Source organism: Squalius cephalus (assembly GCF_949319135.1).
Source record: "Squalius cephalus genome assembly, chromosome: 11".
Taxonomy (NCBI): domain Eukaryota; kingdom Metazoa; phylum Chordata; class Actinopteri; order Cypriniformes; family Leuciscidae; genus Squalius; species Squalius cephalus.
Window position 1 is genome coordinate 10,427,739 of NC_137132.1, and position 288,358 is coordinate 10,716,096.

The 288,358-nt window shown below is 37.2% G+C and overlaps 6 protein-coding genes and 1 long non-coding RNA gene across 10 annotated transcripts in view; 5 read left to right on the plus strand and 2 right to left on the minus strand.

The window, feature by feature from the left end:
• Positions 1-21,972: 21,972 nt before the first annotated feature.
• On the plus strand, positions 21,973-171,157 carry gbe1b (glucan (1,4-alpha-), branching enzyme 1b). Its single transcript, XM_079885382.1, has 16 exons — positions 21,973-22,307; positions 49,874-50,043; positions 54,688-54,803; positions 61,466-61,591; positions 63,218-63,353; positions 70,324-70,414; positions 75,161-75,370; positions 91,328-91,443; positions 91,949-92,076; positions 93,987-94,085; positions 109,962-110,072; positions 112,813-112,984; positions 127,699-127,883; positions 140,733-140,863; positions 152,889-153,006; positions 167,555-171,157. Exons 1-16 carry the CDS (start codon positions 22,210-22,212, stop codon positions 167,612-167,614), a joined length of 2,067 nt encoding a protein of 688 aa, XP_079741508.1. The 5' UTR covers positions 21,973-22,209; the 3' UTR covers positions 167,615-171,157.
• Positions 171,158-186,860: 15,703 nt separating this feature from the next.
• Positions 186,861-212,893, plus strand: slc7a1b (solute carrier family 7 member 1b). 3 transcript variants are annotated; one of them, XM_079884961.1, is made up of 13 exons: positions 186,861-187,075; positions 188,334-188,414; positions 200,478-200,935; positions 201,829-201,987; positions 202,080-202,245; positions 204,519-204,646; positions 204,759-204,981; positions 206,662-206,801; positions 208,385-208,487; positions 209,775-209,983; positions 210,106-210,257; positions 210,349-210,457; positions 211,499-212,893. In XM_079884961.1, the coding sequence occupies exons 3-13, from the start codon at positions 200,566-200,568 to the stop codon at positions 211,648-211,650; spliced, it is 1,911 nt and encodes a 636-aa protein (XP_079741087.1). In that variant the 5' UTR covers positions 186,861-187,075; positions 188,334-188,414; positions 200,478-200,565; the 3' UTR covers positions 211,651-212,893. The 3 variants fall into 3 exon arrangements, with proteins under 3 accessions (XP_079741087.1, XP_079741086.1, XP_079741088.1); XM_079884960.1 differs by lacking the exon at positions 188,334-188,414 and having other exon boundaries at positions 186,899-187,075; XM_079884962.1 differs by lacking the exons at positions 186,861-187,075; positions 188,334-188,414 and adding an exon at positions 194,237-194,313.
• A 24,363-nt stretch (positions 212,894-237,256) lies between these two features.
• On the plus strand, positions 237,257-252,737 carry slc1a5 (solute carrier family 1 member 5). The gene is made up of 8 exons (XM_079885383.1): positions 237,257-240,934; positions 247,104-247,146; positions 247,246-247,299; positions 247,595-247,761; positions 247,888-248,121; positions 249,021-249,215; positions 249,306-249,440; positions 250,625-252,737. Exons 1-8 carry the CDS (start codon positions 240,384-240,386, stop codon positions 250,854-250,856), a joined length of 1,611 nt encoding a protein of 536 aa, XP_079741509.1. The 5' UTR covers positions 237,257-240,383; the 3' UTR covers positions 250,857-252,737.
• LOC307166758 lies at positions 251,874-254,113 on the minus strand. The gene is made up of 2 exons (XR_013822688.1): positions 252,370-254,113; positions 251,874-252,332 (listed from the first exon to the last, which is right to left on the minus strand). It is a non-coding gene; the product is annotated as an uncharacterized lncRNA (long non-coding RNA).
• A 24-nt stretch (positions 254,114-254,137) lies between these two features.
• On the minus strand, positions 254,138-258,992 carry fkrp (fukutin related protein). Of its 2 annotated transcripts, none has more exons than XM_079885395.1 (2): positions 258,028-258,992; positions 254,138-257,078 (listed from the first exon to the last, which is right to left on the minus strand). In XM_079885395.1, the coding sequence occupies exon 2, from the start codon at positions 256,761-256,763 to the stop codon at positions 255,153-255,155; it is 1,611 nt and encodes a 536-aa protein (XP_079741521.1). In that variant the 5' UTR covers positions 256,764-257,078; positions 258,028-258,992; the 3' UTR covers positions 254,138-255,152. The 2 variants fall into 2 exon arrangements, with proteins under 2 accessions (XP_079741521.1, XP_079741520.1); XM_079885394.1 differs by lacking the exon at positions 258,028-258,992 and adding an exon at positions 257,482-257,632 and having other exon boundaries at positions 254,144-257,078.
• Positions 258,265-283,697, plus strand: strn4 (striatin, calmodulin binding protein 4). The gene is made up of 18 exons (XM_079885393.1): positions 258,265-258,762; positions 268,407-268,510; positions 269,294-269,370; positions 269,537-269,615; positions 269,710-269,895; positions 271,274-271,448; positions 271,531-271,687; positions 272,040-272,141; positions 273,105-273,223; positions 273,628-273,803; positions 274,013-274,060; positions 275,097-275,218; positions 275,352-275,519; positions 275,599-275,739; positions 276,664-276,762; positions 278,124-278,210; positions 278,382-278,563; positions 280,828-283,697. The coding sequence occupies exons 1-17, from the start codon at positions 258,280-258,282 to the stop codon at positions 278,549-278,551; spliced, it is 2,493 nt and encodes an 830-aa protein (XP_079741519.1). The 5' UTR covers positions 258,265-258,279; the 3' UTR covers positions 278,552-278,563; positions 280,828-283,697.
• Positions 283,698-285,939: 2,242 nt separating this feature from the next.
• The window catches only part of prkd2 (protein kinase D2), a 40,970-nt gene continuing 38,551 nt past the window's right edge, over positions 285,940-288,358 (plus strand). The window contains exon 1 of the mRNA XM_079885074.1: positions 285,940-286,821. Within this exon, the coding sequence (XP_079741200.1) occupies positions 286,495-286,821 (327 nt within the window). The 5' untranslated portion in view covers positions 285,940-286,494. The remainder of the gene's footprint in view (positions 286,822-288,358) is intronic.

The following is a 288,358-nucleotide window of genomic DNA, read 5'->3' on the forward strand; positions in this document are numbered from 1 at the left end:
TCACTTTTCTAACTTTAGTTAGTGTGTAATGTTGCTGTTTGAGCATAAACAACATCTGCAAAGTTACAATGCTCGAAGTTCAAAGAAAAGGGAGATATTTGCTTTTAAAGAAATCGTTTTTTAAGGACTACAACAAATGGCTGGGACCACACGACATTCCTCCCGGGTTAGTGACATCACCAACCCTAGAATTTACATAAACCCCGCCCCCTGCATGACCAGCATAAGAATTTTCACCGGAAAATGTCATCTGAACAAATAAGTAACATCCACTTTTGTTCTGACCAACTAAGGGGAAAAAAGCATTGCAGTAAATCGCGATCGCTTATATTGTCAGACCGTGCAAATTATACTTTGTTCTCAAATTGTTAATGTTAACACCATCAGCATTGCGTGACTACATTTAATGCCCTTCCGATATTTATCCTTGTTTTTCGCATGGGCCGGTTGTAGTCTCTTTTTTTCTGTAGCCACTCCGAAGTCCGAAGTCTTTCGCGTTTTACAACGGGTGAATCTCCAGTTGTCACTGGTGATTGTCGTTTGAACCTTTCTGGAACCGCCATCAAATCATATCAAGTGCTGTGAGAAAAGGCTATAAATCTCCACCTCTAATATCCTCACACACAACATAGCCTACTAGCCGTGACACCTTCTTTATGTGTACAGATGTGACGTAATGACTCAAAGACATGCTTGAATTTCACGCGGAAATCCACCAGTACCACTGGAATTAAAAACAGTAATACAAGCTTACCGTTTTGAATCGAGCTAAGGCAAGCAGATAGTTTTGAACACTGGCTGGTTATGTACCTGCTCAAAAATTTATTTTGGATCATTTTCAACCCAAAAAAGTTACGGACTACAACTTTTGCCTCAATAAACTCCTAATTACTGCTTATTAATAGTTAGTAAGGTAGTTGTAAAATTTGGGTAGGATTAAGGAATGTAGAATAAGGCATTAAAATGTGCTTCACAAGTACTAATAAACAGCCAATATCCTTGTAATATTCATACTAATAAGCAAGTCAATGGTGAGAATTGGATGGTCACATTTGGTTATGGAATTTCAGCGATGCAGCATGACAAAATGCTTCAAGTGGATTTGATAAACAGTTTATTCAGTCCTTGCAGTCTTCTTTTGGTAAATTTATGTAAAAAATTTTATGTTATGACCCTAATTGAGATCCTAATTGTTTTGTGGTAGATTAATACTGCTTTAATTGCAGTTTGTTTTTCACGTAAAAAATATTGCCGCCTTAATAGCTTCAATTTATTTTTGTTGGCAGTTTTTAGTGTAGCTTCTTTCTCGAAGGGGTTGCTTGCCTTTAGTTTCAGTAATTTAAATCAGATTATATCTTAATTGCAAAGTAGCAGTCTCTGCTAGTAACTTGGTTGCTCGCCTGACTAAACTGTGACAATTTCCTAATTAAAGCATCCGTAACTTAATTAGCAGTACTTCACCACCTCTCATTAATCATTAGACCACCCTGCACCCTTTCCGATATATGCTTCAGTCTAGATCTAAAAAGTAGGTTTGATACCAATGATTTTTCGGCCCATTTTCTACTCTCTCATTTGTCCAAGGTCAAATAGGTGAATGAGCATGTTTTACAGTCTCCCACGTGACAAAAGTACTCTCTGATAGAGACTTATTTTAAATATTCCCTCTTAGAGATAAAGCAAGGTCAGAGGGAGGACTGGTGCGTCGTTCACCCTGAAATCCCATTCATTTTTATCCTCATACAATGAGTTATTGGAGGAAATGTTTTATTCAAAACACCTCTGCAAAGGTAAACCCAAAAGCCTTGATGGTATGGCATTTGTGTCAAAACAGGGGTTCTCAACTGGTTTGGCCCTGGGACCCACATTTTCCCATGGTCATTAAGCCGGAAAATGTGACCCACATTTTTTTTTTTGGGGGGGGGGGGGGAATTTGACATCATTCCTAAACAATTATAAAAATGTGTGTGTATATATGTCACATATATATATACATGTATGTGTATGTTATATGTATAAACTTTAATTATATATATAATGTCACTCTTTAGTTTAGAGTCCAATTCTCATTATTAAAATTATTGACTTTTGTCTCAATAAACTCCTTTTTGTCGATACAATAAAGTTATTAAGTTGGTATGAGCCTCCACAGTAATTTAAAAATATACAAAATAACACAGTGAAGCACAATAAAATGAACTGTTAATGAGACATATGGACATATGTACTCTTTATTTATAAAACTTATATTTTATAATTGTGTGTGCAATTGAAGAGTGCGCGCTACAAGCACAGTAACGGCTGACAGGACAGGAACGTTCGTTTTTCTGAGGTGAGACTCTCAAAAATGTTTTATTTTGTAACAAGTTTAGAAAATAACGTTAGAATAATGACACTGACACATAGCCTGACAACATCTCATCTGACACAGATACTGAATCATGAAAACACATTTTCTCAGGCACTCTTTACTGTGTCTGACAGAAGTGTCAACAGCGTTCACGCACGTCTTTCAAAATAAAAGTCTCGCATCAGAAAAACTTTACGTTTGTTGTAGTTTCTTTGACTAGTTTATTTTGTAGTTTCTTTGACTTGGTCAATCCACGACCCACTCAAAACAGTCTTGTGACCCACCAGTTGAGAAACACTGCCTTAGTTCATTACACTGGCTTCCAGTTTCACTTTGAATTGACTTTTAAGTACTTAATTAGAGATGCACCAATACTAAATTTCTCCGCCAATACCAATAGCCGATTATTCAGAATGATATCTATGAAGCATTATGAATTGTGAAGGGTCATTTCATTATGGTTGTTGTAGCGCTGTGCTGGAATTTATTTTCGAGGAAGAACCTTGGGATTTATGGGTAAAGCTACAGTAACGTCTTCAGCTAGTCAGCTTGAGATCCTTTCCATCTATAAATAACATAGATAAAAAACATCTAACTGTTTATATCTCTTAAACCTAGTAGTGAATGTTTTATGAGTCAAGCAGAGCCAAAGCACAACCAAAATAATGTTCTTCTGAAAAATGCATGAAGCCACTGAAGGGCCTGGTAAAAAGTTACAGAGTGCACCTTTAAAGGAATAATCAAATCATGATACTCAGTCATGTGACTCACAAGAACCAATAAGGTTTGATGTTTCTGATATATTGCCATATTCGATTCAGGTTCTGTATAAGTGATTTGATCAGTGATTTGATTTGAGAGTGAATGACCACTCAAATGTCTCTCTATTCACCATTCAAAGCAATCATATTGCTGCAGAAGCTACCGCAATGTCCTCTTTGGAGCTTGAAACTTTGGACCCCATTGGCTTTCACTGTGTGAATAGAAGCAACTTGAACATTCTAGAAATCTGGTCTGGTCTGGAATTTTGGGTAAACTAAAACATTTAAACTTCACACAAACATCATGGATAAAAATTGGCATTTAAAATGCAGTTTCAATATACCGATCCTCTACTAACTATATGAAGCGTCTGACTGAAAACCAGCTAGCGGGACACCAGGATTACAGACATCAAATGGGCTTTGAATGCCGTTTCATGCTGACTTTTACCTGTTGTGGTTGTTGGCGGATAGAAAAGAAACTGTTGTTAACATTGGAAAGTTTTGTTGTTGAGCTCAGGACCTTTAGCCTAGCATAAAACATGCTAAGCCATGACATTCAGTAAATGCCTCAAAAGCCAGTGATCCATGTCTGTTGTCAAAAACCTGGGTGTTATTTTGTGTCAGCTGGGTGATTGATACAGGCAGATAAAATGTCAGAAGGTCGTTTTTTGATGGCTTTTTTTCTCCTCAAGCCTTTTATAGGCCCAGACATTAAAAGCTCTTTTGCTTCTTTCTTCTGGTAGACTTAGCACTGCAGGAAATATCTAAGCAGAGAGTATTGAAAATGGAAGGTGGCGTTTAATAAATTAGTTCTGTTATGACCAGAGCCGAAGTATGTTTCTATGATGTCCAACAATGCATAGAGCTATACCATGAACTTATTACAGGAACAAGCCATCTCTTGTATTAAATCAGAAATGGACTTGAATAGGCTCGGACTTGGTCCTTCTCCCCAGGCACAAGGCAATGGTTACACCAGATTCAAAATATTTATAATTCTGCTTAGCTAAAAATACAGAATTATGTTAGATATATGCTTGCACTCTGTGCCTGACCATTATTTTAATAATAATTAATGAACATGGAAGCTCATATGTGTGACCTTCTGGGTTTACCGTATTTGATGCGTCATTACCATGTGACGCTAAATTAAATCTGTCTAAACATTCATTTTGGGTGTACATGACTTAGAAATATATATTTGAAAACCCTTTTAAAAATAATGTTTTTTTATATAATTCGCACCACATTACATTTAACAACCTGGATTAACCTTGTTTTGTCATAAAAGGTCAAATAAAAAAAAATACTGGCATTCTCTATAATATAATTTTTTTAATGTATGTTTTTTTGCACTTTACAGTAGTTGCAGCCACATAGTTAGTCCTCAATTTGGCACAGTTTTTTAATTGTTTTAAAATGAAATTTAAATACAGAAGTACTTTCCTGTTTTTTCTAAGAAATAAAAATAAAACATTATGCAAATTTTAATGCATTTTTATTTTCAGGAATTGCATTTACATTTGGACAGGACATTTGTATCATCATAAAACAATTGATTTTGTGTTCCAAAATTGTTTTCTAAATTCTAAAATTCAGTCTAATTTTATATAAAGTATACACAGTACAAGTCATTGTATGTATTAACTTGCATTTTTCCCCATGTGTTTTTAAATAAATTCATAGATTTAGACAAAAATAAATAAGCATCAGGTCATTGACCTTTATGACAGAGACATGAATCTTCATTCTTGTGCCTTTTATTCTTCCAACATATTACTGGATCTTGTTTGCTTTGGAGATTGCTGATTTGGAATAAATATGCTCCTCATCAGCAGATGTAATCATATAATACATTCAATGGTTTCTGGACCTGGTCGGATGATTCGTCATTAACGCAATCCGGTATCTTTTAATCAGGCTGAAATTAAACCTCTGAAATTGATTTCATTTTACGTGTTTGCTCTTGTCGGCAATAATTACAAACCCCGCCACGAAGTGCTTTGCAGCACACCTACTGACTCAAATGCATCTTCCCAGATATAACAGACCTGCATCTTGTCATGTCGATTATAAAGCGTGGAAGTCCAGAGGGAGAACTGGCTCTTCACCATCTGTGCTAATATTCTAAAAAACAAGTCTGCACAAAGGGCCAGAACACTGAGAAAGATAAAGAAAGGAGAGGAGAAAGAGAGACGTAGACCGAAATGGGTTCCTTCACCTCAAAAAAACAGTAATGCAAGTGTCATTAATTGGCTTGTCTCACAGATGCGACTCGAGAGAACAAGGAGGGGCGGCACTGTGAGTTCATACTTCAAGTTTTGCATTCACCTCTCGGAGAGGTCGCAACAGGCCGCTATAAGTGTCATCGTGTGCACTTACAAAAACAAGTCATGTCTGCAAACACCGTAACAAATATTGTCGTCTTCGTAAGAGAGATCTTCTGAAGAAACCCTGATAAGATGCTTAAAGGGATAGTTCACTTAAAAATGAAAATTCTGTCATTAATTACTCACCCTCATGTCGTTCCAAACCCGTAAGACTTTTGTTCATCTTCGGAACACAAATGAAGATCTTTTTGATGAAATTTGAGAGCTTTCTGTCCCTCCATTGACAGCTACGCAACTACCACTTTGACGCTTCAAAAAGTTCATAAAGAGGTCGTAAAACTAATCCATATAGATCAAGCGGTTTAGTCCAAATTCTATCTATCTATCTATCTATCTATCTATCTATCTATCTATCTATCTATCTATCTATCTATCTATCTATCTATCTATCTATCTTGTTGGGAAGGTTACTTTGGTAATGTTAGAAATTGCAAGTTACCCTATTTAAAATGTAATAACTAACAAATGTTTTCAACTGTTAATCATTTTTAAACATTTAAATCAGACAGGGTTAACCTTACAGTGCTCAACACTCAACACTGATTACTGTCAGACTTTCAAAATACTTCATCACTTGAATTAAGATTACAGTCATTTCATTTGAAAGCACATCCACCACAAAATCAGACTTTAGCACCTCTTTTTTTTTACTTTGAGATCGTTCTGAGGTTAAATACAGATTTCTAGATGAAAATATTTTTCAATTTCCAGCACTGGAACACATTTTTATCACTCGCCACGGTGGCAACTCTCAGACAGGTTGTAGCCTAAAGCTTTCAGCGGCAATGTGGATTGATGTAATTGGCAGACGTGGTGCGCTGCAAATTCAAACAAGAGAACCAATCAAAAGCATCAGAACAGCATCGCTTTAATAAATGACCTTTAAATGGCAGGAGGCATTGTGCACATCAAAAACAGGCAAAGCAACAAATTAATATTATTCAACATATCCTAGCTTTTTAGAAACTATCAATATACCAATTGTGAAAAGAGAGACTAAATGCAGGAAACTAAATAGTCATGACATCCCTGGTCAAACATAAAAACAATTGGATAATAGATGTTCTGTTTTAAATTGAAGTTGATTTGCTTGAGAATTTAGCTATTTTGAGTATGGAAACCCACTTAATGGAGGAATTACATTAAAACTGCGGGATGTGGACAGGAAATGACTGCCCAAATGTTTGAAATCTCAATTAGTTATGGTTGATTATGTGATGGATAGCTAATGAAGTGGGCTTTAATTAAAATATTCAATGATTATAAGACTTTTTTGTGCTCAATTGGATAAGGTCCATTTTTACATACTCAAGCATTTTTAGCACTAATTGAAGATTCATTAGGCAACTTGATGCTGCGTGCAGTAATATTGCTTAATGGCTCTAATGGAAATTTTGTTCATGTTTTGTTTGGCCTCTACAGGTGCATGGACTCTTGTAGCGTCAGCTGCCAATGAAGAGCGACACAGTGAGCTTTTTAAATAATTGACACCTCACTTCTGAAAACACCATGTATGCCGGATACTTCAGAAGGGACCAGAAATGATGAAAATTGGTTAGGAAAAAAAGGTTGGTCTCACAGAGGAAATATAACATTAACTTCAATGATTTTCTTCCTGTCACAGGTAAAATTACATCGCCGCCATTTGATTTCCCCATGCTGACTCAAATAAAAGCATCTATGGTGTTCCTGTTCTGTCTCTTTCAGTTTTTACTCCGAGCTAAAGCCTTTCCCTAGAAACCAATTTTGCTACTTCATCATCAGGTCAAGTGTTAACAATTCCATTTTGCTGCCGCAGCTTTAGCAAGCTCAAATTTGTAATTGTGTTTTGTGAAAATCAAACCTCATACCGTAGTCTTGCGCGTAGCTTCCTCGGCCACCGTTCTAATAGCAACAAAGTGAAAATGTAGCCTCAAAACAATTACAAAAAGCCACAGGTTTGTCAAAATCGTCAGAAAGCCATCAGGTTTACTGATCACGCCAGAAGTGTGGACTCCCACATATCCACTTGAGTTAAAATTGCCCTCAATACAGCTTTCATAATATAGGTAATTACATTCATAAGAGTCATAACCAGACGTTGTAGCCTCTGCATTCTCAAGGTATCCTGCGTGTTGAGATAAACTGCAGAATATAAAATTTCCCCTTTTATCATCCAGACTTTATTGCAACGCTTGTAACAGGAGTCATGGCTGGCATAAAAAAAAAAACTGCTCTGCATACAAAACTCAACTGAGTTAGCAGCATTGATAAAAAAAACGGTCTCATGATACATCTGTGTTTCATTTCTTGTAATTGATGGGATTATATGTCTCAGTTTGTGTAATTATTGTTGATGAGCTCACCAGGAAAAATTCCATTCAACTTGGTTGTGATGGCAATGAATAAAAATAAATAAAGTACACTGTACATTACTGATAAAAAAACAACAACAACTAAGAAACAGTCATTTCAATGAAAAATGGGTCACACTGGGAATGTCAAAACTGTATTTTACTTTAAAATGACATGAGATTGGTACTACTTTCATTGTCAGAAAATTTGAAGATTGTTTCTCACCTTTGTGAGATCCAGGGATATCACTCTTTTCCTCGAAGGCTAATATCTTTCATTAGGGCCTCAAGTCCTCGCGGGAGTCTCACGGTATACTCTCCCAGACCACTTGCTCCTCCATCCTTGAAATTGAGGTCTGGAATGAATCTTATCACCTCTCATTAGCTTCATTCCCATTCTCCTCTGCCCCTTTTATTGTTTAACGTTAACCTCCTCACATCACGGCAGAGCGCCGTTCACGCTTTTGGGGGAATTATATTCGGCCAGGCGCATTTCATGAAAGTCGATCCCTGACTTCTAATTCTGTCCCCCAGTGGATGCAGTTTATCAGGTGACGCTTCCGCATCCAATTGTGCAAATACACTGTGGCTCAATTCAGTGTTTGCTGAAACATGCCAGACTTTTAGTTTTTCCATTATTTTGGCTTTACAACAATTTAAAGTGCCAGATGAATCAGATGGCTTCTGTTAAGCTAAGTTCAAATGTAATTGTCTTTGTCACAGACGTCTTAAAAACATCTGCCTCTAGGGGTGATAGAAGGTTGGGAATTTATTTGCTAACAACAGCCTGAGAAATGCAGGAAATGTCTTCATATATCACACTCTATCAAAGAAAATATTTTCTTGTACACTCTGAAACTGACAAAAACTGCTTTACAATAATTACATTTAAATTTAGTTGGTATTTCACCACCAATCACGTCAAACCTGACACAACTCAACTTTGAATCTACAGTTTGGAAGATATAGTCACTCTCAGAAAAAAAGGTACAAAAGCTATGTCGCTGTGGTGGTACCTTTTCAAAAGGTACACTTTTGTACCTATTAGTCCCTATATATGCATATATGTACCTTTAAGGGACTAATATGTAGGTACTCTTTAGGTACAAAAGTGTACCTTTCGAAAAGGTACCACCACAGCGACAGCTTTTGTACCTTTTTTTCTGAGAGTGTTCGAATAAACTGAAATTCTATCTATAATGTATAATTATATCTATATTTCATCTATAATTTTAACTATTTGGTCTTAGTTGGCCTAAAGAAGTTTGTTAATTACAATAATGTTTCACAATAGTTAACTACATTAGTTAACACAAACTAAGAATGAACAATTCTTCTAGCAATTATTAATCTGAATTTATGTAAATTTAAAAAAAAGTTCTATTTGTTGACATTGGTTAATTTACTGTGTGAACTAACATGAAAAGTCCCTATCTTTTTTTTATTAACTAACATTAACAAAGAATAAGTGTTTTGAAAAATATATTGCTCATAGTTAGTTCATGTTAGTTAATGCATTAAATAATTTTAACACTAAGACCTTATTGTAAAGTTTTGAAAATTTTTAAAAGCCTTTCATTTTGAAGACAGACAGACAGCTAGCTGGCTAGCTGGCTAGATAGATAGATAGATAGATAGATAGATAGATAGACAGACAGACAGACAGACAGACAGGCAGAGAGATAGATAGATAGATAGATAGATAGATAGATAGATAGATAGATAGATAGATAGATAGATAGATAGATAGATAGATAGATAGATAGATACTACTATTCCATTTGTCTCTGTTTTCAGTGACTCTTATTTTTATATTCTTTTGTCTTGTTTTCCCTGTGTTCAGTTCCTGTATGTTTAGTTCCTGTTTCCTTAGTTGCCATAGTTAATCATTGTTTTATTGGTTAGTGTCTCACCTGTTACTCATCCTCTTGTGTATTTAAACTCTCAGTCTTCATCTGTTCTTTGTCTTGTTTTAACATTTCGTGCTGTGTTTATCTGTATTGTTCCCAGTGGTTATTAAATATGATTTCATCATTCTTCTGCATCGAGCACCTTTTGTGGATCATCAAGACAAGCGTGATATTCGTAAATTCCACTTCCTGTCTTTCCAATTCAAATTCCAAATCGTCCTGTGGGATGTGGCAACGCTATCTCACGACCAATTCGTACGAATTCGTACGAGTGATAAAAAAGTGGCTAATTCGTACGAATTCGTACGACCTCACTCGTACGAATTTGTACGATTTGTCTAAACCCACGTGATGGGTAGGTTTAGGGGCGGGGTCAGGGGTAGGTCATTCGTATGAATTCATACGAATTGGCAATTCGTAAAATATGTACGATTTAGCAAAAATCGTACGAATTCATACGAGTGAGGTCGTATGAATTCGTACGAATTAGCCACCTCGTAGAATTCGTACGAATTTCCGTGAGATCAGGCTGGATGTGGACAATTCAAAATAAATTAACACTCATGCATTGGAATTCTTCTAGTCAATTCTTCAAATGTGAATTTTGCCAAATGTTGCTACGTAAAAATTTGTCAAAATGTAATAAATCATGTTTAATCTTTGAGTTATTCCAATAATACAGACCAAGAAAAAAAGAAAGGTCCTCATTATAGTATTCTATAATCTAAAACAACACCCAGAGGTATTCCATCTGCTCCAAACAACATGCAGTGATCCCCATGATAAATATTCCATCCGCAACAGAACACTGACCTCCCCGTCCTCACCTTGCTCATGCAGAGAGCACATCCCTATAGGCCATTGAAAAATGCCTTTGATTATGTGGATGCGATGGGAATTGTGGGCAGGGCTCTAGAAATGTGAGCAGACTCAGGATGAGCAGTAAGAGCTCTTCTCTTGGACAAATGGTATAGAAGAGGGCCCGGTACGTGTGCGACTGTGCCCGTCTAAGTGTGTGCGCTCGGGGATCTGGTAAATGATCCGTGCACTCTTATAATGCCTCGACAATAGTCATAGCCATACAAACGCAGCTTGAAATAAGTGTGCAGTCTCCGCCACGGTGATACTATGAATATTTTCAGCGTCTCAAGTCAGATTACTGAAATTTAAAGACATGCTTGACTGTGCATTGGCGGGTACGGTTTGTACTGAGTCATAGGGAGTTTCGCAATCATATTGCCTCTTGTAGTGTTAACCCTGTGAGGCGGAACAGAAAACTCTCTTATTTGAGCAGAAGTGAAGATAAAGATTGGGACTGTCAGTTTAACCTTATAAGTTATAATCATAGCTTGACATTAACAACTGCCAACTTGCCCAATGCGGGTGGATTTCAGCAGTGACGTGTAACGCAGTCACTTATACTAGCCACTTTGGTGGGTTGAATTTTCTGTCTAATATATACATTTTTCAATTTTAGTCTTTTAAAAACGCATCTGAAATAAAAAACTAAGTGCAACGTAGTGTTGTCAAAAATAAAGTTTTTTGGAGACATATCGATACTGAAATATCTGAAAGGCTTCTAATACTCATTTCCCGCTCTCTCATCGAGCTGACACACACACACCCGCCTCCCCTCACTGAATATTGGGTGAATATTGTTGTATATTGGATGAATATTGAATATTGTAATTTAACTAATTCCTGCAGATTTTGTGCTCCGTCCAAAGTGCGCACACATAAATCCGCCTCTCAGTACTAAATTGAGTTCTTGTTTGCTGCCTATTGTGCTTAAACAGTCAAATACAAACAAAATAATGACAAAATGCCGGTCTTGGTGAGTATTCATGTAAATGCACTAATGCAGTTATTTTTTACGTGAATGTTAAATTGAAATGTTTTGAAGTTAATAATCGTTTGATTCGCTTGATTCCTCGCCTTCATGCACATTACAACAACCAACCGTGACAGCCTGTAAAAACAATTACAGTAAAATTCATCAAAGTTGTTGATGAAGATTAAAATGAAGATTACTGAAGTATGCTTTACAAGAAAATACCATTTCTACTTTAAAACTCCTCGTATAGTGCAGTTTGCTACTTGCTGTTTCTTTGCAAACATTTGTGAAATTTACCAGCAAATGATTGAAAATTGTGTTTTTGCGAGTCAACTATAACTTTCAGAAATGACTTTCAGTCTCACATTTGTGACTTTACATCTCATAGTGTGCCCTTTTATCTCACAATTATGACTTTATTTCTCAAAACATGACTGCATTTATCGTAACTGTGACTTTATCTCAAAACATGATTTTTTTTTCTCACAATTGTGCATTTATTTCTTATTTTTTATTTTACTCTGAAGCAAAAACTGGCTTCCATTTTTTTTTAGCAAATATGAAATTTATGAATTGGTTAATCATTCATTTTATTTAAGCAATGTAATCTATTGACTATTACATATATTAAATCACTTTATCCATTGAAAAAGAAATGAAAGGGAAAAAGGATAGGTTGTCAGATCTCTGAAGATAAATTACTGCTAATTAACCACAGATTGCATCTATATGTACAATTAAGAGCCATACACTGCACCATGTGTTTTATCTGTTTTTCCTGTCAGTGAAAATACAGAGATGCCTCAGCTCCATTCAGCGATAAGCCCACTCCCATATGCGTGGGGATGGTGATTGATGGCTGGGATATAGTGATCAACAAACAGGAGGCTGTTTTTTCCTTAAAGCAGGTCGGCATAGACTGCTCAACCCCGGCAGCAGGAGCTTCTGTTTAAAAAGGCTGTCAGTCCAAAAGAACACTCTATCCCACAAATCACAGAGAGTGACTCAATGTACCCTTAGCCCATCCGAACAGAAGCTGCTGCAATCATCTAAAAACACCTCCAGTTAACTGAGTCATTATGGATATTTGTGCATCAGGATGATCAAAAATACGTAACGGTCCACCTACCACCCAAGTGTTGGTTTGGCCTTAGAGCCTTCAAAGTTGAAGGAGAGAATGAATATTGTGCTTAAAGGGATAGTCCACCCAAAAAATGAACATTTTGTCATTGTTTACTCACCCTCATGTTGTGCCAGAAGCCAGGATGACCTTTTCTCTTCTGTGAAGCACAAAACTTTTTTTTTCAAGTGTTGTGCTTCACAGAAGAAAAAAAGCTACTTTTTAAAATAAAATTCAATTAGCAAAGACTAGGAAGAAGAAGAAGAAGAAGAAAAAGATCCAAACGGCTCGTGCTCTATTTCATTTATGAAGCCACAAGTTTTGAGGAAAACTGTGATGAACAGATTTAAAGAGATATTTCACCTAAAAATCTAAATTGTCATACCATCATGCCAATAAAAACCAGGCTGATTTGTACTTTCTTTTTATATATATATATATATATATATATATATATATATATATATATATATATATCTAGACCACTTATATCTAGGCCACTTTTTTCAATATAATTTAATTGAGTGAGGATTGGGGATGTCAAGCTCCAAAATGACAAAAATACACCAATAGAGTGTCATAAAAAAAAGTCCATATTACTCGTGCACTCTATTTAATTTCTGAAGCCATATGAAAGCTTTATGGAAAGCAGAGACTGACATTTAAAGGGATAGTTCTTTCATTATTTACTCAGCCTCATATCGTTTGAAATGTGTATGACTTAGGCCTACTCTTCTACGCAACACAAAAGTCTTGACTCCATTGACCATTGACTTTTATTGACTTCTTTGGGTTTCTACAGAAGAAAGTCATACAGGTTTGAAACTAGTAAATGAAGACAGAACTACCATGTTGGGTGAACTATTCCTTCAACATGATTTAGTCAAGGAGGACGTTCTTGGATCAACATCCTTATTGGTCCTGGAAAAATATTTGTATCAACCAGGATGGTAAATTTCGTACTATCAGACCAATTCACACTTGAAGTAAACGACCACTTTCTTGGTTTTGCTTGCGCACAATAAACTGACTACACTGTTAAAAAATTGTTGTTGGTTTAATTTAAAAAAGCATGTCACCTGGTTGCCTTAAAATTTTAAGTTAATTGAAATAAAAAAAATTGAGTTAATACAATGAATGAGATTGATTTTATCAACAGAAACTCAAAATATTATGTTATCTGAATCGCATAAATTATCGAAGTTGATTTGACAAAATAAAAAAATGTTGTGATAACAAATCATGAAAATATTTTTTTACAGTGGCAACTCGCCTGTATACCGAGAAATAAATTTGCAACTGCTAAGTGACAATTATGAGAATTAAGTTGCAATTATATTGTGAAATAAATTATTTCTCGTAATTGTGACTTTATCTCACAATTGAGATCATCTTCTGTTTTCTGATTTATATCTCAAAATTGTACACAAATGTTTTTTTTAATCTCATAATGTGACTTTATACCTCAAAATTATGACTATTTCTCAGTATTTTACTTAATTGTTTGAAATTGTTGTTTGCAGCATGTGAGAATATGATGGACTTGTCGATCCATGACAAGTTCTAAAGAGTCCATCATTTCTATTTTGACCACTTAAGTTACGTGATGATTCATCTTCATCTCAGCAGCCAAAAGGAACCGACGGGCCATATTGGGTTTGAGTGACCCGCTTTAGCCCTAAATGTCAACAAGTATCAAGCAGTCCATCCTTCTCGTCCAGCCAGGGTTTCATGCTCCAGGGATTCATGGGTAACATGGCATGCTGGGTAACTCCGGCGATATTGTCAACAGCCGTCTGGTGTCTCTCCAACCTCTCTGAAAACCAGGAGGCGTCACGCTCAGTCAGCCACCAAATGCTGGCATAAATCAACACTGTGACTTCCCAGCCACTGGCCCTGACTCCATGGCTCTGCATAGCTTATAAGGTGTCATACTTGTCATGCAGCAAGGGTACATGGGTTTCATTTCAAGGACAGAGGACCAGGCTCCTGAAGGAGTCTTGACTGTGGCACTGGACCTGAATGCGGTCAGGCAGGCCTCAAGTGTGTACGTCCGCTGAGTGGATTTAAAGGCTTTAATGGCTTTAATAATGAAAAAAAGATTGTCTTTTAAAGGCGAAGTAATCACTAACAACACGAAGCGGAGTTGCAAACATGATTGTTTTCAAACGTGTTCAGGAAACATTGTTTATCTGCCATTGGTCAGACAAAAAGATAGCTCCACCCCAAACACACGCCATTGGTTGAGCCGCTGTTGCTGTGTGAGGCGACACACACAAAAAAAAAATGTTTTGATAGTCTCTCCGAGACATATTGTTTGAACTTGTGTAGTTGTTTCATGTTAAGTGTACTTTACACACTTTAGCTTTTATTTTATGGACTATAGTTTTTAAACCTGTTGATGAACTAAACTGAAATGCAGGTTCAAATGCAGATAAAAGCCTTTTGAAGGTGATGAGGATCTGATTTTGTAGGATTAGTTCCAGAAACCACCGACAGAGGGCTCTACTGAGTCCTGTCCATGAACTCTGTGAAGGGAAGACAGGTTCACGTGGCGATCAGACAGATTTCAGCCAGAGGTCAAAGTATGTTCAGTAAAAAAAGTTTTTTTGAGAACAGTGCACCACTTTGGTTTCCACAAACATCTTTATTTGGCTTTGAGGGCATTTCGGATCAAACCTCTTTAATTTAACATTCTTGTGTTAATTGAATATGCTATAATGTTAGCATGCTGAAAAATCCTATTATTTAATTAAAATACACAAAGCAAATACATAGTATGTTTCTTCAGTGGTAATTATTCTTGCTTTTGACATGTAATTGGTGTGCAATTCCTAGCATATTGCTGCTGTGTTTAAAGTATAAATGTGGGCATATTATTATGTGATTTCGGATGATCAGAGAGTGTGTGCTTTAGTGCATATCGGAGGCAGTGTCACTCTTGGTGAAAGTAGCGTAAGGCTAAATGTGATGAACTTTAAAGCTGTTTTTAAGTGAGTCTGCTTAAAGACAGAATGCGAAATGCGAACTTGTTATTAGTGGTGATAATAAAACAAGCATGTTGGTTGGTTGTAGTTATTGAGGAGAGGTGTATTATTACTTTTCTAAGCCGATATTTTTTTTTGGTGGATAATAAAACGGGAAAAAATCTGATATACTTACTTTACTTTGAAGGATTAAAACCACTGACAACATCTTAGAACCGAATAGCAACAAGATAAAAACTGGCTAGCTCTTAGCGCACTCAGAAAATGCTACGGATGCTTCCCAAGTGGAAGACTTCATTCTTGTGAGACTGTGTCCTTCCTAGTCCAGTCTTTCAGAGGCTTGTAAGGCTAGGTTCCTCCTCAATTGAACGCTATATGAGACGGTCTAGTAAGTGCGCATGTCTACGTCACACGTTCCCACCCTTGCGGTCACAACGCAAAAATACTATTAAAATTATAATTAAAAAAAATTCTTTAACACTTTATTTTAACTGCCTTTATATTAAAGGTACAATATGTAAGAATTTTGCATTAAAATATCCCATAATCTCAAGGCCAGTGTTATATATTTTGTTAAGTTGATTACTTACAATATCCCAAATGTTTCTAACTATTTTTAAATCATGAGAAAATTGCGATTTTAACCAAGGAAACGGGGCGGGGCGTTAGAGCAGGGGGGAGCTGGGAGTCGCCAGTCAATTGCGTCATATCCACCTTAACCTCGGTACTGCGTGGAGTCCTGGACAAAGGCGGAAGTTGTAGTTGTAGCGTCTATCAAGCAACAAACGTTAGCTTGTTTCGTGCAGTCGTTATGGAACACAATTATTCTTTACCGATTGCAGTTGGTTCTGTCGACAAAGCATGCTTAATTTTATATTTTCCAAATGTAGCATTCGGTAATAGTTATGTTTATGTAAGGGAAGTATTATTGCTTTAGGTTTGTGTTTAGTTTATTGACATTATCACGTCTGGTGTTTATGGCCATGTAAATAAATCTAGCTGTTATACATAAAGATTAATCAGTGTTTTGGCAAATGATGTGGGTATGTTCGAATGTACTTTTACAACAATTGTTTAGAACATGTAAAACTGCGCTGCGTTATCACAACAATGAATTCGACATACAGTAACAGCTATGATAACCAATTTAGTATTAAACCTTACTTTTCTTGCGGTTAATTCATTTTAATGAAATAAAAGTCTGATGAGGTTCAAGAGTCAGGAAGGAAGAAGACAGGGGTCGGCGTGACTGGGACTCGTACTTTATTAAAAATAAAGCAAAACAAACAAAAGTCGTGCACAACGCGCATTCACCATGGCAAACGCGACGGCACAAAACAGTTAAAAAATGAGAGCTCGGATCCACCGGTTTTCTTTCTCTGCGTCCAATTTTCTCTTCAGTCTCTCTGGTTCCAGCCGGGCTTATAAGCGGTCTCTCCACGCGGATCACAGCAATAAGACACAGGTGTTCGTCATTTGCACTTGACCTACTTGCGTCCCGCTCGTCTCTTCTCTCTCCCATTACAGACCGCGCTGAACCACGCCCCCCTCGCCACAAAAACCATGTAATTATAAAAATAGAACTAAAAATAGAACTTAGCCTCATCCATGAACATGATTTTTCGATTCCCGTCTGACTGATTTACATCCACCGTGGAGTTGAAAACGACAGTTCCCATCATTCCACGCTCCTTCACATCGTCATCAAGCTACGCCGTTGTTGTTGTTTAGAATGTAGCGCCCTCTAGCGGCAAAAAATTCTTGCATATTGTACCTTTAATGCCGTACATGCAGGTAATGACACCATCTGTGTTCTCCCAGTGGTTTAAATTTGTTTAATTTACAACAAAACAAAAGAAAATATCTTTAAAATCCTTTTTTTTTGTCTTGCATTATGTATTGAAATTGGACAAGCTCAGTGCCGATTCATTTTCGGCTAATTCTTTTCGGTGAATTGGAGTGTGTGCAAAGGATTGTGGGTGATTGGAGGACGTGAAGAATTCACTCACTCGTTTTCATTCACTCCTTCAAGTGGACTATATTAGTGGAGTAAGGAATAAGAAAATATAGGGGGCGAATTGGAACAGAGCCCAATTGTATTCAGACACTGAGTGCACCGCTTTTGCATAATTTGTACTTGCTGTTTAATAATCATTTGAAACTTAGCAAACTGGCAGCTCCAATTATGAACCTTAATTAAACAATTAATCAAGTAAAAAGGAATTTATACCTGTATGATATTATACTGTAGCCACATTGGACCAGCGGTTTGGAAAATGGATGGATGGATGAGTCAGTTGTGGCGCCATCTTCTGGCGAGATGCGGGAATTCATTCGACATGACCCTCACAGTGCATTATGGGTATTCTCTAGCCATTGAGCATACATCGGTAGCATACATTGAGGTGCATTGTGGGATTGAATGAGTGCACTCAATATCATCCACTATGGTTTCGGACACCAATTACAAATGGCTGTCCCCTCAAAATGTGCCCTATTTAAGGGTATGGGAGCAATTAAAGACACCGCCTTGATGCATCCTTCCAAACAGGCTGAATGAAGGACACAAAACGAAGGCTGCCTTCAAAGGATCCTTTAAATTGAGATGCCCTTTGACAGAGCTTGATGACGTGGAAGCCGAGATATGCAGCCTTCCAAATGATAAGCACCCTACAACTGCCTAGCAACATGCTAAGAACCACTGAGAACACCTTAGTAACCACTAAACACATTAGAACTGTATAGCAACATATTAAAAACTAGCAACGCCTCAGTGAACACTCATAAAACTGCCTAACAACATGCTAAAAACACTGAGAACAGCTTAGTAACCACTAAACACATTAGAACTGTATAGCAATAGCAACATCTTAGTGAACACTCATAAAACTACCTAGCAACATGCTAAAAACACTGAGAACAGCTTAGAACCGTAAGCAATGTGTTAAAACACTAAGGGTGCGTCTCAACAAGCAGTATATCGTGTACACTAATTCGGGCACTGGTCTGGTAAGGACCCTGACTCACTACACAGTGATGGTGACATGACAACATCCTCGTTGTACTAAAGCAGAACTGATTTTCAAATTTTTGTATGTTTTTTAAGGTACATTTATACGATGACCTGCAACATTACAGCCGTAAATTAATTCTACATTTTAATGTTCAGTGTATGTCTGGCGATGTTTATGCCGAAATATAATTAAATAATGGTTTGTTTTTAAAAAACGTCTATCGCGTTTCACGTTTAAGGGAACATCCTGGTTTTCACTGTGCATTGTGGGACTTTTTAGGGAGCGAATGTTTCAGGGCGCTGGAAGGATTTCACAATTGAGACATCCCTTAAAAATGGCCGACTCCCTGATCAGTGCCCTGACGACTGAACTAGAGAGCTGATTGAGACGCACCCTAAGAACACCTTAGAACCATATAACAACATGCTAAAATCACCCAGAACACCTTAGCAACCACATAGCAACTCCCTGGCAACCCCACAACATCATAGCTCTGTGGTTTTGCATGGACAAGCAACACTCTAGCTCCTCTTTTTTTTCTGTACTTTGCTGGAATGTCGATGACTATTCTTCCCAATGGCCCTGAGCAATAAGAGAGTGTTTACACAGACAGTCCCACCCCTCCTCTCATCAATAACTGCAACTTTTCACTGGCTGGCTGTGTTTCTAATGCACCAGAAGCAAAAAGCTTCCACCAGATAACCGAAAACATTCTCACATTATCTTTTCATTTCTGTGCGTCAACACAAATTAATGTCAGGAAGAGTTTCAGAAAGTTCAACCGATTACGTTTAATTAAATCAGAGATTTTAATGCATTAACACATTCATTATCAAACGAAGCGCGCGCGAGATTACAAGGTTACTTTCTTTCACGTCCGCAGTGTCAATCAAATTCTGAAATATGCTAAATTAAGAGAATTAGAGAAATTATAGTACTGATATTCATTGTGAAAATCACTTCTCAGTGCATCTTTAATTTTCTTACAGTGACAGTTTCTTCAAAGATTATGAGCCTGTAAACATCCGATGAATCACAGTGTTTATGCGCATTTCTTCTGGGCTTTCCTCCGCCTTAGACTTGAGTAATTGATCAATCAAAAACTAATGCCCACAAATCAAAACACTAACCTTGGCCATTTTTTTTTTTTTTTTTTTTTTTTTTGGCATCTAACCTAAATTTATAACATATTCTGCATCCTTGACTTTCATCTAAACCTCCACATGCTGAAAAAGAGTCTCATCAATTCAGAATCATTGACTCGCAGAAACATATTGTTCTTTCATAATATCAACCTTGACTTTCATTTTCCATTTTCATGAATATTATCATTGTGATATCTACAGTAAATGCATACACTTTAGGTTTAAATGACCTTTGATGCCAATAAAATTGAAATATGATTAGTATATATTACATTTTTATTCTAGATATAAAGAAGAAACTGTGGCTTGAATGTCATTGCACTGAATGTCACCTCTACACAAAAAAATAATCATTAAAAAAAAAGAAAACTAGATGAACATGTTTTCAAAGACACAGTTATTTTTAATTCTGCAATTTGATTAAAAATAAGAACATTTATTAAAACCAAATGAATACAAGATAAAGCTTTGATGTTAGTCACACTTACTGAGAGTCTAATACTGTTTTAAGTCCACACACTTTTCTGCATTTGATCATATGGACTGTTTCAAAATCAAATGTGATGCAACCAAAGTTAAAAGAGAAGTGCTCTGAGGGTCCAGGCTTTGAAAAGTGTTTCAATATTATCAAATATGAGCAGATATGAGATCAAGTGAAGTCTTGAATGTTACATTCATTTCTAAGCATGTGTTTCACTTCCATGCCATCTTCCTCTTAACACATATGTTGCAATATTGAGTATAAAGAGATTATTAGCTGGATAGCATAGAATACAGGATATGAAGTTTGAGTAAACTGAAGTCAGTTATTTGTCAAACTAAATGAAAAGAAGCAAGGCTAACCTGAATCGCTGGAAAATCTTTATTTGCTTTTTTGTTTTTTTCGCTCACTCTAAAACATTTATGATATTATTCAGTAATTCTAATTTGTGATGTGTACTTTCATTTCTGGCTTTTCAAAAACCTCTGATCTGATCCATCTGAGTTTTTATGAACACAACCAGGTTCAAAGAACGGTAACCTACAAACTGTAAACAGTCGATTCAAGGGTAGAACAACACAAAGCAAATCATTTTGTGGTTTGATAAAATTACATTAAAATAGGTGCAAAAATGCCACTTTTTTGTTGCCTATATACTGTGGAAAGGCCATACGCTGATTAAATATCTGTTGCTTTTTCTCGCTCTGTGAATTTTACATGAATATACCCACTTTATCTTTATATCTAACCTTGAAACTATCCAAACCATATGGTGGAGTTCTAGACATGTCACATATTGCACATTATTCAGTATGCTGAGGGATACAACGATCAATAATGAATGAATACCTGGCCCCACGAAAGGGGCCAAAAGTGCTTTCCCTTGTTATAAAGCCTCTACGTCAAACCGTTACTTTTATATAAAAAAAACTAAACATATTTTATTAGTGGTTCCAAAAGTAGACAGTTGAAACACAACATTTCAAGTTTGTCACCTTTTTAAATAATCTTTAAACCATCTAATATATACAAGTGTATATATATAATATATATATATATATATATATATATATATATATATATATATATATATATATATATATATATATATATATATATATGTAGTGCTATTAATTGTTTAAAAAATAACAAATTCTGTAATTAATCATGATTATTTGTGCCTAACGTTAAAATGTGTAATATGTTTTTATATTGTAATTCATAATTTCACATTGATTCTCCAAATTAATGGAGAAACATAAAGAACAGTATATTTTAAATATTTGTTTAATGCCATTTTTGACATTTACTATAGGGTTTTAAAAAACACAAGTTTTATTTAAGTGAACTTAAAAAAATATATATTTACATAAACCCATTATATGCAATATGTTATTTATATTATTATTATTATTTAAAAAAAAAAAAAAAACTTGAAATAGCTTTAGATGGAGTGTAGTAGGCCATAGGATATTCAACCAATTTTTTTCATTCTTATATATCTATAATGCATTTACATTTACAATAACACTGATGTGGACGGTCCGTCCATGTCATAAAGCAAGAGGGTTGAACTTTGTCAAGGGCAAAAGAGTTCAAAGATTAGACTACTCGCCTCCCCCAAAATCCTCCACTGCCTGAACGCTTCCGCGGTTCCCTTAAAGCACCACGCTGTCATTTAAAAACAGACATGAAAATTGAGCGCAGGAAGCCACATCCTCTCGTTTTTATATGGGCAGGGCATACAAACATGACCTGTGTCTCAAATGACAGTGCAACACAAACCGCTGCTTATTGCTCCATAGTGAACGCGGCAATCTCGCGCTTTGACTTTAAATAAAGGAAGGACTCGCTGCTCGATTGCTCTGGTCTGGCGCGAACATGGCAGATTCAGAGGATAATGTTACAATTCTTCACTTGAAGTCTCTTCTGCAAATGGACCCTTACCTCAAACCCTTTGAAAAGGACTTCCAGAGGAGGTAAAACGCTCTTTTAAGAGTTATTTGCATCTTGTCGCTGGGTGATGGTCCTTTTCCCGTCCCAAATGCACAATGACTCGCATGTCTGACTGTCAAGCCCTTCACACCCGGTGCTTATGAATTGTTACATTAAATCAGTGTAGTGTCCATTAAGAGACAGCTGCTGTATGCTCGCTGTCTGGATGTGTCAGTGCTGTGAGTGCCCTAATGAATAAATATGGACATCTGATGGTTATATATGGAAGGTATATGACAGTCCACTTCTTTGCAATGAACACGTTTCAACTCCAGGACCAGCACAAATATGCTTTAAGGCAGTATAGGACAGTAATTTATTAGTGATTTAAAAAGTGCGTCATAGTCAGGGCTCACAATTGACACTGTTCTCACGCTCTTACGCCTCACATCCACTAGTGTACAGCAACAACAACAATGGCAATATTAATAATAATAGGTATTAAATCGGTTACAGCTTAGTCTGACATCATTATGAATGATTATGAATTTTCAAGTAGCCAGCAGTAGTCAATAAGAAATATTATAGATTATGCAGACACTTAGGGTAGGTTGGGGGTAAGATGGACACCCCCTCATAAAAAAACTGAAATGATCCTCAACCCCTTAATCTGTTCTGTCAGAGCAGTTTCACTGTCAACCAACAACGGTGAGTTGAAACCTTCAGTAATACACCAAAAAAATAAAAACAATAGGACAAATACAACAGAAAAAAGATATGAATGAAATGAACAATTTAGCCTGCTACTAATAACAGCCTACTATACAGACATTGAATAAACTAATCAAATGTAAAAAATAAAATAAACAAAACTGCATAGTCTTTACTGTATGAATTAAATATACATTGATTCTTATTAAAGTTACTAATGTTATTCAGTGAAGATCATTGAATGATTCTTTAATTTTCTTTTGTTTGATTAACATTAAAGGTCCCATTCCATGGATTATTTTTATTATTTTATAATGTTTCCAGGGGTGCCCTTATAATGTTAGTATGTTTTTTAGATCAAAAATTTGTATTATTTAGAAATAAAAGGCATATTTCCTAGCCTGATTTCATTCCCTGGTTTGAACGCTCTGTTTGAAGGGGCGTGTCTGCTGTGAGACTTCAGTGTAAACGCCCTCTGCTGTGATTGGCTGACATGCTTGCATATGAAATATCTGGCATTACATGTGGAACTATCTGGAAAACTTTTACTATTACAGCTATTATACGTTTTTACTATTACAGCTATCTGGATTAACGAATCGTGAGAAGTTTTTTAAGTATTTAGATCTATTACCATCACATAAAAGGTTGCAGTGATGATGAGCATTAAACAGATGACAGCCTGTTGATCGCGTGAAAGATCTTATCATTGCAACGCAGTTTCTGCACTCTCACTAATGATTTCACCAATGCAAACATGAGGTATATAAATACAGTAAGAGATTCGTTGTGCAGTGTAACAGCGTCATTGATTTCATAACGAGTTTTGGCAAGTGTCCAGATAAACTCGCGCTGTGTGTCACAGCTTGGCCGATTGGAAAGGGATTGTTCTGTGATCGCTTTCTGTATATTAATCACAGTTTAAGTAAGATTATTTTCATCCTACTAAGAGAAACGATGTGAAGTTGATCGCTACTTCCATATTAAATCACTACTTACCGCTTGCTGGAATATAGTTGAAATAGTCCCCTTCGTCAGTATGAAACGCTGAGAGAAGTCTGCTTGATATTATCCCAGGTTAGAAAAACAGTCCGTGGTGAAATGGACAGAGCAAACTAACAACTTCGAATTAAACTTTTGCGGTATCCGATATATTATAGATAAACATCAACCACGTCTGTTGACATTTCGCCATCAATACGCCTGTGTTCCTGTGGGCGGAGGTTACGGTTCTAGTGACATCATTAAAGAAGGAAGTAGAGGGGTGTAGTCCAATCCAGCCGTTTTTTGTAGTCAACTTCTGTTAAATAAAATATCTCGCTTGGCATTGAACTTTGAGCTTTATAATTTTACAGATATTATTTATACTCTAACAACAACATTACACTCTAACTAAAGTTTGAAACATGGGATCACGAAGAACGGGACCTTTAAAAGCTACACTGTGTCATTTCTTAAGTTGATTCTTAGCAAAAAACACTTTGTTGTTTTAAAATGATATGTGCTCATTCATGTGTAATTACTTCTACCAACTAATCAAGTATTCTCGTAAGCGTAGAATCTGCCATTCAGAATACATACGAGCGAGTTGCTCTTGAAATGATCCTGAAAATACATTAGCCAAAGAGGGACATACCTGGAAATTCAAGCTTCGCCTTTTGCGCTTTTACACTCAGTGGCACTGTGACGAATATGAGGGGGAGATTACTCGCTCACGGAGAAAATGATGTAGCCTACGCTGTAAACATTGCCTTACACTATTAATCTCGTACAATATACAGAATAACGATAGCACTGATACTTTACTCAGATTAGCTTGCATTTGTTTGGGAACCTGATAGCTGATGTTAGCAATGAAATGGTACCAAAATAACGGAAACGCAAAACTATTATTCATTTTACATAGAGGTCATAACCTACATGTTAACTGACTAAATAACTAAATGCAATTTGTAATAGTTTTCTAAAGTAACCTCATCACTTGAAGGAATACTCATGGACGAACTCGAACTGGAAGCCATGTTAATCTTGGAATAATACGGCCAGCGTAGGAGTTAAAACGCCCTCGGAATGGGAGGGGCTAGAAAGTAATATTCAGTTGGTAGTCATATACAATTTCACCGCTAGATGGGAGAAAATCTTACACAGTGTAGCTTTAAATGACAGAGAGAGCAGTGGGTTTATTATGCTGCTGTCACTTTAAGACCTAATACACTGACAAGCATTTGATTTCTTTCCCAGGTGTTTATGTTCACTGAAGACATAACGTTTAAGTTAAAAGTTCCCAAGATGGATATTTTGACACATTTTTGCATGTATTTGTCAGTTTAATTGCGTGCCCAAGGCCTAAAGTAGTGCCATTGGGGTGTTGCCATAGAAAACACATAAATTCGAGTCACGAACCGCTCAGAGTAGGCTATAACGTCATGGATTTTCATTTCTTTCAAATTACAGTTGCCACGGCATGAACGCAGCATAAGCTTGTTGCTTTGGTTCAGGAGGAACTGTAAAAGGTGGCTGCTGTTTCGGTTGTGGCGCTCTGTGACTGACGTCTGTCTAACTCTGCATTGCATGAAACTCGCTGATGATGTGTGATGTCTGCGTGTGCAGGGTGTGCAGAGCGGAGGTATGAAAATACATACGTTGTCAGGCAGGTAGGACATTGTGTTGTTGCCCTCGGAATGAGGGCAATGATTGGATGAACGTTTTAGGGTCCTTCACCTTCCACAGATGATAGCCTATATACTGTAGGCCTATACGTATGAATACATTAGACCACTTTACTTAGTGGTTGCTATCAGGATGTGAAGAGACTTTCAACCAGCATAACAAAAATGGTTTCTGGAACAAATCACCTACCCAGCCTTTAATTGATCTAATTTTCTGTCTTCTGATAAATAGTGATCTATGACCTTGTATTGTTGAATATCAAAGTTTTTTTTGTGTGTCTATTCGTTAATGAGGGACTTGTGGACACATTCATGTTTTTAGATTTGTGGAGTAAAAGTTTTTATTTTGAAGTAAAAAAATTAAATCAGGGCTCGACAGTATACGAGCATTTCACTCACGTCGACTAAAAATAGATATGTGTAACTGTAAAATGTAGTTTCTAACAAAAAAGTTTTTTAAACAACGACGTTGTCACTGCACTGAACCAATGCTGTCTGTTGAAAAAAAGAACAATCACTTGATCCACACAAATGCGCCTTCTAGACGTTACTAAGCACCTTTAATAAAAAAGAAAAAAAGTCAAGTAAACACGCAGTGAGATAGATACGCAACATACATAAAGTTAAAGTATGAAGCCTATTAGCCATCATTTCAAAAGACCAAGTGCAGAAACTGAAGTTACGACCGAAACAGTCGACACTGAGGAGGAAGGCGACAAAAGCGATGTAACATTAACTGAAAGACTAGGCGGCGTCCGGCGATACCAGTTCATCCTCCATCGCAGGGACAACTCTATGCAAAGTTGCAAACATACTAGTTTTATATCATTTTAAACTGCTATGGCAGCAGGGAAGATGCATGGGCTTTAATTTTATATTATACACTATACTGTCAAAAGGCACAGTCCTTTGGATGAGTAGTTAAACTGAGGTCCTGACTCTCTGTGGTCATTAAAAATTCCAGAATGTTCCTCGAAAAAGAGTAGGCCTAAGTGTGTAACCCCCTGCATCCTGACCAAATTTGCCCACTGGCCTCTGTCCATCATCATGGCCTTCTAAATAATCCCCATAAATATTGATTGGCTTCATCACTCCGTCTCCTCTCCACCAATAAGCTGGTGTGTGTGTGTGGTGGGCGTTCTGGCACAATATGGCTGCCGTCGCATCATCCAGGTTGATGCTGCGTGCACATTGGTGGTGGTTGAGGAGCTTCCCCCCTTCCAAAGTGCAGAGTAAAGCGCTATATTGATATATTTAATGAATTATTATAGTTATTGTCCACCACTGCTGTTAGGTATGCAGATTTTTTGTATATATGGCATACATGTAATTTTAAAATCTAATATTTGTTACATCCTGTCGTTTAAGATGCTTTCAGGCAGCATACTGTAGATGTATCCCACATATATGATACGATATGATATGATATCCCATCCCGCAATCCTGTGCATGCAGTTGGTGTAAAGAATTTAAATGGCATCTGATGGCGTTTATTATTGGCCTCTGTTACATGGTAAGGGTTAATGTTCCAGTTGGATTCTCCCAACATTGGCACTGTAATGAGATCATGTGACAACACAACAATGTAACATACTACATTCTTTATAACTGCATAAATTGTACAGTCTTGCGTACCATTTTTTTTGTTTGTTTTTTTGCATCAGCTGTATTCAGTGCCACTTACTATGCTTTAAGCTGCTATTCCATTTATAGCCATACAAGGATGCTTAAAAGGGGTGGTATAATGCCCTTTTCACAAGATGTGAAATAAGTCTTTGATGTCCCTAGAGTGTGTATTTGAAGCTTTAGCTCAAAATACCCCACAGATATTTTTATATAGCATGTTAAAGTTGTCACTTTTTGAGGGTGAGCAAAAACACACCGTTTTGTGTCTGTTCCTTTAAATGCAAATGAGCTGCTGCTCCCGGCACAGGGGGCGGAGCTTCTAGAGTTTGAGCTCACACAGACATGCATTGAAAATTTCAAAAACTTTTAGCCTTTTATGTTCAAACCGGATTCAGACAATGATGGAGAGACTCAAGAAGAAGTGACAACATGTAGAATGCAACAGGACATTTCTGAATGGTTAGTTGGTGAATTTATGTATCTGATGTGTAGTTATCTTCTAGTCATTGATTAGCATATTCTGTCTTGATAATCTATAAATCGTGTTCAGGGGGCGGGGTTTATGTAAATTCTAGGGTTGGTGATGTCACTAACCCGGGAGGAATGTCGTGTAGTCCCTACCAGCCGTTTGTTGTAGTCCTTAAAAAGCAATTACTTTAAAAGCAAATATCTCCCTTTGCTTTGAACTTTGAGCGTTGTAACTTAGCAGATGTTGTTTATGCTCAAACAGCGACATTACACACTAACTAAAGTTTGAAAAGTGAAATCATAATCAACCACCCCTTTAAAATGAATGGAAAGATAAATATTATTAGCCGCACGTGTTAATACGTAAAGACCTACAGGAAAGTGATGGATGACTTGAGGTGACCACCTTGAATTTCTAATTAAAATGTCACTCATAATTATAATTACAGTTAAACAGTGTTATATTGATGCACAATTGGTACTCCAGATTCTGATTGCTTATGCCGGGAGACTTTGAGTGTTCTGTACCAATTAGATGACACTTAATAGCAATCCAGAGAGTGCCACTGTCAGCAACCGTATGCTCACCACTCGTCACTTTAATGCATGGTATATACAGGGTCCTATGGCACCGTCTTTACATTTTTATTATAATGATAACAATACCTAATTGCATTGTTGCACACATTAAGTGTGCATGGCACAGTCTGCATATTTATGACTCAACATTCTCCATTCATTAGTGCCACAGAGACCACTGACAAGTGAAATGGAGTTCTTCATTATCGTTTTAATTAACACCGAAGTCTTGAGGGGTAGCCATCGAGGTATCTGAAAACATAGTACATGGTTTCTAATTTTACCCCTCTCTGCGGAACTGGTTTCGAAAGTGGAATAATGTTGTGTGAAATGTGTGTCACAGATTGACTCAGAAAAACCACATGGGATGTAAGAAATAAGATTATTATGGAGACTATACTCTTCTTAGCGTGTTCCGTAAAACTCTTTTGAAATGAAGGTTAATAACATATCATATTTCTGTGCTACTTTCATTTGCTCTGGATGAGAGAGCCCATAGGAATGGGCAATTGCAAATGAGAACTCTTAAATATCTCAATTGTTTCTCCTAGATTGCAGTGATAATTATAGAGAGCTATTTGAGAATTTTGCATAAGACTTTTACTTCTTTATTTCCGTCACATAAGAAAAAAAAATGCTTTGGTAAATCATAATTGTGACATAAAAAGTGATAATTATGACAAAAGGTCGAAATTATGAGATAAAAAGTTAAAACTATGATAAAACTATGAGACAAGTTTCAACTAAGTCAAAATTATGAGAAAATGTCAATATTATGAGATACATTGAAATTGAAAAAAGTCAATTTTGACAAAGTTGAAATTTACAAATTCGAAATTGATATAAAAAAGTAAAAATTATGAGATAAAAAGTCTTACTTATGACATACAAAGTTGAAATAAAGTTAAAGTTAACAAAGTTAATCATTATGAAAAGAAATTTGACTTTAAACAATTGACTTTGTCAATTTTGATTTTTCTTATGTCATAATTATGATTTACCAAAGCGTATTTGTTCCTTTATGTGAATTCTATACTTAGATATTTCACCATAAATCCAGACTCCAGTAATCTCATGTCTCCTCTAGCATTTCAGAGGAGATATCAAGAGCGTATCAAACAGTACTCACATTTGCCAATTGATATTAATGTTTCCAATAATTGCTCACTGAATTATTTCAAAACTAATTTGTCTTAATTTATTTGAATGTACATAAAAACGATTTTTTTTTAATGTTTAGGAGAAACATCTACAGCTGTTTTTATTTATTTAAATTAAATAGTGTTTTAAAATGTTGCAAGCCAGATTCGACCTTGCATCACTGTCATATGCACCACAGCTCCATATGTTGTGCGCTGAGTTTGTTATGCTACAGCAGTGATGAAGGTCCACTAGATCTCCTGACTAATGTAAGCAATACATTTTCTTGTAGTAACTGAATCAACGTTAGGTGGAAGTGAAGTTTTTTGGAAGTAAGATGAACTTTGTTTTATTGGTTTTTGGTGATGAAACCCTCTTATTGAGCTCAGACGGATTGCAAAGGGTCGTGCTCTGATAAACAAACACTCTAATAGGATGAACAGAAGGCTAGCAAAGGCTAATCATTTACACGTTGCCCTGAATATCAGTAATCAGCATGGGTAAACAGCCTGCAGAAGCTGTTTTTCACCTGATCTCTCATAAATATTTATTTTAGCAAATTTCCCCTGCTAGCATAATGAGATGATGCAAACTTGTAAGCATTTAAGGTGTATAACAACTAAACAAAATATAAATGAGATTTTGTCCAGAAAGAACACTAAATTTACACATTTGATAGGTTTCTGTTGTGATGCACTAGTTACATCGATTTGACATTTTTTACTATTATTGTGATGTATTTCAGAGTGAAACTGAAAATTGAATGAGAAAAATAGAGAGCGGAGCTTGTTTATATTCTATATATCTAAGTTATATTACTATGTTATATATATATATTTCACAATTTCACAATTTATTTCACAATTATTTATTTCATTTAGCCTAGTTTTTAGTTTTTTTTTTTTTTTTTTTTTAGTTGTAGAATTTTTTTCAATATTTCTATTAAAGTTTATTTTTATTTCAGTTTTAGTTTTACTTTAAAGTTGTCATGAAACAGAAGTTGTGATAGTCTTATTGTGACGTATATCCGAAACGGCTTCTGGAAAGAGAAAAATGTTGGGCGGCCGGGATTTGAATTCATCCTTCGGGAATTGAGTGAATCGTAGGAAATGTAAAGTTTAGTTTTCATTTTATTTCCTCTTTTATTTCACAGTTTTCGTTATCATTTTCAAAGTCAACCTGTGGGTGGGGCTTTTTCAAGTCTAAGTGCACGTAGAGTGTGTATAATGTTGAGATCAATAAATAAAAACAAGTAGAAACATATTGTCATTTAAAAATGTATTATGAAGTTATTATAAAAGTGTGTACTTTAAATCTAAGTGCCCCAAATCAATATTGGCCCTGTCCCAAATGGCACCCTCAGCACTCGCGGCTTTCCTACGAGTCTGCACTTTTGTAACGTAATGCTGCTTTGACTGTCGGGTAAGTCTGCTGCAGTGTGGGCTTGACAAAAGTGTGCATTGAGGGCGCATATCGACCGCAAAGGGGGCCTAAAATGACAAATGGGACACCCTATGGTCTCATGGACTTAATGGACACGCGCACGCGGCAGCCATTATAAGTCCACAAGACCGAAAGTGCATATGAAGTGTGCGGTTAAACTTTTTTTTAAGGTGTCATTGTTACAGTGTAATTAGATATTTAAGTACTGAGTAGTATTAATTAACTACATGTGCTTAGGGTTAGGGTAGGATTAGGATTTGGTTGAGGGCTAATTGCATGTAATTATGCATAATTTACTGTTATTACTATGGTAATATGCAACAAGGACACTGTAAAATAAAGTTTTACCAAGTGTGCCATTTGGGACAGGGCCATTGAATAGAATTGAATCAAATCGAAATTGAATCGCAAGCTTGTGAATCTAAGTTTAATCAAATCGTGAAATTTGTCAATGCCGAGCCCTGATTTTTTATTTTTTAAATATGGTTTTAGTTTTAATTCTGAATAGTACAGTATGCATTTTGAATAATATATTATAGATTTTGAATAATATTATATACTCTAATATTATGATGCATTCAAAAATGCTCAGAAATTGTTGACATTGTGCTTTTTTCAATCGTTCATGATCAGTGTGTGTTTATCATGCTTTCCTTTCTTAGTATACATTTCTTTCTCAGACACTTTGATGTTTGTATACAGATTTCACATGTTTCTTGCCCTTAGAACCTCGAATTTCCCTTCACTCAGTAGTATGGTGTTTTTTGTAGAATAAGTGTTTTTTTGGTGCATGTTTATGAGGTGACTGGATCTTGCTGAACACACATCTGTGTGTCACAGCCCATTCCAGCAGCAGCGCAGCTTTTGCGGACTCCGGGGAGCCCCGGGCGAGCCTCACACACCTGTCTGGCCCCTGAAATCCCCTCTCCTCCCCATATGTAATTGTATATAGGCGGGTGCCAGCGCAATAGCTGCTCGGCTCTTGATCAAACCCAGCATCAAGAGGCCCCTGAGCAACAGGAGTGTTTCTTATGAATGCAAGTGTCAAAATCAACAAGGTCTTGCGGGCAGCTCTGAATCACGCTGTGCATCACCAGAGGGAATGAAGTGTCAGGAATTCAGATGACTAAAAAGACTTGGTAAACTTCAAACTGGGATTGATATGTGTTGCCCTGATCACTTCGGAGCTTCAGAAAAGTTGTGGTGTGGAACTTCTTAAATATTTTATTTTTTTTAGATTATGAACCGTTGGTGCACAAAGTAGAACAAAAGCCTTCTTTTATGTCTTGAAGTGAGAGATTTTTGATTTTGCAATATTTCTTTCTGTGTAGAGCTAATTTGTCTTGGACTCTTTTTTTTTTTTTTTTTTTCACGGCTGTTTGTTTTTTACGGAGCCCCTGAGGGGACCTGTGAAAAAAAAAAAAATAGGACTTTCGCGTGCGCACGAGAAACTTTCGCGTGCACACGAGAAACTATCGCGTGCGCACGAGAAACTATCGCGTGGGCACGAGAAACTATCGCGTGCGCACGAGAAACTTTCGCGTGGGCACGAGAAACTTTCGCGTGCGCACGAGAAACTTTAGGTTTGCGTTATAGCGTCATTAATACAAATGTAGAAATATGGATGATGTATATATCATTTATGTTGTTGTTTGACATGTTTTGAAGTGTTTATTTTAACAAAAATCTCAAGCAAGGTGCTATTAAAGACAAGACTTAGAGGCATATTTTAGTCACTATTCAAATAATTGTATTAACTTTGAATATACTTTGAATAAACTTTGTATTTGTATGTGTATTGATAAAAAATAAACAACAGGCTAATAATCTTCTGCTACTGAGATGAAGGAAACATTTTTTTAAAGAATTAAAGTTCACAAGATTGCTATTTATCTTGATCAAACTGTTCCGTCATCAGCTCTTCCTCAGTTCCGCACTGCAGAATAAAATAGTCATCCTCTGCTGCAGTTGTACGGATTCTTAACGCATTTATTGCAACTACATTTCATCTTTTTCTCATCAAACAACCAGATTAACGAATGCTTCGACACAACCCGTACCGAAGAGCCTAGACAGGTCTTTCTTCTGTATACTGTATCAAGGGCGCCGTAAAGGGGTGGAAGGTTAGGATGATTCTAAGGGCCCAGGCTGATTTAGGGCCCAGAAGAGCAGACCCCCTTTTTCTTTTCTTATTTCTTTTCTCTTTTTTATACATACATTAAATGTGCTAGGGCCCCTCATGCACTAAATGTGTATTTTGTCCGTTTTGACCATAGATTTAATATTTAAAAAACAAATAATGTATTTACTGTTTCAGTCACACCCCTCCCCCTTACAATGGTTCATTCCACCTGCGCTGTCCGAGCTACGATCGCTAGTGTAACGTCTCTTGCTTATTGCACTTGCTATGATGCAGCGCAGACAGTGACACACGCAGGCATGTCACATTAAAAAATAAGGGCATCAAAAAAGGAAAGGAAAGAGAAGACAGAGAACGCCGAAGTCGACAGTATGTCTCACAGTTTTTCAAAAAGAAAGGTATCTTGCCCTATTCTTGTATTCCAAAACTTTCAGAGTTACTTTTGTTGCTATTAGTAAAATAATTACTGAATTATGATTTACATCCAACAATAATAACATCTCTGGGTTATCATGTCTCTACACCATAGACTGTAGAAAATAGCTACACAGATTCAGCGGCTGCTGCACACCCACGTCCTCCTTCTCCCCCCGTGCGAAATTCGCCTCCGATATTTTAGCACGTTAAAAAATAAATACAACCTCACGTTATGTCAATCACACTTGCACACTGCCTCCGAAACTTTCGTCCGTCAAAAAAAAAAAAAAAAAAAAATCGGATCGGGTTCGATTTTCTGCGTTTTTCGCATCCGTAACAAGGGTTTGAATGGTGTTTTGACAGTTTAGAGCCACAGAATGACGGATACGAAAAAACGCACGCGAAAATTTCGGATTCAGTGTGCAAGGACCTTCAGCCGAACAAGGTGAGCCTGCCCTGAGCGCGAAACTTCACGAAGATTGAAGCCTCTCAACACGTCTTATCTACTGTGTTCGCCACATGATGATAACTTTACAAAACAAAAAGTAATCTATACGCTTCAAAAATCACAAAATCAGTTTGCCGTGTGTGTCGTGCGTTCTGTGAAGTGACAGTGCTGCTGCTACGATCGTGTCAAACTTGACGTTCTTAATATGAATAAAATGCCCCAGGAAAAAATAATATAAAAAAACGAATAAAACATGTCTGTAGTAACCATTGGCTATAAGGAGTTTACAAAATAGATATTTTAATATTTTATATTATGAAAACTAAATAGGCCAATAGAAATAATATGGTTATTACGTGTGTGTTTGACTTATAAGTCAAATTTGTATAAAAAAAAAAAAAAAAATCTTGTTTTTGTAGGCTTTGTACTCATCTTTAGACATTTTAACTACGCAATGTGCTAAGTATCTTTTTTAAAGTATACATGGCATGTTTATTGGGTTAAATTTTATCTGTAAAAAATGTAGGGGGCCCAGAAATTTTGGTTTCCATAGGGCCCAGAATTTCTGGCGGCACCCCTGTACTGTATACAGGGTGAATGACGACTGTTGGCCTACCATGGTCGCCCTCGTCAGTAAGTTTTAAATAATAATAATAATAATAATAATAATAATAATAAATTAAGATATAAATCAATATAATTCGTTGTATATTAAATATTTTAAACAATAGCTACAAAAAGGTAATTGACTGTATAGTCCTAACGTTCATGCATGAACTGTCATTCAGACTTACTGTCTAACAACCAGAGAACAGAGAACATCAGAGATATTAAAATACATACTCTTCTGAGTTTTATGATGTAGGCCTTTTTTTATTAAAATGTATCGGCCTATAATTTATATCTCAAGGATGCGAGCTTGTGCGTGGCGCACTCAGTCATGTTGAGAGGGAAACACGCATTATATTATTAGGCTAGTCTATTCAGAAATAGTGTAAAAGACCTGTAAATAAAATACAACATTAACATTATAAACACTATTAATAACATATAGGCTATGCGTATTTTACTTCCCCATAGCCAAATCCTTAAATGAATGGAATCAGAAAACAACGAGAAATGAAAAATAAGTAACCACTTATAATAATAATAATAATAATAATAATAATAATAATAATAATAAATACATAGTAGTCTATAAAAATAGCCCATTGTGCCCTTTATTACAAACAACTTTTAGCCTATTTTAAACGCCAAGCCTAAACGAATTTATTTGAATCGAAACTGAAACTATACCGCAAAGTTGGGTTCGCGCATCTTTCGTTCGGTCCAAAGTTTAATACTGAACAGGAATTAATAATCATTTAGTTTGTTCCTCAGTTGGGGAACAGTTGTTCCTAATTTGTTCCTCAGTTGGGGAAATAACTTAATACTTTATCGTTTCATCTGTCATTCGAAACAGTAAAATGTATATTTTTATTTGTGTACATTCAAAATGACTACAAAATGTCATGCCTTTGAAAAAGAAAGAAATTCAAGGAACAAATTCAAGTGATGGCGCCGGCGAATCGCGATATTAACAACATCGGTTCACTTCTGCCATTAACTTGACATCACAGCCGGTTCATTATTAGCCTAAATGATTATTAATTCCTGTTCAGTATTAAACTTTGGACCGAACGAAAGATGCGCGAACCCAACTTTGCGGTAGCCTATAGTTTCAGTTTCGATTCAAATAAATTCGTTTAGGCTTGGCGTTTAAAATAGGCTAAAAGTTGTTTGTAATAAAGGACACAATGGGCTATTTTTATAGACTACTATGTATTTATTATTATTATTATTATAAGTGGTTACTTATTTTTCATTTCTTGTTGTTTTCTGATTCCATTCATTTAAGGATTTGGCTATGGGGAAGTAAAATACGCATAGCCTATATGTTATTAATAGTGTTTATAATGTTAATGTTGTATTTTATTTACAGGTCTTTTACACTATTTCTGAATAGACTAGCCTAATAATATAATGCGTGTTTCCCTCTCAACATGACTGAGTGCGCCACGCACAAGCTCGCATCCTTGAGATATAAATTATAGGCCGATACATTTTAATAAAAAAAAGGCCTACATCATAAAACTCAGAAGAGTATGTATTTTAATATCTCTGATGTTCTCTGTTCTCTGGTTGTTAGACAGTAAGTCTGAATGACAGTTCATGCATGAACGTTAGGACTATACAGTCAATTATTACCTTTTTGTAGCTATTGTTTAAAATATTTAATTTACAACGAATTATATTGATTTATATCTTAATTTATTATTATTATTATTATTATTATTATTATTATTATTTAAAACTTACTGACGAGGGCGACCATGGTAGGCCAACAGTCGTCATTCACCCTGTATACAGTATACAGAAGAAAGACCTGTCTAGGCTCTTCGGTACGGGTTGTGTCGAAGCATTCGTTAATCTGGTTGTTTGATGAGAAAAAGATGAAATGTGGTTGCAATAAATGCGTTAAGAATCCGTACAACTGCAGCAGAGGATGACTATTTTATTCTGCAGTGCGGAACTGAGGAAGAGCTGATGACGGAACAGTTTGATCAAGATAAATAGCAATCTTGTGAACTTTAATTCTTTAAAAAAATGTTTCCTTCATCTCAGTAGCAGAAGATTATTAGCCTGTTGTTTATTTTTTATCAATACACATACAAATACAAAGTTTATTCAAAGTATATTCAAAGTTAATACAATTATTTGAATTGTGACTAAAATATGCCTCTAAGTCTTGTCTTTAATAGCACCTTGCTTGAGATTTTTGCTAAAATAAACACTTCAAAACATGTCAAACAACAACATAAATGATATATACATCATCCATATTTCCACATTTGTATTAATGACGCTATAATGCAAACCGAAAGTTTCTCGTGCCCACGCGAAAGTTTCTCGTGCGCACGCGATAGTTTCTCGTGCCCACGCGAAAGTTTCTCGTGCGCACGCGATAGTTTCTCGTGCGCACGCGAAAGTTTCTCGTGCGCACGCGAAAGTCCTATTTTTTTTTTTTTTTTTCACAGGTCCCCTCAGGGGCTCCGTAGTTTTTTTTGTTAAAATCTTACATTTTGAGAGAAAAAATCAGTTTGAATAGCTTTCTGTAGTCCCCCTGTATTCAATACTTTTATCCCTTAAAACTCATCTTTGATCACCAAAATGACATATTTAAATGTTTTATCATTGAAAAAGAATTCTTCATGCCTTAAATTAGCTTGAATGTAGCTCTATACCCTTGCCTCATTTAGTAAACCCGGTTCTATGAATATTTAAATGAGCCCTGCCTCCACTCACTCACACCAGCTCAGAGATCCACTTGCTGATGATCACACATTGACTTGATTGGTTTTAAGGTAGTTTGTGACGTCAGAAACACCAGCGATTTCAAACTGCATTTTTGAGACTGTCTTTGGTTCACTGCAGTTTTAAGAACATTTTCAGCAATGGTGTTGACTTATGAATTTGTACATGTTTTTTCTTAAAGCTATACTGTGTAGGATTTTCTCCCATCTAGTGGTGAAATTGTTTATGACTACCAACTGAAAATTACTTTCTAGCCCCTCCCATTCCGAGGGCGTTTTAACTCCTACGGTGGCCGTATTATTTCAAATCTGCCGGCAGTCGCGAGTAATCTCCCCCTCGCAAACGCGAAAGGTGAAGCTTGAATTTCCAGGTATGTCCCTCTTTGGCTAATGTATTTTCAAGATGGAGGCGCAACATGGCTGCCACCATTCGAGCGACTCGCTCGTATGTATTCTAAAAGGCAGATTCTACGCTTACGAGAATACTTGATTAGTTGGTAGAAGTAATTACACATTAATGGGCACATATCATTTTGAAAGAACAAAGTGTTTTTTGCTAAGAATCAACTTAAAAAATGACACAGTGTAGCTTTAAAGCATATTAAAACACCACATAGATATATAAACAACATTAAAAGCTTGATTTTCACCACAGGGGGATGTTAAGGTGAGTGAACGTGTCAGATGATTCCTTCCCAAATTATGGACCACCAGCCAAGGACACACCTTAGCAAAAAAAAAAAAAAATTGCAAATAAAAATTATATTAATTGGAAGGAGTTTGTCTTCTGACCAATCTTTAGGATTTGTGAGATATTGTTAACTTGTAGAGCCTCAAACTGTATCATCAAGCGAATGTTATTAACATAAGATAGACAGGAGTAGCTAACAACTGCTAAATGAATACCATGAAATGGATGAGGAAGTAGAATCTGGCGATACGATATGTATCACAATACAGTTTGATACGATACATTGCCATTCTGTAAGAAAGGTGACAGATTGCGATATTTCTTGTTTTTTTTAGGAAGATCTAACAAAAATAAAAAAACTCATAAAGAACCCACCACCATATGCATAAAACCCAAGCAAAAAAATATTTAATCAAAACAGTGGGATCTGCATTTGCATATCACTAGTATTTTTGCTTAGATTGCACAAAAAATAAAGTGCTTGCAGAATTCTTTGCTATTATAAATTCTTGGATCCTGCTTCAAAGGTTCACAGTTTGATATTACACAACATTACTGTAAAGTTGCTTGGTTTAAAGCAATCTATAAAGCGCTATATAAATGAACGTGACGTGACTGGAATGCTGAATTGCAGGGCTTGTGCAAACATATCAATATCTCTATGATCAGATGCTTGCTTAATTGTTTTCTCACCCCAGTCCTTTTTGTTGTTTTTGAGGAAAGCGTGCAGCATACATTTACATATTCTATCTAAACGCTAGCATGATAGCAAAATGGGCCTACACTTCAGCTCTGAACACCGTGGCGGGAGCTGGTATAATTCTATATTCTATATAATTCTAGTCTTGTGAGTTTGGTTTGCTAATGCTAATGCTAGCGATGCACTCTTGCACTTCTGTTTACGTTCTGAGATAGCGCTGCCATCTAGTGGTCAAGTTTAAACTGAACCCAAAGCAACTGACATGAATCTTGATGTAAATAAATATATCAATATCGATACAGTGTTTTTGAGAATCTATACAGTATCATGAGCGTCTAACATGGTTGAGTAGGTATAGTAGACCCACCTGATTCACAGAGTAGTACATATCACAATTTGCCTAATAGTGCAGCCCTAGTTTTGATTTATTCATCCTAATGTTGCCGTATTCTGTGACATTCCACATTACACTGTAAATTCTGAAAATCATTAAGTGACTGTACTTGAGGACATGCATTGACTGGTGCGTGTCTGTAAATTCCATGAGATGACCCATTTTCCATTTTTAGGTTTCAGAAGGGTGCTCATGAGCGTTCCCTTGTGGCTGCTATGCAACCTCAGTGCACTTCACAGTGAATTATTACCCGACAGTCTATGCGGCATCACCAAAGTGTGAACTCAAAGGACAGCCGCAAGGGCTTAGGGTGGCATTTGGGATAGGCCCAGTAATACCAAGGTCTCGAATGTGTGTAAACAGCAACCTTGGCACACCGTTATTCCAAAAATAATAATATCAGTCAGGTTTTGACTGTAGAGTGTAGAGAATGGTGATGCTAGACTGGAGGTCTACATTAATGAAAGACATTTGGACTGGTTGACTGAGTCTCATGAAATTACATTTTTCATGAAGACAATGATGCCATTGTCTTTTGGAAATATTTTTACCAAAAGGCATTTTTTTATATTATATTATATTATATTATAAAGATGAAGAATATATAAATAAGTATCAAAATATGTTTTAAGTGAAAAAGTATACATTGTAATGTGATATCTGGTGAAAATGGTTACACTTAAACTTGTTCTTGTATATTTTGTCATCTGTTTTTTAATTTCTCTAAAACATAGATTCATTTTCTTTATGCAAAAATAATTAATTTTTTTAATGCCATTCGATCGATTGATCTCAATCTTCCTTCCTTCCTTCCTTCCTTCCTTCCTTCCTTCCTTCCTTCCTTCCTTCCTTCCTTCCTTCCTTCCTTCCTTCCTTCCTTCCTTCCTTCCTTCCTTCCTTCCTTCCTTCCTTCCTTCCTTCCTTCCTTCCTTCCTTCCTTCCTTCCTTCCTCCCTCCCTTCCTTCCTTCCTTCCTTCCTTCTTACTTACTGGTACTGTTTATATTGTAATGTGATATCTGGTAAATATGGTTACACTTAAACTATTCCAATGTTGTTCTTGTAAATTTTGTCTTCTGTTTTTTTATTTCTCTAAAAGTACTTTCATGTAACCTCAAACTTTCTTTTGACACAGTTTCACAAAGACTGCTGGGAAAACTCAGCATTCTGTTCTCTAGACTGTATCTCGTTGCATTCTCTCAGCTGATTCAGAAGGAGCATGAAATGCAGTCTGATTTGGTCTCCATCTGGGACTGATATTTCCCAGCAGTCTCTCTTTGACAGTTACTCAGCCGACTGTACATCTTTGAGAAAAACAGTTGAAACTAAGCGAATAAACTGTGGGGACAGTGGTAAGGTCAATTGGTCACATTCTGTAGTCTGCATGATATTGGCACAATGTGTCAGGGCTTCAAGGTGGTTAACCAGAATGATCTTGGTTCGAATCCAAATCTTGGATACTTGGATCTCTGGGATACTGGCCTACTATTGGGTTAAGCCCTTGAACAAGGCACTTAATCTAGAGCTGATTGCTGCAACATGGGGCTAGTGTCAATACATTTCACTTTCTAAACAAAAGCAGCTTTAAAGAAACCTCAAGCACTGGTGTTTGTTGCGTGACATCAGGATACGTTCATCTATTTGATTAATTAATCAGCATATCATGTACTTAATTTGATTACAAGTAAACATACTAAGAAGCTCTCATTATTTGAGTGTTGTTATTTAAAAGTAATGGCTGGCTGTAGGCCTATTATAAATAGAACATAATTTGAGTTGAATGATAAAGTTTATCAAGTTAATACGATTTTGACGAAATTAACTGAGGTAATTATATACGACTAACTTTTTTAGGCTGTTCATGGCACTAGTTGTCTTTTTAAGCTGAACAGTCCTCTGTAAATTACACTCTGCTGCATACTTATTAATTTGTTTTTATACTGGCGCACAATTAGATTTTGGACATGATTTTGTCATCGGAGACAAACTTTTGGGAATCGTAACAGATTTTATGTTGTAGGGCACACTTTGATCACTTACCATGCTCATTGACTGCCAAATAATTGCCTTTGAGATGAATTGTAGCCTCTGACGAACTTCTGACAGTGTCAGAAATTTTAGGTTGCGGTCCTAAAATGTGTCTGCTCCTACGGCGGGCCATTTCTACCGATTCCCTCTTTTGCCCAGCCAACTGTCTCCAAACTTTTGTTTCTTTTTCTGTGCCAGGCAATACATTGCCAGCATTTTTCTGTAAGTGCTTGCTGGGTTTGTGTGGTGCGATTTCAATGTTGGCAATATTAGAACATGGCATGATTGACCGTTCAGTCAATGCCATCAATCTGCCTCGGCTTTAATGCAAGATTTCACCGGGCTCATACCGTACAACGCGACAAACAACAAACTTAAAGGACAGATAAAAACCACACAGCAGACACCCAGCTTTAGAAAGGACATCTATAGTCTAGCAATTTGCACTCATTATTACTAATAAGCAGGTGTGCTGAAGTTCTGATTTCACTGACGTTCAGGTACTGGTAATAACCGTGTTGGAAATCAGCTTCCTATGAAGTCACCTTGACTGTCTGATTGAGATGCAGTTTCTGATCTCTCCTCTAGACTCTAATCATCTGGGACACGAGCCTGCGGACATGCGGAGAATATCAGTACCTTATGGTGCGGCAGTAGGCCAACCCTCCCTCCGCTCCTCAAACACTGATTTCTTGTAATGGCAGTGACTCTCATAATCACAGAGCAGCTGAAGTTTGACAGTTGGCATGGACTGGGAGGGGGTCGGATAAATTTTCTTGCATATAGGTATCAGGTGCTTGCTTTCGTGTTTGCCTTTTGGGTGTCCCAAATACACTGAAGTTGTATTGAATAGGGAAACAGATTCAGTGTAAAACTCCTTTTAGAGGGGAAAACATCACTTTTCAGGGGCCATGTAAGTTGGTGCTCTCATTTACCCAGCTCAGGTCGGTGTCACACGATTTGATTGCCTTGCAGAATCCAATCCCTCTTATTGTCGGCATGAAACAAGTTGCAATTAGTCTTTTCTTCAATATTGTGACATATATTTGAGTAAAACGGCTTCTCGAACAAGGAAAAATGTAGGGCAGACTTGATTTTGTTCATGGGGAATTGATTGGATGGTTTGATGGTTGTGATTAGCTATTGGTTGATCTCATGTGAGTGACAGGTTCTCCCGCCCTTGCACCAGTAAGCGTGTCATCAGAGAAGAAGAGAAGAAATGTTGCTGTCCAAATGTGCAGTGCAGTATGATTTAAAGTAACCCTCTTTTTTTGGATATTTCCTTTCATTTAGTGTGTAATATAACTGTTTGTGATTGATATTTGAATATTTGCAGACCTTTTACAAAGTGCATGGTAAATGGAGTTATTGTCTCCCGAGTCCCGAAAGAAAGAACCGATTGTGAATCTGAAACAAGTTGTCTGGAATTCCAGTCTTACTTCAAGAATGAAACTACGTAGGTTTGTAAGATTTGCTTAATGCCAGCCTGTGGTCTTCATTGGCTGCCGGTGAACAACGTCTACTTTGACCCTCAAACACTATAGTTTTAGCTGAGGCCTGGAAGAGTTTGGTTCAGGTTGTCGACATGTCAAGAAGACACTCTTTTCTACGCTAAAGCAAAAGTAAATCCACTTTGCACTTCCAAAGACGGTTAAATATGGATAAACCGGCGTCCAATCTTTACTGTTTGTATCAAGTGCTGAGGAAGATCCGGAACTGAAATTTAGATATGGTAATGGGCGCTTGGTTTTTTGACACATGCTGTGTAAGCAGTAGACCAATCAATACAGACTGGGGCATCTGACCAATCAGAGAAGAGTAGGCTCTTGGTAAGGTTTGGTTTAGAGAGACCAAATCCTTTATTAAACCAATTCAGACGCTGTGAGAAAAGAGGTGATATTATAATATTAGAAAATGAAAGTGGTGCCCCTTATTAATTATGCTCCACCTCAGACTATTATCACTCTAACAAAGACTACATTACCCATAACCCACTGCCCAGACTATCAGCCATGATTGTATTCAGCTGTTGCGTGTTAGTTTCTGCCTATATAAACCTGGTCAATTCAGTCACTCTTCACTAGGTCTTGTTAGTTGTTTACACTGCATCTCTGAGCGTTTTCCATGTTCCTGGTTTTTGATATCTGCCTGTGTCCTGGTTTTCCCGTTCCTGTCTCACCCTCTGGATTTGTTTGTTTGATTGGACTGATTTACTGAGCTCTGACCTCTTGCCTGTTTTCGACTACGATTGTGGATTACCCTTTCAATAAAACAGCATTTGGATCCTCAACCTTCTTGTCTCAGAGCAGTTCGTGACACATGTAAACCTGCTGTAGTAGGAGACCTTCAAAACAAAATTAGAAACATTTAAAATAGGATAATATGGGCACATTAAATGATGTAAAGCTAACTGTAGAGTTATTGTAATATTTATTTAAGTAACCATTTGAATAAACTGCAATGTGCACATTCTTTTCACACTATTGTCTGCGGTTTGCTCTTAACATGAGAGCATGAGAATGCCTTAATTCTTTGAGGAATAGATTCAACAAGGTGCTGGAAATATTCCTCAGAGATTTTGATCCATATTGACATGATAGCATCACACATTTGTCGCAGATTTGTTGGATCCATGATGCAAATCTCCTGTTTCACCACATCCCAAAAGTGCTCTACTGGAATGAGATCTGATGGCTGTGAAGGCCATTTGTATAGAGAACTTCTTGTCATATTCTTTGTGCTTTGTGACATGGCTTGTTATCCTGCTGCAAGTAGCCATCCGAAGATGGGTACATTGTGGTCATAAAGGGATGGATGTGGTCAGCAACAATCCTCAGGTAGGCTGTGATGTTGAAATGATGCTCAGCTACTAGGGGCCCAAAGTGTGTCAAGAAAATACCCTCACACCATTACACCACAACCAGCATTGATACAAGGCATTGATGAAAATCGAGACTCAGACCAGGTAATGTTTTTCCAATTTTCCATTGTCCAATTTTGGTGAGCCCTTGCGAATTGTAGCCTCATTTTCCTGTTCTTAGCTGACATGAGTGACACCTGTGAGACCAGTGTGGTCTTCTGCTGCTGTAGCCCATCTGCTTCAAGGTTCAACATGTTCAGAGATGCTCCTCTGAAGACCTCGGTTGAAACAAGTGATTATTTGAGTTACTGTTTCCTTTCTATCAGCCCGAACCAGTCTGGTCGTTCTCCTCTGACCTCTGGCATCAAGGCATTTTTTGCCACAGAACTCCCACTCACTGGATATTTGCTCTTTTTCTGACCATTCTCTGTAAACCTAAATGATAAACCTAAATCCTACAACCATGCCATGTTTAAAGTCACTTAAATCTTCCTTCCCCATTCTGATGCTCAGTTTGAACTTCAGCAGATCGTCTTGACCATGCCTACATGCCTAAATGCATTGAGTTGCTGCCACGTGATTGGCTGATTATTCGCATGAACGAGCAGTTAAACGTGCATACCAAATTAAGTGGCCGGATTATGCTGAATTTTAGTATCAAATCATCCATTCTCATTCATGATGATAGCAGACAAGGATGAAGGATGGATTAGTAGGCCAGTAACCTTTTTAAATGCGACACGGTTACAGTGCTGTCCATCTGTGCATTGATTTATGTTAATTTCTTTTAATGCTTGAAAAGAAAAAGAAATCAGTCTCCACTCCAAAAAATATGAGTTTGACACTGACCGAATATGAGCACATTTGTATTCATATCATAATATTTCTGTGCATGTTAAAGTGATCCATGAGAGAAACTTTGAAAAGGCTTAACTTTAAAACCAAATGCCAGAGATTAAATGGCCTCGCTATGATCTCAAATGACAATGAATTCATTGATGAACAGCCAAGTTTGATGGTACAGCTTGACATGAAGGCTTACTTTGTTAACTTTAGTGAATTCGTGAGGTGTTATGAATTAATGATGAACAATCACAGCATTTATGTATCTTGATTAATGTTAATTATACATTTGACGCACATTGATTAAGTCTCTTATGCTTACTAAGGCTGCATTTATTTGATCAAAAATGCAGAAATATAGTGAAGAATTTTCTATTTTAATATTGCCTAATATTGTTGTTTAAACCGTCATACATTTTTTTTTCCGGATTCTTTGATGAATAGAAAGTAAATAAAAACAGCATTTATTTGAAATATAAATCTTTAATAAAAATAAAATTGCAAATGTAAGTTGTAAATGTATTTACTGCTACTTTTGATCAATTTAGTGTCCTTGTTGAATACAAGTATTAATATATTCAAAAATGGTACTGACTGCAAACCTTTGATCATGTACTAACAATGAACAATAGTAGATTTTTTAATTAACATTAATCTAGATTAATAAGTGATGCCTCATGCATTAGGTATGCTAACAAATCAAACCTTTTTGTTACAAGTTTGTCATGACGAATTCATTCTTGACTTGTGACATTTTGTTCTACAACATTTAGTGTATATTTAGTTTGGGATTTATTTTGTTATACTTTTGTTCATTGTGTGATTTCTTGTGGCTGTGATCTACAGAGGATACATTTGAGAGAGTTTTCTTTTCAGAGTGGCTTTTAGCATGCCGACAGCGTGCTCCGCTTTACTGTACTCCGTAACAGTTAGACTGACAGCACAGTGAAACCCTCTTGGTCTGGTGTGTCTCTGAATTTGTCCTTTTTCAGCCTCACTACTACAAAAGCTTTGCTTTATGTGAATCCACAAACTTAACTTACACAATTATACATTTAGAGACATTTCTACCTGATCACACGGGAAAACGTACAAATTCTACGAGGTGGCTAATTCGTACGAATTCATATGACCTCACTCGTACGAATTAGTACGATTTGTGCAAAATCGTACATATTTTACGAATTGCCCAATTCGTATGAATTCATATGAATGACCTACCCCTGACCCCGCCCCTAAACCTACCCATCACGTGGGTTTAGACAAATCGTACAAATTCGCCACCTTTTTATCATTCGTACGATTTCGTACGAATTGGTCGTGAGATAGTGTTGGACATTTACTGTTAGACTTCAATTTAATTGCTTTGAGAAATATTCTTCTTATTATGGATAATCTTTAGGTCAATGTTTTATTTAAAGGACTATGATAATTTTGTGTTATTTTAAATTGTATTTATTTAGTCTGTTTATTAAAATCTGTCAGTTGCACCCCAACAATTTGTCATCTTCCATGTGAAAACTGCCTGTCCATTGGCAATAATATATATTTTTTCACACCTCTCCCCAAACAACCAGCCTCAAGCAAGAGCCAATGAATATGTAGTTTACCACATTCATAGGGGATAAATATAGGCTACCACAAGTGAGCCTGTGGTCCATTCATTCAGAGAGCATGTTTTAAGCAACATCAAAATTTATTCAAAATGAATTCAGAAAATCAAAAACTGTCATCGGACATTTGTTTTGAAGGTGTCTGGGACCTAAATGAACAAGCCCAAAGGGTTCTGTTCGACCATGCCAGGCCTGTCAGCTCATCAGGTTTAAAGTTTACAGTGAAGATGCTGACAGATTTTGGCTATGCAGACTGGAACAGCTTGCCCTCTTTATCCTCGGGCATCATCCAAGAGCTTTTTCGTCTTCTTCACCATCAACATCTCCAGCAAGTAGAGAAATTAATAATTTTTTTAAATATGGTGCAGGGCCAACTTTCTCTCAGAAATTGCTAGTAGATTTTAGAAATGGTTACAAACAGAAAGTAACTGAATTAAAATTTTGAAGTAGAAAGAAAGACTTAAATAATATTTTTTTGTAAAATGTACACCAATAATTTTTTATTACAGTAAAGCATTTCCTAAATCGTTCAGTCCATAAAGGATTTTGCCATTAAAAATAGTCCTCAGAGCGTAGACAAACTCAACCTTCTCACTCCAGAATATTTATATTAATATATATATATATAATATAATATTTTTTATATATTATATATATTTTATATATTATAAATATATATTAAATATATATCAGAAATATATATTTATCAAAAATCAGTTTATATGTTTATTCTTTTCAATATCGTGCATCCCAGCATCCAGCTATATTTGGCTATATTGGTAGTTGGTGCTCATTTGCAGAAAGTTTCTTGCATAAATGTTGGTCATGCTGTAAATCGGCAACTCTCATTGAAAACGAATGACTTCCAGTTGTTTTATCGCAGAAAATCGCCCTGTGTGTGAATGCCATAGGCATTAGACAGACGAGACCGCTGAGAAGCTTAGCTGTTTAGATTCTGCATTTAATTCTTGTAGCGACTTCATCCAACCAGGGAATCTAATAAGCAGCAGGTGGCAAAGGGGATCTTAAATGCTATTGATTGTTTTGAAGAGCGAGAATTTGCCATAATGTGTTCTCCAATGTGTTGTGAGCGTCTACGTTTCAAAAGCAGATGTTAAGTCACTTTTAATGTAGAGCTGTGGAACAGAAATATTGGTTGTATGGAAATAAACTTGAGTAAAAACTCATGAGCTTGTTTCTTTTAAGCTCTGAAATACCTTAAATGATGTTTAGTTAGGCAGACTTTTGCCTTTGTGCTGTTGAATGGGCAGCCGTTTTCAGCTCATGTTTTCACATATTATGATGCGCCCTTTTACACAATATAGAATAGAATCTTTAATGACCAGGGTTGGGTAAATGGTTTTAATTTAGCTTTTCTATATAACTCAATTCTATATACAAAATATAGATTGAACAGTTAAATCTTACAAAAACATTTCACCACAAAATTAAAAGTAAAATCGATGAATAAAAAATAAGCCTGTATTTTTGCTGCATTGCTGTGACATGATTTAATAAAGATTATTTTCATGATACTTTTCAATAATTTGTTTTTAATGAAGTAGTTGTGGAAGAGGGCAGTTGGTAACTTGACAGCAGTTGGTATCTCAACAATGTGTCCCAGGTTTTTCATTGTTAGCTTGTCTGTGCTTCACACTCACACTCACACTCACTTTCACAATGTAATAGCTGTGCAGAATTGAACAAGGAGGTGTTGACTGACCCCAAACTTCCTTGATTTGTCTGAGGAAGATCATGTCTAACATGTCTTTCTGATGAGATGGTCTATGTTTATTTGGCATTTTAAAGAGCAACAGATAGGGGTGCCTAGGAATTGTAAGTTGCCTGTTATTGCAATTTGTTGGCCGGAGAGTTTGAGATCTGGGATTAAAGAAAAAGTTAACTTTTTTGATTAAAAAATAAAAGCTTATTGTTAGCACATAGGGTGATTGATTTATACCCTTCTAGCTGATATTGTGCTTTATTTTCAGGGGCTGTGCTGAAGAGTTAGATAAATCTTTTAACACAGTATGAGCAATTTAATTTTATATCACAGTATCCATACACTACCTCGTTCAAAGGTTTGCGGTCGGTAAGATTTTTGAAAGAAGTATCACCAAGGATGCAAATTAAAATGTCATTTATTTTTGTGATGCAACACTGAATTTTCAGCATCATTCCTCCTGTCTTCAGTGTCACACGATCCTTCAGAAATCACTGTAATATGCTGATTTACTGCTCAAGATTTTTTTTATCAATGTTAAAAACAGTTGTGCTGCTTAATATTTTTGTGGAAACCGTGATATATCATATTCAGAATTCTCTGATTAACAGAAATTTCGAAAGAACAGCATTTATTTAAAATACAAATCTTTTGCATCATTATTAATGTCTTTTCTGTCACTTTTAACCAATTTAATGCATCCTTGCTAAATAAAAACATAAAAAAAAAGCGGTAGTGTGTGTATACATTATAGTCTATACGTTATAATTATAGTCATGTGGCAATGCCCATTTTTAGTAACCCAAATTAACCACAATGCTTTACAAATGGAAGGTACTGCTAGATCATTAGATTATAGCCTACTTTATGGATGCAAATCAAAAGATTTATATTACATAATAAATTGATAAGTTTGGCACCAGTGCAAAAGCAACTTCCTCAAATAGTAAAACACCTGAGTTAAAAAATAATAATAAAAACATCTGAAATATCTACCATGGATTGCAAAATTGGCACATTTGTACCATTATATGTATATACTATTGTACCATCATACAGCCGGTGCTTCTTTGCATTCATGTGAAGCTAGCATATTTGTGAACAAGGAAAAAGTGAAGTGGGGGGAGTACAGAGCCTTGTGGTACACCTTTGTTGATGGCCAGAAGGTGGGAGGTGAACTTCATCTGCCTTGTAAAAAATCGAACAGGCAGCAGCTTTCGACTGGCTTGATGCCCATATTTCTGTTTAAGAAGGTGGATGATATTGAAAACAGAAGTGAAGTCAAAGAACAGGATGCGTGCCTAGGTGTTTAGTGTCTCCGGGTAATGTAATGTAGTGTGTCAAAGATGCCAGGTCAATGGCATTCTCCATCAATATACATGAGTGGGCGACTGTTTTCAAATGCAAACTCAACTTTGAAATTTCAAAGGCGATCCTGTGGGTAAATGTGGTTCTTCTGCCAAGGGGATGTTCAATAGGAGGCGTATATAATAGTATAAAATATTAACTTTTTAAATAATTCAGTTTAAGCTCTTGAATGCAAAATAATTTGGTTAACGGCCTTTCACATTTCTTTTCGTTGGTTTTCTTGTGTATTAGGATTCTACTGGTTTTGTATTTCACCCCTAGCATCTTTATGGTATGATATATTTACTATAGCATGTTAAAGGTTTAGTGTTGTGGAACTTGTGTGAGATATAGCAGATTGATTCTGTATTTTTCTGTCCGTGTTTGTTAAGAAGTTTTCCTCTGCTTTGTTTTGGAAGGTATGGGCTGTTTGAGAAGCAGCTCGCACTTCTTGAGGAGTCCGAAGGTGGCTTTGATCAGTTCACAAGCAGCTATAACAGTTTCGGAGTACAGCGGATGCCAGACAACAGCCTCTTCTTTAAGGAGTGGGCCCCGGCCGCCGAGGCTCTGTTCCTCACTGGAGACTTCAGTACGTCTTTTCTCATTCTAAAATCACGTGTATATGACTCTGCACATCAATAGTGATTAATTGAATTGCTTACAATAGTAAGCTATACTGTACTGGCTTAAATTACAACATGTTTTTGTGTAAAAAAGGTAAAATATTTATTTTCTGATTTTGTATATTTAGTCAATTTAAAACATAATATACAAGTGTATGACTTTGCATATCAATAATGATTATTTTAAAGGCTTAAATATTAAATATGGTACTATACTCTTAAAATACAATGCTCAGTTTTATATAGTATGTAAATAATAAGGTAAAATATAAATTTAACTATATATATATATATAATTTTTTTTGAAAAATAAACTATCAAATGGCATTTTCTGGAGAGTTTTGTGCAAAGAAATGGAGAAATTGAGTCTTACATGATATGTGAAAAACTGCAAGGTTAAGAGCATATTTGCATTGTTGTAGTATCAACAGGTATTAGGACATTAGCCTACTGTTAATCAGCAGTGGTGGAATGTAACGAAGTACAAATACTTTGTTTCTGTAGTCCTACTTTACTTAAGTAGAATCAATAGTGCATACTTTTGACTTTTACTTCGTTACATTTTGCAGCAATTATTATACTTTCTACTCCACTACATTTCTACAACGTTTCGTTACATTTTCTGATCAGTTTTTCCCCTGCCAAAACAGGGATTGAAAAAAATGTCCTGTTTTCGGTGCTGACGCGGTGGTGACACGTTCATGTAAGGGTGGCGCTGTCAATAAAGCAACTAAAAGCTGTCACAAAGAACCGGCAAAAGTAATGATTATGAATATGTAAAATATAGCAAGGAGACAATTTAATTGTTTATTAATAAACAAGTGTTTTCTGTGTCAGTGCCCTGCATAGATGAAGTTGACGATGCTATCCTCGCAATCTTCGCAGTAGTGAACGCGCCAGAGAGAAATGCACATTTCATACGGATTAGGCTACTCAAGCAGCGGTCTGTTTTCTTTCGTTTTGAATTGTTCTGTTTAAAAGAAGACCTTCCAAGCTTATAGATATATTTATCAGGTCTGTCAGGCAAGTAGGCTCCCTTATACGCTGAGTTTCGGTTCATTTATGAGAAGAGAGTCCAGTTCACTCGCCGGCGCGTCTGTGTCGTGATTATCTATTGTCTATATAGGCCTACTATATTTACTTCTTATTTATTAAATCATCCAGGCAATTGGTTGATGAAACATTGATTAAAATTAAGATACAATTAATACAAAACGAAATTCATTTTAAAGAAAGGCTTTGTGCTTTCTGTTTGAGGTCTCAGTGAAAGTTTTAAACAGTCGTTTAGTGCCACTTTCAGAGCGGTCCCGTCCGTAACATTGTTTTTTCCTCATAAATGCGAACATGAAAAATAAAATAAAATGAATATGTTATGTTCTGTGGAGAAACAACCCTTCTTCATCCGGTGGGTAGTATTACTTTGGTTTGCAGTGTAATTCACAGAATTACAAAAAAGTATTTTGCCACCTAAAAGTTAAAGATTGTTTGTGTCACGTCCACGGCATGTGTAGCCTATTTCCCTCATATTAAATATAAAACGCTTGATTACACATTGTATTACCTTGTTATGATAGTGACCCATACAATGTGCCAAGCATTTTTTCCTTACCTTAAATGTCATTCAAGGCCAGGGCACTTTTTGTACAACCAACAAACTTGACTAAATTGATCTGTTGCTGCAGCGGCGGCCAGCAGCTTGGGTTTTTTTTTTTTTTTTCAAGGCAGTAGATCGAAGGTTCTGGAACTTTTGCGCGCTTCCACATCCCGCGCTACTACGGATCTCCCAGGAACATTCATTATTGCTGCGTACATTTATCCGTGTCGGAGTTCTGAGTAATAGCCTAGATGCGCATGGCAGCGCGAGCGGTGCGCGATCATGGTCGACTGACAACGAGATTAAGCAGCTGAACAAGAATACGGCCGTGTCCCGATTGTTCTCATCTCAGCTCCGCCGAGACAAAATAGACATGCCATTTCAAAATCTTTCATTTATAATCAGAAATATGTTTTCAAAAGCATCACTTTCATAAAATTTTATGTGACATAATTTCCAGTAGGCAACTGACTGCAAACGAGCAGGCTTATGTGCCGGTGTCGTGCCGAATTTTGACTCCTGCCAAATTATTACCCCCCTAGTATTGGTAGGTTTAGGATTAGTTGTGGGGGAAGGGTTAGAATTAGGGGTGGGGTTAGGATTAGGCAATCAGGTACTGACTTCAACGAGGGGGGTAATAATTTGGCAGGAGTCAAAATTCGGCACAACACCGGGGCTGAGCCCCGGAGAGCCCCGGCCCAATTTAACCACTGTATATATATATATATATATATAAACTTAACTATACTTAAAATACATTTAACTATGCTTGAAATGCAACAGTTTTATGTAAATAAGGTCAAATATTTAATTTAAATTTATTTTCAGGTTTTGTGTTGTGCAAATATTGGAGCGTTTAAAGCTTTTGCCAAAAACTTTTCAGCTTTGTCACAATTCATAATTCAGAAAGTTTTGTTATCGTACTGATATTTTGTTCCACTGCAGAATTCATAAATCATACAAGCGTTAGTCTGCCTAGTCATCTATACCTTGTGTCAATTTGTTTGTTCAGTTTGACAGATAATTTTTTTTCATCTTAAACTAGATGAAAGAACATTGTGTTCAGGTTAAGACAAAAAGAAAAATCCCCTCAAGGTTATCTGAATTGCCTACAAGACCAAATGCAGTCAGTCAGTCAGTCACTAAGGGCCTTTCTTTTGAAATCTTTTGTTGTCAGAAGTCTGGCATAATGATTTCTCACCAAGAAAGTGCATTAATGCAGTATTTCAAGGCATTTGCTTGTCTTTTCTAGTCATTAGGAAGTGCAAGTTTTTTCTTAAAGTGGTAATGAGCCAGACTTTACAGACTGCAGGCCAAATTATGTAGTTGTTGATCATATGGCAGAACTTACATTGCTTTTGTGAATAAACAAATGATTTTTAGTTGTTGTTGAGAATATACGATAAATTATACAGCAAATAGATCATTATTACTATTGTTCATACTAGGGTTAGGGTTTGAAAGAGCCCCTAACCCTAATATAACCTTTTTTTTTTTTAAATGTTTATGAAAGTGTAACACAAAATGGACAGTATACATTAATGATAAGTAAAGAAAAGAAACAAAGCTTATATAAAATATAATCGTGATCTTTTCTTTATTGTTAATTATATGGTAATTTGTCGTTTTTACTTGCATAAACCATACATTTTACAGTTTTACATTAAAATTAAACATAATACAATGTTAAACCATTTACATTTATCCACCTTATAATTTCTGTATAAAGAAATTGTATTTTTATAAGCGTTTAAACCTATGCTAGGCAGACGATGAAATGAACAGAAGTTGACTAGATTATCTAAATTGCTAAATTAATTTAACTAGTGCAAAATGCCCATGCAAAATCAGTTTTTGAGTGTGTTTTTAGTAATTGTTGGTTTGGTGTGTTTGAGTGCTCATTGTTACAATTACACAGCAAAAGTTCAGTGACATTTTTATTTGAGCATGGTAGAAAGCACACAGTGAACTCCGAGAAAAATTTTTGAAAAAAAAGTGTCAGTTTTTATAATAAATCTTTGAAAATCAAAATCTGGATTTTAATTTGTTATGTTGTTATAACCTAAAGATGCTATGTGAAAGTTTGAAACAGAAAATAGTGGTTTTCATCTTGCCACTTTCTTGGTAAAGAAAACACATTTTTACTCAAATTAATCAAAATGGATTTATCATGTTTTGGAACCAAACTATAATATTCAGAAGTAAACAGTGTAGCTGACAGAGTTTTTATGTCAGAATGTTTATTTTTAAACCACATCTTTCTTGGGGCTTCTTTGACCGATACAACCCTCTAATGTCAGAATGTTTATTTTTAAACCCCAACCTTCTAAGTGCTTCTTTTACTGATATATTTACCGATATCTTTTGCATTTCTAATCCAAACAACGCCAAACTTGGCACTGCACTTACTCGTCCCCGTAGCGAGACATCTGTTGAGTTTGAAATCCATCGGACTAACGGTTCGAGAGATATGCGAATAACAGACAGACAGACAGACAGACAGACATGCAGACAGACAGACGTTTCTGTAGTTTATAGATAGATTGTACTTTAGTTATTAGACATGTTTGCAACAACAACAAAGTCATCTCAGTTTGCACAATGACAACCAATTCAACCCTCTCTTAGTTGCCACCATTTTGTAAATGGCGTCAAATTAGACTAGTCACTGAAGTTAGAATTAACTGGAATCAATCTGGCCCAACTTTATAGAATCCCATGTCGTTGGGCGTTTCAATGGTTATTTTTAAGTTAGAAGCTCAAAAACTCAATGAGAATGACAAACCAATTGATTAGTCAAACTTTTTTGGTCTTTTTTCCTTTCCCTAGCAATGATTCACCGTAGCAATATCAGAGCGACACTAAAAATCACTTGTAACATCTTACCAAACGCAGCACAAAGTTTTGCACAGACTAGAACTACTCACCTTTTCATCATAAAATGTCAAAATCTAGTTAGATAATATTATATATCGAACAGGGGAAGTTTTTAACTGTAACTCTTTCTATTTAATAGATGACTGGAATAATTTTTCGCATCCCTACACTAAAAAGGAGTTTGGGAAATGGGAGCTGCACATGCCCCCAAAAGAGGACAAAACACCTGCTGTCACTCATAACTCCAAGCTGAAGGTGAGCAGACACATTATCTGGTTTGTTTACTTCATTAGCCTGAACGAGGCGCTGAGGTATTATGAAGCCTTTATGCACTGTCAAGATGGATTTAATATTCACCCTTTTTATGGATGGCGTGTCAATGTTAAAGCCACAGGAACAGCTGTGACTTTCAAGCCATTTGAAGCTTTTCAACAGCGTATGTTTTTAATAACGCCATTCCAATTTGGTGTTTCACACCCATGAGGTTTAAACACAGAGCTTTAATTTTAAACAAATTGAAGCCGATCCGGCGGGAACGGTTGGACTCTTCACCCAGTTATATGTTGTACATTCCCATTAAAGTCAACAAGCTGAATTTACTTTAACACACATTCCTGATATTATTGAGAACAATTCATCTGTGCATGTTGTTCTAAAGAAAAAAATATATTTCATTGTAATGTTGCATCAAAATGTAATAACTTGCTCTGCTACTTTCCATCACCTAGGCCATTGGGTCAATGACAAAAATTGGTGACACTTTAAAATAAGGTTCTAATAGTTACATTAACTAACAGTAAGCAATGCATTTAATAATCTTTGTTATTACACAGCTCTGTGGAATACTTGATTCTGATTGGTCAATCGCGCCATCCAGCAACGTGTTATTTCCCGATAACAACCAGTAAAAACTGATAACACCGGCTCATCCGGGTAACTGAAGTCTTTCGCTTTACGGTCACTAGTAACGTTGTTTTCTTCGTGGATGTATAGCGTTTTGTGAGCTAATAAAATATTAAAACTCAAATAAATATTTTGTGTACAATTATTTAATTATGTCATCCGGAATTGCGGTAATCAGGTATTATTTCAGGCATTTAACCAATTGACTTTGAGACGATGTAACCGGAGGTGCCGGCCGTTTTTGGCCTACAAAAATACGTCATCCCTGCAGGACTTATAGATCCAGTTGCTGAACATCTAGCTGAGATTAATCTCCAATCTATCAGTGTACAAAGCCGTTACAGGCTCTTCCGCTTCTGCTGTGCATTATGTTGTGTGACACGCTGGCAGAGGCTTGATTGATGGCAGGTAGGTGCCACTCACTGGGCAAAGGCTGCTTTTCTGGTTGCTTTGTTCCTGTTGTCTCCTTGGGTCAGGCTCCGAACGATAAGAACCAGATGCAGAGCCTGGCCCTGTCCCAGTTCAGGCCCCGAGACTGGACTCGGATCAGTTGAGTGTCAACTGGATTATGTTTCCGGTGAAAAGTGGTCCAGTCGGAATTTAATTATGCAGGAAATGGACTGTCCTATTCTTTCTGATTCACGCCTCAGGTTTAGACCTTGTGTTGTTATGTGTCTTTTAGTGTCTTTTTATGCACCTGTTGACTAAATTCATGACATTAAGACCTGGTTTCACAGACAGGGCTTAGATTAAGCCAGGATTAGGCCTTAGTTCAATTAGGACATTTAAAGGGATAGTTCACTTTGAAATTAAATTTTGGTATGTTTTAGCTTACCTGAAGGGCATCCAAGATGTAGGTGTATTTTTTTTCCGCAGTAGTTTCAATTTTGATATTTTTAGGTCAAACCGTTCTTGTCTGTCAGTCATATCATGCAGGTCTATGGTCACTGTCTCAAAGAGCATGCACAGAGTCCAAATTAAAACAATTCCCCATCGTCCAAATTAAACAATTCCCCATCGTAAGTACACATTGATGGCCTAAGACACGAAACGAGCGGTTTGTGTGAGAAAACGAACAGTATTTATTAGGGCTGTCACTTTTGTGAAAAAATCCTGTTCGATTTTTGAGACATAAGTGTTCATTAAATCGATTGTAAAATCGAAAATTGAAAAATAAAACGCCATATATGGGCAAATCCACGGACAACTAACAGGCATTAGGACGAACGTAAAGAGGGCGCGCCGCGCCTGACGTGCACAAGTCAGCAATATTTCTGATGATTTATTGGCGTGAAGTTTCGCGCACAATGACTAGCCATAGCAGCATATATGAAAAACATTACCTCATTCTTCAACATGGCTGTGTTTACGATTAGAAATGTCAAACAAATTTCGCCTACGTAGGCGATTGTAGACCGTAGCCCGAATCTGTATCTGAATGCATGAGACTGTCTGAATACCGGGAAAATTCACAGTTTTGTAGTAAAAAGAGACACATTATGCAGAAGGATCATTTGCTGTTATGCGTGTTTGTCAGAGCCTGCAGTTGCAAATGACGCGCGTTCGCTGCGGGCATAACATGACGAGCTGGACGCGCTCCAAGAAAAGACCGTTAAAATCGATTCCCTATTTTCGTTTTCGAAACTTGCGTTGGTTGGTCCGATCGATTGTGCAATCGATTTTCGAACGTAAAGTGACAGCCCTAGTATTTATATCGTTTTTACCTCTTATAACACACCCACGTCCAAGTGATCTGAGGGCGCGGGCGCTTCCTGGTGTGTGACGTGTACGCAGACTGGTGCATAGATATATATACACTAGATTTCGCATTAAAGACATTCGTTCCAATGAACTGCCGTAGCCAAGGCGACATCTAGTGTATATATATCTATGCACCAGTCTGCGCACACGACACACACCAGGATGCGCTCGCGCCCTCAGATCACTTGGACGTGGGTGTGTTATAAGATGTAAAAACGATATAAATACTGTTCGTTTTCTCACACAAACCGCTCGTTTCGTGTCTTAGGCCATCAATGTGTACTTATGATGGGGAATTGTTTAATTGGGGGGGGGGGGGGAAAGCATTACTGATGTGCATCTTGAGACAAAACATACAGTATTTTAAGATATGTTAGTGCAAGTTTAATTCAGTTAAAACAGCTCAAACATGCATTTTAGTCTGGGACTAGGCTTAAGTCTTGTCTGTAAAACTACTACTACTACTGTCTAATACACAACTTTCACCAAATTAAAAAACAAAATATCAGAAGTTTAACTAGATAGTGACACAAATATGGAATATTTCTTGCATGAAGCCACCAAAAATGAAAATATTAGTATCAAAATTATTAGGGAAAAATATTTTGAGAATTTATTACAATTTAAAAGTGCTGTTTTCTGTTTTTAATACATTTTGAAAAATGTAATTTATTCCTTTGATGCAAAGCTGAATTTTCAGCATCATTACTCCATTGATACACGATTCTTCTGATATTCTTATTTGCTACTCAAAAACATTATTTATTATTATTAAAGATGGAAACAGTTGTGCTGTTTCATATTTTTAAAATAATTATTCAAGATTATTTAATGAAATGTTTAAAATGGAAATCCTTTGTAACAATGTAAATATCTTTTAATGTCAGTTTTGAACAATTTAATGCATCCTTGCTGAATATTTTTTTTTTTTTTTTTAAAAGGTAACATTTTACAATAAGGTCTCATTTGTTAAGAAATATAAATTCTAAAATGTTCATGTTAATTCACAGTCCAATAACTAATGTTAACAGATCATTTCTGATCTTAAAAATATATTCGTAAATGTCGAGATTTAACATTAAGATTAATAAATGCTGTGGAAATGTTGTTCATTGTTAGTTCATGTTATCTAAAAATCTTACTGATCCAAAACGTTTGAATAGTAGTTTACAAGAAAAGTTTTGTTATCAAAGGAACAGAAATATATTCTTTAATCAAAATAATGCAAAACACAATTTCATGCTCCCTAAGAAACTTTCACGGCCAGTAAATACTCTCAGTAAACCTGCGACTGGACCCTAATTGGACAGTACAGCAAAGTGACAGACATTAAATTAACTCTCAGTAAGAGTTTTGTCATCATCCATTTATCCTCCACCTCACCCTGCTTTCATTGACACCGTGTGTCTGCTATTTTCTGCTATTTTATCTCCATCAGTCTGTCTGGCTCAGCATCTGTCCATTCTAGCACTCTTTTCTCAGTAATTATATAAACTGGCAAACCCGTGGTGTGGCGTTTTGGCTCTCCTGCATGTCCTCGGGTGAAGAGCCGGCTAATGATTGAGCCCCACTGGGACGCTCCTCTGTAGGTCACCGGCAGGTGCCAATGGCTCTGTCATTACCTCTTGCTGGCAGCTTATGGAGGGGACCATCAAATGATCCATTTGCTTTTTGGCCTGGGAAAGAGAGAGATAGGAAGACTCAGGATGGAGAGCTCCCCGGGGTGCATTCACACGGTGAGAGATGCTCTGTTATCGATCCGCGCTACCGTACTGACAGTCGTGTGACTGTGCGCGGCTGCGGGGAGGGAAGAGAAGAGTGACTTTGAGTAAGTTAGACCGTAGACTAGTACTCCCCGCTGTTTTCGGGCTCTTGTTTAGAAAGCGGGCTGGAAACGGAGTGCCTCTGGCTGTTTTTTTTTTCACTCTCTCTCGTTCTTTTTCTTTGTGTGTTGCCTTTTAGGTTTGAGCAAAATTCTGAATATATGAGTCTTTTATGCTCGCCAATGCTGCATTAAAAAAAAAAATCAAATTACATTACTCGGCCAAAAAAAGGTTTCTGTCTGGATATAAATAGGCAAATGCTTAAGATTGGATCATTATTGCAGTGATTATTATGTTTCAGGCATTTTATATGTTTGGCAACAGTTCTTCTAACCCTAATTGATGGAGTGTGAAGCTTTTCATTTCTTAAACAATCATGTAGGAAAAGAAAGACACATCATGACCATATTCCAGCATGACAATGTCAAGATTCATCAGGCTCAAACTGTGAAAGAATGGCTGGGAGGAGCATGAAGAATCATTTTCACACGTGAATTAGCACCTCTGAGTCCAGAACTTAAATTCATTGAAAGTCTTTGGGATGTGCTGGAGGAGACTTTACAGAGTGCTGGACTCTTGCATTGTCAATACAAGAGCTTGACCAAAAATTGATGCACCTCTTGATGGAAGACTTTTAATGAATTTAAGGTCTGGACTCAGAGGTGCCAATTCATGTGTGAAAATGATTCTTCATACCTCCTCACAAACATTCTTTCATAATATCTTTCATAAAAAAAGACTATAAATTCTTCTTTCACAAGCCTATTGTCATCCTGAAATATGGACATGATGTGTCTTCCTACATGGTTGTTTAAAAAATTAAAAGCTTCACACTCCATCAGTTAGGGTTAGAAGAACTGTTGCCAAACATATAACATGCTAGAAACTTAATAATAATCTTTATAATAATCACTGCAATAATGATCCAATCATAGACTCTTAAGTATTTGCCTATTTAAATCCAATTATATATTTTTTGGCTTTATATTATATTATATTATATTATATTATATTATATTATATTATATTATATTATATTATATTATATTATATTATACGTTGTTTTTTGCAAACGGTTTTCAATTCTGAATGGCACACGTTCCTGGCGTCTATAAATCCTGTGCCGCCACATCTGGTGCACATCTACAACTGTACAGATCAATGGAAAAACACACTCTGACATTAAATTCACACGCTGCCTTCGAATGCCCTTTAGAAAGGATTGCTTCTGTAGTCTAATCTGGGGCACGTGATGAGTTTTTAATATCTGCGAGTGAATCGTTTTGCTTCAGCCTATAAATAACACTGCCAATAGTACACAGAGGATTAAATGACCCTTTCCGTTTCTGATCAATGGTTTTGTGCAGACTAATAGCTTTATTTCAGACAGCCCTAGAAATCATCTTCTCTGTGAGGAAAACACAGTGTAGCATAATAAACATTTTTGGACATGGTTACACATTACTTCAGTGACATCGAAAGGTCAAAAATAAAAATTCAAAAAATGTCTCACTCTCATGACATTCCAAACCCATATCGTAGTTTTTCTTCTGTGGAACATAAATAGGTATTTAGCAGAATGCCTGGTCGCTGATTTCCATACATTGAAACATAAATTGACCACAGCTCAGAAAAAGCATCATAAAAATAGGAAATTTTATGGTGCTTTTTGTCATTTTTGGGTCTTGACAGCCCAAGTCCCCATTCACTTTCATTGTATGGAAAAGAACAGCATAGACATTCTGCTAAATATCTCATTTTGGGTTCTTACAAAAGTCATAGAGAAAAACCATAACAGTGAATAAATTGTGACTTATTTATGAGTGAGCTGTTGCTTTAAACACTGGCACAAACATCAGTTCCCACGTAATCTTTCCTGCTCTCCCTGTCTATAGTTGTAATCTAGGGCATATTGGTTAAAACAGAAAGCGTTTGATCTATTATTCATGTTACTCTTTCAAGTTTGTATGTATATGCCTTTAAAGCAAGTGCCAAGTTAAAAATATAAGCAAACACAAATGTGTTTACCAGAACGCTGCACGTTTATTGCCACACTTTGACTTCTCTATGGTTATTAAATTAAATTGGTTATCAAATCGATAGCCATGCAGTTTTCCCTTTTAAAAATGATAGTAAACCTTTCAGAAGCTGCTTGTTGCCACAAGGTTTTCTCAATGCAATCAATTCAAAAGTCATATTTTTTTCTGCACAAAACCTCTTTCACCTCCAGCGGTCAGACTCCACTCAAACGTCCTCTTTGCTTGGACTGTGTGACCTTTCTCCATGAGATTGGCCCTTTATCCCTGCTCTCTGGCAGCTGTAAACACATTTTCTCTTACTGGCATTACCCTGCACCCTTTGCTTGTGCCCATGTCCTCACCCTCTGTGTGTGTCCTTGCCGTTTCATCCTTCATTTGTCTCTCTTCCCAGGTGGTGGTTCACACCAGAGCCGGTGAGCGACTCTACCGAATCTCTCCTTGGGCAAAGTATGTGACCCAGCATGAGAAGTCCGTCATCTATGATTGGGTACATTGGGACCCTCCTCAACCTTACATTGTAAGTGATTATTTCCCCGCAGCGTCGGTTTGCCACAACCTTTTGTTTTGTAGTTAACTTATCATGAGTTCTGAGTTTCGACCCTTCTGTTTAAAGGGGCTATATGTAGAATTCAGAAACACTTGTTATTAGCGACACCGGTGGCTGTTAAGTGAACTGCATGCACACGTAACACACAAGAGACTGAACGTGATTCAAGGCCATGATATACACACGGCGAAGTTCTTTTTTGTTGTTTGCTTAGAAGTAAAACGAAGCTGGAAATACCTTTACAGCGATATACTGTTAACAAGCATCCCGTGCCTTCCACGCTGCTGAGAGCGACGTTTAGATGCAAATATGTGCTGCGCGCTTTCCTCTCAATAACAATGACAGCGGTGAAAAAACAGCAGCTAAGAAAGCATCTGATCATAGAGATGTGGATATTTTTGAACCAGCTCTGCGATTCACCGGCATCATGCTGACAGATGATGTAATTAAAATTACACTGTTATGATAGTGTATATTAAGTATATTTGAGACTATAGACTACTGTATATAGATCTGGCTATGTGAGACTATAATTTGAATTTTACCCTTTTATTTGCATGACACATTGACATTACAGTATTGAATGGCTCTATAGGCATTTTCCTGAACATTGTATAAGCATTCATTTCATGAGTCTCAGAATGGATGAGAGGCTCTCCGGAGTGTGCGTGAACGTCACATGCTTTTGATTTTACCGGCAAAGACTTCCCGAGTCCTTCACATAAATATCAGTATAGTGGGGGTCTCATAGACACCATAGAAAGTCGGTCTCGTGTTTTTTTTTTTTAAAAGTTTCGTTTCAAGCTCATCACACATTGGCATTAAAAAAGTAATTAATACATAAATTCTTACACATACCCCCTTTAAGGATAACTATGTACATGTAATGCATTTTTTATTTTGTGAGACCCTGTTAAAATAGTATGAAACCTTTTAAAAGTTTACATCTCGCATTTCTGACTTCAGAATTCTGTTTATATCTCACAATTGACCTTTTTTCCCTCTGAATTCTAAGTTTCATCTCCCAATTCTGAGGAAAAAAGAATTTTGAATTTTGAGACGTAAACTCAGTTTATTTTGTGATTTATAACTTGTGAGATATAAACTCGCAATTCTGTGAAGAAAAAAAGTGAATTGTGGGAAGTCACAATTACCTGTTTTTATTATTTTATTCCATGGCGAAATAAGCTTCCTACTGTAATAAGGATGTGTGTGCGCGTGTGTGTGTTTGTGTGTATAATTCCTATTAATTAAAGTTTCCAAGCAAAGCAAACTGTCTGAAATCAGGGGGATGAAGAAAATGGCTTTATAAATGCATCATGAGCCATTTCATCGGTTTCTACTTACTGCAATTTTGCTTTAATGTCAAGTCAAGACATGAACATCATCCCCTCAGACTATGAATTATTTATGCTTGTTAATGTCCTCCAGTCGTAAGTCATGATACGATGAGAATCTCCAAATTAGCTTCTGTCAGCTCTGTTCAGCGGCTCCATCTTATCTTCAGTTGTATTGGCATGGACTTGTTTCATACTGTGATGTTAAATTTGGATGAAGAATTGTTGCAGAAATATTTCCCTGCTGTTTCTGTGCCAGCACAAGCATCCTCGTCCACAGAAGCCCAGGAGCTTACGGATATACGAGTCCCACGTTGGCATAGCTTCTCCTGAGGGCAAAGTGGCATCCTACAGCAACTTTACACACAACGTGCTGCCCAGGATCAAAGATCTCGGTAAGAGACTGCTTCGTTGACACAAAACTGTTGAGATAATGAGAATCGACTTTCAAAGTTGCTTAATCCTCACTATTAAAAAAAAAAAAAAAAACATTTATTTTTGATGTTGTGATGTTTAGTTTTTTTAAATTAATTTTTTATTGGTTTTGTTGCTTGTATTTTTTTTTGTGTGTGTGTGTTTTATTTTGTTTCCTTGCTTTAATTAGTATCTTTTTCAGTAACATTTCATTCAAATACATTATTTTATTTAAACATCAAAGTGTTTTTTAACACATCCTTTATTTTCTTTCTTAGTTTATTTCATTCTTTACTTTATTTTTTGTTTGGTTTCGTCACATTTCATTTTGTTGCCTTACATTAATTAGCATATTTGACAGTAACATTTCTTTTTCAGATACATTTTTTTAAACAAATTATTTTATCCGTACATGTCATCTTGACCGTTTTTATTCATTCAACATTTATAATTTTTCTCTGTGATCTTTTGAAACTAAATGTTAAACACTTGTCCTTTTTCAACTTTCAATTTAGAATTTGGCACACGCTTTAATACTCTTCTTCCCTCAAACAATTGTTTTAGCTAAACTTTTAAAATGAAAAGAAGACATTTGACAATTCAGATGGGGAAGATAATTCATTTCCACAATGTTATGCTCTTAAAAAGAGTTTCACACTTTCATTTTTCTCGGCTAACAAAAAGCACAGTGGACTTCATCAGTAGCACGTCTGTAAAGCACTTTATACATTTGATGCATTACACAGAAGTACTGAAGTACCATAATACAGTATTACCATGTTTGTTTGTTTTTTGGAAATATACCATCGTGGTATTCTTTTAAAATAATCCAGCGTACTATTAAGGTATATTGCAAAATGAATATTTTGATCATTTGGTGCAATAGTATATATCAAAGTACCTTGGAATTACTCATCCAGTACTTCACTCCACCACAGTACCAGTACTTAAAGTACTGTTTTGTAAGGATACCAACATTATTTTTAGCCCAGAGAGAGGTTATATTCTACCTGCCAACATTCCTCCTTCATCACTAAGTATCCGAGCTGCAGTGGTGCTTAAACTGACAGACATTGCCGCATTGATGATGAGCGACTGGCCCTGGTGCCAATGTTCTGGGGAGGCTGTTCTCTCAACCAAGCCCCTTTCTGTAGGTCAACACCCTGTTTACAGGCTTTAGTCGCCGTGTGGAAGTGTTCATTAGTGCTGTCGTGGATGAGGGTTGGAGAGAGAGGTGTATTTGATGTGTTTTGGAGATACTGGGGATATTTTCAAGCATCCACCAGACACAGAAGATGAGGTTTAGAAGCCTGTGGTTAAGCGATTGGGGTCATATAACAGTTACAAAAATCCAAAGTTCTGTGGAGAATGTTCTGGTCACACTTTTTTAATATAATGAAAGGGAATGGGGACTCTCACTGTCAAAGTCGCATGAAATGGAAGTTGCCATTAGTCTTTTCTTCCATATTGTGACATATATACAGTGAGGAAAATAAGTATTTGAACACCCTGCTATTTTGCAAGTTCTCCCACTTAGAAATCATGGAGGGGTCTGAAATTGTCATCGTAGGTGCATGTCCACTGTGAGAGACATAATCTATAAAAAAAAAAATCCAGAAATCACAATGTATGATTTTTTTAACTATTTATTTGTATGATACAGCTGCAAATAAGTATTTGAACACCTGAGAAAATCAATGTTAATATTTGGTACAGTAGCCTTTGTTTGCAATTACAGAGGTCAAACGTTTCCTGTAGTTTTTCACCAGGTTTGCACACACTGCAGGAGGGATTTTGGCCCACTCCTCCACACAGATCTTCTCTAGATCAGTCAGGTTTCTGGGCTGTCGCTGAGAAACACGGAGTTTGAGCTCCCTCCAAAGATTCTCTATTGGGTTTAGGTCTGGAGACTGGCTAGGCCACGCCAGAACCTTGATATGCTTCTTACAGAGCCACTCCTTGGTTATCCTGGCTGTGTGCTTCGGGTCATTGTCATGTTGGAAGACCCAGCCTCGACCCATCTTCAATGCTCTAACTGAGGGAAGGAGGTTGTTCCCCAAAATCTCGCAATACATGGCCCCGGTCATCCTCTCCTTAATACAGTGCAGTCGCCCTGTCCCATGTGCAGAAACCCCCCCCCCCCCCCCAAAGCATGATGCTACCACCCCCATGCTTCACAGTAGGGATGGTGTTCTTGGGATGGTACTCATCATTCTTCTTCCTCCAAACACGTTTAGTGGAATTATGACCAAAAAGTTCAATTTTGGTCTCATCTGACCACATGACTTTCTCCCATGACTCCTCTGGATCATCCAAATGGTCATTGGCAAACTTAAGATGGGCCTTGACATGTGCTGGTTTAAGCAGGGGAACCTTCCGTGCCATGCATGATTTCAAACCATGACGTCTTAGTGTATTACCAACAGTAACCTTGGAAACGGTGGTCCCAGCTCTTTTCAGGTCATTGACCAGCTCCTCCCGTTTAGTTCTGGGCTGATTTCTCACCTTTCTTAGGATCATTGAGACCCCACGAGGTGAGATCTTGCATGGAGCCCCAGTCCGAGGGAGATTGACAGTCATGTTTAGCTTCTTCCATTTTCTAATGATTGCTCCAACAGTGGACATTTTTTCACCAAGCTGCTTGGCAATTTCCCCGTAGCCCTTTCCAGCCTTGTGGAGGTGTACAATTTTGTCTCTATTGTCTTTGGACAGCTCTTTGGTCTTGGCCATGTTAGTAGTTGGATTCTTACTGATTGTATGGGGTGGACAGGTGTCTTTATGCAGCTAACGACCTCAAACAGGTGCATCTAATTTAGGATAATAAATGGAGTGGAGGTGGACATTTTAAAGGCAGACTAACAGGTCTTTGAGGGTCAGAATTCTAGCTGATAGACAGGTGTTCAAATACTTATTTGCAGCTGTATCTTACAAATAAATAGTTAAAAAATCATATATTGTGATTTCTGGATTTTTTTTTTAGATTGTCTCTCACAGTGGACATGCACCTACGATGATAATTTCAGAACCCTCCATGATTTCCAAGTGGGTGAACTTGCAAAATAGCAGGGTGTTCAAATACTTATTTTCCTCACTGTACGAGTGAAACGTGAAAAGTAGAAAAAATGTAGGGCGGACTTGATTTTGTCCATGGGGAATTGATTGGATGGTTGTGGTTTGCTATTGGTCGATCTCATGTGAGTGACAGGTTGCCCCGCCCCCACATGTCAGTAAACACATCATCATTGAAGAGAAGAGATGTCACTGCAAGAGGGAGAAGGAAAATATATATATGATGTGCATGGATGACTCCATCATTTATGATAAATACAGCAATATTCCATAAAAAACAAAACAAGAATTGTCCATTTTGATTTTATAGTGACTTTATAGTGAAATGGTGGTCCATGCTTCACATGCACTATATTTCAAGAATTCTGAAGCTATTCAAAAGCTTTATATGATGAACAGGCATAAATCTCTTATTTAAAATTTCTTACACATTGTATTTTAATGTTTTGTAATTGATTTTGGGTTTGAATTTAATCACATGGAAATGGGTTGGTTGGTGTTGGTGATGGCCTCGTTAAATCAAAATTTCAACTTTAGAATATCACTTTTAAAACTAGAAAACCGTAGAAACATGGGATGGATAATTTTGGACAATGCAGACAGATCTGGTATGGAGGGCCACAGAGGCCCCTGAGGGCCCCATCTATATGTAGGCACAATCATTTTATAGAAATATCATTGGTGATGTTTTTTTTGGCATCTCGGAGACAAGGAAATCATGGAAAACTTTCAGGCCAACTCCTGCAGGGTGCCTGTGAGTTGCACCACTCGCGTTTTCCTCTGAAAATATATATATAAAAAAAGTATGTTGTGCTCGTTGGCAAAACAGAAGTATGTGTGCTTGAATGTTTACATGGAAATTGACCATCTTCCCTCGTAAAATCTTACGATGCCATTCGCAAAAACAAATATTATGATAGAATAATTCATGCATATGTCCATGCATTAAAACATACCGTGTCTGTGGCTCCCAGGAGTTTTCATTGTTTTGTGGTAACTGGTTTGCATTTCCCTAGACAACTGTGGCTCTGGCATCTAAAAAGCTTGGAAAAGTGCTCTGTGTGTGTGCGCATGAGATGAGGCTCTGGTGCTGTCACACCTCATCAAAAATCCAAACTTTCTCTGAAGCAGGGCGAGGAAGATAGCTGGGTAGATAAATAAATAAACCAATCTGCTCAGAAAAAAAAAAGCTATGTGAGACAAGCCTGGATTTTCCCTCTTGAGTCCTTCCTGTACAGTTTCAAAGCGGTGTCAGTGCAGCTACAGCTTGCGTGGGGGAACGAAATGCTGGTTTTGTGGCTAATCCGGGCTGATAAGACTTGCTTGTGACCCGATGAGTCATTCAGACGGTGCATCCCAGTGGCCCTTTGTGTTCGCATAAAAGACCTGACTTCTGTAGTGGACACTTACTGGACAGAGGAAAAAAGCCATTTCGTTTGGTTTGACGGTTGCTGCTGTACCTCAGTGTTTGTTGTAGTGTTGTCCTGTCAAGGTGTTGAGTGTTGTATAATATCCTATCGTTAACGAAAGCAGATGTTTATGAATTATGTGAAGCCATCGTATTCTGCGTGGGCATTTTCGAACACACTGCCATGAGGGCTACACAAATTCAGTAACAGCAGAATTTGTACTTTTTTGGCTCCCACATGTTTATTTTGCATGAAAACAAAAAGTTTGCTGTAGCCAAAAATCAGTTTTTTAACAAATACATGTAGCATCTTAAAGGGGACATATCATGCTAAATCCACTTTTTTAGCCCTTAAATGCATTTTGTTGTATATTTGGAGTGTTTAGAAGTACAGAAAAGTTGAAATTATTCTCTTCAGGTGCTTCGTTGATATCTTTATATTCTGTTTTGGCCTTATTTTTCAACCTGTTCCGATTTTTCTGTTATCTATGACGTTTTGTGAACTATTACGTCACAGTATTTGCAGCGGAACTGCCAAATAAGGACATTGACTTCCAGCCCAACACTTCGAGCAATCCGCCATTTGTATTTCTCGCTGGAATTTTGTAGTCCAAGCTAAAAGATGCAGAAGTTACGAGAGGGTAAGTTAAAATGTTCGGTTGTTGGATGTAGTAACCCACACGCTTCATTACACCGTCTAATGTAGATGAACTGCCGCGCTTGTGACAGGGCGCATGTTTAACTGAAAGAACGAGCAGAGAGAGAGAGACCCGGTCGCGCGCGCATTCTCTCTCTCTTCGGAGCCAGGCGAAAATGTAAACAAGACACCGTCTCCAAACTAGACGCTGTCTTGCTTTCTCTCCCTCGCACATATTAATCAAAATAAATCGACACGGTGGTAAAAGGTCGGAAGACCAAAGTTTCATGTGTAAATACAGTAACTGTAACACACCATTGCGATACATCCAAATGAAGACGTTGTTCTGCAGGTTCGTCGTCTTCATTTTCATCTCGCTCCGGCTCCGACTCTGGCTCGAACATGTAAGGCTGGCTGGACAAGTCTTCCGTTGTTGACATTTTGTTAATAACGTGTGAATAAAAAGTTTCTGTGCCGCTAGATAATCGTATCTCTGCTATCAAACTACAAAAATGGCCGAACGGGGTGGAGTTGAACCGAGTGTCACCTCTGCATCCTGGAGAGGGGGTGGGGTATGAAGTGTCTCAATTGTATTTAAAGAGACCGCACCAAAACGAGTTGCTCTCAGACGCACATCAGAAAAGGGGTAGAAAAGGGGCCTGTGGAGCTATAATAATGAGGAATTCAGACCCAAGCATTGCAGTTCCGCTTTATATAGACTACAAATGTATGATTTATATGTAAAAAGGAACGATTTAAAAGCATGATATGTCTCCTTTAAAAGATTTGAAGCTGCTTTAAAGAATAGTTCATCCAAAAATGAAAATGTTCTCATTTACTCACCTGTATGCGTCATGCCATGTAAATGTCCACACTTGTTTTTTCTTCTGTTGACTAAAATATTAGATATTTTAAAGTAAATAAGTTTAAAAAATAAATTAAGACTCACATATTTTTTTCACATCTTGATTTTTTTACAGTAAAATATTACAATAATATTTGGTTAAATTTTAATTCAGTAATTTATGTTTATATTATTTTGTGTTTTATATTATTTTTAATATTGTTGTTGTTGTCATATTGATATATAATCACAAAACATTTTCAGTCCTGTTTTATATATATATATATATATATATATATATATATATATATATATATATATATATATATATATATATATATATATATATATATATATATATACTTCTTTTTTTTTTCAGTAATTTATGTTATGATTTTTGTTTTTATATAATTTTTTTATATTATTATTATTGTTGTTGTTGTTGTTATTGTCGTCATATTGATATATAATCATAAAATATTAGCTGCCGTAATTCTTTTAAATACATTTTTTTGCAAACAAAACAAGCAGAGCAAAGAGCTGAGCAAACCTGGAGCTAAAAAAAAAATGGTATTTTAAATTGCAATCGCAGTGTTTATCAGTCTTTTATCAATCTTTTTCACATAACCGTGCAGCCCTAGGGGATTTTTATATTTCTTTAGTGAATTAAGCTCCGAAAATGACCATAAAAGTTTTCCAGATCACTCATACATTATATTACATATCTTCTGAAGCCATATGATAGCTTTGTGTGATGAAAAGACGGAAATGTATCTGTGCCTGGAGTCACTGGAGTTGACCAACCTGTTCATTCAAAAGAACATGATATGTTCAGACTGATTCGATCCGAGTTCAGCTCACTGACTTGAACAGTCTTCAGAATATCTAATTTTCCACTAAAGAAAGAAATTCAAATTAGGAACAGCATGTGAATGAGCAAACAATGACAAAATATGCTAATAATCACTGCTCTCTTTATTGCCATACACACAGGTTATAACTGTATTCAGATGATGGCGATCATGGAACATGCCTACTACGCTAGCTTCGGTTACCAGATCACGAGTTTCTTCGCAGCATCAAGGTAAATATATCTGAAATTGGAAAATGTTCAAATCCATTTTTTATAAATCTTGTTTTCTGACTAAGGGGCTGTTTGCTCCACTGTTTCATTCCACTGCATTGCTTTTCCATTGTTTTGCTATGTAAGCATATGGACGTGTTTGACCGTTGCACTCACGTCTCGTGTATTTTGCAGCATCTCCTTCATTCTAAAAACTCTAATCCCATCTCTCTGCCTCTCACATTTTATGTTTTGTGTGAATCACCCCTTACACTGTAAAAAAAAGTTGCTGCCTTATATTTTTAAGTACAATCAACTTGGATGTTTAAGGCATTTCAACTTAAATTGCATTAAACTGACTTTAAAAAATGAGTTGAATCTTGTATTACCTATAAAAAAAAGTCGAAAATTGCTTAACTCATTCAAGTTAAAAGCAGTTCAACTTTTAAAAAAATGTGTCTCAATAACTTGCGCTTTTTTCTATGTAAACATGCTCTCAACCAGTGGTTCCCAACTTTTAGTATTTCATAAATGCAAGCTAAGCTTTCGAAGCCACATGTTGGTGACCCCTGCTGGCCAGAACAGTGTACATGCAGCGAAAACTCAGCTAAAAAAAAAAATGCATAAAAACAATGTTTTATTGAAGGTGTAATCTATTAAATGCAATTAACTAATCATCTAATACCATTAAAAATTAAATGTCTTTATAAAGTGTGTTATTTTATTATATTGTAGGGCTTATTTTTTTGTTTTGTTTTTTATGGGGACCTTAAACTTCCATTCTTCAACTTTTTTATTAGACAGATATGTAATTTAAATGTCTACAAATTTATAAAATTGATCCAAGATCAGGCAAAAATCATATATAGACATGGTTCATGGGTTCACAGAGATCGCCCTCAGTGGTGAATCATTGAAATTTCGGTTATGACAGTTGTGTCATAACAAAGCCTCGTTTACTGAAATCATATGACTTTAGCAGTTCGATACGCACTCCGAATCACTGGTTCGAAACAAAGGTTTCAAAGCTTCACAAAGCGTGTTTCGAAATCGCCCATCACTGCTCGTGGCTCACGCTGGAAAGCTTTTCTAATATTAACGCGTGTCCCAAAGCTCTTGCCTGATTATAACCCTTCTTCTCTGATCTTTTTGTCTTTTGTAATGTCTCTCAGCCATCTCTCTTTCTTCAAATTTCCCTCTTGCTCACTCTCTCTCCTCCCCATCATGAGTGGACACACCCCCTACTGCTGATTGGCTCACTCTCTCTTCTCCCCATCATGAGTGGACACACCCCCTGCTGCTGATTGGCTCACTCTCTTGCCTATCATGAGTGGACACACCCCCTACTGCTGATTGGCTCACTCTCTCTTCTCCCCATCATGAGTGGACACACCCCCTACTGCTGATTGGCTCACTCTCTCTTCTCCCCATCATGAGTGGACACACCCCCTACTGCTGATTGGCTCACTCTCTTGCCTATCATGAGTGGACACACCCCCTACTGCTGATTGGCTCACTTTCTCTTCTCCCCATCATGAGTGGACACACCCCCTACTGCTGATTGGCTCACTCTCTCTCCTCCCTATCATGAGTGGACACACCCCCTACTGCTGATTGGCTCACTCTCTCTCCTCCCTATCATGAGTGGACACACCCCCTACTGCTGATTGGCTCACTCTCTCTCCTCTCTATCATGAGTGGACACGCCCTCTACTGCTGATTGGCTCACTCTCTCTCCTCCCTATCATGAGTGGACACACCCCCTACTGCTGATTGGCTCACTCTCCTCCCTATCATGAGTGGACACACCCCCTACTGCTGATTGGCTCACTCTCTTGCCTATCATGAGTGGACACACCCCCTACTGCTGATTGGCTCACTTTCTCTTCTCCCCATCATGAGTGGACACACCCCCTACTGCTGATTGGCTCACTCTCTCTCCTCCCTATCATGAGTGGACACAGCCCCTACTGCTGATTGGCTCACTCTCTCTCCTCCCTATCATGAGTGGACACACCCCCTACTGCTGATTGGCTCACTCTCTCTCCTCTCTATCATGAGTGGACACGCCCTCTACTGCTGATTGGCTCACTCTCTCTCCTCCCTATCATGAGTGGACACACCCCCTACTGCTGATTGGCTCACTCTCCTCCCTATCATGAGTGGACACAGCCCCTATTGCTGATTGGCTCACTCTCTCTCCTCCCTATCATGAGTGGACACACCCCCTACTGCTGATTGGCTCACTCTCTCTCCTCCCTATCATGAGTGGACACGCCCCCTACTGCTGATTTGCTCACTCTCTCTCCTCCCTATCATGAGTGGACACACCCCCTACTTCTGATTGGCTCACTCTCCTCCCTATCATAAGTGGACACGCCCCCTACTGCTGATTGGCTTCAAGTGTGTTGTTCTGTTCAGTCCGATCCACTTTCAACAGCGTTTCTCAGAACTCTGAGTCAAAGATAAAAAAAAAAACACCTAGAAAATCAACTGTCGGGCACACTTGTTGACACTCACTGGACACCCAATGGTACCGGCCACTCATTTGAATTTTCAGAATGGTTAAAATGAGGTAAGTGTAACACTCCTCAGTAAAAACTCTAGGCGCGCACACTTCTTGAAGACTCTGTGGCCCCAAATCACAGAGAGGCGCCTCTGACGGGGCCGATAATCTCCCTGTAAACACATTTGCAGTTAATCCTGTGGAGAGGTAGAGACCTCAGATAAAGGAAGACAGGCCGGAATTCTTTATTTATGTGCTTTTATTCTGTCGGTCGCCCTTACCAGCTAGCGCTGGCGACAGCCTATAGCGCGAGTATAATGTATACAGAGTAATTTCACCCATGATTGATCTCCCTGAGCCGTTTAAAAAGTGCAAGCTCTGGATGCTGGGAAGGGGCGGAGGCCGAGGGGAGGGGTATTGTTGTGTCCCGTTTGCCGGGGCAAAGTGATATGATGATAGCTAGAGGACAGATGAAGCTTCATGGAGCAATTATACGAAGGAGATACGTGAGGAAGCGCTGATGGAAACGCGCCACTCTCGCCCTTTGTTCCGCAAGGAGCAATATGTCACCCCGAATGGAGGCTTTGACCTCTGCTCAGCGTCCATGACGGTGTAAACGATCTGAGATTGATTTTTATTTACTGCCATATTTGTTTGTTTTTACACGGCAATTGGGCCGCACGGTTGATGTATTCGCATTGCTGCTATTGCTAAACACAGCTGTTGTGTAGGGGGACGTCTTTCTGAGATAAGCACACACACATATGTAGTGTGGCAGAACTGGGATGGTATCCAGGAGGTTGTAAGTTTGAATCCCAAAAGGGGCGATCCGTTACGCATCACCACTGCTCCACTTTAAGGGGACTTTATTTGGCGTTTGTTTGAGCAGCTGAACATGTCAACTGGCTTAGCCGATGGATCCATCATACCTGATCTTCTTGATATGAGCCTGAAAAAAAAAAATGCTTATAAAAGAAAGCACAATTTTGTTTTTATTTCCGTTTTATTTTTAGTTCATCCTTTCAGTTTAGTTTAGTTTTTTTATTTATTTTTTTATGACAAATACCGGTAATTAAATTTCTCAGGGCCATGTTGCAGTTTTCATGTTGAAATTACAAATCTGAAATATAGTTTTACAAACAGTGTTGGGTGTAATGCATTACCAAGTAATTAATTTCTGTAATTTAGTTACTTACCCCCTTGCGAAAAAGTAAAGTAAGGGATTACTCTTAATTTTTCTGTAGTTTAATTACAGTTACTTCTGATGTAATTGCGTTAAGTACTGTATAGACTATAGAACAATTATGTATAAAACAATTGTGAATATAACATAAAAATTAAACGCCAAATGTATACTTTTAATGTAACCTTCTCCCTTTAAATGCTTTGGTCAGTTCGAGAATAATTTATGCAATTTTATTTTATTTATTTGAAAGAATTAAAAGAGAAGTTTATTCATGTCAGTTCTTGTACTGTTCAACTGGTTAAGGTTGATATGGGATTTAGAAAGTAATTAGTAATAAGTAATGCTTTAATACTTTTTAGAGAGAGTAATTAGTACAGTAATCTAATTACACTGTTTGATAATTGGTAGCTTGTAATTAATTACATTTTTAGAGTTACTTGCCTTACACTGATTGCAAATATATTTGAAAAACTACAATTGATTTTTTTTTATTTATGTTATATCATTCATTTTGGAGTAGTTAAAATGTATTTTAGTTTAGTTTAACTTCTATTTTGTTCCATTTTATTTCATTTCATTTCATTTTTTTATAAAAGTTGATACATTTAAATAAAAATAAATATATGAATTAATTGTAAATACAATAACATTATTATTCATGTCTTTTCAAATATAATGTATGCCTTTTGAAGTGTTTAAAGCCTTAAAATAAATCATATAGGCCTTGAGATGAGAATGAGGCTACATGTACAAAACAGACAAATTGCTTATCGCATTGACAATTAATTGACAGCCATCATTACTCCATCCCAACTCCAACAATGTCTCAACATTTTCTTGAGCACGTCTTGAAGAAAGCAGATGTTCTGTATTCTGCAAGCCTACGTGTGCATCTTGTGTACTGCAATACACCCCGAAAGGTATCTCTGTACTTTTCAAAAGAATTGGGCTTAACACCCAAACTACTGCTAGATTCAAGCTCATCCCAAGAATAAGATCATACAGCTTGACAGACAACCTCTGCCCAGACTGCTCTGATATCTGCCTTCATCTGTTCTTCTCTCTCTCTCTCCAGTCGTTTTGGCACCCCAGAGGAACTCAAGGAGCTGATTGACGTGGCTCACTCTCTGGGTATCATCGTCCTGCTTGATGTGGTGCACAGCCACGCTTCCAAGAACACCGAGGACGGGCTGAACCGCTTTGACGGCTCTGACTCCTGTTTCTTCCACAGTGGGCCCCGTGGAGTACACAGCCTCTGGGATAGCAGACTCTTCAACTACTCGAGGTGAGACTAAAGTTTGTTTTTCACATTTCAAACACCCCACGCTTCACATAAGTTACTCTGCTCTCTCCTCATACAACACCTTTTGTTACACGGCGTTGTGTAACAATACAAGCTCTGTTCTAAAATCCAGGCTCTGTTCCAATAGCTAGTGAGCTGCTTACAGAAGGCTTTCGACTGGAAGGCTGTTCCACTAATTATTTTGCTTTCTAAGATGCCTTGTTTTTGCCAGGTTATACTCCAGGGCTGAAGACGCTCTTTAGAAACTACTGTACAGTTGAAATGTACAGTAGCATTTAAGTAATGCTGCATTCACGGCATGTCGCAATTATCGTAATTACGAGATGACAACGTGACGTTTTACTCTGAGATGTTCGTGCAACACTGTCAACGCCAAAATGAATTTGCAGTGGTCAGGTGGTCCGAGTCGGAGCTTTCAGAAAATTTACAAGTTCTACGAGGACATGGACACTTTTTACAAGTAAGAATCTTGTAATTACGGTACTTACGACATGTCGTGAATGAACCTTAATACTTTGCAAGTAAGTGTAAATGCATTTATTGTGACAGGCTAATATAATTTGTACAAGCTAATTAAGTAATTAAATAAATACATTTTTATTTTCTGTGCAATCCTAAAAATGCATGGCGACAAGCTTAGTGAAAAATAGATTAAATCTGGTGGACAGTGCGGGAGAGATTCATTATAAATATTTGAACAATCAATTAAAAAATGAATAGTATTGATAAACAGTTATTATTTGTTTGTTGTGTATTTTCATGTTTATTAGAATAGCGCACAATTAACTTGGCAACATGCTAACACTAGCTATAGAATTTGTCAGTTTAGTTATCCTAAAGGCGGTAAATCGATTCAAATTGTTGTTTTTTACGTTAAATTAATCTATAAATATTTTATGAGAAAAGCCCATATTAAATGTGATGAGGTTTCTCGTCGAGGTGAAAAGCTGTATCGCGATATCGCCATGATGGAGCATGAGGGTGAAATTAGTATAGAATATGCCACCGCTATGTTTACATTACAGTGCCGTCATAATCTTTGATTATGGTTGCACTTATTTTTTGTACCGTATTTTGTTTATATACAATTTTTTATTATATTATAATGTTTTCTGTGTTAAATTTGTGGAAAGGAATTCAGTTAGGAGTTCTGGAAGCTCGTAATTCATGTACAGTAAGGTCTGAAGAGATGTGAAATCATAAAGAAGGGAAGCCAGTCAGCTGAGTTTGTGGCTAAACCTTTTACAGTGCTTGTATATTGTTGTCTTTCTATGCATATGATAATTCATGCTCAGAATGTAGAGTCAAGTCAAGTCATCTTCTTTTATATAGCGCTTTTAACAACGTAGATTGTTTCAAAGCAGCTTCACAGAGATAAGCGTATAATTTAAGGTAACAGAGATTGTTTTGGCTTTATAGCAGAGTTAAGTTATTTTCCATCTAAAGTTAGTTTTGATTGATTTGCTTCCGTCGCAACGATCATTTGTTATTAAATTAGGGGCCGCTAAGACGACACCATTCCCTCTACACAGACTTTAAACGCGAACCTGTGAGAAACGCTGATGGTGTTCACATGCGCATTTAGAATGGGTTCTATAGTTATGTGCATTTGAAAATACGCAGGTTTGGAATTCCCTACAAGCCAAGCCTAAACAAAGTACTTGTCTTTCCTTATAAATTTTGATAAAGAATTTTATTTTATTTTGTTGCTTTGGGGTAGGAATGCGAAACGAATTTCCCGACAACGCCTTATCTGTAGAGTGGCAGAGGGATCCTCCATAGGGAGAGACTAGTTGGCACTTCAGCACTGCGTTGTCATCAGGTCCAGGCGAAGGTCCCTCGCCAGATCTGGATACGGCCCGGATCCGGCAGGCTGCAGGAAAACCTCGGGATAAACACAGACACTAAAATTAGCGTAGATGCCATTCTTCTCATGATGTAACGAGTACATCAGGATTTATGGGAAGTGTTCCCGGTTCTGAAGCTGAAATGACATTCATTCTAGAGTTCTAGAGCTGAAATGACATTCATTACAAAATGATTACTTAACACATTTCAAAATGCTCCTGCTATCATTAATTTTGTCATTGATGATCTCAAATCTGTGATTTGTCAAAATCTCATCTCATCTCGTTCTCGTGAACCCAATCTTGTCTCGTCACACACCAGTTAAAAGTAGTTCAGTTTTAAAAAACGTTTCTTAAGATCGTTCAGTTTTTTAATGCACTATTTTTTTGTATGATAAAACATACACTCACCTAAAGGATTATTAGGAACACCATACTAATACTGTGTTTGACCCCCTTTCGCCTTCAGAACTGCCTTAATTCTACGTGGCATTGATTCAACAAGGTGCTGAAAGCATTCATTTTGAAATGTTGGCCCATATTGATTGGATAGCATCTTGCAGTTGATGGAGATTTGTGGGATGCACATCCAGGGCACGAAGCTCCCGTTCCACCACATCCCAAAGATGCTCTATTGGGTTGAGATCTGGTGACTGTGGGGGCCATTTTAGTACAGTGAACTCGTTGTCATGTTCAAGAAACCAATTTGAAATGATTCGAGCTTTGTGACTTGGTGCATTATCCTGCTGGAAGTAGCCATCAGAGGATGGGTACATGGTGGTCATAAAGGGATGGACATGGTCAGAAGCAATGCTCAGGTAGGCCGTGGCATTTAAACGATGCCCAATTGACACTAAGGGGCCTAAAGTGTGCCAAGAAAACATCCCCCACACCATTACACCACCACCACCACCAGCCTGCACAGTGGTAACAAGGCATGATGGATCCATGTTCTCATTCTGTTTACGCCAAATTCTGACTCTACCATCTGAATGTCTCAACAGAAATCGAGACAGACCAGGCAACATTTTTCCAGTCTTCAACTGTCCAATTTTGGTGAGCTCGTGCAAATTGTAGCCTCTTTTTCCTATTTGTAGTGGAGATGAGTGGTACCCGGTGGGGTCTTCTGCTGTTGTAGCCCATCCGCCTCAAGGTTGTGCGTGTTGTGGCTTCACAAATGCTTTGCTGCATACCTCGGTTGTAACGAGTGGTTATTTCAGTCAAAGTTGCTCTTCTATCAGCTTGAATCAGTCGGCCCATTCTCCTCTGACCTCTAGCATCAACAAGGCATTTTCGCCCACAGGACTGACGCATACTGGATGTTTTTCCCTTTTCACACCATTCTTTGTAAACCCTAGAAATGGTTGTGCGTGAAAATCCCAGTAACTGAGCAGATTGTGAAATACTCAGACCGGCCCGTCTGGCACCAACAACCATGCCACGCTCAAAATTGCTTAAATCACCTTTCTTTCCCATTCTGACATTCAGTTTGGAGTTCAGGAGATTGTCTTGACCAGGACCACACCCCTAAATGCATTGAAGCAACTGCCATGTGATTGGTTGATTTGATAATTGCATTAATGAGAAATTGAACAGGTGTTCCTAATAGTCCTTTAGGTGAGTGTAGATATAAGTGCAAAATTAAGACATTAAACCAGCATTTCTAATTGTTTTATATTTTGCATATTCTTAAAGGAATAGCTCACCCAAAAATGAAAATTTTCCCATAATTCACCCGCTCACAAGACATCCTAGGTGTATATGACTTTCTTCTGAGTTATATTAAATAATATCCTGGCTCTTCCCTGCTTTGTAATAGTTTTTGAAGCTCCAAAAAGCTCATCCATCCATCATAAAAGTAATCCATATGACTCCAGTTGGTTAATAAAGGCCTTCTGAAGCGAAGCAATGGGTTTTTGTAAGAAAAATATCCTTATTTAAAACTTTATAAACTATAATCACTGGCTTCCAGCAACGGCCATTCACATGTTCATGAGAGATTCGAGTTCCGGCAGAAGGGTGACCTCTGACCCGACGTATGACAGGATCATGTATGTATCATGTATGACTCCTCTTCTCTTATATCAAAATCGTCTGACTTTTTTCTTTAAAACTTCTCGTTTTAGACTTCTAATTCGTGACTGGTGTTTTGTTTTGCTCTATCCTATCTGGATCCGCGTTCGTTAATTCTCACCTAAGATTACGTCATATATATGCAGAAGGCATTTGTTAACCCACTGGAGTGGTATGGATTATTTGTATGATGGATGGATGCGCTTTTTGGAGCTTCAAAAACACGGGCTCTATTCAATGCCATTACAAAGCTGGGAAGAGCCAGGATAAATTATGGGTTAATTAAAATTTTTGGGTGAACTATTCCTTTAATACATTTTATTTGCTCTAATTTTGCCTAAATTAATACCAACCTTTCAAGTTTACTGTTCTGGAACTATGTGGGTATGTGCGTGTGTGTGTGCGTGTGTGTGTGCGTGTGTGTGTGCGTGTGTGTGTGTGTGTGTGTGTGTGTGTGCGTGTGCGTGTGTGTGTGTGTGTGTGTGTGTGTGTGTGTGTGTGTGTGTGTGTGCGTGTGCGTGCGTGTGCGTGTGCGTGTGTGTGTGCGTGTGTGTGTGTGTGCGTGTGTGCGTGCGTGTGTGTGCGTGCGTGCGTGCGTGTTTGTGCGTGCGTGTGTGTGTGCGTGTGTGTGCTCTTGAGCTGTGCTCACAGGTTATATCTCTGTAATTAATAATGTGGCATGGAATTATGCTTCCATAATTAGTTCACCTCATCAGCACTTTTGTTTGCCCATAATCAAGCATTAACATGTCCTTATCTCACGCAACGGAATATTCATGTAAAATTCTTAAAGCGTTTTAAATATGCTTTCTGTTTATGAATAATCATTGCAGCATTTGCCTATTTAGACTCATTCATCTCTGAAAACAAAGAGACAATGCTAAAGAGCTAAGAGGCTTAGAAATGTGGAGCCCACAGTAGACCAAGTGAAAGGAATCGCTCTGTCATTATTTTCTCACCCTCATGTCCTTCCAAACTCGCTTGACTTTCTTCCATCGAAGATAAAAGGAAATCTTTACACTGCTTAAAACGGTTTGGGATGACATGATGACTTTTCATTTATGGGTGATCTGTCCTTTTAAATACCAAGGTCAAATCAAATTGTTGCAGTTACTGTAGATTCTATTGGAGCTGGAACTTATATTCGACCGGTCAGACTGTACATCATTATAGCTAAAAATGCATTGTATTTCTGTAGCCATTAGTTTTTCATCACAACCATATGCCAGCTAATATGTTAATTTCCTTTTCTTTTCTTTTTTTTCCCCCAAACCCATACTGAGCGAGTCTTTAAATTGGAACACCTACTGTACTCTATTTGCCTCTGGCGGTATTCCCACTGCACCGTCTTGGGCTGACAGCAATTACTTCAATGTTGTATATGAAACCTCTCTGCCAAAGCACAGTGTGAATTCTCCATCAGCATGTCCTTCCTCATCGTTCACTGCTTTTGTCTCTGATGTTAAATATGCTCTCTAAAATTCAACTAATCACTTTCGAAATGCAATAATTGCCACGCTGTTCTGCTTCAAATAAATGTTGCCCATTTAAAAATTGATCGGATATTTTTCTCACAGTATTCTTGTTCATGAAATAATGTAAATGTGTGTAGCATTTTGCAAATTAACCCCTGCCTCCACTCAATCACAGTAGTAAATGCTACACAATGGGAAGTGGAGGTATTTGTTTTAATGCAGCCGTATATGTTTGAACCAGAAACTGATTCAGAAGAAGTGGACGATACGAGTGAATTATACAGAATCTATATATAAGTCGATGTAATAGAATGGTAATGTGTTTTATGTATCTCTCTCTAAAACGTCGGACACATAACAGTAATTGATATGATTAGCCTTTGGCTTGACTATGTTATCAAACAGCTAATAATGTGTTGCTAATGTTACACAAACCATGTTCCTGTTTCCCATCTCAGAGTCAGACAGCTGATTTCTAAAACTAGCATAGACATAGACACTTTAACAACATTAAAAACTTGATTTTCACCACGGGGGTCTTTAAGGTTTATCTTTTAGAGTATTTTGCTTTTATTTGTACAGGACAGTATAGAGTAAGTATAGTGCAGACCGAAAGCAACTGTTTGTTTTATGAAAATCAATCAGTTTTACTATTTTTAATTGTATTCTAGTATAAGCATAACTTATAGTTACTAGTAATAGGTGAAGATGTGCAATCAGCCCATTTTGGATTTGTATGGCTTTTTTATCAACTTCAAATGTGATTTTAAAAATCTGCTTTTTATAAAAAATTACACATTTAAATAATGTATTAATTAATGTAACTATTACCATTCATAAGCATTACTTTAGATATGTGTAAATCAACATATGGACTTTAATATAACAGCCACAGGTGTGCGTAAATCAGCTATTGTAAAATGAACATGACACGTCCAATCAGATTTTAGAGCTGGAACTGTGTTTTGGGAATTTTTTCACCTCACTCTGAACTCTGCAGGTCTTTGTATGTTGAACATGCATTAGATTTTTAAGTTATGAGTGACTTTCTTTTTGATACAAAAATATCACATTCTTTTTGTTTTTGTGCACTCATAGAAGTATTTCCACGTGTATACAGAATCGACATTCAGAACACTCAAGTATGAAATTTTCACTTATTCGTCGGAGCAAAAGATCTTGGGTAGGTGAAATAGATCTCGAGAGATGCTCTTGACACCTGGCTGAATAGAAAGTTCATTTTGGGTTTGCTTCTGACAGGTTTCATTTAGAGCATCTGTTTTCTTTCTGATGGAAAAAACTCTCGAAAACAAACTTACAAATTAGAGCAAACTGTAGGAGTGTTTCCAAAAAAAAACTGTTTGGTTTGCTGTCAAAACAGAGTTGACACTTAACTAGGCTTTTTTTTTAACAAATCTGATATACCAAATCACAATTTTGACATCAAGCATATGTGTATAATGTGTGTGAATACTGTTTACAGTTGGCAGTGCATAATTGGAAGACAAAGAGCTGATAAAAATGAAAAACTTGTCTTTTATGGCTGATGGTTAACATGTTTGCTCATTAATATCTAAAAGGACGTTCGTGTGAAACGACTGTAAGTTTCTGAAATTGTTTCAGTTTTGTGTTTTTATTTTGGGAAGCCGTGATGGAGTCTATGCAAAGAGGCGCTTATTGAAGGACGGGGTAGTTAAAAACATATTGGGGAAAAAAAAAAAAGGGTTCAGCAGCAATAAAATTGTCCGTTTTAATATAAAGCTTGTTTATTTTGACCCTTGTCAAATACTGTATCTAAATCTGAATTTCTCATTGCACTGCCTGAATTTTATTATGGAGATGTTTTTGCCAGTAAAAATACATAAAAATTTATAAAAAGCATCAAACATATAGAAAAGTAATCCCTACTGAATAGTATTAAATACTTTTAGGCTCTTTAAAGCTTAAACTAACAAACAAACATTATAAGCGGACCAAACTATAATAGAGTATAAACGTGAATAAATGTATGTATAGCCTATAAGTCTGAATTTAATGCCCATAGCATTTGCATTTTCTTTTTATAGCAGTCTGCTCTGATTATCATTCAGTAACAGCTGGGGTTTTTTTCTTTCTTTTTTTTGGCATCAACACCGAAATTCTATGAAGGGCTGTTTAACATTTAATGTCATTTTCCCTAGAAAGCAATGACATTATCCTTTTATTTTACAGCTCGGAAACATGCAGATCCCTGGTCAAGAGCACATACATTTGAAACAAAACGAACAAAGCCCATGTATGACAGTCGACATCTAACAGTGTGTGTTCTAATGTTAGCTTAACACGTATCAGACATGCCCTGTGAGATTTTCAGTAATGAAAGACTTGAATTGAACAACAGCAATTGACATAAATGGTTCTTAAATTTGTAGTAGCTCGGAGTGCCCTTGTGTGTCCCAGTATCAGAGACGTGTTTACAATCCTTTGCTCTGAACAGTTCTGGCTTCCAGTCAAACACACAATGTATGCGGCTCCACGGATGCCGCCCAACGCTCTGTTCTCCAAATCATTACTGTCATCACAGCGGTAAGCTCTACAAAAGAGTATGCCACTTTAGCCGCTAGCTGGCTCTGACCCTAATGGCCCTCACGGTAAAGCCGAACCTTTTGATTGGTGCTCTCGCGGCGCGTGATAATTAAGTTTCTCTTCTTCTCCTTCCACGTCTATAAGCTCATCTCGTCACACATTAAGAGACAGACCGGCCGCCTCCGTGGAGTCTATCAATGCCTTTTTGAACCCACATTTAATAAGCGCATGCCAAAAGCTGCTGCCGCCAATACATTATCCAGTGTTAGTGTCAGACGGCGCAGAGATTCCGTAATAAGAGCCAAGCTGCAGTTTCAATACTTATTGAGCTTGTGCCGTTTTCAGAGGGACTCATTAAACGCACAGCAGACATATGCCACAACCAGCAGCCATCTGAAGAGTCATTTGTAAAAGCCTGGAGGAACGCCCCGGTGTCATTGCCGGTTCATTTGTCTGTTTTTCTTGTTGCCGCTTGTTTGGATGCATCTCAGTGTCGGGCTCTCTATTAATTCCTGCTTATGAAACGCAGAAAGGGACGTCCCTGCCGACTGTGATGGCACAGCATTGTTTAATCAAGAAACTTTTATACAAACGATCAGAAAGCGCTGGTGAAAGTTACCAATGGTGGGGTTTTTTTTGGTGTTTTTTTTTAATGAGGGATCTTGATCAACCATTCATTATGGAATTACTTTCTTGGTACTAAGACGTTTCAAGACCAAATTGTTGACTGGAAGAAAACGGTCAACAGTCAAATGGTCTTGAGAGTGTACTTGATCTTGAAAGATGGGGTGGTGGGTCAGGTGGAGAATAATCCTTCACATTCAACCACATGCTTTGTTGGTTACATCAGATCCACATATACTAGCAAGCAAGCATCTGCTGTGAGAGCCATTACCGACAAAAAGTTCTGACAAACAGCACAACCTGAGTTCAAGTCCCTGCTCAATGTCCATTCCTGATCCCACTTCTCTCTCTCCTCTCATTTCTTCATGTCTCCTCTAAATTATATCAATTTTAGGCAAAAATGCCCAAAAAATCCAACTTAAAAAGAGCAAGCCCCTGCTGTAGAACCTTGCTGGTTGTTCGGGCAAAATCCGATCATTGAGATTTGTGTTTCTTGTTCTATCAGAACAGTCTATTAAAATTCATAACGAATTATGTATTAAGATCTAGTTTCCATGTTTGCCTCATCTTCAACGTGTAGAACCCATCGTTTTGACATGCAAAAGTCATTAACACAAGGTGATTTTATGGAAACATCTGGTGCATAATCTGTTTAGCTCTGTTAAGCTCCGTGTCTCGATGGCATCTACAGGGAAATGCGAACAGCCAGTGTTTGAGATCTTGTGGTAGAGATCTAACTAGCCCAGAGACATCCGCTGGGCCGCACTTCATGGCTTCCTGTGGCTCCTCTAATAGGCTGTTTCAAAGAGCTGCAAGGACACCTTGTGAAGGCGAGTAAATTAATCCTCTGTGCCGCCACGACGCTCCTCTCCACCCGTCTCCTGAAGGGCAGGCGCACTTCCTCTTGGCCATCGCCAACGTCTGCCCTCTCTCTGGCGCTCGAGAGGTCTCAGATGTGTGACTTCAGAAGGCTCTTTCCACGCTTATCCATCCCTTCCTCCAGTGTCCTGCTGTATTGGCTCATTTGCATCCATTTTTCATCAGTCATCACCGGAAATCCCTCTGCACATCAAACGGAGCCAGACCCGAGGCTAGCTTCTTTTGTGGTCTCACATTTCGATCATGCATTACATTCACCAATGCTATTGCTCTTTTTTTGAAATCTGAACTAAGAGGAATGCGCAGGTTTAATGACTTCATGGGGCACGCTTGGTATGCTGTGCAATAAGCGTGAATTATACTTGGCCTTTGTGAAAGATTTCCAGTGACAACAGTGGATAAAGTTCATGAGGTTCCCCAGCCACGTTTCCACAGAATATTCATTCCACATCAGAACACGTTGCATGTTCACCCAACACCTCTCCGTGAGACTTAATAAACTTTCTATTGAGACAAATGCCTGGAATTCACCAGAGGCACACTGGATGTCAATGAAGAATGCTAATTCTGACAGTTTTGGATGAATTCCAGAGCCCTCTATGCAACAAAACATAATAAATAAATAAATGATACGACGATGGCACTTGTCACATCATTTTGTCCAGGTGTTATCCATCTCTTCCCCAATAAACATTAATCTGCGCTGCTTGTCTCTTATTGAATGAGTGAAGAAGCCGTTTTGCAGATAGGACAGGCGCAGCATGTGAGATGCGTGAAATGAGGTGCCTCAACCGTCGTTTCCCACAAGGCCCGGCTGTTTGCCATCTCTCAGACTGTCAGATGCCGTCGTTTCACCGCTGCGCCTTGTGTGAAATGACCTGTCAAGGTTGTAAATTTATTTGTCCTCATGCAGGTTGACTGTAATGTTGAGGATACAGGGATTTATACCTTTCCTCTTCCTGCGATCTTCCTTACACCTGAGACTGGATAACAATATCAGGTAGAGCAAATGCAAATAAGGTCAGTGTATCCCCGCTGAGAGATTATCCTCGGTTTTAGAGTATTCTTGTAGTGTTAATTCGTGACTGTCTGTGAACCAGTGCTTATGACATATTAGGCATACTGTGAAGCAAGGTCATTTTATGTTTATCATCACACTTGTCTTTTTCCTGTCATTCTTTCCCCAAGGATACATGTGGTGTTGAGGCAGATTATCAGCTATTTGGCTTTCTGGAAATGTCACATGGCTTTTTTCTTTCTTGCACTGAAAGACTTGACTACCAATGCATGCCATTTCATTGATATTCATTGTGTATGTTGTCATTGAATGCTCATGGTAAATGGTAGCGATGTTGGGAAATCACGAAGGGAGACTCATAATCAAATGAAACAGCATTTTACCGTCCTTCCAGACACCCTTGAAATTGTATGTAATCTGGTTAAGGCGAAAACTGGCCCATTTGTCAATTTCTAGACATAGTGTTGTCAGTAACTGGTTCCTTCACCCCTGCGATACTCAAAACGCTGGCCTCAAGCCATTTGGTGGCCTGTGTGATGTCAACATTGTGGTAACTGCAATTTACAGTCCTGTGTTCATTCTATGTTAACCCTATAAAGTTGATATATTATCATATAGATTTATGACTTTGTAAGACCTTTCCCCCCAAAACGTATATGTTCTACTACATGTCTTCTGCTCCCAAGTAGTGAATTATCTATGCTCTTCAGAAAGTTGAAGTATACTTTTAATATGATTTATGAAATTTCCACTTATCACAATGCATATGTCTTTTTGCTTGGAGGTCTTTGCTGATTTTACTGTAGGCAACTGCAAGATTAACTTTTTAGGGCCCAAGCACAGATGGTGCGAGGACCCCCTTGGAATTGCTTGTTGTCATTTCCTTTTTCAAGATGACTGTTTACTAAATTTAATCTAATGCTTAATTCATATTTCATTCCTTATATATAGAAGATCCTGTTAAATGTGCATCAAACACAAAACAGCAAGTGTTGGACGTATTCATTTTTAGTCATCATTGTCATTTTTTTATGATGTGCTATGCTCACAGTAATAAACATGATCAATTAATTTAATCAAATTATTTGTCATTTTATTATGATATATTTGGAGTAGGACCTGTTATTTATCTATGCCATTTTGATCACATCACACACCAACCATGGTCTGCATACCTCATTCTGCATGGACTCTTCTGTGTGGCCCCTGAGCTTTCCAAAGTTGAGTATCCCTGCTTTATCTTCACAGACCATCTCACCTGAAGACTTTTTACCCACCGTGTACCCTTCCTTGCCCATAAGGAATAACAGCTGTTCTTATGGCTTTAATGTGCAGGTGCAGCTTTTTCATGGCCCTGCTCAGGGAGGCATTACCTCAGTCCCACGATAACGCATTGTGTATTTGGCCTTTGCTATGTGTGTTGATCACAGTATAATCTATTTATCGCTCACAGCTCTGCGTGAGCACCCATGCCGCACACTTATCAGATTACCACAGCCCCATAATATTGCGATAGCAAATCCTGAGTTGCAAACTCGCCATTTGCAACTTTATGAAACGACGGCGGGGAGATCTGTATCAGCATTTCCCCTGTGGATTGGAAAACTACAATCCACCCCGGCGCCTGATTCACTCCTCATGCAGAAACAATTGGAAACTGCTCAGTCCTGGAAGAAGCTTTGGGGGATTTGCGCCTGTCCGACGGGGACTTGTATCCATATATTTGATTTAGCATACATGAATGTTGCTGCCTAGATCAGCACGGCACTGAATACATCAGGCAAAGCATGGAATGACTTCAAATGAAGGCTGTTGCTCCTTATAGCAAGCTAATGTTATCAGGCATCTTCACAGTTCTGCAGACTTGCATGTGCGTGGAGGTTCATAAGTTATTCTGAATAGCTTCAAGTTCCAGTGTGAGTGTCAAAAGATGGTTCATTTCCATATTTTTCTCATTTTCTGCTACCTGGGCCTTTTGGCATTGTTGTAGAAGTTTAGAAGAGAAGAATGGAGGTTGAAGTGCGTTCGTGCAGTTGAATACAGTTTAAGATGTAGGATTAATGCTAGCTATCGTTCCGGCCAGACCCGGCAGCATCGTAAGTGTCACATTGTCCTTCTTCTGACAATAACATTAAGGATGCTGTACCACGAATCGGAGCACCTGGCATTTATAAAACTCTCAGGCATGATGATGGTGTTCTTTCGCGCTCTTTAATTTGGCTTCACACGGTTGAGGTGCTTTACCTTGTTCTGTGTGTGCTTCTCACGGTGCCAGAGGACCCCTGCGCTCGCATTTTAACAAAGTTTCTATGGCAACGTGGCCATTACTCCAAGTTGTTGAGGATGCTCAGCTGGAGGGGGCTGGTCACAAGTGCCTACACATATCATCCAAACACCAGGATACAGACATACTTTAGAGATGAGTTGATTCCAATTTCTCATCCTGACGGATAATTTATGCTCACAGCCGCATGCCACAGGAAGCTGATTGGGATGCCTGATGAGGATTCACTATAGCTTGAGCGTATTGGTATTCATAGAGGTTTTGAACATAGATTGAGTCCCACATGTATGTGCAGCTTTTCAAAAAATTACCAAGGGGGTTTCGAAACATTTGCATAAATTAAGGCGTAAATTACCGCAGGGGTTCACAACCACATTTTTTAGGTTCTTAAAGGGATAGTTCACCCAAAAATGAAAGTAGAATAATGAACACAAAAGAAGATATTTTGAAGATTGTTGGTAATCATACAGTTGACGGTAGCCTTTGACTTCCATAGTAGGGAAAACAAAAAAAGAATATAGAAGTCAATGGCTACCGTCAACTGTCTGGTTACCAACATTCTTCAAAATATCTTCTTTTGTGTTACAATTTTTTACCAAACTTCTGCGGACAAAATTTGTCAGTTAGAGTAGCAATGAATGAAGCACAACTCACACAGAAGTCACTTTCAAACCAAGCAGCTTTCTGTTGGTCAACTTGAACCTGTTATGAAAAATGTGTAGGGACATCTTTTACCCTCATGCAAAATTGGCAATCGCATGTATTCCTATTGAAATTTTGACTGTGAAAAATTTGCCGAACAGCACTCTTAAAAATAAAGCTTCTTTATTGGCATCTATGGTTCCATGAACCTTTAACATCCATTTCACAAAATGTTCTTTTAGTGGAAAAAAGCTTATTTAGAGTTTTTAAATGTTCTTCACACTAAAAAATAGAGGTTCTTTTAAGAACTTCTTCAGGAAACCCACAAATTTTTCTTCTATGGTATCTCAGCGAAAAGCCCCTTTTGGCACCTTTATTTTTAAGAGTGAGTGGTAACTGTGACCACACCTTAACTAACCACACTATTCGAATATTTAGTCACATACCGTATCATCTCTGCTGTTATGTTCAACTTGGATTGGTATTTGGTCTTGATTTGCATTATCTGATTCGTGAACAAAAGACTTTCGTTCACAAATCAGAGTGAATCAGTGGTTTTCGAGTGAACAATTCTCCAAATTCAAACCAAGAACCGTCTGGCTCAATTTGTAATGATTCAAGTGAACAACTCTCTTTAGGGTCACCTTGATTTTGGCAAGTAAGACATGTTTCTGGGTCAACATATTTGGTTGATCCTGGAACAAAATTCCTGTCAGAAGTCCTAACCCTACGAGTAACTTGTCCCTAAAACCAGAGGGAAATGATAGGCGAATAACACTGATGTAGAAGCAACTAAGCCTGGTTGTAAGCCTAAACTTGACATAAACTGTAAACTTGTCCCTCAAATCTGATTGGTTAATTGAAATGTTGTTCCAGGATCATCAAAGGTGTTGATCCAGGAACATGTTGTACTTGGTGAAATATCTTTGAACAATCCCTTTAATGCAAACAGACAGTTCCAGCAGTTATAGTCACTCACTCAATGATACCAATTTTTATGGATCATCACATTGATTTCACCTTTCACATAATGTTTTAATAATCCGTTGAAGTTGAGAAGCCTTTTCCTACTAGAAAGAGCAAAAACAAAGGGATTTTGTTTAAATTCTAGAGCCAAATAGTCTGTGCGGTGCTGTATCATGAGTGTAGTTGTGATCGATGCTCGCTGCACTATCAGGAGGTTTGTTTCACTCTGTATCATGTGAAATCCTAACTCTGTCAACGCAATAATACCGCACTTCCAGGCAGTGCAGAGTTCTCGCCATCTGGGAAGCAACACATCCCAGAAAGTGATGATGTCAGCTGGATTAATTATATTGCCTGGTGCCTGAGAACCTGGAGCCACAACTCAGGTCTTCCAGAAAGTTTTGTACACATAATCACTGTATAACAGAAACTCCTCCATTCATTACGATAAACTGAATGCTGGTCTTATTAAAAAAGTTTGGAGTAACAATTTAAAACAGTGAGACAGGACAGAGACCCTCTGTTACGTATTGTATACATTTGAGTAATATATTTTAAGCCTGTATGATAACATGCATTTATTAGTATATTAAGGTATTTATAAATAGTACTTTATAATGTTACATTGGACATCAATTCTTAGTATTTAAATGTATAATTACATTGTAACAGAGTAATATTAATACTTTCGTCATCATCGACATCGATGGACTACCGAGAGACTTGTACTTTCTAAATTAAGGTTTGGTTAGTTGCGTGTAATTATGCATAATTTATAGTTATTACTATAGTAACTGCATGTAACGTAACGGTGGCACTAAAATAAAGTGTTACCATTATTTTAATGGCTTTTCAGTCATAAACTACATTGACCTGAACTTTAAGCTTTTGCTGGTTAAACGCATAATTGTTACATCAAACAATAGTTGGTGGACCAATGCAGTAATGTTGAAGAACACTGCTTTAAAATAATGTTTATTCAGAAGTCATGAGCAAATATGCTTAATATATTGGTAGTTCAAATTAAAATATATCAACTCTTTCCCATCCAGCGCTTTTTTTGTTTAAAGTTACCTGCCACCACCAGCATTTTTGATCAATTTCACAAAACTTTCGTAACTTCCAGAATATTTTGTATCATAAAACATATAATACCTTTGCTTACAAAAACAAAACATTAATTCTAGCTTCATGCATTCTTTTTTTCAAAAGACTTCACTTGAATGTCGGCAAGTTTAATTTAAAATCAAGCAACATTTTTAACAAAAAACTGAGAAAATCAAGTTGTTGTTTTTTTGGACAAGTAGATTGAGTCCGTCAACACACCCAAAGCTGCACAGTCCTGTATCTCTTCATCGGATCGACATTTTATCCGGTTACATTAAGCAGTTTTGATTGACATGCTGTTTAATGTTTGATGATCATGTTAGCTTACAGGTGCTTAAGCAATAGATATGTTTACGGCATGCCATCATAACGAAACGTATAACGAAAATTAAGGTGTGTGTGTGCACAGTTTTTAGTATTCATGTCAGAATTGCATAATAACTGTTTGTGTTTGTGTAGCTGGGAGGTCTTGCGTTTCCTCCTGTCAAACCTGCGCTGGTGGATGGAGGAGTACAGATTCGATGGATTCCGGTTCGATGGAGTCACATCTATGCTCTACCATCATCATGGGATCGGTACGTCCATGGAAAATTACGCACTTGATGTACTTTACTTATGATTACCATACACAATAACATTCTCCCCCTGTAAATGTCAGAGACTCTTATTGTAGAACAGGTAGAAAAGCCTTTTCTTGGACGAGTGATCATTCCAAGGGCATTTTCAATAAACAGTGAGCGTGTTAAGTAAACTCTCATAAATGAACGGAATTAAGAAGGAAAAGCATGTGATACGAGTTCTTTCAAGCAAGAAATTAATTACACAAATTGAGTGGCAAAGGTTACCGTGACATTTTTTCTCTTTTCTTTTAAATTTTCTACCACTGCTAATGAACATGGGTAGGTTTGCAATCGCTTTGACTAAATCCTACTTGCTTTTAATGAAATATGACATTAGACTCACTTAAAAAACAGTGTAGCTCTTTTTAAAATAAGTTTTGTGTATTTGCTAGGTAATTATAAAAATGTAACTGTCAATTATGTTATATCTGATTTCAACTTCATGTTCCTTGATGCTCAGGGTCAGGATTTTCTGGGGATTATGCTGAATACTTTGGACTTCAAGTAGATGAGGACTCTCTTGTGTACCTCATGTTGGCAAACCATATTTTGCACACTCTCAATAAAGACTGCATCACTATTGCAGAGGTAAGCCATATGTTTTCTTCTGAAATACACTGAACATAGAAGCTGAGCATGAAGAGTATTTATGAAATGTCAGCAGTTCTTTAACGGAATTGCTCCTGTTCTTATTCTGATGCTTTGAAATGACAGTAATACTACAGTAAGTTCCCAAAAGCCATGGCTTATACTTAAAGCTGCAAAAATATGACTTGTCTTTATTTACACTTGCCTTGCAAACAAGCAGAGAGAATCCAAATTGCGTGCGACACTTCATTCACAATAGAGGTGAGTGAAGTTATGAGGTTTGACTGACAGTTTGAGGATCCAATGGAGTTACAAGGTTCAGTCACAAGCTCTTTTTAATACTTTTCATTGGTTAAATATTTGCAAATCCCACTGACATACATAAATGGTGACCAATAGTAATGATTCATTTAAAAACATATATATTTATGTAGATACAAAGTTTCCACCTGACTGTGACAATATACTAATAAAAAGTAGTAGTGAAAAGTGTCCATACCAGAAATATTTATGTAATTCACATATTACATTTTGGAACATTAAAACACTGTCAACAACTTGTGCTAGTTTAAATATGCAAAAGCACAAATGAGATCTGAAGATTATCAGTGAATAACTATTTAAATTAGTAGAAAGGCGTCTCTCTTGCTGTACTTGTTCTAAATATGCGGCGGAATCATCCGAAATGACCACAATACCTTTAGTCATGGCTCGATAACCTTAATCTTGTCAACAGCGACACTGTATCCCAACTCCACAAAGACAGAATTAACCTTCAGAGCCAACGGGACACAGTGCATTAAATTAGCACTCAGTGGCTCTGTCTAAAGCCATGATTAATGAGACCACTTACTTTTTACTTACTTTGTTCTGTGTTTTGTAATTAGTGGACAGTGCCCACCAGAGATATCATCTAATTCTCTTTTATGAGCTCCATTGATAGAGCTGGACTGTGAATACTACAGTTTGCTTACATTGCAGGAAACAATTAAATAGCATAAAAACTGACTACAAATATAACTAAAACTAGGACCACAGTGCTGAAAGCTACTTTTTGTATTCATCGTTTAATTCCATTTTGCACAGCACTGCATATTATGTGATACCCTGCAGAAAAGACTAGCATGGCTGGAGACCACTGCTAATCTAGTCAACGAAATTACTAGCAAAAATGGATGAGTTTTTTGATTTTGTCAGCAATAACACATTTGGCTGGTCATGTGATCCCAACGTGTACGCCCCCGTGAGGCGACCCACTCCATGTTTATAAATAAATTAACTTTTATTATGCCAGATATGACTGGAGTCATCATTATATTTTACATTTCAAAACATATTTTTCAAATACATTAACCATTTTTAATGTATACAATTATTTAAGGATTTTTTTAAGATCCACTCCATGCATATACATACAGTATATTTTTTTATTAGGCCAGATATGACTGGAGTCATCATTAAATTTTAATTTTATTGTATTAGACATATCTCTTTATTTTTAAAAATGCATTATTCATTTTTAACGCATAAAATGTTTTTAGGATATACATTCCATGTATATAAATCAATTTGATTTCATCATTATATTAATTAGTTGTATTATATCAATCATATTTTTCAAACACATTACTATTACTATACTACATATTAAAATATTTCTTTAAATACTTACTTTGAATACATTCATTTTTTGTTTTTCAAAAGAAAAAAATTACTATGTACATATTTTAAATGTCATAATATGGCTTCTAAAGACAAGTGCACAAGTCGTATGAATCACTTTTAAAATACTTTTATGCTACTTTTGCCATTTTGAGCCACATACCCAGTCCACACTTTATTTTTGACTGAGTTATTCCTTTAACAATATTTCTAACCTCTCCATTATTGTTGTGTCATTGTTTTTTAAGGATGTGTCCGGTATGCCCACCATTTGCCGTCCAGTCAAAGAAGGAGGTCTCGGTTTTGACTATCGCCTGTCCATGGCCATTCCAGACAAATGGATTCAAGTGAGTGTAACATAAATTGATGAATAACATAAAAGAGAATGTGCAATTAGCTCACTTACATTCAACATCATGAACCAAACTACTGTACAGGCCTGCTGTAAAAGTGTAACCAAAGACTTTATACAAAGACGGTGTACTTTATATTGCTATGAATGGGAGAAAATGCATTGTGCAATATGACGGAATAAGTCCCGCCTTCTAAATAAAAGAGCCAATCGCCAATTGGTAAATTGATTGCGTCACTGCAGCTGCCGTTAGAAGCTCCGGTTGCTATACTGCAAATGTGCATTGAATGTTTTTAGGCTGGCTGTGTAGTTTTTTGTCATGATGTGAGTGTTAAGAAAGTGAATTTATGAGACCGTTGTCGTCAGATTTAATTGATGATTTCAAATATGAAATTTAATCATAAGCTTGGTGAGCAGCTTTGGAGAATTCAAAGTTTCCCCATTCAAAGAGATAAGAGCTGTACTTGCATGACTGAAACAACAGCCCAAGGGGCGTTTCAAAGATGGCCTCCGAGTGAAATGACTTGCCTTAAAGGAACTTTGGTGTAACTGACAACTTGCCTCATTTTACTCACATTTCAATATATTCCCTCCGGATAGTGCCTGTTTGTTTGTGCCCTATCGTGCTAAATATCTCATTCATCATTCATCACGCACTTGCCCTGCTTGTAATTTGGAAGCAAGACGTGTTTCTATCTTTTTCTCTGGGGAATTAGATGTAAAGATACTGTATCTAGAACCAGCTCCAAATCTAGACTGACAAGCGGTGGATCAGATAAATAGGGCGTATTAAAATTTTTCTAGGCAGATATTTATAAATTGTCATACACTTGGAAACTGGGATGCGTTTTCTACTCGCGGTCATGTTTTTTTGTCTTTTTTGTGAGTGTGCATAATTAAAAGTATAATTATGGGCAATTCTTCAATCATTTTTCTTAATTAGGGTTTCTTCTGTGAGTTGATCTAAAGCATTCCTTTGTTCTGTGCTGTTTCTGTGGATATGCATATTAATGAAGGTCTTCTCATTATGGATAAATATATATAGAGAGACAGAGAGAGAGATTTTGGGATTCTTTTCTTGGCAATAGCACAAGGCAAAGCACATCTATCAGATTGATCAGAGAGCTACAGTTGATCAAACTATCAGTTTGAACCCTTTATTTCAGCTGTTTGTTATATCTGTTCACTACTCTGAGTCTGACCCATTGGTGGGTTTAGCTAGATATAATAATTGGAAGTTTTTATGAAAATAAATTTTAAATTCTGTATCATCTGAAGTAACTAGAAACCAGTTTGGTTCTTTCCATTTGTCTCTGTGTTAAAAAGAATATTTGCGAGTCTTTAAAATCATCATGACCACTTGAGGTTCCCAATGTCATATTTTTGGTGTTTTGGCTCATAATGGTTTGAAAAGGAATATTACACAAAAATAATAGCTTGATCCTTAAATGATTCAACTATTTGTTTACACTGCAAAATCGTAATATCCATTGTAAAACTGAAACCTTAAAGGGTTAGTTCACCCAAAAATTAAAATGCTGTCATTAATTACTCAGCCTCATGTCGTACCAAACCAGTAAGACTTTCGTTCATCTTCGAAAAACAAATAAAGAGCTTTTGATGAAATCTGTGCAACACTTTGACCCTTTAAAAAGTTCATAAAAAGATCATAAAACTTATCCATATGAATTGAGTGGTTTAGTCCAAATATTCCGAAGAGACTCAATCACTTTATATGATGAACAGACTGAATTTAGACTTTTATTCACATATAAACATTCATCAATTCATACATCAGTTGTGGTAAACGGAAGCTCAAGCATGTTTACTTGACGTGCGAGAACCAATGAGGTTCATTCTCGTGTTACGCAACACGTTTGAGCTTCAGCAAGAACCAATGAGGTTCATTCTCGTGTTGTCTTTTTTGTTGCGTGACAAGCATGTTCAGTTTATCTTTGCTGCTTAATGTTTATATGTGAATAAAAGCCTAAATTCAATCTGTTCATCAAATAAAGCGAAACAGTCTCTTCAGAAAATCTGGACTAAACCACTTAATTCATATGGATTAGTTTTACAATCTCTTTATGAACTTTTTGAAGCAAACTGGTAGTTGCGTAGCTGTCAGTGGAGGGACAAAAAACTCTCAAATTTCATCAAAATCTTCATTTGTGTTCAGAAGATGAATGAAAGTCTTACGGTTCTGGAACGACATGAAGGGGAGTGATTGATGACAGAATAAAACATTTTGTGTGAACTAACCCAATAATTAAATGTACATGAATCAGGAAATTTGAACGGGTCGGTTAAAATAGATATTGAGTTATGAATACAATATGTGACCCTGGATCCCAAAACCAGTCACAAGTCACACGGCTATATTTGAGGCAATAGCCGACAATACATTGTATGGGTCAAAATTATTTATTTTTCTTTTATGCCAAAAATCATGTAAAGATCATGTTCCATGAATATATTTAGTAAATTTCTGACCGTAAATATATAAAACAAATATTTCTGTGAGTGAATGCAGCAAAATCGCGAACATAAATGGACAACTTTAAATGTGATTTTCTCAATGTTTCGATTTTTTTGCACCTTCAGATTCCAGATTATCAAATTGTTGTATCTCGGCCAAATATTGTCCTATCCTAACAAACCATACATCAATGGAAAGCTTATTTATTCAGCTTTCATCTGATGTATAAATCTCAATGTTAAAAAAATTGAAGTTTTGTTGTCCAGGGTCGTAAATACTCTTGAGGGGAAAAAATATTTATTTAATAACATTATATATTCTTTGTGCTTAAAGTTACATGGGGCTTTTTCTCTTATATTTTGTGACTTTCCTGTCCGCATTCCTGTTTATCTTGACAGTCTTATACAGTAAAAGCAAAAAAAAACGGTGTATGTGCCCTGTGCACTGCAGGGGTGACTGTTTGTGCTGAGCGCACAGCCTCCATGGAGAATCGGCATGCATTGCTAAACAAGGCTACCCAGAATACAAGGCTTTTTACCAGACCAGCAGCATCGGGCTGTCTGGACGCTTTTGCCCCAGATGACCCTCTGCGGCTCCGCTCCAGCAGGCTGATTCACTGATGCACTCTCCATGCACAAAGGTGTCCACTTCACTGACTCAGGATCAGTGTTTAGAATGGCATAAAGACTGCTGCTCTTTAACTTTTGCTTTTTTCATATGACATTGCCCAGCATGCAGTATTTATCTGGGGCTTTTCATCCGACACTGCTATCGATTTCATTCTGCGTTGGGGTACAGATGAGACTGCACTCCGAGGGCGCTCGGATGACTTGGAGTTTGTGTGAAGGAAGAAGAAGAGCGCATGGAGACTTGGAGAGAGTGTGTGACTCATATCTATGCATATGAAGCTGTAGATGGTCCACTGCTCTGTGCTCTGTCAAAAACAACAGCAAACCTATGGGAGCAATATCCCATCAAAAGTATTGTGGTCACGGATCAAAAAATAAGAAGCGTGAATCAAAAATTTAAAAACGCATGTAAAAATATATTGCACAAACTGAAAAAAAGTAAAGCAAAATGATCAGAATAGCAAACAACGTGGTCACGGATCAAAATATAAGCGTGAATAAAAAATAACAAGCATAAATAGAAACTTTAAACACATTAAAAATGATATTGCACAAAAGTTAAACTTATGTTCATGTTTTCTTAAAAATTATGTTTTCCTTGGTTTTATTACTCTGTACTTTGTGCTCTCTTACATTTTCTGCTCATATTTTACTCTTTTGTACTCTTGTGCAGTTTTTTCGCTTCGCTCTTCTTTCCACGTTCTGCGCTTGCTTTTCCAAATGTTGCAGTTCGAGTTTCATGTAAATTAGGGGCGGGCTTAAGCGTCACCATTGGTCCACTAGTTCTAGATTGACAGCTCCTCCTCTAGCCAATCAATCGAAGAGGGGAGTTGACGTCACTCCAGTGCGACTCATGACTACTGACGCTCACTCATACAAGGGAAGACAACCGTTTAATTTAAAACTTTACAAGGACTTTCAAGCAGTAAAGCTATCTGAACTCTGGACATATACTAATAATTAAATTCCTATTTTTTGATATACATGCTAATTACTACATGCTAATGCTAATGTACACACTGGTAATTGTTGTTAATATTACTTGGCTCATGATGCTAAGGCTGAAGTAAGTGAAACACCCTGCGTTTCTTTGCAAAAATAAGTTTAAAAATGACCATTGTACCCGTCTGAAGACTTTAAGACTTTTTTTGTTTGTTATTTAAATATATATATATATATATATATATATATATAGTTCCATTACAGACCTACAAGTCCTACAGTGCAAAGAGTACAAGACAAATACAAGGCATTTGTGGTACAGGTCAGAGTATGTAAAACAAATTATAACAACAAGAAGTAAAATATTAAATGAACATGTAGCCATGTAAAAAAAAATCTGACCAAAGTGTGGATAAGTAGGTTACATAATCAAATTCACAAATATTACACCATTTAAACATTATTCAAATACATAGGCTACTGAGTTACTAAAACTATCTTTGTCAAAGAATACACTTGTTTGTTCACAGTTTGAACGTTCTTGTTTCCATTTGTTTAATTTCAAGATCTGAGGTGAATTATCCATTGTTGCTTTTACAGCTACAAAGCTGGAGCACTAAATGTTATTCAAAGTCACATTACACGCTTTTAACATTAAATAAAGCACATAAACAGTACCTGAGATTTTCATTTGCCACACTTTGTGTTTGTTGTTCCAGCGCGACGTCACAGAAAAATAGAAACCGTTTCTAAAATAGAATCGTCGCGTGTCGCCGTCGCGGCTGGTTGGGAAAAAACTCTGATTAACATGGAAAAGATACCTTTTATTGCATGTTGTGTGTAGTTAGACACGGTGTAAATGTACCATTTCTGCATTGACTAACACAGTCTCACCCAAAAACGTCACATACTGACGGGTCTTGACCATACGGCAACATACGACGAAAAGGGTACCCCTAAAACGTCCATATGTGACGATTCGGGTTATGGGTAGGTTTAGGTATGCGTTAGGGTACCGCTAGGAGGAGCTGCTGGTGCGCTTATGTCTTCGTCTCATATGGACGTTTTAGGGGTACCCTTTTCGTCGTATGTTGCCGTATGGTCAAGACCCGTCAGTACATGACGTTTTGGGGTGAGACCGGGCTGCATTGACTGCCAGATTTGACAAAAGATTAATGAAAATGATAGTGTTAGAGGAGATAGTTACAGAAACCAGGTGGATTCGTTCAAAATTCTAGACACTCGCGATGCCAGGTCCAGAAGTAAGGGCATTAAAGGTGAATATGATGGATCATCAGACAGGCTCAACTGTGACAGGTTGTCGTTAAGATGACGAATTTAACGATAACAGATCACCAGGTAGACGTATACCAGTGACAGGTCACACATACAGTTTAAAGGGCCCACGTCACTCCTCTGTTCATCTCTCTGCACTGGCTACCACTTGCTGCTCGCATCAAGTTCAAGGCATTGACGCTTGCTTACAGATCTATCACAGCCTCAGCTCCCTCCTACTTTCACTTGCTCCTACGAGTCTACATCCCTACCAGACGCCTATGATCGGTCAACAAGCAACGGCTCGTGGTTCCATCACAGAGAGCCACAAAATCACTTTCCAGAACATTCTCATTCACGGTTCCATGCTGGTGGAACGCTCTCCCCACCCTCATCCAGAATGCAGAACCCCTGACAACATTCAGAAGACAACTGAAAACTCATCTCTTCCGTGAGCACTTAACAAGCACTTCTTGTGTTGTTTTGCCTCTTCATGATGACTTGCTTAATTTAACCCTAAATTGTAAGTCGCTTTGGACAAAAGCGTCTGCTAAATGACTAAATGTAAATGTAAAAATACATTTATTTATTTATTTATCACAAAATTTCCAATTACAGTGTATGTATTTTTTTTATTACTGTAATGTTTTTTTTTAGATAATGTTAATATTGATATAAAACATATAATATATTTAAATGTTTTTGTAAAAAGAAATCTGTAAGGAAAAGGTATACTGCTTCAACTTCAACTTTGATTTCATGTTGACTTTATATCAGTTTATATCAGTATTATATAGCAATTATAAATCAGTGTTTATTTTTTCACAGAGAATTAGGTTCTTAATTGTCATAAAAATAGTGAACCAATGCAAATCATAATGGTTGAAGAAATATGCTTCTTTTTCTTTAAGCATAGTATGCGATCTTTTTTTTGAGTTTGGGGTGAAATATTTATGACAGGATTTTTGAGATCACCTTAAAAGAGTAAACTGACGGTCGGTGTTCCAGTGGGGCAGCATTGCTTGCTTAAAACACCCTCATAGACTCACACATCCAGCCCAGCTTTTAATGTCTCCCAACCTGTCTGATTAATCCGACCTCTGAGCTCGCAATGGCAACCCGACTACATCCTAGAGCCTCTGAGAAATTAAGATGTCCTAACAAGAGAAGCAGATAAGGCTTTCAGCACAAGTTTGCCTGATTTGATCTGATTACCACTCCAAAATGCTGTCGCTTCCAATGCATAGCATAACAAAAGCCCTCTAATTTAGCCAGTGCCCTTCTGTCCGAGTCCAACAAATTGAAATGTAATGGAAACAATTAGAGCGAGTGAAGAATGCTGGCGTCTCACAAGGACAAGAACAGCCGGAGAACGAAGCTCGGCTCTGTTTCCCAGCTAAACATACAAATTAACTTACGATTGGTCTGAAGTCACCTCCGTCTGTGCTGCTCTCCATTTCAAGCTGTTTAAAAGTCCATTAAAGAAGAGAGTTACAATTCTTCATTATTTGTCAATATTTACTCACCTTAATGTCATTCCAAATTCATATGATTTTTTTTTTCTTCCGTGAACAAAAAGAGGAATTCTTACAGGACTGTTACAGGGTCAGTACAATTTAAGCTCAACCAAAAGCATTTCTGGCGTAATGCTGATTTAAAGTGCACCTATTATGCTTTTTTGGAAATTACCTTTAATGTAGTGTGTAATATAGCTGTTGAGTTATTGTCTCCCAAAAGGAAGAACCGATTGTGAACTGCCTGAAGCGAGTTGTCAGTAATTCCAGTCTTGCTTCTTGCACGAAACTACGTAGGTTTGTTACAAATTTGCTTAATACCCACTTATGGTCCTTCATTGACCCACAAACACTGTAATTGTAGCTGAGGCCTGGAAGAGTTTGATTCGTGTTGTCGACATGACACTTTTTTCCACTTTGCACGCACCTCTAAAGGATGAGGACTCAGGCTGGAATTGATACGGCAAAACCAACGCCATTGTAACTGTTCGAATGACTGTGTATCAAGTGCTGAGAATGATCCGGAGCTGAAATTCAGATATGGTAATGGCCGTTTCGTTTCTGACAGGCATTATGAGCAGTAGACCAATCACAAAAGACTGGGACATCTGACCAATCAGAGCAGAGCAGGCTCTCGGAAAGGAGGGGTTTAGAGAGACCGAATCATTCATTGAGCCGATTCAGACACTGATAGAAAAGAGATGATGCTGCAATGTATATAATGAGAAAATTAAAGTGATTTTTGACCTTGGATGCATGTAAACTTATCCTCTAAATTTATAATAGACTTACACTACTATTACTCTGCTATCAAAAATTGTGCATTATTTGAACTGTAAAGCTGTTTAAATAAATTTTTGCTTTTTTTAAGGTTTACAGCATTACGTTGTGGATATGTGTATCGATTTATATTTAAAATGGAAAGCAAGCGCTGCTTTTTTTATGGTTTCTGCAGTCCTAGATTTGATTTAACTTTTTGAAGTTTACCTTCAACTTTTAAAGTTGAACTTTTTACTGATACCTGCTGATATAAACCGTTATTTTCTTACATGCAGGTGCCGAACGCATGTGCTAATTGACAGTCTCCTATAGTTCCTTTGGTGTGTTCTAGTGCAGCTTGTTGCCCGAGAACATGAACAAATATCTTCTCAAATATCTCAGGAACAAAAATGTTCATTCAATCATTGCATACAGTCTGAATGCAATGATAGGATGTCCTACCAGCCTGTCAACTTACAGTATGTATTTCCATTAGGGCTGTCAAACGATTAATCGCGATTAATCGCATCCAAAATAAAAGTTTGTGTTTACATAATATATGTGTGTGTATGGAGTATAATTATTTTCTATATATAAATACACACACATGCATATATATTTAAGAAAAATGTGTTATTTATATATAAAATATTTATATATAATATAAATTATATATAATATAAATATATGTACACAGTATATACATGCAAATATTTCTTAAATATATACATGCATGTGTGTGTATTTATATATAGAAAATAATTATACTCCGTACACACACATATATTATCTAAAAACAAACTTTTATTTTGGTTGCGATTAATCGCGATTAATCGTTTGACAGCCCTAATTTCCATACCTCCGCGCACCTGCTCGCGCAGACATCACACTTCATCAGCGTGCCCCGTAAAGCTATGCAGAGTTGTAGACAAACATCCACCAAGTGCCAAAAACAAACAGAACCAAATTCCTCCTGAACCAAAACAATGATCTTATGCACACCATGTCGTGATTATAAGATGTCAACCTCAGACTCAGATTTCTGTGTTTCTCTGGCAACACTTTCAGCGTTGAAATGAATCCGCAGCAGTCAGGTGGTACAAGTCCGAGCTCTGTAAGTTGTTTACGTTCATTATTATTGCAATGTTATGTGCCTCGAGTCTGAGACACGAAGCAATTTAATGCCGTCTCTCGTGACACTTTGCAGACTCTGCTCTGGCTGTGTTTTGGAGGAAGCGTATCTTTTGAGAAGCTCTGAATGGAGGGTGGGATATTATGCTTTTAAAGCTAGCTCGCTATCGCTAGCCTCTCCGACATTGCCCAACCTAGCTTTAATAGCATTCTTTGTGGTTGTGAAAAACCATCACAGAAGTCATTCAGATGCCTTTATGCAGATGTGACCCAGATTTGCATCCCGCACAATGCTGTGACTTATATGTTCATGCCTGTGAGTGGGTTTTTATGTTGCTATGCAATTGTGCATTACATCAAATCATTTATTTTCCTCCCTGTGTCAATAAGACGGGGTCATGAGAGAGTTCTCACCCAAAAGAGAGACTGATAGAATCTAGAATCAGACAGAAATTAAACTGTCAGATGATAATTGTGGGGAAGCTGTGTGGTATGTAATGCCAGGAGATAAACAGAGAAGAACCGTTTCCCATTTGGCCCTCTGAACCATAAAATCATTAGGGGTTGCATTGCTCAGTGTGTGCTCCATTTTGGGACTTGTCCTTTCTCATTTGGTTAATGGCACTCCATTGACTTAAGCGTCTAAAGCAGACTATATTTTTTAGGGCAAACTATTCAATGCTTTAAAAGGATTGAAATATATAAAAAAAACAATTAATATTGCTCCATGAAGTTTCATAATAAGGTATTTTTCTTCCATCTGAGGCATTCAAGCTTAAAATACCACCTTTTTTTTCTCGCTACATTACATATAATAAATTACATACTGTATGTAATACTTCACCAAAACACGCTTAAAACAAGACTGTCATGAACAATTAGAGGACATGATAACACAATTAAAAAGTTTCACATACAGAATGCAAGGGCGCATCCTAAAAGTTTTTATTTTTATTTAATACTGGTTATACAAAGTCAATATTGGGGTTTGTGGGTGTAATTGTAGGGAAATAAGATTAACCACACTCACATTGCATATGCGAGTAAGGAATAATTGACGACGGGCTGCTGAGTTATTGGAAAAATAATGCACACCCGAGGTGGTAATGTTACACCTTGTTATACCTCGGGTGTGCATTATTTTTCAATAATTCAACAATTATTCCACTTATACTATGGTTACCGCACCTCAAAACATTGTTCAGATGATGTATTTCAAGTCATTTGTCAGGTTTTTGTCCTTGAAACGTTCTTGTGTGTAGGACACATTTCTTACGCATCTCACCCCAAGCCTCCGTTGCTGATTCCAAAACATTATTTTAGAGCTAATAACAGAGGCTTGAGCCATTGATAGCAGACTAATGCAGTTATTAATGCAGTTATTAGAGAGAGAGAGAGAGAGAGAGAGAGAGAGAGAGAGAGAGAGAGAGAGAGATTAAGAGTGTCTGAATTTCCCGAGTTTGTCTTTCAACAGTGCTCAGTAGCAGCGTCTCTACTGATAGCGAAACTGTACGTTTATCTGCTCCAAGGACAGCACCGTTGTTACTCTATAAGAAATGTCGTGTGGCTTTTAAGTTGATAAACTATTTGACGGATAAAATCTTCAGACAACAGGTTTCGTGATTTAGTACATATTTCTCTCTGACCTTTGACATTAATTGGCTAAATGAATTAAAAAAATATTAGTAGTAATAATAATAACATTATCAATATTATTCTTAATAACAATTATTATTATTATTATTATTAATAATTAATAATAATAAAGCATTATCATTATTGGATGATGCTAAGGCAGCCATACTGTGCCAGAACGCCCACCACACACCAGCTTATTGGTGGAGAGACGGAGTGATGAAGTCAGTCAGTATATATGGGGATTATTAGGAGGCCATGATGATGGACAGAGGCCCTTACTCTTTTTCGAAGAATTTTTTTTTTTTAATGACCACAAAGAGTCAGGACCACGGTTTAACATCTCATCCGAAGGACTGTGCTTGTTACAGTATTGTGTTCCCATCGTTAGTGAGCACCCCCTACTGGCCTCACTAACACCTCTTCCAGCAGCAACCTAGTTTTCCCAGGACTCCCATCCAGGTACTGACCAGGCTCAAACCTGTTACCTTCAGTGGGCAACCAGTCTTGGGCTTTAGGGTGATATATACATAAAAGTGAGTATACCCCTCACATTTCAGTAAACATTTTAGTATATCTTCCCAAGGGACAATACTATAGAAATGAAACTTGAATAGATGTTAGAGTGGTCATTGTGCTGCTTGTATAGAAGTATATATTTACTGTCCTCTGAAAATAACTCAACATATAGCCATTATTGTCAAAATGGTCTGGGGCCGAACGGCATGACAACGACCCCAAACACACCGCCAAGATGACGACTGCCTTGCTGAGGAAGCTGAAGGTGATGGAGGGGCCAAGTACGTCTCCAGACCTGAACCCTATTTAGCACCTGTGGGGCGTCCTCAAGCGAAAGGTGGAGAAGCACCATGTGTTTAACATCCGTCAGCTCCGTGATGTCATAATGGAGGAGTGGAAGAGGATCCCAGCAACAACATGTGCAGCTCTGGTGAACTCCATGCCCAGGAGGATTAAGGCAGTGCTAGATAACAATGGTGTTCACACAAAATATTGACACTTTGGACACAGTTTTGACATGTTCACTTAGGGTGTACTCACTTTTGCTATGGCTGTATGTTGAGTTATTCTCAAAGGACAGTAAATATATACTTCTATACAAGCAGCACAATGACCACTCTAACATATATCCAAGTTTCATTTCTATAGTATTGTCCCTGGAGAAGATATACTAAAATGTTTGCTGAAATGTGAGGGGTGTACTCACTTTTGTGAGATACTGTGTGCATATATAGTTATAGTTATAGATATATATAGTTTTAGATATAGATATAGCTGCTGGCTTCTTTTCCTGTAACCTGCAATCGACATAAAAACAGTAATACAACAACCTGCAATTTCCTTGTTTAAATATAAGTTGTTTTGAAGGTGTCTCATGCTGTGATTCAAAGGTTTCCCTAACAGACATTTTCCTCTCCGAACAAACCCTGAGCGATAAATAAAGAGATGGCTGAAGATGAAGAGCGATGGCTTTCAGTTCTCGTTTCAGCAGACTCTTCATTGCAGCGGTGGTGACAGTTACAACACCCCTGCCTTTTTCGTCTCTCCAGTGATTGTTTGGCTGTGGGCTAATATAAAGGTTTTCCTGCGAGTCAGTCAGCTGTCAGGCTCAATCTCACCCAGCACATGACTGCCTGTCACTCTCATGGGCTTCCCTCGCTGCTGTCAGTCAGACAGTGTGAGTGTGTGTGAGGTAAACACACACAACACGAGCAGATCACCATGAGTGATGTGAAGAATACAAAAAAGTATATCCTTATTTGCTGCTGGAAAGTTGCTGATGTGTAGAACTTGAGATGTTGTTGTCAGGAAAACTACAGACACTGTTTTTACTGTAACGGATTTTTCTCTGTCGGATGGTGCTTTTATTGTTTGGGATCATTACCCTTATGGAAAAAGAAGTACACCTCAACATATTTGTTAAGAGTACTCATTACAGAAATAATATTTATTAAAAGAATACTCTTAAGTGTGAACAATGTAATGTTGTCAAATACTGTAATTGCATGTTGATTGCAAAATTGATATAAGCTGAACTTAAGTAAATCGTAATATGTAATTTTTTAGTTACCTAACTTTTATTGCCTTTGAAATATGGTTGTGTGTACTGCTGAATGTACAGACAAACATTTATGGCAAACTAAAATATACTTTAATGAAATTTTCAAAATTATACATTTCGTAATGATGAAGTTCCAATTTAGTACATTTAAAATGTAATGTCAAGTAACACACAACAGTTAAAGTTATAATCAAGAACTTAAACATGTATGTTAGTCAATACATCAAAAACAAGTAGCATTACAAAATATTTTTAATAAATGTACAACTTTTAAAAAATGCATTGTTTAACACAGTGACTCTTTAAAGGGATAGTTTGGCCAAAAATGATATTTAACCCATGATTTACTCACCCTCAAGCCGTTCGAGATGCATATGTCAATCTTTTTTCAGACGAACACATTTTCAGTTATTTTAGAAAATGTCTTAGATCTTTCAGTGGTTATAATGTGAAGCTGTGGGGTCCACCTCCTTCAAGTCCCAAAATGTGCATGCATCCTTCACAAAAGTAATCCATCCGGCTCCAGGGGGATAAACGAAGGCCTTCTGAGGGTAATCCGTGCGGTTTTGTCGTAAAAATATACATATTTAAAACTTTCTAAATGAAAATATCTTGCTTCCGGCAACGGTCGACGCGCGTTCACGGCAGATGGATGCCAGTGTATGACGTAGGACGTAGTTTAGGAAGTGTTCTGACGTATAAGTATAGCTAAATCAAACGCTACGTCCTACGTCTTACGTCAGCATCCATCTGCCGTGAACGCGCGTCGACCGTTGCCGGAAGCAAGATATTTTCATTTATAAAGTTGTGAAAGGGATTTTTTGGGGATGGACCCTTAATTATACCTTAATTATAATCATATAGATAATATCAATATTTCATTCACCCTCATGATGTTCCATACAGCTCTGGGTAGCGTTGCACCAGCATTTTGTAAGGTCACACTACATACTTAATAAGTACTAGTTAGTTTTGTAACCAACTGTATACCTAATTTTGGTGTACCATTTGTTAAGCAAAATTTAACTAGCCGGTTGTAAACTTTTCTTGAAGAAATGCATATACATAATATGACGTTTACATGAGGCCTTCAAAAAGCATTTATATACAGAAGTAGTGTTTGCTAAAACATCACCAACAATTTAACCATTTCAGTTTATCCTTTTATGGTTCAAACTTATTTTGCCTCAACTGGAAATGGTGATAAATTAAATTAAAATGTTAATATGTTAAATAAATTGAAAACAATTATGTTAATTTAATGTTTATAATTATATAATGTGTACTTATACATTTATTTACATATTAACATTTTCACAAATTTATTTATTTAATTTTATAATTAATTATTTAATACTTTATTAAGAATAACTATATATTTATATAGGGCCCTATTTTAACGATCTGAAACGCAAGTGTCAAAGCGCAATGCGCAAGTAACTTTGTGGGCGGGTCTTGGCGCTGTTGCTATTTTCCCGGCGGGATAAATGACTCTTGCGCCAGGCGCAAATCTAAAATGGGTTGGTCTGAAGTAGCTTCATTATTCATAGGTGTGGTTTGGGCGTAACGTGAAATAAACCAATCAGAGCGTCATCTCACATTCCCTTTAAGAGCTGGCGCGCTTGTTCTAAAGCGGATTCCTATTATAACGGCGGATTTGCCAGGCGAACGCCAGGAGCGGTTCACAGCCAAGGAGAGCAACGCTCTCGTCAGGGACGTTGGGGATGGAGAAACCCACCCAAATTAACCTCGGTTAAAAATGCGTATGATCATTTGGGTAAATGTGTAAGCTAGATGTATGCTTTTATAATAAATAAAATCTATCTATCTATCTATCTATCTATCTATCTATCTATCTATCTATCTATCTATCTATCTATCTATCTATCTATCTATCTATCGATCGATCGATCTATCGATCTATCGATCTATCGTAATAATGTATGATTTGCAAAAATGAAAACTGCTGCTTCTGTGTAGATGAGAGAATCAAAGTGTATGCGCGTTGTGCACACGCTACATTGATTATGGCCAAGCATGCGCCCTTAAAATAGCATTTGAATAACATGCGCAACGCGCCACTGACTTTAAACTAATTTTTCCTGGTTAGTGGCGCAATTGTTTTCTAAACCTGCAAAATAGCATGAAGGAACGTTTGCGCCGGGACACGCCTCCTTTTTTGCGCTGAACCGCCCAGGGAGCGCAAGTTCATTCCCTAGTTTAGCGACGTGCTTCTGTGGAGGGAAAATCGCGCTTTGCGCGGGTGCAAAATAGGAATGATACATGCGTCATTGTACAAAGTCAATTGCGCTGGGTGCAAGATAGGGCCCATATACTTTTTTTGCTAATTTATTATCAGTTGTATCATTTCTGTAAATTATTTAATGCTTTATTATAAATAGTATATTGAAACATGTAAATAATATTTAGGAAATGCATTTAGGAAAATATATAATATTTATGTTACATGCAAATTTATATATATTTTTTAAAATATTCCAGTTATGTAATCATTTATTAACAAGTAGAATGTTTAAGTATGTAAATAATATTCAGGGGATACAAATAGGAACATTTATATTATTGATATTTAAAATGAATACGAATGATAAAACTTTTGCAAAAAAGTGTTTAATAATTTATTAAGAATTAGTATATTGAAATATGTAAATGATATTCATGGAATGAATTAAGGAAAATGTATAATATTTATTACTTTTATTTTTTTTTAGCCAGCAAATATGCAATATTCAGGAACTGTATTTAAATTAAGGTGAGGTGTTTAGATCAGGTTTGTTCTGAAGAGCTGCTACGAACCCTCTTACTCACATAATGTAGGATGTAAATTGAATATGCGCATATTGAAATTACACACATGAGTGCTACGGCTGAGGGAAAGATTTTCAGTGACTTCAATTTCAGGTCTAGCCTTTTTGTTCCTAGCATTGTTTTGTTTATTCTACATGGCTACGCATTGGAAAAAGTAGTTACTGGAAAACAACTGAGCTGCTGTCCAGCAACTGAAAAAGTTAAATTAGCCGTGTTGCTACTTTTAGTTGGTTGGGGACATTTTCTCTGAAATGGCAAGGGAGGCAGTAAATCCTCAGAAAATTGAGATGAGAAAAAAAATCAATATTGCTCAAAATAAAATAAACAAGAACTTTATCGCCCTAATCTTTTTCATAATCTCACTGTAGAGTGCATTACCGTGGTATGATGGATTCATGTACTGTAGAAATGGCGCCCAGGCTGGCAGATAAAAATGAAATCCGGCTTTTGGCTAGACCAGCAAGACCGACGGACGTGGATGTTTAGGTCGAAGTACTGAACAATTGAAGTACTTCTTGAAGTACTGTGAGATAATTATTTCTCCTCCTCTCCGATCTCTTGTTTTCCATTTATTTATTTATTCTTTCTCTTACATTCTCAGATCCTTAAGGAATTCAAGGACGAAGATTGGAACATGGGAAACATTGTGTTCACGATGACCAACAGGCGATACGGCGAGAAATGCATCGCTTACGCCGAGAGCCACGACCAGGTACTTCCGCCCGGATACTTTCAGTTCTCCAGCGTTGGCTAAAGGAAATGTAATCAATGTGTCATTGGGAATGGAAATTGGTGTCAAAACAGGTTGTAGTCCTCTAGGGACTAGGGTGAAATGAGAAATTAACACATCCGTCCTGTTTGTACGCATTCTAACGCCACGACTAGAAGCGATTGTTGTTGTTTTTCTCCTGCCTTCTTTTGTTCTCTTTGTTTTCCTCTGTGTTCTGTTTCCAAGGTCTGGGAATAATGATTTGTGCTACTCAATATGAGACACTTGAGTGAGTCTGAGTTGAAACGTGCTAAAACTAGTAAAACTTTACTTTGACACTTCTTCAATAGACTGACTGTTTAGCATTGCAATAAAGTTTCCATTGAATAGGCAGATGTGCAAAAGGATGTCTTAAAATATTAACAGATGTTGGGACCTTGGCCTAGCGGTTGTAGCTTATTGAGCTGTGGTGCTTATGTATGTGATGGTGGTTCAAATACAAAACATTTCTTGATCTAGTTTGTCCCTCTTAACGGATCCATTTCGATTCTATTAAACATCACTATTGCGATTGCTCATACTTTGATTAGTTCACCCAAAAATGAAAATTCTGTCATTAATTACTCACCCTCATGTTCCAAACCCATAAGACTTTTGTTCATCTTCGAAACACAAATGGAGATCTTTTTGGTGAAATCTGAGAGTTTTCTGTCCCTCCATTGACAGCTATGCAACTACCATTTTTTTGATGCTTTATAAAGTTCATAAAGAGATTGTAAAACTAATCCATAGGCAATTGAGTGGTTTAATCCAAATCTTCTGAAGAGACTCGATCACTTTATGATGAACAGATGCGTAATACGAGAATAAACCTCACTGGTTCTTGCTGAAGCTCAAACATGCTGCGTAACACGAGAATGAACCTCATTGGTTCTTGCTGAAGCTCAAACGTGCTGCATAACACGAGAATGAACCTCATTGGTTCTTGAGGAAACTCAAACGTGCTGCGTAACACGAGAATGAACCTCATTGGTTCTTGCTGAAGCTCAAACGTGCTGCATAACACGAGAATGAACCTCATTGGTTCTTGAGGAAACTCAAACGTGCTGCATAACACGAGAATGAACCTCATTGGTTCTTGAGGAAACTCAAACGTGCTGCGTAACACGAGAATGAACCTCATTGGTTCTTGCTGAAGCTCAAACGTGCTGCATAACACGAGAATGAACCTCATTGGTTCTTGAGGAAACTCAAACGTGCTGCATAACACTAGAATGAACCTCATTGGTTCTTGAGGAAACTCAAACGTGCTGCGTAACACGAGAATGAACCTCATTGGTTCTTGCTGAAGCTCAAACGTGCTGCGTAACACGAGAATGAACCTCATTGGTTCTTGAGGAAACTCAAACGTGCTGTGTAACACGAGAATGAACCTCATTGGTTCTTGAGGAAACTCAAACGTGCTGCGTAACACGAGAATGAATCTCATTGGTTCTTGAGGAAACTCAAACGTGCTGCGTAACACGAGAATGAACCTCATTGGTTCTTGAGGAAACTCAAACGTGCTGCGTAACACGAGAATGAACCTCATTGGTTCTTGCTGAAGCTCAAAGGTGCTGCGTAACACGAGAATGAACCTCATTGGTTCTTGCTGAAGCTCAAACGTGCTGCGTAACACGAGAATGAACCTCATTGGTTCTTGCTGAAGCTCAAACATGCTGCGTAACACGAGAATGAACCTCATTGGTTCTTGAGGAAACTCAAACGTGCTGCATAACACGAGAATGAACCTCATTGGTTCTTGAGGAAACTCAAACGTGCTGCATAACACGAGAATGAACCTCATTGGTTCTTGAGGAAACTCAAACGTGCTGCGTAACACGAGAATGAACCTCATTGGTTCTTGAGGAAACTCAAACGTGCTGCATAACACGAGAATGAACCTCATTGGTTCTTGAGGAAACTCAAACGTGCTGCGTAACACGAGAATGAACCTCATTGGTTCTTGCTGAAGCTCAAACGTGCTGCGTAACACGAGAATGAACCTCATTGGTTCTTGCTGAAGCTCAAACATGCTGCGTAACACGAGAATGAACCTCATTGGTTCTTGAGGAAACTCAAACGTGCTGTGTAACACGAGAATGAACCTCATTGGTTCTTGAGGAAACTCAAACGTGCTGCGTAACACGAGAATGAACCTCATTGGTTCTCGCACGTCAAGTGAACATGCTTGAGCTTTCGTTTACCACAACTGATGTGTGAATTGATGAATGTTTACATGTGAATAAAAGCCTACATTCAATCTGTTCATCATATAAAGCGATCGAGTCTCTTCAGAATATTTGGACTAAACCACTCAATTTATATGGATACGTTTTATGATCTCTTTATGAACTTTTTAAAGGGTCAAAGCGTTGCTCAGATTTCATCAAAAAGATCTTTATTTGTTTTTCGAAGATGAACGAAAGTCTTACTGGTTTGGTGCGACTTGAGGCTGAGAATTTAATGACAGAATTTTAGGGTGAACTAACCCTTTAAGCTAATGTGCAGTTATACCATCAAGGCTAATTATCATTAACGCCAGTTTTGCATCATTACAATCAGACCAGTATACAGCCTTGCTTTTTATGGTCCCACATGCTGTTTCTTGCTGAGCAACCAATCAAAAGCTATTCATCAACCTGCAAACAATTCACCTAATGTGGTGTCCGTGCTCATATTGTTGATCTGCCTGTTCTGTCAGGCCCTGGTGGGAGACAAAACGCTGGCCTTCTGGCTGATGGACAAGGATATGTACACCAACATGAGTTCTTTGATTCCAATGAACGCCGTTATTGATCGGGGGATCCAGCTCCACAAGATGATCCGACTGCTTACCCACGGCCTGGGAGGGGAGGGCTACCTGAACTTCATGGGTGAGTCCTTGCAGATGCACTCATTTTTAAAAAACTAGTCCGTATTTGGATTTCGTGTGCAGGATGTTGGTGCATTGTCTTTGCAACAATGTAACAACAAAAAATCAAGTGATAAGAAAACCACCAGAAAATGTCCTTTGATAATAGTAGTCTTGCACCAAAAACAGACATAATTTAGTTACTTAAATCTACTTTCCCACTCTCTCTTTGATTACTAGAATTAAATGACTGTTTTTTGTTTTGTTTTGTTTTGTTTTCATTTCTTTTATATTCTGTGTTTTTGTAACATTTATTAGATATGTTTGATAAACTATTGTCTGACATAAAATGAACCAATGAAAAGTAGCTGTTTTTGAACAAATTGTGATTTTAGCCTGTCCCACATAAGACATCTTGACCTTCTTGATTATATCCAACAATTAAAATAATACAGCTTAATTTCACATGGTCTATTATAATATAAGTTTATCAAGAACTACAAAATATTATTTGAACCCAAATTTTGGCAAAATATGCAAACCTGTTTTTTCACCTTTTTTTCCCCACATGTCTTCAATTCTAAAACCTGCATGATGTTTACATAGTACATTTGTATCTGTTTTCGTTGATGTTAACCATTGGCTTGACGCGTCATCAGTGGATAATTACAGCTGTTTGTAATATTTACAAAGTAGTCATTATTGACCGTCAGCATGGTCAATAGTCAGCACAAACAGTGTACTAGCCCCACCTGCTGACCAGGTATTGACGCTGTACTACCCATTTTAGTGTGTGAATCTCAAATAAACCGGTTCAGATTAAAAGAGACAGACTTTTTCCCCAGCCAAGGCTATAACACACACACACACACACAACCCAAATCCCACAGATTACCTCGTGTTTGTGAGCATATGGGCAGATTCATCCATGATGCACACTGGAGGTCTGTTATTGTTTACTGCTGTTCTTTTTCTGCCAATACCACTAGCAGTAATGACAGCTACAGATGTGGACTGCCTGATGTGGACACTTTTTCTACTCTCTACTTGTAGTATATCTGTTAAAAGCTTTTGTCTACTGAGTGAAAATCCTCTCCTAATGGTGTTGTGCCCCAGCTGAATATATATTTTTCAGTCGGTTAAGCCTCTATCAGCCCAAAGGGCTAGAAGAATGTGAAATGTAGAGACATCAGGTATGTTTGCTTGTAAGAAAGCATACTTGGTTTAGCTTTTTAGATTGTGAAGTGCAGACATCATACTAAGAGCCTTTTTTCTTTTGTCAAAAACAAATATATATATATATATATATATATATATATATATATATATATAATTTTATATTTTAATTTTAATTATATTTTAATTTAATTTTATGTTTTTTTTATTTTTTGTAGTAAAGTCCAGGATGTGAAACAGTGAGATGTAAAAGTGAATGCCCTCTAAAGAGGACAGACTTTGCAGGGTCTCAGGATCATTAAAATGTATCTAGACTTGAATTATTCCTCCCAATTAAACTTTTAGTACAACAGGGATTAAGTACTACGCATTATCCATTATCTACGCAAGTTTAGACATGCTTATTCCTGAAATAAATTACATAAAATGTCCCACAAATTAAATAATTAAAAGCTTCAAATGAATCATCAAATGGGAAATTTTGGGTTTTTGCCTCATTAATTGCTTAGTTAATAAAAAAAAAACCTTAAAGTTGACTTTACTTTGTCTTTATAAAATGAAGGTAACTAATAAGCCAAAGCGAGCGAGAAGACAAAAAATGGTAAATACAGGACGATGTGTCATGTCAATGGATCAATGGCTGTGAAGTCATTTAGCCAGTGCAAAGCAAAAACAAATTGTTTGAGCAAGCAAATCAATTTGAGCTACCCTCAACTCTGCGAAGCCCATCTATTTACTCTCTAGTGGCAGAAGATGCTTGCAAAGTAAAAGGCCACAAAGAAATGACGGCCATGTTTGCAATGCAGAAAGAAGATGAGCGCTGTGAGGCAGAGACTCGACATTATAACACACTCGCGAGACGGCAATGAAACGGCTCAGTGGTTTCATCATTAAATCAGCAGGTGGAGAGTGAGATGAATGTACGCTTGACTTTCAGAGATGGAGAAAAACTTCTGGATCACCTTCAGAAGCACAGATTGATGTCTGACTGTGTTCAAACTGTGCTTTTGATCAGTCAAAACTGCTGAAGAATTCAGTGAAATTTACATTAAGATAAAACGGCATGCCCAAAATTTACTAATTAACTCTTTCCCCGCCAGCGTATAAAAAAAAAAGTTGCCTGCCACCGCCAGCATTTTTGATCATTTTCACAAAAGTTTCGTGGCCTCCAGAATATTTTGTTGTATGAATATCTGAACATGCAATATGTCAAAAGAAAGAACAGAGCCTCTGCTTTTAAACAAAAAACTTGTTTTATTCTAGCTTAATGCATTATTTTTTTGAGGAAAAAGCTGAGAAAATTGCGTTTTTGTCAAAGACTACATCTGATCAAAACAGATGGAGTAGATCGAGTCCATCAACACCCCTAATGCTTGCACAGTCCTATACCTCGTTCTGCGTCGACATTTCATTCGGTAACATTGGGCAGTTTTGCTAATTTGTATGCTTTTTAATGTTAATGATCGTGTTATTTTACATATGCATATACTTGCATATATTGTTTTTTTCTGTTTCTTTGATCAGGAGATTCAGCACTCTTTCAGAAGATGCCTAATAGCGCCCCCTACCGTATAACAGTGAAAACACAGAAAGCCGTACATTTCCGTCAATGGCGAAATGCTGTGCTGTCAATGGCGGGGGGAGAGTTGATAAAAACATTGAGTGAAAATATTGAGATCATATAAATTTAAAGGACTAGTTCACCCAAAAATGAAAATTCGGTCATTATTTACTAACCCCCATGTCATTCCAAACCCATAAGACATTTGTTCGGTACACAAATCTCAAAAATCTTTTTAATGAAATCTGAGAGTTTTCTGTCCCTCCATTGACAGGCTACGCAACTACCACTTTCAAGCCCCAGAAAGATAGTAAAGACATCATTGAAGTAATCCATGTGACTCATGTGGTTTAACCTCAATTTTATGAAGCATCACCAGTGCTTTGTTTTGCAAAATATTAATCTCTCTTTTTTGCTGCTTTCTGGGGCTTGAAAGTGGTAGTTGCGTAGCCTGTCAACGGAGGGACAGAAATCTCTCAGATTTCATTAAAAAGATTTTGAGATTATTTAATAAGGGTAAGTGGGCTCATTTACCATTGTTCAGCGAAATTTCACTGACGAAATCAAGTCATTTCAATATTGATTCACCAGATCTGGAATTTTGCGTGAGATTTTCCTATGCAGATTCCGCAAGGTGTCCAATTCAAGTTGGTCTCGCGGATTCATTGTGTTGACCAACTGAAAGCTGCTTGGTTTCAAAGTGGCTTCTATGTGAGACGTGCTTTGCACAGCACATCACTTTACTATTGAAAATAGACAATTCAAGTATCACAAAAAAGTTCTCAAATTTGTGTAACCCAATACAATGGTAACAGATCTAAGTTTAAGTCTAAGATCTAAGTCCCCTGTTTCTCCAAGACAGATTTGAAACATAGGAGAAAACATAAAGACAATGTGTTTAAACCTGAAATACTGAGCGAGAGAGATAAAGGAATGAGCGTAATTGACTGTGAGCTTACGGTAGTCATGAAGTCCAAAGTCATTTCCTAAACAAATAACTGTTGGGCTGTTTTGATATTTGTCATGATAAAAAGGCCCCAGTAACTGTATTTCCATTATAGATTTATTTAACGTTAAGAGTCGACTTGCTTTCAGCTCTAAATGTGTGTTGTGTTTGTGTAAGATGGAAGGGGAGGATAAACTACTAAACTAATTGGTCTCTGAAAGCAGGGTTGCATGTGATTCAGCTATAGGTCATCAGGATTAATCCTGAATCACATTTTAAAAGGATCATCTCATCGAGCTCAGTGTTTGCGTATGCTAATGCCTGCGTGGTTTTCCAGACAACCTTGTTTCAAGGGCAGATCTCGAATAGTGCTTTAAATTGAAAGACCAGCATGCCTGAAGGACTCTCGTCTGTTTTGAATTTAAAAGGAAGTTGTCTCCTTTTCATAATAAGTTGTCAGGTTCACTAAAATATTTTTCTGTACTTAAATCCTACCACATCTAAACCTGAATATAAAGACCTTAGTCATGCACCGAAATCTGAAATATTTGGCAGAAAATGCTTTTTCAGTTTCAGACTTAATTTTTTTGGAGGGCCTGGAATCATTGACCAGAACGGTGGTGTTTTATTAGCGCTTCTCCAAAGGCACGTCTGACTGTCAACATGGCTATAGCTTGACATTTGAGCCAAACCGAGCCAGTAAATTTGGTCCGTCACACTTTTAAAAACATTTTAGCTTTTATAGCTCTTTTAATGTGTCGTGACAAATCACTGTAGTTCAAGCGGCAAGTGAACTAGCTGTTTCCATCCAATGTTTTTTTTAATGCGATATCCCAAAATTTGCATAAAAATAGGTGGATGGAAACATAGCTAATGTCTATTTTATGCACCGAATGTGGATAAGCTAACACCAGGTAAACATCTGCTGTGTGTATGCGACGGCTGGGTCGACGACATAGATTTCTCGATTTTAATCAATGTTTATTTTGACGAACAGCAATCTTTTGGTCTATGCTGTTTAACAAAACTTCACCAAACATCATTTGTGGCGTGTCGGCCATCCAGTACATCACTATAAGCTTTAGTGCTGGTTTCTTCTGATATGAATCACGTCTCATGTAATCACTCAATCTGTCCCAGGAAGCAATAGCCGTCATTTCACAGTTTAGGTTAACTATAGACCCGATATAGTCCGGCTTTGAGTAACTTCTAGACAGAATAACCTTGAATTTGGTTACATGTGGTTTTTGCCAAAATAACTTGCGAGATGTATGATATTCCATCATATCATGTAAGCAAAGCCAACTGAGATTACAAGGTGTTTGGTTTCATTTCTTTGGCGTGTTCTATGCGTAGCCTATGCGTTAATGACTAGTCTATTCTTGGGATATGGTTAAATGTATTAAATTTAATTTATTTCTATTAAATTTGAACTGACAGCCCAAATTTTGCCTTGTTTTAGCCTAGACGTCTGGGCTGTTTTTGGACGGCTATTAGACGTCTTTTAAACGCAAAATTGCTTGCTGGGGTGTTTTGACCACGGAAAGACAGCAATAAATCAGTTTGTAAACAATGTCACGTATCACGTTACTTTTACCTCAGGAAAGATATTCAATGACCATAATAAATATATGATAAATATATGCACTCTATATATATATATATATATATATATATATATATATATATATATATATATATATATATATATATATATATATATATATATATACACTCTCACCTAAAGGATTATTAGGAACACCTGTTCAATTTCTCATTAATGTAATTATCTAATCAACCAATCACATGGCAGTTGCTTCAATGCATTTAGGGGTGTGGTCCTGGTCAAGACAATCTCCTGAACTCCAAACTGAATGTCAGAATGGGAAAGAAAGGTGATTTAAGCAATTTTGAGCGTGGCATGGGTGTTGGTGCCAGACGTGCCGGTCTGAGTATTTCACAATCTGCTCAGTTACTGGGATTTTCACGCACAACCATTTCTAGGGTTTACAAAGAATGGTGTGAAAAGGGAAAAACATCCAGTATGCGGCAGTCCTGTGGGCGAAACTGCCTTGTTGATGCTAGAGGTCAGAGGAGAATGGGCCGACTGATTCAAGCTGATAGAAGAGCAACTTTGACTGAAATAACCACTCGTTACAACCGAGGTATGCAGCAAAGCATTTGTGAAGCCACAACACGCACAACCTTGAGGCGGATGGGCTACAACAGCAGAAGACCCCACCGGGTACCACTCATCTCCACTACAAATAAAAGAGGCTACAATTTGCACGAGCCAAAAATTGGACAGTTGAAGACTGGAAAAAATGTTGCCTGGTCTGATGAGTCTCGATTTCTGTTGAGACATTCAGATGGTAGAGTCAGAATTTGGCGTAAGCAGAATGAGAACATGGATCCATCATGCCTTGTTACAACTGTGCAGGCTGGTGGTGGTGGTGTAATGGTGTGTGGGGATGTTTTCTTGGCACACTTTAGGCCCCTTAGTGCCTATTGGGCATCGTTTAAATGCCTCGGCCTACCTGAGCATTGTTTCTGACCATGTCCATCCCTTTATGACCACCATGTACCCATCCTCTGATGGCTACTTCCACCAGGATAATGCACCATGTCACAAAGCTCGAATCATTTCAAATTGGTTTCTTGAACATGATAATGAGTTCACTGTATTAAAATGGCCCCCACAGTCACCAGATCTCAACCCAATAGAGCATCTTTGGGATGTGGTGGAACGGGAGCTTCGTGCCCTGGATGTGCATCCCACAAATCTCCATCAACTGCAAGATGCTATCCTATCAATATGGGCCAACATTTCTAAAGAATGCTTTCAGCACCTTGTTGAATCAATGCCACGTAGAATTAAGGCAGTTCTGAAGGCGAAAGGGGGTCAAACACAGTATTAGTATGGTGTTCCTAATAATCCTTTAGGTGAGTGTATATACCTAACCTATTAGCAATGTCTTCCTTAATTAATGTGTGTTGGATAAATTTGTTATAAAAACAACTTAGTATTACAAAAGAATATCATTAAAAAGTTTATATAAAAACAACTTTATGTGCTATTTAAAAGTTTGCATACACATTTGTAGTACATACATTTGATTTAATGATTAATTGATAATTACATCAAAATTGTCGATTATGGTTTTTGGCTAAAAGAAAACCATGATTTTGGTTTCCGTGCAGGTAAAAAAAAAAAAAGATTATTTCTGCATCACTAACCTTTTTTTTTAATACTGTGCTTAAATCTGACCTCAACTAAACCTGAATATGAAGAGCTTAGTATAGTTTAATATAGTGTGTAGATGAAGTGGGACTGGGAAATGTTGCAAGCTGGATTTGAACTTGTGATGCTGAATTTAGTATAGTTATGTAAGCACACTTCAGCGTCTGTTTCTATTAAATCAGCTCTGAATTGAGCAGCTGTATAACTTTGACCATGGGGTGTTTTTTTTCTTTTTTTGCCCCAGCTCTGTATCCAACTTTTAATCAAAAGCTGACTTTGAAGCACTTCACCATGACGAAGCAAACACTAAGCTTTGACTACACCTTCTGCTTCATTTCTAACTGTATTACACACTCTTTTCCCTGGCATTGAATTTCTCTGTGTGTGTCAATTGGGAATCTCAGCTGCCAGCGTGAGGCCTGAGCCACAATACAGCTCTCCGGCTCTGACGGGTTTGAGGCTTCGAGGTATCAGATGCTTTGAAGGGCCGCTGTTCACGTCTGACACCCTTTAAATGAACTAATGTCACTTTCAAATTCCACTGTCGTGTGTGTCTATGGCTCAAGATTTGTTTTTCTTACTGTGAATCTGCAAAATGCTCTTTGTCATGCACTTTTGATTTCAGGAAATTCTGAACCAGGTTGCTGAAAGAAAACATCCTAGTCATGAGTCTCGGATAAATGATAAATGGGTGAATCTTACAAAGAAATGCTCAAGTCGCATTTAAATATTATGACAATATTAAAAAGCAGCATGTACACTACTGTTTTTTATTCATCAAGGACACATTAAATTGATCAAAAGTGACAGTAAAGACATTTATAATGTTATAAATGCTGTTCTTATAAATAAACTTTCTATTCATCAAAGAACCCTGAAAAAAAATATCACTGTTATATATATAAATATAGCAGCACTGTTTTCAACATTTGATAAAATAAGAAATATTTCTTGAGCAGCAAGTCAGCATATTAGACTGATTTCAGAAGGATCATGTGACACTGAAGACTGGAGTAATGATGCTGAAAATTCAGTTTTATATCACAGGAATATATTAGATTTTAAAATATGATCAAATAGAAAAGTTATTTTAAATTATAATAATATTTCACAATAAGTTTTTGCTGTGTTTTTGATCAAATAATTGCAGTCTTGGTAAGCATAAGAGACGTAAAATATTAAATTGAATTGTAAAGGGTACATTCTAAAATATGCCACAATTGTGGGATATAAGTCACAATGTCAGTCACAGTTACAAGAAATAATCACAATTATTTTTCTTTTTTCTTTTGCGTGGACACGGAAAACATTCTCTGTATTTTTTTTAAATGATTAACTTTTAAATAAATAAGGCCTATAATAAAGAACTGTTTTTATAGCAATATTATTTGATTGACATTTAAGCACATTTTAGCCTACAATTCCATGCAAACATAAAACAAAACAAAAAAAGAATTTCGTTATAATGCAATTTAGTAAAAAAAAAACTTCCTGTCCAGACTTAAACATTTTTTTATTTATATAAAAATAATTTTTAAATAATTTTGTTTACTTAAAATCACATGTAACATTCAAATAATGCATCACTGTTGTTTTCTTTTATACAGTAAAAATAATGTTTTGTTTTACAATATAGCAGGCTGTTGAGAGTTGGGGAAAGGGCTGTAATTGTGCTTAATTGTCATATGTGACAACACATAAAAGCTTAATGGCACTTAAAATGATTAATTATTTTAAATTGTTGTTGAAATATGATCCTGGACATGTTTTTGACAGATTTTGTGAGATTTACCCACCGTTAAGAGAAGGAACATCTGGCTACAATAATGAAGGATGTGGAATACACCTCTCTTACACATCTGCTGTATGTTTCCTGTTGTGAAATGTTTATTAAACTCCAGATTAGATTTTGCTTGATGGACAAAAACAAATCCAAAACCTCAAATAAATCCATGCAGCAAACAGACTGTATACTTGCCATGATCATGCGTTCTTTGGGGAGACTGGGAGAATATTTCACCTGCTGTGATTGTTATTGTTCAAATTCCCAGCTTCATTTTTTCAGATTTAGAATCATGACTGTAGTCAGGGACTCGCCTGCATTTGTGATCATTAATACGACTCTCAGTGCAGAGTTTTTTTTTTCTTCTTCTTTTTTTCTGTTTTCTTATTGTTACCTAAAACTATTTCGCTAATTGAAGTAAGGTTGAAAAAGAAAAAAAGAAAAAAAAAACTATAAATTAGTTGAAAAATAAATTAGATGACAAACTGGCAACTAAATGAAAGAAGTTTAAGTACTATTATTACTAAAACTAAAAATGAAATAAAAATAAATGAAGATGAAACCTGTAAATATAGAAATAAAAGCTCTTTTAAATATTAATAAATTCTATAATAGTATATATGTAGCACTAAATTAAAGGGATGGTTCGGAGTAATTTCAACCTAGGGTCCTTTGCACCATGACCTCGAGCCAAACACCCTCCCAGAAGCCTTTTTTTCCCTTGGTTGATCATTATTAAAGTTAGAGCTTATTTTTAAATATCAGCCGGATGGTTTAGTGCAGGCGCTAATGGATCCAAGGATGTATCTGGTAAATTACCCCACTAATAATGCCCAGAATGGTACCAAACTTCTACAGTAGTACAAATAGGTTCTGTACTCATAAAACGAGGCATTGGAAAGTTCCTAAGTACATCAGGAGTTTATTTAAATAACACTTGCCTGATGGCTAACCCGGACGTCAAGGTCACTTCCGTGATTTGGGAAAAGCCTGTGAAAGTCAAAGAAAAAGTTTTTTTCTGTATTTTTGGTCAAATAAATGCAGGCTTGATAAGCAATAAGAAACTACTTTCAGAAACATGAAAAATAATCACGTTTCCAAATATAGTTTTAAATGGGATTATGACGCATGGAAGTTGCATGTATCCACCAAAATGGTTTAGAGCTTGCAAGATTGTTAAAGTGCTTTAAATTTTAGGAACGTTTACATAATTCGATCAGTGAGGCGGATACTGACCTCAGGCATCCTCATCGTGGAGCCCTTCACAGTACGTGCACTTCCTCCCTGTTTGCTTATGCTTTGACACTTCTCTTATACAGCTACGTCATTTATTTCATTAGAAAGCACTGTCACTCCTTGTCCGTTCCACTTCACCCAGGCATCCATTTTTATTTCCATTTTCTTGTCTCCTTCCTCCTCCTTCTGAATAAACAACTTACCTCATCACCATTGTTGTTCTTCTGTTCTCTTGCTTGTCAAAGCACCTCCTCTGAATTCAATTACCCAACTGTTGTTTTATGATGTTGTCTTGTCAGCTGATGACGGATTCATTATCTCATCACTCCGCTTGACAAGACTGTCACAACGCTCTCTTATTCCTCTGCTCACGCTCCGCTTGTAAATATATCGGCTGGCTCTCTCCTCTCCAGTCCTGTCTGTGATCTCCAGTGCCATCCTCATCTCTGAGATCATCGTGCCCTCAGAGTCCAGGAATTCACACAAACCCTGCTGTTGTGATCCTGACAAAAACTCTGTTGTTTTAGTTGAAGGCCGGTTAACATCTCTGATATGACTAAATATTTATGCACACTGTGGCAGAATACGGTTGTCAGTTGTGTGTGTGTGTGTGTGTGTGTGTGTTGCTAAATGCAGCTCTGATCACACACAGTTTTGGACTGTTAGGACTGTCAAGCTCTCATGAAAAATGTCTGGGAAAAAAAGAGTGAGACACAACCCAATATGTGTCAATCACAAACAACGGTGACTAAAATGTTGCTTAAAATATTTATAAACAAATATCAGGCCACAAATATTTATAAATATAAATTCATGACAGCTGAATTAATTATTCAGCATCTGAACCAGTGTTATTTATATAGTATAATAGTTTTTATAATTTTTTTGAATTAGCTTTCATTTTTATATATTTTATGTTTTTATATATATATATATATATATATATATATATATATATATATATATATACACACACACATTTAAATGTGTATATATATAATTTAAATGTATATATATATACACAGTACAGGCCAAAAGTTTGGACACATTACTAATGTTTTTGAAAGAAGTTTCTTCTGCTCATCAAGCCTGCATTTATTTGATCAAAAATACAGAAAAAAATGTAATATTGTGATATATTATTACAATTTAAAATAATTGGTTTTCAATTTATTATACTTTTAAATTATCATTTATTTCGGTGATGCAAAGCTGAATTTTCAGGATCATTACTCCAGTCTTCAGTGTCACATGTGACATCCAGTCTATCACATGATCCTTTAGAAATCATTCTAATGTTCTGATTTATTATGAGTGTTGGAAACAGTTCTGCTGCCTAATATATTTGATGAATAAAAGGTTAAAAAGAACTGCATTTATTCAAAATAAAAAATTTTTTTTTAATATAAATCTTCTTTATTATCACTTTTTATCTTTTATCTTTTACTTTTTACTTTTTAATAAAATTATTGATTTATTTAAAAAAAAAAAAAAAAAAAAAAATTACTGACCCCAAATTACTGACCAGTCGTGTATATTGTTGTTATAAAAGATTTCTATCTTGAAAACATTTGCTTCTTTTTTTTTTTTTTTTTTTTTTTTTCTTTTTCTTTTTTTTATTCATCAAAGTATCCTAAAAAAGTATCACAGGTTATGAAAAAATATTAAGCAGCAGAACTGTTTCCAACTTTGATAATGAATCATCATATTAGAATGATTTCTAAAGGATCATTTGATAGACTGGAGTAATGATCCTGAAAATTCAGCTTTGCATCACCGAAATAAATGATAATTTAAAAGTATAATAAATTGAAAACCAATTATTTTAAATTGTAATAATATATCACAATATTACATTTTTTTCTGTATTTTTGATCAAATAAATGCAGGCTTGATGAGCAGAAGAAACTTCTTTCAAAAACATTAAAAATAGTAATGTGTCCAAACTTTTGGCCTGTACTGTATATATATATACATTTAAATAAATATATTTATATTTATAAACCATATTTTATATATTTTCATCTTTATATATTTTAGTCATTTAAATTTTAGTTACATTTTTACTAATTTTGTAATGTGCCCTGCTCATTTTATTGTTTATTTTTTATATTACACTTTAGGTTTAATTTATATTGATTTTAGTTTTAGTTTTAGTTTTTTGTTTTTGTTTTTCATTTTAATATCTAGATAGAAATTTTAGTGCTTCTTATTTCAGTAATTCCTAATTTTTGTTTAGTTTGAGTTTTTCCCATCTAATTTCAACTTTATTTCAATTAAAAAAAAAAAAATTGTAATAGTTTATTTTAGTTAAATTATACAAAAATGTACGTCAAGTCAAGTCAAGTCAACTTTATTTATATAGCGCTTTTCACAATGCAGATTGTATCAAAGCAGCTTCACAGTATTAAATAAAATAGTACATCAGTGTTTGTTTCTAGTGTAAAACGTCCACGTTTGGTAATGCTGATCAATAGTATTGTTGATTGATTGATTAAATTAAGTATCCCCAACTGAGCAAGCCAAAGGCAACAGTGGCAAGGAACCGAAAAACTCCATCAGGTGTACATGTAAGCTTCCAAATATATAATATAAATGAAATAATCCTTCAATTAAGACACTAAAATGAAAATAAAATGTTCACATTTTTATGATTTTTAATAAAAATGTAATAAAAATATAATATAATATATTATCTAATATATTTTAAATGTATTATATAACATTTTCTTTTTTGCCTGTCGTTTGCAGTTGACTAAAAGTTCGTTTTGGACCCTAGAGATAGTTATATAAGATAATATAGGCCCATACTTACATGTAAGTCTGGTGGGAAAAACTTGGCAATTTCTCATATTTTACAGTGCATTGAGAGACATAAAAAGTGGTACATCAAAAGGCAGTCTTTTCTATTCCTGTTACTTAACCCTCAGACAAGGTCATTTTGTGTTTCATAATGCATTATTCAGTCCTATCTTTTCGTCTCCTGGTTCATTATGCTTGTGTGTTTGTGGTGCTTCTCTCTGTTCTTTCAGCAATGTTTTGAATAAAGGGTCTGCGAATTCATTTAGCATTCATTCGGTTGTTAGAAAATAAACCACAAAAAAAACCCGCTCTGGGAATAGATCTTGAAGCTATGCACTTCCCTTGTCTTGGTTTGATAATGGCAGCGGGATTGAAGTTAACATTCACTGCAGGAGGTGCTCTGAGAGGGGAAAGGTACTTTCAGGGTGAAGCCTGCTTACTTGCTTGGGCCTTGATTGGTGGTTATTTACTGGCCTAAGTAAAAAAAAATATATATAATCTGGTCCCTAAATATGGCTTTGGGTCCCTTATCGAATCTTACGCTGCAAGGCTTAATGCTTTTTTTTTTTTTTGCTTTTCTTTGTATTGTTGTAATATCGGTAGAATATGTAAATTAATAATGTTTAATCTCTCTCAGTGTTAGTAATTCACGTTTGTTTGTCAGCAAAAGTCCGCCAGATGACACAAAACTACTTTTGTGAAAACTACAGATAATACTTGCATATTTTTTTTATCCCTTCCCACGGACAGTCGGATTGACAGAGGGTTATTAACAGAACACTTACTTGTACTCGACTGTGTTTTTCTTCTGCGGAACTGACAGAACGTCAGTTTCTTTACGTTTTTCCAGTTTAAAATGTTGACAAACACCGAGGTTTTTCAGATATTCTGTTGCGCCGTTCTCTCCGTATTTACAGTTCTTTGCAGCCTTTAGCTTCCACCTACAACACGCTGAATCCTTCACTGGAGGCCGAAAGAAACTCACTCCTGCTAAACGTTTACTCTTTCCATTCTTACACCTGGGAAGTCGACACCATTATGGCTAAAAGTTTGCTAAGAAGTATTTCCTACTAAAGTAAGCCGGTATTTTACTCTGATCAAGCGTATCCATAGCAGACTGGTGGGAGTGGCCTTGAACAGCAACATGCCCAGTGCATTATGGGTGTTGAAGTTTTCCTTTACCTATTTGACAAAAGGGAAGACAACAGCCTTTTTTCTCTGTTTTCTCAAGTCTGGAAGCAATGACTTCAAAATGTTTATTTTGTATAGGCAGACAAGTTTTATTGAAAGCCCATTTGCCAGTGGTGAAGTACTCCTTTAAGACACGACTTGTATCTGATATCTGTGATTGATCACTTTTAGAAACACTGTTGACCCTCTGGTTTAGAATGTCTGTGCTGTTTAAAATTGAAAAAAAAAATCATTTATATAATTTGTCAATCCGCACAAGATCTGATTCACTTGCACTTAATAGACTCACAGAGATGAATTATTTTCTTAAAAATCTTTTTTCGTGTTTATCTGAAGAAAGTAGGTTGTTTAGGGGGTGGCATGAGGCAGATGCGAAAAAACAATCAGATCTTGTGCAGGTTATTGTGTTTATAGTTGTGCAGCAATATCTGTGTTAGATGTGGGTTCAAAGTAAGATTTTTTTCATGGCAGTGTAAATGAAGCATAAATCTAGAGAATTGTTTAGGTATATTATTTTCCGCCAGACAATAAGAAGTCTCATCTTTTACGAAAACAACAACACCACGCATGATTTAAGATATCATTCATGAAAGTAGCACAAAGTTTAGGGATATAGTTTTGTTCACATCCCTATATGAATCTATTAGCAGTAGTCAAGTCAAGTGGATTTATTGCCAGTAGTATATTGTATAAAATATTGGATTTGTATTAGACACTCAAAGCAACTGCTTTTGAAGCATTTTTCTTCAGTTGAACATGTATTTGTGTAAAACGATCTTCTCTATTGTGTTTAATTGCAGGCAATGAGTTCGGCCATCCAGAATGGCTGGATTTTCCACGAGTCGGCAACAACGAGAGTTATCATTACGCCCGCCGGCAGTTCAACCTTCTGGACACGGATCACCTGCGTTACATTCAGCTGTACTCTTTCGACCGAGACATGAACCGCACGGAGGACAAGTACGGCTGGCTGGCTGCTCCCCCGGTGAGAGAAGATTCACCCCATACAGTTTCCCTCTCTTACCCTGTCTTTCTTCCCAGTGCCAATAAATACTGCTTACTGTTCCTCCTTTATCAGTCCAGCTCTGCACGTAAAACCACAGTTTGGCTTTCTTTTAGTCATCTTCCATGCTCTCAATTGTAACTCGTTGTAACTCTCTTTATATGCAGCATAAAAGCATCTTTCTGTCACCAGAACATCTGCCGTTTCACTAAAACAACTATTAGTCCCTAACCAGCCCTGCAATCTCATTACTCAGTTGCTTTTTAAACAAATTCCCACCCTACCATATGGAAAATCCGTATATGAGTCATAACCTGAGGAAAACAACTCCTGCAGCAGCATGAAGGAATGAATAGACTTGATTTACTGCTGTCGGCCGTGAAGGAGTGAAAGATGGAAGGTAGTGACAGCTTGTCTTAATACAATGTTCTGGGTAAACACCACAAACGCTATCGTCAGCATCCGAGCCATGAAGGATAGAAAATCGTTTTGACTTGTCGCTCAGTTCATAAAAATCAAATCCCCTTTAATAGTTTTAGCTTTAGTTAAGGATGACAACACTGGCGTCCTGACCCATAGAGTTCCATTGTATGTTACTTTTACATGTGGTTGTGTCAGTCTGAACGACATCGAGATGATCATGCAAATGAAGGGATTTGGCAGGGATTATATGGCAGACTGTGTAAATGATTCACTGAAGAAGAATCACTTCCTCCTGTGATCCGCAGCTCATTTTACACCTGCCTCACCTTGTCTGTGTTTTACTTTGACCTTGCCACATTGTTTTATAGATGAGGACTGTGAGCATGTTTGAAAGAATAGGCAAGATTTTTTCTTTTTCAGAGCTCAAGTCAGATTTGACTTTCTGTGGTGCATCATTGAAAATTGCTCAATAAATCAATCAATCATAGGGATGCAACGGTACACGGTAAAATCCCGGACCGTTCGGTCAGCCCTGCACGGGACAATCTACCCTCGTGTCCCGCGGGACTTCGGTTTTGCCATTGAGTTCGCGCTGATCCTTTTAGTTTTTGCTTTAGGCGCCGTTCACATATCGCGCCTAAAAACGCGTAGATTTGCGTAGAAAAGCGCCGCGTTCTCCTTTTTCCAAAGCGCTTGGGCGGTTGCGCTCCGGAGGCGTCTGTCGTTGCTAAAGCAACCATCAGCTGCGCTCTGGTTGGTTCTTGTCACGTGACCTACGGTGCGCTTGCGGCATTCTGAAAAGTTGAGAATTTTCTCCACTGCTGGGGACATCGTTAGTGCCAACCGGTCTCGCCTTGCACCAGACAGTGTTGATAGACTCATCTTTTTGCACAAGAATCTCTCAATAGTGGATGAGTAAATAACATTGCACTTTGTATCCTGAATGCAGTATTTTTTTATTATATTATTTTGCTCTGATTTTTTTATTCAAAGCACAAGCTAATTTATGTTTGTTAAAGGTAAAAGTGCACTTTTTCTTTCACATTGATCACTTCATATACCAGTTATCAAGGTTTGGAATTGGGATCCACTTGAATATTTTGAAGTGTGTTTGTTTACATTTTGTATTTCATAAGTGATAGTTGAAGAGGTTGTATTACTTAGTGTTGTTCAGTACAGACTAGAGTGTTAATTTATTCCATACATTGATGTTCTTCCTACTGTGACATTCTGTTTATGCTCATAAGAAAAATAAAACATATTTTTGGGATGAAATAGCAGTCTCTTTCTGCACAAAACATGTACCGAAACCGAACCGAGACCGTGGCCCAAAAACCGAGGTACGGACCGTACCGTGGGCTATCTGTACCGTTGCACCCCTAATCAATCAATCAATCAATCAATCAATCAATCAATAAAAAGCAATGCTGCTTTGCAGGAGCAATTAATAGAAAATTGTCAAATTGAAAACTGTCAAGTCACATGAAAGCCCGGCCAAAAAATGATCTCCGCACAATTTGGCATGTTTCATTGTGTTATCACAAGTAAAATAATTGACTCCAAGCACAACGATTTGCAGCGTCTCAGTCTCACAGGATTAGTTGTACTATATATATATATATATATATGTAAATGAATTGTGACTTCAGATGTTATCTGTAATGTTTACGGTCTTTGCAGAGAGGAAGTGTCTCGTCGGCCCGCCGAGCTGATGTTCACTACTGTAATGAATATGAACATAACTTTTAAATAAACAGGGGAAATTCCTGACTTTAAACAAATAACAATTTGCATGCTTAGGGCGTTTGCATTGTAAGAATTATACTGGGAGACTTATATAAAAAGATATAAAAACGGTGTCTTGTTAGGCAATGTTTCCTCAGTGAAATCACACAATTTCCTATTAATTCAATTGAACGCATGAGCTTTCTAGGGGATACCAATATGGCGGCGCGGTGTGGTGTGGTGGCTTAACTTTCTATGACGTCATGAGCAATCCAGTTCTTTATATACGTAGATCAATGACGTAAACATTTGAGAAAGAAAGCGCATGTGTAACAATATAATGGATCCGTGTGTCATGTCTTAAAGGGTTAGTTCACCCAAAAATGAAAATTCTGTCAGTAATTTCTCACCCTCATGTTGTTCCAACCCCGTAAGACCTTCGTTCATCTTCGGAACACAAATTAAGATATTTTTGATTAAATCTGAGAGCTGGATCACCTCTCCATAGGCTTCTAAGACATTATAACTTGCTGGCCCAGAAAATGTATTAAAGACATCGTTAATATAGTCCTACAGTGACTACAGTGGCTCAATCTTAAGTTTATAAAGCGACGAGAATACTTTTTGTGGGCCAGCAAGTTATAATGTAACGAGTGGTTATTTCAGTCAAAGTTGCTCTTCTATCAGCTTGAATCAGTCGGCCCATTCTCCTCTGACCTCTAGCACCAACAAGGCATTTTCGCCCACAGGACTGCCGCATACTGGATGTTTTTCCCTTTTCACACCATTCTTTGTAAACCCTAGAAATGGTTGTGCGTGAAAGTCCCAGTAACTGAGCAGATTGTGAAATACTCAGACCGGCCCGTCTGGCACCAACAACCATGCCACGCTCAAAATTGCTTAAATCACCTTTCTTTCCCATTCTGACATTCAGTTTGGAGTTCAGGAGATTGTCTTGACCAGGACCACACCCCTAAATGCATTGAAGCAACTGCCATGTGATTGGTTGATTAGATAATTGCATTAATGAGAAATTGAACAGGTGTTCCTAATAATCCTTTAGGTGAGTGTATATATGTATATATATATGTATGTATGTATGTATGTATGTATGTATGTATGTGTGTGTGTGTATATATATATATATATATATATATATAAATATAAATGAGCTGATCTTTGAGCACATCTTGGGTGTCTGACGTTTATAATTGCTGTGTAACATCCTTGCCTTTTCTAAGGTATATAATCGACATTAAAAACATTTGCACCCACTCAGATACCCAACTCTCTCCCCACAGCTCTGACAGAGTGGTAACAAAGTATCGCTCCAGTGAGACGAGCGTATGTGTGCGTGAACTGAATTCTTTATTCCTTCCTCTGTTTCTTTTTTTGAGCTGCTGCTAATGCAGTCTGTGGATGGACACTGGGGTGGGACAGTGTGTGGAATAGGGTGGGACAGTGGAACACCTTTTTTAATAATTTTAAAAATAATAAATAACTAATATATTAATAAACAAATAAATAAATGCTGTTCTTTTTAACTTTCTATTCATCAAAGAAAAATAAAAGCATCACGGTTTCTGCAAAAATATTAAGCAGCACAACTGTTTTCGACATTGATAATTAGAAATGTTTCTTGAGCAGCAAATCAGCATATTAGAATAATTTCTGAAGGATCATGTGACACTGATCCTGAAAATTCAGCCTTGCGTCACAGGAATAAATTAATTTTAAAATATATTAAAATAGAAAACAGTTCAAATTGTATTATTAATGAAATATATAGTGTTGATAATGAAATGTATTTAATTATATAATATTAGTTTGTCTGATGACAGTTGACAGATGTGAACGCAATAGATTTTTGTTGCGATGAACACAACGGACAAATTCACCCTAGAGAAGTCACTTTTCATTTCACGTTTTTATTAATCTTGATTTCTCACAACTTGTGTGCTTCTTCTGGGTGACTGGGAGTGAACGGAGTCGCTAATAGAGTCTCATGAACGTGCAGCCGTGTACAGAAGACCAGCGGCCAAGGTCAGGATTTTTTCGATTAGATTTTGATTTGTTTTTCACCAAACCTTATCATATTCCTCCAAAACACTTGGAATATATGACACGTGTAGCATCGGATCATCCTGTGAAACTTTTGCATCTGTCAACCAGCATAACAAAAAATGTTTCTGTAGAGAATCACCTAAGAAAAAGGAAAAAAGGCTGTATAGCATTAGAACAACACCAGGGTGAGTAAATTATGACTTGATTTTCATTTTATGGTAAATATCCTTTTAAAACGATTAAAAAGCGTATGACACATGCTGTTTCAAGACATGTCAGCAAATTCTGAATGCCAAATGATTGCAGACATTTCTAATTGGCTAAAAAAAAAAGTGGTATTCCCCAAATAAAATCTCACTCAAACCCACAAATTGTGAGACAAGGAAGCATTACGAAACTAGCCAAATGAGATAATCTTTCAGAAACTTATTTAAAATCATTGCAGCATTCACCATGTTGCTTTATTATCTCCATGATATTATAAACTTGATCTCTAGCAGAAATCACAACAACTGTATCAAGAATTTTCGAGATATCCTCCGGCCCTGCAGGGGACTTCACTTGAAAAGCCGGTTTCATGAGCCACCCGCTAATTTGAAACGGTTTCTCAGCAGGCTTCTAAAGACTAAAGCTGTGATTTTGAGCCAAGCACTGTTTACGTGCCGCTCCAATCATACAGAATGCCCGCTGTGCAGCAAACAGGGCCGCTGTTCAGTTACTCATCTCTGCTCCTGCTTTCTGTCTGTCTTGCTGAGGGCCAGTCATACAATATTTACAGTACGTCCACTACTGCACACAGCAGGTCATATACAATATGTCTAGACGCGAGCATCTCAAATTCTCTAGTTCTGTGGATTTTTTCAAAATAGTTTTGTTTACATGAGTTTTTGTATTTTAGAGTCAGCGTGAAATACACTGAACCTCAGTGCCTGCTCTCATTTTACAATACATAAGATAAAAATAGTGATGCAAACAGCTAAAAAAAATGGCATTATCAGTTTTGGCTGAAAGAGAAAAAGCTCAAAAATATGAGCTGAAAATAAATGCCTAAATCGAAAATAAAAATGAGACTTTGCTAGAAAATGTGATCTGTTAAGCAGCATACATAACAAATAGTCTTGTGTCATATATCATTGCAAAAGTCTCAACTAGCAGAATACAACAAGCATAATCGTTTCATGCAGAGACCAGCCGATGCAACCATACGCATGCAGCTTTTAGGCCGCGTTTTGGTTTGTAGCCTCACCAAACATTACTAAACCATAGTAGATCACATAAATGTATTTAGAGCTGGTGTTCTCGATTCAAGTGAGCCCAATAATACAACACATGGATCTTGAGATAATCCTCATACATGCTGCTTTACTGAAGCTATACGTCATCCGAGATCCGATCGCGTCGCGGTGATGATGATGCGCATTTGACAACATCTGGAAGGTCAATGAATTTAAACTGGATCTCAGGTATGGTGGGTGGGTATAATGGGGAGGGACTTAAAACAGTCATCCAAATCCTCAGTAATGCACCAGTATTTGCCAAAGATCTGTCAGAGCAGTTTCTACATTTGTGCCCTGAGCAAAGCAGTGCTTATTCATCAATGAGAAGCTGTGGAAGTTAAAAACATTGGCTAACTTAATCGAACGCAGAAATGCAATAGAACCCGCAAGCATCCTGAGGGTCCTCTAAACAGCAAGGACGTTTGGAGAGGGCCAGTGCTCTTGTGTCAAAAAGTTTCCTCTGCATTCCAGTTAAATCCCCTCAAAATCAGGAGTTTTATATCACTAAAAATATTGAGTTTTTTACTCTAGGCAGTTTCCGCAACCAAATAAAACATTTACATACACTCTGTCCTAGTGAGTTATCTTATAATATTGTGAAATATCCCTGTTTCCTGTTGTATTGTATTTTAAAATGCAATTTATTCCTGTGAAGAGCTGAATTTTTTAGCAGTCATTTCAGTGTCACACAATCCTTCAGAAATAATTCTAATATGCTAAATTGCTGCTCAATAAACATGTTCTTATTAAATCGGTTTTCTTATTGGTCAATTTAATGTGTCCTTGATGAATACAAATATTAACTGTCACTCTCCTTTTTCACCTTTTTCATCTAAACTTAAATGGTTTTAATTAGAGCCCGACCGATATGGATTTTTGGGGGCCGATGCCGATATTAACTCGAAAAGAGCCGATTTATAAGCCGATATTTTGATTTTGAAAATAAACTGGATATTAGACCCATTTCTTATAAACTGCACTTACACAATATTCAATAGCAAAATATCTGCCTGTTCTATGTATGTGGGCTGTATAAATGCATTTTCCAGAAGGGATTATGTTAAAAAAAAGCCTTAGACTCAGCCATACTAAAATAATATAATGCAGTTTAAAAAAATATATATATTTTTTAATTAACTTTATTGTCACAACAGAACAGAATATATTAAAGTTCTGATAAATATAATGTATATTAAAAATACAAACTTAAGATATGAAACTTAAAGTCCTATTATTAGTAACTATTATTATTATTAATATTGACAGTAATAATTAAAAAAAAATCAATGATGATGATATTATTATTATCATCATCATCATTTGTATTATTATTAAACAAGACAAAGGTCACTCCTAATTCTATCCATCTATTCCATCAAGCTACAACAAACCATTTTCAATCATCATTTGCTGCCTGCCTTCTAAAATCTACTACTTAGTGATGCACTAAATACATTATGTGAGGTAATTAACACATGGTTACCGAGTCGATCGTTCCCTGGGATGCGCGTTTACAGGCATCATCTAGGAAAACAGTCTCGACTAATCGAGTCACGAACGCCGTGCTACGTTAGATTTCACAAACGTAATTCCTATCGACCTGCTCACTTATGACGAATGGCTGTAAATGCGTAATGTACTGTCTTTATAAAGTATCTTCTTATTAAACTGTCTGTACACTTACAAAGTTCTCAATGCTTCGGTTTGCATGTAGGGACCCTCATTATGCTACCGCGTTAGTGTGAGGCTATTTTGAGCCTTGTTAGTGGTATTAACTAGCGATTTACTTTTACTTACTCTGTGCCCCATATAATAGCGTTTTAAGATCATCTGTTTTTAGAGATAAAACTCTTTACATTCGATTTTCATGAAAACGCATCCCAGGGAACGATCGACTCGGTAACCATGTGTTAATTACCCCTACAGTAACGCACACTTGGATTTGACACACGTGTAAAAGAAAAGCTAACTTTTATGCACAGGCTAGCTGCTATGTTTGATACTTTTTCTCTATGTCTTAAATGTTCACTCCTCGCGTGCCTAACTTACGTTTTACAATGCAGGGACTGGAACAACAGATATGCTAGTTATAAATACAGTAATCATTACTTTATTTAGGTAGAATAAGTTCGTTGTGATTTCCAAGCTCATTGATGTTAGCAGTCTTCCTTGTAGAGTGCCCTCTGGTGGACTAACTATGCTAATGCAGCGCCAACACTCATAACATGGTTGCAGGGTGTTTCGTCCGCTTTTATTTTATTTTTTAAATATTCATTTATCGGCCGTTATAAATGCCGATACCGATAGTTTGGAAAATGCCTAATATCGGCCGATAATATCGGCCCGCCGATATATCGGTCGGGCTCTAGTTTTAATTCATGAAAGCTTTTGAATACAGACCTAAGGTTATTGCCTAAGACATACCTAAGACATTTAGCAGATTATTGCACTTCAGAAAAATTGAAGTGTAAAAAAGTTAAAGATGTTTATGTTTACTGTAAAGCAAATGTACTATACTAAAAAAATATTTAATACAAAATCTATTTCATGAAATAATTTTTACTTTAAAATTGCTATAAAATTGTGACCTTGTCGCAACTCGGACTTTCTAACTCGTAATAAACTAGTAATTCAGACTTTTTTTCTCACGATCGCGAGTTTATATCTCACAATTCTGACTTTTTTTTTTTTTTTTTTTTTTTTTGTGTGAGATATAAACTCGTAATTGTGAGTTATAAAGTCCGAATTGTGACAAACTCGCAATTGTAAGGGGAAAAAAATTCATTTTTTTATTTTCTATTCTGTGGTGGAAACTAGTTGTTATAGAAACTAGTCGTTTATAAATCTAGTAGCGTTGCCAAACCTTCAGACTGACGGCAGAAGGTCTGGACTTCATGGCAACATTCATTGGCCAAAGGCCGCCCAAAAGTTCATCTGAATGACATGTAAAACAACCAGTGATGGTTCGTTTTGTTCAGCATCATGTTTAGAGGCGTGGAAATGTAAAGTAATTTTTATGCTGTTTATGCCGTGAATTTCACATATATCATTTGCTTTTGAAAATCCAGCGTTTAGTTGATCATGATAAGCACTCACTGTCACAGTTGGAAACACAACAGATTTCTTCTTCCATGAGGGGGCTTGGCTTCATGACGACTTTGTTTCCATGCAGAACGTTAAAGAACACGACGCGCTCATCTCCCTGAATTCCTGTAGAATTTATCCAATCAAATGACGACTTAGAAACTCATGAAGTGTTTCCAATTGTGTGTGCCACATGCATCGAACGTTAGGCCAACGTCTGAGGCTCAGACTTGGTGGAAACAAGCTTCCCTAGGAAACTCACAACCTGTGATTCGTACGCTTTTATAGGACACTTGTGTCCCTCCTTTGAGAACACCTTATTTGTAAGCATGCTTTTAGCTATGAAATGAGACCAGGCATGACGGGAAACTCTATTAAAACACTAAAGCTGATTGTGTATGCACTAAGGGATATAGTTCCAGCACTCCATAATACACATTATCTCCTGTGCACCAGTTTGGCGCCAGTATATCATGACAATGAAGAGCATTGCCTCACCTCCTTACTCGTATGTCTACTTCAAAAGATCCGCTTCTGTGCCAGCCATGTCGATGAAAATGTAACCCCTCAGATCGAGACTATTTACAGTAAATTCCTCCAAAATGCAATACTCATGTTACTGTTGCAAAGAATGAGGAGTGGCTACTGGAATTAAATGTTTCCTTCCTTCGATCCTTGTCATTTACAAATGAGTTATAGTGAATTTGCTAGAAGCATGTTTTGTGCTAGATTGATGTGGTTAAATCCACATTATGAAAAATGAAAGGTAGTTTTGTAGGACTGACCAGCATTAATGCCTGTTTTTGATAAATGAGATGATAAAAATATGTGGCTGACACTATTGGTTACTGCACATTTTAAAACCAAATAAAGACACTGGCATGTATAGACAGAAATGTGAAGGTTACATTCAATACTGAGGTTTGTTTTCATCATAGTATTAAACATGAAAAAAAAATACATTCTTTATAACATTCTCTAATTAATCTTTAAAGTAATTCGGGTCAGTTGTGATGTGGACTTTATGGAGCATAAGCTAAGTATGAATGCTGCAGAAAAGACAACACGTTCTCATTCCCAACTCGTCACATATGGACGCTTGGTCAGGACACCTTGGCGTCACTCTTAACCAGAGGTGGGAGTAAGTCACACATGTTCAAGTCACAAGTAAGTCTCAAGTCCCTACCATCAAGTCTCAAGCAAGTCTAAGTCTCAAGCAAGTCTAAGTCTCAAGCAAGTCAAGTCAAGTCAAGTCAAGTCAAGTCAAGTCAAGTCAAGTCAAGTCAAGTCAAGTCAAGTCAAGTGGTTCACTTCAAGCAAGTCAAGTTCAGTCCTGCTAAGGGTCAGGTCAAGTCGAAGTCAAGTTACAATACCAAGTTTATATTGGCCTCAAACTTATTTATTTTTCCCTCAAAAATGATTACCTTTCTTATACATTTATATCATAATATTCATATTATGAATATATATATATATTCGTCCGATATCCCTTGCCAGTTATTCTGCGTACAGCAAATCTTCTTGTATGAATATGGTCAATTTCTAGGGTGTATATCCAAAAAGAAACGATGCTGGGAGATGTTTTTGTATTTAACACACTCACCGCGATGTTGGCTATGTTTTTTCTGGGCTTGTGCAGCGTCACGCAATCGCGCAGAATCTGATGACTGGTGTCCGTTGCTTTCATTTTGTTCATCAATTGATGTTGCGATGATTTATATAAAAATGTATATCAAGTCATTCTCGAGTCATTAAGTTCAAGTCAAGTTAAGTCTCGAGTCATTGGATCTCAAGTCAAAGTCAAGTCGAGTCATTTTCTTAATTTAGTCAAGCAAGTCTCAAGTCCTTAAATTTGCGACTCGAGTCTGACTCGAGTCAAGTCATGTGACTCGAGTCCCCCATGATCTCTGCTCTTAACACACCCTTTAGCGGCATTTTTCGACGTGCAGGGCACTCCATTGCTTTTAATGAGAAACCTTTGGCGTCATGCACAGACGCGATGAGCATGGGAATTGTATCATCATAATAAAACAGCGCTGACCCGGCGAGGAATCTCTACAAGACCCCTGAGGGTGTCATGTGTCTGTATCTGGCACCAAGACATTAGCAGCAGATCCTTCAAGTCCCGTATGTTGAGAGGTGGAGCCGCCGTGGATTGATCTTGTTGGTCCAGCACATCCCACAGAGGCTTAACTGGATTGAGATCTGGGGAATTTGGAGGCCAGCGCAACACCTTGAACTCTTTATCATGTTCCTCAAACCATTCCTGAAGAATGTGTGCAGTGTGGCAGGAGCTTTATCCGGCTGAAAGAGCCACTTCCACCAGTAACACCATTGTCATGAAGGGCTGTATCTGCTCTGCAACAATGTTTAGGTAGGTGGCACGTGTCAAATATATGTCCTCATGAATGGCCGAACCCAAGGTTTCCCAGAAGAACTTTGACCAGATCATCACACTCCCTTCACGGCTTATCGTCATCCCACTGTGCATTCTGCTGTCATCACTTCCCCAGGTAAACGTACACAGCGTGATGTAAAAGAAAATGTTCCGAAGCTCATATGCCCATTGTAGACTCTTTCGGCGGAGGACTTTTGGTCTGTGTGCAATGCACTGTGTTGTGACACATTTCTCCCATAACCTTATAAATCTTTAAAATTTTGTGTGACTTGTGGCACAGTAGACCTTCTGTTGGCTCAAACCAGACAGGATAGCCTTCATTACCCTCGTGCATCAATGAGCCTTGGGTGGTAAAAAGTGATGTCAAGAGGTCCTGACCAAGCATCCTTAATGCAAGTAAATCTAACTATTCTTGCTCCCTTCATCTGAATCTCCTATCTGTTCAATTCGAGCGTTTCTTATCTCTCTTTCGAATTCATATCCCAAATTGGCTGACTGTCTGGGCCACCAAAAATAGCGGGGCAGAGTGACATTGATAATCTCTGTTAATGGCACATTACAGACTGGTTTTTCTGCTGGAAACCAGCAGCTGAATCATTCGCAGTCGTCTGCCGCTGACAGCTGGAGTTTTGCCCCTAGAGTGTCATCTCTGCATTTCAGTTGAATAAAAAAAAATCTGCTCTTCAAAAGTTTGGAGTTTGAGTAGTTTGACGGGTCTGTGTTTTGCAGGAGAAAGATCTTCAGTGGAGGGAATCCTTTGAAAATCTTTTTCTATATTAGAAGGGAAATATTTTCGATGTTTATTTTATGTGAAATTATATGGTTGCAAAAATAAGCGGATCTGGGCCACCAAATCTCCAATATATGATACACATACTATTAGAGATAAACACTACTTAAAAATATTAAGTCATAAAGCAAAAATACATAAATGTTTAATTTGAATTTTACACAAAGAATGTGTTCTATTTAATTTGTACTTTTTAAGAATGTAGTCATTCCCAATCTTTTTTCTTCTATTTATTTATATATTTATTTGTTTGTCTGTTTATTAGATATACATACATAAATGATAAATGACTGGTGAAGTGTAATACATTTTATTTATTATTATTTCAAATTTGTATTGTCTCTTCTTTAATTGTTTTTATCTTGTATTTAATCTGTTATCCTTTAGCAAAATGAAGCTTCTTGCATACTTAAAAATGTAACTTTCTCTAAGACTTTTATTTATAAATAATGATTTAAAATAATAAATCACAAAGGAATTTTTTTTATTTTTACACTTACTTACCTTTTCCTTTTAAGAGTCATTCCCAATGTTGTTATCTCAGAAATATTTATTTTGCATTAATTAACATTATTATCTAATCAACAATTTTATATATTGATTTAGGGTTGTAATATGTAATGTATTTTATTTTTATATTATTTTATACATTATGAATAATATATACATGTGTATTCATATACATAAACAATAAATGAATGGTAAATAAGTGTAATACATTTTATTTATTATCATTTTCATAGTATGAACATTTTCATAAGAGGTCAGGTTTTTATCTTAACTTCTTGCATACTATGAAAGTTCAGTGCGACGAGAGACTTCCTGTAAGACAATCCATCTTACAGAAGAGCGGTTTAATAACATCGAGAATGATTAGCAATGAGTTCATACACAGGGCATGAAAAGTTGTGGGATTTTCAGCAATATCCGTACAGATAGGACCCGTAACGTTACTGCTAAAGATCAAACATGCATAGGCTGAGATACAGAATGTGTGATTAAAAGCACACAAATCTCATGCAATCCCACTGCTTAATCTTTGATCTCTGTCTCTCTCTCTCTCTCTATAGGCTTACGTCAGCGCCAAGCACGAGGGAGACAAGGTGATAGTCTTCGAGAGGGCTAACGTCATCTTCATCTTCAACTTCCACCCGACCAACAGCTACAGCAACTATAGAGTCGCTGCGGGGCCGGCGGGGAAGTATCCTTCACTTCTGCTGAGCTCTTCATGCTGTAATGCTCATTCAGGACGCAGATGCTGGGAAGTCTGTTGTACAGGGCTCAAACTGAGTATTTCTGAACTAAAATAAATCTAAATAGAAATATTAAAGGTTAAAGGTAATGTTATTTCATAGCTTTATTTTAATAATTGAAATTAAAATTAAATATAAAAATTAGATGGAAAAAAACTTGAACGAAAATGTGAAAGTACTAAAATTACTAAAATTAAAACTGAAATTTAAAAATAAATAAAGCTAAGAATAAAAAATAAAGCTAAGCTAAAAATATAAAAAATGGCAAAACAACTAAAATAAATATAAATATTTTAAAAAAAACTCACATGATGACATCTCACATAACAAAATTACTAAAACTTAAACTAAAATTACAGTGTACACTACAAATCTAAAAATAAAATGTAATTCAAAATATCAATATATACTGTAATATCTTATAAACAATACCAAAATAACACTGCTTATAAAACAAGCAAACAAACAAAATAAAACAGCTGTTATTGTAAAATTTCATAATTAATTAATTAATTCATTCATTAATTCATTGAAATAAAGGTTATATATAAAATGAAAAACAAATAGATGAAAATTTTAAAATTAGAAAAAAAAACTTAAATGAAAATTTGAAAAGAACTCAAATTAATAAAACTGAAATAAATCAAATTAAGATGACAAAACACAACAAAATTTCTAAAACTGAAATACAAATATAGATATAGAATATATAGCTAAATATAGAAAACGAATAAATATCACAACGCATATAAGAAAATTACTAAAACTTAAACTAAAAATACATTGTAAACTGCAAATATATTCAAAATATTAATAAAAGCTATAGTATAAATAACACCAAAATAGCACAAATAATTTTATGGTAAGATTCCATAACAAAATTAATAGAAATAAAGCTGAAAAATAATGGAAAAAAAACCCTGAAACTTAAAAAACGTAAACGGAAATAAGAAAGTACTAAAATTAATAAAACTAAATATAAATCTTTTAAAAAATGCATATATATGACGGAACACATAACAAAATTGCTAAATCTTATACTAAAATTATAATGTAAACTACAAATGTACAAATAAAAATTAATTCAAAATATAAATACATACTATAATGTAAACAATACCAAAATAGCACTAATAATGTTTGGGTAAAATTTCATAACAACTTTGCTTCATTAATTGAAATAAAGCTGAAAAACAAGTACTAGATGAAAAACTGAAACTTAAAAAGCTTAAAAAAAAAGTTAAAAAGTATATATGTATATATATATTAAATGTAAATTAGAGCTAAGTTGTAATGTTTAAAAACTAACAAAAATGACAAAGCACATAACAAAATTGTTCAAATCTAAACCAAAATTACAATGTAAACTACAAATATAAAAAAGAATTCAAAATCTTTATAAATACTATAATATAGCTAATACCAAAATAACACTAACTGTTATGGTAACAATTCTGTTATTGTTTGCTCATCCTTATTAAGTTCTTCAGAGAAACTCAAAATCATTTTGAATATTGAATATTGTACTGGTCAAAAAGCACCATAAAAGTGGTCCGTATGACTAGCGAGGCCATACAATAGCTTTTGACCCAAAGTAAATTATAATGCAGAACAAAATGTGCTCAAAAACATTAACACCACATCTCACCCAGAGTCATTCGGAGTCTTAAGCTGTGCATTATTTTTTCCATAACATGAATCTCCCTCACGGTCCGTAACCATCCCTCAAATGTCCGAGGCATTTTCTAAAGCCATTTAATTGTGATGTTCTTCTTTGCAGCAACTAGGAGTATTCTTAGTAGCACACAAAAGCTTTTGTGTGACGAAATGGCCAAAATGGCCACAATTTGAATTTGCAGTGACATGAGGGAGTGTAAATGAGGTTCATTGAAATATTTGATTGTGTACAGCGGGGTTATCTGCATCCGTGCCGGTGTGAAACTGCAGAACGGGAAGGAGAAACCAGCTTTCAGATGCAAACAGCTGAGGAGCTGCAGAAATAGCTGTCATTATAAACACGCAGGAGAATTTGCCACACATTACAGTGTGTGTGTGTGTGTGTGCCAGCGTGTTTGTGTGTCGGCATGGTATCCGTGCTCGAACGATGAGAGTTGAAGTGGAGCGTCCAATTAGAGCAGAAGACAGATGAAAGTGCCTTTCTGTTTCACAAGAGGTAAACAAGCCTGACCCAACAAGTCCAGAGTGCTTTTTCATTAAAGCAGCTCACACACATACATCTGTGCTTAAGCATCCATAAATCTCTGGGTTATCTCACAGTCTTCTGTTAGACTGTATCAGATGGGTCGGGCAAAGTCACTGTATGTTACGATGAGTTGGAGAATAAGGCTCTTGGATGTTTTGTAGGTTTAGGGGGTGATGTGTTCACAGCGATGCTGCCCTGGACCCTTTTACACTTGGTAGTAATGTTACATTCAAGACCCTTACCCATAATTCCATGTGACTGTCCTCATGATTGTCTCTGATTTTTGTCTGTAGTTCATTTATTTAATTTTACTGTTTTGATTTGGTCAACCAATACACCACTATATTGCAGATAATGCCCTTAATAATAATAATAATAGGGCTGTTAAACAATTAATCGCGATTAATCGCATCCAAAATAAAAGTTTGTGTTTACATAATATATGTGTGTGTACGGTGTATAATTATTTTCTCTATATAAATACGCACACATGCATGTATATATTTAAGAAATATATCATTTATATTATATATAAATATTTTATATATAAATAACACATTTTCTTAAATATATACATGCATGTGTGTGTATTTATATAGAGAAAATAATTATACTCTGTACACAGACATAAATTATGTAAACACAAACTTTTATTTTGGATGCGATTAATCGCGATTAATCGTTTGACAGCCCTAAATAATAATAATAATAATAATAATAATAATGATTATTATTATTATTATTATTATTATATGGGGCATTGGCTGCAATATAGTGTATTGTACCACTATTCTACACTGAATTATTATTATTATTGGTTTATAATAATAATAATAATAATAATGAAAATAATATAATAAACAAATAATAATAATAAACCAACAATAATAATCCTAAAATAATAATAAACCAATAATAATAAAAATAATAATAAACCAGGGGTAGATCCATCAGGGTAGAATAGTGGTATGATATACTATATTGCAGCTCATATCCTGAATAATAATAATAATAATACATATTTATTAATAATACTTTTAATAATTTAATGATTTTAATAATTGTATTATTATTACAAATTAACATGAAAACACAGTCTGTCTTATTTGTTTGTTTGGTTATCCAAAGAATTGTATTAAATAAATAAGTGATTAATTATACAATAATACATTCACAATATTATAATTAAGGTTTATTTTCTCTTTTTTAATTGACTTTTGCACACACAAAAAAAAATCTGATTTAGCCCACAACTCTGCCACTCTTATTAATAATAATAATAATAATAATAATAATTAATGAAGACTGTTGCCATTCCCAGTTTTTTAACGTATTACTTTAACAAAACAAGTTTATTAAATAAATAAATGATCAATAATTTAACTTTACATTCTTTGTATTATTATTTCAGTGTTTTATTTTCTGCGGAGAATCTCTTACTGATGATCTTTGACATTGCATGCAAATCAGGCATATTTATTTTATTGGACTGTTCCAAAAATAAGATGATTTGTGCAGATAATACCCTAAATAATCATAATAATAATAATAACTGGAATCATTACCAATATTAAATCATTTATTTAAAGATTAATGATTCAATGATATGTTTATGTTTTAATTTTAGTTTCTTTTCTTAATTTTTAATGTCTATTCAAGTGACCATGAATTTGATTTGAAAAATCTAATTTTACCACAAACATGATTCTTCAAAATTTCGGTTGAATGCATGTGGGCCACTTAATGTTGTCATTGTTTTGTAATATCAGGCAAACTGGAGAAGTTACATGTACTAAATTACTTCTTTTTTTTTTTTTTTTTTTTTTTTTTTTTCTCGCATGACAGATGATGTGTTTTTTGTCGTTTGGAACCGTTATGATGCATTAGTGATGTGGCCAAATGCATCCCTGAAAAACTGGAGCACAAAATATTTTGGCCCCCATTTACACTTCAATATCAGGTGTGTTTTTTTTTTTTTTTTTTTTTTTTTTGTCTGATTACTCATGAAAAACACCTTGGCTTGAGCTCCCTCCACTTCTAATGACAGATAAAAAACCCATATTTGTGTAAACAAGTGGAGCTACAGGTATAAGCCAAACAAAAAAAGCTTCAGGAGGAGGACGTAGTCATGGATTTGTTGTCTAGAGAGAGACAAAGCACTTCAAAGCCTTAAAAAGTCGCTCGTCCTTTCAGTAGGATGAACATCGTTTTTGTTCCTTAGACTTTCTCTCTTTTCAAACTGGAAGACAAAGTTTCCCCTGAGTTAAGCACTCCACCACAAACATCAGCCATTAAAATTCTGTCGACATCAGCTTTTGACAAGAGCTCAAACCTTCGATGCATCTCTTTTCCCTCAATCTTTGGTTCTCTGCTTTCAATGGGTGCGTTCTTCGGGTGCTTTTATCCATTCAGATGGATGGAGTATTGCAAATCCCAGTTGGGTGCACTTCCTGTCAGGCCTGATGTGTCTTTGATACGCTGCGTGCCAACAGGCGTCTGTGATTGTGTCAGGTCATCATTCTCCTATTATCTGTCAGGGGCATTTACCTGAACGCCATTCTAAATAATTCAACCATATCAGCATTCCTCCTTGAATCTGTAGCTCGCGTGTCCTCAGGCAAAACAGCTGCACGCTTTACTACTGAAAGATTCTTGATGACTTTATTCCCCCCAAAAACTGCTTAATGAATCTGATAGAGGATGGAAAGGAGAAAAGTGCATATTGATAGTATGAGGCTGAACACTGTGATCTCAGGGGAACGACTGCGCTATTGAAGATGAAAGTGTTGTAAGAAGGGTCGGTCTTTGGGTCATGTGGGCATGTTATGGTTGAGAGTTATATGAGGTTCTTGAAATGATGACTGCCTAAAAATCATTGCGGAAGCTTCATACACATCTGAAACTGAGTGATAGCATTCCTTACACACAAAAAGTTTGGGGTCGTTATGGATTTTTTATATTTTTGAAAGAAGATTCTTATGCTCACCAAGGCTGAAAAATAAAGTAAAAACAGTGACAATGTGAAAAATTATTTGAATTTAAAAAAATATATATTCCTTTAATGGCAAAGCTGAATTTTCAGCATCATTAATCCAGTCTTCAGTGCCACATGATTCTTCAGAAATCCTTATATTTTGCTGCTTTGCTGCTCAAGAAACATTTCTTATTATTATGAATGTTGAAAACGGTTGTGCTGCTTACTGTTTTTGTGATAAGAATCTGTGAAAACACTTTATTTTTCACATATTTGCCATTGTTGCAGCACCTCTTTTCCTAGTCTGTCAGTAACACTCTGTTTAGTTCTTGTCTCTATGAAAGTTTCAGAAATGCCACTCCCCTTCAACACACCTCTAACGCAACTCCCACATGAGCCTGATGGAGAACATAATATGCCACATTTGCAACCCTGATATCCATTGTGGGTAACACAATCTTTATTTCATGCATTTTGTCCATTCATTTTATGTTTATTGCGAGAAAATTACTTAATCACACAAATCAAGGTTTTAAACTATGTAAAGTCCCCACCGAAAAAAAAAAAAAAGAAAAGTTGCTGCCTTAAGTTTTTGAGTACAATCAACTTAGATATATTAGTCATTTATAAATGACTAATATATCTAAGTTGATTGTACTCAAAAACTTAAGGCAGCAACTTTTCTTTTTTTTTTTTTTGAACTCAGAACTCCATCTAGAGTTCTGGCATGAAACTCTAGATGGTCTAGGCTGATAGGTCTTTAACTTATTGGTAGCAATCATGTCATTATCTGCATAGCACAGCTGATTGGCTGCTTTTGCATCAGTGGCCAATGAGCTTGCTGCTCAAACATTAACATTGTACATAATACATTAACATTGCCATATCCATTACCATGCCAATCTCTATTACAATATCAATCTCTGGAGAGTTGTCATGACAGAAATTTATTAACTTACTATGATGAGTTAAAGTAATGTAAAAACATATGTTGTCATGACTTACTGATCATATACATTTTTTACTGTGTAACAGGTTTTTAAAACAGCTTTTGACGATCAATTTTATGAAGGTCAAGCATCAGAAAAGTTCAGGCCTATTCGTTGAACGTGCCAGTGACGTTTGCCCGATGTTTACTACGAGAAAAGGAGACAAGATGGTGCTGAGATGATACACCGTGTGTAAACTTCATTAAGAAATGTGGTCGCAGAATCCCTCCCAGTGCCAAGACCTGTTTTCCCCTCGGAGGACAAGCTGCCATTACTGCTGCCACTAACACAAGAATCACACGATATCACGACCCTCTTCGCAATCATGATCGCGCACACGTTTCACCCTCTCATCCGCTATTTTTCCTCCTGTGAGCAAATTGACTTTGATCTCAGGCTCTCCTCTTTGTTCAGCAAGGCTTGGTTGATTACAGTGCTTCACCGCCAGAGCTGCCTGGCCTCAGAGACAAGCATCTGTAAGCGCAAAAAAAAACCATAATTGCTAAAAGCCTCCAACTGCCAATTTCAGCAGGAGAGCCACTGATGTTACACTGGCACGCTTGCCAGGGAACATTGAATTAGCCATTTTGGGTCTTGTGTATTCGTTTTCACACTCATGTACGCACATACACATACTTTTAGTATTCTTCCGGCACGCTGTTTTCTGTGCTGCCTGTCACGTACGCTTTGGTCCTGGGTGACAGTCATGCTTGTCTAATGGGAATGGGTGGTATTGATCAATGCATGAATGCTTAAGGTAGAATTCCTCTTAAAGGATCCCTGTGCCTTATGCATCTCTCTCCGTCTCCCCGTAGACGTCTTTTTATGAACCTCAGAGTGTGTCTGTGTGAATTCACTGGGGGCGGAACTGATATTCTGCAACGCAGCACTTCTTGCTAACATCTCGCTTCTGGTGCTCTTCCTCCAGAGCCGCAACATCAAATGTTGGCATCGATAATAACGTTATTGGTTTCAAAAAGCCTCAGAAATACATTTCCAATGGTAGGCAGGCAAATCCCTACTGAAAATCCAGGTCTAAGGGAGTTTAAGATGGTCTCCCTGCCTGGCCAGGCTGTCATGAAATATCCAAACCACTCAAAAACCAGTAAACCACTCCTAGCTAGATGAGGCTAGGCAGGTCTAAGTGGTTTATTTCCCATAGGGTGATTGTCACTAAATGCTTTTGACACCTTCAATCTGCTTGCTCTAATGATACATCATGAAATGGTCTGTTAATTATTGGCTGTCCTTCAAAAGGTCAGCAGCAAACAGAGTCAAAGTTGAAGTTCAGGCGTCACGTTACAGCGTTTGATCTGTGTGCAACTTGGTGTTACGCTCTGGTTGATGAGTTCAGTGCAATGGAACATTGTCACGAGTCATGTGGAAGGACCTTTGTATGAAATTAGCCTGCTTGATTAAATGCTAATGACCAGACTTTATTTGCGCTGAGGAAGTGAAGACTGGCCTTAAAATTTACCACAAAAAAATTTAGTTTAGTGAAACTTAAATCTTAGGTTTTCTTGCTAACACACACACAAAAAAAGTGGATTGTACTTAAAAATTTAAGTAATTTCAACTTTGCGCTCTTTTATCGTGACTCGTATTTCACAGGACTCGAAGTTCAATGTTGTACCAGGTGAGCTACTGAGCAAGTTTACTACATCAGGAAAGCCACACATATGGAGCTGTTTGTGTGATGCATATGTCAAAATGTATTCGTTTTCAAACCATGCACTGTGTTAAAAGCGTTTTGAGGTCATATCATAGTTTCGTGCAAAGAACCGCGTGAAAACAAGTCTTTATTATTTGATAATCTGCCCCTGTAATCATAATATGTGTGAAAATTGATTTTTGGAGTTTTGCAGAATTGTTGGTAGAGGCACGTTTTCCCAAAAGGCTCTATAACACATAAAACCAGTGTTTATTTTTTGTTAGCATTTAGCTTAGTTAGTACCGTGGGGTAGTGATGCAATTTTGCATACATAAATGTAAGGTGTTTCCTGCACTTTAAGAGAACTTAAGCTCTTGCATGCTTTACATTTTGTTTAAAAACTGACAGTATAAGCAACTTATATGAATCCTCCATTAATTCTCTCTGAGAAAAAAAGAAGGCATCAGATCATTTTGTTTTTCTCACTCTCTTCCCCATAACATCTCTCGAAATATCCATAACAAAGGAAGTTTGTTCTATCAGTGAGAGGATTCAATGCAAATAGGAGTATGGGGGAGTTGGGTCGGGGGGGCATCTGTCGTCATCCTCAGCAGGAATAATACGCCAAGCAACACTTCTTTTTAATCATCACTATCAAAGCCGGCAAGCTGGCAGTAAAAGCCAAGTGTGCTCCAGCTCCAGGGCAGAGTAAGAGAGTGTTTGAGGATAACATGAAGACCCACCGCTAACCCATGGGGATAGGAGGTGATTATTCAAGCAGCCAATTAGACGCCTGTCTGCATGTTTGTTACATCTCACAACTGTTTAAACCCCTGAGAGGTAAACAGAGAGAGAGCGAGAGAGCAGGAGTGGAGAGACTGGGGACTCCAGCTTCTCCGTCTATTTCCTTCCTTGTGCCACAGGAATACAGTTGTTTACTTACACGTTGAAGGTGAAACTGTATATTTACATGGCAAAATGAGCTGGGGTTTTTTGCATGCCGCATGACTAAACTAAACGCACTGTGTGCTGTTTTCTGTAGATTTGTAAACGCATGGTACCACAGGTGTCATTCGTTCTCAACTGGTCTTGCATCAGGACCCTGTTTTTAAGTGACGACACAACATGGTACCAAAAGTAAACAGAAATTTCCTAAAAAATAAAATATTGATAACATAATAATTAAAAATTATTACACTTTAAAAAGTGGTCGGTTGACCATAACCTAAAAAAGTGAGGAAACCTGTTGCCTTAAAATGAAGCAAATAAATGTCATGCATATAAGTTATTATTGTGATATTAAGTACTTGAGAATTCCACATAACTTTTTCCAATTACGCATGAAGTTTATTTACTTAATTATTTTAAGTCAACTGATCAATTACAGTGTATGTTGTTGTTTTGTCAGTATTTGATTTTTAAATAATTTCTGTTTACTTTTGGTTATTAATAATGGTTTATTGTTATTGTTGTGGAAATAATAATAATAATATTACCAGGGTTCCCACAGGTCCTTGAAATCCTGGAAAGTTTGTGAATCTGAAAAAAAGAAAATTCAAGGCCCTGGAAAGTGCTTGAATTTATTTTGTACAAGAAGTTTTCTGGAAAAAATTCCATATTTCCTCCGGCCCGCTAATGTGTTATTTCGCCAACACTTCGTGGCCTATGCATACTAGCTTGCTTGATTTGCGTTAGTTACATACATTTACGCAGTACGTTAAAGGAGAACTCCGGTCAATTTTAACATTGAGCTCATTTTTTTGTACATTTGGAGTGCTGTCAATACAGAGAACAACGACAAAAATCGGTGTTGCCTACACAGAGTTATTCTATTTTTAAAATTTGCACCCTGTTGACTTCAATGGGGCAAGTACTAAACCTGCTTTTAGCCTCTTAACATCCTTGATGTGTCATTACAAGTGCACAGAAAATGTGAGTGATTCCTTCTGAGTGAACACGAGTGAGTCTGACTGCAGTAGATGTGAAAGAAATGTATAAAAATGATGTTATTTAAGCCAGCGCAAATACCTTTGTTTACATCCTGTTTTTCGGTTGAAGTCCAAAGTAGTCGATTGCAGAGTTCACACGCATAGGTTTAATACCTAATGATCACGCGCGTGAACTCGGCAATCGACTACTTTGGACTTCAACCGAAAAACAGGATGTAAACAAAGGTATTTGCGCTGGCTTAAATAACATCATTTTTATACATTTCTTTCACATCTACTGCAGTCAGACTCACTCGTGTTCACTCAGAAGGAATCACTCACATGACCTGTGCACTTGTAATGACACATCAAGGATGTTAAGAGGCTAAAAGCAGGTTTAGTACTTGCCCCATTGAAGTCAACAGGGTGCAAATTTTAAAAAGAGGATAACACGGTGTAGGCAACACCGATTTTTGTCGTTGTTCTCTGTATTGACAGCACTCCAAATTTACAAAAAAATTTGCTCAATGTTAAAATTGACCGGAGTTCTCCTTTAAGTGTTTCCGGCGTGAGGTACTTTGTGTTGTACGTTGTCATGATGTTCATGCGCGCACGAAACTACTCATGGTATCATGGTATCATGCAAAAGTTAATATCAGCTCATTTTAGAATACAGTATAGGATGTACCGAATATTCTTCAGTTTCATGCAAAACAGAAATATACGACAAATAGAATATCAGATCTGTCATATGGCCAAAAATAAATGCAAAAAAAAAAAAAAACAGATGTAACCTTGCTCTCATTTAAAATGTGTCCCCACATTAAGTCTTTGAATTTGTGGGTATTGGACCTGATAATCATTGAAAGGTCCTCGAATTTGAAGTTAGCCAAGGTGTGGGAACCCTGAATTACATTTTATATAATATTGCATAATATTTCTATTAACTATATTGCCTGTTGCACCATAATTTAAGCACTTTTACTCCCTTTTTAAAAACTAAGCCTATTTATTGATCTATCTATTCTTTATTATATAAATAACTGTTTATTTAACTGTGGATAATTATATGAATAATAGTTTTTTGTTATTTGTTTATCCCTGCTTGAGAGTCACTGCCATGATGTCTTTTTTATTTATCTTTTTCATTCTTTTTTAGCACTATAGAAAAAAACATGAAATTGACTCTTTATTTTTTACTATTTGTTTTAATAAATGTCCCTAATCTCATTGTGCATGACTCATCAGTGCACGTTATTCGTGGGCTAAGAGGTTTTGGAAATCTTTTTTCAAAATGCAATAACTTTCTCTGCCGTTCACTTTTGTGATGTTCTTTTGTACACGTTGGCAAGGCAAAGATATATTAACCAGTTTTAAATTGTGCATTATTTTTCCCTTGATATTGTTCCACTTAAAAACTATTTTTCTTGCTTCACGTTGTCTTTAAACAATTGTTCAATACAAGTTTAGCTCCATCAACAGCATCTGTGGGATGCTGTCAATTAGCACAGGTAATCATTTCAACATTAATGCACTTAATGTCTGATGTCTGTGGTGCAATCCAGATGTTCAGCAAGTTTTAGCACCTGAACTTGCTTGAATTTTCGAGATGCGTGTCCGCTTTTTAGGGATGCATTACTCAAAACTTAAAACACAAAAGCATGAAATAGATTTCCAGTTTTCCACAAAATGTGTCTTCATTATTCTTTTATGCTCTCTGTCAAAGATATTTCTTATTCCGGTCATGAGTCTAGGCAATTACTTTTTTTAATATTTAATTTAGTCAGTGTAGCACAGAGTGAAATTGTGTGTGTGCACGATTGGTGTTGTTTGAAACATTTTTTGATGGAATACATTATTAATATTTTGAAATGGATAAATAATTCTGCCTGGAATTGTTGATGTGGTGGCTCATCGGTTTTATATGGGACAAATGTGTGTCATTGTCTCGGAGGAGCTCAAAGCAATCAGTGCTGTTGACTTGCAGCGCTGCTCTGCATTCTGACAAGAAGAAAGTGGACAACATGTTCACATCCAGAACACTTCAGAGTGGACACCATGCAGATACTTTGAATAAATGATAAAAGAAAGTTCATTTGTCCCTGTAAGACCATCAGGTGTGAGCATCTAGAGAACAATTTACTGTAATGTGACTGATTTATCTTCTCCTTCTCATGAGTTCTGTCTCCAGTATCTCCTCTTTGGTTCCTTAACACGTTCTGCTCCAGATACAAAATCAAACTGGACTCGGATGAAATCCAGTATGGAGGCCATGGCAGACTGGATCACAACACCGATTTCTTCACTGAGCCATTGGGATTCAGCGATCGGCCCAACTCTATGATGGTATGCGCACAATACTATTTGTTAGCATAAACTATACACCATTCCCAGCCCATTCAGAATCTGTTTTTCACAGACAGAAAAATGTGTGTAATGTGAGTATCCTTAATACCACAGATTTTTTTTTTTTAATAAATATGAACAAATCAAATTAAACCAATTGTAGCCTTTAAGCATATCTCATTAAGTAAACATTGGCCAAGTAATTAAAAACAAGTAAACAAATTCCCATGTGATTACCCGAGTAAACGTTCAGTAATCAAATAAAGATTAAATCAACACGTTGCAAACACTAGACCAAATTAAAAGCTTCAAATGAAGCAAACAGCAGTGTTCATGTATCTAACTGAAGTACATTATCAGGTATTCAAGCAAAGATTCCGAAATGAAATGTAAATCAACCCTACTTAAATAAATAATTAGCATATTTTGCAATTACATACAAGACATTACTATGTTTACACAAAATATCCCAGAAAGACAAGCATTTTCATGGTGTGCATTTGACAGTTTACACTAGTAACCGTACTGACGTGGTAAGACTCACATGAGACATCCAAACAAAATCAAAAATGACTTCCTTTTTCCATATATCATAGCTTTGAGAATTTCTCTTGTTTTATTTTCCTGCATTAGCATGCAAAACTCCTCCTGAAAAGTGTTTGAAGACTGAAAGAGCATTCATTGAAGCTCAAGACAAGAGTTTGTGATTGAACTAGGGCAATGCACAACATTTTCAACCATGCATTGATAGAGTAATGCATGCACTACATATCTTAAACCATGCAGTCGCTATATAATCTTCCTGTTATTGAGGCTACTTTTATGTATTAGGCTCTTTATCAGAGCAGTAATAAATGGGAGTCAAGTGCAACACTATCTGTAGTATAGTTAAGTCTCCATCAGATAAGTTCTTCTATCTCTTGGGTTCCAGCAGTCATATTGTGAGTTCTCTTTCCAGAGGCCTTATTGAAATTAAATGCATGGCGTGAAATTTAAAACCCCTGTTTCAAGCTGTAGCTCGTGATGCAAGTCTTCATTCCTCCCTCGCTTCTCCTCTTTTCTTTGTCGCCTCCCTCGTCTCCTCACCTAAGGGCCTGCCGACGATTTAATAAGATCCATAAAAATTCAAAAGCAAACTTTCCGTTTTGCTGACTTGTCCTATTGTCAACATAGTTTTGTAATTGTTAAGCAGAGCGTGTGGAACAATCTTGAGCTTGGAGGTAAAAAGTGTCAAATTAAAGATGTACATAACTGATGTTTGTTTTCTTAGTTGTGTAACACCTTGGGACCACATTAATGGACTGATTTCATGAATCTGATATATTCACCCTCATCTCGTTGACTTATTTTCTTCCTTGGAGAACAGAAGGTGATATTTTTAAGAAGGTTCACGCTGCTTTTTCCCTGCAATGAATAGAAAGATTACACAAGACAGCGTATACATGCATAGGTGCTTAAACACAATTTTGAAGAATTTCAGTGACTTGAGTTCAGATTCATTCACTGATTCATTCAGTGACTCTTACTGCATGTTACATGGGCTACATTCACAATATCAGTTTTTGAGATTGACGACAACTGCATTTACTTGCAGTGTGAGTCTCGAAATGTCCCGTTCACACAGCGACTAAATTGATTAATTGCAAGTTCGTCTATCAAATCTTCATTAACCATCAGCAGTTTTTATATCTGAGAGGAAAGTGGAGCACAAGTTGTCCCACTTGGTCAGAATATAAACACTTATTATAGGTATATAATTAGGGTTGTCAAACGATTAATCGCGATTAATCGCATCCAAAATAAAAGTTTGTGTTTACATAATATATGTGTGTGTATAGAGTATAATTATTTTCTATATATAAATACACACACATGCATATATATTTAAGAAAAATGTGTTATTTATATATAAAATATTTATATATAATATAATATAAATTATATATAATATAAATATATATACACAGTATATACATGCAAATATTTCTTAAATATATACATGCATGTGTGTGTATTTATATATAGAAAATAATTATACACCGTACACACACCTATATTATGTAAAAACAAACTTTTATTTTGGATGCGATTAAAGGAGAACTCCGGTCAATTTTAACATTGAGCTCATTTTTTTGTACATTTGGAGTGCTGTCAATACAGAGAACAACGACAAAAATCGGTGTTGCCTACACCGAGTTATTCTATTTTTAAAATTTGCACCCTGTTGACTTCAATAGGGCAAGTAGTAAGCCTGCTTTTTAGCCTCTTAACATCCTTTAAGTGTCATTACAAGTGCACAGAAAATGTGAGTGATTCCTTCCGAGTGAACACGGGTGGATCTGACTGCAGTAGATGTGAAAGATATTAATAAAAACGAAGTTAATTCAGCCAGCGCACATACCTTTGTTTACATCCTGTTTTCGGTGGAAGGCCATAGTAATCGATTGTCGAGTTCACGCGCATAGGTTTAGTTACCAATGATCACGCGCGTGAACTCGACAATCGATTACTATGGCCTTCCACCGAAAACAGGATGTAAACAAAGGTATGAGCGCTGGCTGAATTAACTTCGTTTTTATTAATATCTTTCACATCTACTGCAGTCAGATCCACCCGTGTTCACTCGGAAGGAATCACTCACATTTTCTGTGCACTTGTAATGACACTTAAAGGATGTTAAGAGGCTAAAAAGCAGGCTTACTACTTGCCCTATTGAAGTCAACAGGGTGCAAATTTTAAAAATAGAATAACTCGGTGTAGGCAACACCGATTTTTGTCGTTGTTCTCTGTATTGACAGCACTCCAAATGTACAAAAAAATGAGCTCAATGTTAAAATTGACCGGAGTTCTCCTTTAATCGCGATTAATCGTTTGACAGCCTAATATATAATATCTCAATGATACTAAAATAACAATATTTATAAATGAGTCACTGAATCATCTACTCAACTATTTCATTAACTTAGTCAACCAAATCAAGTCTCATTATGATTTGCCTTTATATCTATTTAAAAGAAATGTTTAAGCACCATACATGTTTACAAACGAGATGTTTTGTTCAGTGTCGCTCTAATTCAGTTTCAAAACACTGACTCATTCAGTGAAAGGGTGTGTTCGTTCAGTTGGTCCAGCCAGTGAAATGCTCCTGAACAAACCCACATGTGAGTATCAAATGACTCATGCTAGCAGTCGTCATGTGCTATCTGATAGAGTGGTAGGTGATCCGATACTGTAATAGGCATTTATTAAGTCTGCATTATTTATCAACTGTATTATTTTCATACTAGTAAATGTGCTGAATCTACTCTGGAAAACCTCAGGGGTTGAAGAGACGTCAAGGCCTTTGACAGAAAGGAAGCTAAATACATGATTGAAAAAAAAAAGACTTGGTGATTTCTATGCACTGATATTCAGTGTCAAGGATCAGTGCTGGATATTCATTTATTAGTGCTGCTTAGTTTTTGGTCCCATTTGATCTGTAGCGGCCATGGATACAGCAAGAATAGCCTAATTTTATGATATAAAGAGTTCATATTGAGAGTTATAGAGTTTTTATGTTTAGACCCCTTCCAAGTGGTTTCTTTAAATTCATCCTCTGTACAAACACCGCTGCTACAGCTATCCAAGCAGCGTTTGTGACAAATTCACAATCATATTTTTAAAAAAGCATTCAGTTCCATTCGGTTGCATGCCATAGCTATTTGTGAACACAACACGCTTAGTCCACATTCACACAGCAACAGAATACGGTTGTCAGTCCTGTATTTACACACAGACACGTGTTGCATCATGTGTTGCAGGTTTTCAAGTGTGATTTCGTTTCGGTAACTTAACGCACGACTCAAATGCTCCACTCTCCACCCAGATATAAACACTTCTGTTGGTTAATGAAGATTTGGACGGATAAACTCGCAGCTTGATTGGACTCGTCATGTCAAAAGTGATAAGAGTTTTATGGACGTCGCCAGAGAGAAGAGCCATTTTTGGCTCCCCAAAGAATCTCTCAGTGAACAGTTCCTAATATATGACCCTGGACCACAAAACCAGTCACAAGGGTCAATTTTCTGAAATTGAGATGTATACATCACATGAAAGCTGAATAAATAAGATTTACATTGATGTATGATTTGTTAGGATAGGACAATATTTGGCCGATATATGACTATTTGAAAATCTGGAATCTGAGGGTGCAAAAAAATCGAAACACTGAGAAAATCGCCTTTAAAGTTGTGCATTTATGTTCGCAATTGTGCTGCATTCACTCACAAAAATATGTTTTAAATTATTAAGTAAAGATCATGTTCCATGAAGATATTTTGTAAATTTCCCACCGTAAAAAAAAAATATATATATATATATATATATATACACATATATATATATATATATATATATATATATATATATATATATATATATATATATATATATATATATTTTTTTTTTTTTTTTTTTTTATTTTTTTTTTTACGGTGGGAAATTTACATGATCTTTACTTAATATCCTAATGATTTTTGGCATAAAAGAAATTTTGACCCATACAATGTATTGTTGGCTATTGCCACAAATATACCCATGCGACTTACGACTGGTTTTGTGGTCCAGGGTCACATATAACCTTTTTTCTTTGTGGGAAGAGCATTTTAAAAATCTAATGATCCTATTTTCACTTTAAAGAACCTTTTGTGAAATGGGTGTCAAAGGTTCTTCGTAGAACCACAGGTGCCAATAAAGAAGCTTTATTTTTAAGAGTGAACGATTTTTAAAGTACATAGTTTGCAGCACATCCCTAGCATATTTTTTCGAATGTACTTTAACCCTCATGTGAAGTACATTGAGTTCTGCCCAAGACTTTCTGCTCCCTGTGCAAAACCTCTTTTATCTCCCCTGGAAGCCCCAGCTGCATTAAGACAGCCTTCATCAATTAAACCCCTAAAATTACACATTCTCTTTTTTCTTCCTTTGTAGCACTTTATTAATTCAGAAACCCCTATATCGCTTCCCACCCACTTTCTGCCAAACGCAAAGTTTATTTTAACAAGCGTGTGACCAGTAGCATTCCCAGCAGGGAATAAAGCGAGACACAGACAGACAACAGAGCGGTATTCGTCGGAGAATTCGCTCTGATATTTGTCTTTTCCGCAGCTCAGAGCTGACACACCTGCATAAGATAGAAATTAATCATTGTGATTGTTGGCAGGTGCCACAGTACGGTCCCTTTCTGCTCAATTTTTCTCCATGATTTATTTAAGGGCCGCAACTTCAAAGTCAATGCCAGTGTGCGTAAACTTTGCCTCCCTCTTTGCTGTTTCTTCCCTTTAATGGGTCCATCAGCTCACCACCTCCGTTTCCATGAGTGACAATAAACTCATTTGCTGTCTGAAGGCGTTGCAAAGGCTGACACGTCGCGCTCTTAAAGCGACGCATTCGGCAGAATCAGGTATGCGGCAGGATGACTGCGGAGGCGCCGAGCAGCAAATGAGTGGAAAATTCTACCCTTTCACTTTCAATGATGAACAAATATGAATTCCTTGCCCCAGGCGTCCATTTGGTGCGAGCGTCGTCTGCGCTTTTACGTCTGTTTCCTAAAGTTTTGCATATGAAATGGATTGTTTGAATTCCAATGATATTCATGAGACACTAATTGCGAAATGCCTGTGAATCACCCCTTTTGAGGTTTTCCAGAGCTAACAAGACTGCTTAGCTCGATCCTCCATCAGAAACATGAAATTCACTAAATTAGTATATGAATAATGTCCGGCAGTGAACGTTCTAGTTGTTCAACACATCTCTGTGCATGTGATAGATCGTATAATTTGCAGTTTTGTATTATTTATTATCATTAAAATAAACCATAAAAAGTTTTCAGCTCTTAGAGTTTGTCTTTGAAGAAAACTCCCACAATCTCCTGACAGAGTTTTTAGTGTTCATAAAATTATTTAAAAAAAATACAAATTTAATTAGTTAACTACATGTTACATGTTCTTAAAGGGATAGTTCACCTAAACAATGAAAATTCTCATAATTTATTTACCCTCATGCCATCCCGGATGTGCAGTAGATAACTTTCTTCAGATAAACACAATTGACAAGTCCATAAAATAAAAATGAATGGCTGCCGCTTGGTTGACGCTTAAAACACACACACACAGCGATCGTGACTGCAGTCCATACGACCCCAGTGTCTTCTGAAGTGAAACGATAGTTGTTTGTAACTATTTTAACTATAAATCTTGCTTCCGGTCTACTGTCTTGCGAGCAGTGCTCGGTTGATAACTTACAAATTACGCCTCAAAGCCGTGCTTCTTTGGAAGCAGAGCCAAATGCAAAGTTACAAAAAAAAAAAAAAAATGCTGTGCACACCGCCATGCGAAATGTCCGAAAACTGAAAAATGCTGCTTTCGGAGGATGGGTTCCAAGGTAGGAAGGCATCAAGGCACGTCCAAATCTAATGTTGGCTTCACTTCCTGTCTCCTGAGATTCATTCATCTAATCGTATCCTTCACTGACTTTGATATCCCACAATACTGTGCGTTCCATTCTGTGACAGTTGAGCTAGAAATAAAGATGGCGTCTGAAAGTTGCGGTTAGTGGTCTTTTTGTGTATAAATGTATGTTTTTAACATTTATCACTTTTCATGTAATTTCTAGCAAGAAATTACTATTGTAGTAATTAAATATTCGCTTAGTTATCACCAAAGTTCTGTCTATTTTGTTGTAGATAAGTAAAACGTTATGTTGTTTCGTGAGGTGCTTTTGTGTGCAAATGCTGCCTGCAAAGTCATTGCCTGATAAAAGAGTGAGGTAACAAGTCGTTGTGGGACGCATCCGGGGTCTCGCGCACACTACTTGCACGACCGCCCACACCGCAAAGACATAATTTTTGACGCGCACACCTTCGCACTCGTGCAGACGTGGACTACCGCTCCTCACGTGATCTTCACAATGCACTTATGCTGCGTTCACTTATCTTTATTACCGTAACTGTTCTCAACTGTAAAAAGCCTTCACATGCTTGTAGAACTTGTAATTACAACATGTAAACTTGTCGTTTTCTGAGAGCTATGACCTTGTACCAGGTGTACCACCTGACCTGACCTGACCACTGCAGATTTTTAGGCGTGTTCGATTTGAAGAGGCGCTGTGCAGACCGATCGGTGTATGACATCAAAGTACAGCGGGAGCGATACCGAGCTTTACAGCAATTACAACATATTGTCAAGTGTCACAACGTCCCTTTCATGATCGATCATATGACGGTAGACTGGAAGCAATGATTTATAGTTAAAGAAGTTTTAAATAATAGTATTTCTCTAACACACACCTATCGTTTCACTTCAGAAGACATTAATTAATTCATCCACTGGGGTTGTATATGGATCACCTTCACAATCGCTCGTCAACCAGGCGACAGCCATTATATGGACTCACAGAGATGGATTATGTTCTCAAAAATCTTTGTTTGTGTTTATCTGAAGAAAGAAAGTCATATTCATAGGGGATGGCATGAGGTTGAGTAAATTATGTGAGAATTTCCAAATATTTTCTCAGATATTTGAGTACAGCAGTAATTGATTTCTCATATATTCGGTATTTTAATGCTTTGCTGAACAATAATTAGGAGTTCAGCATTACCTGCATGTCAATCATTCCCAAGCGTCTCATACTAAATTCTTTTCACTGTTGATTTAAAAAATACACTGTTCACAAACATTCCTTTTACTTGTTGTCTTTTTGTCTCAAATTGATGGATTTAATTACACACTACTGGATGTGTAGTGTATCAAGTAAGCATTTTTATTTTTTTGCCCTCAATCTCAGTGTCCACGCACCACAAATCCGTACCCAGCCGAAGCTTCTTTGCTCTGCTTCAGTCAAGAAGCACTTGAAAAGGGCTGAGATAAGAGACAGGTGTGTGAGAGTTTAGTCGGTGAGTGTGTTCTCCAGAGACTCGCAGAACATGGGTTTGAGGGGGAGAACAGCAGATTGTTTTGGAGTGTTCTTGTTTTAAGGTTACACAATGTGCCCGTCTTCAGAAGGTCATCATAAGACTCCGACATCTCCCCGAGGCACGTGAACCAGGCTTGTTTTGCGCATGATGTGCACTGATCCGGCTCGCCCGAACATCAATCCCGCTGAAGCCGTGGCCTCAAAGGCTCTTCTGATTATTCCTTGAAACTCTGTACCTCACAAACCTGCTCCGGGGAAGCAGTCGAAGTTCACGATTCGAGAGGCTGTATTCCTGTTTGAGTCTATTTCGTACATCTTCAATTTGTTTATGCATCAATCAGCGGCCCTGTACCTTTCGTTTACTTTTCAAATGCTCTTTCATGCTGATCACAAAGAGAAGTTCTAATGATTTACTGTCCTTGAAGCAGAAAGCACTTGAGCTGCCATTGAATATTTACATAAGCACAAAAAACCCACATGTGCCATCAAGGCCTTCAGACACCTGCTATTTGGCTCCTGCCAGCCTTTCCACAGTTCTTACAAGAAACTGAAATGTTGGGTTTGGAATAAAGTGGACCTAAAAAGCATGATGACACTTCAATGTCAAATTAAGTGGCATTAGTGTTTATTATCATTGAGATGCTATTATAGTTTTTATTAATCTCTCTAAATTAGTTTTTATTTTAATTTTAGTTTAAGATGTAATTTTGTTGTATTTTTGTCAATGTTTATATCTAAATAATTATTTTAGTACATCAAGCTAAACCAAATGTTACTTTGGTAGCTGAAATAAATTGAAATATGAGTAAAAGTTTACAATAAAGGCCCGTACATACCAAGGACGATACTGGAACTATAACAATAACGATAAAGATATATTTCTAAAAATCTTGCTAAATTTATAAGAATAGCATAGTTGGACTCACTTTCAGAATGATTTTTTCATTGACAGCCAATCAGAATCCACCAGACATTAAAGAGCTTGATAGTTGATATTGTGGCGTTATGGTCAGACACTTGCATGTGCCATTTATATTATTAACATTTCACCGAAATCAAGCTCAAATGGAGTTACAAGGTTTTTGACCTGCAAATACGTGTTTTTGTCCGTCATTAGAACGGTCAAATCTGAGGCAGTAAGTGCATCGCATGTTTTCTGAACTTATTATTATAACTTTTAACCAACTGCTCTCAAGCTGAAGGACGTCACAGGTGTCCTAGCAGAGTGTAGTTCATTTTCTATTCCATTTGCTGTTCATAGGTGGCAGTTGCACAATGTTAATTGCGCCAGGCAAATAGTCTAACTTTCATGAATAAAGCACACTTATAATGAGCCTAATTTGAATAGAAAGGAGGCCCTTTAGTGCTGAAAAGAATGACAATAACTTCATTTAAATATGCTGTTTTAGCACTTTTAGCGTGCGGATAAACTAGCTTGATGGCGATTAGTAAAAAAGTTATTGCATGAAAATATCTGTTTTTAACCTATTCAACTATGTCAACTATTGCAGTACAATTTGCTTAGTGCTTAGTTGTTTAATAGGTTTTATATATGTTTTTTTATGGGTTTTTTTATATTAATTAAAACATTGTGTTTTTGTGGAGTCACACAGTGTGATTTTAGTATTATTTATATACTATTATAGTATTTATTGATATTTTGAATTGGCTTTTATTCTTATATTTTATATTTGTTGTGTTTCTTTGTCATTTCTATATAGCTTCAAACTATTTTCAGTTCAGTTGTAGCTTGATTTTTGTAAGTGAAAACTATTTTTAATGGTTTTTAATAGTTGTTAACAATAACAAGACGTCACAGCACATTTTACAGCCTTTTAATTTAAAAGACTTAATGAGCTTGACACACAGTCATGAGGGTCTGCGCGATCTCTATGATGTCATTTCCTGTTTTTTTTGTTTTGTTTTTTCTGATTTGGCAGTCAAAAGTTGGTTGAATACTATTACTTTGACAAAACTTAGTTTCCTTCTTTTAATGAGGGTTTTTCTCTTCATTATAATATCAGGACAACTGCATCCCCCTGACATTTGAGACTTTATGCCTTCAAAAAAATCAAAATGAATTTTAATTAAGAAATTATCATAAAATACTGTCGAATATTCAAGTGATCGTATGTATGAATTGCATTTAAATGAATTTTTGAATAAATGAACAGATGAGCATCATGTAATTGACCCAACTATGCACGTGTCCTAGTTTTAAACTGAGTGCAATTAATGTCAATTGTATCTCAATTAAGTTAGAGTCCAAACCTTTTATCCCCATTGCATATTCTCGACTGCCCGTTTAATCAGACACATCTATATTCAAAAGCCAGAATCTAATTTGAAAGGATCCCATTCTATTTATGAGGTTCATATTGCATTGGTTGCAACGATCAGCATGTGTGTGGCGTGCTGTAATAATGACATTAGAGACCTCTGCTGTTCTTTGTTGGCTGATTAATCCGCCATTTGTCACCATTGTTTTACGCAGCTCTGGAAAGTAAATGTTGTTGACACACGACGGCTGTGGCGCAGTGGTGGTTTTTGTCTAGACAGGTGCTGTGATTCACTCTCTCAGTCATCTGGCTCTCTCTCCACAGCAGTTCCGACTCTGTTTAATTAGTCACCGATGACTGTTGCGGGTTGTTCGGCTCCCGTGGCTCTGTGGAGGAATTGGCAGCGAGCAAACATGTTCTGTGGTGTTCTCCTGAGATATATGAGTCCTGAGGGAAGCTTCCTTACAGAGGAAACGGCGCTCGATGGGTCAGGGATGCATGCTGAAGTCTAGATTGCAGTGTGAACATGTATTTCCCTGATTCCTGTAGAGGATTGTGCAGGAGAAGTTCACGTGGTGGGTCTACCTACAAGGAAAAAGCTCAATGTGAATTTAAATGATGGTCTTGTTGTGAGTGATAACAGGTCAATTCAACTAATTCAGATCACTATAATTAAAGTGTAACTCAGCCGATTTTCAATCTGCTTTGTATTTTTACAATGTCGGTAGTATATGTAAATGTGACCCTGGATCACAAAACCAGTCTTAAGTCGCACGGGTATATTTGTGGCAATAGCCAACAAAACATTGTATGGGTCAAAATGATAGAGTTTTCTTTTATGCCAAAAATCATTAGGATATTAAGTAAAGATCATGTTCCAAGAAGATATTTTGTACATTTCCTACCGTAAATATATTAAAAAATTATTTTTGTGAATGGATGCAGCACAATCGCCAATAGAAATGGAGAACTTTTACAGGAGATTTTCTCAATGTTTAGATTTTTCTGCACCCTCAGATTCCAGATTTTCATATAGTTGTATCTCGGCCAAATATTGTCCTATTGTCCTAACAAACCATACATCAATTGAAAGATTATGTATTCAGCTTTCAGATGATGTATAAATCTCAATTTTAATAAAATTACCCATAAGACTGGTTTTGTGGTCCAGGGTCACAAATGAACATTGTTTACTTGCTCTCTGTGTTACCTAATCCGAGAAATACACGTTTATTTGTCAGCAAAAGTCCGTCTGATGACACGAAACACCCTCCAGTGAATTTTGAGCTTTCGTGAAAACTATAGATTATACCTCTGTATTTTTTGTATTCCCTGCCCACAGACAGTCGGATTGACAGAGGATTATTAACAAAACGGTTATCATTAGGGTAGGTTTATCACTGAAAATGTTTGGTGTCGTACTCTTTAAACAGCATTATGGTAAAAATACTATGGCAACATCTTTCTTACCGGCAAGCGACAATGTTTTGCTTCGGGATGTTGGGCAGAAGGTGCTCTCTGTTCCTTATCTTAATTAACTGACAGAATGACTGTTTCTTTCAGCTTTTCCCTTCCGTTTGGCCTAAAACATTGTGTTTGTGGTCATCCAGTTTGAAATGTTAACTACAAACACAGAGGTTTTTTAAGATTTAAGTCTTTGCAGCCTTTAGCCTCTGCCTACAACATGCTGAATCTTTCACTGGAAACCGAAAGTAACTCACTCCCGATTAACTTTTACTCTTTGAATTCCTGCACCTGGGAACAATACAAGTCGACACCAATAGGACTAAAAGTTTCCTAAGAAGTATTTCCTACTAAAGCAAGGCGGTAATTAACTCTGGTCAAGCGTATCAATAGCAGACTGGTGGGAGTGGCCTTGAACAGCAACATGCCTAGTGCATTATGGGTGTTGAATGTTTCCTTTCTCTAGTCAAATAGCACTGATTTCAATCCTTTTCGCCTTTCTTCCGTGCATTCAGCCCAGTTTTAGTGAAAGGCCGTTTTCTTTTTCGTTCTTTTCTTATACTGCTTAACGAACGCCCCGATGCCGTCCACCCTGCTGAGAGTGACGTTTAGATGAATATGTAAATACACTCACCTAAAGGATTATTAGGAACACCTGTTCAATTTCTCATTAATGCAATTATCTAATCAACCAATCACATGGCAGTTGCTTCAATGCATTTAGGGGTGTGGTCCTGGTCAAGACAATCTCCTGAACTCCAAACTGAATGTCAGAATGGGAAAGAAAGGTGATTTAAGCAATTTTGAGCGTGGCATGGTTGTTGGTGCCAGACGGGCCGGTCTGAGTATTTCACAATCTGCTCAGTTACTGGGATTTTCACGCACAACCATTTCTAGGGTTTACAAAGAATGGTGTGAAAAGAGAAAAACATCCAGTATGCGGCAGTCCTGTGGGCGAAAATGCCTTGTTGATGCTAGAGGTCAGAGGAGAATGGGCCGACTGATTCAAGCTGATAGAAGAGCAACTTTGACTGAAATAACCACTTGTTACAACCGAGGTATGCAGCAAAGCATTTGTGAAGCCACAACACGCACAACCTTGAGGCGGATGGGCTACAACAGCAGAAGACCCCACCGGGTACCACTCATCTCCACTACAAATAGGAAAAAGAGGATACAATTTGCACAAGCTCACCAAAATTGGACAGTTGAAGACTGGAAAAATGTTGCCTGGTCTGATGAGTCTCGATTTCTGTTGAGACATTCAGATGGTAGAGTCAGAATTTGGCGTAAACAGAATGAGAACATGGATCCATCATGCCTTGTTACAACTGTGCAGGCTGGTGGTGGTGGTGTAATGGTGTGGGGGATGTTTTCTTGGCACACTTTAGGCCCCTTAGTGCCAATTGGGCATCGTTTAAATGCCACAGCCTACCTGAGCATTGTTTCTGACCATGTCCATCCCTTTATGACCACCATGTACCCATCCTCTGATGGCTACTTCCAGCAGGATAATGCACCATGTCACAAAGCTCAAATCATTTCAAATTGGTTTTTTGAACATGACAATGAGTTCACTGTACTAAAATGGGCCCCACAGTCACCAGATCTCAACCCAATAGAGCATCTTTGGGATGTGGTGGAACGGGAGCTTCGTGCCCTGGATGTGCATCCCACAAGATGCTATCCTATCAATATGGGCCAACATTTCTAAAGAATGCTTTCAGCACCTTGTTGAATCAATGCCACGTAGAATTAAGGCAGTTCTGAAGGCGAAAGGGGGTCAAACACAGTATTAGTATGGTGTTCCTAATAATCCTTTAGGTGAGTGTATGTGCTGCGTGCTTTCCTCTCAATAACAAAATAAACACACAACAAAAATGACAGCGGTGAGGAAAACATCGGATCATAGCGATTTTTGCACCAGCTCTGCAATTCACCGGCATCATGTTGACAGATAAGGACATTTAAATACAGAATAGATCTGGCTATGTAAGACTATAGTTTGAATTAATCTATTTTCCTTGCATGACACATTGACATTACAGAATGGCCCTTTCGCCATTATCCTGAACATTGTATAAGCATTCGTTTCATCCGTCATAGAAGGGAAGAGAGATTCTTGGGAACGTGCGTAAATGTCACATGCTTTGGATTTTCCCGGCAAAAACATCCCGAGTCCTTCACATAAAAAAAATCAGTCTACAGGATTTCATAGACAACCTGTCGCTGAAATTATCAATACATGAAAAATCTTACATATAGCCACTTTAAGTCATTAAATTGAAACTTTTCTTTTGAACAACCATATGAAACCAACACAGGTTCTAAAACTTAACACATGTTTTAAACTATAGGTTTTTGAACGCTTTCTTTGTCTTGGACCCTTTATCATTGCCCCATTTAGTGTTATAAAAATAATTTAGTGCATTTTAGTTTGTGTGCTTAAATGCAAAAAACTTTACATTTTTAATGTACAGATGAATTGTAGTGGAGGAAAATCTTTGTCCTTCCTGCTATTTGAGTCAACAACTCTTTCCATAGTGAAATGAGATTATTGAATTTTCATCGAATTAGCTTAATGCTGATAATGAATTCCTGCACATCCCTGTCATGTACATATATTAAACACTTTGCATATTTTCGCCTCATGAATGTGAAAAACACATGCAGACTCCACTTGGGCCTAGTCATATCTGTAGTCTAACTTTCGCTTGAAACTTTTTCACATTCCACTGTGCTTTAGACATTGAAACTTTTTATGTTATGCATTGTTTCAAAATGTGCTACAGTGCCTCAAACAAATGCTGAGTCCCTTTGATCTCTTTCCCTCTGTGACTCTCCCACTCTCTCAGGTTTACATTCCCTGCAGAACCGCTATTGTTCTGGCCAACGAGGAAATCGATTACTGCTAGTGAAACACAATCAGCGATTCACCTCGAGATGGAAAGCCAGCACGCTTCAACCTACCTCCATTCACAGCGTGTTTGCCATCATCCTTTAGAAACCACACATTTTCCCTGTGAACTGCCACCAAACTCAATTGAGTACAAGATGTTGTGAATACCTTCTAGGCCATTTCATCTCAGGTAACTTTTCCTGTCATTGTTCACACATTAATAATGAAGAACTTCGCTCTGCTCTAACTTAGATAAAGTTGAATCAAAATCAGTATAACCCCACTATTTCTGTTTTTCAAATGCCTAGGTTTATGTTTCATGAAGATGCGTCTTGCTGTGGTTAGTTGTGCTTATGCGTGAAATTACTAAGTTAATAATCACTAAATGATCATTTGACTGTGGCCAGTATTATAAGCAATATTTGTCAGCACTGTATTTGTAATACCGTAAATAATTGTGAAAAGTAAATATAATCAATTGACAATAAGTGTGATCCGTCTGCTATTTAATTCGAATATGACTCAAGCACTTTTCGACATTCTATGTCAGTGATGGGAACTGTTCTGTAAAAATATGAATTTGAACCATGTATTGTTCAAAAAATCATTCAAGGAGGATGTATCAATTACATGTCAGTTTCATAGTGAGCTCAGTTGAATTATATATTTTAATACATATACTCTGTGTCATAAAATCTAAGTTATAAGTTCTGACAGGCTGATGTTCAGTGCCTTCGAAATATTTTCAATCATAACCAGGATTTGATCATATTAATTTCACTTACTAAATTAGTTTTTTTTTTAATTATTTTAAAACAAAAGCTGTATTAACACAGAGATAGCTTGTGCTAATAATAATAATGAATTATTTTCAGTTAGAAGACAGTTGTGCAAATTCACTTTCCGAAATTCATGTTTTATAGTATATTTTCCACTTTCTCTTCACTGACCACAGATTTTGTAGCACCGATAGAGATCCAAAAATAAGTCTGTGTGCAGAAATATATGCATTATCCTGAAGCTTCTCTCATCAAAGCGTCATAGGAGACACTTGTTGCTCATTGTGCTCTGTCTTGTTGTTTCGTGGTTCAAAGAATCTAAAATTGCCCTTAATGAATTTGATGATTGTAGATGTGCAGTAATATAACCTGTTATACTGAGAAATGGCTTTCCAGAAAGCATCTTGAATAAAGGTTTACGCTTATTCTACATGTTTTTTTGTTATTTCGAAATTCCCGCATTTATTGTCGAATGCTTTTATTTATGAAAATTGAAACAAAAGCATTAAAAGCAGTCAAATTCAAAAGTTATCCTTGTGATGGTCAACATTTGTTTGTGTGCAATGTTAAACACTGGGCTATTTGTGTGTGTAAGCCATATTAACTGAAATAAAGCACTTCTAGAAAGAAAGAAGGACTGCTGGTTTCTTATACAGCTCAACAGAGTTTTGGAAGTAAAATCATATTCAATTCTCAATTTTTAGCATTTAAATTAGCATTTTAGTTTGCTGTTACCACGAAAACAAGCTCAAGAATGACCACTCAAATATTTAACTAATGACAGAGTCAATCTCCCTAGTCAAGTATAGTTAATGTTGATTCAGTTACAGAATGTCATGTGCAATTCTTCATGGGATGAGTGGATCATTCCCTCATTAAAAGAAGTACAAGATATCTGTTTTCTATTTCTCGATTATATTTTTGCTTTGAATCATTAGGGTCTTTGTTGGTTTAGCTTAAAAGTCCTTACTGAAGAATTTTTAAAAATGTATATGGAGAAAATAAAAGTTATTTAATTAATGACAACAACAATAGATATTATACATATTCATTAAGTGTATAATTTCACCAGAAGATAAAGTCCCTGACAGAATGTTGATATCCAACAGACATAGAAATACTCTACGGGTCCCATGTAGTGATATGATGAGGTGTTTCGCCTCATAGTTATCACTAAATCATATTTTATCACATACTATTTTTATCACGACTAAATCGCTGTACATACCAGTACGGAGCCCCTAAAGGGACATGGTGATGGGAAAAAAATGAGATATATTTCAATATATATATTTTGTGTTCCCCTGAGAAACTTTGTGTTCGCTTGAAAAGTCTTAAAAGTTTTGCGAGGGAACGCAAAACATTGGGGAGAGGACGGTGGCCCTACAGGAGCAGTTTTGGACACCCGTGCTTTAGGGGCTCAGTAATTGACCAATCAGAAGCCAGAACCAGAACTGGTCCCTTTTATTATGAGATGTATGCAACTCGTCGTGCTTCTAAGGTATATATTTGCCTGTTAGTCTGGATGTGCTTTCACAGCCATTGATCGCAGACAAATTTGCACTGAGAGCTTGTCAGGCTTAATGCAGTGATTGTATATAGAGATGTTTAAAAAGGCTTTGTCTAGTGACAGTGACATCTTTATCACTGAGATTAACAGATCAAGTCTCTAAAGTGCTCAGAAAACAGACAACAAACCACATCTTCACGCATTGATATACTTATTCAAGGCCTTTTTATAGCTTACTCCATTAAAGTGTTATGCAACTCACCAGTGCATGTTTGTTTTGAGTAATATTTCTTGTGGTAAACTATGGAAACCCATTTTCGGCTCAAGAATAAAATGTAATTGTGAGATAAAGTTATTCTTATTCAGCTGAAGTCAGTTCAATGTTGATTCAGTTCAGTTCAATAAGATCATCAAGTGAAGTTTACCTATTTTCAAGAGTCACATTATGAGATATAAAGTCCCAAGAGAAATAAATTTGCAGTTGTGAGGTATTAAGTTAGAAAGTACTAATGGTGAGAAACCAAGTTGCAAATATGAGATATAGTCACATTGCGAGATATAAAATCACCACAAAAAAAAAAAAATCACAATTGTGAAATATGAACTCACATTTTGTGATAGTAAGTCATATTTTGAGATGGAAAGTCACAAATAAGATCACAATTGTGGGATTTACAGTCACTAAGAGATATAAAATCACAAACATGAGAAACAGAGTCACAAGCAGTGTTGAAAAAGTTACTAAGTTGCATTGTTTTCCCATGTTTTCACTGAGGCTCTCCTGTCCGCATGTTTAGAGATATCGGAAGTAAGAGGCAGAAGCGTTGTGTGCGCTGTGTAAACATGATGATTATTGTAGTTCTGGACTAAATGTGTGACCATTTACTCATCTCACTCACACGCGCACACACAAAAAAAATCTGAATTCATCACAATTAATAAAAACGGTGAAATGAAAACTCAGAATATTACACAAACCTGCAATAATTAAATGTTACATAACACAAATATACTTTATGTATTTAATCTCACTTTATTAAGCAATGGGTCTCATTCATGAAACACGAGTAGAACGAATTTTTGTGTAAATCGTGTGTACATTTTCGGATTCATTAAAATGTTCGTATTTTCCAAATGTTAGTTGGTACGAAAGAAATCTACACCTGCTCCCAGCCACGCGTAAATAGTGCGTTTAACATCCGAACGTTTTGCTCATTAATAAGGCTGCATTTTAATTCACCTTAATCGGGTACATATTTACACAGCATTTTGAAAAAATATTATATATAGTAATTACATACGGGTTTTCTTTTTACTTTTATTATGAGAGCCAGTAATAGCTCTCATTTATGAAAATAAAATGTGGCGTTTTGAATGAACTTCTGATAATAAAACTTCAATTTCTGCATCTAAGAAATTTCTCTTTTTCATTCGCTTTTGAGAAGACATGTTGAAATCCTTCGTTTGGTGCCATAATATGATGCCCATATATAGTTGTCAGTTGGATTTAATGGGCGGGATTTATGGTAATTGAGAATGAGCGTGCACGCGCGTCCCATTTACGACTGATTGGAATTCATTAACACACACACACACACATTTCACTATCACATCTGACGTTTCCGAAGTATTTGTGAATCAGGAGAAGAGTTTTCGGGAAGGTCTCTTTACGCGCAAATCACTCACATATTTACTCGTATATTTACGAATGTTTCATGAATGAGACCCAATGTCTTTTCTGCTGACCTTCCATGATCAACGAAGTGTTGTTCCTTCCTTCTCCTGTGTCCTATTCTTCTGTGATCCAGAATGGCAGCACTGCTGAGAGGGTCATTTGAGCTGCGCCCTCTACTGTTCATGTGTAAATCTGCATTTCCTTTTGCATTTGCACTTTTGGGGCCAGATTTACTAAATGGGGTAAATTCGTGTGAGAGAGCAATTCCAAAACAGCACTGATGGGAGTGGAAAGTTTTGCGCATAATCATGCAAATTATGTAATGCAGTATTGCAACTCATTACTTTTAAAAGTAGCAGCTGCATTCCCCAACACTGGTCGCAATTATGAGATAAAAACGTAAATATGAGAAACAAAGTTGCTAAATATGTGATATAGAGTTACACTGCACTCTTAGGCTCAATCCCAATTCACCCCTTACCCCTACCCCTTGGCCCTACCCCTCCGTTTTGCACGTTCCCGTTAAGGGGTAGGGTTGTCTCGATTCTCTTTTGGTTGGAGGGGTAGGGGTAAGGGGAAGGGCCAGATAGCCCTTGAAAAGAAGATTTTTCGGGACCACACTTCAAACGAAGGGGTATGAGAAATGTACCTGCATACACCGGCTACAGGGCAACATGACTGCCAATAATCATTTTCTTTATGTCACATTCAATCTTGTGTTCATGTTATTCAAATAAACGGTTGCAAAAAAATCGCTAGAGTTCGTTAACAATATGACGCGTGTAAAAAGCAAAAGTTTGAAGAAGTGGACGCGTGAATGAGGCGAATTCGCGTCCACCGCGCCGCGCTAAACGCCTCATTCGCGCCGCAAGACCTCCAGACGCGCGTAAACACGTCTTAACATTGAAATCACTCGCGCCAGACGCTCTATTCGCGTTTGGTGTGAACGCAGCATTAGGCGTCGAAGATATCGTCATCTCCGTTGTTTTCTGCGAACTTCAGAAGAAAAATGCAAAAAAATAGCTGTAACTCACGCAAGACTACAGCTGACGACGGCATCTTGGAAGTTTGTGATAAACATTGGCGCATCTCCTGTGACGTAGGCGCTAGCAACGACGTATAATGACATGTAACGGTGTAGTAGTGGTGTCCCATTTCTTAGGGGAATATTTTCACCCCTACGCCTTGCCACTCTGTTTCAAGGGGCAAGGGTAAGGGGTAGGGGTAGGCGAAGGGGTATAAAATAGAATTGGGATTGGGCCTTACACTGTGTCCTAACCAGATGTGTCCATCATGGTTATCGATGGACCATCATGTGATAAGAATCCAGCGACAAATAATTTGTCTGTCCACGCTAGACGTGACGCGACTGCGAGATGCGTCAAAATCAATCAAAACCCTCAGCCAATCAGAATAGCGTGTGGGCAGAGTCTCGCAGTGAGTGCACAGCACCAGAGAGTAATCCTGAAAATACATAGGCTATAATGAATTTAACACACTAAATGTGTCAGGAAGGTTAACAAAGATGTGTAAAATATGTGTAAGCACGTGTAACATTACCACATTATGTGCTATCCTTAAAAAAGGTATCTAAAACAAAACATTAGCATTTGACAAAATAAATATAAAGTCTGTGGTTGATTTATTATAATGAAATATCAACAATTAAATTCAATCCAGAATAGAACAATACAATTTAAAGTAGTCTAAAAGGCAATGTAGGACAACATAGGACAAAACAGTTCTTTTCACAGTCTCATTAAGTACATATAACCCCACCTTCAAAATAATTTCACTTATTTTCAAACGGTTTTGGATTGATGTATATTGGTGGCCAAAAGTTTAGAAAATATTAAGCATTGTAATGTTTTTTGAAAGAAGTCTCTTATGCTCACCAAATATTTAATTTGATAGAAAAATACAGTAATATTGTGAAATATTATTACAATGTAATACAGCTTTTTTCTATTCTGTTTTTCTATTTCTGTTTTTCTCTATTTGAATATATTTTCAAATGTAATTTATTCCTTTGATGACAAATCTGAATTTTCAGCATCATTACTCTAAGTCTTCAGTGTCACATGATCCTTCAGAAACCATTCTAATATGATGATTTGATGCTGAAGAAACATTTCTGATTATTATCAATGTCTGTACTCTTTTCCACAGCATAGGCCAAAAAGCCAAACTTTGGGAATAAGCATTTTTTGTCCACCTTTGGGAAAAAGTAAATGAAATGAAAAGTAAACTTCAAATGAAATGTGAACTTCAAATAAGAAATTTATTGGACGTCTCAATGGACCCGATTTTCCCCTAAAATCGGACAGGAGGAGCTCTAGGACTGACTCGCGGGGTAACCTCGGGTTCACTGCCCCATCAGTCCGCACCCCAAAAACCCATTTGTTCAGACGCTGTAGGAATGGAGTCGATCCAGTCCGCACCCCACAGAACCTCGAGTTTAATCACGTCAAACTCACTACTCCACCACAGACCCAGGCCATCAGCATGGTTTCATCGCTCTTACCCAATTCTCAGTGCCATTTGAGTTCAGTTTAGAATAAAAAGGAGGATGCAAAATAAAATACAGTGTAAGCAGTCGGACATACAGTGGCACAGTGCTCATTCAGTAAATGCATAGCTAAACAGATGTGTTTTGAGTCTGGATTTGAAAGTGACTACTGTAGGAGCACATCTGATCTCCTCTGGAAGCTGGTTCCAGCTGCGGCTGGCATAATAGCTAAAAGCAGACTCGCCATGCTTAGAGTGAACCCTTGGTATTTCTAGCTGATATGATCCTAATGATCTGAGTGATCTGTTGGGTTTATATTCAGTGAGCATATCTGCAATATATTGAGGTCCTAGGCCATTGAATGATATATATACCAGTAATAATACTTTAAAATCAATCCTAAATCTAACTGGGAGCCAATGGACCTGAGGACTGGTGTGGTGTGTTCATATGTTCTGGTTCTGCTCAGCATTCTGTATGAGCTGCAACTGTCTTATGGTCTTTTTGGGAAGGCCAGTGAGGAGTTACAATAATCCACCCTGCTGGTGATGAAAGCATGCATAAATTTCTCTAAGTCTGGAAGCAAAGCATCTAATTCTTGCAATATTTTTCAGATGATAGTATGCTGATTTAGTTATTGCTTTGACATGACTACTGAAACTAAGGTCTGACTCTAGTGTCACACCAAGATTCCTGACTTGATTTTTAGTTGTTTGACCCCTAGAGTGAAGGTATGCGTTCACCTTGAGAACTTCATCTTTGTTTCCAAACGCAATGACTTCAGTTTTGTCTTTGTTTAACTGAAGTTTTGACACATCCAACTGTTGACTTCATCAATGCATTGGCACAGGGAGTCAATGGGGCTGTAATTGTTAGGTGATAGGGCTAAGTAAATCTGTGTGTCGTCTGCATAGCTGTGGTAAGCAATTTGGTTCTTTCTCATTATTTGGCTCATTGGGAGCATATACAGGTTGAATAGGAGTGGTGCAAGAATTGAGCCTTGAGGGACTCCGCATGTCATGGATGTCCACTCAGACTTATGATCTCCTATACTCACATAATAACTTCTCCCTCCTAAGTATGAGCTGAACCATTTTAGGACTATCCCAGAAAGCCAGACCCAGTTTTCCAGCCTGTCAAGAAGTGTGTTATGATCGACAGTGTCAAAGTAGTACCAGAATTGATGTCTCTGTGCTGTGATGTGGTCGGAAACTAGATTGAAAATTGTCAAAGTATCCATTTGAGATAAGGACGTTGTTCAGCTGATTGAAGACAACTTGTTCAATGATCTTGCCTATGAAACGGAGATTTGAGATGGGTCTGTAATTGCTCAATATGTTGCTATCCAGATTGCTCTTTTTCCAGGAGGGAAACTTAAGGGACTTTGGAAAACTCACAGAGAGAAGTGAGGAGTTTACCACTTCTAGGAGATCTGCTTCTGAGCAGTTTAACAGACTTTTGAAAAAGGAGGTGGGAAGTGTGTCAAGAGCCCAGGTTGATGTTTTTAGGTACTGTACTGTTTCTTCCTAAATTTTAGCATAATTTTAGACCTCAGTGCCACACGAAGATATGCTGATCGCCTTTCTGATATTTTTGATTTTCTCAGAGAAGAAGGAAGCAAACTCACTGCACTTGTTGTCTGAGAGCATTTCACAGGGAATCTGGCTTCGGGGGGTTGTCAGACTCTCTACAGTAGCAAAAAGAGTGCGTGTGTTATTTATGTATCTGTTTATAATATTTGAGAAGAAAGTCTGTCTAGCTTTGCCTAGTTCCACATTGAAAGCATGAAGGCTGTCTTTATAGATGTTATAATGAACTACAAGTTTTGTCTTCCGCCACATGCGCGCAGCTTTTCTGCATTGTCTTTTCATATTTTGCACTGCTGTTGAGTTTCTTCAAGGTTCCTACAACAACAGACTGGCGTGCATCTAATAAATGATCCATTCAAGAATGTTGTACAAGTTTACTGCAACAACGGAGCCGCGAACTTCACATACTTTTGAAAATCCAGCGTTTGGCTGATCCTGGTAAACGCTCATGTGAACACAATGGCGTTCTTCTTCCACAAGGGGTTTTGGTGTCACGGCATTTGTTTCCAGGCGGACCTATAAAGAACACGACACACACGTCTCCCGGACATCCTGTAGAATTCAACCAATCAGATCGCGACTTTGAAACTCCTGAAGTGTTTCCAGAAAAATGTGACATATGCATCAGTCCCCTGTTCCCTGGATGCATGCGTGTCCACAAACACAAATGTGCTCAGTTCTTCTTCAGAGAAGATCGCAGTTCCAACACTGTGTAAAAATATAAGAGAGAGGAGAAAACATCACAAGCATTACACAAGCATCAAATTGTTTTTAATCTCCATCATACTATAATTCAGAATATATATTTGGAAGTAACACCCTTTTGTCAGCATATTCAAACATTTCAGCTGAACTGTAAACTAAATTATGCCAGATTCAATTGTAATACTTATATTTCCTTAATTCTCTCGAAACATGCTGAGATTCATAGACGTAAATACTGCAATCAAGGATTTAGCCAGTTTCAGCTTGTTTGCAGTGAAGGGATGGCTGTTTGAGACAAATACACAGTACGATACATGCAAGAAATCCCCATGTGAAGATCTTTTTCTTTCCCTCAGTAGTTAACCCACCTGTGCGTTGATATGCTGAAATCATATTAGGCACCTTCCTGGTCAGGTCAGACTCTCCAGCCTAATAATAGATCAAAATAATGCAAAAATAAAAACTGAAGTTGTTTAGAATGCTTGATTTGATATGAATTAATGATTTAGTGTGTTTTACTGCAATGATAACCTGAATAAATTCATTCTGGTGAGACTGAACAAAGAAAATGGTCCATCTTCTGAGTGGTTCATTTGCTGTGTAATAAATATTAGACATAATGCAAAAGTCACTTATTTGATATAAAGTTAGCAAATGTATATTGAATGCTACCTAGCCTGCACAGCACCAGTGGCTCAAGAGCACTTATCACATATTGCTTATCATTTCAGCAAACTTTCAAATCCACTATGACTACATTTTAGACATAATCAAATCAATAAAGAGTAGACCATTTTTAATACACCCTTTCAGGTAACATTTTGTGTATTGTAAATTGAGTACAATATACAGTCTAAAGGTGTGGTCACGTTTACCATTGCTTGGCGAAATTTTGCGTGCAAAATCCATTCATTTATAAAGGTCTCTTCATTATCGGGAATTTCATGTGAAAGTGGAAAAAATTATGCTGATTTTGAAGCGTTTTTGCAGCGTTGATCAACATAAAGCAGTCGGTTTAGCCGTGCTTCAGCTAACGTTACATTATTGACAATTGAAATTTTTTTGCGCGCAAAGTTTCGTCGTGACCTAGCTTTTAAACCAGTATTAAAATAAAGTAGCAGAAAATATTGTTTTTGTAAATAAACATAAGTAAAAATATGAATTCAAGTAAGTTACAGCTTACCTCAAGAATCTTGCTAGCATCACCGGTGTGATTCGATGCGAATCATATCCCTGGTAAAAAGGTGGTTTTCAGTTTCACGAACAGTTTTGACACGAGGGGGTAGTCGATAACGAAGTGATATGTTATAAATGTTTTATTTTCAACAATATAGAAGTAAAAACAAAATAGTTGCTGTCATTAACAGACTATTATCTACTTCTGAACTCACTGGAACTGGATTCTGTTCACTCAAAGTCACTAGACCTCATTGGTTCAGTTCAACTAGCTAATTTAAATGACGGTCGCGTTATAAAAATAACACATGAAGTGTGTAAGCACAGCAGTCTACTCATATTGTATTTAAACTACACATAGATATGTGTAAAACAGGTTAAATTAACAAAAAAAAATAGTTTTTAGTTAATATTGACACAAAATGTGTATATGTGTACATTTTTCGACACATTCCTTCTGTGTGGGATATATAACTTCATTTCATTTGTCATCGGAAGTCGGAACCGCAACAACCCTGACTTCAGAATCCAATATGGCTGCTCAGCACATTAACCCGTCACTTTCAACCATGCTTCAATATCTGACGCTCAAAGCACCCTTTAGCGTCCATATGAGACGCATAACCCTACCACATACCTAAACCTACCCAACCGAAGCGTCACATATTGACGCTAAAGGGTGCTCTGAGCGTCAGATATTGACGCTTCCGAAAGCGTCAGTTACATGACGCCTAAACCTACCCATAACCGAAGCGTCACATATGGACGCTAAAGGGTGCTTTGAGCGTCAGATATTGAAGCATGGTTGAAAGTGACAAAAAGTGACGCCTTAGGTATGAGAATGTGTTGGAACCCTAATTGGATTCTGAAGTCAACAACCCTGACTTCAGAATCCAATATGGCTGCTCAGCACATTAACCCTAATGAAACAGTAGAAATACATTGTTTATTAGCACTTCTGTTTGTCTGCGTGTCAATAAACTCAATGATGCCCATCCAATCTCTACTTGTGGACATGATACATTGGTGTTTGTTATATGTGCAAAATACCATTTTTTTAATGTGTTTGTATTTCCAAAGAGCAAGCACAACAAAGGTTTGCCTGGATGCATCCATCTTAGTTTTCTGACCTGTGTACTGCAACATGGTCACCTTGAGTGTGACGTCATTCCCAGATACAATGTCATTCCAGAGCTACAAGAATTACAAGAAGCAAAGTCACAATATGAGATATAAATGTGAGAAAGTCACAATTGTGAAATATTAAGTCACGCTGCAAGATATAGTCTCAATCACAAAAAAAAAAGTTGCAATTGTAAGATTATAGGACTTGGTTTCCATGTAATCAGTGTAAATACCAGCAGAAAAGCCATTTGATCCATTTCTGTTGCAAAATGCCCTATTTTAACAGCTCAACCACATGGTCAGTTTTACATTTTGTTGGCTGAGCGCAAGAAAACATTCCTATTCCAAACCCATCAGTTCAACACGAGTTCTGAACAACTCGTTTACCTTTATGTAACACCAAAAGGGCTTAAAATCCCTCTCTGGTTTGCTAAAAGCTTTGAGAGGGCCACTTTGCATAAATATCTGCCTCTTCCACAAGGACCATTGTGAATTTGAAGGAGGACGTTGTGCTTAATCGTACCTTTCATCCTGACCAATGGCATTTTCATTAGAGTTCTTGAATTGAATGTGTTAATCTAAACGGGGGGAGTCAACAGGAGCGCTGGGACCGTTTTGTTTCGCTGGTCTTTTGAGCTAATCAAGTCTTCGTCATTAATCACCGCTGTGACTGTGTGGAACTGAAGAGCGGCTGAAGGAAGCTGCGACCTCACACTCCCACACAAGGTCACATGTGGACAATGGCTTCTTTTTATCCGCATTATTCTTCCTCCGTTTTTTTGCTCTCCTTCATCTGCTCTTCCGTCTCCACTTACTGATGCTCCGTGTAAATCATCCGCTTTCATTGACACTTGTGTGATATATGTTTGGCCTTTAATGTAGAACGGAGAGGTGTGCTCTGCATCTATCTTCTATTTCCCTCGTGAGTCGGATAAACTTGCATTACCTCACTGATGAGCCAGCAAATGGCAGTAATAATGAAATTTCACTTGGGTTTTGTCAGAGCTCCTGTCCCCGAGGGCTGCATTAACAATAGTGCTAGACGGGGATGAAGCTCCAGGTCCGTGGTTGGCTGTGAAGAAGTTTGGCTTAACTTTTCCCGATGAGCCGATCGGCAACACCCCACCACTAGTGGTGCACCTGAGAAACAAAGATCAAAAGCCAAGCAATGAAAAGGCTATAGACCTTATTCACAGCAGTGCCATCTTTGATTTTTAATGGGAATTAAAGCGAGGTTGTGAGGGATAGACATGCATCTCTTCAGTGGATTGTACTGTTATTTAATGTGTTTTTGGATTGGTCTGATGATGCAAAAATATCTTTCCAAGAAATTTCAGTAGCCAAAATAAACCTCTAGAAAACATGAGCTGTGGAAATAAGTGATCGAGGAGCTTTATGCAGATTTTTACAGCGGATGCCATTGGAAACATGCTGCTTTATTATCAGTGTTGGAAAGAGTTGTACAGCTTAGGGCCCTATCTTACACCCGGCGCAATGCAGCGGCAAGCGCGACGCAAGTGTTTTTTGCTAGTTTCAGCCCGACGCAGTTATCATTTTCACTCCTGCGCCACGTTGTTTAAATAGCAAATGCATTTGCGAGCATTTGTGCGCCCATGGACGTGCTGGTCTGAAAACGAGGTGTGTTCTGGCGCATCTGGTTGCTATTTTGAGGCAACAGAAATAGACTGCGCCATTGACCAACTGAAACCTGGTCTAAAGTCAATGGCGCAATTTATTTTTCTTTTTTTGTTATTTAAAAAGCGCGTTAGTAATGTGTGCCTATAGGCGGGTTCACAACGCGCGTACACTCTGCTTATTAAACACACAGGGACGCACAGCAGCACACAAACATGCCAAATATTAAAATGAAAAGGATTACAATGTAAAAGATTATTATTACGTACATAAAGATATGCCGAATCCGGCTTGTCCCGTTGATGGTCTGCTTGTGCACTTTTACCTCACGCACGAGCAGATCCGTTTGCGCTCTGGAGACGGCTTCGGTCTTTCCACTATCAAATTCCGTCATGTAAATAGCGAATCTGCCATGGCGCGAGCGCAACTGGCATTTAAAGGGAATGGGAGATGAGACTCTGATTGGTTTAATGCACGTAAATCCCAAAACACACGCATTATTCATTATGCGTCTGACGCGCCGACCAATTTTTCCTGTCGTTAAACTAGCAAAAGTGCCTTTAGACCATGCGCTTAGATCGTTAAAATAGGGCCCTTTTTTGCATAACCTGAGGTGATTCCCTTTCAGGATTCTTTGATGAATAAAAAGTTTTTAAAAAGAACAGCATTTATTTAAAATAAAAATATTTTTTAACAATATACTAGCCTACCAGTAATTTTGTTTTTCTTTTTCTTTTTTGGAAATAAATTAATACTTTTATTCAGCAAGGATGTGTTAAATTGATAAAAAGTGATAGTAAAGAAAATATTTTTATTTTGAACAAATGTTGTTCTGTTTCAACTTTTTATTCATCAACGTATCCTGAAATTTTATCACAGGTTCCAAATATATATATAAAACAGCACAACTGTTTCCAACATTGACAACAAATCAGAATATTAGAATGATTTCTGATCATGTGACACTGACGACTGTAGTAATTATGCTGAAAATTCAGCTTTGCATCACAGAAATAAATTATATTTTAAAGTATATTCAAATAGAAAACCATTATTTTAAATTGTAATAATATTTCACATATATATATATTACTGTAATTGATTTGAGCCCCAGTCCAGCCCTGATGATTCTCCTCTTTTAGGGACAGAAAGAAGACACTCTAATGATACAACTGTTTAAAGTAAACTCCTTCAGGCAGTCGTATGTACAATATGTGCGTTTCTGGAAGCCTGTTTGCTTGGTTTCAAATAAGTCAAGTGTTGTTCAGATGTTGCAGGCCATTCTCAAAGGTTCTGTGAGGGACACTAGCTGTGGTTTGTTCAAATATTCATAAAGGGATGTGAATAAAGCAGTATTCTTTCACTGTTCGTTGGCGTTGTACTCAGAGTTTGTGTAATAATGCTTCCATCTAGTGGTAGGAGTATCTCAGCACCCTGCATTTGAGGCTGGCTATGACCAGTTTCATTTAGCTTGAAAGCGCATTCTTATGCCATATTTAAGAATGCTCATATTAATAGAATAACACTTATTGGATGACATTGTTTATAATAAAATGTAGGTGTGTGTGTGAAAGCGTTATGAATTATGCATGATTATTCTGACCTCTTGGGGTGCATTCTCAGAAAAAAATGGTACAAAAGCTGTCACTGGAACGGTACCATTTATTAAAAAGGTTCTAATATGTAGCATTAGGTAGGCTACTAATATTTTGGTATCAATATACATTTGAGGTACTAATATACACTCTTTAGGTACAAATCACCTTTTGAAAAGTTACCATCCCAGAGACAGCTTTTTTTTACCTTTACCTCATGACAAAGTTTTGTTTATGCTTTTAATTGCTTTGGTCCAGTTTTTATGGAAGCTTGTTTCCGCCACTGAATAATAAATAAATAAATAATAATTGCGACTTTTTATCTCACAATTCTGACTTTTTTTCTCACAATTGCGATATATCAAGTCAGAATTGTGACTTTTTTTCTCAGAATTGCGAGATATGAAGTCAGAATTGGGAGAAATAAAGTCGCAATTGTGAGATATAAAGTCGCAATTGCGAGATATAAAGTCGCAATTCTGAGAAATAAAGTCGCAATTGCGAGATATAAAGTCGCAATTCTGAGAAATAAAGTCGCAATTGCGAGATATAAAGTCGCAATTCTGAGAAATAAAGTCGCAATTGGGAGATATAAAGTCAGAATTGCATGATATAAAGTCGCAATTGCGTGTTATAAGTCAGAATTCTTAGGTAAAAATTTTTTTTTTTAAAAGTCCGTATTTTTTTCCCTTAGAATTGGACTTTATATCTCACAATTGTGAGAAAAGATGTCAGAATTGCGAGATATAAACTCGCAATTATGTGCTATAAAGTCAGAATTGCGTGATATAAAGTCGCAATTGCGAGGAAAAAAAGTCCGAATTCTGACTTTATAACACGCAATTCTGACTTTATATCTCGCAATTTTGACTTTATAACACGCAATTGCGACTTTATTTCACGCAATTCTGACTTTATATCTCGCAATTCTGACTTTATATCTCGCAATTCTGAGAAATAAAGTCAGAATTGCGAGATGTAAACTCGCAATTGTGAGATAAAAAGTCGCAATTATCTTTTAAAATGTTTTATTTTGTGGCGGAAACAAGCTTCCATAAGTTTTAGCCTAAGTGGTAAATTTTCTAAAAATTACAGTTTTACAAAAGTCTAGTTTCACAAACCAAATAAATGTTTATAAAAATCCTTTGACAATGCAATCCACATAAAACTTGACATTTGCTTCTGTCCTCATTCATTTTTATTTATTCTGTCCATCATTTAATCCGCCTGCTCTTGCAGGGGTTTTTTAAACAGTATTTTCACAAGTTCTGAAAAACTGACCTTTCTGATCATCACAGCCAGTCATTCAAACCTGCTATTGTGCTTTTATATAGTTAGTAAATGTTTCTTTCTTCACAAATATTGTTTCAAAATGTTTAATTTCATTTGAACTGCCAATTAATTCAATAACAGGATGCAAGATACTTATTTTAAATACATCAGTCACAGAAACATTTTTAAAAATGACATGCCGTATAACCTTGTTACACACAGTGTAATGGGGTAATGTGTTATATAAGTAACATGCATTACGAAATCAGTAACAGTGTCTTTACACTTCACCAGTTTTACCTGATGGGACGCACTTACAACAAATAAATGTTCCTCAAAAGCTTGTATCATTTGATACTCACATTTTAAAGGGATAGTTCCTTTACTCTCATGTCCCAAACCTGTATGAGTTTCTTTCTTCTGTTGAGCACAAAATATATTTTAATGAATGTTGGTAATGGAAAAATTATAATGGCACTTTGAATCTTCAATGACCTGAAACTGGTTAACAATTGCACTTTTTAATGTATGAAAATGAAAACATTCAAAAACAAAGCTTAGAGAGACAGTCATGATACTAGTCTTCCTGAAAGAATGATTGGAATGAATGCCCTTATATCCACACTCTCTGTCTTTACACTTAACCAGTTTTACCTGATGGGACACACAGCATACTTGTGGTTAGGTGAGTTCCAGTACATGACAAATGATGGGATATCACTGTTTTGAAGGAATAGTGTGAGTGAAAGTTTCAAGCGACTCATAAAGACTGGCGAATCAAAAGAGTCTCTGCATAGTGATGTTTCTTTAGCTCCACTTGTTTGAATGTTCTGAAAGTTGTTTATTTCTCTGAACACACTAGAATCTCTCATTACAGGCTTCCACAGTTGCTTACAACAAAGGATCCCTGGGTTATTTGTGAGTCAGCCTACAGATGTTTGAGTTTGGATAAGGTGCATATTTTGGGGAGCCTTTTTCCAATGTCAAACTCTGTAAATCAAACTATCATCAAAGGTTTCTTTGAACAAATTTGCTAGAATAAGGGAGCAGCAAGAGAGTTGCAGCTGTGAAAATGTATACAGCTCTAACTGTCTTACTTTACTCAACATAGTTTGGATTTTATTGCCAATTTACTTGTTGCTTTCACTCTGGTAACTACTGCATTTCACCTACTTTCAAAGCATTTATGGACAGCTCGAACCTGTTGCAAGGGGAAATGTTTCAAAAAATCAATAAAATACTAACAAGCAACAGAACCAAACAGGGATTATATACATAGTTAGCTAAATGAAACACATGTGGGGCTATAATGGGTTTGAGTATGGCATGTATGCAGTTGTATTGCAAATTTAATGTCTGTCAATTGACTTTAGCCTCTAAGTTTAGTCTACATCAAATATATTGCAAATTGTTCTGAAATAAAGGCAATCATGTGTTTTCATCTGTGTTTTATGTGGTTGAACAACCTATAGAATTGCTTAATAACTAGTCCAAAGCAATTTCTAGTTATGATGCCCAAATAAAATAAAAAATCTTAGTTTACTTAATATTAAACATGTTTTAATTGACAGAATCTTTGACATAGTTTTCTAAATGTTTGACTGTATTCTAAATATTTTAGTTGAATGAACTATATAAGGAACTCCCGCACACTATCTTAACTTGCAATTTAAATTATTTTTTTATTAATGCACAACGTTTCGATCACACGACCTTCATCAGGAGTACTCGATCCTCTGACTCCTGATGAAGGTCGTGTGATCGAAACGTTGTGCATTAATAAAAAATAATTTAAATTGCAAGTTAAGATAGTGTGCGGGAGTTCCTTATATGTTGAAACGACCTATCTGGCTTTATTATCCTACGCACCTATTACTTACAGGTGTGCGATGGAGTTCGTGCACTAGTTGAATGAACTATAAAACTGGTTGAGCAAACTTACTTTTTAGAGTCCTAATTTTTAGAGTTTGGGCCAACTAAACAAATAACAATTCAAGTAACATTTTGAAAAGAGAATTTAGTGAACGTAAAAAAAAATCTGTGGAACCACGTAAGGGGCCGTTTACACGACACCATTGTCAAAAATTTGTATGCAATTTGGCTGTTCATTTTCACGTCAACGGATTGTTTGGGGCCTAAAAACGCAAACTTTTGAAAACAGGTTTCAAAGTGCAAGTTTTGCACACCTATATCATTGTCGTTTAAGTAAAAATGACATCATGTGCATGCCTATTACGTGTTCAGTCTATCGGTGCGCAGTGTTTCTTTACAAAGTGACATCGCCAACTACTGGCCTGGAAGCAGAAAACACTGTTTTTACTCGTTTTCACAGATCTGTGTGAATGAGGATCGTTTTGACAACGTTGGCGTCTGTACGTGAAAAAACGTGAAGGAAAAAACCTTTACGTTTTTCATTGTTGTTGTGTAAATGTAATAATTCATTGAACTTTTTTATGGTGTTTTTTGTTGTTATAGTAGGCTATCATGTTTGATACATCATGCATTTATGGCTCACATATGATAATATGGAGCTCATACATGAGGAGAAAAAAATCTCAGTTTGAGAATCAACCAAAATGAGCAAAAATATCCAATTTAATGCAGTTGCTGATATATATGGCCAAAAAAAATAAGATGAAATTCTGATAATGTAAATCATTGAGATCTTTATAACAGTATCAGATTAGTAGGCTACATAAAATTTATTTTAAAATATCAGTCACTCTTTATCTCCTAATAATGTATAGGTCTAGTCTTAATATTTAAATGCCTAGTTTTATGATCAAAGCTCTAGTTTTTATTGTAAGTGCAAACCATTTAATGCAATGCAATGCAATGATGATTGAGAGATGAACAAATAAACGTTCCTCAAAAGCTTGTATCATACTCACGTTTCAAAGGGATAGAATTTGTTTTGGGGAAGAGCCAAAAATGAAAAGAAAATTGGGTCCCACTTTATATTAAGTGGCTTTAAGTACTATGTACTTACATGTACTTACATTGAAATTAATAATTTGATACAATGTACTTATTGTGTAACTACATGTTTTTACATTGTACTTACATTTTAAAAATTCCTGCATGTAATTACAGCTGTAATTAATTTATGTAATTATATTTGTATACACAGTTGACCCTTTCCTTACACCTTAAACCTACCCAATCCACCACACCTGTCCCTAACCTTACCCGTATCACACCTCAATAGCAGCAAAAGTGTTTTACAATACAACATGAACACAATAAGTACATTGTACTTATTTTTTGATGTAAGTACATAGTACTTAACGCCACTTAATATAAAGTGGGACCGATATTTTAAACAATGTTGGTAACAGACAGTTGACCATAGCCGTATTGCCAATGGCTATACCGTCAACTGTCTGTTACCAACATTCTTTAAAATATCTTCTTTTGTGCTCAACAGAAGAAAGAAAGTCATACAGGTTTGGAACGACATGAGGGTGAGTAAATGATTACACAATTTAAATTTTTGGGTGAACTATTCCTTTAACATGATTTTTTTTTTTCAACAAAAAAAGAAGAAAAGATTTAGCTATAATTTAGAAGCGTGCGAATATAATATGATACAGCATAGGGCTTTTAACTACAACTTGCATGAGCAGAAACTATGAGAACACTTTGAATAATATGCAAATGATGCACGCATCACAGTGGCACGTCTTCTTCTCGCGCTTGGGTGTTGCCTTGGCTCGGCTCGGCTCGGCTCACGGAAGGATGTTAGAGACACTCGGCCAATGATACCACACACGGGTGGGGTTTATACCCAAGGGTAAAGGGGTAGTATTTTATTGTAAATAGCACAGGTTTTATGTTTATTTTTTGCCGTATCCAAGGTGTCAGTTCCGAGGTCGCGGAGGGAATTGCTTTTGTGAGTCCTAGCAAGGTAAGAATTAAGCACGTGCATGTAAAACAACTGTTTTTTTTTGTTTTTTTTGATTTGCTCATTTATCCTCTTCTACGTGTAGCTTACTTTTTGATACTTTGAATGAATTTTTGATTGAGATTGTTAACCTTCTTGCGGCATGTCTGCGATGCACATGGTGTGCTCTCCATTTAAGGGCTGACGCAACATTTCACTAAGCAAGGTGACGAGATAACGCAGGAACTCTCTGCATAATGCAGAATTAAAAATATTTGGGGTTGACGTGAGTGAAAAGCGCATGCATGTCCTTTTATAGAGCGCGCGCTATAATTCATTGTCCTCTGACATTAACCAAAGCTCAAACAAAACCCAATGAACAATGAAAATGCAATGCTGTGTCCATCAGATTTGTAGCTTATCGAGTTCCCGCCCGGATTTTCGGTTCAATGCATTCTTTGAAGAAATACTTTTTAGAATTCAGAGGCACGTGTGTCAGATCTCTAGACATTTAAAACTTGGAATTCTTTTTATTCGAAGACAAAAAAAATTTTCGTTAAACGAATTAAACTTCTGACACAGAGAAGCCACGTGCGCCCCCGGACAATCCGCATGTTTTGCTTGTTTGGGGCGAGTAACTGCGCTTTTTTATGACGTTTGAAAATGCGGGAAATTTGTTTTGCTAGTAGCTACTAATACATGCAAGCTCTTCGTCTTTCTGTAACATTTATCTTTCTGAAGAAGAAAAAGGCCATTCTCTTGAGTCGTGCAGATGCAAAACAAGAGCTGTTTGTGGTAAACGTTGTTTACGTTTTGTTTCATACGTAAATTGAAAATGAAGATAGTTTTTAGTTCATTCAATAGCAAACTATGGAGATGATTCCCAGACAGACAGTATTCATAATACTAATGTTCATGTATATGAATTTAATACACAATATAACAACATTATGCCAGACTCCCATGCAAAATACAAAACTATTTACTGACCACTACGTGTGACATTAGCAGTGCCTTTAATAACATTGTAAAATGTGACATGTCTCATGCTTTGTTTAATATAGGCTATATTCAAGCAGTGAGCAGTATTTCCATCTTTAAGCCTATTCATGTTTGAATGTACTACAGCTGATCTGTCGAGTGCGTTATATTAACGCTTGATAATGATTTATTGCTTAAAGTTATTCAAGTGTTGCCTTTCTAACTGCAGTAATAGTGTATGGCTCCTGATATCTGTGTCAGAAATGAGGTCAAGAGGAAGTTCTCTCTCTTTTTTTCCCAGAAACATTCATGCTATCATCCATGCCGCTCTCTGTGAACAGCTTATGGAATAATTCATTTTACATTTTAAATGTACTTAAAGGTTAGTTCACCCAAAAATGAAAATTCTGTCATCAATTACTCACCCTCATGTTGTTCAAAACCTGTAAGACTTTTGTTCTTCTTAGGAACACAAATGAAGATTTTTGTAATGAAATCAGAGCGCTTTCTGTCCTTATATTGACAGCTACGAAAAAAAATTCATAAAGAGAGATCGTAAAAAGTACTAGTAGTCCAAATTTTTACAAAGTAATACATAAAATATGTTCCTCAATGTGAATATATTTGTGTGATGATGCATTGAATCAGTTTAAATTGTTTTTTAAGCACAATTTGAACAGATTCATGGAAAAGAATGAAACCTCTTTCCTCTGTGTCCTGAAACGCAGCCATAAACAACTGCAAATATAAAGGGTCAAGGTGACTGTGCCCAAGTCTACCCCAGAAAATACACGACACATAGTGTTTTAATATTGTATTTGAGGAAGGTACAAGTTGTATTGAATTCAGCAGAGTTTATATTATCAAGAATTAAATAAATTCTGCAGAAATCCACACAATGGGCCTCATTTATGAAACAAACACGTGTTTGTGTTTTTTTTATAGTTTAGCCTAATATATAATTCATGACTAATTATTTTTTTATCCTCGTTCTGTTCTTAATGTCATTACATTTAAAGGATTTGTTTTGAAGTCAGGGGAAAATAGCTTGGGCTGTAGTGTTTATAGTGTTTGAAAGTGTTTAGTTTTATTTACCAGGCTATTTAATATGCATATAAATGAATAATTGTTTGTAATTGGCTGCACGATATTGAAGAAAAATGCGATGTGGGATAACTCATTAAATAATGTGATATTTGATATGCGATACAATAATGCTTAAAGTGTGTAAAATAAACTTAAATTATATTTAAAATATTTAAAAAATGATATAACCTACATACGTGTTTCACATTATTTTTTGGCAAGAAAACATCTCTACAACTTCTGAAAGTGAACAGCTGTGTTTTACTATAACATTAGAAGTGTTATTTTAACATCAGTGTAAACCACAGGGTTTAGGGTTTCAGGAAGACCTACAACAGGTTTATTTAACAACAGAAACTGAATAATCAAATGAAAAAATAAACACTGCTTAGTTTTCACAGTATGAATTAAATATGAAACTGATTATTATTAAAGCTACAAAAGTTATTCAGCCAAGAGCAGTGAGTGATTTTTCTCTTAGTCTTTAGTTCATGACCCCAGTTATTGCAAGTTGTTGCAATATGCATATCGCGATATATACATTTGCGATATTTCGATATATTGTGCAGCCCTAATTGCGAGGTTAACGGGCGGTTTTGGAGTAAGATCAGTTTCTCTTTGTTTTATAAATCACACGTGAACCCTAGTGTTGCATGATATACCGGTACTAGAAAGGTATCGCGATACCCTGCTATTAAAAACGATACGATATTAACTTTTATTAGTACCGGTGACAGTACTCTAAATAATAAGAGCGGTATTTCTTATCAGGACATGTACATTCACTAAACAACGGAAGCAGAACAGTAAAATATATATGCAGGGCTGCCAACTCTCACGCATTGAGCGTGAGACACACACAATTGACACTTTTCACACGCTCTCATGCCACACATCCATTTTCTCACGCACAGAAAAATTGTGCGTGAGAAAATTATTACCCCCCTAGTATTGGTAGGTTTAGGATTAGTTGTGGGGGTGGGGTTAGGATTAGGGGTGGGGTTAGGATTAGGCAATCAGGTCTGACTTCAACGAGGGGGGTAATAATTTGGCAGGGAGTCGAAATTCGGCACAATACCGGACCAGCAGCGTAATATTCTGTGTGATTAATGTTAATCCAACAACAAAAGAAAATAGTCAACCCAATGGTTGACTGAATAAATTTAATCTATTTATTAAGAATCAGTCTATAGTTAATTTATAGAGTGAAGACCTTATTTTTTCAGCTACAGAAGGTCTATTTAGCTTTCAAAAAAAAAAAATTAAGAACTGTTTATTTTATTTGTCTCTTATAGCCTAGTATTTGTCATATTGTTTGTAATTTGCTTTTTTGCTTATTTTTAATAACAAAGATACAATTCAATTAAATATCTATATTATAATTATAAAATGACATTTAAAAAATATTAAATGACTCGTATCATGAAATAAGATTTTGGTCATCCCAACCTGTTCAGAGTTGTGAAAGGTTTGTAAATGTTAGCATGATTGATAATAATGTGATTGTTGCAAACATCTCGGTAAGGACGTTCACACTGACATGTAATTATTATTATTATTATTTTTAATAAAGGGGAGGGAATGGTCATAAAGCAGGGCAGGTACATGCTGGTCATGTGAGTTTTTAGCTTTTTAAAATTAATTTATAAAACAATGATTTGTAAGTTCTGTCATATTTTTCAATTACTTTTACTGTTTTAGTTTTTTTGCCGTGGTATCGATTCAGTATCGGTATCGAGGTAATTTGGTCTGGTATCGTATCGCAGTCATAATTTTGGTATCGTGACAACACTAGTGAACCCTGTCGTAAGATGATTTCTGTGCTCGTTTCAGATGAATGAGGCCCAATGCCTTTAAATGCTTGTGGTGAAACGTTTATCAGAGCTAAAATATTCCAAACTGTTTCAATGTACTCCGTGATTATTACATAAGTTATTCTATGCTTTATTTGAACTGATTTGGGTGTGTATGAGCGTTGCCCATTGGGAAAATGCAGAATGTTGTGTGTGTGACCATTACAGGTCAGGTTTGATTTCAAGCTTGTCAATTTGATTAATTAGTAGTTATGTTCATCATGTTGACACAGGTATCAGTCAGAAGACATTCACAGAGAAGGTGTCTCTCTAGAGTTGAAGGGTGGTGGACTGTGTGTTTGCTTTTCAGGGCACGTCAAGTTAAACTGCCATGACCGAGTTTTTGTTTGGACAGTGAAACGGTCAGATCTGCTGATAGGAATTTGGCATGAGTATATACGGAGTGACAGGTGTTCAGTTCCAGAAATATTTTTGGGTTGCTTCAATAAATCACCCATCATGACTCTTTTGTTTTGAGGATGTCTGTGGTTTCACTTCTCCGTGAGTTGGTTTGTTTTTCATCGTTAATGCCCTTCAGATTTCAGGAGACAAATTTAATGTTAGCATCAAGACAGTTAAAACACGATTCTTGGACTGGGTGTATCAAGGTGGGGTGTTGGCAGGCCTGGATAATATGCTGTTGGGCTTGATGTCCTTAAGGGTGTGGAATAAAAATATTGAATTCACAGGTAGTTCCCGCCTCCCGGCAGTTTAACCTGTTAAGCTGCAAACCCACTTTTGAAAAATCCCCAGAAATGGCATACCCAAACTGAAACAGATACAGAAAAAAAAAAGTTATAAATGGCTTCAAAATTTTGTAAAGTTATTAGAAATGTTTTTTTATAAAACATCTTCATGAAAATAAAATTGAAGTTGGCATTGTATCAATCTAGAAATGCACTGCAGCTAAAGCCACGTCTGACCATGTTATATTTAAAAATCTGTCTAAAAGATAAGTCTAAAACTCTGTATTTAGTGAAATCTTTTCAAGATTGTCATATGACTTTATTTTGTTTAGACTCTAAAATGCAAACGTTTATTGTTATCTTCTAAGCATCTATTCAGTCTATTGTCTCTATTGTTTTGTGGTGCAAACTACCCCATTCAGTCTCAGTCTCCCCTGCACACATTCACACCTCTCCAGCCTGGTTATGGCTCTAAATATTATTTTCTTTTGTCTGCATTTTAATTACTAACGACTGGCTATTCACGCTGTTTCAATCCCTCATTTCTTTTATCAAAGTTCTCACTTCACATTTGAAACTGTATCAAATGCCCTTCTTGAAAAAAGAAACATTTCAGTAAGCATTCCTATTTGGTAGGGGTGTGTAACGATATTCGAACCGAACCGAAAAACCGCGATACACCACCAACGATACGAATTGCGATACTCTCATGGCGTACCGAACACGCCCGCCCCGCCCCCATTGGACCTCATGTCTTATGTGTACACAACGAATACAGCGTTGTTGCCTAACCACCATTAACCACATTTAATCGCAATAAGCTCAGTGTTTTGTTACTTTCGATAATAAGCAAGGTGTAATCTTTCAGATTCTGTCTATTTGATCACGAAATTCAAACATTAAATGTCGTTTTGGCGCTCTTTGATGTGGCGTGACAGGCTCCTCATTTAAAGCGGCAGCGCGGAGCGCGAGTAAACGCGAGCATCTCTTCCTCAGTTACAGAATAAACATGAATGGACACCTGAAGGTATGTTGAAAGATACAGTATACTTACTGAAAGGCATCATAACTCGTGTAATCGCTAAGTCAGTGTTTCAACAGCGGAAATATGTCAATAAAACACTTAGTTTTTCATATAGCTTTATTTACCTCAGGCAAGTCATTCAGTGTCCACAGCTTATTGGTTTGCTAAGGAAATGAACCCTTTCACTAAATAAATGCACTGTATTAGCCTATATATTATAGTTTACTTAACCTGTTAATGACATCTTGATTATTTAATGTATTTTTAAAATATCTGTCATGAAAATGACAGCAACTGTGTAAATGATTATATTTCAATAATAAATTAGAGTAAAAACATATGTTAATGTGAAAACTGCCTTATGTACAGTTTACATGTTTTCATACAATTTGTTACTTGAGTGTTGATTATTATTATATCTAAAAATAAATAGCAACTGAATTTAGGCTAAAAGTCTAGGCTCTGTTGTTAAGCTTTAATGTTATAGTAATGTGAAAGTAAGGGCTCCTATATAGTTTACAGCATTAGCAGATAATTTTTTTTATCCTTGCGAGACGTTTACTTGTAATTGAATTAATTTAAAGACAAGGACACAATTTGTTAATTAAAGCACTGTTTAAAATGATAATGAGATTAAAACCATGTTTGTGCTCCAAACTTACTTTATAACTCAAGTCGAGTGTTTTAAATAACCTTCTGTGATCTGATTTGGCTTCAGATTAAAAAAATCAGACAGAAAATATATTATTTTATAGTATTCTGCACGATGATAAAGCCTATATCGATTAGCATTACATTATAAATATAATCTATTATTATGAAAATGCCTGACATGGCTCGAAGAACACAGGTAAATCAAATTTCATTGCAATCATGTTTATTGTCTTCAAAACGTCTTTATCTACATGTTACAGCGATCTCTGTTAGCTTTGTATGTGTCAGGGACTTCCTGGAATATCACATGATTATGGCTCTTCTTCATGTGTTCCATATATGGACTAAATGTGCATAGGGCGCCCTCAGGCTGCTGGTATGGATTGAAAACACAGTACATCAGAGTATCCAGCGCTCATAATTATTACATCGACACATTTGGGTATAAATTCAATACATATTATTCCTGTCTATAGAAATCTGATGTAAACCTATGCGAATCTATCAATATTTCTCCAAATCTGCACATTGAGTTAAAAGCCCTGAGGGACGTTGTTTTGTCAAGCGCTGTCATGATGACAGCACAGCACGGGAGTTTTTTTCTGAATGGGAGCAGCTGAATAACGCTCATAATTCATAACTGTCACTATAAGTTTCTCAGAATACAATTGTGGTCAAATACTGAAACTTGAGTCTTATATCTTTTTAATGATGTATAGTTTGTCAAGGTATAACATTAAATCTGATAGTAACTTTTAACTATTTAAACAAACAAAAAAAACGCTTCAGTGAGCCGGCGCACTGGCAAAGGTTAACCGGTTAATCACGTTGTATATTAATGCACTACCTTTATTATATCACGTGATGCGGCCACATCTCTTGCATGCACAGAAACATTCAGGAGCACATAAATTGTCCGTGCTGTCGCAAGTAATTCAATTCACATCTTCACTTACAAAGACGCAGCACCAGACGCAGGTAATTCACACGCTTTTTTTTTAATTATTTTTTTATCATTAAACTAAATGTAATATTACCATACATACATTCAAATTTTGTACTGCAAACATAAATAAGAGCTTTAATTTTTGAACACTGATGGAATAAGCAGGATAATCCACAGCTAGGTGTGCAACTGTGCATTATTAAACTATCTTAAAGCACTCCATTTCATTTTGGATCTGGTGCTTTGCCTCCATATGCTTGTGCATTAAATTTGAAATAGATAATTAAAAAAAATATATAATTGTTGCTGAGAGATGTCTCTTATGCTCCCAAATGCTGCATTTGTTTGAGGGATTACTCAGTATTGATTTATTAAATTGATCAAATGTAATAGTAAAGACTTTTATAATGTTACAAAATATTTTTATTTAAAAAAAAAAAATCCTGAAAAAATATGAATCAAGCAGTTTGGTCCAAATTTTCTGAAGAGACTTGATTGCTTTATATGATGAATAGATTGAATTTAGTTTTTTATTCACATATACAGTACCAGTCAAAAGTTTGGAAACGTTACTATTTTTAATGTTTTTGAAAGAAGTCTCTTATGCTCATCAAGCCTGCAGTTAAAAAAAAAAAAAAAAAAAAAAAAACGTAATATTATGAAATATTATTGCAATTTAAAATAATGGTTCTCTTTTTTAATATACTTTAAAATGTAATTTATTTTTGTGATGCAAAGCTGAATTTTCATCAGCAAGTGAAATATATATAAGTCTTTTTATATTTTTCCAGTCTTTGGTGTCTTATGATCCTTCAGAAATCATTCTAATATGCTGATTTATGATCAATGTTGGAAACAGTTGTGCTGCTTAATATTTTTTTTATAACCTGAGATGCTTTTTTCAGGATTATTTGATGAATAAAAAGTTAAAAAGAACTGTATTTATTTAGAAAAGAAATCTTTGGTAACAATATACCGTTCAAAAGTTTGGGAACAATAACTTTTTTTTTTTTAAGAAATTGGTACTTTAATTCAACAAGGATGTGTTAAATTGATAAAAGGTGATGGTAACGATTTATATTGTTAGAAATGTTTTTTATTTTGAATAAATGCTGTTTTTATGAATAAATGCTGTTAACGTTTTACTCATCAATGAATCCTGAAAAAAGTATTCCAAAAAAATATATTAAACAGCACAACTGTTTCCATCATTGATAATAACTGAGTATCAAATCATCATATTAGAATGATTTCTGAAGGATCATAAGACACCAAAGACTGGAGTACTTGCTGATGAAAATTCAGCTTTGCATCACAAAAATAAATTACATTTTAAAATATATTAAAAAAGAGAACCATTATTTTAAATTGTAATAATATTTCATAATATTACTGTTTTTTTTTGTTTGTTGTTTTTTTACTGCAGGCTTGATGAGCATAAGAGACTTCTTTCAAAAACATTAAAAATAGTAGTGTTTCCAAACTTTTGACTGGTACTGTATATTTATTCCTAAGTACAGATTCAGATTCAGCTCAGATTCCTCATTATAGCTCTGATCTAATCAGATCATCTCAACGTCAAGTCAAGTCACCTTTATTCATATAGGGCCTAGCGCTTTTTACAATACAGATTGTATCAGTTTCACAGTGATAACATGAAAATATTACAACAAAGTTTGTTTCTAGAAGAAAATTGCGTCATCGTCCACCTTAAGTAAGGCAGATCAATAATATTGTTGAATAATAAATGTACACAACTAAGCAAGCCAAAAGCCAAGGCAACAGTGGCAAGGAACCAAAACTCCATCAGGTGACAGAATGGAGAAAAAAGTCAACTGACCTGGGCATTGTGACCTTACTGAAGAGTGTGAACACAACTACACGTGTGAACACAATGTGACCAGCTGATGTGTTCAAATGCCTCCCGTTTCTGCTGGTGATCTGTGATTGGTGGAAAATGGGGCAAGGCCCTCTACCAGCCCACTAACTGGATTTACACCGCTTGACAGAAGCACGAGTTTCCGTGCCTGCGTTCGTGTTGCTATGGCCATTTAAAGTGGATATGGGTGTGCTCATCATTACTCTTCAAGGCTATGAATGGCAGATTTCCCAGTATACCTTGTGCAATCATGTTGCCACTCAGCAGCGTTAGGCTTTATAATAAGCAGGCTTTGTTCTATTACTCTCTCTCCAAATAAACAGCCCCAGTACATGAATGTTAAAGTCGACTGGCATCCATTGAGAATGTGTTCAGAAGAGCCAAGGTGACTTAAAAGGATATACAAGAAGACAAAACAACAACACATTTATATATTTATTGTATTTAATTACTTGTCTTTCCGTGTTTACACAGAAGCTGAATATTGCCAAATAGGCACTTTTACATTTCGCTTTGAAACCAAATCTTCCGTCATCGTCTTGTCATTTAGCTTCTCTTTAAATCTTTTAAATGAAATGAATTAAACCTGACTCCTGCTGCTGATCTGGGTCATCATGAAACCCCAAAACACATTTTTTGAGATCTGAATACAGGTTAAAAACACTAAAAGCCCTCAAACATTTTACCAATAAGCCGGAAATTGGTTATTCCTGCATTTTAAAAAGCAATTTCGTTCTTCCAGGTTGAAAGTAGCGCTCGGCATTATACCGGTTCATACCGAATACCGGTTTTTATTTTTGCTATGATATCATTTTTTTATTATAATGCAATACTGGTGTATGACGATTTAACAACGTTGGGAACGCCGCGGTGTGCCGCAACACTGTTTGAGAGGTTGAAACTTTTCACTGTTGCACTGTGGTGAGGGTACAGCTGTATGTGTTACTAAGCGTGACGGTGAAGATGGATTGGTTAAACCATAATTGATAGCTGTCAAATTATATCAGGTTTTCCCATACATTGATTCACAATATTAACACTGCCCGCCACAAATAGATTTTCCAAAAGGTTTTGACATCGTTGAGTAAAGTTTTAAAGTAAAAATGCGGCGCGGGTGTTTTTATATGAATGTATCTTTGAAGGGAACTGACTGTCTTTAGAAAAGTTTCTGTTATTTTCAATTAATCTATCTTTATCTTTCCTGATAAAGCAGCGTTTCTGAGCACTGCGCTGCTTTGTGTTCAGCCGTTACCGGGGAAACCGCTTTGTGTTCAGCCGTTGCCAGGGAAACCTGTATTAATACTAGTGTGGATTTTTTCTACAATATTCACTCATGAGTCATGACAATAAAATAGGGCAAAACGGAGGGGCAAGGGGTGAATTGGGATTGAGCCTAAGTCAATCTACTGCAGTATTTCCTCTCTCAATCAGTAGAAAATGTGGTTTACACCCAGTCATGCTTGAAAAAAAATTAAAAATACCGTCATATACCGTAAAACCGGTATAATTTAGAAAAATACAGTGATATAACCTTTTGGTCATACCGCCCAGCACTAGTTGAAAGTGGAAGCAGCGTCATGGAATCTGAGCGCCTCTCTGCGTTTATGTTTCTGTATGTTTTCCTCACAGTAGCATAAAAGTATTGTTTCATTTTCCCCACGATGCTGTCAGAGAAACGAGGGCACAACCATCTTTAGAATATTGTCTTTGAACTTCCGTTTTTGCAGTCGCTCTGTATTTTTCTATGGCATTGCTGTCCAGGAGTAATACGATTTTGAAGTGGATTTACTTAATATAAAGTTAACGAAAGTTGTCATGAGGATTGTAATGTTTAAAGCAGATGTCTTAACAAATGTCAGTAGACTGGGAAGATTTTAAAACGAGCCGTTCATTCATAAATACGCAAGATCGCTGTGAAAATACAGACCGGAAGTCAAAAGACAATGAGCGCAGTGCTGAAAAGAGGCGGGGCTACATAAGGTCTATAGCAGCGTGAACATTTTCAAAACACCCATTTCTTTTACACCACAGTCATAGGGAATGAAGTGGCATGAGTATGACATAAATATGAAATGTCATTTAAAGGTTGAAACATCTAGAGCGGATTTGATGGGCTCTAAGTGTGTTTTATGACGGTAGGCAGTGATGGACAGAAACCAGAGTCAAGAGATCTGATGGAGTGAATGCAGGAGCAGCTGCCGGTCTTCACTTGACCTCTCACGGTGTGCTATTTGTGTCCAGAGCTTTGAATGAGTTAGTTGCCACAAAGGCATGCGACTCGTGCTACGGGCGGACACAGGGTTTGAACGCCTCCCCTTGCTTGTATTTATTATGAGTTGAGAGAGGACAAAGGCTCCATCAAAGGGTTTTACTTTACAAATCCTCATTGTGTTTGATACCTGGAGGAGGTGCTGAACTCAAGCCAGAGCTCAGAAAAGAATCACAGGACTTTATTTGTATTCTGGGGATTTCCTTGCTCTGATATCGAGTTGGTAAGAAAGGGATTTGAAACTTCAATGCGCTCTGATTAATGGTCTCGGTGGATTTGTTGTCTTGCCGTTTATCTTATTTGAGTTTCCCATGACTCCATTATTGGTTTTGCTCACTAAATGATTCAATGGCACTAATTTATTTTAAATGCTTTAGTGTTTCAACAGTGGCCTTCAGGGGGACTCATATTTAATATGGTTATTTCAGACTAAATTATCTTTTGATGTCTTTTCTTTCTGTAATCAAACATGAAGGGAATATTGTGAGTTAGTGTTTGTGTTTTAGCCATGATTCAAAAGAGCCTTTAAATCAAAAGAAAAAAATTAATGAATTGTGTTTTTAAGCTTTTAAGATAAAAAAAAAAGTCGTATTGTGTTGCAAAAAAGAATATCTTGTACAAATTATTCTTAGTTTTACCTTCTGCAAAATATGTATTAATTTATTATAAAAATCTATACACTTTTTTTTTCCCCACAAATTTCTTTTTTTCTTTTTTTTTTTTGCCAGTGATATTTGACGTAGACATGTTTTGTAAGAATGACCAACATATCAAAAATCATGTAATGTTAGGAGTTGATGAAATAGGATGTCCTGTTACTTGAGCTGGAGAAACTGGGAAAGGAAATAAGCTCACGTTCATATGTTTATTGGTACACAGTATATTTATTGGTGTACAGTATATTTCTTTCATTATTTATTACATGTGACGTGCTTGAATATGATCACTGACGTTAGTGCCACACTTGTGTGTTTATAAAAAGATCCTACTGTAAAGTTCAAGAGATACCTCGGCTTAACTCCAGTCTGCTTTTGGCTCACAGCTATTACAGTAACGATGAGTAAGAGAATCATGCAGGTTGTAGTACCAGGCTCACATATCATCACTCTTGTGACTCTCCCAGGGAAGCTTATGTCAGGATCTTGCTGATTGCATCATTTAATAAGACTCCTATCGCACTTCATTTGAATATTTTTTTTTATATAGCTATTGATGCCATAAAACAAAGATATTTAGGAAAGTTACTATAAACTGAAATAAAGTTAATACGGGGGGAGGAGGTATCGCTGATGAATTGAATAATAAATGTCTAACAAATGATTTTGAATTGTCGCATGTAACTGAATGCAACAGTTTATCCTAGAATTGTTTGTAAAAATTATTTTGATTTGTTACAGTTAAAGCTAGAATGATTTAGTGAATGATTTTTAATTGATTAAAGTGAGTGCTGCAATCTGCATAAAAATGGCTATATGAATGTTTTACATGAATTTGTTGTGTGTGTGTGTGTATATATATATATATATATATATATATATATATATATATATATATATATATATAAACTGTAATAATGTTGTAATATTATAATAATATTGGTGGCTCAATTGAACTTTTAGATTACCATTGCTTTCAGCTATGCTTGCTTAAATTAATCTGTAAAAACAATAATTTAATAACATAGTATAATGAAATCTTTAGCCAATGTTAAAATTCATTTCCATTTTAATACTGTATATCATTGTGTTGTGATGCCTAAATTTATGTATTTATTCAAAAATAGTGGAGCATTTTAACAATGGTTCTTGATTGGCCATAACACAAAAATAAATGGTACAGTAAAGAGTGTAATTGCTAAATTCTAGTTACTAAAACTAAAATATATAAAAACTAAATACAAATTTATCTTTAAAATAAAACTAATTTGTAACTATCAGAACAATTGTGCAAACTTGAACATTTGAAAACGTGGTATGTTAATATCCTTGACCTTAATTGACTGTATATCAGAATAATAATCGCTTTCACTCTGTCTTTTGTTTTTCCAGGTCATTGGCACTACAGTGAAGAGCTCGTCCCTGTGTGTGTGTGTGTGTGTGTGTGCTTGTGTGTGTCTGAGTGTTTAGAGAAATCAATATGGTCCTTGCCCACCTAAAAATATTTGGAAAGCAGCTTCTGCGGGTGAAGGTGGTCGACTGCAGCACAGAAGAGTCCCGGCTTTCCCGATGCCTCAACACCTTTGACCTGGTGGCACTCGGAGTGGGCAGCACGTTGGGCGCTGGCGTCTATGTGCTGGCTGGGGCCGTGGCGCGGCAAAACGCCGGTCCGGCGATCGTCCTGTCCTTTCTGATTGCAGCATTGGCCTCAGTCATGGCAGGACTGTGTTACGCTGAGTTCGGAGCTCGTGTACCCAGGACGGGCTCGGCCTATCTGTACAGCTATGTGACGGTGGGCGAGCTGTGGGCCTTCATCACTGGCTGGAACCTCATCCTGTCTTATATCATAGGTGAGAATGCTTCAAATAGCCAAGGCTCCATTACTGCTACTTGAAATCATTCAGTTATAACTAGGCTATATGGATGCACAGTATTGGGGGAAAAAAACTGGCTTTGCAATATTTTGCTTTTCTGCAATGTAAAAAAATACAGAAATTTTCACCAGATGACTTTAATATCTATATTTTTCAGAATGAATCATTCTAGAAGGAGTGGGGTGATTTTGTCAGGGAGTTCATAAAAAAAAAAAAAAAAAGCTGAAAATTACTTTTTAAATCCTTTTAGGACTGAATGATTTAGGAAAAATTTGTCAGTCTTAAAAACTATTTTTACTTCAGAAATTGTTTATAAATATAATGTTTAACTCAGTTCTTTGTAATTGTTTGTGAAATTTACTTGCAATCTGAGTGGAAATTGTTTCAAATCACATCCTGCACCAGTTTTTTTTTTTTTTTTTTGTAGTGTTAAATTAAAAAATCTACTTAAGTTTTCATTTGAATTCAATATGACTCAAATATTGCAAACTTATTGTGATTTATAAAAAAAAATCTATCAAAATAAGAAATATATTTTAAAAACACTATTGTACTGTAAAATAAAAAAATATTTTACTGTATAATTACAATACTAGCACATCTTAATTTATTCGTTTTCAAACAGTAACCTATCAAGCTTTTCTTTTGATTTGTAAATAAAAATATGCGCTGCCACTTTCAGAGTGAAGCTCAGCACTGTTTTTATCTACACTCATGCAGCTCATGATATCAGGCGTCTAAATGCCACGCTTCACTTTGAAACCAGTAGCGCATATACTTATTTAACTAACTCGCAGCTTTCGATTTAGCGTGCAGCCCTAGTTATAACCCATATCACCTGACCGCAAATATAATGTTCCCTCTTTCAGGAACATCCAGTGTTGCTCGAGCATTCAGCGCGACCTTTGATGAGCTCATTGGGAAACATATCGAGAACTTCTGCAAGCTACACATGAATATGAACGCCCCGGGAGTGCTAGCAGAGTATCCGGACATGTTTGCAGTGCTCATCATCCTCACGCTAACAGGCAAGCCATTGAGGAGTCACATGATTTCACAAATATACCAGTTTATATCACTTTATGTTCAAACAAATAAATGTCTTGTGGCTGTTCTGCAGGTTTGTTGGCGTTTGGGGTGAAGGAGTCCGCTATGGTCAATAAGGTGTTCACCTGTGTCAATGTTCTGGTCCTAATGTTTGTGGTGGTGTCGGGCCTCATCAAAGGAACCCTCAAAAACTGGAACCTAGATCCTAAAGAGATCCTCAACCAAACATCCTCCTTGAAGTAATGAACTGTTTTTTATTTTGTTTTTTTATTTTAATACAGCTCTACAAACACAGTATATTTTGTGGAATCTGAATTTTGTTTCAGAACACAACTGTTTTATTTCAGATCAAAATCAAAAGAAAAAAATCTGTATTATATTTTGCTGAAAGTCATGTTGAGTTGCTGAAAGAGTAGTGACAGATTTTTTTATTCCATATTGTAATGTACATCTAAAAGTAATGGATTATCGAAAAGAACAGTCGGATCGACAAAGAGGTTATTAAAAGAACAGTAATTCTTAGGGTAGGTTAATCACTGAAATTGTATTGTACTTTGTTTACTCTTTAAACAGCATTATGATAAAAATGGTACAATTATGGCAACAACTTTCTTACCTGTACTCGACTGTTTTTATTCGGGCGGAACTGAGAGAACGACACTTTTTCCCCTCCTTTTAGCCTAAACACTGTGTTCGTGGTCATTTTCTGTTGCGCCGTTCTCTCTGTATTTACAATTCTTTGCAGCCTTTAGTCCCTTCACTAGAGACCGAAAATAACCAAAGTTTGCTAAGAGGTATTTCCTATTAAAGCAAGGCGGTAATTAACTCTGGTCAAGCGTATCCATAGCAGACTGGTGGGAGTGGCCTTGGATGGCAACATGCCCAGTGCATTATGGGTGTTGAAGACAACAGCCTTTCTTTTGTTCTTTTTTTTCTTTCTAGTTAAGTAGCACTGATTTCAATTTTTTTTTCTACTGTATAGGTAGCCAAGTTTTATTTATTTCGTCCTCGAAAAATCCTATCTTACTCATGCTGTTCACTTTTTATATAATCAACATAGATGAAATAAAAAAATAACATTATATTATTTAAACATAACCCCTTAACGCCCACTGTCGCGAATTTGCAACAAACCCCTTCCATTCAGACTGCAGGCGAGATAGCGTGTGTTTTCCCCCAATGCCTGTTTGTGCACATTCGATACATACCTAGGAACATTTTGCACGCACTGGTTTATCGTAGGAGCGGTCGGAGTGGGAACTACATCCGGTTCACCGAAGCTAATATTTTGTTTTGCAAAATCCGCATATCAAGTGCGCAAATGTGGAGAAATTTCCCAAAATGAGTTAAGTTGTGCTAAGATAAAAATATGTACCAGCTTATTGATTGCTTCTATAGCTATGTTATTCATATAGACTTCATGTGACGAATATTTTTTACGTAATTTGTAGATTTCTGTTTGTAGCAAATTTGCGACATTGGTCCATAACGGCTGGATTGGGCTAATGGCTACATATTATAATAATGCTGTATTTAGATGGTTTCAGCCCAAAAAAAATATTTTTTTTTTCCCCACAAAAAATAGCATGTTAGGATATAACACTATAAGAATATATAATGTATGCACTGGAGAAACAAGGAAAGAGTTAAACAGAGTGTAACATGGAATGTATAAAAACTACTGTCAATGTTAGGGAGTAGGAGAGTGTTTTGTTTCTTGCTGTTGTCAAGATTCATTAATTTGTCAAAGTTTATAAGTTCTAACAACTTTGTGCCATGAATAAAATCTACATTCCTGAGATGGGAAAATGTATTTTATTAATTTTTCCATTTTGTAAAAAAATACCCTAAATGCCCACTGTCGCAAATTTGCAACATACCAAAATGACCCTAAATGCCTGTTGTCGCAAATTTGCAACATACCAAAATTTCTATTTATTTGTTGTGCAAAAGTGAAATTGATAATCTCAACATTATTTACCATGTATTTAAAGTCAAAAACACACAGAATTTTTTTTTTTATATACAGCTTTATAAATTCAGGCGTTAAGGGGATAAATATGAATCTAAATGCGTTTTCTTTAATGACTAACACGTATAGTACGGTACAGAGAAATTTGATGTCGGAGCGGGATTTGAGCGAACGCCGTTTTACTGATGAGCATGTGGGGAGGGACGCAATTTTTCTAATATTAATCAAATAATTCCCAGCGATCATGGGCATTATTTTTATTTAAAAATATTTTTATAAAATTTTAATGTTATGGTCATTGCACTAAAAAATGGATGCAGATGAGAACGTGAGCTTGCAGGGATCAGTTTTTATTGGAAAAGTCGGGATGCGTCACCAGAGAGAAGTCTGACGTTTAACCAGACGATCGAGTCTGCATATTATTAAAAAAATAATTGTTTTACAGTCATTTAAATTTTTATTTAATTGAAATGAATTTTTAAACTTTATTGTCTTTGTTTGAGGGAGATGCTATAGCCTAGTCCTTGTTTGTGTTTTCAGTTCATCCGAGCCGCTGCCAGATAGTCTGGGAGTTGGTGGTTTCATGCCGTTCGGCTTCTCTGGAGTCCTGTCTGGTGCTGCGACCTGTTTCTACGCTTTTGTTGGCTTTGATTGTATTGCTACAACAGGTAAGTTTTTAATTTTGCATGACAAAAACTATTTAGAGTCTCTCTAAGACTCTAAGATTGTTGCTGCCTGTCGAAATAAAGCCCTTTTCTTTTCTGCTTCTCTGCATTTCAGGCGAGGAGGTGAAGAATCCTCAGAGGGCGATACCCATTGGCATTGTAGCATCACTTCTCATCTGTTTCGTCGCTTACTTCGGCGTATCTGCCGCCCTCACGTTGATGATGCCATACTACATGCTGGATAAAAACAGCCCTCTACCTGTGGCCTTCAAATATGTGGGCTGGGAAGGGGCGACGTACGCAGTAGCTGTTGGTTCACTTTGTGCTTTATCCACCAGGTAGGAGCTAAACAGACGTTATCTAACACAAGACCCGATGCTGTCAGTATTTTTGTGTGTGTATTTGCATAGCATTATTTGTTTTAAAACAGCAGTTTGTCATTTCTGTGCCACTATTGGCACCAAACAGGATTGTGATAATAATGGCTGGAAACCTTTGCAAAACTCCATTGGCACAAATGCCTACAAGTACACATGCTCAAAAATCATACTGATAATATTAAAGGGGTCTTAGTATTTTTGCTCTCCATGACATGACCTTTTTAATACCTCAACTGTCAGGCTTAAAGCTGTGTGGAACTTAATAGAGGTCGACCGATATTAGATTTTACAAATACCGATAACGAAGTTGGTCAGTACCTACGATGACCGATTAATTAACCGATAGTTTTTAAAACAGATGCTGAATTAAAACAATTGGAAATTCTGATATTTTTCTATTAATCTATTAGTCAGCTAAATCTAGTTTGACATATCTGCTATATCATATGTTTAGCCAATATGATATTATTACAGTATCAGCTGAGGGTGCTCTTGCTTTCATTTGAGGGTGCTTAGCACCATCTAGCACCCCCATAGAACCACCGTTCTCACATAACTAGCTTTAGGCTAACGAATGCATAAACGTGCCCTGCTGGATAGAAACTAATGCAAATACACGGTAACATTTAAACATTTGTTTCAGATTAGCTTGTATTTTTGTCACATTTTTATAATTGCTTGAGGTACAGTACTACTACCGCAAAGTATCACAAGGTGTCAGTTGTAGTTTTAGTTCAGTTATAGTTCTCATACTGTGTAATGACAGCGGACCCTTCTAAGCTGCTTCTGCAACAGACGCAACCAGGAAAAACTATCGGTGTCGATTAACCATCGTTCCAGAAATCGGTTAGTTAATATATCGGTCGATCTCTAGAACTTAATTTATTTACTCCCAAGTTAATTCAGCTGCAGTGTCCTGAAGTAATTGTAATGTTTAATTTTAATATAATTTACATATTGTGTTTCAAATGCTTTAAAGTGTCATGAAACCCCTCCTACAAAGTGTCCCGAGAAAAATTGTTATTGATGAAACATTGTTTGTTCATGAAAACTTTTGTACGCAGATTTCACACACAAATTTGTGCATAGTTAATGAATGCGACCCATTGTCTTGCATCATGTGAAAACATGCACAATTATTCAGACGTTTGGGGTTGTTAAGATTTTATGTATTTAGAAGTATTGTGCTCATCAAGGGTGCATTATTTAATATACAGTAAAACAGTAATATTGTGAGAGAGTATTAAAATTTAAAATAATTTATTCCTGTGACGCAAAGCTGAATTTTAGCATCATTACTCCAGTCTTCAGTGTCACATGATCCTTCAGAAATCAGTCTAGAATGCTGATTTGCTGCTCAAGAAACATTTTTTATTATCAATATACGTTTCAGGATTCTTTGAATAGAAAGTAAAAAAAAAACAGCATTTATTTAAAATGTGAAATCTTTTGCAACCCCAAACTTGTAGTGTGTAGGATCTCAAAAAATGTGTTTTGGAGTTTTATGACCCTTTAAATGCAAACCCAGTGTTTTTTTCTTTTCTTTTTTCTTGTTAAAGCTAATTAGCTTCAGTAGATGTTAAATGCACAAGCTAACTGCATTGCATGGCTTGAATCTGTTTCTCTCCCCTGAACTAGTCTGTTGGGCTCCATGTTCCCAATGCCCCGAGTAATATGGGCCATGGCTGAAGATGGGCTGCTCTTCAAGTTCTTGGCCAACATCAATGAAAAATCCAAAACGCCCATAATGGCCACTATAACTTCAGGCATAGTAGCAGGTGAGGACGCTCATTCAAACCACTAACACACTCGCTCCTTTACAGATCTCACAGGGCTGCGGCCGACAACCTCTCAAACTGCACCATGACTAAATATGTCCGTCTCATCCACTAAACTAAAAATAGGCTTTATTCAGGCCTTCATGTTCAGAGAATTGCAGCATTGACATTAAACTAGTTATTTAAAGTAAATTTTTCATTAGAGGGGCTGAATTATAAGGAGTATATTGAGCTCTGCTCTCCTATATGTAAAGTTTTAGTGGAGAGGCATCTGTGATTGTCTGAACCGGGCTCATCTTTGACGTTCAGATTTAGATCATGTATCCACTGATCCTCCCTCCCCTGCTTGTGTAGTCTGCTGGGGTCCATGTTCCCACTGCCACGCATTATCTTTGCCATGGCAAGTGACGGTCTGATCTTCACTTTCCTGTCTCGCGTCAGTGAGAGGAAGACGCCCGTCATCGCCACCATGGTGGCTGGGCTTCTGTCCGGTAAGAGTAGAGTAGAGGAGAAAATGATTAACCCAGTTTTTAGAAGGATTTGTCCCTTTTTCCTTTAATTTATGATCAAACCCTCAGAAATTATACCTCACATGTACTTCAGTGTATTTTTCATATTATTTTGGAACCTCTTAACTTTTGTATTGATATTTAGTGCTGAAATGTATCTTAAATGTACATTTTATTTTTTACCTTTTAGGAATTTAAATATATGATCAATGCCCTTAAAAGGATAGTCTACCCAAAGATGAAAATTGTCATCATTTACTCACTCTCATGTTGTTCCAAACCCTTTTGACTTACTTTCTTCTGTGAAATAAAGAAGATATTTTAAAGCATGTTTGTAATAGAAAAAATACAGTGGAATTTTGAAACTTTTTTTTTTTCTTCTTCTTTTTTTTCATATTTGGATGGACTATCTCTTTAAGTGAATGTTTTTCACAAGGGAACAAGAGTCTTTTATCTTTTTTTTTTTCCTTAAAAGAGCATGTTGCATTGCACATGAGCCAACCACAACATGAAATCATCCGTTGTTTGAGAACCTTGGTTTGTCTACATTTAATCCGCAGTTTCAGGCACTTAGGACTAGGAGGCACCTAAAACCTTTTAATTGCGTGTTAAACATGAAACACAAATACAATCATTAAGACTAATCATTATCTATTACTACTAGTGCAAGATGTGCTTTTTTAGTAAGGGACCAACTGTTAACAGGATATGTGGTAATACTGAAGAGAGGATATGCAATGTCAAATGTTATTTTACTGGGCGCACAAAATATAAATGAGTAAATAATGATGTTCATTTTCAGTTTGTTGAAGTCTCTTTAAATATCACCACTCATTAACCATTTCTTAATTATTTTAAGAGATTGTCTATTTTTATTGACTTGTTGTTTATTAAATTTCATATGCCGCAAGAATATATTTACAATTATTATAAATATTAACACAAATACAAAAACAAACCTTTTGCAGCAAATTAACAAAATAGTATTATTGTGCTTACACTTCTTATAATTATTATAATTAATACAACTGCTGAATCATTATCCTGCAATAAACGCTCCTCTTCCCTTCACAGCGGTGATGGCTTTCCTGTTTGATCTGAAAGATCTGGTTGATCTCATGTCCATTGGCACTCTTCTGGCTTACACACTTGTTGCAGCCTGTGTCTTAGTCTTGAGGTACGTTTTGAATTATGGGAGTGACTACTGTTAAACTGCAAATAATCAGTGAAAGGTTCGCTCTATGAACGCTATAAGCATTTTCAAAAACTGGGTACGAGAGGACATTATTCTACTCACCCTTTAACCATCGAACATTAAAAGGAAATTAAAGTGTAAACAAATTATTAACTAATTAATAGAGCAGACCATGACCCACCGATTATATATATATATATATATATATATATATATATATATATATATATATATATATGCCTGTATGCAACATGTTGCCTTAATCCATTAACTGAAACATTGAGTGATAATATTTCAAAGTGATTTCCGTCATTGACAGACAATAAATACTGTTTTTTAAAGCATCCATGTGAAAACAAACCTGAAAAGAGAGGTGAGGAATGGATTTAGGGAGGAAAAACAAGAGATTCTCAGTGCATTTGGGAGATTAAATCGGAAGAGCAGGCCACAAATGTGCAGTATTGTTGTCTTTTTTTTCATACCATTACAGCGGAATAAAAAGGGGGAAAAAATTATCAGGAGGAAAAGAATGCAGATCTCTTTCCATAGATTTCTTGTTATACCACGTCACATTAAAACACCAAGCGTTATGTTACTCTCTTGAAGTCTGAACATGAGAACATGCTCATTCAGTCAAACATACGGATAAGGATTATTTGTAGCGCAACCTTATGATTTAAAATAACTTGTTTCAGTCTTTTTGAGTTGAACTTCCCCAAACTGGAAGTGCCTCCCACAGTTTAAACCGCAGTAAGCTTGTTAGGAAAAAGGTGGATAAACATTTAGGAAGTAAGTTTGGCTGAATGAGCTGTAAGGGTCTGGAGTCTGTCACTGCACACACTGTGTTGTTTTTTCACTCCATTTTTATGGATCCGATAATTGTTTTGCAATATTTTCTTAATCACACTAAGTTAATGTTAAAGTTACATCCCTGATATAAATGTATTCATTATCAGAATGTATAGTATCATTGATGTACTTTTATAGTTTTCAAGATTTGGATTTTATTTTTCTGTGTTCATTGTTATTTTAAACTTATAGTAATTTTATTGTTTGTCTATATAGTTTTAGTTTATTACAACTAGCTGACATAAAATAAGTGTTTTTTGTATATATTTTATTTCAGTTAATATTTATTTTAAGTAATGTAATTTTTATGTATATTTTAGTTAAGAATAATAACCCTGATTCATTCATTCATTTTTTCTCTCTCTCTCTCTCTCTCTCTCTCTCTCTCTCTCTCTCTCTCTCTCTCTCTCTCTCTCTCAGGTACCAACCAGAGCAGCCCAGTGTGAATGTCCATTATCAGATAGCCAGTTGTCAGGAGGAAACAGAGGCTGATTCCATCAACGAGAGCAGTTCTGGTTTCATACCTGGATCTCAAGATCTCTGCACCCTCAGCAACCTTCTGTTCCCCAAAAACGAGGATCCCTCTCGTCTCTCTGGCTTCACTGTCAACATCTGCACGAGTGTATTAGGTCAGACACACACGGATGCATACCTGACACATTTACTTCAGTAGTCTTGATATCTGATTATTTTAAAATAATTAGACGGACATCGAATCGACTTAACACTCATACCCTTCCTTTTGCTGCAGGTGTCCTGGTGTGTGTGTTCTGTGTCGTGGCGGTCCAGGGTGGATTTCAGGTCTGGGCTCTTGCGGTTCTTGGCGCTCTGGCTGTAGTTTGCTTCATCATCACCATGTTAATATGGAGGCAGCCTGAGAGCAAAACTAAGCTGTCTTTTAAGGTAAATACACACTTGCATGTTCACACAGAGTCTTTTATACTCTCTTCTTATGGTGGTTTGTAAAGACAGGTGGGTGTATGTGTGTACCCAGGTTCCTCTGCTCCCGTTCCTCCCTGTCCTCAGCATGTTTGTTAACGTGTACCTAATGATGCAGCTGGACAGAGGCACCTGGATGCGTTTCGCCATTTGGATGGCCATAGGTAAGTCCATTAGTGGTTGACTGATATGGGTTTCTTGATGGTTTAAGCATGAGGTCAGCAGGCGGTCTTTTGTGGCTGTTTGAGCGCATTTAACCACATGAGCGTTTACACTAAAAGCAATCCGGTCGAATGGGTTTGACTACCTGAGATTTGAGAAAACTGAAAACTGATTTATGCTTTGGCAGCTTATCCATTCTTTAATCCTATTATAGTATAAACATAAAAAATTGTTATAATGTTTGCCTATCTATTACTAGTATTAGAGAGGCAAACGTTACAATACTTTTTTTCATACACTGTTTACTTACTTTGTTAAACAGTTCTAATGAACTAATGACAGACATCTTCTGTCTTAAAGTGATATTCACCCAAACATGAAACAATTTTTCGTTAATTACTCACCCTCTTGTCATTCCAAAACTCTAAGACTTTCGTTCATCTTCGAAACACAAATAAAGATATTTTATTTTCTCCATTGACAGGCTTTTATTGTGGTAGTTGCATAGACTAAGTTCAATCTGTTCATCAAATAAAGTGATTGTTTCTCTTCAGAAAATGTGGACTAAACCACTCAATTCATATGGATTAGTTTTACGATCTCTTCATGAACTGTTTGAAGCGTTAAAGTGGAAGTTGCGTAGCTGACAATGGAGGGACAGAAAACTCAGATTTCATCAAAAAGATCTTCATTTGTGTTTCGAAGATGAACGAAAGTCTTACGGGGTGTGGGGCGACATGAGGGTGAGTAATTAATGACAGAATTTTAGGCTGTTTTTTGGGGACCCAAGTTTTTACAATCGGGTTGGTCCAATATCCAGCTCCTTATAACTGTATATTAAACATCAAATAAGTGCTGATATATTGTCACAAACTTTTTCACGTTCAAATTGGTTGCATATTGCACAGGCTTGAATAATAAAAACACGATAAAAGAAAATAAACAGGTATAGTTGTTAAAAATAATCACAGTAAACTTTAACCATAGACGGAAAACAAGTACAAGGTCTTCTGCTGTGCTTTAATGACTTTGTTTCTCTCTAGGTTTTGTTATTTATTTTAGCTATGGGATCTGGCACAGCACAGAGGCAGCCTTGGCCTGTAACGACACGGAAGACCCCGTCAAACCAGACGAACCGGACACACCTGAGAAAGAGGCTTTCCTGAGCAACGCAGGGGAGAGCAGTGACCCTTGAGAAAGCACTTCAAATACTTCAAATATACCGACGTACGTGACCTACGACAACCAAAACGAACACAAAGCTGCTACTCTCTTGATGTGGTACTGTAGGTCTAAAGCACCTTTGAGCAGCTTTACAACGTGACGAATTCTATTTATCAGTTGAATTTCATTATTGTAAAAAGTGAAGTACGGCATTACTGATTATATGATGTTCTTAGGGATGTGTGCTGCACAATTAGAACAGTCGGTTATTCCTCCGTCTGATTGGTTCATTTTTACTTATTTATTTTTGTAGCATGTTGCTACCATGCTTTTTAACAGGGTCTTGAGAAACTCATACAGGTTTCGCAGTTCATGCGTTTTGTATGTTGAACTCTAGGGATGCACCGATACAAAATTTACTTGGTTACATATTTTTTTAAAGCAAGGTAGCAGAAAGAAACAACTGACAATTACACAGCTTCACAAGATAATTCAATAGTAATTTTACTCTTTGTATAATTTGTTACATATTTAGCTGACTTAAGGTGCGTCAAATCGATTTCTCGATATGAGAAAGGGTTTTTTAATGCTACAATTCAAGCCAGTTGGTTTCTGGTCATTGCACAAGTCTGTAACAGTCCAGTGCCTTTTCCCACCCTTTATAATTAACAGTGCTGATGTCTACTTGCACTGAAAATGACTTTTAGCGGCCGATACCAATGATTGATCACAGTCTGGTGCCACTTTTCAGACTTTTATGAGACTGTTGCCAAGCTCTTGGGTGGGGAAAAAAAAGACCAAGTCTTGGATCTGGGAAAAATCTCCATTCAGAGGGATTGTAATGCTGGTTTGTTTGGTCCTCTTTTTTTTTTTTATTCAGCTGTTGTGTGCATGTTTATTCTCTGTTAGCTATTGGGCGAAATGTTTTTGTACAGTATTTTTTGACTTTTGTGTATTGTATTTTGTCCATGTTTTAGTTGGTGGATTTGTACAAAACCAAAAACAAGCCAAAGAATTGATGATTAACGGTACTGTTTTTATTATGAATAGCGGATCCGCCATAAACTGTATCATCTCGGTGACATTTTGCATTAAAAACCATAACATGTAAGAGAACAGATTTGCAGAAACACTGCGTGTCACAGTACATTTTCTGCAGTGTATTGTAAGTAATTGAAAATATCTTACATATTTTCATGTCAAAAATTAAGGGAACTGTACATTTCTTGTAAATATTTGCTGTTTTTCTTGCAATAAATTATTTTCTTGTTTGTAAAGAAAGTTTCTCATATATATCTTAATTTCTGCCTTTCATAACCCAAGACATAAACACTGAGTACTAACAATATTTGCTTACAAATTTTATATAGTATTATACTAAATTTAAATAAATGCCATCTGCCTTTTGTTTTATACTACTACTAATAGTAGTTATTAAAGCGGTGTAAACTTGACTGGATTTTATAAGATTGGTGTAGTGTATTATGGTGAATAATTAGAGCATGAATATTAAACAAATTAAGACTAAATTTGTACATTTGCATTTAAATATCAAACTCCCAGATTTTCAAGGTAAACTGGAAGATCATCTTCAATGGTAAACCTTTTCCTATGGAACATTTAGTTTTTATTATCTTAAATTTACAAACCCTGAACCTAGCACTTTTTTTAAAGAATGTTTTAAATAAAATGAGAATGAATATGTGTGGCTGTGCACAATTTCTATTTTAGGATGTTAAAATATTTAATTAGATGTTAAAGTGTTATGTCCTTGTGCAAGAACCAACGAGGTTGGCAGCACCATTCTCTTAAGCAAAGGTGCATTGTGTAATATTTAGGAGGATCTGTTGACAGAAATGCAATATCATATAACTATTTTCAGTGGTGTATAAATACTTTACTTAACCGTTAAGTTTTTATTACCTTAGAATGAGCCATTTCTATTGTCCGTGCCGGAGACGTTGGTGTCCGTGCCGTAGTCGTTGGTGTCCGTGCCGTAGTCGTTGGTGTCCGTGCCGGAGACGTTGGTGTCCGTGCCGTAGTCGTTGGTGTCCGTGCCGTAGTCGTTGGTGTCCGTGCCGTAGTCGTTGGTGTCTTTGCCGGAGACTGTGGTGTCCGTGCCGGAGACAATGGTGTCTGTGCCGGAGACTGTGGTGTCCGTGCTGGAGACTGTGGTGTCCGTGCTGGAGACATTGGTGTCCGTGCCGGAGACTGCGGTGTCCGTGCTGGAGACTGTGGTGTCCGTGCTGGAGACTGTGGTGTCCGTGCCGGAGACATTGGTGTCCGTGCCGGAGACTGTGGTGTCCGTGCTGGAGACTGTGGTGTCCGTGCTGGAGACGCTGGTGTCCGTGCCGGAGACATTGGTGTCTTTGCCGGAGACGGTGGTGTCCGTGCTGGAGACAATGGTGTCCGTGCCGGAGACATTGGTGTCTGTGCCGGAGACTGTGGTGTCCGTGCTGGAGACTGTGCTGTCCGTGCTGGAGACGCTGGTGTCCGTGCCGGAGACATTGGTGTCTGTGCCGGAGATGTTGGTGTCCTTGCCGGAGACTGTGGTGTCCGTTCCGGAGACGTTGGTGTCCTTTCCTGATACGGTGGTGTCCGTGCCAGAGTCGTTGGTGTCCGTTCCGGGGACGTTGGTCCGTGCCGGAGAGTTTGGTGTCCTTGCCGGAGATGATTGTGTCCGTGCCGTAGTCATTGGTGTCTGTTCCGGAGACGTTGGTGTCCGTGCCGGAGACGGTGGTGTCCGTGCTGGAGTCGTTAGTGTCCGTTCTGGAGATGTTGGTGTCCGTACCAGAGACGGTGGTTTCCTTTCCGGAGACGGTGGTGTCCGTGCCAGAGATGGTGGTGTCTGTGCCGGTGTCCGTGCCAGAGACATTGGTGTCCATGTCGGAGACGATGGTGTCCGTGCCAGAGACGTTGGTGTCTGTGCCGGAGACGGAGGTGTCCATGCCAGAGTTGTTGGTGTCTCTTCTGGAGACGTTATTGTCCGTGCCGGAGATGGTGGTGTCTGTGCCGGTGTCCGTGCCGGAGACGGTGGTGTCCTTTCCGGAGACGGTAGTGTCCGTGCCAGAGACAGTGGTGTTCGTGCCAGAGTCGTTGGTGTCCTTTCCGGAGACGGTGGTGTCCGTGCCAGAGACTTTGGTGTCACAGTTACAGTTACAGTCACTGCCCTTACTGTCCAGAATAAAAGAGAACATCCCAATCGAGTGAAGGGATTTATGGAAACTGTGGTTCCTAATTATTGTGATCCAACATTTGCCTCACATTTCAGACTGAAAACACATCTACTGACTAATTATGTGCACCCCATTTAATTATCTGTTTTATCTCCTGCTAATCAGTTCTAATTTAAATTATTTTATTTCTGGTTCTTACCTTTTTTAATACCTTCTATTTTCTTTCTCATTTTTATGTAAAGCACTTAATTACCATTGTGTATAAAATTTGGTATATAAATAAACTTGCCTTGCAATGATATGTGAATAAAATCCTAATTTCAATCTGTTCATCATTTAAAGCAACCCAGTCTCTTCGGAAAATTTGGAAAGCGCTCAATTCATATGGGTTAGTTTTATAATCTCTTTCACTTTTTTTAAGTGCCAAAGTGTCAGTTGCATAGCTGTCAATGGAGGGACAGAAAGCTCTGTCTCAACATATCTTCATTTGTTTTTCGCAGATGAACAGAGAGTCCTTTGGAGTAGCCTAATTGATGATTTTTTTTTATTATTAATATTTTGGGGTGAACCATTAAATGTTTTTTTTTTTCTTACATCTTTAAATCAATATTTTATTTCTCTGTCGCTTTTAATTCGATTGTCAATCAGTGCCGCATTAGATTGTAACCTAGTTATTTCCCTCATTGAAACCGTTAAGTATCTTGTCTTTTTGTCCATTTTTCAAAAACTTTTTTGACCCACACCAAAAAGCATTTTTATCTCCATTGATAAAACAATTATGTTCATAGTTGAAATGCAGTACAATTGAGTACTGTTGATTTAATTCCACTATACATGTATTTACACCTTAATTTCATACACTCTAAGTTTTTTTTAAGGTTATAATTTCTGTTTTTTAAACATGGTGAAAAGAAACGGTGACCAATTACAGGACCTAAAATGTGCACTTCAATTCGATTCATATTTGGGCCGATTTTAAATCTTGAAGTTGATAAGTCAATCAACAATTTTAGTTTGAATGCATTGTTCTACCATTGTTTTACTAGACTAAAATAGGTAAAAGAAGAAATATAGGGACTGAGGGACCACTAGATCTGTATAGGACCGAGCACAGAAAAGTCAAATCTAAATGTGCAATGACTGTGCCGTACAGCAGAGGGCAGAGTGATGCAGAGAATGATTATTGCTGTTGAATGAAAAGGCAGCACAATATATCAACAGGAAAACTTCACATTTTTAATCACAAGTCCACCTAAAACAAAAGTATACAAATTGTATCCTTCTATATGCAAATTATTTATCCTGTTTGTAAATTTCTTATTTAGTTTTTAATTTACCTTTTTTGACTGATTCTACCTCAAACTTGCCATGAATATAGCCTTAGATGCTGACATGACATCTAGCTCTTTATTCATTGACGGCTATTCAAAAGGAGCTATGCAATCTGACGAAACACATTCAAAGTCTGAGAACTATGTGTTTCCTTGCAATTACTCCCCCGTGTTAATGAAAAGGCAGCACTGACCTGGGTAATGATTTTACCCTGTTTGTGTCATGAAAAAGCCTTAGATGCTGACATAAACAAAAAAACTGATCAAGGGGTCAAGGTTTGGCTGCTTAGCCTGACTCTGTTAGCTGCAGTTAGGCAATCTAACATGATCTGGGGGCAAAGAAAAAAGTATTTTTCAATTGATGGCTTAAAAGCAGGCTTCTTTGTGAACAGCGCATATATATTTACCTTTACCTCATGACAAAGTTTTGTTTATGCTTTTAATTGCTTTGGTCTAGTTTTAGCCTAAGTGGTAAATTTTCTAAAAATTACAGTTTTACAAAAGTCTCTAGTTTCACAAACCAAATCAATGTTTATAAAAATCCTTTGACAATGCAATCCACAAATATATGAAGGTAAAACATCCAGCAAAGTTTTAAATCTGAAAGTGCACCGTATATAAAGTTATTGTCTTTCAAAAGTAAGAGTCGACACAGAGTCAATTAATCTGTTTTCAAATGAGTCCTAAGCCGTTTCGTTGTGACGTCAAGGCGAACATTAGCATATTGCCCGCCTACTTAACGTCTCAAACCTGCAGCTGATTCCTGTGGATACTGAATAGCATCATGTCGAGAAGACGCTGTGCTCTGCAATGTGAAGGTAAAGCCTTTTTTTTTACTGCCCAAGGACGAGCATGTGAAGAATCAGTGGTTAAAGTTCATCTTTACCAAAATACCACAGCAGTATAGCCCGAACTTGTGCTGTAGTGTTCCCTTTATTTTACTGACAGCTGCATCTTCAACCTAAATGCGTTCAATGGTGGATTCGCAAGCTGGTTGTTATTGAAGGATCTAATTGTACTAAGTGTCAAAAGCACAAGTATTGCAGAAACAATACACTATCGTACTTCCGTGTAGAAAAAGTTTTCAGCCTCACTTGGCATTTTGATACAGTCAGATTCATCAGATTACAGCACTTCACTTATCAGGCATTCAATTCTTCTTGTTCCATCGGCCTGAAGTGCCATAAACTGCATTGACACTTACCATTGAGAAAGGTCCTGCTCCAGTCATGTTTGACTTTCTGGTTCATCAGCAACTCGTTTCCTCGTCTGACTCTGGCTCGAATTTTTAAGGCAAATTTTATGCCATGTCTGATCATACACTGTATACAATTTTCAACACTTGACAAGCTATGCATCCAGTAATGGTGATGGACGTTGCGTTTCCGACAAGTATACCAATTACAACTGACTGGGTCATCTGACCAATCACACAGACTAGAGTCACGCAAAAGAGCGGTTTGGAAAAATTAATCAATGACTACGTTTACATGCAGCCAATATCCGGGTTATGGTCGGGTTAAGGTCACTATTTGGGTTTCTGAAACATTCGGAATAACCCGTTTACATGCGTGAGCAGAGAGAGTTACTCCACATGGAATTTGTAATCAATTGACAATATCCCGACGTATACGGCGACGCACGGTTAGCTTAAGGTTGGCCGTACGTCCAGACCTATGGTACAGACGCTAAACGCGCGTCGCCGTTTACATCGGGATATGCCAATTGATTACAAATTCCATGTATACAGGAGTAAAGGTGATGATACACAAGGCAACTTTTTGAGCAATGTTGCTGGGCAATCTTGCCGAGTGATTGTTGCTTGGGCACTTTCTCATTGAAAATGGGAAATAAATTGCTATCTGGATAATTTAGATCGGTCGTGGGCCCTGTGTCTCATCTGGTTGCCCGTTGACAGCAACGTTGCCCAGCAATATTGCTCAAAAAGTTGCCCTGTGTATCATCACCTTAACTCTCTCTGCTCACGCATGTAAACGGGTTATTCCGAATGTTTCAGAAACCCAAATAGTGACCTTAACCCGACCATAACCCGAATATTGACAGCTTGTAAACGTAGTCACTGAGCGAATCCTTTGGACGTCGTTAGGCAAATAAGGTAAAAATATAATGCTTATTATAAGACAACAAAAGTGTTTTTTGTCCTTGCATGCATGTAAACCTGTTGTTGGGGACTCCCAAAGCAAAAACAGGAACCTTTCAAAATATTGCCATAATAGGGGCACTATAAATATGCCTGTGTGGGTGAGGTTTTGCTAAACTAAAAGGTTTGTAGGTTTATAGCCCTCAGGCAATCACTACTGTGTCATTGAGCAATGCACCGAACCCAAGGCTCCATTCACAGTGTCGACTATCCTTTCTGTTTGTCATTTTTTTTAGAATGCTGTTAATGCTTCTGGTTTACTGGACTGCATTGCTGCTTTTATTGAGGAAATGCACGGTGTTTCTTTAATGCCCTACAGCAGATTCCATTCATACTGATCTGTGCAAAATGTCAACAGCACCTTAAAAATAATCAATTTCATAGGTATTTGTTGCAAGAAGGACATTCGGAAATGAGATCAATAACAATGCAATGCCAGTCTTTAATCTCAATTAAATAACTCTAGGCAATGTCATTTAAATGTACTTATAACTTTTTTAACTACAGTAAAGTCTAAATATTTCATGCTTAACATATTAAATTATTCATTAGCTGATAGTCATGAATGGCAGTTAAAAATGTATTATTTATTTATTGTACTGGGATGTTTATCTGAAGCATATAATTCTGAAATATATTAGGCGGCACTAAAGACATTCGTAGTAATAAAACCAGCATCCTATATATCTATCCTGTCATGGTTATGGGCTGTGTACTTGGACAGACCCCCGACCCCTCAATTTTGAACAAAGGAGTGAGTCGTATGTACACTGCAGACAGATTCATAGACCACATTGCAACACGATTGTGACGTCAGAACAGCAACCTGCATGGCGGGCTCCATAGTAGATCAAGTGCGTTCCATATAAACCCATTTTAAGGGTTCCGCCAGTAGTGGGCACTCATGCATTGTAAGCAATGACGTACATCTGAGTGAACGAGACGGAGGGAAGTTTGCGAGGGAAGGGCATAAATGTGATTTGGACTTTCATTTTGACATTGTGATCTGTTTCCTTTAGTTCCTGTTTCTCCGCTATGTTTAGTTTCGGTTTCCATAGTTACTCATTACTCTCTTGTTAGTTTCTACCTGTGTCTCATTTAGTTTCTTTGTTTCTCCTGTATTTATATAACCCTTAGAGGCCGTTTCCACGACACTGTTTCAACTAAAAACGGAAAAACTTTGAATGCGTTTTGGCCGTTCATTTTCACGACAACGGCATTCTGGGGGCCTGAAAACGCAAACTTTTGAAAATGGGTTTCAAAGTGCAAGTTTTTTTAAAACAATAACGTTATCGTCACTGTGTAAACGACAAAAATGCGGATTCGTGAAAATGGTGACGCCATGCGAATGCGTATTATGTGTTCAGCCTAGGGCTGGGCGATTAATCGAAAAGTAATCGAAATCGACATTCAGAACCTATAATCGATCAAATTTTCCCAGGTCGATTATTTCGATTACTTTCCCTTTAAAACACTACCGCGTGTGGAGTCACGTGACCCCGCTCCCTTACAGTACGTTATTCCGCCGACATGTCGAGCATGGAGAGCTTAATCACTGAGACAACTGAGCAACAAGAGCAGCTTGTACCAAAGAAAAACGCAGTCTCTGTCATTTGGACACATTTTGGCTTCAGTAAGGATGACATCGAACAAAATGAAGTCAGATGTAGACACTGTAGAAAAACAGTTTCGACGTCCAAAGGGAACACCACCAATTTGTTTCAACACTTGGAGCACAATCACGTTACTGAATATGAACAGTGCATGGCTCAAAAAAATCAAAAAGAGACTGACAAGCGCCCAGCAACAAGTGCCTCCGCAAAGCAGATGTCTTTAACACAAGCGTATTAATTACTTAAATTAAAGCACACATTGCCTAAAACGAACAATCAATTTGTTCTTATAAAAAAGTAAAAATAAATAACTTGCACTTTTTTATTTTGTTTCCAAAAGTGCAAACTGTTATTTATTTTTACTTTTTTATAAGAACAAATTGACTGTTCGTTTTAGGCAATGTGTGCTTTAATTTAAGTTGTTTAACATTGATGTTCAATAAATAATCATAGATAGTAGATAGTGTGTGTTTCCTTCAATTATTTTAAAATCAAGTAATGCACCCTTCATTCAAAAATCTCTCACTTGTAATATGTGAGCATATTTACTGTAAAAAACTTGTCAGTGAACCATGAGGGCAAAAAAAAAAATCGAGTTAAAATGTTCAATTAATCGAGATTTTGATTTTAGGCCAAATCGCCCAGCCCTAGTTCAGCCTATAGGCACGTAGTGTTTCTTTACAAAGTGACATCGCCAACTACTGGCCTAGCAGCAGAATACAGTGCTTTAATCGTTTTCACAGATCTGTGGGATCTCTTTGACAACTCTGTCGTCTGTACGTGAAAAAAGCAAAGGAAAATCTTTTCCATTTTTAGTGTGTAAACGTACCCTTAGTTTGCAGTCATGTTTTGTCGGTTCTCATTTATGGATTATATTAGTTTGCTTTTTCCCTACATTTTCTCCTGAAATCTTTTCAGTGTTGTGGATTTATATTAAAGACTGCTTATTGTTACTTCTTTGTTTGACAGACACGCTGACACATCCCTGTTTCATTTAATATTTTTCCCTTTTTACGTAAAGGGTTAATTCACCTCCCAAAAAAGACAATTCTGTGATCATTTATTCACATTTATGTCATTCCAAAACTGTATGACCTTTTTTCTGTGCGACATAAAAAAAGATATTTTGAGAAATTTTAGAAGTTTTTGTTTTATTGTCCATGCAATGGAAGTCAGTGATCACTAAAACTGTTTCTTGTATATTCTGCTGAAGAAAGTGAATCATACAGGTTAAAAAAAGTCATGAGGGTGAGTAAATGAAGACAGAATAGTTATTTTTGGGTGAACTATCCTCTCTCTTTTGACGGAAAGAGAAAGGCACCCACGGCTTGTTGTATTTGGATTAAGGCTCTCTCAAATTCCAGGAAATCTGGCTAAAACCATTAAATCCATTAAAATATTTTGGTAAGATTAATTATGTAAATTTACTTAAAAGCCCTAATCCAGAAGTCTGGCTCTCTACATCTTTTCATCCTCCATGTCTACTTGGATTGAATAGCGAATAAGACTCAAAGTTTATCTAAAGCCCAATAGTTTTCCTAATATCCTCAAGCTGCTGTAGTGTGAAGTGGAAGAGTGGAAGATCCTCTTGGTAATAATGTGAGCAGTTTACACTTTAACATGTTGTCAACACAGTCGCATACCCAGCACAGTATGAGCCTAAACTGACCCATATGGACACTAGGCCAGCTAAAACCTGTAACGAATGCATCTGCTGTACAATACTTCCAACATCTGCATATTGTTATGAATATGGTTTGACATATGGTGAGAAGGTTTAGGTGTGTTTTATTATTCAGTGTGTCATTGGACAGGTTGAACCGAATGAGCTCTATAATACCAGGAGCTTTCAGTTAGCATTACTTTATATGAACGCATCCCAGGACTTTGATTATTGTGAAATGCTGCAGATGGAAAAATATACATTTGTAAAAGCTGGCACTGGTAAAAACTTCTACTATAATATAACAAAATATTTGTGATTTCTAAGCTTTTATTTCATCAGAAGAAATGGCTGTTGCAAGCAGGGTCTAATGGGACCATGCCGATCCTTGTGACCTCTTGTGTGGACTGTGAACCTAGATTCCTAGAAAACATCAGTCTTTTCTCGTTCTTTTAGACTGGGGGTCTTTATTCTCAGAGCATATAAACCACAGGGAATTGTTCACATAAAGGACAAGGGCTTAGACAGTGATATTTTGTTCAGTTTCATATTCTCTGTGGGTTTTTATGGAAGGTTCCCTGAGTACATGTTCTCATGGGACGGAGCAGTTAAGCACCTTCCCCTCAGGGACTCTCACATCAGAGGCTTAGACAAACTGACCCCCGCTATGACCCCCTGTCTATAACCCATCCTACATGCTTACATTCCTCTGTTCTCCTCTTCCTACAGCTTTGAAATAAAACCATCTAGTCATTACCCATTTTCCCACTCTGAATAATAAAAAGAACATGGCATTGTTCACTTTTGGCCCACTTTTGGCTTTTCCTATTAGTAAGCCATATTCTGCAGAATACATTTCACCTTCGCCTGTGATTGCTGTGCACTCTGTGTTAAGGGTGCATGCTCTGTAAATGAGATGACACTCTTATTTTGGGATATATTCAAACAATTATATTATTGTATTTAAAAATACAATAAAAATGTAATTCATACATACAGTGACTGTAGAACATCTCTTCTATGATGAGCATGTTCATGTTTTTAATATTTGCGTTACAATTCATTGTGATCTTTTTGTGTGGAGGTGTGAGACAAAAGTCCTGATATTATAAAGTAGAAAAAAAATCATTAAAATAATTAAATTCTTGAAATTAATACCTAAGGTATTGGCATTGGTTATTACTATAACAGAACCACTTTTTATTATTAGAATAAAATGTGCTTGTCAAATTCAAGCCATATCGGGCAACCAACAGCAACAAAACCAGAAAATGATACGATATGATTGTTCTCTCTATGATATTATTTTCAGTTTTTTTCGCCCCATAACTGTGTGTCAAGGTCAATTAGTCTCTTGAAATATCAAATAATTTGATCTTTTTATGAGAAGGCAATGTTAGTTCAGGTTGAAAAATGTAATGCGGTGTGACTCCCAAAACAATTACTAATTCATAATTGCTACAAACTTTTTACTCTAATGTACTATTATTATTACATCTTTATTCAAGACCCTTAGGTCCATATCACAAAGTAAAAGAAACAGAAAGAAAAGAATATCATACAAATATAGATTTACATACACCAACATTATTTAAGAACATACAAACTTCCAGTCCCAGTGCTTCCAGAACCAGTAAGAATACCTTGTATCACTTAATGTAGGATAATTTAAGACCATTATGATTGTATTTCTCGAGTCACCCAATCCACACATGAAATTATACATATAATTCCTTAACACAGCATGCAATATAGGAACATCACTAGAAACAAACATTTGGCTTGCATTTGTCCACCTTGGGAGTTTAAGCAAAATTCTTAATGCATCATTAAATGCCACCTGAAGTTCTCATTTTAGCTTTACTATATCTCTACACCATATTATATGTGCCATGTAAAATGATGTACAGTAAGCTCTAAAAAGTGCTATTTTAACATCACCTGTGCATATATAACATTTTCGAGCCAGCATATTTGCCTGTCCATATAACTTACAGCACTTGTGCTGCACATCATGTATATACTGTTAAAAAAGGATTATGTCATGTATTCAAAGTCCAAGGAAAATTGGTTACACCATATGACTGCGCCAATAATCTTAAATTTTAAGTTTTTTTCAGAACATGAAACCAGCATGACTAAAAAAAAGTACTTTTTTTGTGGACACTTATTCGTCATTGAAACATTTTCATTAACTGACACAAAATTAGCAGATTTCGATCACTTAGTGTGACATGCTGTAATTGACTTTGTGATGAATGGCTCCGATGGAGTTCCAATTGAATAACCAATAGAACTATAGCCGAGTTTAAGTTTATGTGTGTGAGACAGACAGAGAGAGGCTACAGGCCTTTATACAGTACAGTACATGAGCTGTGCTAGTATTAGAGCAGGATTAGTGCCATAAACTGGGCCACATGCTACAGTAGAACGGTGGCAGTCACATCCGACCCGGCGCCTTGAATAAAGGGATTAAGGTGCCATGTGGTTCCAGGCCCGAGCCAGAGAGGGAGAGAGAAAGCGATACCATCACACTTTACTACATTGTATCTTTGTTATTGTTTTCCTACATGTGCTAGTTAGCCTAGCACATGTCCTTTTATTATAACTAATCTTAGTGCTGTGGTTTCCATGAGCCACATAAAGATCTTGATCTATAGTCAGATTAGAACAACAATGGCAAACAGTAAACAGAAGATCAGCCTGTCATCAATCCGTCATTAGCAGAGAGTTTGCTGGCAATGTTTCCTAAACTAGTGGTCCAGGTAACATTTAAGATGTGCCAAATCATTTACAGATGCTAAAAAGTTGAAAAGACCCAGGGTCCGGCAGTGTCAAAGACATGAACGTCAGTCAACGGAAAGGTCAGTAATCGAACCATTCTTTGGGAATTTAATCAAAGCAGTAGGAGGCTAATTTTTTTCACTGATGCTCATGCAGCCATTTCACTCGCTTTCCAACCTCAATAATGACTTGGCAGGTTTTGCAAAAGCCAGACGATTGTCTCCGTAGTCTAGCAAGGTCAACGCTTGACCACCTGTGGATTTTTTGGGAACGTAAGCATCCCAGCTCTTCATTTCACAGCATATCCCCAGGGATACAAAAGATATACAACAAATGAAATTGGAGCGTCTCCCTGAGTTAATGTTTTTATTAGCTTTTGACTTTATTAGCTGCAGTATTAGCCGTTTTAGTCACTGCATTATAGACATTACTGGATCCTAATACACATGGTATTTCATACTGTTCCCATGACCTTAAAACTCAGGTAGGCAGAAATCAGGCCACAGGACTAGACAAACTAGAATGCTTGGGAAAATTAGTAACACATTAGATTTTAGTGTCAAACATATTAGTGCCTTATAACATGAAAATTAGCCTTTTGGCTAACTTGGGTACATTTACATCTATTTAAATGTTGATTTATATAAACTGTCCCTTTTTGTTCATGTTCTTCATTACTTTCAAATGTTTGGAGGTGATTTAAGTTTTAATTTGACTACAGGAGTTGGACAATGAAACTGAAACACCAGGTTTTAGACCACAATGATATATTACTGTGGTCTAGTTAGGGCCTCCTTTTGCAGGCCAATACAGCATCGTTTCGTCTTGGGAGTGACAGATAGAAGTCCTTCACTGTGGCCAAATGGACTTCTTCCAAAACAGTGGACAGGGACTATGTGATGCTGGTGGAGGAAAATGTTTCCAGACTTGCTCCTCCAAATTATCCCAAAGTGGCTCAAACATATTTAGATCTTGTGACTTTGCCTGCCATGGCAGTTGTTCGACTTCACTTTCAAGTTCATCAAACCAATCTGTCACAAGTCTTCATGTGTGTATGGTGCCTTATCATGCTGATAAGGGTACAATATTTGAACCATGGTCCTCCAATGGTTCGGTAGTACTTGAAAGTGATGGGCCCATCAAGCACAGAGGGGAACAAACCAAGGAGGCAGCCCAAACCTAGACTGATCCACCCGTGCTTCACTTTGGACAGCAACAGTCCAGGTGTTAAGACTCTTTTGGGATTCTCCACACCGTAACTCCCACAGAAGTGTGAAAGACAGTGAAGGTGGACTCATCAGAGAACATAAATGTTTCATGTTGTCCATAGCCCAAGATTTGCACTGTTGGCAGCAATAAAACTGACATTTGGCATTGGCACGAGTGACCAAAGGTTTGGCTAGCAGCTCAACCATGAATGTTGACCCTGTGGAGCTCCTGATGAACAGTTTTGGTGTGCATTTAATTCTGCAGTGAGTTGGACAGCTGTTTTTTTGTTTTGTTTTTTGGATACGATCTGAGTTAGTACCTGGACATCCCTTTCAGACAGCTTCCTTTTGCGTCTACAGTTACTCATGTTGGATGTGTTCGTTCTTCGTGGTGGTGTGCCAACATTACAATGGATGCCATAGCTCTCGATACACCAGGGACTTGCTGTCCTGTTCAGAGATGAGCAAGCGAGACATGCACCAACAAATTGTCCTCTTTTGTACTCTGATATGTTTTGGCCAGTGTTTCAGTTGCATTGCCCAACCCCTGTAATTATGATGTAATTATTTATAATTTATATAATAAATATAATTATGTCATTATTTTTTAAATAATTCTGAAACTTCAATGCTTGGGGCAATTAGTTTCATTTTAGAAAGCAGTGTACGTTTCATTTTAAACATATTACTTATTTAAATATATATATGGAACATCATGTTCTTCAGTATTTTTTGTAATGACATATTTTTAAATAATTATTTTCTACAAAATATGACCGCCGCTCAGGCCTGCACTGGCTTTCCACAAATATAAATTAAACTCATTCCCACTGTACCTAGTAGAACACTTAAGTAAATGTCCCATTGAAATTAATGGGATTTTATGGATTTAGGTGAAGAAAGTGTACACATAATACATTTTGGTTTGTACCATGAAGCGAAAACTGATTCAACTATATAAACTATATATTTTCTGAAAGCGTAGACTCTCAGGATGTGATCTAACATGGCATGAAACATGTCCCACCCACCTCATTAGTATACTGCCCAAGCATAACACATTGGGTATTGGTAAATCGGGTATATGGCTGATACCTAAAAAAAGTAGTAGTATGTGCATGTCTGTCTGTGTGTGTGTGTGTGTGTATGTGTGTGTGTTTGTGTATGTGTGTGTCTGCGTGTGTGTGTGTGTGTGTGTCTGAGCGTGTATGTGTGCGTGCGTACATGTGTGTGCGCGTTTGTGTGTGTGTGTCTGTGCATGTGGATTTGTATGTGTGTGTATGGGTGTGTGTCTGTGTGTGTGGATGTCAGTGTGTGTGCATGCTTGCGTTTGTTTGTATTCCTGCATGTGTGTGTGTGTGTGACAGTATCATCCTAAACCAGCAACCCTTCGCTCAACACCACCATCTACAGGCCGATGAGTGTACAGTCACTAAATGTGCACATAAATGAATTTATTTTATACCCCCCCATGGATGAAATTCTACGAAACTTAGCAGAGGATACCCACAGAGGATGTCAAGTTAATCATACACATGAAATATGGTGCAGTTCTGAACATCTCAACTGAAGATAGGGGCGATTAAAGCAGAATAATATTGCATTTTCATTTTTTATGGGAGGGGCGCAAATCACAAATGAGTGATTATGGGCTAGGTTGATGTGGGCCCTTAAGACCAACATACCATAAAAATGTCTTCATCCTCGGTGCCACGGTTCAGGTAGTTATTTAGGAAAAACTGCATTTTTTGGGTTTGGGGGGGGGCCCCGGGGACCAAACGAAATTTTTCCGTAAAAGTCTAGTGGGGCTACATGCCCACCAAATTTCATGTTCCCCGGTGTTTCGGTGTCCCTGGTATCGTTGACGAAAAATTCAGTAGATGACGAAAAAAAAACAAAAAAAAAACTTTGACAATCCCTATATGACCGCTTTCGCTAGCTACGCTAGCGGCGGTCATAATTACTTGATTTGTCTGCCGAAGGTTTGAATTTTTAAGATTCAGGGTGTGTGTGTGTGGGTGTGTGTGGGTGTGTGGGTGTGTGGGTGTGTGGTTGGGTGGGCGAGTAAATGTTTTGGTTCCCATGAGAAAAACAGCTTAGAAATCCCACTAAGGGATGTTTTTTGAAAATGTAAAACTGCAGAAAGTTTTCTGCGATGGGTAGGTTTAGGTATAGGGTTAGTTTAAGAGGAGAGAATATAAAATTTTTACAATATAAAAATCATTATGTCTATGGAAAGTCCCCATAAAACATGAAAACACAATGTGTGTGTGTGTAAATATATATACGCCACCCATTAAAGATGTAAATGTCACAAATCAAAGTGTACATGTTGTATACTATGGCATAGCAGTGCTATTTTAAACTGCCAATATGCATGGTATAGTGTAAATAAGTAATGGACTGTATAAAAGTAATGAGGAACATGAAATGAATAAGTAATTCTGTGTTAATATGTAGTTTTCTTTTTGTAGAATGCCTTGCATAGATTAATGTCTAACCTCAGGTTGTTTGGTGGATTGTTTTTTTCCCCATATAGTAATAAGTGCAGTTTACTTTTATTCCAAACACTGTCTAGCAGTGCATGTTGACATGCACTAGGGTGACTTCAGGAATATAAGGGCAACCAAGGTCCATGGAAACGGGTCACTATGGTGACAGCCGGTAGTTATGGCAACCTGACTCTGCAATGGTGTGCATGAAAGCAGTTCACAACAGCAGGCATTACAGTGCCTATATAGACTGTTTTGAGTTTTCTATCAAATATATTTTAAATGGATAAACTTAACCATTCCATTTACTCGGTTCGTTGATCGTTCAAGTCTTGGACAAGCATTAGAGACAATGAGAATTCTGCCACTGCTGGAAATACAGGGTATAGGATGCAGCAAAACGATTCAAGCTAAAGGCCGAACACTTTATTGATTTCATTATTGACACTTTATTGATTTCTTGTCGCATTTCATTGGTCTAAGCAGAGTGAGAAGACGTGAGCAGTAGCGCATATCTTTGGTGATGAAAAGAGGGGAGGGAAAGACAATGAATGTTCAAGAATCTATAAACGTGGAAAGGAATGGAATTTGGGGATCAAGTGGAATTTTTCCCATGAGTCTGAGCTTTGGAATTCACTCATAGAAGATCTTCTGAGTAATGCCGTTATTATTAGCTGTCGGAAGCAGGATGTCTCTAAAAATGCTAACTTTCATGCTAAAAATGTTAAAGGGGTCATGAATTGAGGAATCAAGTTTTCCTTGATCTTTTGATGTATAAGATGTCATTGTACTATAAAAAATATCCTGTAAGTTTCAGAACTCCAAACTTCCTTGTTTTTATTGAACAGCTTTTATTGAAACCAAGCTCAGAAAACAACTCGTTTTGGATTTAATCACGTTATGATGTCACAGTGCGACGAAAGACCGCCTCTGCAGAAAAGAATCAACGGCAACGCCTTCTTCTACACATCATTGCCACTTTAGCCCCGCCCACCGATTTGCACGTGTCATGATTACTCAGCAACAAAACGATAGAGCTAAAGTATCCTGAAAGCAATCCTCTGAGGATTACAAGACTTTTTGAAGTGCCAAGTTCTGAGAAAAACTTTGCATTGCCTTCCTTGTGATCCTACCATTAAGAAAGTGTGGATGAAGTTTCAGCCAGATTGCGTCAGTAAGACACTGTTCAGTTGTTCGCTTCATTTTACTGTGGATTAGTTTTTAAACAAGACAAAGTTCGACACAGGCATTTAGATAGACTGAAAATAAAAGATGATGCAGTGCCAACTAGATTTGATCCAACAGTAATTTCGCAACACACAAGTGCCCAGACAGCAACATAGTGTCGGCTTAGATCCGGCCTACATCTGGTTCGAGTGGATTCCGGATCTGGGCTGACACTATGTTGCTGTCTGGTTGTGATTAACAGTGTTTTTTACCATGTGTCAATATTGCTTTGTCTGTCACAGATCTTTTGTTATGTACTGAGTATTTATGCTATAACACCACAGTCAAACTGTGAATAGTTGTGATTTAGTGTTCTTTCGTTTGCTTCAGCATTTATGGGATACGGAAGAAAGCATTAGAGAATGCTGCTTATGTTATTGTTTTGAGCCATTTAAAGCATAAAGTATGTAATAGGCATAAATGTTTCACATTGTTGGCAAATGTTTCAACTATGTAACAAGACATTTTTCAACATCGGAAAACAGTTTCACACGTGTAATGGCGGGGACATTGAAAATTATTTTCATATGCAAAACTGTTACCCAATCATAGCAGTGGGTGTTTACTTTCAAAAACAGGATAGTAAACAGATTTCTTCTCTACATTAGGATGTTTTTTTTTTTTTTATGTAAAAAATCTTGACAACATTAAAAGTGAACCTCAGAGAACATTAAAAATGCAGTTCATGAGCCATTTAACACTTAATGCTAACATTTAACTTTCATGCAAACAATTCTAACAACTTCTTTGCACACCCCCACCTGGTGAAAATAGAAAATTGATTCAACCTCACTATTTGTTCTAATTCAGGAACTGTTAATGACAAAAATCTCAGAGGTTAAAATAGACAAACACACCAGACTCAGTCATACCCCTCATGACAGCAGGCAGGTTATTGTCATCACTGTCTCATGACAACAGTTTGCGCAAACTACCATGAGGTGAGAGGCAGACAGATATTGGAGACTGTGATTGATGGCTGAGTTTAGAAGTGCACATGACAGAAATAAATCTTTTTATGCATGTTATGTGTGCGTCATTGATATGTTTTATGTCATGCAGCTGGTCTGTGGTCAGCTGAATGGGTCATTACTGTACACATGACTTCATGTTGTCAACACGCCATCTGAAGCAGTTATACACTTTAGTTTTCTACAATGAAAGTTTTGTTATTTGCAATGGATATAAGATGACTTCAAAAACATAAAATAGTTTTATCTTGCATCATACACTATAAAACAGTTCAAGGTGACTCAACTCAAAATGGACGAATTTTACATTGGAACAAAACTCTGATATTATCATTATGGAAAAAAGCAGTGTGAATTTTCTTTAAAAGTACTTTTGTGTTTCATGTAAGAAAATAAGTCAACATGAGGGTGAGTAAATGCTTGAAAAAAGTTCAGAATTTGGGTGAACTATTCCTTTAAATAAATCTTATTGTTGTGGTTGTCAATATATGAATTGTTATATACTATTAACAGGTAAATTAACCTGCATTCTTGCTTTATAATAGCCATAACCAAGTACTCATTTATTTATAGTGCTTTAAAGGAAGTCACATAATTGTAACTTAGTCAGATTAATGCAATATCTTTCTCCAAGTCATCAGACGACACAGGATATGAATTGTTCATATTCATTTGTGGATTCCAGCTGGAGTGTTTTCAGGAATAGACTCCACCTGTAATTTCTCTTCCACCTTATTTATTTCTTTTTGTCTTTTTCCAGAAATGAAAAGGCAAAAACTACATTCCATACAGATGCTGAAATATGATATTACTGAGGGAGGTAGGAATGCTGAGCCATAAAAGATGGGTGTATTTTTCTCAGCCAATCATATGGCTGTTTTTTGTCAACCATTAACACAGAGCAAAAACGGTATGTTCCTGCAAGACTTCCTCTGTGAAGATTGTATTCCTTCAACTATGTTTCAACTCTAGAAACTGAATGTGCTTTCTGGCATTTGTCAACGTTCTGTCTTAGTACACTGGTTTGGCATCTCTCTGGGGTAATGAGAGACACTTGGAGCCTGGAAATCTCTCTGTATGAGTAAAAGATACAATTGTGTGTTATGTGCATTTGTGTGTATTGCATCTGTAGTGGACCCCAAAAAGAATTTAGGAATTTAATATACACTTAAAAATTATGAATGCCACGGCATTAGATTAGATATGTTAGTGGAACATAGTGAATGTGCTGACATTATTTCTGAGAAAAGATCTAGCAATCTTTGTTTGCAGGTGCCATTTCGTATGTAATGCAATGGAATTTATACTAAATGGGACTTCGTTTTCACCATTTACCATACCAGCTACATTCCTTCGTACACTGGGAATTTTGTGCAACCTCTAATGATGCATAGACATTTTTCTTAGTTATATTTGTAGAATTCATTATCTTGCATGAGTGTGTGGATAATATTTACTCTCAGAAAAGGATGAATCGTATATATAAATGATGTGTTATAGATTATTTTCTGTGCTTTATGTGCTTATACATTTAGATGGTGGCCATGCTTTTTCATGTACATGCACAAATGCAGTGTTTTTCAAGGGGTTTTGCTATTTTGCATTAAGTGGTAACTGAACACAGAACCAAAATTGGCCATATTAGCAAGTAAAATTGCACCAAAATACCACAGTGCTTCTTTGGAATAGATATAGAAAGCATTTTCTCTTCCTTTTAAAAGGTTGATACGCCTATGTATTCTGCCATGCCAACTATGCACGCTTATATCATAAGTTGCATGTTATTATTTGAATTTAACATGGTCTTTTCCTTGCTGTCCCTATCAGAACAGACCTGTGAGCCATTTTGGGTTGTGACCCTCCAGAGAACCACCTCTCTCCACCACAAGTGCCAGCCAAGCCAGTACGGATATGTCTTGATTTTGATAGCGGACCTCTTTGGAATGTAATACAAATGCAGCAGCCATTGCATTGGTAACACAAGAGTTTACAGACGATATGAGATGTAAATGGGACATCACTACACACATTCTATACCAAGCACGTTTCAGCACGGTTGGCATTCAAGGCCGAGGCATTCAACAGCTTGCAATCGTGCCGTGCCATACCAGGCTCAAGTGAAAATATAACTTGAACCTTTCCTTACAGTTCTTAGAACCGTTCGTCCTGACTGTAAAGGTGGCTAAAGGGAGAAAAGTGTCCTTCATCAGGCAATTTATCCTCACAGCCAGCAGTAAAACGGAGAAAGCAGAGGAAATAGGAAGATAAATGGGGGTGTAAAACATACTGTTATAGCCAAAGTCTATTTTTATCAGCAGTAGGGTGAGACAGTGGCGACCGTGTGGGATAATGGCAGGCCTTGCTAATCACCAAAACTTATCAGAGGTTATTGAGTTCTTATCGAAATGCTGTAGTATTTATTTAAGCCATTTCGCCACCTTGGAATTATAAGGTTCTGCCTGCATTCTGAGCGGTTTTGAGATATTAAGCGTTAAAGTTGTCGCATTTCAATCGACTTTGTAGATATAACCTTTTTGTTTTCTACATAAAAAGTCCCAAAATGTACACAAAACAGAATAAGAATATGTGAATAATTAAATTTTGACCAAAAAATGTCAGATAGAACCTTTACTTTTTAATAGTATTTTGTAAAGTATTTTAAATAAGCCTGATAGATAGATAGATAGATAGATAGATAGATAGATAGATAGATAGATAGATAGATAGATAGATAGATAGATAGATAGATAGATCTTATGCAATCTATTTTGTTTTTCTTATGAGCCAACCAAACAAAAAGTGACTTTTTCTCATTTATACTGGACCTTATACTTTGGCCACTAATAAAAAACTAGCAGAATAATGTACAACAGCAAGGATGTCATTTGATCTATTTATTAATAAAAGAGCCATTATGTTAAGATTTGGCAGTTGCTTATCTACATATGTCAGCTTTTCTAAAGTTAAGAACCATGAACCAGCCGAAAACTGGAAAAACAAACCCACCTAAACAGTGACTTTAGCAGATTGTCTATAAAGGTCTGGAGACATGTGATAGGCATTAAAACACTACAGGAGAGGACAGAAAATCAAAACAACATGAAACAAACCTTATATGGTTTATTTTTTTCCCCTTTAGGTCTTTTCCTGGCACAAAGCTAAGACTTGGAATTCAGTGCACAAGTTATGGACCACATTTAGTATGCTTTGGTAAGCTATTTTTGCAAATTGACAGTCCTTGATTTACATTTATGAAGTCAATTATGACAGAATTAAAATTTCCCTCTGAACTGTTTCTTTAGCTCCGCATTATGCAATAGAAGCATTTCATCAAACTCAGAGTTTTAATTTTAGACACATATTCAGCTGGTGTAATGTAGAAGTGAAGAACATACTCTGGCAGACTGGGGAGGGAGGGAGTCGGGTTACAGTGTGTAAATTTGTCGGCCATTAAGTAGGCGTGCTGTGCAAGTGCGGCTCAGGCGAGATTAAACCAGATTTAGGGGACTGCAGCACCTCTCATGTGGGTCATGTGCCAAGTGAAGCTGCCCTACAGACATGTGTCAGAAATCAAACAGCCCTACATTTGACTACATTCATGGATTTCACAGTGGTGTGTATGAACCTGTCGAGAATCATTATAGGATTAGTTCACTCTAAAATGACAGTTTGACTGTTTCTTTTTTTTTTTTCTGTAAAAATTTTGAATAATGTACTGTTCGCTCTTTTGCATGCAAATGATGCAAAAGCAACATAAAAGTCATCCAACTGTGCGAGAAACATTTATATGGTCATATAATACTGTAGTTTTATGTGTGGAACAGATTGAAATTTATAGAGGAGTATTCTGTTTCTGATATGTATCTCAATTCAATACAAAAGTTAAGCCCAATCAACAGCATTTGTGGCATAATGGTGATAATCATACACTGTAAAAAGGGATCAGTCGACTCAACTTAAAAAAAGTGAGGAAACCCAGACGGTTGATGGGACTTCATTGACTTCCATAGTATTCCCCCCCCCCCCCCCCCCATACTATGGAAGTCAATGGGGTCCATCAACTGTTTGGTTACCGACATTCTTCAAAATATCTTCTTCTTTTGTGTTCAACAGAAGAAAGAAATTCATACAGGTTTAGAACAACTTGAAGGTGAGTAAATGATGACAGACTTTTTGGGTGAACTAACCCTTTAAGTGGTTATTCAGCGACCATCTTGAACCGTGCCTTTACTTTCCTTGGCATTTTCATGAGAGCAATTATTCTTTTGTGTTGGATCTTTTCAATGAATCGTTGGTCCACTTCACAACACTGGTCTAAATTATTCATTCACAAATGAATCTTTTATTAGGATTGGATCTGATTAAATTGTCTAAATAAATAATAAAAGTAGATATTCCATAAATCTCGGCTTTGTGATTAAAGGGATAGTTCACTTTGCAATTAAATTTTGGTATGTTTTAGCTTACCTCAAGGGCATCCAAGATGTAGGTGTCTTTTTTTCCGCAGTTTCAATTTTGATATTTTTATTTTTTGATATTTTTAGGTCAAACCGTTCTTGTCTGTCAGTCATATAATGCAGGTCTGTGGCAGGGACGTGCGGTCAGGGTAGGCAGGGTAGGCAGTGCCTCACCAAAGGAAATGTTGACATTACATTTATTAATTCCAAGAACTTTATTAATTCACCACATTATTAATTGCATTTATTTTATTCCAAATATTAATTTTTGTAACAAAAATTTTCAGGAATACACATATAATATACTCATTTTGCCATTGTTTGCTCCTAAAACCATTGTTTCATGCAGGAAATTCAAGGCCATGGCCATTGAGGCAGAGGTTAGCAGTGCCTCTTTGGTCCATAGAACCAAAGCCCGTCTACGGGTCTAAGTCTCATTAAAGGCCTATTTATACTTCTGCGTCGAACTGCCGCCGTAGCTACGTCATAGGCTGTGTGTAGCGCACGTACCCTACGGCGTACCCTGACGTGCACCTCTCCAAAAATGTAACAACGCGTCAATTCTACGCGGACGCAAGCGCTGTGATTGGTCTGCCAGAACCCCTCCCTCGGGGTTTCACATGCTCCCTAGGTGCGTCAACGCGGACAACGACGCAGAAGTATAAATCGGACCTACGCCGGAGCCTCTACGCTGTAGGCAATGCGTTGGTTTTCATTTATACTTCTGCGTCGACGCGCAATTACACTTGCAGAGGAAGCATGTGACACCCGAGGGAGCGGTCCTAGCAGAGCAATCACAGCGCTTGCGTCCGCGTAGAGTTGACGCGTTGTTACATTTTTGGAGAGGTGCACGTCAGGGTACGCCGTAGGGTACGCGCGCTACACACAGCCTACGACGTAGCTACGGCGCCAGTTCGACGCAGAAGTATAAATAGGCCCTCAGGGTACGCGCGCTACACACAGCCTACGGCGTGAGTTCGACGCAGAAGTATAAATAGGCCTTTAGACTTTCTCTGATAGAACGTAGTTTACGAAGGTTTGCGCATGCGCAGTCAGTTCTCATGCTGTCTTGAATTATCAACATTGAGGCAGAGACCGAGCTTGCTTCATGTCACGTGATCCACTCGCTCTCACTCAATCCACGCTTCCCGATCTAGCCTCGCCTAGCGTTGGCTGTCAACAGGCCCGGGGTGGGTAATCGGGAGAATTCCCGATGGGCCGCTTCACTTTTGGGCCGGTCGAGGATTTTTTTTTTTTTTTTCACATTTGTCACGTTAGTTACATTAGGCTACACACGTTCGGACGTTCCGCATTCGGACACTGCAGCGCTCAGCCTCTGCATGGGTTGTACCATGTGAGGGAGTTCTTCCCTCCCCTCCTATAGAGTTGGTTGGGTCCATAGCCCGTCTTTTCCAAAACGTTTTCTCAGGTAGGCTACCTACCGATAGCTGGGCCGGCCCTACCGTAACGGTACTCGTCAGGGAGGATGGATGGGAGGAAGAGGCCAGGAGGTATGGAAGCTTGTTTCAGCCACAGAATAAAACATTTTAAAAGATAATTGCGACTTTTTTATCTCGCAATTCTGTCATTATTTCTCAGAATTGCGTGAAATAAAGTCGCAATTGCATGTTATAAAGTCAGAATTGCAAGATATAAAGTCAGAATTGTGTGAAATAAAGTCGCAATTGCTTCTTATAAAGTCTAAGTGAATTATTATTTAACCTTTACATTATTTGTTGAACCATGGCATTAATACAAACTACAATAGTGACTAGGCTGCTTGTCGTTCGCTGACACCGCGCCGCCTCCCTCTCTTACTGTGTCCCGCACAAAACATTTGTTTGTTGTATTCGTCATAAGATAGATGTGTCCATTAATTTGATTATTAGATTTGATTGTGCATTAGCCTCACATATGACTGACTTTGCTGTATGCAGGCAGCGATGTGATGATGCCTGATATGAACTTGGGTTGCTACATTAACTGAATGAATGAACATATATGCCACATTGATAGGTCACAGCCTACCCATGACAAGATTTCACCGCACGTTACTGGTCTGTGGTCACTGTCTCAAAGAGCATGCACAGAGAAGTCCAAATTAAAACTTAATTTGCGCCCTCAGATCGCCCTCAGATCACTTGGACGTGGCTGTGTACAAAATGTAAAAACGATATAAATACTGTTTGTTTTCTCACACAAACCGCTCGTTTCGTGTCTTAGGCCATCAATGTGTACTTACGATGGGGAATTATTTAATTTGGACTTCTCTGCGCATGCTCTTTGAGGTGGTGACCATAGACCTGCATTATATGACTGACAGACAAGAACGGTTTGACCTAAAAATATCAAAATTGAAACTACTGCGGAAAAAAAGACACCTACATCTTGGATGCCCTTGAGTTAAGCTAAAACATACCAAAATTTAATTTCAAAGTGAACTATCCCTTTAACACGTCTCGCTTACATATCATGATTCAGCTGTTTTAGTATCAGCACATGTCTGTTTCAGCTCTCTGGACTGCCTCCAGGAAACAAAGGCACAATTGGATGGATCCGTGGCATGACCTGACAAGCACATTTGCTTAAATGTGTTGAAAAGCATCTAAACTGAGCTTACAATTAACCATTATTCTGTAATAAGCTGCATTTCAATGCCGGCGATTAAAAATAATAGATCAGATATCCAGAGATTCAGCTCAGTAAGGGTGACTCAGCATGTTACAGTGTGTGCCTTCAGCTACAAGAATAGCCTATACACAGAGGAAGGTATGCATATATTTGCATGTACAATTATTCATTTAAGATGCTCTATCCAAAACACACAGTATGTTAGTGCTACCAGTTCAGAGAAACTTTCTATTTTAAGCATGTGTCGTTTGGAAATCTTGAACTTATCGACCTGACGACTGCATTCAACACACGCTGTCTAGGGAAACATGTTGCCGCACATATTCTTATACAACCTCCTGTAACCCTCTTCTCATTGGTTTACGCCTGTTTTTCTTGCTATCTTGTACTTTTCTGAACAATGCAGTCTCTGTGTTAACATTATACAGTGGCTGAGGAGAACGAAGAAGAGTGCCAGGTTTTCGAGATAAACGTACAGTATCTGGTTTCTCCGCTGATGCCATTCAGGTGCTTTAATTCAGGTGCCTGGACTTGCTTTCCCATGACATGAAAACCTGCAGCATTGTATTGAGCCTTTCTTCCTTTTCCCTGTTGTAAAAGGTCATGTGACTCTCAGGTCGTTTTACCCTGTTTTCTTTGTTTTGCCAGCACTGCACCCACAGTAACAGCACTAAAGTACAGCCAACTGACATGCACCAACACATAATACTTTGTGTTTTCACCAATCACATTTTATATATTCATATCTATGTTTAGATATGAATATATAAATCAGCAAATCAGATGAAAATGACAGCAGTTGTAAAATGACTCGGCAACATTCAAAGCAGTAAATGAAACGAGATGGCAGGGATATAAAAAAGTCTTCCACAGCTTTAGAACTGCAGTGTCAGTGAAGGAGGACAGTATATGGAGCCAGACAGGGCAGTGAAGTTTATTCAAGGGCATCAAGGTCGTGGCGTCTGTGACACGCACAGTGTAGAGACCCAGTGTGTGAGCGAAAGCTGTTTTGAGAAAGGAGGCCCCCTGCCTCGACCCATCCGCGCATCATGCTCTCTCGCCGTACGGATCCCAGGCACTCAAATCTCTCTCTCAATATCTATGGAATGTCGTGCTTCTGTGAAGTTCACACAGTCTAATACAGAGAAGATGAACCTTGTATAAGCAGACCCTTAGGTTTCAAAAAGGGACCCCTGATGAGTGCGCTAGCACTGTTTTTAGAGTGTAGACTCTTCTTATTAACATACAAGCTCTTCCCATAAAGCACTGCACCGGAAAAAAAAACCTGTTTAAAGAAAAGGAGGGGTTTTGTTTATTAAGGATAATCTGACTGGAATGACTCTGGCTCCATACGGAGACCTCAGTCTTCAGCATATTTGATTACTTGCTGTGTGAGGACATGAACGAAGGCCAGGTTTCTGCTAAAAATGAGATGTTGTTTTTTCTGCTCTGCAAACATATTTCTTGGTAATGCAATGATGGTTGGGTCAGGTATTTTTTTTTTTTTTAGGTCAGGGATGACTCAAAGGCTGCATTTGGAATGGGATACTATACTACTCCCAAATAAAGCATAAAGCAGAAATAGTAGAAGTAGTATTCTTGTTTTCAGCCAGTATCCATATGGGGCAAGTTACTTGGTTAAATCATGTTTTTTGTTTACGATTCACATCATATAAATTCACAAATCGCCACCTCGTTAAATTGTTGCGTTTTCCTGTGAGATCGTGTTGGAATCCCAAAGTGTGTCGACTATAATTCAGTCGTCAAACAATCAGACAAAAATAGTATCATAAATTGCTTCTTTACCTCAAATCACACTAAAAACTGTATTTTTTTATACTGGTTTTATACATGGATGTTTAGAGTAAAAACAACAACTTTATAAACAAGGTGTAACTTTTGTTCCTTCGGGTTCCATACTGGGGGCCATTTTAAAAAATGTAAACTTTTTATGCTTTTCGGATGTTCATTTAAATGACAATGGATTTCAAAGTGCAACTTTTTGAAAATAATATCATTATTGTCTCTGTGTAAACTACAAAAACGTGAATTTGTGAAAACGGTGACATCAGGCTCATGCGTATTATGTGTTCAGTTTATAGGCGCATAGTGTTTCTTTACAAAGTGACATCGCCACCTACTGGCCAGGCAGCAGAATACAGCGTTTTGAATCGTTTTCGCAGATAAGTGTGAACGGGATTGTTTTGATAATGTCTGTAGTACTCAAAAAACATGAAGGAAAAACGTTTCCGTTTTTAGTAGCCTACATATCTGTCCTTTAAATATACCCCGAGTGTTACTATTTTGACAAATTTTCAATTACCTCATTTGCTGTATGTTATGGGACAGACAGAAATACCTCACAATGTTCAAATGAAACACCAACTAAACACAATAAATTGAGTTTGTTAAACTTAAGCCACACTAAAAATGTCTTCTCAGAGAGAGCTTCCTTTAAAAAAAAAAAATGCTATTAAATAATGTCAGAACTTTTATTAGAATGTTTTTTCCAAATACTTTTATCCAACTAACTTTTAGAGGATGTATGTATTTTTTTCTTTTGTAGGCTACTCTTTCCATTATATCTTCTGTTTTATAATTTTAAACCAATCAAACTGATTTTTTAAATTTTTGTATTGAAAAGTGCTTGTTAAAAAAAAGGCACTTGGTTTGACATTGATATTTGTTTGATACTATAATTATTGTCATTCATACATTTTAAGGCCACTTGTATAGCCTATTATATAAACTTTTATATGATATAGGCTATTCATCCACAAGACCTGCTGTATATCTAAATTTCAAAACCTGACTCTCAAAAGAGGATATTAGATAAGTATTTTGTCACGGATGCACGCCCCGCCCACCCTATGACGTCTTGGAACGTAGATTAGGCTACCCTTCCAACACGGAACGCGCGTCTTTACGCTTCTTCATTTCCACGCTGCCAGCAGCACACGAGGAGAGAGCGGAGACAATCAGCTCACACCAAAGACTCATAGCGCTTTAACATTCACTCTCCGGACACCAGGAGACCTTCAGACAGCACAATGACAGAAGAAAAGATCTCCATAGACGTTGTAAAGACGTCCAACGGTGAAGCGCACACAGGCGACCCGACCGGCGTCGCCAATGGCTTGAGTGACCGCAAGACGAGCGCGCCGGAGACCACCGGGCAGAAGCTGAAACGGATCGCCATGGCCAATCTGCTGGTCATCCTGACGGTGTCAGCGGTCATCATCGGCGTGTTCATCGGGCTCGGCGTGCGCAGCGCCGGGTTAAGCCGCACTCAGATCATTTACTTCGGGTTCCCCGGTGAGCTGCTCATCCGCCTGCTCAAAATGATCATTATTCCTCTGGTTGTCTGTAGTCTGGTGTCCGGGGCTGCCAGCATTGACCCCAAAGCCCTGGGCAAGTTGGGCGGCTGGGCGATGCTCTTCTTTCTGGTGACCACTCTGATCGCGTCTACTATCGGCGTTATTATGGCGATCATTATACAGCCTGGTGCCAATGACGGGAAAAAACTATCCCTCAACTCACTGGATGACAGCGGTGTTCCCGAATCCAAAGAAGTCATCGATTCGTTTTTAGATTTGATAAGGTGAGTCAACAATGTCACGTCACGCTTTGTAAATTGTTCCGCAAGTTTACGGCAATACACGTGTTCACACACATTTCGCGTTTTTGATTCGGAAGTAAACCCACAGTGTTTCCAACTATTTCATGTTGTTAAATTTCCTTTAAACTAATGAATTATGACGTATAGGCACCCTAAGACATGGTTAGTGTGTGGAGTTAGTAGTATCGTGTCAGTTTCGTGAACGAATTCTTTTGAATCGGATCTTTTCAATGTTTGAATCGTCCTTTTTCATGTTTGAACGGTCTGAGCATTTCGCATTACGAGACGGACTGAATTGAATGGCAGAAATTAACACAATCGTAAAGTACAGGCATTTTATCAACATGCATATAAAACAAAAGTTGGCATTAAAAGCATTTTTTTCATTCAAGTGCAAACATAATTTGAGCTGGGGTAGAAAATAAACACCGCAATTAAAATAATGCTCAACCCTAAAAAGCGACAGCAATATATGGCTATATGTGCCTTATTGCAATTTTAGAGCATTTAGGCTATGCCAGCGACTACATGATGACGCAAGAAGAGCTGAATGTTACCTTTATAAGCTTAAGCGTTTGAAAGAACCGATTCGTGGAAATGATTCTAACTCCCCTTCAACTGCCAAGCCAACTGTTCGAAAGAACCGATTCGTGGAAATGATTCTAACTCCACTTCATCTGCCAGCGTAGTTTTGCCAAACAGGAAGAGGAAAGAACACATTAAGTAAATATGCCAAGAACAAAAAAGGGTTGAAAGTAACATTTGTGACATTATGTAACTAGAGTAAAACAATTGTACAACATCTGTTTAAAAAAAGCTACTGTTACTGCCAACATAAAGTGAATCGGAGCAGTCACCGACTGGCGACATGTGGGAAAATGTAATAACTCCCCGATAGCCGCATTAAGTATGTTATGTTTTTTAAAATAACCTTCTTTTTTTTTATTAACGCCACTTATTTTTTCATCTACTATCTTAAATTCATTCAGTGACATTGTTTTGACTATAGATAGCGACGCGTGGGTTGCGTGACGTTGATCTGCATGTGCTGTAAACGGACACTAGAGTTGCATCAGCTTTGCGCGGCGCGCGCGTCGCGTGTTGACGCATTAATCCGCTCTGAAGAGGATGCAGCCAGGTTGATGGTCAGAGTTTATGTGGCATTTACCCTTCCCTTTTCTCGGTGTGGTTTCCGCAACTCATGATAGAATAAATGCACAAATCATCTTTTTAGACCTTTAGGCACTTAGTTAAAGGCTACTACCACATAATAATAGACATTCTAAAAAAAAAAAAAAATTTATTCTTTGAACAGAGGCAAACATCTCTTGCATTCCACAAGCCTAAAACCGACTATGGGTGTGTTTTTTGGGTTGGCCCTGTTGTCTTGTAAACAGGTCAAATTTCATCATGTGTTTTACAGAGTGATGTGAAGAGGACACTGTGTTCTCATTTACCTACAAAAACAACAACAACAAAAATACATTTTTGTAAACCTTTTATAAACCTTCTAAAAACTTCACCAGACAAGCATGTTCATTAGAATATTTACAAAATGTAAATATTTACACTGACACAAATTAGGGTGACTTGACCCAAGAGAAACAGGGTTTTCCTGTTTTTGGTGGACTGTCCTTGGAAATGTCAGTCGTCCCACAAGGTGAGAGATGAAATGTTGTACTGTATACCTTTTTTTTTTTTCCTTTTTAAAAAATAAATAAATATCACAGTCATTTCAACTCAATACCTAATCTTTTCTAGGTCCCCATTCAGGTCCCATGTTTTATTAATAGATGAAAACCATTTAAATGAGGTATACATTATTGTTTTAAACATCCGGTCACCTTAACAGAGATGCAGTGGCTCTTTCTCTGCATCTCAGTGCCATTGATTCCGGTTTCAAGACTGGGAAAGGAATAATGGTTGATCATTTGAGGCCGGGTTTCGATTGCTAACAGTCGTTCTTTCATTTCCACATGACCGAAGGAGCTAAAAAGCCAAAGCCTGTTTTATAACAGCATTGAGGCTGCTTTAGGTTAATGCAGTTTAATAACTTCTAAATCTAACAGAAGTTAGTTTTTCTACAATTCTGTGGTGGGTTTTATTTAACTTTTTCAACCATAACAGACAACTATTTTAGTTCTCATGTGCTTCATCATCATGCATTTTCTTGTTCCATACTTTGACCAATTCCTCAGAATACAGAATTAATCATTGAAAAGAAAAAGGTTTCAGTCTACATGTGTTGGGATTCCTAATTTACAGCCAAACTGAAACATGTGTTGCTCCTTTGTTTCCAGGGAAAGTCTATGAGGTGGCGTATGCTTGCCACATGAGGGCCACACACACACACACACACACACACACACACACACACACACACACACACACACACACACACACACACACACACACACACACACACACACGTACACGTACACACGTGCAAACACATGCAAACTTGGACAACAGAAGTAGGGTTAAATTAGGCAGCTAATGTAGCTCATGTCATTCATCAAAGGGTCTTCTCTATTGGAGTTTCACTGTGAATAAATCCTGCCGTACAATCACAAGGACCACCGTGGACCCGATTTCCCTCTCTTACACGCACACAGTCAGACGGCCTTTCTATTGAAAGTCTACAAACAGGACATTCTGGCATCCGTTTTTGTAAGTTGTTTCAGCTGTTATCAGTAGTTGTGTTGCCATATCAGGTTGGCTAAGGCAAGACCCTGACAACAACAACACGTGGAACAAGACCTCATTCCACCGTATTACGCAAAGGATATAGTTTATCTTAAAGTTCAAGTCAAGTCACCTTCATTTATATAGCGCTTTTAACAATATGAATTGTTTCAAAGCGGATTTACAGTGATGATAGGAAATTACAGTAACGGATATTGTTTTGGCTTTACAGCAGCTCTAGAATAAAGTTAATCTCCAGCTAAAGTTAGTTTTAATTGATTGATTCACTTCTGTTGCGAAGATCACTAGTTATTAACTTAGGGGCCGCTAACACGACACCGTTCTAACAGAAAACCCTCAACGCGCTCCGGCCGCCCACCCGCACAAAACAGTCCCCGCACTCCCAGAAATAAGTGCAAATGATTATCAGTTATCTCTGCTAAACCTATGCAACCAAAGTGAGTCTTGATGTTGCAAACCTGTGTGACCTTCTTTCTTTGTGGAACACAAAAGAAGTTTTGAAAAATGTTCACGCTGTTCTTTTCCAGCGAATGAGCGGTTAAGCACGAAAAAGGGCCAAAAACCACCATAATAGTGATCTAGACAACTCATGTGCTAGACTACATCTTTTCAAGTCATATTGTTTGGTTTGTGCCAAACAGACTGAAATTGAAGAAATTTCACTGGAAATCTAGCTTGACAGATATGGTCACCATTCACTTTCAAGGTATGGAAAAAACATTCGGTTCTACTGAAGAAAGCAAGTCAAATGTCAAAATGTCTCATGGTCATGATGGTCAGTAAATTATTAATTTCTGGGTGATTTGTTCCTTTAATCCATTAGTGTGTGTTTTACGTTCAGTGCATGTGAAATCAACCCCCCCGCTCAACCTGGCCTTTTTTGTGTAAACTGAGTTTTTTTTTTTTTTAGACTGGGTAAAGTCAGAGTGTAGTTATATTTATCTGTTAATAGTTAATTTTAATATATAAGCAAACACTGGACATAAGATAAATCTTTGATAAAAGTTTTGTCAAGGTGTGTGGAGTGCCACGTTTCAACAAGGTCCTGTTTGACATGTCTCCCTTTTTACACGCCTTCGTAGAAACTTCCTTCACGGCTTAGTCATTAAATTGTTGACATTTTTGTCATTGCATGGTATTAGTAGTAGTTGTAAATGATGCCTAAAAAGCTTTGGAAACATGTGACAACATTTGAGTGCGTCAATCATCAAATGTTTCAATGGTGTAAACTGGTGTCACCAGTGTTGCTATGCAGCTTCCTCCTGGTGTTTTGGGTTTCTTAAAGAGTTTTGCGTTTATCTTAAGTTCTAACTTTATTTAAAATGTTCAGACAAGTGAAATTTGAGGTGGGAACGACCCCTGGCATAGATGTATGGCAGCGACCTTCTGTCTGGGATACAGCCTGTTGCACAGCACAGCAATTTTGAAGTTGTTTTTCTCTCGGTTTTCCAGTCTCATCTTGCTTCAGCTGTACTATTTTAGATAACGCTCGTCTCCTCGCACCTTCCAGGCTTCTTTAGGTGTTAGTGGGAATGATTGCGATTTATTAAGGTCCTTAAGGGCAACAGATTCCAGACGTGTTCAGAATAAAGTCAATAACGGCGCTTTTTACTTGCCTTTTTTGGAAATGTAACTGGAGCATAGCTGGGTTTTTTCTTTTTTCTTTTTGCTTGGACAAAAAGTGGCATGTTAACATCATACCAGGCATTATTGTTCCATCCGATTGAAGACTTCCTTTTTTTTTTACGCACACAGACCATATTAAGGTCAGGGCTGCCGGAATATTCCTGAATGTAGCCTATGTGTTTGTTATTAATCCCCATCTCCAGGCAGGTCCTAGTGCTCATCTAGTTGTTCTCCATTAGAGGGAAAGGGGTTATAGGGGTAGGAGGTAATGTGTGGAATTGGGATTAGTGGAGGGATATAATCAGACTAAATTCTCCAAGTTATTTCCACATCAGCCTGCTCACAGATTGGCTGGTCAGGACTGTGAGGATTTGTATGGCCTGAAACTGTGGCTAGAATTGGATCTTTGTTCTCTCACTACCTTATTCTGAATGGTGTTTGCTAATACTCAAAGTATACTTCAGTTTTGATGTGAACGCTTGACTTGTACATACAGACGAATGCACAGCCTTTCAAAATATATTCCATTTGATAGTAGTGTTGTCAAATATATTGATATGTATCTACTGAAATATCTAAAACTGTTCCAGTACTCCTTTTACACCGATACCAGCTGCGCATTCTCACTCTCTCTTCTCTTCAACGGCAAATTGACTCGCACCCGCATCCTCTCACTCACGCGTCTCATTCGCTCCGGTTGAATATTGGTTTCGCACTCACACCAAAAGCACATGCACCACTGACCTATGTAAGCGGCGCTCTGCACATAAAGCCACCTCTCAAACAGCCCGCGAGTACCAAATTGACTTCATTTGGGGGCTTATTGCACTTAAACGGTCAAAAAAGTCTTGAGTATTCAGGTAAATGCAGTCAGTTTTGGAACATAAATAGTTTGAGAAAAAGCATGTTGTGTAACAGTATATATTGGATCCATGCATTCTCTCTTAAAGTGACAGTAGCTTAATAAACCTGATGCAAAAGACCGAAAATCACTCGCTGCTCTTGACTGAATAACTTTTGTAAGTTTAATTGTAAGCTTTATTCTATTTAATTTTTACAATGAAAACTATCCCGTGTTATTTTGCATTTGGTTAATTTCTGTAGTATTTCTTACCTGAATACTACCATTAGACCCACCTGTAAACCAAGCTTATTTCATTTGTCATTTGTATTTATTTATGCTACTGTTTGCAATTTATTACTGACTGTTTACTTGTCTTTTTTGTAAATTTAGTTCAACTATTCAAATTATCAAAAAAAAAAAAAAAGAGAGAAAAACAAATTATCTGTATGGCGGCATATATGGCAGTTTTCCCCGTGGTATCAAAAATGGATTATTAATATTTTTCAAGGTATCTTATTAAAGTTGGAAATTCGGGTATCGTGACAACAATATTTGATAACTAGTCAAACGCATGCATTCAACGCAAACGCACTTGAAAGTTAGGCTGCTTCTTTGTCTAATGTCTGCGCTGTTTCTCATCAGAAGATAGGAGTGGAAATATGTCTTGGTACTCGTTTAAATCCACGTACACAAATCCTCATTAGTGCAAATGACTTCAAGGCGCATGTGCGTACAGAGTTGGGCTGTGCGCATACAGTATGCGTGTACTATGCTGATGACAACATTTGTCACGTGTCCTGTAAATGCTTAAAAACTGAATTATACTTTGCGTTTTAGTCAATGCAAGATTTGAAAATGTCAACTTCTGACATTAACTAGTTAGGCTTTGTTTGATTTAATTGGCTGATTCATTGATTTCTGATTTTAAAGTATGTCAGTTCAGTTATATAATTTCTACCTTTCTCCTCCTTTCAGAAATATCTTCCCATCTAACCTGGTATCAGCTGCCTTTCAGTCGGTAGGTTTAACAAGATTTGGTTTAACATGAAAAGAAGCAGATGTGTTTTATGTGACGTGTGATTATTATTAGATGATTCTGAACGTTTCTTCTTCACAGTATGCCACGGGTTACAAGATTATGAAGAATGATACCAACATCACCGTGGAAAAGGTACCAAGTCCCAGATTTGCCTTAGGATTGTCTTGAAACTCCACTTATACATTTATATATTTATAAAAATATATCTAATGTAAAAATATTTGTTTAAAAAAAAAATGTATTCTATAAATGCATAGATTTTTTTTTTTTATAAATAAAATATCAATGTAATAAGTAATATTTATTCTAGATGGAAAAAAAATCTAGATATTCTAGATTCTAGAATATTAGTGGTTGAATGTCACTTAAAAAAAAAAAAAAAAATTTTTTTTTTTTTTTATTCAGCCATTTGTGTGTTTTTGTTTAGGTTCCAATTGGCAAAGATGTGGATGGCATGAACATCCTGGGTCTCATCGTGTTTGCCATGGTATTTGGGGTGGCCTTGAGGAAACTTGGAGAGGAAGGAGAGATCCTTATTAAGTTCTTTAACTCTTTCAATGAGGCCACCATGGTGTTGGTCTCCTGGATCATGTGGTGAGGACACATCATGTACTTTTATTGTGTTTAGTGATGTTTGTTCACAATTTGTGGATTGCGGTGTCCTATCCATTCATCTCTTTGCTTCCGTCAAACCATAACTCAATGTCTTCCTGTCTGAAGGTATGCACCTCTGGGTATCATGTTCCTGGTTGCCGCTAAGATTGTGGAAATGGAGGATGTTGGCATGCTGTTCGCCAGCCTCGGGAAGTACATTGCCTGCTGCGTCGTTGGCCATGCCATCCACGGTCTCCTCGTCCTCCCGCTCATTTACTTTGTGATTACACGGAAGAACCCCTACACTTTCTTGCTGGGATTGGTCACCGCTTTGGCTACTGCCTTTGGAACCTCCTCTAGGTAAATGGACAGCAGCTACTTACGATCTTCAAAAAAAAAGTCCTTATTGGCAGTAGTTATAAGTAATTATAGGAACTCACTTGTAGGAACTAGTCATCAGGGCGGTCCCCCGAGAACTAAATGTTCCCTTAGGATAATTTTCCTGGCAGCTTCCCTTTTAGTAAATTAATTTTAATTTTTTGGGTAAACTATCCATTTAAAGGTTAACAGGTCAAGAGTTACACCTTGGGTGTGTATTATTTTTCTAATAATTCAACAGCCCCGAGTCAATTATTCCTCTTATACTACGGTTACCACACCTCAAAACATTAAGATGATGTATTTCAAGACATTTGTCAGGTTTTTGTCCTTAAAACACCTATGTGTATGACTAATTTCTTACGCATCTCACCATAAGCCTCCGTTATTAATTCCAAAACATCATTTTAGATTCTAGTAATGGAGGCTTCAGCAGTCTTATGCAGTTATAGAGAGAGAGAGTATGTGCTGTCAATACAAGACCTGCCTGGAACTACTTATGCTGTGTGTTTCCTTGAAAACAATTGCACACCTTTGAACAATTAGTCAACCAATCAGATTCCAGCATTCAACAGCCCTGTAGTATTTAAATTCAACATATATGGCGTCGCTACTAAAGCTCCTTTTGGAACCTCTATTTTAAATTTTTAGTTTAGGTCTGTATAAAAAAGAAACTGGTGTTTTACATCCGTTTTGGATTGACAAGTGGAAGTATCATGCACCTCAGCTGTCTCCTCTGATCAGATTCCTACCCTATTAGATTTTATGTTTTATTACACCACATTTAATTTTGATTACTCGCCTGGTTTTGATTTGATTTATTAAATGAGTATTGCATATGCATAATTAAGCAGAAAATAACCATCAGCTTTTCTGATCAGCTCCGCCACGTTGCCCCTAATGATGAAATGTGTGGAGGAGAACAACGGTGTGTCTAAGCACATCAGCCGCTTCATCCTGCCCATCGGAGCAACCGTCAACATGGACGGAGCCGCGTGCTTCCAGTGTGTAGCTGCGGTGTTCATCGCTCAGCTTAACGGAATCCCGCTGAACTTCGTCCAGGTCGTCACCATCCTGTGAGTTCATTGGATGTCTTTTAGTCACCTCCGTACTCTGATTGATTGGCAGATGTTGACGTTGTAGACTAACTGTTATTTCCTTTATAGCGTGACTGCGACGGCGTCTAGTGTGGGAGCCGCTGGGATCCCTGCTGGAGGGGTGCTGACGCTGGCCATTATTTTAGAATCAGTGGGGCTGCCCACCAACGATCTGTCACTCATCTTGGCTGTGGACTGGCTTGTGTGAGTATCGGGTTTAGATGTTTATGTGGGGTAAAGATAAGGTTGTATAAAAAAATAAAGAGATAAAGTATTGTGAATTGACAACTCTTTATATATTGCAAAGCAACATATTCCATTCCCTCTCTTAGAGGTGATTAGGAACAGCTTAGAGCTTAACACATATAGCATTACTGTGGAATAAATAATAAAAATGAAAAACAGGACAAAGTAATCAAATGTAAAACAACACTGCATCACTGTATGAAATAGATTAATATACTTCACTGTATGAAATAGATTAATCCTACTTTTCATACTTCACTGTATGAAATAGATTAGTCCTACTAAATCTACTAAAGTGATAAGTGATTTTCTGTCTTTTGTTGTTTGATTAACATTAATGACAGACGGCAGAAGGAATATTAGGCTGCTGTCACTTTAAGACTGAATGCACGGATCCAATATACTGTTACACGCAACTTGTTTCCCAACTGTTTGTTAATTTAAGACATAACCAACCCTGTTAAAGCGAATACTCACCAAGCCGGGTATTTTGAAACATTTCTGTGTGTATTTAACCGTGTAGGAGCCAACCTGAAGCTCAAAGTTCACTTTGCTCGTCCGTGTTCCACTCCGTCTCGGAGCGCCCTCACAGAAAGCCGCTTGAGGAACAGTATCACTTTCGCGGCTTTGTGCAGTTTTACTAACTCTTTATTATCCTGCAATTTAGCAACAGTAGACTGTATTTTACGACAATTACTGATCTAGCTGATTTGGACGTTAAGCTTGGGCTTTTAGGTAGAAAAGAAAGCGCACCACTGTGAAGGAAAGAAATGCACTTTATTCTTGCTGTCCTTACTGTAGGGTTGCTATCGTTGCAGTGACTCTGCTCTCCGCAAAGACATTGCAAATTTATTGTCCTTTTCAGACATCTGGTAGAACTGCCTGACCGAAGTGAAACAATTATTAATCATTTTAGCTGTGCGTAGAAAAATTGTCTCGCAAGTCTGATCAGCCTTTATAGAGACCACAGATCAAAATGTATAAAGCTATTTATCAGCTGATAACGATCGGCGCCCGATCAATAAGAGCACCTTTAGTTAAAGAGAAAGTTGGTGTGGGAAAGCTGAATAGATTGCCCAAAAATTGTTTGCATTATTATAGTATTGCATCCTCATTCTACTTTTTTTTCCCCCTTCATTTAGTGATCGCACTTGCACCGTCATCAATGTGGAAGGTGACGCCTACGGAGCAGGTCTTCTGCAGTATTTCGTGGATCGCACCAGTAAAAAGGAGGGGGCGGAGCTAAGTGTGGTGCGAGTGGAGAAAGACCCCGCCTCCAAGCCAGAAAGCTCTCCACTCATCGAGAAACAGGGAAACTTTGAACTGGAAGAGGTCGCTGGACCTAAACCCTGTAACCAGGAGTCCGTCATGTAGATTTGCACAGGATTTCAAGAAACTTTCCTTCCCTACCTAACTGATCTCACTAAATCAGTCTCTGCATCTACGCAGTGACCATGGGAGAGAAGCCGGTTTAATTTAAGAAAGGACAAAGACTACATGCGTTTGTCCCTCCTCTAAGCCCAATTCTTCATGAAAACAGTCTGCCAAAACTTATGCACATTTAGATGGAAAAATGCTTGAACAATTATTTATTAGATGCTGGTCAGACATTTTTTTTTTTTTTTTTTAAGTCTTATTTTTATGTTTTCTTTACTCCTTTTATATATACAAAAAGTCAGTCCAGCCTTTTAAAATAATATTTTTATTTTTATTATTATTATTATTATTATTATTATACATGCCCTGATAGTTCTGATTATATGCTTCTAATTTAAAACTCAGATTTCTCTCAACACCTTTTTCATGCAAAATATCTCTTAAAAAGCCAAAGTACCTTCAGAACCTCTGCATCCTTTACGGTCTACCAAATAATACGTTTTAGGTGGCATGCTGTTCCATTATGCCGCTTTGAAATACCTCGTACATGCTGATTCCCTTTAAAACACCTCAGGCTCCTCAGAAGTTGGCCCATCTAACAGGTGCCGATACCTTCACTGAACTCTTGCTGTTAGAGGAGCCAAAAGAGAAGTGTAGGAAGTTTGACAGTTAAGAGCTGACATCTTTATCTTTATGCAGACACCATTACGTTTTGCTGCTTCCTCTTTGGGGTCAAGTCGATCAGACAGGAACACTAGCAAGTTTTGTCTTTTGTCTTAAAGCTCCAAGGCTGTGGAAAAACCTGTTGGTGAGAGAGAGTGCTGGTTGATAAGCAACTATCTGTAATAGTAAAGGTTCCGTTTTGATCAGTTTCAGAAGAAAGCCATAGATTAGAACATGAATCCAGACTGGATTTTTTTTTTTTTTGGTCTTTTTCTTAGAATCTTCTTTTTTTGTTTGCTTAAAGAATTTGTGAATGAAAAAAAATACTGTTTGCATATCCTTTTTTGTAAAAAAAAACAAAACCAAAAAAAAAAACGGAAATGAAGTATACAATTTTGTTTGCTTTTTAAAAGCTTTCCTTTGAGATCTGTTTGCTTTTTTTTTTTTCTATTTTTTTTTTTCTATGCATGTTATTGGAGAAGAGCACAAGTATGAAATGCCTGGCATTTTCCAAATGTAGGGAATTATGTGGAGGAAGAATCCGGCAGAAAATTCTAATACAATTTACTGGTGAATGTTTAACTGTATCTAATAGTTGAAATGAATTGCTTTATTCTAAATTTCCTTTTTTATGGAAATGTTTTATAGATGTACAACCTAAACACACCAGCTGAAGGAACGTACCAGGCGACAGGGTGCGAGACCTTCGCCAGTGTACTGTATGTTGACCAAATGTTTGTCACAATGGTGAAAAGAAAGTCGACACGGCACATTTCTGTAGAAATCACTTCACTTTGACTCCCATTTGATCTGAGTGCGGATAAATCCGACCAAAGATTAACATTACTTTTATTTTTTTTATTTACTTACCATCATTTTAATAGGGTGTTCGGTGCTTGTAGTCTGCACTATTATCTATCAGTCTTATTTCTTTTCTGTTCCGTTAGTGCTCAAGATGTATTTCAACTCATGGATGTATTTCAATTCACATGTGTTCTGTGTGACTGACTTCACTCCATTAAAAGCCTGTAGTATGTGCAGTACTGTAAAGGCTTCTCATTCCAGGTGGCTGTAGTGCAGCTGCCCTGTTAATGCTGATATGTGTGGGTTGGTTGTATCATAAATGGTTGCATGATGATGCCATCAGCGGAGCCAAAAGGTACTGTTAAGAGAACCAGTGAATTTACTCCACGTTCACTGTAGAATAAAGACTTTCTTTTTTTAAATAATTCAATGTTGTCTTTCTTATGAGTTCCCAGCCAACATTACATGGTGAGGCCAATGTAGGCATGGCAAGGGTTTGAGATATGGACCCCAATGTGTTTGAGGGCTAATTCAGATAGGACCAACATGGAAATCATGGACAAACCCTGTGTACAGGTTATATGAACCTGGACCACAAAAACAGTCTTATGGGTAAATTTTTTTAAAAATTGAGATTATACATTATCTGAAAGCTGAATAAATAAGCTTTCGATAGAACAATATTTGGGACAAAAGGACTATATTTTCAACTGTTTGAAAATCTGGAATCTGAGGGTGCAAAAAAATCTAAATATTGAGAAAACCATCTTTAAAGTTGTCCATTTCTTTTGCCGATTTTGTTGCATCCACTCACAAAAATACATTTTTGATATATTTAAGGTAGGAAATTTACAAAATATCTTCATGGAACATGATCTTAATATCCTAATAATTTTTGGTGTAAAAGAAAAAGCGATAATTTTGACCCATACACTGTATTGTTGGCTATTGCCACAAATACACCCATGCGACTTGTGACTGGTTTTATGGTCCAGGGTCACATATTCTGAAACCCGTTTAGGGCCCATACTGGGGCTAATTTAGACAGGACCGACATGGAACACATAGATAAACCCTTTGGTGCCCATACTGGGGCTAATTTAGACAGGACCGACATGGAACACATAGATAAACCAATTTGGGGCCCATTCTGGGGCTAATGCAGATAGGGCCAAGATTAAAAACATAAACCCATTTGGGGCTCAAATACCCACCATGAAATGATGTCTGGGAAAATCACTAAAATTAGGTATATTGGGTGCCAGATGATTTTGCAACTAACTAAAGGATAACCACTTGTTTGTTTGGTTATCGTATCTCTTATTGTCTATATTATGTTTATTATACAGCTCTCTGGAACACTAGCTGCTGATTTCCTATGTATTGGTGCTTCATATCACTCCACAGTCTTTTTCAACTCGCGTTGAAATTGAATGACTCAAAATCATGTCAGTGCATTTATTTATTTGGCAATAAGCTCTTTAGTATGAAAGATAAGGTACAGTCAGCCGATCATTACTGCAAAATTAACGCCTTTAGGGAATACAAGACTCCTTAGCTTCTGACAATATTTTAGGTTGATTTAGAATTAATGAATTATCATTTTAAACACTATCCTGCTGTAAACAAAAGTAACCGGTTTAGAAAGGCTTTAAAGATTTTTCCCCAAATTAATACTGTAATGCAGCAAGTTCAGCATGTTTCATGGCCTACTGCGCCACCTTGTGGTTTATTTAATACTTTGCAGTAACTATATTTCCACTTGTCCTGCAACATCAGACACTATGAACACCAAATAAAAAAACTCAAAAGTAATTCCATGTGATTTATTTCCAGACATTTGAAATGCATTTACATGTTAAGACTCAGCAAGTGGTAAAGTTATGTTATTGTTTGTTTGTTATTACTTAATCATTTAAATATTTCACGGTCATTATGTACGTAATGTATTATACGGAACATTAAGAAGCACATTTGTGAAACACTGTGCCAAAACCAAACGAAGCCATCAAAAAACGAAATAATAGAAAACGGTTCAAAACATGTTCAATTCATCAAAAAATGTTGGTAAAACAGTCTGAGTCAAAACAAAAATGTAAACATCTAAAGTGATTTTTTTTTTTTTTTTATCATGCAACATATTGTTTATGTAACAATTCATATGGCATGAAAAACAAGACCAGTATCAGTCTAAATGACCTGGTACAAGTATTATTAATAAAGTGAATAGGTGCATGAAACAGTAGCTGCTTTTCAGATTTACACGTCTCCGTATGTCAATGAAAACATCCTACACTCTACAAAGTTCATAGTGGTAAAATAATGATCATAAATCTGAAAAGCAGTGGAGTTATTTCAAGGTTTAAATGAGCTGCCTGGGTTATTAAATGGTTTTCATGATGCAGGCTTTTTAAAACTTGTGTTTCTCTCACAATCAGTTTAAAAAAATACTAACTTTTGTTATGTTTAATTACTATAGAAATTGATATATTAATATCATGTATTATAAAAAAAAAAAAAAAAAGAAGCTATGACCTTTACGCCATTTTGACATTTCCTGGGATTCAGCAGTGTAAATATGACATACTAAAACTTTCAGAACTTTTATTACCATCGTTACATACAATATATTTAGACTATTTAGAGATTCATGACTCACCAGATCACAAAACACACACATATAATAAATAAAATTGGCAAGACACACTAACATTCAAGTGTTCAGACACAGACCGAGACATTTAGTCTGGTAGTAATACTCTAAAAAGATTTTCAAATGTCAGAAATGCAGTCTTGCGCAATTGTGTCGCATCAAGTTACTGCTTGCTATGATCCTAACGTGCGACTCCTGTCCAGCCTTTTCTTTGCAGGGTTCGGGTACTGGGGGTTCTCAATAACCCCTTCCCCAAACTTGAGTTCCAAGAAGGCACGGTGGTTGTTTGGACCATAAGCGGTGATGCCAGCAAATGGCATTGGCACCAGGGGTTGCAGGAAATGTTCTGGGAACTCCACGTCTTGTTTGTGCTCAGTCCAAGTGTCCCGGGTCATAACTCCATTACGGGGGTAGAAGGGCCACAAGTCTACATGCAAATGGTTTGCTTCACTATACTGCACACGGTAGAAGTCACCCTCGACCGCTCGTTCCCACACATAGCCGTTAGCATCCACCAATGAGCCGGAGTCCAGGTTCTTTAGGTAGTCGCAATTCGGAACGTCCTCCATGTAGATGCCCAAGTCCACGTCATAGTCCCACGGGATTATGTCCTTGTGTCGGGCAGCTCCCAACAAAGAACCCCCTTCCAGCCAGTAACGCACACCGGAGCTTTCCAAGATGTTGACAACATATTTAGTAGTCTCTCGGAGGGCACGCAAGCAGCAGGGTGGAGTCCAGCGCTCGACGTAAAGGTATTCCGGTGTGTCGTCACGCACTGTGCCGAAACATCGCGGCGTCTCTTTACTGCAGCCAAACCACTGATCTCGTCCATCAGGCAAGATTACCCGCTTCAGGCCAAAGCTCCGCAAGAGGTGATTGGTTGCATCTTTCAGGCGACTATCCGCCTTCCACTGGTTGTGCGCAGAGGTAAACAGCGGCCGATGACTAGCGGAGAACGAAGGTCCCTCCAGGAGCTTGACCTTCCATCCCCGCAGAGATGTTTGGACAAACAAGGAAGACATCAGGGGGCGACCTAAAGGAACTGAGAGATTGAAGAGGTCCTCGGTACGGATAAGAACCACGGCGTCTCCCTGCAGGGCTGTGCAGACGCTACCGCTGCTCCCTGAGGCCGCAGGGTTGTAGGTGGCGGTCCATTCCCGCAGATTCACCCGAAGGTGCAGGCATTGCACTGCCGAGCGGGTCAGCACCGGCGCAGCAACCAGTCGGACCGGCCCGCCACCTTCCCCTTCCAGCTCCCGAATGAGACGCTCAATTTGTCGGCCGTGGTCCAGCTCCACACCATCTGGAACTAATAAAGCAAATTCCGTCTGCACGTTGAACTCGGGACGGTGAGTTTGTGGAGGCTGGTCAGGGCTCGGCGACAACACCAGGAGCCGGGCTCCCTCGGGAAGAGCCAAGGGAGGGTACGGTGGACTTTCGGCTACAGCGAGGAAGGGCAACTCTGGTCTCTGGCGCAAAAAAGAGCGAGCAACATCACCAACATAGTTCTCAAAGTCTTCAAATTCACGAACAAGGATCGTGACGCGAGGGCCACGCATGTTGCTCTCAAGGCCTCCCAGTTTGACGCCTCCAACTATACTTCCACCAACCAGATTACCCATAGCTCCCAGTCCTGGCACAGGAAGAGAGGCTTTCTTTAAGCCCTTACCTTGTTCCCGACGTTTCTCCATCATCTGCTGCTGGGCCCGTGAGACATAATATAGGATGAGCAAGTTCAAAATGATTGCTCCAGTTAACAGAGCCTGGCAAAAACTGATACGCATTATGGCTCTTATTGTTATATGCTTTTATGATACATACAGTAAGTGAAATCTCAGGTAGAGAGAGGACTGACAATCTTGACCAACATAACTCATCCAAATTCCTGAAATCCTGAACATTAACATTCTGGTTTGGTCAAAAAGCAAGCAAAGTGGAAAGTGTTTGAGGTAAATATTTGATGAAGCATCTTCAATGACCAGATCAGTTTCGGCTGATTCCTTTGTGTCAGCAGATCCCATCCAGGAAAAAAAGACTGATGGACAGATTCCATATTCGATTCCATTGCCTTTAGTTCTCCACAGTTCATTAAATATATGCTATAAGAGGAGACAAAAAAAGAGAACATTTTAATAAACAATTTCACTTTGAGCATTTCAAAGACAAAGTACAAAGTTATTGTTTGAGACATCCAGATCAAGTTTGTATAACAAAAAGCCTATTAGCCATCATTACAAAGATGACCTAGAAATATACAGAGATGTTCAAATCTGCTGTCCCAATTAGAGATGCGCTCTAAGATAACCTACATTCATGTATTTGAGAAACTCTTATTTGATCACTTGAGACAGGTCCATACAAATATAGAACTTGCATGCGAAATTAAACCTAAACAAGCCTACAATCATCGATACATGTAGATCTATGCAGCCGCTGATCTTAAAAGCATACACATATTCCCGTTGGCATGCAAAACTATAAATCACGATTGTGAGAACTAACATTTTACGGTTTGATTCAACATTTTCCTCATCAGCAGATTGTCTGCACGGTATTCTTGCTATTCTTCCCCATGCTGATTAGGAAATGAGCAAAGGAAGTCTGAGAGAAGATCACAATGTAGCAGGAAGCTCACACTACTGGGTCGCCCCGATCAATCCCGTAGAAACAGAACGAGCGGGTAGAATGACCAATAACGTGGAATTTCAGTTCTCAAATGGGCGGGGCTTAGCGGTGATATAGGTTTAAAAATATATTTAACTTTTCACAGTGTATTTTTGACTTGTATTATTTTTTTTAATTACAATTGTAGTTTTTTCTCTACCATTTTGTCATACGATTTTATAAAAAAAAAAAAAAAAAAAAAAAAAAAAACAGAATAAATATATTCGAATTTAGAAATTAAAATGACAAATTATAATATGCAGTTTCGTAATTGAAAATATAGAACAAAATATGTTGAAGAAAAACGAAATATCTTTAGAACAGGTAACATGAAAAATATGGAGTGACGCTACATTACCACGTGATTGCTTTTACTTTTCTCACCGCTTGTCAGGATGAGCCAATCACAGTCTTTGTGATGACTGCACTTTTGACTCCCAAAAGATTTATGGATTACTGAGGTGATTTTTACTTGTTGGTCAGCCACAAATCTTTCTACTCAATAGATTTAAACGATTATACGTTGTAGGGGCTCTATTTCTCGTCTCCAAGCATCGTAAATCCTGCAGTTTTGTATATTTTCATTTTCTTTTGGAGCCGCAAAACGCCCCCTTGCGGATGCCTGTTTAATGACCCATGGGGAGGAGCGTTTGCAGCCATTCAGTGGTTGGAGTGGATCACTATTTGGCACTTTTCCGTGTGTATGAGTGCTCGCTCGTCTATCTGTATCGGGCAGGAAAACGGGAGAGGGCTTCGGTGGAGACTTCAAACAACGGGGTGGCATATTCTTCTGTATTTCCACCTCCTGGCTCCGGCGACAGCTCGAACGCTCTGATGGAGGCGGAAAGATCCGGCGGGGTGGCTGGAGGAACGAACCAGAGCCCCGCAGGAAGCGGAGCGGGGCGCAATCCGAACGGGCCGAAGGCTGTGCTCGGTCCGGCTCCCATCGCAGCAGCCGCCGCCGTGTCCGGGCCGATGGCTGGATCTTCCCAGCCGCGAGATCCGCAGGACGGGGAAGCGGGCCTCTCGTTGCCCGGGATCTTACATTTCATCCAGTTCGAATGGGGCCGCTTTCAAGCCGAGAAATATCGCTGGGAGGCCGAACGAGACGAGCTGAGGGTAAAAACAGCGTTTCTTTAATCGCTTGTTTTGGTCTCTTGCAGACGGATATTCCTTGAGGAAGAGCACATTTCACGTTACAGATAAGACGCAGGAGAAGTCACGATCGCCTGCTTATTGTTAAACAGGCGTAGTTTTGGGATTTAAGTATTCCTCTGATGTTATTCATTGAAACAGTAGCGGATTTAACTGTGAAATGTTGTCCTTTTGTTGAATAGCCATACCCACCTAAGGAAAGGAGTCGATTCTGGTTCCGATTCATCTAAACGATTCTAGTTCCGTAGTGCTGTTGAAGTACTTGTTGGGAAATGAGGGGAAAAGTATTCTTATTGTATTTATTGCTCCCACAGTCTGTTGTCCAATTATGAGATTGGTCGTATTTTTTTCAATATAAAACTATGTACGTTAATATAATGTAAATGTAATATCATAAAAAAAATAAAAAAAAAATAGCACACAAAAAAAAAATCAACGTTAGTGCATATCTAGCACACTTTGTCATATGAACAAACAATTTATGCTGATTTAAATCAAAGGTGATGATTATAGCCTAACACAGTAACAGTTTTGACCAACTTGTGGTTTGGAAAGTGAGTTAAAAGATTTCAAGAACTGAAACCAACTCGTTGGTATGTGTTTTGATTCTTTAAAAAGAACCGGCACAAAAGAGTCGTCCGATACTCGGACGAATTACACTGGTGTTGTTGTATGCTTTTGATTCGGTTAAAAAGGCTCAACTGAGTCATTCGTGCCGGAATTGGACTAGACTGGTCGTGCAATTGGTTGGATTTACTAAAAAAAGCAGTAACATAATTTGTTGGCTACTTGGCCTATTTTATAATCATTTTATAGTCGAACAAGGAATACACTGCGGTTCAGTGAGTAAGTTTGGTTAATTCACTGAACTCTTCGACTTACTGGAAACCTAAGTGTTTTTAAATGTATAATTTTTTTATTAAAAATAATGAGTAATTTTTACTTTTTATCTCACAATTCTGACCCCTTTTTCTCGTAATTGTTGTGAGTTTATATCTCATAATTGTAAATTCCTCACAATCTCACGTTTATAGCAAGCAATTCAGAATTTTTTTTTTTGCAACTGTGAGTTTACATCTCATTATTAAATGTATCTCATTCCTAGTTTAGCCTATATCTCACAATTCTGACTTTATCTCACACAACCCTGAGTTTATAACTAGCAATTCTGACGTTTTCCCCATATAAATTCCCCAATACAATATTGCAAGATAAAAAGTCCCAATTACCTTTTTTATTTTTTTATTCCATGGTGGAAAAAGCTTTATAGAAATTGGAATACTGATCGCAATAGTAGTTCGATTCACTAAAATAACTGGGGCCAGTTGCACCAGCTACGACTTATATTGGCACTAAGTTTCAACTTATGCTCTACTAGGCTAAATATTTTTGCATTGCACCATTAAACTTAGTTGAAGCGTAACTCTACGTATTAACTAAATATTTATGGAAGCCTCTGAGCAGAAGGAATGGTTGGAATAAAATAGCAGACTGATGCACATGATTTATTCTCGATAAAATATATGCTGTACAATACAATACACTTAACATGGTTTTCTTTTATCGTCTTATATCTTTCTCATCCGTGGCATTAAGTGCAAGCTAATAGAATAAAGGCAGTTCAGGAGCTTCTGGCTGACATTTATTTGAAATTTAAATTCCAAATAAATGTTCTATTAATTGACATTAATGTCACATGACCTATTGACTGCTACCTCTTTTGTAAATTGTGTAGCTTCTGTCCAAGACATGACGTAATGCAGTCCGGCTGGAGAATTAAAGCAAGTGCTTTTTTCAGTCCCAAGAGAGCCGATCTGTGTGTCTAGCACAGGAGATGTCAAAGCAATTTTGTAATTTAATGCAGTTTTGTAATTTAATGCTGTTACTTACATGTATTACATTACAATACGTGAAAGATGTATGGCTCTAGTTATTTTATATGGAACCTGGAAACATAAAATCTATTAGAAAAGCTTGCACTCACATCAAGAACATATTAGAGAGGAGAAAAAAAAACAAACAAAAAAACGATTTCAACCTAGGATTAGGGATTTGCTTCCAATAAAATGTGCTTAAACTGTCTTTTTTTTTGGAGTCGGACTCCCCTGGCCTAGTTTGCAGTAGATCTTGGCCTGAGAAAAAGCTTAGCGATTAAGTGACCCCATTCAAACAGTGCCTGTAGTAGATTACATAAGGAGTTGCCAGTGTGTGCTATAATAGGACAGGCCCTGTGGCTCTCATGGACGACTTGTGTGTGTTCTTCTGCCAGGCCTCTTCTGGACATGCCCATGGAAATGTGCACAGGCTTCAGGGACCAACTGCTTGGTTTTCCATGTCCCACACACGTTGTTTTTGACTTGGCCTATAAAAAGTGTGGTACGGGACAGTTGTAGTGTGACAGTAGCTGGTTTGCCCTGCCGTGGGACATCATGTTCCCTGATGTTTTTATGTGGGACACCTGTGCTATTTTGTTTCTTTTGTGACAGGCAGGACAGGATAGTTCAGGAATGGCATCCTATGTAGCAGCCAGGGTTATCATTGTTAACTAAAACTGTAAAATATAAATATTACATAAAAGTTTTAAACGAAACGAAAATTAGAAATGCTAGAAAAATGAGAAATTACTTGCTGAAATTAAATAAAAGCTAATAAATTATATTAAAGAGGAGCTCTGTGTCGCGCCTAACAACGCCCCTTAGCTGTTCTAAATCCACTGTAAAACACGGCTTCGCAGGGCTTATTGCTTTTATAAAACGGTTACTCCATGAGAATATTCATTTTAATATTTATTTTATTCATAAAATAAACACCAGCATCAAAAAATATAACGTTATAACACATTTATTCCTCCGCCAAGCAATGTAGTTCCAAAGAGGTTGCTAAGCAACACATGCAGCAACAAAGAATCACAAACGGCAGTTGCGCAGTAAGTAAGTTACTTCGCGTCGGGGTCCCGTTCAGCCTGTCGGGGTTGTTATTCGCAATAACAACCGCCTCGCTATACATTATCCCGCTTATTATATGGCTACCTACAAAATAAATAAATAATTTGACACAAATTATTGATTTAAAAAGGAGTTTATTGATTTAAAAACGATTATATTGCTTCCGCTAAAGAAAATAGTCCGTTCCGCATCCATAGCAACGCTCTGTTTTTCATGGCAACGGTGTGTTATACTTCGCAGCGGTCTGTTATCAAGAATTATACTACAGGGCTGTTGAATGCTTGAATCTGATTGGTTGAAGAACGTTCTAAGGTGTGCATTATTTTCAGGGAAACGCACAGCTAAAGTAGTTCCAGGCGGGTCTTGACCGCATTACAGTTCCATATCACTTCGCGTAGTTAACGGTAATAACGGAAAATAGGATACAATTCATAACAAGAAATAACATGCAGCCCCATGCGCTTGATCTGGAATTTTCAATGTCTAGCTTCACAATCAATGGAAACATGCAGTTTAATTTTAATAAATAAAGTATATAGTCCTAGGCTATCTATAATCAATAGAAAATTAAACTGAAAATAGGCTAAATAAATGGATAGTCCTGCAGCACGGATTTTTATATATAACAAATAAATAATTATTGATAGGTCTACTTGTTAAAGGGGCTTTGTGTTTCATTTATTTGGCTAGTCTACTGTCATCTGTCAATAATAGAAAAAAGAATGAACAAATTAATTATAACGAATTGAATTAATAAATAAATAATAATATTGACGCACATGCTTTTCTGTCTCATTATTGCAACATCTCTCTATAATAACTGCATTAATAACTGCATAAAGCCGGGGACACACTTTAAGGCCGGTTATGAATGTAATTTGATACTTATGACTGATCATGACCAAACGCGTGTTCAGTGCGTTCAGTCTGTGTTCAAAGTCGGTGTTTAAAATCTGCTGCAGTCGATGAAAACAGTCAGAGAATGTGTCAGCTAGGCGTGTGTCCCAGCATTATTCTGCTATCAGTGGCTCAAACCTCCGTTACTAACTCTAAAATGATGTTTTGGAATTAGCAACGGAGGCATTGGTTTAGATGCGTAAGAAATTAGACCTACATACAAGAGCGTTTTAATGACAAAAACTTTACAAACGTCTTGAAATACATAATCTGAACAATGTTTCGAGGTGTGGTAACTGTAGTATAAGCGGAATAATTGACTTCAGGCCGTTGAATTATTAGAAAAATAATGCACACCCGAGGTGAACGGCCACTCCGCTTCGCGTCGTGACCGCATTACCACCTCGGGTGTGCATTATTTTTCTAATAATTCAACGGCCTGTCGTCAATTATTCCTTACATAACTGACCCCATTCTACATTGGAATTCAGCCAAGCCATGTAATAAGCGGGATAATGTATAGCGAGGCGGTTGTTATAGCGAATAACAACCCCGACAGGCTGAACGGGACTGGAACTATCCGTTTTATAATATGCTTTTTTACATTTCTTTAGTGTAATGTTGCTGTTTGGGCATGAAAAAGGTCTGCAGAGTTACAAAGCACAAAGTCACTCCAAAAGGAGTTATTCTCTATATCAGTGCGCACTGTTTCTGAACTCCCCGAAACGCCTCCATTGTAGTCTTGAGTTTTCTTCCAGGAACGAACTGTCACAATGTTCTTCATTTAAATAATTCCCACCCAAGGCATATACACAAAATAAAGAGGATGAGGCCTGGTTGAGTTGAGTTATAGTTTTTTGAAACTCATAGTTATGGTAAGGGGTATGACATTTATGAAACGTCTTCGAAGTAGTTGGCCAATCACAACACACTGGTCTAGTCAACCAATCAGAGCACATTGGAAGGATGTAGGGGCTTCATAGAGACCAGAATTAAACAGCATTACTGACAGACTGGGAAGAGAGGTGCTGCAACAACGTCAAATGTGCATACAAAATAATGTGAACACCTGGGGAAAAAGGCCATATTTCTTTATTAAAGGATTAGTTCACCCCAAAATTAAAATTTCCTAATAATTTACTCACCCCAATGCCATCCAAGATATTCATGTCTTTCTTTCCTCAGTGGGAGAGAAATTATGTTTTTTGAGGAAAACATTTCTGGATTTTTCTTCTAACAATGGACTTCATTGGTTACCATCGTTTTTTAAGTCCAAATCAATGCAGTTTCAAAAGTCTTTGAAGTGTTTAAACGGGCTGTACGCAATCACAGCTGAAGAAGAGGTTGTTATCTAGCGAAACGATAGGTCATTTAAAAAAAAAAAAAAAACAATTATAGACTCTTTACCTTCAATAGTTCGTATTGAGCTGATCAACAAACGGACAGGGAGCTACATCATCACGTTGAAATTATAATATAAATTATAAAAAATTTTTTTAAATGACCTATCGTTTTGCTAGATAACAACCTCTTCAGCTGTGATCGCGTACAGCCCGTTTAAACACTTCAAAGACTTTTGAAACTGCATTGATTTGGACTTAAAAACGATGGTAACCAATGAAGTCCATTGTTAGAAGAAAAATCCAGAAATGTTTTCCTCAAAAAACATAATTTCTCTCCCACTGAGGAAAGAAAGACATGGATATCTTGGATGGCATTGGGGTGAGTAAATTATTAGGAAATTTTCATTTTGGGGTGAACTAATCCTTTAAGGTGTTTTGCCAAAAATTGCCTTTAATACAGCTTCCCAACCTTATTAAAATAGAATAGATTGATACAACATTTGAAAGTCGTCGATTAGAACATCTAGTTGCTCCAGAGATGTTGAAGGAGGGAATCTGCTTCACACGCTTCTCTCCAAAACTGCCTACAGTAGAGAAACTACAGAAGATTAATACACTGCAGAAATTAAGCTGACCAGGGAAGATGATGAAGTTCATCTTGGCGCTCCAACTGTCCAGCTTTTATGATCATAACACCATCTTTCTCACTGCCTCACATTTGTTGGCTTCTGTGGTCCGTTTTGTGGAAACGTGGTCTTCAGGATAAATGCTGAGGTTTGCTGTGGTTTACTTATTCTGTGTTGTTTGGACACAATCCTTCTTAGGGTTCGACAATCATCGATGTAAATGTCATCTCACTCAATAAGATATTGTTTATTGCCCAACCCTAACAGTCTCTATGATTCACTTTTGGATTTTATCCTCTATTCTTCTTTGTTTTTCACTGTAGCCAACACAAAATGATATTAACCCCTATAATAATGGCAGCTCACATTTTGTCCATGCAGCAGGAAAACAAACAAAACAATTGCATCTTCACCTCTGTCAACTCCCTTAATGTCAATATAATATTACATTGTCAATAGAACCTTTTTTTTGCATTTAACTGAAGGCCAAAGGTTCGCCCAGAGAAGTGGTATAAAAGCACGTAATAAAAGAGTTCAAATGGGTTCATATACTCTTAAAAAGACTCGTCCCAGAAAAGGTCTGTTGCTCTATTTGTTGGAGTGAGTCTCAAAGGGATACTAATGTGGAGAGAGAGAGTGTGTATGTGCCCTTGACCTGTTCCCACCCACAGGAAGTCACAAGAGGACTTAAATGAGTCTGTGTGGTAGTACCGGCCCCTTCCTAAACCTTCAGTGACCAAAAACATAGTTTTTTTGGTTGCAGCACAACACCACAGAACTGAGCTTGGTAGCTGGATGTGTCTCTGACTTTTCAAAGCGATCATATGTATGATATTTCCCTTTCTGCTAGTGATGAGACTAGGGCCCTTTCACACCTACCTTGTTTGGTCCGGATTTTCGGACTTTTCAGTTTGGGCCGAATCAAAATTACTGGTGTGAAACAGACGAAATTTGGTCTGACGAAAAGAAATAGTTGGTGCTGCAGGGAGTAATGCCATAATAAAAGTATAGTGGCAACGATATGCGTCTGTTCATTCATTCATTCTTGTCAAAGTTACCCGCCGAATTGACAACACGCTGACGTCAGACGCACGTCCGTTTACAAACCAATCAATGTCAAGATGCAGCCCATATAGATCAGGGATGGGCAACTTCGGTCCTGGAGGGCCACTGTCCTACAGAGTTTAGCTTCAACCCTAATCAAACACACCTGAACAAGCTAATCAAGGTCCCTCAGGATTACTAGAAAGTTACAGGAAGGTGATTTTTTTCAGGGTTGGAGCTAAACTCTGCAGGACAGTGGCCCTCCAGGACCGAAGTTGCCCATCCCTGATGATGACGACAGGACGCAAGTACGTCATGTAAAGTTCATTTAGTGCGCTCGCATAATTGCAATGTGAAACCAAAACTAACCGAATGTATCAAAACATCAACTTTGGTTCGGAGCTTGACTTTCAGGTGTGAAAACGCCCTAATTATATTGTGATGATAGGTATAGATTGCGATGTGTAATTCCCAAAGCAGTCTATTTCCTTGATTGACAATTATGTCAGATGCACAGCCATTGTGTGACAAGTATCCCAGTTTCAAAGGCCGAAAACATGGGCAATTACTTGCCTTTGTGAAAATGTCAAAGTGCTCCAAAGACCTGCCATAACAGGTTTCCTGCCCACTCCATGGCAACTGCAGCGAGTCGGTCTCCATGAAGACCTGTGCCAACTTGTCATGCTTTACTTTTCCTGCAAGTCAGCCTTGGAGACAGGGAGTGATTTTGAACAAATGTTATATATGGCTTGACACGGCCTACATAAAGATATTAAAAGAAGTTCTTAATAGAGATCAGACTGGAAGTGTCCCTGTTTTGGGCAAAAAAAACATGATTTTAGGAGTAAAGCATTTTGTAGTTTTTCCACATTGAGCTTAAACACAAGTCAAGATAGGCTTGCTTGCTTGCTAAACAGATTTCTCGCAGTATAAAAAAGATACTTTTATAAATTCAATTTTGTTATAAATAAATAATAATAATTATAAATATAGTGGTGGGATTCATTATATAGCCTAATAAAATAAATATTTTTATTTAAATCAACATATTCAGATTCATTTATAATTCTTTACTATAAAAATATGATTTTAACAACAACAGTAATAATAGCTATTTATATTGGTTCTATATTTATTAATCTTAGATCTATAAATAATAGTAAGTATTAATGTTGTAGTAGTTTAATATGTTGTTTTATTATGGGTAATGGTGGTATTCATTAAATAGTTATTAATCATATTTTTATTTAAATCAACAGATTTATTTATAATTTTTTACATTAGCAACAACAATAGTAACAGCTATATATATAGTTTTTTATAGTTAGTTATAGTTATTATAGTTATTAATCTATAAATAATATAAAGTATTATTATTATTATTTTAATAATTTTAGTAGTGGTATTTATAATATAATAAATATTTATATTATAATATATAATAATATACTGTATATTATAATATGTCATTTTTAATCATCAGATACTCAAATTTATAAAATGTACATTATCAGTATGATTTTAACAATGATAAATATAGTTATTTATATTTTTTTTATAATTATTAATTCATAAATAAACATGAAAATTGTGTCATTAATTACTCACCTTCATGTTGTTCCAAACCCATAAGACTTCTGTTCATCTTCAGAACACAAATGAAGATATTTTTAATTAAATCTGAGAGCTTTCTCTCCCTCCATATTTACAGCTGAGAAACTACCACTTCAAGCCCCAGAAAGGTAATAAAGACAATGCTCATGGGAGATTCAAATTTTGTAAATAAAGTACATTTATTTATTTAATTTTTTTCAAACAAAGCACTCGCTTCATAAAATTGAGGTTAAACCACTAGAGACACATGGATTAGTTTAATGATGTCTTTACTACCTTTCTGGGGCTTGAAAGTGGTAATTGCGTAGCCTGTCAATGGAGGGACAGAAAGCTCTCAGATTTCATCAAAAAAGTTCTTAATTTGTGTCCTGAAGATAAACGAAAGACTTATAGGTTTGGAAGAACTTGAGAGTGAGTAATTAATGACAGACTTTTCATTTTTGGGTGAAATAACCTTTTAAAGGTATTATTATTAAATAATTGAGTATGTGGTTGAGTCCAACGCCTATACGGTTCTGTTGTGTGAGGTCCACTGATGGTGTGGGGGTGTGTGACTGAACACAAGAATATGACTGTGTGCTGCTGACCAACACAAATCACTATTAGACATGTATGTATTTACCTGAAAGCATAGATTCACTGGGCCGTAACTAGCACGTCTTGTCATTTGTAATAGAGACGCATGCAAAACTGGTTAAAGGATGCTCCATTTACAAAAACCCCCCCGAAATTCTCTGGCCTGAACACAGCTGACTTTGTTTGTAAGTTGGCATCTCTAATTGATGTGGGTTTTACGGTGGACTCTAGGGGGCGATTAAGGCCTCGTTCTCTCTCTTCTAAACCACAGCTGACTGGGAAATGAATGGTTTTGGGTTTTATAGTCTCTTTTCCGTCAACATATTTGTCTTTCATGACTCTGGTCGGTGCTCGGTCAGGAGCCATCTAAAATAAAGCTTGTGGAATTGCAGGCCTTTAGTTAACCGTTGCCCTCAGAATGTCATTGGTGGTGGTGGTGCAATCACGGTGCTTTAGTATATAACCTTTCATTTTCTCTCAGATGTATCTGGTTTGAATATGTACCATATTTATATCTTTGTCTTTCTCTCTGTCTCTCTGTCTGTCTTCCTGTGCTGTCTCAGGCTCAGGTGGCGTTTCTGCAGGGTGAGAGGAAAGGTCAGGAGAACATGAAGCAGGATCTGGTGAGGCGAATCAAGATGCTGGAATACGCTCTGAAACAGGAGAGGTGAGCCCACACACACACACACACACACACACACGCACACGCACACGCACACACACACACACACACAGAGACAAGCTTCTTCAGCTCCCGGTATAATGTGAAACCACTCTTCTTTTGTGTTATGTTCTGTTGTGTGTTTTTTTTTAATGTTATGCTCTTGTGTTTTTGTGTTGTTCTTGTTTTGGATTTTGTTTTGTTTAGGTTTTTTTTTTTTTTTTTTTTTTTTAATGTATTTTGTTCTTGTTATGTTTTGTTGTGTTTTTGTTCTGTTCTGTTTTTTGTTCATGTATTCTTTTTTGTTCTGTTCAGTTTGTTAAATTTTTTTTGTCTTTTTATATTTTGTTTTGTTTTCTGTTTTGTTCTGTTCTGTTTTTTTTTCATTCTGTTTTTTGTTATGTTTTATTGTGTTTTTGTTTAGTTCTTATGTTTTTGGTTCTGTTTTTGTTCAAATATGTTTTGTTTTATTCTTTTTTTGTTTAGTTTTTTTGTTCTGTTTTTGTTTTGTTCTATTGTTTTTGTTTTGTTAATTTTTTTCTCTCATTTTTGTTTAATTCTTTTTATGTTTTGTTTAATTCTTTTTGTTATGTTTTGTTTTCTGTTTTTTTGTTTTTATTTTGTTTTACGTTCTATTGTGTTTTTGTTGTATTGTTTTCTTGTTTTTTTTTTTGTTATGTTTAATTGTTTGAGAAGACGACGCTACACCGATCTCATTGCGAGATCTGACGATGTTTCCATGAGTTTGTATGATGTTATTCATTTATATTCTCATTATTTTGATCCCAGGTCCAAACATCAGAAGCTGAAAAGTGGCACTGATCAGAGCCCTGGAGAGAAGAAGCCAGAGACCGAAGCTGAACCAAGTAACAACCTAGAAACAAACCTATCAAACACATACACATGCTATGAAACATGGTCAAATTCATATATTCCAAAACATATTAATCATACCCAATTCATTAGAATAAATACTGTATGCTGTTGGTTATGTTTTCTTTGTGTTGAGTGACATCATTCTGTTTCTCACAGTACCCAATGGGCCTGCAGATTCAGACTCTGAGCCAACCAATCAGATGCCTTGGAAGGAGGGCCGGCAGTTATTGCGCAAGTCAGTGTGTTTTGTTTGCATTAATTCTCAAATGTATTTGTCAAAATGTTTTGCTGACGCTGTGCATGTGGTGTTTTTGTGTGTTAATGAGCAGGTACCTGGAGGAGGTGGGATACTCCGACACCATCTTGGACATGCGCTCCAAACGGGTTCGTTCCCTGTTGGGCCGCAATAGTCCAGAGGCGAACGGACCTCCTCCCAATGAACCGCCTGCAGAACCAGAACCTCACGGAGGAGGAGAATCACTACTAGTGCGCCAGATAGAAGAGCAGATCAAACGGTTAGAACAACATGCATTTTCACATCTCAAATTTAAGTCAGTGTAAAAATAAGGTCCAGTAAGTGTTTGTGTACAGATGAAGTAGTCCTTAAGAATTGAGGAAACTTTTAGGAGACTCTTAGGATTATTTTTTCTGATGTTAAAATACTTTGTCTTGTTACATAGTGCTCACTGAAATCACACATTCTGCGATCTAACGTCATTGCATAGGAAACAGTATTAACGCCCACTAGCTATTACAAGTGTTATGAAAACATTAGCCATTTACAAACAACATTTAAAACGCATTATGAAATCATTTACTTACAGTTTGTGATGCAGCTGCTGTAAGATCAGTCGGCTGCTTCATCTTTCAACAAAAGTTTCTTTGCGAACTGTCCATTAGACTGTTCCTCGTTTTCAAAACCAAATGCTCCGAACAAACTTTTAATCCTTCAACGCGACCCGGGATGCCATTAAGATGCCATTAAAATACCATTCACTTGTTTCCAACGCTTGTATTCTGAAGGTGGACAGAGACATAAACGAGCTGTTTAAACTGGACGCTCTTTCACTCTTCCATTTGTCCTGTTGTCGACAGACTCAAGTGCGTGAAGCATGTCAGAAATTGAATGCGTGTCTGTACTGTATCAGTGTAGACAGCGGCAATTTGCTTTTGAAGCAACGCTCACATCCAGTGTAAGCAAGTGTCAAGACGTTAAGCGACTGAAAGCCAGTGGGCGGAGCCTATTTGCGATGATGTATAACTATTCGTCGATGCCTTGCTCTGGAGGCAGGCATATGCAAATGTATTTGCCCGTGTGAAGTAACAGATCCCGCAGTATCCAAACAAGCCATTTTTGGAGCTTCATTAAATAAATGCTTATGTTTATATTCAGGAGGATGTTTTGAAACTTGCAGAACCTCTAATGTCTAAAGATCAATGCAAATTTGATTTCTTATGCCATGATCCCTTTAAACTCAAATACATTTGATAAGTAGAAAAAAATCTATTCATTTATGCAATAAGTGAGATTTTTATTTATTTTTTTCTATTTTTTGTGTTTATTTATTTATTTTAACCAATTTTTTGTAATGTTATTTGTTTTATTTGATCAGATTTCATACATGTTCTCAGTGTTGCTATAAACACACCTTTAACTGCACTTTGTCTTGTGTTGCTTGGCAGGATATTGTTAGGATAATGCTGTACGTGTCTTGTTACCTGTCCATAATAAATATAACTGAGCATTGTATATTGCCGTTGCTGGCTTTATATACAAGTGATAAGCCACAAGACACTTGAGAGGGGTGTTTCTAATATGGTACGGTGTTTGGGAAGCCAGTTTTGAAACTAGTTTCTGCAATCATGTTCGGCAATCAAATTTCTCTCTTACAGGCGTGCTGGGAAAGAGAGTTCTAAAGAACGGATGGACAGCTCTGTCCTGGATAAAATTCCTTTCCTTCGTGGCTGTGAGGACGACGATGAGGATGACAGTGATGAAGAAGAAGACTTCCAGGGCATGACTACAGACTGCATTGATGGACGCAAAAACAAGAAATCCAGGAGCAAGGTCAGAGTGTTTACTTGAAGATAAGGCTCACACGCACAGATCCTGTTTTGTTGCTAATAGCGTTTGGTCTGTACGCATGTAGATGGGCGGAGAGCCCATGACCACAGATCTTGACCCTGAGGACGAGGATGATGAAGATGATTCTGAGGACGCCCTGGGAGAGTTTGATTTCTTGGCCTCAGGAGAGGAAGGGGAAGGTGCGGGAGAATCTCGCATATCTGGAGACGGTCGTGAATTAGGTATAGAGGCTCATATGTTCATTTTTTGGGGAAATTGGGACATGTACTACTAGACAACTCCTCATTCCTGCATTGTATTTTTGATAGTGGATGTGAGGGTTTCCCTTTATCGTCATGCTGTGACCGCTCATTGTTTTCTTTTAATTTGCTTTTGTTTGTAACTTCCTGGTGATAAAATCTGTTGACGGGGCCACCATTTTGTTTTCACGTTTCACTTCACTGCACGCTTGTTTGTTTCCCTTGATATTCCCTTCACTTCTTCCAAACATGTCATCATACCACAGGATGAATGGTTGATTTTGTTTTTCTGCTGTCGTCTGGTTTGTTTACTCCTCTCACTTCCTCTGCCCAGGTTCAGAGAACCGCCGGAACAAATTGCAAGGCATTATGTCAGATTTTCCTCCCAAACCCACTCCACCTCCTTCTATCCCGGGACAGGCACGCTCCAGTGAGGGTAAGAAAAGCCACCCGGCTCTCTCAATCCCAAACCGATCACCTTTGGAAATAAAAAAAAGCTAAAAAAAAGTTAAACTATTGAATTACTCAATCAATTCATCAATTTATTTATTCATTCATTTGAATTATTTAATTTTCATTACTCAACCAAACATTCATGGTTGCCAATATTAAAAATATGAAATACATTAATTTAAGTAAAGATTATTATATTATTTTATATTATTATATACAATCTTAGTGATATTATTCAATCATGTTTTCTTTATCAGTATAGCAGTTCTTATAAGTTAATATTCTTTCTTTAAAATGTCAAATCATCTTGGATTTTGATTTAAAAAAAAAAAAATGTATTTTATCCACGTAATCTTTATTCAAACAGACTATCATTGTTGCAAATTTTTTATTTTTATATTTAATGCATGAAGTCAAAAAAATTATGGTTAAAAACTGAGGCATTTTTCCAGATTGTATTGCATTATATTATATTATATATTATTTTGCATATTATTTTATATTATGTTGTGTTGTATTATATTGTTACATTATATTATGTAATTTACCCATTTTAATTTTATATGTATAACAGTAATTAGTCATTTATTTATTTGTATTTTCTTTAAAAATAAAAATGAAGAATGCACAGTGAGACCTTAAATGATTTTGCATAATTATCGCACAATCTTTTTATTTCAATCTCTAGTCATTGAAATGGACAGTTCAAAAGATTTAAAACAGAAATGCTTGTGTTAATGATTTGGAGTTTCTAACTCTGTCACCATTTTTTCAAATAAAAATGTGTTTTAGTGTCTAGAGACAACATTATAATACTGGCATAATATAACTGGCAAATTAAAAATGCATTATAATCACAGCCATATTCAGTGTTGCTATAAACAACTACATTTTTTAATATTGGAATTTCAGCATGTTAATTGTTGTGTGTGTGCCTGTGCTCAAGGGGGCGCTCTTGGCTTCTCATCTGATGTCTTCATTCTGGATGCGGTTGGAGGAGGAGATATGAACCTCGGAGAGCTGGCTGACCTTACTGTTGCCAACGACAATGACCTCACCATTGACGTTAGTGTTATAAGTCATGTCTCCTCCCCACACAAGTGTTTTTAAGCATTAAAGTGTGTGCTGCATGTTAAAAATGTACTTAAGTGGGTCAAAAACGCACTCTAAAGTTCAGATTATTGCATTTAATATAAATTTAAACTATAATACATTTTCTTTTGATTACAATTAAGTGTCAGAAAACCTCCGATTCAGTTCTCACTTAAGTATATTCTTTTAAAGTATTATTTCCTTAAGTACTACTACTCACTTAAGTATATTAATTTAAAGTACTACTATTTTTGGTGTAGTAGTAGTGCCCTTTGAAATGAATACCTAAATAAGGTATTTACTGTAAAATTGGCAGTATTTTAGTTTTCTTTTGTGTGTATGAATTACTTATTTAAGTATTTTATATCTCATTTTAGTTGCAGGAAAGTCGAGAAGAGTTCAAAAAAACATGGAACCCTCGCTTCACACTACGAAGCCACTTCGACGCCATCCGAGCGTTGACCTTTCACCCCAGCCAGGCCGTGCTGCTGTCCGCCTCTGAGGATGGGACACTCAAGCTGTGGAACCTCAACAAGGCAATGCACTCCAAAAAGTAAGAACCACGTCCTAACCCTGCATCAAAACAAGACGCACCACACAAAAGATCCTTATTTCACTGCCCTCTTATGTTAAGTATGTCACTATAATTGTGTTAGTGTAGGTGTCTCTAGAAGTATATTTAGAAATGTTGATCCATAAATGCTTCTTTTAGCGCTGTCGCTGTGTGCTAATTTGGAAGCCTTTAATTTTTTGCTTTCACAGAAATGCAGCGCTGGACGTTGAGCCCATTTATACATTCAGAGCGCACAGGTGAGTGAGACAGGTTTATAATTAGACTAATCTGGAAAAAGTCCACCTAAAAATTAAATGGCTTGCCCTGTGACTAACATACTCTGCCAAGTGCTTAAAGGGCTAGGTCACCCAAAAATGAAAATTCTGTCATTAATTACTCACCCTCACGTCTTTCCAAACTCGTAAGACTTTCATTCATCTTCGGAACACAAATGAAGATAATTTTAAATGAAATTTGAGAGCTTTCTGTCCCTCCATTGACAGCTACGCAACTACCTCTTTGATGCTTCAAAAAGCTTATAAAGAGATCGTAAAGATAATCCATATGTACGTTAAACTAATCATTTTCTGAAGAGTCTCAATCGCTTTATATGGTAAACAGATTGAATTTAGGCTTTTATTCACATTTAAACATTGATCAGCAGACTTAAGTTCAATCGTACTTGCCCAAACGTGCTGCGTAACACGAGAATGAACCTCATTGGTTCTCGCACGTCAAGTGAACATGCTTGAGCTTCCGTTTACCACAACTGATGTGTGAGTTGATGAATGTTTATGTGAATAAAAGCCTAAATTCAATCTGTTCATCATATAAAGCGATTTTGTCTATTCAGAATATTTAGACTAAACTGCTAAATTTATATAGATTAGTTTTACAATCTCTTTATGAACTTTTTTAAGCGTGAAAGTGGTAGTTGCGTAGCTGTCAATGGAGGGAGAGAAAGATTTCATTAAAATACCTTAATTTGTGTTTCGAAGATGAACAAAAGTTTTACTTTGGAACAACTTAAGGGTGAGTAAATGACAGAATTTAAATTTTTGGGTGAACTATGTATAACTAACCTTTGAAGGCTAAATTATGAGTATAAAGCTCTGTTATAAAACCAAGTGGTCTTTGAAGTACCTTAGATAACAATGTAAATGAATATGGAAATCAATCAGCACCACTCTATATATCAGAGTACCATGGTTTAACAATCTGAGCACTTTATTGTGGTACAGCCACAGAACTTTTTTATTCTAGCTTTTTAATGTTTCATGTGTGTGATTTCAGTGGTGCTGTTCTTTCTCTGGCTATGGGTGAGGAGGGAGAATCATGCTACAGCGGCGGTCTGGACGGCACTGTGCGAGGCTGGAAGATTCCAGACCTTAATGTGGATCCTTACGACAACTATGGCAAGTCTACCTAATACTGCACTTGCAAGTTCCACAGTGTCACTCAAAAACGGTTGCGTTTATAAAGAGTCCACTAGAGGGCACTGACTATATATAAATTTGCCAACACATTGTGGTGTGTAAATGCTTTCAGATCCAGGTGTGGAGAGCAGTGTGTTGTCGGGGCATGAGGACGCGGTGTGGGGTTTGGCTTACTCCTCCAGTCTGAAGCGTTTGGCTTCCTGCTCAGCGGATGGGACTGTGCGGATTTGGGACCCCCATAATTCCTCACCGTGTGTGTCTGTTTTCAACAAGGAGAAAGGTGAGGAGGAGACCTTGTGTGTTTGGATTGCTTTTCTTTTCTGTATGTCCCTCTCACTCATTCCCTCTCCGTCTTTCAGAACACGGCACTCCCACCTCGGTTGCCTTTGTAAACACCGACCCGTCCCAGGTTGTTGTGTCTTTCGATGGGGGCGAAACTCTGCTTTATGACCTCAACACAGAGCAAAGCATCATGGTCCTGGAGACCCAGACTAAGGATGGTATGCTCTGCGTCATACAGGAATTGACATCTAGCAAAAAGTCACTACTTTTACAATCTATGCTTACCAGCGTACAAAGGTTTTATTTTTATATAAAATGAAATGGTTACTGAAATACTTTACTAGACTGCCATTTTGGACAGGTTTTGGAAAAGGTCATGCAAATTAATAGAATTCCCTGATGTTTGTAATATTCTTATTTATTTATTTAATAGCAATTTTGACAACCTTTTAAAATTGTATTAATTATATATAGAATAATTATCGTAAATGATTATTAAATATTATAAATTATAATGCATTTATTTATTATGTATTGGGTAACACTGTACGAAAAGGTTCCATTATTTTACGTTAGTTAATGCATTAACTAACAGTGAACGATACACTTGTTTTTAAAAATAAATCTTTTTTTTTTCGTCAATTTCAGTTAATAAATTAAATTTAAATATTAATTGTTAGTTCATGTAAGCTCAGGTCTATCAAATAATATTAATAGATTTTGATTTTAAAAATATATTTGTAAATCTTGAAACTAATATTAACTAAGATTACATAAATTCTTTAGAAGCTGCGTTAGTTTATTTTTATGTAATGTCAGTGTTACCGTATATTGTTATATTAATATTATTATATAACATATATATTATTATTATTATTATTATTATTATTATATATTTAAAAAAAAAAATATGAAAAAAAAATAATGAATAAATTGCAAACATTTTAGTAAGAATTACTTACAATATTAATTATTTCGTTATTTCTAAGTAATTGATGATAAAATTCTTGAACTACATTGAAAATCATAGTTGCATGCATCAAGTTATATAAGTAAAATGGGTTATGAAAGCAATTTCATGTTGACTCGAAGCCTGTTGTACAAATATAAAATGTTGTGTTTTTCTTTACCGCCCCCTGCAGGCAGCGAGCTGATTAACCGCGTGGTCAGCCATCCGTCCCAACCGGTTTCCATTACAGCCCATGAGAATCGTACCATCCGCTACCTGGACAACAAGACAGGTGTGTGTCGTGAGCTTGTGGCAACGTTCAGGCCCATAATAACACTCACTGCTTATTTTCCAGCTGTGCACTGTGGGAACTGTAAATACATCAGCAAAGCCATTTGACTCTCCTATGGTTCAGTCATAATAGACCTCTCAAAGCAGTTAAAAAATAACCTCCGGTGTAAAAAATCCCTCAATCGAATCGAAGCCAGACACCAACCTTTAATCACCAGTTTATATAGCAAGAGCAGTTGAAGAAAAGCGAATAACATTCTTGGTGTGAAAGAGTACCCCGTGAAGAAACGACAGCTGGAAAGTGAACCCAGCGGTGCACTACCTGTGGCTTTATTTTCCGCCACATTAGGACATTTTTATTGATTTTTGTGGATATGTGTCAACAGTGGAAATGGTCTTAAAGGTAAAATGTGAAATTTGTTGAGAAGTCAGGATGGTTAATCAAGTCATCAAGTAAGTTTTATATAGATTTCTTGTTTTTTTAGCTGCTTGTTTTTGCAGGAATACTTTAAAGAAGGGATTCCCAAACTTTTTTCTGTTTGCTAGCCAACCCCTTTTGAAATATAATTAAATAAGTTAAGATTGTAATCATTTAACAAGCCATTTCCATGTTCACGGTCCTCCAATGTTGTTTAATGCAAGTAAGTGTTAAAATGTGTAATAATTTAATTAATTTTTAGCTTTTTCATCAACCCCTTGCAGTTCCCTCATGAATCCCATTCTGGGAAACCTTGCTTAAAGGGATAGTGAAAGTTCCGTCATCATTTACTCACCCTCGAGTTGTACCAAACCTGTATGAATTTTTCTTCTTCTTCTGATATTTTGAAGAATATGGGTAACCAAACAGTTGAAGGACCCCATTGACTTCCATAGTATGGAAAAAAAAATGAGGCAACACTTTATTTTACAGTGTCATTGTTACATATGTTACATGTAGTTACTTTTAGTAATAACTATAAATGATGCATAATTACATGCAACTAAACCAAACCGTAATCCTAACCCTATAGAAAGTACATGTAATTACTTAATATTACTTAAATGTATAATTACAGTGTAACAAAGACACTTTAAAAAATAGTGTAACCAAAAATTACTATGGAAGTCAATGGGGTCCATCTTTGGTTACCGACATTCTTCAAAATACCTTCTTTTGAGTTCAGCAGAAGAAAGAAACTCTTGGAACAACTTGAGGGTGAGTAAATGATGACAGAATGTTCATTTTTGGGTGAACTATCCCTTTAAAAAGGATGAATTAGAAACATAATCTTATCCCACTGGTTGAGAATTTGGAATATCAGAGTATTAAAAATGTCCTGCATGACCTAATCTTTTTCCTCTTTCCTCTCGTTGTGGCTTCAGGGAAAGTGATTCATTCCATGGTGGCTCACCTGGATGCTGTAACCTGTCTTACCACAGACCCTAAAGGCACTTACCTCATCTCCGGCAGTAAGTAAAAGTACACGGACATGCAGTGTGTGACGTCAGAGAACAAAACAACAAGCCAATTGAAGCCTTCCGAACACATCCACGTCAACAGACCATTCTCACGGAAATGTGAAAGTTGCCAACAAAGTGTCATCTCTGCAATCTTTATCTTGTGTTATTTGTTTCTCTCAGGTCATGACTGCTCGGTGCGCTTGTGGATGCTGGACAATCGCACGTGTGTGCAGGAGATCACAGCGCACAGGAAAAAACACGATGAGGCCATTCATGACGTGGCCTTCCACCCGTCGCAGCCCTTCATCGCCAGCGCTGGGGCCGACGCGCTCGCCAAGATCTTTGTTTGATTTTTCTCACTGGTAAATGCACATTATAAGCATTATGAGTTATAAGTTCTGTATGCAATTTGGCCAGTATACGCAAAAATCTATATCATGATATATTTTCAAACATTTTATTTGATAGTTATACACAGGGCTTGACATTAACTTATTTTCTCACCAGCCACTGTGGCCCCCAGAATTAGATAAGTCCATTCATACCCTTCTCATCTCCGTGCGTGCCGTATATCTGTCTGACGCACCCAGAAGGTGAAGTGATTTACTCCAACTCTGAGCGAACTCTCTGCTCCCCACCACGGGGCTTCTCAGGTGCTGCGAGCAAATCCCTCCACCCAAGTAGCAGTGCTTCGCCTTCTGAGAATATAGTTCCCAGTATGTATACAGTTAGAAGATGGCTGTGTCTCATGTGACCTTGTTATTTGTACACGCTGTGACTTTACATATCACAACATGTAAATAGGAAAATGTTGGCGTTATTTTGTCACTTATTGGGAGCAGTATGCTAGCTGGAGCCATTTACCTCCAGTCTTTGTGCTAAGCTAGGCTAGCGGTGGGTGCGTCAGACAGAGTTACGGCACGCACGGAGGTGAAAAGGGTATTGACTTATCTAACTGGGGGATACGGTGAATAAGCTAAAGTCCCAAAAAGTCGGCGTGTTCCTTTAAGACCTGACGCACGGATCCATTATACCGTTACACATAGGGCTGAACGATACATCGAATTTTCATCCTCATCGCGATATGAACTCGCACGATGAACACATCGCAACAGACAGCCTGACACGATGAATAACGCCTGGTTCAGATTACAAGATTTTTGTGTCTGTTACGATAGTCACGGTGTCAGATTACACGATTTTGACTCCTAAAATCTTGTCGTGTCGTGGACAAGAAACATGTCAGACTACACGTTGCTTTCCGACCAGTCATCGCGTGCCGTCACACGCACACATTCACTCGCGCACACACGCACACGCACACACACACTCACTGACCCTCACTCACTTGCGCTCACTCACTCACACACACACACACACACACACACACACACACACTCACTGACCCTCACTCACTCACTCACTCGCGCACACACACACACTCGTCTCGCTCACTGGCGCACACACACTCTCGCTCATACTCACTCACTCTTGACGGAACCCGTCGTGGAGGACCGTTAAAAAATTAAACACGCTAGTCGTGATGTTGTGAAGCATCGCAGACGTGGCGTCGGTTGTCGTCCATTATGACACACTATACTGGATGAAACGATCGAATCTTGCGTCCCGACTCCTGACGAATCCCCACAACACCCTACATCAAACGGATCGCGCTAAAATCGTGTAATCTGAACCAGGCAGGTAATAAACGTTTGACCTATCACGCAAAGAACCTATTAAAGCACTAAGACATGGGAACAGTATAGCTAACATACACATTTGAATATTTATCGCAAGTCATATCGTCATCGCAATATTAAACAATGTTATCGCACATCGCAGCTTTTCCTCATATCGTGCAGCCCTAGTTACACATATGTGTTTTCTTTCTCAACTGTTTACATTTACCTAAAACATCACTGAGTGTGTTTACGTGAATACTCACCAAGACCGGCATTTTGACATTATTTTGTGTGTATTTGACTGTTTAAGTGCAATAAGCAGTGAAAAATAACCCAATTTAGTACTGAGAGGTGGCTTTGTGTGCACGCACTTTTGGGCACGCACTGCAGGAATGAGCCAAATTATGCGTAATACACACAATCCCACGCCCAAATTCAAGCCCTGTAACATCAACAATATTCATCCGGAGCAAATGAAACGAGTGAGTGAGTGAGTGAGCCGGGTTTGTGTGTCAACTCGCTGTCGGAGAGATGAGAAAGCGCAGCTGGTGTTGTGTGTCTATTCTGCTGGAAATGAGTATTGGTAGCATTTCAGATATTTCAGTATCTATGAATCGAAAAATCTATACTTGACTAATACTAATTTATTAGTTCAGATACCTTTTTAAAAGACTACAATTGAAAAATGAATATATTATATATTCACCATGGTATCAATGTTAAAATTGTGGCCAGTAACTTTGAAAAACCTTTAGCCACAGTGTTTGATGAGCAAAAAAAGTCAATTTCAAGCCCTGATTCTAATTCCGTGTTTTTATGTTTGTCGCAAGTTATCAAATTGGCTAAAATCATTTGCAGCACCTTGTTACTTGTCATGTGTGCATGGGAACTTGTTAATTTGAATCCTGTTGCCATGAGCTAATTTTTGCTTTGTCTCTTTTTAGGGGAGCCACCCTCACTACTGGGCCAAAAGAGTGAAACGCCGAATATCCACACACACACACACACTTCACACACTCACTCAAACGAGGGGAACAATGTTCTACACATCACTGCCTGTGTAAAAGGCACACGACCCATCATTCTTTTATGCCTCACATGTTGTGATACAAACTCTACCGCTTTCAATACTAATGAGTTTGCTGCTCTGGTCCTGATTTCAGTTTTAGATGACACTACTAACAATCTGCACAGTGTGTTGCGAAGAATGTCCAATCTGTTGACGGATGGACCACGCAAACACACACCTTAACACAACACACACACACCCTGGATTTTAATATCATGCTCGGTTTAGGTTGAGGATTTGAAGGCTCTCGGTAAACAAGACATTACCCAAGCCTGCGCATTTTCTCAATGTAAATTGCATTAGTGCTAATCTGTGAATTAATGTCCTCGCGTAACTGTCGCCTAGTAACGTGAGGTGATCGATGCATTTCATTCCAAAGACTGCTTTAGATGAGTTTTTTTTTTTTGGTTCGGTTCAGCTGCGAAGTACAACACAGCTTTACCTTTAGCCTCACAGCTAAGAGCCTTAGTATTTCAGCCTTTCATAATCACTTCCTCCACACATTTCATTCGTATGACGAGTACACCTTGAAGTAAAACCAAACACGTGTGTATCTGCGTGTGTGACGGTGCCAGCACAAGCCTTTCGCAATCACCGTTTTCATCCATATCCAATCAGGTCGCATTATCCGTAATAGTCAGGTGACTGTTGAGTAGTGTATTTATTGTAGTGTTCGATATCGGTCGGAAGACTTTTTTGGGAAGATCTGCAGTTGGATGAGTAACTCATTTCTGTACATAAGCAGGATGCTCTGTACATAGCACTCTTGTTTCACAACCTTGGTGCTAAGATCTCTGAATCAGGGACCTGTTCACTACGAGGGTCGTAAAGTATCAAATCTCGGTTGACCCCTGCCATTCCTCGGTGTCATCATGTACAGTTCTTTGGCATTTCAGAAATGCAGCCAGTGTGTCTGGAATTTCAGAATACATCTGGTTTTCCGAAGTGGCTTTTAAGGTTTTGTCAGGGTATTTTTAAGACGATAAACTCTATATCCACGCTTGAAGATCTTCGGTTGATGATTGTCTCCAATAAAAAAAAAAAAAATTGTAACAAACTACAAGTTCGCAGCTGTATTGACGATTCTTGAGTTTCTCGACATCTGTGATCTCGACCTAAGTTCTTTTTTTCCTGAAAAGTGGAGAACAAAGTGAAGCTCGAACGGGCGTGAAAACGAGTGCCCCCAGTATACGCTTGATTTACCAAGAGGTTGAAAGTCCAGTGGTGAAACTTAAAGGTAGACGCGTTAAAAAAGTCGACTTGACGGGTCTTGTACCCTTAGTCAAGGCAAGATAAGGAGGCGTAAAATAGCGCTCATGGCTCTTTTAATGGAAATAAAAGTGGGGCTGCTTGCTTTTTGTTGGCTAAGCAAGGAATCAAAATGCAAGGTGAGGTGAAGAATCATCTGAATCTGATCTTTAGGTTCCTTAGTTGGAGGGAGCCTGGTCTTGAGCTCTGGAGATCAAAGGTCACATCATGTATTAGCCAGTTTCCGTTTTGCAGGGTTTATTTTTATCCTTTACTGGTTTTCCGTGGTCGTAGACGAGTGGCCAGAAGGCAAGTCAGAAGCGACAGAAAGACTGATGGGCCATAAAGAGCGCTTTAGCATAATGGAGCCATGTCAGTCCTTAACCAGACCGCGTCCATCTAAAATGATTCTACTCAACCCAGAAAATGGGGGGATCTTTGGCAAGGAAAGCGGTCTGGATTTGCGAGTTAGCAAGTGTAGAAACCTCTTGGAGTGATTTTATTAATGGACAAGATTATGTCTTGTGTCCTTTGTATAATGACGAGACCACCGTTTCATTTTGGGATGTTCGCCCAGTCAATGAATGTCACATGACCACAGACTTTGGTTCAGTGGAATCTCATAATCCTTTGCTGCTTACCTCTTTTCCTAGAAACTTCGCACCGCACACTAACAGTTAGCTTTATGCTACACTACACGTGTAGAATAACACAAACAGTTCGGTTCATCTACGTATTGCTGCATCGTTAAGTTCTCTTCCAAAGACTGCCGGTTGCATGGGTGTTAAGACGAGTCCTGCTGTCTCTTTTGTACACCTTTTTCCGCACCCTTCGTTGCAATACGAGTCTTGAAATTATGATGACAAAACACATTCCTTACCGAGAGAGGACGAATCTGTGTAAAAAAAGAAAAAAAAATGGAAAGAAACCGAAAATGTTTATATGTTCGACAAGCTGCCGATATATAATGTAAGTTTCCCATTTTCTCACGTATATGCTTTTCTTTACTAGACATATTATCATTATGATTACTAGTAATAAGGTGTAAGACGACAGTAGTACCTTTTTTGCTAGGCTTAAGAATTGCTTGTGATTGTGTAAAAGCCTAAAAACTGAAAATTGTATGGAAATTTAAGAGAAAAAAGAAAAGAAAAAAAGTTTCAGTCCACAGCCAAGGTAAAAAGGACTTTTTGTTATGCGTTTTTATTTTTTAATAGCAATTTATCACTGTGTGATATTTTGTACATCATATTAAGCTGTATTCAAACTATATCCTATAACTACAAGGGATAAAAAAAAGACCAGCCTTTTATTTATTTTGTTTTATTATGCATATTTTTGAACTGCTTTCTAGCTCGTATGAAATTACATCTTTTTCATTTTTCCTGTTGACTTTTCTTTCTTTTTTCTTTTTTTGTTTTGTTTACTCTGCAGGTCTTGTGTTGTATGTCATAAAAAAAAAATCCAAAAACAACTAAATAAAAACATGGTTTTGTACAGAGATTTCATTCTTGTCTGGTCTGAACTCTACTGTCTGAGAAAGTGTCTTTGGGTATGCAAAGTTATACTGATAAAAAGATTTTGGATTGATGATCAGCATATTTGGGGGCTGATGTACAGTAGGTCACCTGGTCTAGAATAGTCAGAGAGTCATGTATTTAATAGGTATTTATTCCTGTGATGCAAAGCTGAATTTTTAGCATCATTACATCATTGCTTCCTTCAGAAATCATTCTAATATGCCGATTTGCTGCTCAAGAAACATTTATTTTCATTATCAATGTTGAAAACAGGTTTATTTCAGGATTCTACAATGAATAGAAAGTTCAAAAGAACAGCATTTATCTAAAATAGAAAGCTTTTGTAACATTATACACTACTGTTCAAAGGTTTGGGCTCAGTAAGATTTTAGTTTGTTTTTCTGTGTAAAGCAATTCATACTTTTATTTATCAAGGATGCGTTAAATTGATAAAAAGTGACTAAAGACATTTGTAATGTTACAAAAGCTTTCTATTTCAGATAAATGCTATTCAGATAGATAGATAGATACACTACCGTTCAAAAGTTTGGGGTCAGTAAGATTTTGTAATGTTTTTAAAAGAAGTATCTTCTGCTCACCAAGGCTGCATTTGTTTGATTAAGAAACAATAAAAAAACAGTAATATTGTGAAATATTATGACAATTTAAAATGACTGTTTTCTATTTTAATATATTTTAAACTATAATTTATTCCTGTGATCAAAGCTGAATTTTCAGCATCATTACTCCAGTCTTCAGTGTCACATGATCCTTCAGAAATCATTCTAATATAATGATTTGATGCTCAAGAAACATTCATTATTATTATCAATGTTGAAAACAGTTGTGTACAATTTTTTTTCAAAATTATTTGATGAATAGAAAATTCAAAAGAACAGCATTTATTTAAAATAGAATATTTTCTAACATTATAAATGTCTTTAATGTAACAACTCATCCTTGAATAAAAGTATTGATTTATTTTATTTCTTTCCCCCAAAAATAAAATTAAAATTCTTACTGACCCCAAACTTTTGAACGGTAGTGTTTAATGTTACAAAAGCTTTAGATTTCAGATAAATGCTGTTCTTTTGAACTTTCTATGCATCATAGCATCATGAAATAAAAATGTAAATAACTGTTTTCAACATTGATAATAATCATAAATGTTTCTTGAGCATCAAATCATCATGTTAGAATGATTTCTGAAGGATCATGTGACACTGAAGACTGGAGTAAAGATGTCTTCAGTGACTTCAAAATTCTGCTTTGATCACAGGAATAAATTACACTTTACTGTATATGCACATAGAAAACAGCTGTTTTAAATTGGAATAATATTTCACAATATTACTGTTTTTGTTTTTAATCAAATAAATGCAGCCTTGGTGAGCAGAAGATACTTCTTTTAAAAACATTAAAAATCTTACTGACCCCAAACTTTTGAATGGTAGTGTAGATAGATAGGTTTTCTTTGATAACAGATTCCATGACAATGTCAACAATTCCTCCACAAGAATGTACCCCTTTAATTTGAAGGATTAGAGAGCCTGTTTTTTAAAGATGGGTCTAGTTTAGTAAAAAAAAAAAAAAAGTTTTGTTTTTTTTAACTGAAAAAATAAGAATTTTTCCTTTTTTCTAGGAAGTTGAAATGTAATGTTATTTTCACCATTGTTATTGTTAAAGCTAGCAAACACTTAATTTTTTTATGCATGCAATGTTGTTTCTTAACTGTGAACTGACACTCATCCATTCAAGGGGAAAAAATGCAGAACTCCCACCTCTCGTAGAGTTAGTCCGGCTGCAGGATTACACGTGGGCGGAATATTTAGGTGTGTTTATGCTACACAGATCAGATATTTGGTGTGGGACTGGAGAAAGAGAGAGAGAATGAGTGACTGAGAAAAGAGTGCAAGTTAATGTGGGGCCCCAGGCAAAAAGAGGAGGACAAAGTTGTTCCAGGGTGGGGGAGTAAACAAGCCAAAGTGTTACACAAAGAGAGAGACGTAAAAGTTGAGAGGGAGGGAAGAAGGTGTATGTGGGACTGGGAGGAGACCGAAGTGGATATGTATGATCTCATAGAGCTTCTCATTCACAGCTCTTTCCTGCTGATTGGCCAAAAGATCTGTCAGTCAGCTCACTTCCTCCTGGGCTCTGTGAGGTTCAGACAGTAGGGGGTGGAGGCAGGGGGAAGAGGGAGTGTCCTCAGTAGTTTTCTCACTGAGGCACAGCAGACACGGCTCAACACGACAAGAAACTGAAACACAGCCTGACTTGCAAAGCAAGCCTAACCAGGAGCTCTCTCCAGCTTGTTTGCTGTACTTGGAGGCCATCTTGAGCAGACGGACTTACTGCTACAGGCATTCGTTTTGGTTTCTCATTTGTTAAAGTTTCTTTTATGTCACCAGTGTGTTTCCTTGAAGTTTGGACGTGTCCCTCTTCAAAGTGTCTTTGGAGTCGTGAGAGAACAGGAAGCAGGAGGAGGAGGAGGAGGGGATACTTACTTTGAAAGCTAAACTTTATCTGCATTGCTCACCTGCTCCTTCTCTGGAATGAAAGCCGTGTAGAGGACCTTACCGTGAAAGAGAGGGCGAGAAGAAAGAAAAGCTACTTCCTGGAAAGGTATCCGTTGTTTTTAAGCTCTAGGAGACACGGGAACACACAGCAGGGACGGCCACTGTTGATGAGTGAGTGACTGCTGGTGTGTGTAGGTGAGTTTGCTGCCTCACACTACCCAGTCTTATCTCTCTCTTGACTGTCTTTGACTCTTCAGCATGGCCAATGTTAGTCCCTTCATGTCTCCGGGACCCATGTCCCAGGTCTTCTTCCCCCCGGGTGGCCCATCTCCACCTGGGTCAGTGGTGATGCATCAGGGGACACCGGTCTCTGTCCATACATCTCAAACCCCAGGGTTCCCTACAGTGGACATGGTGGTTGCCCCAGGTCCCGGCGGGGCATCTGGAATGCCGTCTGGGCCTCCGGCGCCAGCTGGTGTCTCCTTCATCATACAGATTGGGCTGACTAGAGAGTCTGTGCTTCTACCTCAGACTGCAGACCTGGCCTACATCAAACAAATTGCTTGTTCAATTGTGGACCAGAAGGTAAGCACCACCCAGTACCTTGTGCCTTGATACTGTGTATGCACTTTGCACAGCTCAAACGGAAGTTAAAAAGTTTTGAAGAAGTGTGTGTGCCCTCAGAGTTTGTGTATTGTTTATGTCAAATTTTCTAGAGCAGTTTATATTTGAAAATTCAATGGACATTATGTGGTTTACCTTTGGGGTCTGCTAAAATGATTTTCCGTAAACCCAGACTTCAAAGATTCTTCATTGAGTAAGAAGGGTTTTCCTTTACTGTAAAGCCACCTTTTTCCCCGCAGTCCATCACACCTTGCATGTCAGAAATATTTCTTACGTAACACACAGTTACCACAGAGAAATGCAATGTATGCAGAACATGCTGTGGTAACGTACGGCAATTCTTATCACAGCAGTTCTCCACATAAATATCCCACACTGATCTCCAACATAGCTAATTCACTGATATGTGAACTCATGGAAGGTTGGAAGTATAAATAAAAAGGTTGTATATGTCAAAACATTGTCCATTACTTGGGTTGGGCTCAATCAAGCCCTTGATGTAAAAATCAGACGCACTTAATGTTGTAGTCCAGTACAGAACCCATTTCTGCACTAATGGGACAAGAAACAGGCCATCCAATTCGTGACTGCCCTTATCTCAGATCTGTATTAGGACCTAACAACAGATTGTATCAGCCAATCAGACTGTGAGATGATTCAATTATCAGATTTCCATGCTCTGGGCTGTGGCCAGGGTCAGCTTAAAAGGTTCATTGGGAAAAGATTTTTCCAGGAAGCATTTGTCTATTCTACACTATACCAGTAATTAAGCTTTGCAAAAAGCCCCAGAGAGCTTTGCAATCACTAGTTTGAATCTCAGGCTTGAATTTTGTTATCCATGTGAAGGTAAATGCCTTGAACTATTCCTAGGAGATAACTTGTTGCAAAAGTTGCCTCGGAAGGGAACCTACAGGGTTAGTCATGTTTTAACCCTCAAATTTTTATAATGCGATTCGGACTTTAATGGGAAACTGACCATGACTTTGCTTTTCCCTTTAACTCACAAATCAGATGATTACAACAAGTCCTCTGTTGTGTCCTTTGGATTGGGAGATTTGTGAGCTTGGATTTTGGCTCCTTCCCTCATCTCCCCTTGGCTTCAGGCAGAGTGAGTCACAGTGTTCCCTCTCTGTTTATTCAAATGGCTCCCTCTGTTCCATAGGCACTTTTTTCCATTCACTTGGAGGGTAATGTGGCAGCATCACTCAATTCCTCCCCCTAGGCTCAATTTATCCTCTTCTAGGGACACATTTTACTTTCCCTCAATCTCTAAAGAACTGCAAAATTGTTCTGCCATCTATGTAATAAATAATTAAAGCATCTGTACCAGGCAAGGACAGTCTCCATTTGATCGGGTTGTCCCTTTTGTTCCTTGCCCAGCCTATTTTCCCTGCTGGTCCAACACGTAAGCAGTCCATTGTCCATGGGATAAAGAGGAGGAAATGAAGCCTGTTTCCTCCCAAAGTAGGAGGCCATGGTGTGTCCTCCGCCTCTGAAC

Coding starts and splice junctions, on each gene's coding strand:
- fkrp (XM_079885395.1), bottom strand. CDS start 256,763: ATGCGTATCAGTTTTTGCCAGGCTCTGTTAACTGGAGCAATCATTTTG.
- slc7a1b (XM_079884961.1), top strand. CDS start 200,566: ATGGTCCTTGCCCACCTAAAAATATTTGGAAAGCAGCTTCTGCGGGTG. Junction 201,988..202,079: donor CATCATCCTCACGCTAACAG/GCAAGCCATTGA, acceptor GCTGTTCTGCAG/GTTTGTTGGCGTTTGGGGTG. Junction 206,802..208,384: donor AACTTCAGGCATAGTAGCAG/GTGAGGACGCTC, acceptor TTCCCTTCACAG/CGGTGATGGCTTTCCTGTTT.
- gbe1b (XM_079885382.1), top strand. CDS start 22,210: ATGGCAGATTCAGAGGATAATGTTACAATTCTTCACTTGAAGTCTCTT. Junction 61,592..63,217: donor ACCCTCCTCAACCTTACATT/GTAAGTGATTAT, acceptor TTTCTGTGCCAG/CACAAGCATCCTCGTCCACA. Junction 63,354..70,323: donor GCCCAGGATCAAAGATCTCG/GTAAGAGACTGC, acceptor CCATACACACAG/GTTATAACTGTATTCAGATG.
- slc1a5 (XM_079885383.1), top strand. CDS start 240,384: ATGACAGAAGAAAAGATCTCCATAGACGTTGTAAAGACGTCCAACGGT. Junction 249,216..249,305: donor GTCCAGGTCGTCACCATCCT/GTGAGTTCATTG, acceptor TTTCCTTTATAG/CGTGACTGCGACGGCGTCTA. Junction 249,441..250,624: donor TTGGCTGTGGACTGGCTTGT/GTGAGTATCGGG, acceptor CCCTTCATTTAG/TGATCGCACTTGCACCGTCA.
- strn4 (XM_079885393.1), top strand. CDS start 258,280: ATGGGGAGGAGCGTTTGCAGCCATTCAGTGGTTGGAGTGGATCACTAT. Junction 268,511..269,293: donor TACGCTCTGAAACAGGAGAG/GTGAGCCCACAC, acceptor TTTTGATCCCAG/GTCCAAACATCAGAAGCTGA. Junction 278,211..278,381: donor CACTTACCTCATCTCCGGCA/GTAAGTAAAAGT, acceptor TGTTTCTCTCAG/GTCATGACTGCTCGGTGCGC.